The sequence below is a fragment of the Phascolarctos cinereus genome, unplaced genomic scaffold, assembly GCF_003287225.1.
Source record: "Phascolarctos cinereus isolate Bilbo 61053 unplaced genomic scaffold, phaCin_HiC Scaffold_3;HRSCAF=262, whole genome shotgun sequence".
NCBI lineage: Eukaryota > Metazoa > Chordata > Mammalia > Diprotodontia > Phascolarctidae > Phascolarctos > Phascolarctos cinereus.
Genome location: NW_027555736.1, coordinates 92,597,132 through 92,885,489, shown reverse-complemented (window position 1 = coordinate 92,885,489; position 288,358 = coordinate 92,597,132). Strand labels below are relative to the sequence as shown.

Genomic DNA, 288,358 nt, shown 5'->3' with positions numbered 1-288,358 from the left:
AATAACCTCAAAAATTGACATCTATAGCTTCAGTATTGGATAGTTCTATCTATACAAGATAGTCCTGTTCATACGAGGGAAATTCTACAGAGGTCAGCTTGTTCTTGTAACACGGAGAGATAGTTTGCCTCACTGGGGTCCTTATGAGTTATTGCCAGAGATCAGATCTTTGGGCTGGAGACACTTATGATCCTAGAGCTGTGGTCCAAGCATTATCAGTATGACTGGCCTATGACTTCTAGAATGAAAGAAATGGTTGCTACTGCCACTGGTGTCACCTTTCCCCACTCCTGAAAACCAGTCTAGAAAGTCCTAAAGGTGCATAATAAATAGTTAATGAATGCTCATTGATTGGCTGGTTGATTAATCAAAGATCAGATTACCTGGGGTGAGACAGTGAATAAGGTTCCCTGCTCAGCTGTCTTTTCCTTCCCCAAAACAAACAAATGAAATTCCACAGGGCTTTCCTTTTCTTATTTCACACTCCATTTCAATTTGTTTTCCTTTCTTTTTTTAATCTTTGGCTTTACCTTAAGCACTTCACTGGTGGCCAGTGTTACTCATAGGCTTTTGCCTACCTCTACAGGGCTTAAAAGCCTATGTACCAGACCAGACCATGCTCACAAGTTAATAACACTAATAACTCACTTTTATAATGTTTTAATACTTACAAGGCACTTTACCCACAACAATCCTGGGAGGTCAGTATTTTGAGGAAAATTCTATGATTGATGATATATCATCAATTCAATCCAATAATGCAAATTGCAATCCACCTATGCCTGCCATCCTATGCAATTTCTATGTTGTCCAATATATTATCAATGGGATCCATCCAACTTTCTTGTGGATCTCTTGACATGGTGTGGATGCCAATACACAAGTATTATTATCATCTCCATTTTACAGATGAGGTACTTGAGACTCAGAAAATGAAACGGCCTGGTCATAATCACACTAATAGGTGATAGAGTTAGGATTCTAACTCAGATCTTTTCAGACTCCAAATACAGAGTTGATTATATGACACTACCTTTCCTAAATATCCTATCTGCCAGCATAGCATTCCATGAATAGTATGCTCTACTCAGAGCCCTAAGTAGCACAGGGCAAAAAAGATTGTCTCTTGGTGCCAATATGTCAGGGGGTGGGAGAAGTAGGGATCTTCCTCCTAGTGGTTAGGAATTTGATTCCATGTTTCCTTTCTGAAGAATCATCTCTACTCTGATTGCCTCCTAACCCCCACCCCCACCCAAAAAAACCCCAGAATCATTCCTGAGGCTCACCTTGCAGTCATTTGGAGGCATGTGGCCCAAGCACCTTCATGAGACTCTCAAGGAGTGGACAGACCACTCGCAATATAGCTACGTACTGCATTTGGTAGTGGGACTGTTGTCTGCACTGTGACACTTGTCTTCCTCTTCTCCCCATCCCACCTCTTCTGCCTCCAACCCCCTCAAATAAAATCTGTCCAAAAGTCTGTTTCAGCTAGTTATGTATGACTCTGCTTAAAGTCCTGGAAAGTGAAATTTACACACTGGATCAGAATTCTGGATGCATATCTGCATCTTAGGACAAGAAAGTAACACCCTTTTTGGCTAGAAGGCTGAACTCTAGCATCCTTCTGCAGCAGCATGCCAGTAACATTTCTATTTAGATAAAAGCCTATTATTTCACCAAAGGCTTTAAGTGATGGCAAAATGGCATCTAAAAACAAATTAGCCTAAGACTATCCTCTTCTACTTTCCCCACCTCCCCACTCCCCACGTACACAATTAAATCAGCTGGGCTTGGCTCTAGAGAGTACCATGATCTCAATCATGTTTCTTTTTAATCACGATCCCCAGGAACAAAGAATGCTGTTTACATACCTTTGGTTCAAGTTATCTCTAACCCACTTTGGTCTAGTAATTGAATAAACTAGCAATTTAGCTATAGCTACATAAATGGATAGATAGATAGATAGATAGATAGATAGATAGATAGATAGATAGACAAACAAACAAATAAATAGGAGCACTGAAATAAGAAGCCAGGGACTCAAAAGAAGAAGCTAATGGGAGATCATGCTGCTCCCCTGTGAATTCCAGGCAGTCATGGAGTCCATATGCTTCTTCACCAGGAGTCAGTGTGTGACAGCTGACTGCTTTAGAGGCCCCCATCCTTGCTCCCAGGCAGCCACTGCAGTCTTGGAAAGGGCTCTGTGGCTGAGCAGGAAGGATAAGCTCTGATACCATAAAAAGCAGTGAAGGTCTGAAGTTCATGAATAACGTATGAGCTGCTGCTCCATCTTAAAGGAAATGTTCTGCCCCACCCAGTGCTTGCTGATAGAGTGTGTGGCTCAGAAAATGAGTATGTTATCCCACAGTAAAAGGCAGGGGTAGGGAACCTGCAGCCTTGAAGCCACATGTGGCCCTCTAGGTCCTCAAGTGGTTTCGAGGCCGAAGGTTCCCCACCCCTAGCTAGGGCTACACTTAAGAAAGTTCTCATTTTGGTGGTGGAGGTTCAATCCCTGACTTTACTTTGAAACATCAAGCACTTCTTCAGAGCTGCTTTGCAATTCATTCTTTCTCCAACAAGTCAGCCGCTAACAGCAAGTAGCCACACATAGCAGCTATAGCAGATCATTAAGGGCTCACGTTTATACAGTGGCTTTGGATACAAAAGCTTTTATATTTATTATCTCCAAAGTTCTTCCTCTGTCCTCAAGGCCTCAACTGTGTTCTCACTCTCTGACTCCTTAATGAACAGAATGAATAAATAAAAAGCTTATATTAAGCACTTGCTACTATGTGTAAAAACAGTGTACTTTAGATGATGATGTTCAGTCATTTTCAGTTGTGTCTGATTCTTTATGACCCTATTTGGGGGCTTCTTGTCAAAGATACTGCAGTAATTTGCTATTTCTTTCTCCAGCTCATTTTACAGATGAGGAAATTGAGGCAACCTGGGTAAAGTGACTTGCCCAGGGTCACACAGCTAGTAAGTATCTGAGGCTGGATTTGAACTCAGGAAGATAAGCCCTGGTGCTTTTATCTATTCACTTTGCCACTTAGCTGCCCATGTTTTAAATAGGGACACACTAACAGGAAGATTACTGAGCATCCTGCTTCACTGAGAGGATGGAAGTCATCTAAAAGAAGCTCCCTAAACTTCCCTCCCTACTCCTTCCCTCCTCCCTTTTCAGTATTATTCCTCCTTTCCTGAAGGTCACAGAGGAAGATTGATCTTGACTAAGGTTAATTTTTCTTATTGGGTCCTTGATCCCATTCTTTTAAAGACTCACATACAAACCCCAACTATGTCACTTAGTTGTGTGATGTTACACTTATTTCATCTCTCTTGCCTCAGTTTCCTCACTTCCAACTTGAAAGGGTTAGGCTAAATGATTTCTAAAGTCCCTTTCAGTTCCAAACATTTGATGAATCAACAATTCTCTCGACCCCACATGGGGTTTCAACCCATGGCATTGAAGGTGATGGTGTGCTTGGGTGCTTGTGTTTGGGTGCTTGTGCTTGGACCCCAATTTCTCCCTAGCCTCAGAAACACTATCCCTGACAATTTCTCCCCAGCCCAAGGATGCTGTGCCTAGCAATTACTCATGAGTGGGCCCCAGCAAGCCCCTTATTTCTCTCCTTGGTGCAGTTCCAAACAGCACCTGAAGGAATTATTAGTTTGAACTGGCTTTGCAACTGGGTCATAAAGACATTTTTACCCACTGGACTATCTATACTACCACCCTACCTCATTATCTGCATCCTGGACTCCTCATTATCTGTATTCTAGACTTAAGACATATGGATACTCCCTACATCTATCTTGTCAAACAAAACATTGATTTGTAGCATATTGGACAACTCTCAGTTGTCCCTGACTGCTAGTTAACTTAGTGATGGCAGCAGGCCTAAAACCACACCTCCATGTGGCCCCCCTTGTGGGTTTTTCCCAGTGAACTCTGGGTGAAATGCTTGCACAGTAGATACAAGAAGTGCATGTTTCTTTAAGAACTGACCACTCCTTAACCACTCCCTAATGCCGCCTTGAATCACCTAGTTAGCATATTTGACACATGTCTTATAATATTTTATACTATATAAACTTTAACTATGCTCTTTTAAGATTGTAGGTTCCTTAAGAATCCTTGCCTGCTGAGAAGCGTAACAATAAACGTTTTGCAACTTGACTTAAAGAATGCTTGAGTTCGTGAATTCATTCCAGACGACCCTGTCTTGTACTTAGATCTTTGAGGGGTCCCAAACCTCTCAGACCTCATCAAAGGTGTCGAGAGTGGAAAAGGTTTAAGAAGCCATGTACCTTGCTCCAGTAGTCATTTCCTTTAATTTTCATTCCTTTCTTACACATGGATTTTGTGAGTTACCCCTCTGTTCAAAAATTACTATAACCTTCTAAACAAGTTTTTCAGTTTCTCTTCCCCAATCCCTCCTCACACATACACCCCACCAATTTTTCCTTTCCACTGCTACTAGAATAATCTTTTTCACGTGTAGATGTGGGCATGTTCCTCCTCTGCACAAAAATCTCCATGATTGAATCTCTACCCCTTTGTCTATTATTAAAGGCCTTCTCTCAAATCCAGCACAAACTTCCTTTCCAGCTTTAATATTCCCAGACACATATGCTGAAGTCAAACTTGGCTATTCTGCCCTTCCTCTTCCTTCACCTAAATGTTCTGCATTTGTTTATACTGTTACTTATACCTAGAATATTCTTTCCCCTCTTTATAATTGTTTGCCTTAAACACTTTTGCTTTAAACATTTAAAGCCTACTACTATTCATGGTTGAAAACACTTGAGCACTCAGTGAATCTGAGATCTCACCAAAATGGATATACCTTCTGCCCTTTGCAGATTGAAATCCATTTCAGGTGATTTTTGTCTCTGTTCTTCATCTTTCCATAAGTCTCCTGTAGAAAATCTATTCAGTTTATTGAAGATATTTTTACCTGTATAGTGTGGCCCACTACTCCAAGCTCTGGGCTAACCCAAACCAGGTTTCATCTTGGAGATTAATCCTCAAAAATGACACATTTAGTTCATATTTTCCCCACCTAGAGTTGCCTCTGGGTGATTTCAGAGTACAGTTAGAATATAGGTCATATATAGATCTCCACAGTTGTCGATTAAAGGGTTCCCAGATTCCAGATAAACACTCCAAAAAATGCACATATTAAATAAAGAACATTCTTTATTCTACCCCCGAAAACACAAGAAACAATAAAAAAAAAGGACTCATAGTCCAGCTCCCACTCCCCTATTCCTATGTCCATTAATAATCAATACTATTTCTTTTCTCTCTGGAGAGTCCCACTTTCTTCAGGGTCTTAAAGTCTTCGAGATTCATAGAACTACTCTGTAGTTCCTTCAGAAGGGAAACAAAAGAAATTTCTAGCAGGACACTTCTCCTTCCTGACCAAATCCCCACATGTGCCTTATTTATTTATTTATTTATTTATTTATTTATTTAATTATTTTTTAGGCAATTGGGGTTAAGTGACTTGCTCAGGGTCACACAGCTAGTAAGTGTCAAGTGTCTGAGTTCACATTTGAACTCAGATCTTCCTGACTGCAGGGCTGCTGCTCTATCCACTGTACCACCTAGCTGCCCCCCTCTGCTTTACTTCTACTCCCTATTTGCCCTCCTGTTACTTAACCTATCCCTTACCCTCCCATTCCCATAAATCTAAACACCCTTTTATATGCCCCTTTGACCTATTCCCTCACCCTCCTCTCTAAACACCCTTCCCTTATCCTCCCAAGGATTCCTCCTTTATCCACCCATTCCCATTAATCTAAATACCCTTCTATACCCCCCTTTAACCTATTTCCTCACCCTCCCCTCTAAAGATCCCTCCGTTATGCCCTCCCCCTCCCTATCGCCTTAGTATTTTATTTCTTTCTAAATTTAGAAGATTTTTAAACTCTTCTAGATGTATATGTATTTTGCCTTTTTGCCCCAAAGACACACATAACAGGCATTCAGCCTTATGGTACTATCCTCTGGCTTGAATTTCCCTGATTGGTGGGTTGTTGGGCAGGCAACTCTGCAACATTCTAGTGAGTCTCACTTTCACACATAGGGATCTGGCCTTATGGTGTCTTGGACTCCCCACAGAAGGAAATGAGTCTGACATTGCTAGAGAGGCAACCCCTTTTCCCATAAGACTTGCCTGTAGAAATAACTTATAGTAAAGACAGAGAGCCAAGTTCAGGTATTCTGATCCCCTCCTAGTGGAAGATCACACTTCCTTGTTGCTCTTCCAACTTTGGTGCCAACTGAATGATCCTCTTCTAATTTAAAAAAAATTTGGAACTTTCCAGGAAATCTTTCTCTTTTTAGAGAACTGGATTCTGGAAATCTCAACATTAAGATTTTTTATCAGCCCATGCTATCCAATGTAACATTATCTACTCTCATCCCAGAAAAGCTCCTTTCCTTTATATAGAAGGCTAGAGACTTTCGGCATTTCTTCAGAAAGCTGGGGTTCAGGATTTGACCACAGAGTTCCCCTTCTATCATCTCTTGGATTGAAATGTTATTTCATTTCATCTCCAAGGTCAGAGTCAGAGTCTAAGAACAGGCAGCTGCATGCATCTCTGCCCCCAGGGAAGTTATTCATATCTCCTGGGTGATAGAAAGTCGTGGTACACCCCTGACCCTCAAAACCCAGTCCATACTTTGCTCTGTCTTCCAAATAAGGAGAAAAGGAAAAAAAGTTTCAAAGGGAAAAAATTACAAAGGCCTGAGTCTGTGGTAAAGACTCCCTTCTAAAGGCTAGGGCTAAGGCATATGCTCTCTCATAACAGTTCATCCCACAGAAGTATAACCCAAACAACTAATTCATAACATTGAAACTCATCTTCCGGAAGGCATTAAGGGACACGTCCATACCATGTATAAGAGGTCAGAAGTCACAAAGGCTCATCACCTGTTAGTTCATCAAGTTGATCAGGAAATTCCTCTGATTAACCCCCAGAAGATGTCCATAATCCCCTTTAGGTAGAGGTTCCTAAAGCCCCAAACACAGGCTCACTACCTCGTTTCTCATCATTTGTCCAAATAACTCCCCAGTTCTATACCCCCTACAAACATTTAATAAAATATTCAGCTTGGGCTGTGCATACGTTATTCCTCACTCTTGCTACATGGCAAGCTCACTTCATTTTCCCATAGTGCATATTCTCAATGATCTTTCGTTCTCCTTCTTGAAGATAAATCACGGTCAGCAATGTGCTGTAGACTACTTATACCTATCATGCATTTCTCCAAAGCCCTTGGAGTCATGCACAATCACATCCTTAGGGGATCGTAGTGTTCCATGATCCTACACCATGGGCTTTGAGACACTTGACTTGAAGACAATGCACAATTTTCCAAATGAAGAGGCAGTCTTCTCTATGGCTTCTACTCAATTCTGGTCCCAGTTTGTTGTCCATCTATAGTAACTACCCAAGACACATGTACCAGTGGACCAATTCAGTGCATTGCCCATTGTACATCTCATCATAAACTGCTTCTTTTCCCCGTTTCACTTTTCAGAACCCCTTAACAACATTGCCTATTCTGCTCTCCTTTGCTTATGTCTCTAATGAAGAGATAGGTCTTTTCATCATCTTCTACTTTTCTCTCAAACTATCTCCATCCCTCATCTTGATTCTCTTCCTTTCTAGTTGCTCATTTCCTACTGCCCACAACACATCTTATTCTTTAAAGAAAAAAAAGCCACCAACTTGAGCCCTATAATTTCCTTTAAATGATCATCCTATAATCTCTCTTTCATTTCACAAGATGTATGCATCCTTTGGGAGGCAGTTAGGTGGTGCCTGACCTCTAGAAGACTCCTCTTCCTGAGTTCAAATCTGGCCTCAGACCCTTATTGTGTGATCCTGGGCAAATCACTTAACCCGTTTGCCTTAGTTCCCCCATTCATAAAATGAGCTGAAAAAGATTATGGCAAGCTACTCCCATATGCTTGCCAAGAAAACCCCAAATAGGGTCATGAAGAGTCTGACATGACTGAAAAACAATTCATCTACAACAGAAAATAACATATAGCCTTTGCCTCTACTTTCCTATCACTTCTCAACACTTTGCAATGCAACTTTCAACTGCATCTCTCCTAAACTGAAACTGCTTTCTCTAAAGTTATCAATAATCTCTTAAATGCCAACTCCATTGGCCTTTTCTTATTCCTTATTCTTCTCAATCTTTCTGTGGTGCCTGACAGTGTAGTACACTGTCTCTGAGGTAAGTGTTCTAAGTGGATAGGGCACTGGACTGGGATTCATGGCTGACCTCAATTCTCACCCTTGATGTTTATTACTTGCGTTACCCTGGGCAAGTCAATTAACACCTCACATAAAAAAGAGACGCAGCTGGACTTGATGACCTCTAAATATCTCTCCAACTTTAAATCTTCTTGTTGATAGTTCTATCAGGCAACAAGAGTTCTGGACCTGGAAGGAGAAAGACCTGAGTTCAAATGTGACCTCAGACATTTACTAGCTATTTGACTCTGGGCAAGTCACTTAAGCTTTTTAACCTCAATTTCCTCATCTTTAAAATAATCTGGAGGGGCAGCCAGGTGGTGCAGTGGATAGAACACCTGCCCTGGATTCAGGAGGATCTGAGTTTAAATCCGACCTCAGACACGTAACACTTACTAGCTGTGTGACCCTGGGCAAGTCACTTAACCCCATTGCCTAGCCTCCCCCCCCACCCCCCCAAAAAAAGAATAAAATGAGCTGGAGAAGGAAATGCAAACCACTCCGGTATCTTTGCCAAGAAAACCCCAAATGGGGTCACAAAGAGTCAGACATGACTGAACAACAATAAATAATTCTTCTATACTCTCTCCTCTCTGTTTTTGTGGCACCAGTCTCTCTTGGCTCTCCTCCTAAGAGATCATTCCATATCAATCTTTGTTGGATCATCATAGATAACTTTGAATGTGTCCTGAGGCTCTCTTATAGGCTCTTTTCTTACTTTCTAATCTCTTGGTAAGTTCATCGACTCCTCTGGATTCAATTATCTTCTCTAATATAGATAACTCTGATATCTATATACAGTCCCTATCTCTCTCCAGAAGCCAAGTCTCAAGTCACCAAATACCTTCTACATGTCCAAAAAAGAACTCATCATCTTTTCCCCAAACTCATCTTTCTTCCTAACTTTCCTATTTCTTTTTCTGTTTTGTTTTGTTTTTTATGAGGCAATTGGGATTAAGTGTCTTGCCCTGGGTCACACAGCAAGTAAGGGTCAAGTATCTGAGGCTAGATTCGAATTCAGGTCCTCCAGACTCCAGAGCTGGTGATCTATCCACTGCCCCTAAAAATATATGTTTCATTAATTTGTTTTTGAGGCCATCAAGGTTAAGTGACTTGCCCAGACAGTAGTAAGTATCTGTGGGTGGATTAGAACTCAGGGCTTCCTAACTCCAGGGCTGGTGCTCAATCTACTGTGCTACCTAGCTGCCCCGCCTAACTTTCCTATTTCTATTAAAGAAAGCACATCCTTGCAATCACCCAGGTTTGCAAACTGTGATCCAGTCAGTTTTCTAGTCTTGTGAATTCTATCTCTAAAATATGTTTGCATCGGTCTGCTTCTCTTCACTCACAAAACCACCGCCATAGTTCAGACCTTCCTTACCTCTCACCTGGACTAGCAGAATTTCCTCATAATTAATCCTTCTGATTCAAGTCTCTCCCTGCTCTGATGTATCTTTTCTGTACAGTGATTTTCCTAAAGCACAAGTATGACAATGTCATTCACCTTCTTAATAAACTCCAAGGATTCACTGTTCCCTTTAGGAGCAAATATAAACTGCTTTGCTTGGCATTTTACATTCTTTATAATCTGGCTCCAACCTATCTTTCTAATTTTATTATACCTTACTCCCTTTTCCATACATTACTGTTCAAGCAAGTAGGCCTTTTTTTTATTATTTCTTTTACAAGACACTATCTCCTGTCTCCATGCTTTTTTGCAGTCTATCCTTCATACTTGTAATGCACTCCTGCTTCATAACCTGCCTCTTTGGAATCTCTGGTTTCCTTCAAACATTACCTTCTACATGAAGCTTTCTCTGATTTCCCCTGGCTGCTAGCGCCTCTTCCAACTCATTTATCTTATATCCATTTTGGATATAACAGTATATGTTCATGTTATCCTGGCTGGATTGTAAACCCCTTATGGGCAGAACTGTTTCACTCTTCTTTGCATCCCTAGTACCTAGTAGCAGCCGGCATATAAAAATAGTCACTTGGTATAATCAGTGGTTATAGACTCATTGATTGATTCTCTACCATGGAAGTAGAAAGTGATTGCCCTGAATTGAGGTAATTTCCTATTCTCATCTTTATCTTACATAGCCATGGCCATAGAATTCATCACCCAAGGGCCAATGTATTGGTGATGAACTTCTTCATTTAGAATTAGATGCATCCAAAGAAAGAACTGATAAATAGAAATATGTATAGGATGATTTTACATACATACACATACTTATGTCTGATGGTAGCTACCTGAGGGGAGACAGAAGCAAAAGAAAGGAAAACAAAAGAAATTTACATGGCAATGTTATTATATATTTAAAAGGAATAGCAAGTTGTACATAATAGCTTTGCAGTTTCATGTGCAATCATGTTTTTCTATTCTACTGTGTTATGGAAATGCTTTTTTATCCCAGAAATTTAAAATTAAATAAATAATTTTTTAAAAAAAGGAATTAGAATGGCCCTCTGACAGCTGGTGCAATCTGTTGCTAGTCTTACACATGAACCATTTCTAGTTTGTAGAATTCATCAGAGTTTGGCACAGCCTTCAAAACCCAAGGACGCTTCCATGCTTGTTGAAGGAGGGCTTTTTTTAAAATAGCCTAATTCAAATATCATCTTCTCCATGAAGCCTTGTCCAATTTCCTCAGATGACAGCAAGAGCCAGAATGGCATAATGGAAAGTCTTAGATGTGGAGTCAGGGAAACTGGGTACAAATCCTGCCTCAAATGCTTACTAGCTAGGTGGCCATGGGGCAAATCACTTATCCTCTAGAGCCTCACCTTTCTTCTCTGTAAAACAGGGACAATTTACTTCTATGATCTAGCTTTTTTTCTTTATTAAAAATGTATGTGAGCTACGTCTTCCTTCCCAAGCAGTGTTATAGGTACAGTCAGTTCATATTGACTCCCAGAATCTCTCATTTAGTTTCGAGGAACAGGTTTCTGAATAACTCCATTAAAAAGCCGCTGTCTATAGTGAACCTTAATCTCAACAGAAAAATAGCATAGATTTTGTGGATTTTCCTATTCATGGCCCTCTTTTTTTCCCTTCTTCATCTAAAAATGGAGAGTTGCCTGTAATTGGAGGACCTTCCAAATTGCTAATCTGAGGCATTTTAAAGGAAATGGGTTTCTTAATGAAAAATAGTTCCAATTCAACAGGGCTACTGTATTAGTTATAATGGCAATCATTCATAGATTTCTATTTGTTTAATTATTTACATATTTAACTATTAAAGTACTGCCTTCTAATGGTTTAGTTTTTTGTCCTACACATCAGTTTTACTTCAAGAGGTATTAAGTCAAAAAAATCCAAATGTCTTATCCATACTCCCTATAGATATCCATACATGTCCTTTGTCATACTCCCCACCCCCACCTCCACCTTTATCCTCAGTCTTAGCTCTTAATAACTGGAAATAAACTTGGCTTGGAGTGAGGCTACCTCATGGTTATAGAAGAGCTAACCATGAAGTACCAGGGACTGATTTGTCCATCTTCAGGCAATATACCCCAGTCACACATAGCTCTAAAACACACTAATTAGGTTTAGGCAATAGGTACCAATAAATTAGAGCAAAATAGCTATTGATCCAAATATTGATTCTCTCAGAGATTCACAAAGAACCAGTGCAAAGGTATGGAGAGAGAAAGAGAAATACCTCAGATGCTCCCACTTTCTGAACATTTTATTTTGACAGTGGGGGTGAAGAGAAGATTTTTGTTTTCCAGGACACATTGCAGTTCCCAGTGCTCAGAACAGAAAAAAAAAAGCTTTCTGGCCTCAAGCTGGCTTCCAAGTAAGAAATAATTACATGAGGCCCCTCTGTCAAGGCTGGAAGAAAGTGGCCTCCAGCAGTTATCCCCCATTCTGCGATTCAAGTAGGATCAAATCACAGAACCAAAGAATCTCAAAGTTGGAAAGGATCTCAGAGTCAGCCAGTCAGTAGGTCAACAAACATTTACTAAACACTCATTATGGAGCAGTTACTTTGTTAGGCAATGGGGATACAAGAAAGACAAAAACACTATCCCTGCCTTCAGAGAGTCCATATTATAATGGGGAGGCAAAAAGACAGTGTGAAAATAACTATGTACACACAAGCTATATACAAAGAAGATAGAAGATAATCTTTGAGGGAAGACATTTGCAACTGGTGGCCTAAGAAAGACCTCCTGCAGAAGGTGGACTAGAAATAAGTCTTGAAAGAAGCAAGGGAAGCTAAAACCTGGAGGTGGGAAGGAAGAACGCTCCAGGCATGGGGGACAGCCAGTGCAAATGAAAAGGACTGGGGAACAAAGCATCTTGTAGGAGGACCAACAATTAGGCCAGTGTAGCTGGATTGTGGAATGTGTGCAAAGTAGTAAAATGTAAGAAGACTATCAAGGTAGGAAGGGGCCAGGTAGTGAAGGACTTTAAATGCCAAACAAAGAACTTTATATTTATTCATGGTGATAAAGGAATACACCAGAGTTTATTGGGGTAGCTAGGTAGTACAGTAGATACAGTGCTGTGTCTGGAGTAAGGAAGACTCATCTTCCTGAGTTCAAATCTGGCCTCCGACACTTAATAGCTATGTGATCTTGGACAAGTCACTTTACCTTGTTTGCTTCAGTTTCCTTATCTGTTAAATGAGCTGGAGAAGGAAATGGCAAATCACTCTAGTCTTTGCCAAGAAAACCCTAAATGGGGTCATTAGGAATCGGGCATGACTTAAAAATGACTGAACAACAATGAAGAGTTTATTACTGAGTATATGGAAGAAAGGAAAGAGTGACATAATTAAACCTATTTAAATATTAGGAAAATCACTTTAGCTGGTGTGAGTGGACAACAGATTGGAGTAGGAAGAGAAATTAGGATATTGCAGTAGTCCAGAAGAGCGGTAATGAAGATATATACCAGAGTGGTGGTAGTATAAGTGAAAAGAAGTAGACATATAAGAGAAATGTTGTGACAGTAGAAATTTCAAGATTTGACAATGCATTGTGTATGTGGGATGAGGGTGGTGAATGAGTCAAGGATGATAAGAATTTGCAAGCCTAGTTGACTGGGAGGATGGTGATATTGTCAACAGTAATACGAAATTTGGGAAGAGTGGAGAGGTTAGGTGGAAAAGCATAGTTCTGTTTTTGGTCATGTTGAGCTGGAAATATCTACAGAACATGTAATATGAGAAGTCCCAACGGCAGTTGGTGGTGTGGGACTGGAGTTCAGTAGAAAGGCTAGAGCTGGACGCATAAATCTGGGGATCATTTGCATATATCTACATGCCTAAAAATCCCTTTTGCTACATACCTGACAAATAGTCATCTAGCTTGGTGTCTTGAAAGCCTATATTATTCAGTCATTTTCAGTCACCCTACTCTTTGTGACCCCATTTAGGATTTTCTTGTCAAAGATACTGGAGTGGCTTGCCATTTCTTTCTCTAGCTCATTTTATACGTGAGGAAACTGAGGCAAACAAGGTAAAGGGACTTGCCCAACATCACATAGCTAGTAAGAGTCTGAAGCGACATTTGAACTCAGGTCTTCCTGACTCCAGGCCCACTGCTCTCATCCATTGTGCCACCCAGATGCCCCTAGTGAAGTGAAGGCCTATAGTGAAGAGGAACCCACTACTTCCCTAAGCAGTTTCTCTGATCTACTTTTGGACTGCTATATGAAAGCTAGGAAGCTTTTCCTTACATTCAGACTAAAGTTCAAAATGATTTCCCTTAAAGCTCAAAGTACACTTCTTCTAATCCATATTTCACATAGCTGTCAGATCAATCTTCTGAATGTATAGCTCTGATCAAACCGTTCCTTTCAAAATCCTTTATTGGTTCCCTATTACCTAGTCAATGAAATCTGAACTCAGATTAGTTTTCAAAATAGTGCACGGTCGAAATTTACATGGAGAAAAAAAGTAACACAAAGCCATCATTGAAACAATCGATTGGCATTTTCAGAATAGAATTCAAGACCTTGAAGGGACAATATAGATCACTTAGTAGAGCCCTTTGATTTTACAAAGAAGGAAATTGAGAACCAGAAAGGAGAGGTGACTTGTCCAGTCATCCAGCCTGTAATTGTCTGTGCCAGTGCTACAGAGCCCCCATTTCTGGCATCCTAAGACAATGCTTTTCCCACTATCATGCCACAAAAAGGACATTGCGGATGGCAGTCAGTCACGGAGTCAGGAAGATCTAGGTTCAAATTCTGCCTCTGACATTTACTGGCTGTGTGACCATAGTCACTTAACATCTATGTGTCCCTAAGCAACTCTCTAAAACTAGAAGTTACAGAAAAGTTGTTGTTTTTATTGGTGGAAAGTGTCTAGACCAGGGGTGGAGAACCTGTAGCCTCTAGGCCACATGTGTCTGCAGGTTCCCCACCCCTGGTCTCGACACACAAAGTTCCCTACACTTATCAAATCACAGGTCTAATCAAAAATCAAGACAAAATGAAACAAGGAAAACATAAAATGTGTATATTATGTGGTTTTTAAAAAATATTACTATTTTGTATCATAATTACATGTAGTTGTGTTTGATTCCCTTACTAAAGGTTTCTGGGCAGCAGGGATCATGTCTTATCTAAACTTTGTAGGTCACCTGATTGCATATTATAACGTATATCAAATTGCTTACTGTCTCAGGGAGTGGGGAGGAAAAGGAGGGAGGGAAAAAATTTGGAACTCAAAATTTAAAAAAAGTTAAAAATTGTTTTTCAATGTAATTGGGGAAAAACAAAATATCAGAAAAAAAAGCTTTATATGTCCCCAAATCCTGTGCTATGCACACTGTACATGTTTAATAGATGCTTGTTGATCAGTGATTGAATAAATAATTAGTGCATTATGAATGACAAGCACATTAGAAAGTTGCCAAATAAATTTCCACATATAGTCCAATGGGGGAGACTGTTAATGACTTAGGGGGAATCAAAGAAGGCTTCCTGGAGGAGGCAATGTTAAGTGGAGCTACAAAAGATGGATAGATTTCAGCAGATGTAGAAGGGGAGGGAAGAACCTTAAGGTGTAGGGAACAAAGTGCAGTGTTTATGGGGAATACAGAAAGAAGTCCAGTTATCTGGACCAAAGATTATGTGGAGAGAATAATATGAGATAAGGCTGGAAATGTCAGGGGGTGTCAGATTTTGGAGGGCCTTAAATGCCAAGCGAAAGAGGTTGAACTTTACTTGGTAGGAACATTGGAGTGATGTGACTAGATCATCAGAACATTATTCTGACTATGGTATGAAAAAGGATAGGAGTGGGAAAAGAGCAAAGGCAGGAAAATCAGCTAGGAGATGGTTATTCAGATAGGTGGCGATAACATGACCACAGTAGGATGAAAGCAGAGAAAGAATTGGTTGGAAGAGATGCTGTGGAAATGAACTGGAGAGGCCTTGGCATTAGATGTCAGGATCCCCGTGCCCAGACCACCCCTCTCTTTTTGTTCCTTTCTTTTTACTATTAGGAGACAACTTGTTTTCCAAAGCTAAGGTCCAACACAAGCAAGCTGTGCCCTGAGCCTGGCATAACAACAATCCTTTGGGTTCACCCTCTGGATAAACTCTGCTGCAACTAAATCACAGAAGTGACAGTCCCTGAGCTCGGGCAGGCACCAGCAGGCCTCGTCATGAAGCCCTGCTACAAACAGATTTTTTACCAGTAGGCTACCTTGCCTCATCACTGTTGTCACACCGTACTGTTGATTCTTTGTCTAGCCACAATTATATGTACCAAGGCCCAGTCTCACTGTAGTGGGTCTCCTAGAGGAGGCCCTGGCAGGCCTGTATAGTTTCTCTCCTTCAATGGAATAAAAAAAGCTTTTTGCTTATAATCACTGTTAGCTCTTTGGTTTTATTTTATTTTACTTTTCAGAGTTAACAGTTGTGATTATTTTTGTGAGCTCTTCAGTATTTTTTTCAGAGTTAACAGAGGTTGTATAACCTCTGTGACTCTTTAGTCATTTATTTTCAGAGTTGACATAGAGAAATATGAGAAAGAAGAGACATGGGACAGCAGATTTAGAACTGAAAGGAAGTTGAAAGTCCCCTCATTTTACAGATGAGGAAACTGAGGCACAAAGAAGTTAAACAATTTGCCTTATATCACACAGCTAGTAAGTGTCTGGGAAAGGATTTGAATCCAGGTCATGCTGACTCCTAATCCAGTTCTCTATCTACTATACCATGTTGCTTCTCAATCAAAGATAGTCCCAAGATTTTGAACTTGAGAGATATGATAAATGGTGATGACAAAGAAAGAATTGGTGAAGTAAAAAGGAGGAGATAAAGGTCCTGGAGTTCCAAAGAGATATCAATATGAGAGATATAGCTTGGAGATCATCTACAAAGGGATGATAATTGAAGCCGAGATTGCCAAGGGAAAAAGTACGTCTAGAGAAGAGAGGATGTCAGACCTTCGGGGAACACCTACTTTTAGAGGTCAGTGAGAGGAGTTGATGCAAGACAGAGGAGACCTTATTATAGAAGAAGGAGAACAAAACGTATCTCTCATGTCTCTGCAGCAATAGCAGAAGGGGGTCACCAAAAGCATTAAAAGCAGCAGAGAAAACGAGGAAGAGACTTTCAAAAAAGAAAAAGGCTATTGAATATGGTGATTAGCAGATTACTAGTAAGCTCTGAGAGAGTAACTTTAGTAGAATGGTTCTGATGAATGCTTGCAAGGAGTAAAGTGAGAGAGGGTAGTAATCTCCAAAGCACTTTAATAGCAAAAGACCAGGAAACTTTGAAAAGAAATGAATAAGGTGACCCTATTTGTTGTCATTGGTCATTTCAGTCACATCCAACTCTTTGTAACCCCATTTGGAATGGTTTTTTTTTTTGGTAAAGATACTGGGATGATTGGCCATTTTCTTCTCCAGCTCATTTTATAGATGAGGAAACTGAGGCAAGTAGGATTAAGTTGACTTGTCCAAGGTCACACAGCTAGTAACTAAGGAAGATTAATCTTCCTGGCTTCAGGGCAGGCACTCTATCTACTGCACTGTGTAGTTGTCCCAGGATGCCCCTCTACTCAGCTATGACTCCAAACAAAGGCAAGAGATTTATTATTTTCTATCTCATCACCCTTGGTGATGTCATGTCTGGAGTCAATGTCTGCTGGCATTGTGGGCACTTCTTCCAGGCTCCAATCCTAGTGGTGAGGGAGTGAATGAAAGTGAAATAGAGAGGTCACCACTTCCTGTGGCAGAGAGGGGATGAAGGGCAGTCTTTTCTGGATTTCCTTGACTATCTACAAATTATGTCCTTACTCAGATGAGAGAGCCTCCTACTGTTCAGAAATGAGTCAGTGAAGAACTAAAGATATGGGGGCAGTGAGTTCTCTGGGGATCCTGGTTCAATTCAATTCAGTTTGATTCAACAGACTTTGTAGGGGCTGGTAAACAGGGTCTTACACATAGTAAGTGCTCAATAAATGTTTGTTGAAATAAATTGAATTGAACTCCCTGCTATCTCTCTGAGGACAGTTCACCATGTGTGCCTTGGATAGGTGATGTAATCTCTCCAGGCTACAGCCTCTGTGTGCATCAAAATAGAGATAATTCTGTCTTCTAACTCCTGGAGCCATTTCAGATCCCCTGACCTATTTTTCTTGTTGCTCTCCCTCCTAAAACTCAGCTTGAAACATAAGAGTTTATGAAAACTATAAATGTATTTTTCAAGGAATCATATCATAGAATCACAGATTTAGAGATGGAAGGAAACTTAGAGGTCATTGAATTCTTCCCCACCTCCCACTTTTATTGAAAAATAATTAAATATTTTATTTTACATCACCTTCATTTCCAAATACATCCATTCCATTGTCCCCCCTACTCAATGAACAACAATTCCTTGTATCAAAGAATAGAAAAGAGGCAAACAAGCAGCTCTGAAAAACCAATCAAAAAAAAAAAAAAGAAAAGAAAAAAAGAAAAACCAACCAAGATGTCACCGGTGTCTGTGACTGCCACATGCCACATCTATGTCTCACGTCTCTGAAAAGAAAGGAGAGAGGTACATTTTCTCATCTCTTCTCTGGGACCAAAACTTGGTCAGTATAATTATGTGATCCAGTTTATTTTTTTATTTTTATTTTTTTTGGTTCTTTCCATTAACATTTCCTGGTTCTGCTTACTTCACTCTGCTTCAGTTCATAGAAATCCTCCAATTTCTGATGATGCAGTAATATTTATTTGTGCAAAGTCAGCTGCTCGTGCAGAGTCAGTCTGAATGACTCCAGGTTTAAAACTAGTTTAGACTTTGGGTACATGCATAGCCAACCTGTAGGAGATGGTGGTCTGGAAATACCATTGCACAACTATACTAATCCTATCACCCTTTGATATTGCAATGAGGGAGGCGCTGAGGTGACACTGATCCTATTTCCTCTTGATTTAGGGTACCAATCAACACACTTTTCACCTTAGTCTATAAAATGCAGTTTGAAAGTTTGAATGGGGGAAGGAGAGGAGCTGGGTGTACTCAGCTGCTTGCTGTCTTGTTACGCTAATAAAAGACTTTTAGCTTTCTTTTCCTGAGTTTACTTCATTGACAAAGGTGAGGCCCAAACCAAAAATGCTTTTTACCTGTTTGCATTTCACAGTCTACTTAGCCATTCCCCCAATTGTTGAAACCCTCTTGTTTTTAAAGATGAGAAAACTGACTGTCAGAGAAGTGACTTGCACTAGGTCGTAGAATTAAGTAATTAGCAGAATTCATACTCTAACCCAGCATTAGAATTATATGTAGCAAGGCTTACATGACTGCAAATTCAGTGTTCTTTCCACTATAGTGCACTGCCTCCCTAAACTACACTATCCCAGAAAACTAAGAGATAACAGTTGTCATACAACTGTGTTGAGAAGAAAAAAAAAAGGAGGAAAATAAAAATAAAGGAACTCTTTTACTTTCCAGGACTAAAATCAAGGCTGTGGCCAGTATAGTAGACCATGGGCTAAGTGTGGGAGTGGGAGGTTAGGACCGGGGCATTTTAGAATGTATACAATGGGTCCTTGATTGGAAGCTTTTAGAAATGACTCTGTGTGTGTGTGTGTGTGTGTGTGTGTGTGTGTGTGAGAGAGAGAAGAGAGAGAGAGAGAGAGAGAGAGAGAGACAGAGAGAGACAGAGAGAGACAGAGAGACAGAGAGAGACAGAGAGACAGAGAGAAGGAGGGAGGGACAAGATTTGGAAGGAGGTAAGACAAAGATAATTTTGTCCCAGGCTCAGGAAAATTGAGGCACTGTTCAGTTTGTAGAATAGTTATGGGTCTCAAAGAAAGTGTGCAAATCCCAGCAAAGAGATTGTTGGTTCTATGCAGTTAACTATACACATTTCCAGGAATAGGAGACTGTTATTTATAGACACAGAAGTCTTTTTAGACAAAACATAAAATTGTTGTTGACATGTGGGCTACTGTCAGCTGCCACTGTAGGAGAAGGGGGAAGGAGAATTTTGTTGTTGTTTTTTAAAGGTCAGGTGGCATTTGGGACAGAGCCAAATAACCAAGTATAGTTTGCAACTTCCTTTTAGACCTTGGTCATTGGGTTCAGATCTATGATTTCATCTAAGGGGATCTCCTAGGCTGGGAATTCCAAAGCAGAGTGACAACTCATATCTAATTTTAATAGTAAGGTTGGGTGTGGTGGCCCATGCCTATAATCTCTGCCACTGGGATAGGCTGAGGTTGGTGGATCCCTGAGCTCAGGGAGTTCTGTGCTTCTGTGACCTAAAGGCAATTGGGTGTCTGCACCAAGTCCAGCCCAAATATGGCTTTCCAAGAAAGGGGAGCCATCAAAATGCCTAAGGGAGGGTGAACTGGCCCAGTTTCAAAAAAAATGGAGATTAAAGCTTCTGTGCCAATCAGGATTGGAATCAGGCCCATGAGGGTCTTCTACACTTACAATCTGGGCAAGATAGGGAGACCAAGTCTCAAGAGTAAAATATAAATTAGTATCAACATAGACATGTAAGTATATGTAGCTAAAGTCTTAGAGACAGCTGCCTGAAGTATTGTATTGAGAGATTTAGTGACTTCCCTATAGTAATATACTGAATACATGACCAAGTCAAGACCTGAACCAAGGTTTTCTTGACTCCAAGATGAGCAATATATCTACTATGCTATGCTCTTTCTCTTCAGACTTTCATGAGGGCAAATTTCTTTCAGAAATTGGAACACTTTCAACCATAGGTGCTTATCTGGAATCATAGAACACAGAAAATTAGACTCAGAATCTTCTAAAGCATCTAGTCTTGTGTTTAACAAAGATCTAGGGAACCCTAATACTTTATCTAATAGGAGAAGGGGTTAGTGAGAGAATTAGAACATTAGAAAAAGCTGGGGCAGTGGGAGTGGGACAAAAATTTTTTTTTAAAAGGCCCTTATCTCCATTGTCTTTGTAAAATTAAGCTTTTATTGATGTCTTCTGTTTCTTACATCAACACAATTATCTCAATTACCCCTTCCCCTCTTCATCCCAAAGAGCCATCATATAAAATAAAAAGCATTGTTTTAAAGAGAAAAAAAATTAGCACAACTGATCGACACATCAAAAAAGTCCAAAAACATGGATTACCTGTGGAACACCCACCTCCATGAAGAGATGGGTTGAACATATCTTCTCATATTTGTTCATTTAAGTTCTGTTGGATCTTTATAATTTTGTAATATTCACTTTTGAATTTTTGGTGTATAGCTGATCTTTACATTTACACTATTTTACTTATTGTATGTATTGTTTCCTTGGCTCTGTTTACTTCATTTTGCATTATTTCATGTACATTTTTCCATGCTTCTCTGTATTCATCATATACATAATTTTTTACAGCACAGGAATATTCCATAACATTCATGCGTCGTGATTTGTTTAGCCATTCCCTAATCAATGGGCATCTATTTTTTCCCAATTTTTTTATCACAAAAAGGGCTGCTTTAAATATTTTGGTGTATACAAAGATTCTGTTCTTATCAATGGCTCGTTGGGGCATTAGTGCAGTAATGGAGACGCTGGTTCAAAGGGTAGGGACTTTTTAGTCATTTTAGTTGCATGAATCTATATTGCTTCTCAAAATGGTTGTACCGTTTCAGAGATCCACCAACAACGTATTAGTGCGCCTATCATTCCACTGACTGTTGCTGCTTTTTTATTGTTAGAAATAAGGCCTTAGAGAAATAAAGCCTTCTAGTTACAAATGAAACTAAGCTCGGAGTGAGTGAAAAATCATTTATTTCACAGTTCTTGGAAAAACTGGGCAAAATCTCTCGGAAGAGATCGCGGCGATTACAGAAGCGAGAGCTTTGTACTGTTAAACCACGACTCCTCCCTTCGAGGCCCGGATTGGTCCGTTCCTTTACCGGTTACAATCTTACAAGTCCACCCATCTCATGTCCCCTCGACATGCCCCCTCCATCCCTCGTCATCCAAAAGCCCGTGCCCTTTGTCCTACTTAGGGCTAGTTAAAACTGGCTCTGTCCTCTAGAACTTTGGGGCCCTTCTCATTGGCTTGCCCTTTCAAGGTTTTGCAAGCTTGTTAAAACAATGTAACTTGTTTTTACCAAATTCTTTGCTGATATTATAAGATGTCAAAGGTTATCTTAAATTATGGGAGCATGATACCTTGTCCCTTACATTATCAACTTTACCAATTTACAGGGTGTGAGGTAAAATCTGTGTTGTTTTGATTTGCATTTCTGTATGTGTATAAATTTTCAATTCATGGAACAAAACAAGCATTTCCATAACACAGTACAATAAAAATGATGCTTGCCCATGAAACTGCAAATTTACTCTGTTCAACTTGCTATTCCCTCCAAATATACAAGAAAGTTATTCTGTAAATTTCTTTTGAGAATTGTTTATATCCTTTGGCAACTTATTTCTTGGGGGAATGGAGTTACACACACATATGTATACATACATATATGTATATATACACAATTTATAGGTCATTATATATACGTATGCATGCAGATGTATCTATAAATATAAAATATGTACAGGGTATTATATACATATATGTATATATCTACATCTTCCATCCCTAAATCTATGAGTCTGATATGATTCCTAGAAGAAAACATTTATAGTTTTCAGAAATTCTTATGTTTTGAGTTGAGTCCTAGAAGGGAAGGTAGCAAGAAAAGTAGGTCAGGGAATCTGAAATGGCTCCAGGAGTTAGAAGACAGAATTATCTCTATTTTGATGCACACAGAAACTGCAGCTTGGAGTGATTGCATCACCTATCCAAGGCCATGTAGTGTGCTGTCTGCAGAGAGATAGCAGGTAGTAAAATTCAGTCTATTTCAACAAACATGTATTGAGCACTTACTATGTGCAAGATCCTATTGACTTAAGTTACCAATCTTATATTTTGTATTTACCCCTATTTCTTGTTTGGTTAAGAATATATCTCCTTCCCTGCCCTACAGGAAAATTGAAGGGGAAGGGGATAAGAGAAGGGGGGAGAGATAGAAGGGAGGGCAGATTAGGAGAAGAGGTACTCAAAATGCATGCCATCTTGGGGTGGGGGGAGGGATGAGATAGGGAGAAAATTTGGAACTCAAAATCTTGTGAAAGTGAATGTTGAAAACTAAAAATAAATTTATTGAAAAAAGAAAAAAAATTAAAAATAAGAAAAGCTAGGAAAAAAAGAATATCATCTCCTTCCCATAGCTGTAAGAGGTATATCATCTGCTTCTCTTCTAATTTTTTTTTTTAATAATATGAACTTTAACAATAAGGTTGTATATCCATGTAGAAAGTAATGTGGAATACAGTGTGTGGTCTACCTGACCACCTTGCAATTTTCTCAGAAGTTTTTTTTTATTTAATAAAAAAGTTATTTTTATTTGATATTTTATTTGATAAAAAGTTCCCCCCCAGGCAATTTATATTTTTCACTTTATCAAACACTGAGTTATTGAGTTCTATTGTATCTGAATCTTACTTGTCTAGTGTGTTCCATTGATCTACATATCTACCTACCTACCTACCTACCTACTTATCTATCAATCTTTTTTTTTATCCAATAGCAGATGGTTTGGATAATTGATACTTTGTACTATAGTTTGAGGTCTAAAAGTACTAGTATGCTTTTGTCCTTACTTCTTTTCATCATTTCCCTTGATATTCTAGATCTTTTGTTTTTCTGAATTTTGTTATTACTTTATCAAGTTCTATTAAGTACCCCTTGGAAATTTGATTTTTATAGCATTAAAAGGTAAATCAGTTTTGGTGGTTTCACCATTGTTATTATGCTGGTATGGCCTATCCATGAGCATTGACTATTCCTCCAGCTATTTAAGTTTTTCTTTATTTCTTTTTTTCCCCCTTCCTTATTTCTTTAAGGAACTTTTTGTAATTGAATCTATACAGGTCTTCTCTGAGTTTTTGGTAAGTTGATCACTAGACATTTTATTCATTTTTGATTTATTTGGAATAGGGTTTCCCTTTGTATTATTGCTTCTCATATTTTGTTATTTTTATAAAGGAATGTCATTGATTTTTGAGAATTTATTTTATAGCCTGTAATTTTGCTGAAGCTAGTAGTTGTCTCACATAGTAATTTTGATGATTTCCTAGGATTTTTCAAGTAAAACATGATGTCATCAGCAAATGGAGAGAGTTTTTAACTTCTCCTTGCCTATTTTTCTGCCCTTAATTGCCTTCTCTTGTTTCATTGCTATTGCTAGCATTTCCAGAAGTATTTCAAATAAGAGTAGGGAGAGTGGTTATCCTTGCTTTAATCCTATATTTATTGGAAAAGGTTTTAGTATATCCCTATTGCATATGTTGCTTGCTTTTGGTTTTAGATGGATGCTTTTTATGACATTATCAAAAAGGTCCCTTTATGACTAACTTTGTTGGGGGCGGGGTTAGCATAAAAAACTGCTGTACTTTGTCAAAGTCTTTTTGTATATTTATTGAGATGATTGTGTTATTTTGGATGCTTTGGTTTTTAATATGATTTATATTGTTTTTCTAATGTAGAACCATCCATTTGCCTCTCTAGTATAAATATCACTTGATCATAATAAATGATTTCTTGGATAAATAGCTATAGATATTTGACATGATTGTGTTTAAATTTTTTGAGTCAACATTCAATATTGACCCACAGTTTTCCTTCTATGTTTTATCTTTCCCTGGTTTAGTTATTAGGACTATATTCATCTCACAAAAGGATTCTGATATGGTACTCTCCTTCTCAATTTTTGAAAATAATTTATGAAGGATGACTATTTATTGTTTTATAAAAATTTAATAAAATTCTCTTGTGAATCCATCAGGGCCAGGAGTATTTTTTTTTGGTACTTCTTTTATTTATTTCCTTTTTTTGAGATTGGGTTATTTAAGATATCTAATTAGGCTTCTGATAGTTTGGGGATTTGCATTTTTAAGGATATCCTTTTTTTGTGTTCTTAGTTTTGTTAACATATAATTGTGTAATATGTTTTGATTGTTCTCCTTTGTTTCTTCTGGTTTTGTTGTGATTTTACCTAGCTCATTTGCTATTTTGTTGATTTTATTTTTTGTCCTCTTCTTTTTAATCAGATGAGTTAAAAGTTTATCAATTTTATTAGTTTCTTCAAAGAACCAGTTTTAAAATTTATTTTACCTATGGTTTTTTTGCTTCTAATTTATCTGTTTCCCCTCTAATGTTAACATCTCTTTTTTATGCTTATTTTAAGTTTGTTTATTTGTTGGCTTTCTAATTTTTAACTGTATATTCAGTTCATTAATCCTCTCTTTTTCATTTTGTAAATGTATATTGGTAGGGATATGATTATTCCCCTGAAGACTGTTTTAGTTACATCGCAGAAATTTTGGCATATTTTTTCATTGTTATCATTTTCTTTTACATAATTATTGTTTCTTTGATTTGTTCTTTGACCAACTCATTATTTAAGATTTCATTGTTAAGTCACTATTTGGGTTTGTGTCTTTTTTTTAGGGCCCTGAAGCAATGACAATTTTTATTATATTATGGTCTGTAAAAGATGTATGAAATATTTATATCTTTCCATATTTATTTGCAATATCCCTGTGCCCTATACCATAGTAAATTTTTACCAAAGTTCTATGTGAAGCCAAGAAATATACATGTTTATCATATCTTTTGCAGTTCCATTTAATCCACTTCAATAAACATTTATTAAGCACCTACCATATACCAGGTTCTGTTCTAAGTGCTAAGAATACAAAAAGAGGCAAAAGACAGTCCCTTCCTTCAAGAAGCTTCCATCTAATGGGGGAAATAACATGCAAAAAAAATATTCAAAGAAAGTTATATGCAAGATAAATAGGAAATAGTATAAAGAGGGAAAAAACTGGAATTAAGAGGGGTGAGGGAAGGTCTCCTGTAGAAGGTACAATTTTGCTTGGTACTTAAAGGAAGCCAGAGAGATCAGAGTTGGAACAAAGGGGGAGAATGTTCCAATCATGAATGTGATGTGACACAAATGATGTGTCTTCTTTGTGAAACAGCCAGGAGGCTAATCACTGGATTAATGAGTACATCTGGGGAATAAGGTATTAGAAGACTGGAAAGGTAGGAGGGGGTCAGGTTGTGAAGGGCTTTGAATGAATAAACAGAACATTTTGTACATGTTTCTGAGGCAATAGAAAGCCACTAGAAAATATTGAGTAGTGGTGGTGGTGTATATGATATGGTCAGACCTGCATATTAGGAAATCTTAACTTTAGTTTCTCCAGGAGTTTGTTCAGTTCCATATTTTCCATTTTGTTTGCCTTTCTGTTAAACAAAGCAGAGAGAAGGAAATTGAAGTATCCTGTCACTATTGTGTTAATATCTCTATCTTCTTGTAACTCAGTTAATGTTTCCTTCATGAATCTGGATGCTAAGGCACTTGGAGCACATAAATTTATTGCTGATATTGGTTATTTTCACCATAATATAGTTCTTTGTTTATCCCTTTCTATTTTTTGAATGTAGTACATATTTTTGCAACCTCTCAGTTTTATTTTATGAATTTCTTTGCTTTTTAAATGTGCTTCTTGTAAGCAACAGATGGAAGCATTTTATTTTCTTCTTCAATATGTCACTTTCTCATTTTATTGGATTGTTTAATCCATTCACATTTAAAATTATAAGTTGGGTTTATATTTTCCTTTATTTGTCTAATACTGGGGTTTTTTCCAAATTATTTTTCTCTCTTCTGCTATAAACAGTGTACTATGTTTCTTCAACTACTTTAGCTTAATTTTTTTTTCAGGTGACCCTATTCCCACTGGCTCTCTTCCCCTCATCCCAGATCCTTCCTCCCATTTGTTAATCCTTTCCTTTTGGGGTTTTGTTTATTGGTTCCTTTTTCTTTCCTGTTTTTATTTAGTTATATAATTCTCCACTTTCCCAATCTCAGTTAATATATTCCCTCTCCCTGTGCTCCCATTAAACTAGTCCTGTTCATTAGTTTTTAATATTTCATTTTGTACCCCTTTTCAAAAGGGATTTCTTGCACTTTCTATATTATCTATCCTCTGTGTCCACTCTAGACCCTCATTCTTTGGTTCATGACCCCTATAATTATCTAGTCTTTCTACTATCTGACTCTCATGCAAACAATTTCCAAGGCATCCGTTTTGGGCTCTCCTCCTAGGCAGTTTTTTGTCACTGCCTTTTCTGTTGTGCCTCACTCCCAGAACAATGCCTATTCTTGTAGGTTTCATAAAGGACACAGCCCCAAAGTAAAACCATCCCCCTCCCCCAACTGTTCCTTATTATGCAGTCTACCACTGAACTATACCCTTCCCCTCTTTACTTTTTTTTCCCCATTTGCCTTAGATCTCCTCCCAGAGTCCATACCCTCTCATTCCCTCTATTGCTACTTGCCCCCAGGTGTTCTAGCTTCCCCCATCCAGAGGTAGGAAGAGTGGTCTTTTCAAGCACTGAATCCCTCAGACCTCACTCAATGCAAAGTCCCCATCTCCTTTTACTGGTCATCTCTCTTCACCAATAAATAGGAGCATTCATTAATGGAACTACTTTCCACCACCAAAGCAAGGTCTCTTTCTTTTCCCATTTTTCTTTTCAATCATTTCCCTCTCCTCACTCACTCCACTATAGCCTCTTCTCTTCCTGAGACCACAGGGGTCACCTTCCCCTAATTTCCAGCTCTTGCTTTGATCCAGGCACATCACATACTCCCCGCCATCCCACTGTTTTACTTCCCCGTCCTTTTCATTCACCCTCTATTTCGTAATTTATCCTACCAAAAAAAACCCTACCTTGATTCACCTGTAGGCAGGACATTGACAGGGTCTATTCAGGCCCACCCTTCACTGTTACTGCCATCAGATTTCTTCCTTCATCCCTGCCCCCTTGTGCATATGTCAAAAAAAGTCTCTTACTAACCCCTCCGCCATAACTCTTACTATAGCTGTCTTTGAATACTGCATTTATTCACTCCCCCTTGAGTTGGCTAGTACAGCTTTGCTGTTAGTAGTGTGATGCACAATGGGGGAAAAGTAGGGGGAGGAAGAGTTCAGGTAGATGTCAGTTCATGTATTTTAACCTTCTTTTGGATGTTGGGTATCCTAGACCAAGGAGACAAAGAAAGTTGCTTTTTTTTTTGGTGCACAATTTGTCTTAGAGATGTTTGAGAGGTTGTGGAGATCAGAGGAAATGTCTAGTCCTCCATCTTATTGGTCACATAACCCAAAAGTCCCTCTCCATTGTCTTTTTTATAATTGCTTTTTTTTGGAAAATTTTTTTAATTTTACACTTACATATAAAATGAGAAAATTGCAATGTACACAGCAGAAGATGAGAGGATTTAATATAAAACAATAAATTTCCATGTCAATAAAACCCATGTAATAAATACTACACAGTCTTTTCAAAGCTGCCTAGCTTTTCTTTGCTTCCTCGTTGGTTTTCTTTTGTTCTCTGATGTGCATTTTTTGTTTTATTTTTTCCCCTTCCTCCCCCCTCCCAAGAAGGCTACAATTAAGCGTGAATTACACACACATATGTATGTGTACACATATACATATGTTGAGGTGTAGATGCAAGGGGTGCTGGGATCTCGAAATCATGATGCGTGTGTCCTGCCCAAATGAAGTTGACCCAAGTCTTTTTTCAGCCAAAGACAAAGTTTTATTAGAGATGAACCATACAGGCCAGACTGTTAAGGAATTTGAACATTAGTGACGCACATAAAGACTAGTGGGCATGAGGAGATCTCAGCATTTGAATAGGGGCTAGGATGGATCTTATATACAGCCAAGTAATTTGGAGTGTTTGGAGGAGGGCCTGGGAGGAGGGTCTGGAGTGACTGGGGGAGGAGTTTAGGGAGAATGGGAGTGTCTGGGAGGTTGAATGGGGTCATCCAGGAATAAACAATGGGGGGCCAGGCCCCACCAGGGTAACAAAGAACTGGGAGATAGGGAAGGAAGAGGTTGAATGGGGTATGGATAAGATCAAAGGGAGATAGGGCCTAGGTTTAGGGAGAGCTGTCCATCAGAATAAGAATAAGAGATAAGGAAAGGCCAGGTAAATGGATAATAGCCTCAGGTAACCACTTGTGACTTCTTTGATAGTTCAAAGAAAGCTTAAAGGTTTTCTGGGCTTGTAGACAAATGGGACCCAAATTCTTTTTGGGGTGAGGGGCAAAGGTCTCAGCTTGGGCCCATACCCAATTACGTAGATATTTATAAACATACACACATTACATATATCTATATCTTCATATATATATATATATATATATATATATACACACACACACACACACACACACACACACACATATACACTCATACACATATATGTAATGCCATATTATGCCTATTTCCTCCTATCATCTGTCTCTCTGAAGGTGGAAACATCTTCCTTCATAAGTCTAAGTCTTTCCATGTTTTTCTAAATCAACCAGCTCATCATTTCTTACACCACAGCAATATTCCTTTCTGGAGTCAACAGCATTTTCCTTTCTAGGATCTTTGAGGTTAATTTGGGTATTAATAATTGTAGGGGAAACTGAGGAGATCCCAGCTCCCTGTGTAACCATCTCATGACCTGATGGTGTAACTGCCTCATGACCTGACATAAAGATAAAATTGTAGTTACCATGCATGGCCAAGTGGACCAAGGAGACTGGAATATTAAGTAACAAACAAACTATGTTACCCAGGAAAGCAATTCATCTCAAGGAACATTTTTCTTGAGAAGTGTGTAATTGTCCAAGGAATTGATCACTCCTTGGAGAATTATACAACAAGCAAGTATTTGGAGCTCTGATCAAGCTCCAACCTTTGTTAGAATGTTGTACGTGCCCTGGACCTGAGTACTCACCAACGAGATGTACACAAAACAAAATATCAAGATTGTTTTTCCCTGGTTTACATAGATATAAAAGGAGTCATTTGGATGGGGATTTTTGGAGTACTTTGATGTCAGAGATAGGGATGTGGAATCTCTGTTGATCAGAAGCAGATCGCCTGCATGGCTTCTGTTGAGTTGGAGCGGGACACCGCTCTGTTGCCTCCCTGACCAGACCTCTTGGCCGTTCTTCAGTCTCCCTGGTCCAGTAGGTACATTTGAGCTCGCCTGGTCAGTGAGGGTGTATACTTTCTTTTCATATCACCCCTTTTCTTTATTTTGATTATTACTTATTGTTTTGAATGTTATTCTCATCTTTATGTGTGTGTTTTGCCTTAATCATTATTAATCATTGTAAAATAAATGTGATAATTTGTTAAGTTTACACTGAGTACATGTCATTATATCTTGAGATACGAACCTAAATTGAAATTACTGCATGGTCCGTAATCCTTTTGATTACAATAATAGTCAGAACGACTTGGTTGTTCAAAGTTATTCTTAAAATAATACTGCTGTTACTGTATGCTATGTTCTCTTGGTTCTGCTCATTTCATTCTTCATTATTTTGTGGAAGTCTCTCCATGCTTTTCTAAAATCATTGAGCTCATCATTTCTTATAGTATAGTATTTTATCATGAACATAAAGCACAATTTGTTTAGCCATTCCCCAATTAAAGGGCATCCTTGCAATTTCCAGTTCTTTGCCACCAAAACACAGCCATGTAAATATTTCAGAACATGTAGGTTCTTCTCCATTTTCCCTAATCATCTTGGGAAACAGACCTAATAGTGGCATTGCTGGGTCAAAGAGTACATAGGCAGTTTAATAGCTCTTTGGACATAATTCCAAATCTCTCTCCAAAATGATTGGGATCAGCTCACAGAGCCACCAACAATGAATTAAGATCTCAATTTTTCCACATCCCCTCCAACATTTGTATTTTCCTCTTCTAACATTTTAGCCAAAATGTAAAACGATATCTCAAGGTTGTTTTAATGTGCATTTGTCTAATCAATAATGATTTAGAGCACTTTTATATGACTAAATTATTTTGATTTTGTCATCAGAAAACTGCCTCTTCATATCTTTTGACCATCAATTGGAAAATGACTTGTATTCTTATAGATTTGACAAAGTTCTTTATATATTTGAGATATGAGACCTTTATCTGAGGAACAGTCTATAAAACCTTTTTTTTTTGTAGTTTTCTGCTTTCTTTCTGATCTTGGCTATATTTGTTTCATTTATAGAAATCCTTTTTAATTTAATGTAATCAAAATTATCCATTTTACATCTCACAATATGCTGTATCTCTTGTTCACAAATTGTTCACCTATCCGTAAGTCTGATGGATAATATGTTCCTTCTTAAGATTTTTTTTTTTATATCTCCCTTTATATCTAGGTCATGTATCTATTTTGATCTTATCTCGGTAAGTGGTGTAAGGTATTGGTCTATGCCCAATTTCTGCCATACTGCTTTCCAGCTTTCCCATCAATTTTTTACCAAATAATGAATTCTTATCCCCAAAACTTATCTTTATACTTGTCAAACACTGGGTAACTATAATTGTTTGCTGCTGTAGATTGTGTGTCTACTCTGTTCCACTGATCTACCTTTCTATTTCTTAGCCAGTACCAGATAGTTTTGATAATTATTGACTTATAATATAGTTTAATATCTGATATTGCTAAACCTCCTTTCTTTACATTTTTCATTAGTTCCTTTGATATTTTTTACCTTTTTTCTTCCAAATGATTTTTGTTATTTTTTTCTAGCTCTATAAAATAATTTTTTTGGTAATTTAATTGGGATGACATTGAATATATAGACTAATTTTGATAAAATTGTCATTTTTATTATTTTGGCCCTGCTTACCCATGAACAATGAACATTTCCCTATTTTATTTAAATCTGATTTTATTTGTGCACCAAGTTTTTTATGGTTTTCTTCATGTAGATCTTGGGTTTGTTTTGGTAGGTCTTTTATACTGTCCAGAGTTATTTTAGATGGAGTATTTCTAGCTATCTCCTGCAAGATCTTGTTGTTAATATGTAGAAATGCTAATGATTTCTATGGATTTATTTTATCGCCTGCTACTTTGCTGAAATTATTTCAATTAACTTTTTAGTTGAGTCTTTAAGATTTTCCGAGTATATCATCATATCATCTTCAAAAAGAGATAGTTTTATTACCTCAATCCCTATTCCATTCTTTTTATTTCTTTTTCTTCTCTTGTTGCTATTGCTAGGATTTCCAATACAATATTGAATAGTATTGATGACAGTGGGCATCCTCGTTTCATACTTAATCTTACTGGGAAGGCTTCTAGCTTTTCACCATTACGAATAATGCTTGCTAATGGTTTTAAGTAAATGCTTCTTAGCAATTTAAGGAAAAGCCCATTTATGCCTATACGTTCAAGTTTTTTTTTAAGTAGAAATGAGTGTTGTACTTTATCAAATGCTTTTTCTGCATCTATTGATATTATAATATGATTTTTTGTTATTTTTATTATTGATATAATCAATTATATTAATAGTTTTCCTTGTGTTAAACCATTAAACCACCCCTGCATTCCTGGTCTGTTTGATCATAATGTATAATCTTTGTAATATAGTGTTATAATCTTCTTTTGTGTGTGAGGTAATCGGGGTTAAGTGACTTGCCCAGGGTTACACAGCTAGGCAGTGTTAAGTGTCTAAAGCTGGATTTGAACTCAGGTCCTACTGACTCCAGGAATGGTGTTCTATCTACTGCGCCACCTAGCTGCCCCTATTTTTATAATCTTTCACCCAGCATTTTATTTAGGATTTTTGCATTCATATTCATTAATGCAATTGGCCTATAATTTTATTTCTTTCTTTCTCTGTTTTTATTTTTCCAGTTTAGGTATCACTATCATATTTGTTTCATAAAAGGAGTTTGGTAGGACCCCTTCTTTGCCTATTGTTCCAAATACTTTATTTAATATTGGAATTAGTTGGTCTTTAAATATTTGACAAAATTCACTTTTAAATTCGTCTGGTCTTGGTGCTTTTTTCTTAGGAAGCTCATTTATGGCCTGCTCAATTTCTTTTTCTAAAATACGTCTAGTTAGATAGTTTATTTCCTCTTCTGCTAATCTAAGCAGTTTGTATTTTTGTAAATGTTCTTTCACTTCACTTAAGTTGTTAAATTTGTTGGCATGTAATTGGGCAAAATAACTCTTTATAATTGATTGGATTTCATCTTCTTTAGTGGTATATTCACCCTTTTCATTTTTAATACTAGTAACTTGGTTTTCTTCTATTTTTTAATCATATCAACTAATGACTTATCCATTTTATTGATTCTTTCATACCACCAAATCCTAGCTTTATTTATTATTTCAGTGGTTTTCTTACATTCAGTTTTATTAATTTTGCCATTAATTTTTAGGATTCCTAATTGAGTGTTTAATTGGGGATTTTTAATTTGTCCTTTTTAAAATTATGTGCCCAGTTCATTGGTCTGCTCTTTCTCTTTTTTTATTGATATAACCACTGGGAGATATAAATTTTCCTCTAATTACTGCTTTTGCTGTATCCCATAGTTTTTGATATATTGTTTCATTATTGTCATTTTCTTTAATGAAATTACTGATTATTTCTATTATTTGTCCTTTGACTCATACATTACTTAATAATAGGTTGTTTCATATCCAGTTAGCTTTGTTTCTATGTTTCCATGGTACCTTTCTTTTTTCGCTTTCATTTTTTATTTTTTCATTTTTATTTCATTGTGTCTGTAAAGGAAACATTTAATATTTCTGCTTTTCTGCTTTTAGCTATAAAATTTTTGTGCCCTAATATATAATCAATCTTTGTAAAGGTACCATGTACCACTGAGAAAAATGTGTATCCCTTTCTATTTCCATTCAGTTCTCTACAGTTATCTATCACATCTTGCTTATCTAAAATTCTATTCACTTTCTTAACTTCTTTCTTATTTATTTTTTAGTTAGATTTGTCTATTCTGAGAGGGAAGATTAAAGTCCCCCACTATTACAGTACTACTATCTACTTCCACCTGTAATTCATTTAACTTTTCTTTTGAAAATTTAGATGCTATGTTATTTGGTACATGTAAGTTTAGTATTGATATTGCTTCATTATCTATGGTACTTTGTATCACAATGTAGTTTGATGTTTACCTTATATTTCTCCTGGATCATATATTTTCTATTAAATTCTGGTCTTTTTGTGACAATTGGGGGAGAGGGTAATCAGAAGCAAACACTTCTGAGGAGGGACAAGGTCAAAAGAGAGAATAGAATAAATGTGGGGGCAGGATAGGATGAAAGGAAATATAGTTAGTTTTCTACAACATGACTACTATGGAAGTGTTTTGCATGAGTACATATGTATAACCTGTATTGAGTTGCTTGCTTTCTCAATGAGGGTGGGTGGGGAGGGAAGAAGGGAGAGAATTTAGAACCCAAAGCTTTAAAAACAAATGTTAAAAATTGTTTTCACATGCAACTGGGAAATAAGAAATACAGGCAATGGGGTACAGAAATCTATCCTGCCCTACAGGAAAAGAAAGGGGGAAGGGGATAAGAGAAGAGGGGGAGATAGAAGGGAGGGCAGACTGGGGAAGGGGTATTCAGAATGCATGCTGTCTTGGGGTGGGGGTTGGGTGAGATGGGGGAAAATTTGGAACTCAAAATCTTATGGAAGTGAATGTTAAAAACTAAAAATAAATAAATTAATAAGAAAAAAATTTTTTAAAAGGGAAAAAAAGATTCTGGATCTCCTTTTCCAGTTGGTTAATTTGCTTTTTATAATTTTCTTGGATTTTTTTTATTGCTTTCTAATTTTTTCTCAGTCTCTCTTATTTGATTTTTAGAGCCCTTTTTAGTTCTTCCAAGAATTCTTTTGGGGCAGGTGACCATTTGATATTACTATTTGGGGCTGGAGAGGCTTTTTTTTGCTTCAGTATCCTCCTCTGAAAGTGAACCCTGTCTTCTCTATTACCATAGTAGCTGTCTATGGTCGGGTTCTTCCTCCTTTGATTGCTCATTTTTATCTTTATTTTTTATTTTTAGCAGCTTAATATAATCACCTCTAGTCTTGGAGTGCAGGGGATGGTGCTTCTCACTTCAGGTCCTTCTTACTGTTATTTTTTCAGCTTTGTCCAGGGTCCAACCTTGACCACTCCTTTTTCCTTCCAAGCCATAGCTAGGCCCCCCAGGCACACTAGGCTGGAAATATTCTTGTACACTGAGGACCCCTCAGTGGCTGTAACCTTCAGTTCTTCCCTCTGGCCTGGAACCAAACCAAGATCTCAGTTCTCCAGCAAGTGCCCACAGCCAGCAGTATCCTCACCTCCCTGCTTCTGCATTCACAGTTCCTTCTTGCCTTCAGGTGCAACCGGAGAAATCTTGGCAATGCAGCTGGGCCTAATGTCCCTCCACAGCAGAGGGTCCTTCAATCTTCCCCTGCTCAGATATCTGACTCCCCATACAGTATGTGAGGTGAGTATTCCTGTGGCTGAGGCTCAGGCTATGTCCCTCCCAACCCAGCTGCTCCCAGGGCTTGTCATTTATTGTTTCAGCAGAGTTGTCCAGGAGGTGTTTGAACTTCACTCAGGCTAAAACCCCATCAGGGAGTCTTTCCTTAGGTCTTCTCCAGTCATCCTGGGAGGACCACTGCTGTGCCCCAACTCTCATTTATTTTGGCCACTCCATGTTCACCCTGAGGTGCTATTTTGTCTTTGCTTAGAATTTTCTGACCTAGTCCACCGTCTTCTCAGAATCCCCCCTCTCCATTGTCTTTGAAAGAGATCTTTGAAAAATTGTGGGGTATGAGAGTGGAACCACAGAAACGGAGAAAGACAAGCATTCTGATTTTTTTTAAGAAAAAAAAGGAAATTGAATCTGTAAACTATAAGCTAGTGAACTTGACTTTGATTTCTGGCAGAATTCTAGAATGAATTGTTTGATGACTTATGTACCTGTAGAAAAGGAAGCAGTGATCACAATGAGCCATAATGGCTTCATCAAGAACAAGTCATACCAGAATAACCTAACTTTCTTGTTTTGAAAGAGTTCCTGGGTGGGAGGCAGCATAGTGGAGTTGAGAGTTCAAATCCTGCCTCACATATTAGCTGTGTGATCACAAGTGAATCACTTAACTTCTTTGAAACTCGGGCAACTTTCCAGGGTTTTTCTAGGAAATTATAGATGGGCTATGACATATCTTTGAAGAAATCACAAATCCTTCATGTATTGATGAGACTGGAAGGTCAGGGAAATGAAGCAGCTTTTAGCTATTTTCATGTTGTCTTATTCATTAGAGTTCCTTGGGAACAGGACCTATTTTTTTTTTTGCCGCCTTTCTTTGTATCCCTAGAGCTTGCCCCAGTGCCTGGCATATAATAAGTGCTTGCTATTGAGTGGCTATTCCTCTTTTTCATATCTTGCACCTGATATATTACATGAATACCTCTCACACCAGGTGCTTGTGTCACCCACAGTACCATTGCTCTTTACACTCTGCATTTAATGGCTCTTTCACTATTTCCCTCAGACCATACGTCAGACACATGAGTCAGAAACTTCCATCAAACAATGCCCCTTGACCCCTCCAGTTTGTTCCAAAATTTCTCCAATCTGTCTTTGTCCTAGGAAATTCCATACCTGCAGACAACTTGGACCAGTACTTATAGCTTTTGTTTCTTTATTTGGAGTCCTCACGTACTATGGCTTACTTAGTTTTTTAACCTTTAATATAAACAACTGCCTCATTTTATTGTTGAGGAAACTGAGGTCCAGAGGAGTGTTGATATTTTTTTAAGATCACACAGTCACAGAGCTGGGGCTAGAACCTGGGATTCCTGACTCTCAGTCCAATGATCTTTTTGCAACACTAGCCTGAAAGAAGAGTCACAAAGTCTTCTCAAGCATCATGGAGGAAAAAGGCCAGACCTTGGGTAGGTATATGATTCCAGCTTGCAAAACCAACATAAAATTCAAATTTTAGAATATTTAACTTTGACAGTGCATATAAAATAAAGTGAAAGAGACAAATTAAAGGCCTCGTTTGTATTACCTTCCCTGAGAATCCACTTATGCACTGACTGGAGGTGTTCCTCACATGTGGTTAATTAATCTGTCAAATGGGAATAAAGACAAGTGGCCCAGAATCACCAGTGAAGCAGCAGAAATAACAGGTTTAGAGGGACTGTGTCCTGGAAGGCAATTGTAGTATGGGGTAGATGTGGGGGGAGCACAAAGAACAGTGCTGGCAGATGAGAGTCTTGTTTTAGAAAACAAGGTTATTGCTGAAAAGGTTTCATTTCCCAGGCAGTGTTTCTACCCTTTGGGGTCAGGCTGTCCAAAAATAGTTCCAGTGAGATTTGGTTCTTAAAAAGAAACATGGGCTGTCATCTCACCTCCCCCAAGGGATATGCTGTCAAAGCCTATAATATGGGAGGAGGAGATGGTAGGGTATAGAGACAAAAAAGTCCTGGCCCAGAGGGGAGGTCAAATTCTGATGTCTAGTGTAGCTTTGAGTTCAGCACTCTTGGCCATCCAGTTTTACCTTTGCCCCTAGCTAATAAAATACAGAAGGTCCCTTTTCTGTTCTCCCCATCCCCATTCCACATACCCTCAATGCCCCACCTTCCACTTCAATTTCTTCTTCACTTTCCCCATAATTACTTGTCTTGGACCAGCTATCCCTGGTATTTCACTTTCTGGTACAGTATTTTCAATCACAGAAATGTTTCTCAGCTTAGATGATGTCTAAGTTTTCTTATAGCTCTAAATCTATGAACCTATAACCACTAGGAAAACAACCCCAGGGTTTTCCTGTTAAATAAACTGGCTAGATTTGATTATTATGAGCAGTGTTCAATTTGTGTTCAAACTAATTTTCCCCTTAACTTCCTGGAGCTTTTTCCTAAGCAAGTATCTGGCAGAGCATCCTGGGTTCATCTGGTGTGACCCCTTAATAAAAGGATTTGTTCTGTGAAGTTTAGATTCAGTCAAATCGCCTTATTTGAGGACCTAGAGGGCCACATGTAGCCTTGAGGCTGAAGGTTCCCTACCCCTGACTGTTCCGTGGCACAGAAGACAATTACTGGGAATATGGGTGAGGATAAGAGGAGGCAGCTATTGCAGACAATGATGAAGCTTTTAGTCCCCAGCCAAGTTTGAATAACACTATCATTACCATGAATAAAATGGCAGCATGGTATAGCAAGACAGTGCTGAATTAGAAATCTGGAGGCCTGGGCTCCAGCCTTTTATCTGGGGCTATTGAACAGTGTTACCTTGGACAAATAACTTCTCTGAGTCTCAGGCTCCTCACCTGAAAAATGAGCAGCTTATATGAAAAGACCTCTAGAGACCCTTCCAAGTATTAAAATGGGCAACCAAGTGATGCAATGGATAAAAAATTGGACCTGGAGTCAGGAAGACACAAGTTCAAAACTAGCCTCAGATACTTACTAGCTGTGTGACTCTGGGCAAATTACTTAACCTCTGTGGGCCTCAGTTTCCTCAATGATTAAATGAGGATCATAACAGCAACTACCTCCTAGAGTTGTGAAGATAAAATGAGATATTTGTAACATGCTTTGCAAACCTTAAAGTGCTCTATAAATGCTAACTTATTGACCATTCATTCAGTCTGGTAAATGTGGGAGTAGCAAGGTGAGTATCTTGGGAAAGGAAGTAAAAACATTAGACAACTGATTAGATACGGAAGATGTGGGTCAAGGCTGATTCTGAGGTACTGAATTTGGGTAACTGGAAGTATGGAGATACTCAGCAGAAGAAAGGAAGTTGGAGGAGAGGTAGATTAAAGGAGGAAGATAATGAGCTCTGTTTTGGACATGTTGCATTTGAAATGCCTATGAGTAGAGATGTGCATCAAGCAGGAGGAAATACAGGCCTGGAGCTCAGAATGGAAATTATGGATGGATATGTTGATTTGAGAGTTGTCAACATATAGATGAGATTTGCAATGAGAATTGATGAGAGCACCAAGAAGAGTATGGCCAGCTGGAAAGTGAAGAGATGGCTGGCATGGGTTCCTCCTTAAATGGAGGATCTGGAAAGATCTGTCTGCTCTCCACCCTCCACCCTCTTCAATCAGATGGAGGGAGGAGCCATGAGGAGGAAGGGGATACTGATGAGGTGTGATTTCCAGGGGTACATGATACTTCACAACATAAAATGCTTTCAGAAAGGTCAATAAAGATGAGGACTGAGAAGAGACTATTAGATCTTGTGATAAAGAGCCCCTTGTGTATGCTTTATTAAATGCTCACAGGAGAATGCTCATAGATTGGATTAAACAATTATTTTGCTAAGTTCCTTGTTCATGGATTGAGGCCTTTAACCCTGGCTAGCCAATCGTCCTACTCATTTAGCAACTTCTCTGGCTCAGTTTCTTTACCTGTAAAATGAAGATAACAATAATACCTAATTTCCAGGGCTGTTGTGAGGATAAATGAGATAATATTTGTCAATTGCTTTACAAACCTTTAAATGCTACATAAATACTAGTTATTATTATTGTTGTGGGGCAGCTAGGTGGTTTAGTGAATAGAGTACCAGGCCTAGAGTCAGGAAAGCTCATTTTCCTGAGTTCAAATCTGGCCCCAGACACTTACCAGCTGAGTGACTCTGGGCAAGTCACTTAACTCTACTTGCCTCTGTTTCCTCATCTATAAAATGCAATGGAGAAGGAAATGGCAAACCACTCTATCATCTTTGCCAAGAAAACCCCAAATAAGGTCATGAAGATTTGGACATGACAAAACAACAACAACAAAATTATTGTTGTGGTTGTTATTATTATTCTTATTAATTCAAATCCCAGGTTCTACTGATGATGGGTCAATAGGAACAACTATACAAAAAGTCAACATTTATATATTTAAGCAAAGTTGAAAGAATGTGGTTTTGCCCAGAAAGAATGCATTTCATTCTGAAAAGTGAATCTTTTCAACAGAAAATGAATTTTCAGATGTTAGGCTATGCCAGGGAGGAGGAAGGAGGAGGGCATTCAAAACTATATTCTTCTCAGGATACAATTAGCTGTTGTGAATTCATATGAAGCAGCACAAGGCATTTGAGGGATGCCTCCCTTCTGTCCTTTGAGAAGTGATTGTGAGCTCTGAGAGCTCAGACTCTGAGCAACATCACTGTTATTTTCCTTGCTGAGACCCTGGAAATGGCAATGCAATGGGGCCCATAGGCCGGCATGGGGCATGGCTAATGAGCAGACTCTTAATTAAGACTCACTGCTTCTGTTGTCACAGGGGAGATTTAGAAACCAAACTACATACTTCAGTGTTACTCCTTCAAAACTGCAGGTTGAGAACTGGACTGCAGATGTAATGCTGAATGCTAACAGACAGACAGGAAAAGAACAGGATGCCTATGAACACAACTCTGGGCTTTAGTTTTCTGCATATGTGAGTAACAATTTCTTTCACTTGCTCCCTTCCTCCTAATTTTATTTCCTGCTCCACCTTGGTCTTCCCTTTCTGTGTTCTTGTACTCCTCTCCCACCCTTCTTTCTCAATTCCATAATACCCAGCACCCTTGGGGGGCATCAAGAGGCTGTGAAATGAATATTGAATGTGAAGCCTAAGGAGCTAAATGTGAATCCTGGATTCTTTACTTAATCTTCTCTTTACTACCTGTGACTTTGGGCAAGCCATTGAGCTTTGTGAAACTTCCAGTTCTTCACCTATAAAAAGAGGTTCTTGAATTAGATGACAGCTAAGGTCCCTTCCAGCTCTGGATTGGTGTGATCTGATAATCCTCATGTCCCCCTCCCCACTATGTCAGTCTCTCTGGGCCTGCTCTTTCCCATGGGCCTCAGACTTCAAATTACCCTTGCCTTCTTACTAACCCCATAATCAAAAATTCCTTTTTCCTTAGAAACCCAAAAATCAGCTCTGCTGGTTGGAGGAAAGCAACTTGATCATTTTTTAATTTATACCTAATAATCCACATGAAGGCATGAATCACCCAACTGACTCTCTTGATTTTCCCTAGGCATTTGCATATTAAGAGGAACTTGACAGTGGAAGGAAGTGGTAGGGAATATTTTTCCAAGAAGAGGAGCTGTCCACTGCCACCCAATGTTATGCTTGCTCCAGAAGGTAATGAGGGCCACACAAATCCCAGGAACTCTCCAGCTGAAGAGGACACAAGGGAAGCAGAAGAATGGGGCAGCTAAGAACACATTCTGTCCTGTTCAGTACCAGAGTGTTGGTAATGGTCACCAAACCCTAGACTTAGCCACCCTGGGTCTCACTTCCTTCTACATCTTGCTTACCCCAGCCCAGCTTTGGCTGTGATGATGGTTTTGACCTGGTTCCTTTATAAAACATTGTTACTACCTCTGATTCTTTCCACTCCATGATGCCTGAGCTCCTCTTATCCTTTTGGCTTCAACTACACACTCCAATACAGCTTCTGAACTTTGCAGTTCCAGTGAAATGGTGCTTCAAAGATCCAGAGAGTCTAAAGGGATACACAATGACTAGCGTTTTTCAGAGAGTCTTGCTGCTCAGCTCCACAATAAGAACAATCAATTGATCAATAAATATTTATTACATGCCCACTATGTACCTGGCACTGTGCTAAGCACTGGGATGGAAAAAAAAAAGGAAAAAGGTAGTCCCTGCCCTCAAGGAACTTACAATTGAATGGGAGAGACAACATGCAAACAAATATAAAGAAAACAATCTATGTACGGGATAAATAGGAAATAATCAACAAAGGGAAGGCACTGGAATTAAAGAGCTGGGGAAGGCTTCCTGCAGAAGGTAGAATTTTAGTTGGATTTAAAAGAAGCCAGGGAGGTCAGTAGTGGAGCAGAGAAGGGAGGGTGTTCCTGACATGGAGAACCAAAGAAAATTCCTGGAGCCAAGAGATGGAAAGTCTTGATCATGGACCAGCCAAGAGGCCAATGACACTGGATTGAAGAGGACATGTGGGGAGTAAGGTGTAAGAAGCATGGAAAGGTAGGAGGGGACTAGGTTATGAAGGGCGGGCATTGAAAGTCCAAAAGAACATTTTGTGTTTGCTCCTGGAGGTGATAAGAAGCCATTGGATGTGGGATGGGGTGGGGAGGAGGTATGACATGATCAGACCTCTGCTTTAGGAAAATCACTTTAGTGGCTAATGGAGGATTGATAGAAGCAGGAAGGGACTTGAGACAGTCAGAATTGCCAGTAGGCTATTACGATAATCCAGGTGTGAGGTGATAATGGTCCACAGCAGAGTGGTGGCAGTGTCAGAGGAAAGGAGACAGATTAGAGATGATGCTAAGGCGAAATAAACAGGCTTTCACAACATGTGGGATGTGGGGGGTGAAAGAGAGTGAAGAGTCCAGGATGGCTCCTAAACTGTAAGCCTGAGGACCTGGGAAGATGGTGTAGCCCTCTAAAATAATAAAGAAGTTAGGAGGGAGGAAGTTTTAAGGGAATGAGTTCCATTTTGAGTTTGCTATGTCTACTGGACAACCAGTTCTAGATATCTGAACACAATCCCCACAGATCTTTCCTGTCTCTCCCTACTCCCTTCCTACACGGCATGCACATAACTATAAAAGTCAAATATAATTTATAAACTGCCAGGAGCCTTCAAATCCAAAAGGAAAACCATGATTTAAGGTAAAAATAACCCAAGGCATCTACATGTGCAGTTATCTATATTTAGGATGTAACATAATACCATTCATTTCCCTTGTCACATTTATTTGCAAAGCACCCATTCAGTCCATGCTATTTCATTATTAATGCCTCTCACCCCCACAGAACATAATACTGTCCCCTGAGATCCACCCCTACTCCATTTACACCAAAGAATGGGTTATAAAGAGCCAAAAGCAGAAGCCAAGCGGTGGCTTTGGATTTGTAAGAAGCTTAGCCTTTATCTTCAAAAACACATCCCTTTGGCTTGAATTTTCTCTGGTTTCCTGTGTGTTTTGAATTTTATGGAAGGTTGTACTTTTGTAGCAAAAAGAAAGTGCCTGTCTGAAAAGGGGGAGGGGAAACTTATAAATTTGCCTTCCATTTTTCTTGGACGTTGCCTGCCATTTATTTAATTTCAAATTATATAGCAGTTACCCAGCTCTCTTCTCTAACTCTGTATTTTCCCCAACTCTAGCTCTGAAGTGACCCTGGAAGGAACCTTAGGGATTATTTAATCCACCTTTCTCATTTTGCAGATGAGGAAATTGAGGCCTACACAGGGAAATGATTTTGACCAATGCAGCACAACTCATTAGTAGCAGAACTGGGTCTAGCAGAGTCATGTTGGGTGAAGGAAAGAGCATTGGACGTGGATTTAGGGACCTGGTTCAGATCCCTGCTTTGCTACTAAGCTGTGGTTTGGTAACAGGGTGTGTGACTTTCCTGGTTGTTTCAGGAAACCGGTATAGGCAAGAATTTTGATTAATTACTTTTGCTACTAAGTGCTTATAGACAACGGATGCGAGCATAATTGCCAGCTACTCACTCAGACCCTCACATTCCCAAGGCAACATTATTTTGTTGTCCCTATCTTGGGGCTGCAAAGTCCTAGGTTTGATGCTGGCTCTGCTCTTGGCTTATTGCTACTCTTTACATGCTCTGTGTGCCTCACTTTTCCCATCAATAAATGGTTGCAACATTTTTTTTTCATCACACATTGTCAAGACTGAATAAGTTAATATTATACATGCTCCAAGCCCTTTATATATTTTACCTTTGTGATGAAGATGATTTTCTCTTCATAAACTTTTCATATTCCTTATGAATTATGTGAAGGGATAAAGTGGGGGAATTTCAGAAGCCAGACAAGCAGGAAGCCCAAGGTGAAACCAAGGACTATTAGCTCTTTCAGCCAGTCATTGATTTCCAGGAAACCTTTCTCTTCCATTTTTCATTATTGCTTAATCATTCTTAAAAGGATCAAATTTAAAGCACTCAGCCTCTCTGCTGTCCTTCTTTCCTGCCTATTTTAATCAATCTTCTTTCCCTGAGCCATGCATAATCCCAGTGGTCCTCAAGGTCAGGGGCTTCCTCTTCAATATCTTGTGTTCCTCACGTTGCCTTAAATGCATCTGGATACCTCCTAGCTACTCAATCAGGGTTCTAACCACACTGGGTCATTTGGGGACAATAATGATAACATCTCACTTTAAGGTTTGTGAAGCGCTTTCTATGCATTATCTCAATTGAGATACTGAGCCCCTGCTGGACACCTGCCTCCTGAAGCCATTTATTCACATTTTTATATGCCCCATTAACTATTTCTGATTCTTTTCCATCCAACTCCCCCCACCTTAGGGCCTGAATTGAAATAAATCCTGCCTGGCATTACTGAGCATAGATAGAGTTTTAGAAATGTGGAGAGATGCTTATTATGCTTTGCAGTGAAGCAGCTAAAAAGATAATTTTCTTGAAAGCCCCAATAAGTTTTACCCAGCTCTCCTAGTCTCCATGTGATTTAAGACTCATTTATTCTGCCTAGTCACTTTATGGCCTGGTGTCCTCTCCCACCCCAAACATGATTCATTTATAAAAGGTAACACAGAGGCCTAGAATTTTAGTCAGATTAAGAGGGATTTGTAGTGCCGTAGAACAGGTAGGTGACATAATGCATAAAGTGCTGGACCTGAAGTCAAGAAGGCCTGAGTTCAAATTTAGCTTCAGATACTTACTAGCTATGTGACCTTGGGCAAATCACTTAACCTCTGCTTACCTCAGTCTTTTCAACTGTAAAATATGGACTATAACCTAAGGTTGTTGTATCAAATGAGATAGTCTTTGTTAAGTGCATAGCACTATACTACATGTGACAAATAGTTTTATATAAATAATCTATCTTTTATTATTACAATTATTATGGAAGCAACACTGAATCTGGGTGAAACCTGGGTTCTAAGACTGGTTCTGGGAATAATCGGCTGTAGTACCATCATGCTTTCCATCATGTAACATGAAAAAAAAATTGGACTAGATCATCACCATTTCAGCTCCGATAGTCTGATCACAAAATAATCAACTTCAAACCAAATTAACACACCATGCTTCTTAAGTGCTGGGTATCAGGGGGCCAAAACAATAACAACAAGGATAACATCACCTGAGATTGGCCTTTGGTTTATTTGGGGTGGAAGAACAATGTGAGGCAGGAATTTGAATACCTTATGCTGGTATTTTTTTTAAATTCTCTATAGATTTAAAGCTAAATGCAACAGTGAAGGAAAAACACCTCTCTCTGTCAACATAGAAATGGATGTCAATGGGCCTGAATCACATCTTCCCTTCCCATATAGCAACAGATGAGAGAAAGCCTGCTCTTCAGTATACCAGCAGGATCATGAAATAGAAGGCTTTGGACCCCCATGTCCTACAAAATACTGCCATCTTGTGGTCTATCCACAAATGGAAAAAACAGAGTCCCAGGATTGCAGAGGTGGGAGGGACTTCAAAGGTAGTCTCTTCTAAACTCTACAATATATCCAATCACTGGCCATCTAGACTTTATTTAAATGCATATCTACATTGAGGAAGAACCCACTAGTTCCCAAGACGCCCATTCTACTTTTGAATAGCTCTCTTAAGACATTTCCTTTTTAAATTAAGCCTAAAATTGTCTCTGCAACTCATTGCTACCAATTCTGCAGAGGCATCTAGGTGGTGCAACAGATGGAACCCTGAGCTTGGATTCAAGAAAACTTATCTTTATGAGTTCAAATCCAGTCTCAGATAATTCCTAGCTATGTGACGCTGGGCAAGTCACTTAAGCCTGTTTGTCTCAGTTCCTCATCTCTAAAATGAGCTGGAGAAGGAAATGGCAAACCACTCCACTATCTTTGCCAAGAAAACCCCAAAAAGAAAACTCCATATCTGACAAAGAGTCAGGCATGACTGAAACAACTAAACAACAAACCAATTCCGTGTTCTTGGAGCAAGAAGTAAAAATCTGATCCCTCTTATAATTAAAATTTACACAAATACTTGAAGACAGTATTTGCTGCCTCCTTGCTCCAAGAATTGATTGCTCTAGACTACACATTCCTAGGTCTTTCAGCTGGATCTCTTACAGCATGATCTCTAGGCCCTCAATATCATGATTGCTCTCCTTAGGTTTTTGTCCATCCTTCCTAAAATGTGGTGCCCAGAACAGAGTATGGTACTCTAGATGTGATACAAGATGACAATTACCTTCACTAGTTGACCAGACTATAAGTACCTTGAGGGCAGGGACTGTCTTTTGCCTTTCTTTATATCCCTGGCCCTTAGCATGGTCTCTGGCACATAATAGGTACATAATAAATGCTTATTGACTTGACCACCATTGTTGTTAACTAATACTTAGTTTGCAATCTACTAAGTCCCCTCTCCATATCTTTTTCAGAGGAACTGCTCTCTAGCCACATCTCCTCTTTATTTATTTATTTGTGCATGTATGCATGCATGTATGTATGTTATTCTGAACTTAAGAAACAAAACAAGCATTTCCATAACAATATAATCTTGCTACATAGTAGATAGTTAATAATACTCATTGACTTCATTTGACTTGCTACTCATTATATTTAATCTGTCTCTACAACTTGGAGGGTTGGGGAGGAAGGTTAAGAAGGTAACATAGACATGTTTTATGCTGAAATGAAGGGCATTAATAAAATGGAAAAACATGGAGTTAAATATTTAAGTCTGTTTTGTAAAATGATTTAAATATGCAATGCAGAAGCATAGTGCAATGGGCTGGAAGCACCATGGATTTGAGAAGAACAGATTTGGATTTCAGTCTTGCTTCTGCCACTTAGTAGGAATATGACTTTGGGAAAATTACTCTTTGAGCCTCAATTTTCTCATCTGTAAAATGGGGGCAAAAATTATTTTTCCTATCCAGATTCATAGACTTAGACACAGAAGGGACCATAGATACCCCAAAGTCCCACTTCCTTGCTTCCTGCTTCATAGGCAATTTGTGTCTCCAGTGAAGTAACGAGTGGGAAAGGGCTTAGTAACATAAAGGTTTTGTTTTATGCTGGAGCTATGTTAACTTGCTTCAGTCAGGTTAACTACTCAAATTTTGAGTGGTCAAATGATATTTTTTAAATACTTGGGAAATTTATTGTTCAAGCATTACAAAAAGGCTGGCTGATGGCATAAAGTGCTACACCTGGAGTCAAAGTTAAGTTCAAATGCTATTTTAGATATTTATTAGCAGTGTGACCCTGGGCAAGTCACTTGCTTACTCTCTTAGTTTAATTTTTCTCATCCATAAAGTTGGAATAAGGATAATAATGATGGAGTGATGAGACCTGGATCCCTAAAAGGAAAAGACCATGTCTTTGAAAGCAACTCAGTCCCTCAATTTTCCCATACATTTCAGCGGCTCAGATCACTGGCACCTCCACCCAAGGCAACTGGCCTACTGCAGCCCATCTACATCACCTAATTAACTTACTTGACATCCTTTTACAATGCTCTTGGCCAACTCCAAGACTACTTGCATAGATTGGACCACTCCTTAATCCCATCCAGATCCTTTCACTGTCCTTTTTGTATATAAGCATCAGGCTCCCCGACATTAAGTTGCAGGTTCTGTAGGAACCCAACCCACTCCTATTGGCATTATAATAAACTGCCCTTTGACTGGAAGAAGGTTTGAGTGTGTAGATTCATTCCAAGTGGACATCCGCTCTGTACTCTGACATTTTGAGGTTTCCAGCAACCCCAAACTACATCAATACCTGTCTCACAGCATTGTTTCAAGGATCAAATGGGATATCACCTGTAAATCAGTTTGTAAACTTTAAAGTTCTATGCAAATGGGAAGGAGGGCTGCATCTAGTCAGCAGACTCCTTTAACATATTAATGAACTTTCTCTTTTAGAAAAATGTGCCATATAAATGCTTGCTATTATTAAATAGTATATTTTGATACCTAAGGTAAGTCATTTCTCTGGAACTCTGTAGTCTCATTTATATATTTGTTCTGTAATGGAAATAGCGCTAGGCCAACAGTCAGATGAACTATATTGGCCTGGGTGGTCTCTAAGCTCTATTTCAGTTCTGAAAAATGATTGTCAAGGAAAGGCAGCATAGTTAAGTGGACTTGGGACATTTAACAGTGTCTAACACAGAGTAAACGCTTAATAAATGCTTGGCTATTGACTTAGAGTCAGGAGAAACCTTGGATAATAGCTATGCAGCCATGGCTAAGTCACTTCACCTTTATATGGCTGTTTCCTCATCTGTAAAATGGAGATAGATACCTATGATATCTTCCTCATGGGGTTATTGAGGGTCAAATGAGGAAACATCATATGCCTTAAAATACTACATAAATGTCAGCTATTACTAGTGGGAGTCTGTTTGCTATTGTGAGTAATGATTATTAATAACCAATATCTTGGGGAGATTCAGAGGCTCTTCTCTTCTTCTAAATTCCTCATTTAAAAACGTTCAGTTTTCTTCAAGGACATTACTGATAATGAGATTGCATTGACTCTCCTAGATCTTAGTCAGACCCTACCCAACTTTGCAAGGAATTTAGTCTAGAGTGGGAAAACCCATTGTGTTCTATTCAAGCTTGGGTGAAGACAGTTCCTTTTGTCTAGATAGCCCGAAGGCTGGGAGTGGTCTGGTACAGCTAGGGGTGGTCTAAGTAGAGATAATTTCTCTGTACAAGGGTCACTCTCAGCCTCTCTTTGGGGCTATTTCCTACTGTTTCCAAGGGGTTATAAACTGAGTCTGCTGCTGCCGTGATTGTCTTTGGTCGAAGAGAGAGCGCCGAATGACCATTCTTTTATTAATAACCTGCTGGCCTCACTAATAAAATGATTAAATTTCCCAGAAACTATCTCTTGAACATTTTTAAACGTCACACTATAAATACACTCTTTGCATAAATAGCATCTTAGATGATTTGTAGTTTCCCTTGGTAGGATTGCATTTCTTCTTTGGATATTTTGTGGTAATTGAAAACTATACTTAGCTAAGTTTTAGGTTAGGTTCAGAGTAAGAATGGGTCCTGCCTCTGGAATCAGGGGATCTGGGTTCCAATGCTGCATCTTATAGAACCCGTGAGACCCTGGGCAAATCACAAGCTCTCTGAGCCTCAGTCAACCCCTTAAGGCATATCTGTGGTGGAGGGAGCTTTCATATTGATGAAATCATGGATCCTTGATATATTCATCTAACATGACACAGATACATTATCAATATACTTATATTGAATGGAGATAAACGGCTGCTTTGAAGATGAATAATGATGGAAATTTATTTTCCCCCTCATATTTTCTAGACTGGAGCCAAGAGGATGAGAAATTTTCTCTTTATTCTGTATAATGCTTTTTCCCCCTGGGAAGTCTGACAACTTTTTAAATGCAACAATTTAAAAAACAATAAGTCATAAATAGGTTATTACTCAGAAAAGGTACTGCGCCTTTCCCCCCAAATTAAGAGAGTCAAGTCTACTGAATTTCTTGCTTAAGAAAAAAATGGAAAGGTTAATATTGGCCCCGTCAAAGTAAAAGAGCCAATTAGTGCAATTGTAATTCAGAGAAAGAATAGAGGTTAATTGCTTAGAGTCCACATGTCTCCAAAGCCTAATGATATATCATTATTTTTTTCTGCACGTATTATTCATTTCATATACTTAGGCAGTCTACTTTATTACTAATTTCTAATTAGTAATTCCTACTCTTAAATTTTAACTGATTTAGCCTGCTCAGACACCAGGCTCCCTGGAAGATGGAACAAACAATTGCTGGAAAATGGCTGGGGTCTCATTTTCTCACCCCCTCTTTTCACCTAAGGATACTGCTGATACCTTCCCACAGCACAGGAATTCCAGATCTGTCTGACTCTTCCCTGTGATTTATTGAGTGGGCTAGCATCTCCGGCTCAGATAATCTTTTTCAAATGAGAAAGCACCCCCGGCTAGAAAATGTGACAGAAAGAGGCCGTTATTTAGTGGAATCTAAAGCATAAAAGCTCCTATATAGTGGGAGGGGAGGGGGTATGGAAGGGTTTAACAGCTTCTGAAAAGGAAAGAAACAAGCATTTATTAAGCACCTACTCTGCTGCTTGGCTCTATGTAAAAAACTTATATATTTACAAGTTTTTAGAAAAATAATCCATAAACATATTTACAGATACTGTCTCATTTAATTCTCACAACAACCTTAGGTTGTAGGTGATATTGCACTATCCTTATTTTACAACTGAGGAAACTGAGGCAGACAGAGGTCAAGTGACTTACCCAGGGCTAGACATCTACTAAATTTATGAAGCCAAATTTGCACTCAAATCTTCCTGATTCCAGGCCCAGCATTCTACTATTGTGCCATATAATTTCCTCTATACAACTTCTAAGACTCCCGAGGCTCTGGCATAAAGACCCTAGAATTGTCTCTCTCTCCACTGAGTTTGTCCATTTGGTTTAATAAATTATCTTTGTTTTCAGAGAATCACTAAATTGTTAAACTGACTAGGTCTGAAGGATTACCCATTTTAACCAACACCACTCCCACTTCCCTTTTTTTTTTTTTAACAAATGAGGAAACAGCCCAAAGATGTGAAATGACTTGATTAAGGTCATGCCACTAATTAGTCTAGCATAGATCGAAAGCTAGAAGAAGCCTCAGAAGTGATATTGTCTATCCCCAACATTTTACAGATGAGGAAGTGAAGCCCAAAGAGATTTAAAACATGTCCAAGGTCACAGAGGTAGATAAGTGGCAGAGGAAGGAATCAAACCCGGCTCTTCAAATGCCAAATTCCACCTTATTTTCACGGTGTCATGTTGTCTCTAGAATCAGGACAAGAACTCAGTCTTCCAGCTTCTACGTATTGCTATATACCCATTACTTTGTGTGTCCCCATCTCACAAGGACATGCAGAACAGAATGTCAAAGGAAGAGCACAAACCATCACCCCTCTGCCTAATTCAAACCTGTATTGTGCTAAGGATGGAAAGTCTGACCTGAGAAACAACACAATTCTCAGCACAATCCTTGAAAAAAGAGGGTAGTGAAGATATTAATGTATCATGAATACATCCACCTGGATGAGCACATACTCTGTGTTACCTTTATACCCCCATCACAGGATCACATGAGATAATGCATGTAAAGGGCTTTGCAAACTTTGAAGTGTTATAAAATATCAGTTGTTATTACAATAAAAATTAATTTTATAAACTAAAGTTTCTTGAAGTGTTGGTAAAATGGATTTTTGCAAAAATCAATTGGTTGTTTCATCAATTTTACATTTCCATTCATTGATTAAGAGAATAAATTTACTCTAAACAGAATCTTTTGCTAGCTACTGAAGCATCGCCTTGGCTCTTACAGTTCGTAAGAAATCCCTTAATAATCTTGGATAAATCATGTGCTACATAGAGAAACTAGACCTCTCTGGAATGGACCCTATAGTTGAAGTGGAAATTCTAAGCTCAATCCCTTTGCATCATAGTGCTTTCCTTTTGCATCTTCACCCTCTCCCTTTTGCATTTCTCCTGAGTCAAGGGGCAGAAAAAAACATTCTCCATCTACTGGACTTGAAGGAAATATCTTACAGGCAGAACACTTTTCCAGCCTCCACTTCCATCCAACCAAACTCTTTCCGGTGTTCCATGGGTTCCATGTAGATTCTTGTTTTGTTATATGAAATACCAATGTGTTCTGATCACGTGCTCAGATATTGAATTGGTCGTTATGGAATGGAGTACAGCTGTCTATGCAAAACCTGACATCTTATCACATTTTAGAGCAGATCTTAAAGGTTCTAGGCCAGTAATAGTTGATTCTAAATCAGTAGTAAACCAGGGATGACTTGAACAGAGAAAAAGTTATTAAGAAGGCAGAATTTGTCTTCAATGACCTCTTCCCCTAGAGGTGTCCCATTACTGGATCTCAGTGCTTTAAACTAGGCTTCCTCACCTATGCTTGGAACCCATTTTTAGTGTCATAGGATTGAAAAATATGAAGCTAGAAGGAACTTAAAAGGTCATATAACTCAACTCCCTTATTTTACAGAGGAAGAAATGGAACCTCACAGAAGTAAAGTGATTTGCCCAAAGTTATACAAGTAATAAATGGCAGAGCTGTTTTTCCAAGACAAGTCCTCTTATTCCAAACAATTTTCAGGTTTATGGATTCAAGTTTCCTCGGTTTTTTCAAATAGAAAATGAGGGTAATAAGAGTACCTACCTCACTGGGTAGTTATGGGGGAAATGCCTTGTAAATTATAATATATTATAAAAATGGCAACTATTATTTGGTAGTTATATCCACCCATTTCATAAATGAAAAATTGAAGCCCTAGTGATAAAGTCACTTGTCCAAGGTTACAAATTTACTAAATGGCACATTGAGAGTCAAACTCCAGGTCATCTTTCTTCATCATATCACATTCGTTGCCTTCCCTTACTTCTCCTATAAAAGTTTACTCTCAAACATCATCGAATCCTAAAAAACACAAAGATGAAAGGGACCTTATAGGTGACAGCTATTTCAATACCATAATTTTATAGTCAGGGAGCTAAAGCCCAGAAAAGTGTGCAACAGGAAAAAAATATTAAATATTTATTAAGCACCTGTTATGTGCCAGGCATGGTGATAAGTGCTGAAAAAACATGGACAAAATTGGAACTGTCTCTGTCCTTAACAAACTTACATTCTCATGGGTGCAAATAATATACGCAAAGATGTCTTAGGCCAGGTACACCCTGATCCTAAATGAAAATTCATAAGATGGATAGATTAAAACAATAAAGCAAATTAACACACACACACAGAGTACCACATCCTTCACCACCACCATTACCACGAAAAACTTTTTCCCTAACTATAAACGAACACTTCGCAACGATATAAATCAACAATTGCAGTTCTCTAGCTCACTTACCCACAGTGATGTACTCAAGGAAATAAAACCAGGCCCCATGAGAATAAGCAGTCATCAAGTCCAAGGGCAGCTGAACAAAGCAAACCAATGCATTGGCCATGGCTGACAATATATTCCTCATTCTGTACCTATAATCAACCATCAAGAGGAGAGAAGCATGCTGCCAGTTCTCTGAAGTTGAGTCTCCAGAAGAAAACTAATAAGGGCCTGAAATAGGATAGCAGCTAAGACAATGGAGGGAAAAAAATGATAGATCCAATGGGTGTTATGGAGATTGAGCAGAAAAGACTTGGGGTTAAGGAGAGTGAAAAGTTAAGAGTGACTTTTGAAAGTCACATACCTTGTTAGGTTGCAGAGTTGTGACTATAATTCAGGCCTTTTCACTACCATCTCAGTGCTTTTTAAAGGATAATTCAAACCACAGTGTTAATAACTGAGCTAGATTAATATTTGCCCCCATTTATTAATATATAAATACAGGGTTCTTTACACTTTTCAAAAGGAGGCAATACCTCAAAGCAAATAAGTATTTTAATGGTAGAATTTTAGGTATCAGGAATATGATATAAAAGACATTTAAGGGCAGGGAGAGAGATAATGTCTTCCTAGTGTCCTTCAAACACTATGAATATCTGTGAATTCTGATTTTGTCTGTATATAAAGTTGACCCTAAAAACATGTATGGTTTCTGGAGTGGACAAGATATTCTCACAGTATTTCTGGTCCTGCAACTTGAGGGAAAATGTTTAGCGCCACATTCCATTCAATACTTCATCATGCAGTGATAGACATTAACCTCTAGGATTTGGAGAGGGTCTTTGGTGGATTAGAAAGAACACTAGAATGGGAAACAGGAGGCCCAGGTTCTAGAGCAAGCTTTGATATTTACTTGCTGTGTGACTTTAGGCAGTTTACCCTCTCTCTGTGCCTCTATTTTCTTCATCTGTTCCATCCTCTTTCAAATGGGAAGCTATGGTTCTGTAAAATTTAATATCAAAACTAGAATCTTTGAGCATGGCTCAAGAGCTAGAATGATCTCTGAAGCTCAGCTTTTAAATGGAAACTCCTTTTCCTTATATATGCTAGTTCATTAACAGACACTTCCTGAAACTATTTGCAATAATTCAAGGCTTGGACCTAGCAATGCTTTCTTTTTTTTTTTTTTTCAAGTTTTCATTGTTGTTTTATTTCTTTATCAAAATCACTTCACATGGATTGTCTATTTTCCAAAAGAAGGTTCATTGGATCATAGATTCAACATTGGAAGACACCTCAGGTGCCATTTAGTACAACTCCTTAATTTTACAGTTGAGGAAACTGAAATAAATAGAGGTCAAGCAACTTGCCCAAGGTCACACAGGCAATAGAAGACATAGTTGCCATTTCAGTCTTTTGAAGTTAATACTGGACACTGCAATGTTAGAGTTCTAATATCTATCAGTATCTTTTTTTTCCTTACATTATTGAGTTCATCATATAAATTGTTTTCCTTATTCTGCTTACTTCACTCTACATCAGTCTTTCCAAGTTTTTTTCTGAATTTTTCGTATTCATCAGTTTCTATAGTGCAATGATATTCAACTACATTCATATTCCATTATTTGTTCAGTGATTTCTCCCATTAACGGGTATTTATTTCCAGTCCTTCCCAGGAATGGCTTCTGAAAGTTATGGTAAAAGCAGATATTTTATAATTATTAAGCCTATTCTTGGTTTTCCAAACTGCAAAATGGGCTCATTACATGTCTTGAGTGCTCTGAGGTTTTCCAGTTAAAACATGCATAAATGAAAACCAGTATTGTCAAGAATGGATTCCACATCAATTGTCACAGTTGATAGGGAAATAAAAGCATTTGACTTCACAAGCCACCAGGAGGAGCTGATGCACTCTCTTCAGAGCATTAAGTAATGCCTGCTCTTTTTGAAATCAAATAAGCAGGTACTGTGTCTTTATTTTTTCCCCTACTTGGCTCAATAATCCATTAAACAGAAACAACACGATTTGTTTTAGCAAATCAAAATTAGTTGGAGCACAATGCTAATGAGGCCAAGGTTATAGGATTCTTTCTGGTTAGCGCCACAAAGAAAATCAACCAGCCAACAAACACTTGTTATACGCCTCCTAAATGTATACTGTGTAAAACAGTTAACATATTATGGTGGAAGGGATTCTAGACTCCGAGTCAGTGGATCAGTGTTCTAGTTCTCACTCTATCACACACTGTATGAGATATTGGACAGATTACTGCACTTCATTAAATCTGCCTTTCCTTCAGTGTAAAATGAGAATAACAATACCTGTCTTACCTAGCAGGATTGTGAAAACTAGACACGTTTCAGCTAGTTGAATACCACTGGCCGTGGTGCTGATTTGCTCATCCTATCAAAAAGTGCATACACCTAGATAAAAGATCATAAGATCATAGATTCTAAGTTGGGAGGGATATTAAAAGATGTCGAGTTCAACTCTCAAAAGGCAAGGAGCCCCTTCTTTAACCACATCATTGTTACAGAGTACTCCTTAGGCTCTGCAGAGGTTACACCTATACCAGCAGCTACATAGGGAGTCACTTGCTTTTGGAGGCAGTAATCAACATTGCATCCATTGTAAACAAGGTGTATTCTTTGGAGTGTTTCTCTGGATGAGTTAGCTGAGAAGACAAAATTTTGGAATTTTGTCTTCTAGGAATCCCCACTCATTTTCCCTGTGTTCCTTTTCTCTTGATAGCACACTTTATATTTTGTGTGACAATGTTTATTAATTTACCTTTAGGAAGAAAAAGGCATAGGTTTCACTCAAAATAAGTCAATGTTGGTTGCTGTTGCTTTTACAATTAAGGGCAGCCTATATTTTTATCATTATAATAGACGCAGATAAAACCCAGAAACACAGAAAAACAATATAATGCAATAATTTTAAATAGTAAATAATTATGTAAAAATGAATTCGGGGAAGAAGATACAGGAAATCATTGCAACAGTCTCAGTGTGAGGTGATAAAGGCTTAAACTAACATAGTAGCAGTAGTAATGACAATGAATAATACATATGAGAAACAGTTCAAAGGAAGAATTAAACTGGTAACTTATTAAATATGGTGGATGAAAGAAAGTGATCAAGGAAAGAAATAAGCATTTATTGAGTACCTACTATGTACTAAACACTTTATACATATTCTCTAATTTAAGCCTCACAACAACCTGGGAAGTAGGTGTTATTATTATCTCCATTTTATAGTTGAGGAAACTAAGAAAAATGTAGGTTAAGTGACTTACCTAGCATCACACAGCTAGTAAGTGTTTGAGGCCAGATTTGAATTTAGGTCTTTCTAATTCCAGACCCAGTGCTCTATTTACTGAGCAACCTAGAGTAGAATGACTGGAAGAACATTGTTCCTTTTAGCAGAAATTGGAATATTATGAAGAAGAACAGGTTTGGGGGTAGGAAACACTATTAGAGAAAAGGTTAGTTCTGGGTCTTTGTAAAAATGCTATCAATAATTCAAGAAGAGCCTCCAAATTAAATCAACTCATACTTTAACAATTGGTTACTTTAATTTAATAGGGGGTAGCATCAAAAAAGTATACAGGAAAGCAAAACAGCAATAATGGCTAATATTTATAGAATGCTCAAGGTTTTTAAGGCACTTTATATATGTTATCTTATTTGATCCTCACAACAACCCTGTAAGAGAGTTGCCATTATTATTCCCATTTTACATATGCAAAAATAACTGAAAGTGTTTAAGTTACTTGTCCATAAAGTAGGTGTCTGAGATAAGATTCAAACTCAAGTTTTCTTGATTCTAAGTTCAGTGTTCCACGCACTGCACCAAAGCTCAAGATTAAAAAATTAAAGAGGACGAAAGTTTGTACAATACAAACCTTATGTCTACATATCATGAATATTTTATTCAATAAAAGAAATAGGAGAAACTCAATAAGACAAGCAATGAATAACATTACATAACATCAAATAATATAACAAAAATTAATTTGACTGCATTTTAGTAGATTGGAAACCAATGGTGAGTCCTTTCTGAACTGTATGTCTATGCACAAACTATCAATTTATTAGAGCAAAGATCAAAATCAATATCAAATTAGAAGAAATGATAAAAATGAAAATAAAATGTAGTGTGCAATAGAAGCAACTCTAACATGATCTATTTAAACAAGTTATTGATGGTGAAAAATGGGAAATGAATGAAAAACAGATATCAGCATAGACTATCACCATTTCATAAGGAGGTTGAATCAATGTAAATCAATTGTCACGAAAAGGAGGCAAAAAAAGAACACCCAGAAACTGCCTCAAGTACTTGCTTTGTCTAACAAAAACACTAATGGCAGCCAAAGAAGACACCAGCTAAAAATATAACCCTTTTGTAAATGTTAGGGAGAAGGATTATAGACAATTATGAGTCGTATCATTTCATTAAACAATGAGAAGTAGAAATAAAAACCAAGATTTCAGAAGACTTGAGAGAACCAACTAAGCCTAAAAGCATTAAATGACGAACCTAGAAAGAGAACATCAAAGAAATGAAAAGTAGAAAAATACCGACAAATTTCTATGCCAAACTATTTTGGGATTGAAAACTTTGAACTCTAATATTCCCATTCCCAATACAATGCATGAGTTAGTAGAGATAGTATTAAACAAAGATAAGAAGAGCAGCCATATCAGAAAAGATATACTCAAAGAGGTCTGTGCTAAAGGCAACACTTTTGAGGGCACTGAGGAAATAATTCTCAAGATATCTGAAAGAATAGAGAATACCAAATTTTTGATATCTGAAAGAGTGGAGGATACTAAATTCCTGGAAAATATCATGAACATTATTACTACTAAAAAAAGGTAATTGAAAAAACATTGGTAACTACAAATTCATCTGTCTACTTACTCATCTATACTAAATCTTTACATAAGAATAATCTATACATATATCAAAGGAATCCTTGATGAACATATAAGAAAGGAATAGGAAGATTTTTTGCATGTGGTATGCTATGATAGAGCATTTCTTAAAAGTCATGCAATTGACTGAAAGATAGAGAATATTACATCCTACTGTGCTTGTTGTTTGTTGACCATAAAAATAATTTGATGTATGAGACAAAATATTGCCTTAAAGGATTTCCTTCAGCAAGGTGATTTATATATATATATATATATATATATATATATATGTATATATACACACACACATATGCATAAAATCTGTCAAAACTATATATGCTTACTCAAAAGATTCTACAAGAGAATTAACTTTTTTCAATGATCCTCTGACAAGTTAGATATAAACCAGAGAAAATTACGCTCAACAAAGAATATTGCTACAATCATGGAAGATGTCCAGTGTGGAATCTAAATGAAAGAAGGACTCACTATGGATGCTGAAGCCATCCAGATACTCTTCTTATGAATGATGTTAATGCTGATCACATTAAGCTCCAGAACAAGGCAAATCCTCCTAAATGAGAATCCATAATCATTCAAAAGAGTTTGATCAACCATCCAAATGGGAAAAACCAAGTGGATAATGAATGCCTATTGTCCACATTGCGATATTCAGTTAGGTGGACAAAGCAGTTTCAGTACATATCTGTTAAGTATACTACAGATGAACAAAATCCTCAACCCCCACCATTCTGGGTGGGGAATCTGTGGGTAAGTCACTTGTGGAGGTTTTATGGGAGGACATAAAGTTCCCAGAAGCTAAGAAGACATTACTGGGATGAGAGCTACACTTTTGAAGGAAATACTCATATGAAATAGGAAATCCACTAAACTATCAAAACCTCTGTGTCTATATAGGCCAGCCATAAACCTGGGGCGCAACCTCTCAAAATATATAGAGCATCAGTGGGAAGAGTGGGCATACACAGGTAACATATGTAGCTAGGACACACTCTTAGAGAGACATACATAGGAAGTATATGGGACCATGGCGCAGGTGGAGGAGTAATCCTATCACTCCCAAAGTCTTTTAGGAGGGTGATGCACTACTTCCATCAGTCTTTCTTCTCCCTTATCTCAGAGTCTCTATCAGATGCTGCTTAGTTTACACATTGTCTCACCTCTACTATTATATGCTGCCCCCACTGTAGTTTCCACCAGAATGCTTAAATGTCATCTGAACTGTCCCCACCTTCTGGTTCAATTGAAATTCTTAACCATCTCTGTCTCAAGGAAGAATAGGGGCTGCCATGTATTCTTAGCATAAAACCAATATACATTTCCTTGTTCTTTTTTTTTTAAGGCAGAAAATTCTTGCTCTAGTACCAGCAAAAAACTTCCCCATCTTATTTTCCCCTCAGAGTCTGGGTTACTAGGACCTCTCATCTTCCTATGAGGAAATACTCAGCCCAGGCACCATGGTCTTTCATTTTCTATTATGAACTTAGCAAACATCAATAAACATGAATATCTCCATATACAGAGAATTGAAAAGGAAGATCATATATGAAACTATCAATCTCCATCATGTGCAGCTTTGCTTCTTAAGTATATATTAAATTTAACACTATAGTGCTAATGCTCCCTAGCTTGTCTGTCTCCCTTTGAACTTCTTTCTGATCTCATGTAGTTTTAGTCCCTTGCTGGAATTTTTCTTTCTTTTCTTCTTCGTACACACATCACTATCATTTCCCACCTACCCTTTCCTCCACTCTCAAAGTTCTTTAGAACAAAGAGAAGGGCCTTCCCAGATAGTCAATGCTATCATTCTTAGCTTTTTCCTTGGACTCTTTCTGATCCAGGTGCTTGAGCTCTCCTCCTAGCTTATATTGATTATTCCATATATTTTCCAAATTTTAATCTTTGGAAGTAAAAGTTATTTGACTAATAGCTACCTGGGGTTTGGAATTCCTCAGTTTTCAAACCCAAAGTTGCTTGCATTTTCCTTTATAGATGAATGGGTGGGCAAACAGTCACAGAATGCTAAGTCCAGGGAACAAGGTCATTGTCTCTGCTTCCTACCTATATGCATTTTCATTTGATTTACCTGCAGAAATAGCCGACCAAAGTCTGCAGGGAGCTTTGTAGCACACCTGACACGTATGTATGTATGTATGTATGTATGTATGTATGTATGTATGCATGTATCCACATATATAATTCAATGGCCCTAGTGCTTTACCCACCTGAGCTATATAATAGTACTTCATGGGTGTGTGGACCTTTTCTCCATCTTCTTGGCAAAGACTATAGAATTAAGTCATAGTTTACTTTTCCAGGTGTTTTATTAGTCTTGGGCTTCTCATAGAAAACCATCTTCTTTAGACACTCACACCTGGGTATGTGTGTGTCCTTCTAAGTATCAATAATTTAGGGGGGAAAGTGGGAATTTTATTATTCTAAATAATGAAGGATAGAAAAATGTTTCATGGCTAAATGGATTTTAACTGATAGGACTTTAAGAGTGAAAGAGAAAGAGAAATAGACATTTGTTTTCCAAGTCCAGCCAAAAGCATTTTTCCAAAAATAAGTGGGGATAATAAGAGAACTGAATTAGTAGCATTAATTGTCTACCCTTTTTGGATATAGGTGTCTTTTCTCCCCAAGGTACACTATAGCCCCAAAGCTTTACTATCAGAGCTGAGATCTGACCGAGGTCTTGTTTCATTAAAACACAGAACTTTGGATCTAGAAAGCATTTTAGAGGTCATGCAGTCTGAAACTCATTATACAAATGAGGAAACAAAGGACTAAAACTATGACGTGACTTGTATAAGGTCATACAACTAGTGAGTGGAAAAGTCTATACTTGAACCCAGGACCCTGGTTCTGAGTCCAGTGCTGTTTCCAAATCTACAATGTTTCTGATTGTCTAATTCATTTTAACTTCCTGGCACACAGGAGTTCAGATAATGGCATCCTGTGGGGTCTTTGAAGCAGCAGAAGGTACCATGGCTTTTGCTCTTGGGAGACTAAAGGTGGTTAATGGAAATGATGGAAGGATGAAGCTGCAGGCTGCCCAGCAATAGATTTTAAGCCTTCCCTCCCCCCTTTTAATGCATGCAACCACTTTCACAAAGATTTCCATATTTCCCCTTCTCATTTGGATGCCAGACTATGCAGAGAAACTCGCAATGCCTTGGTCTCAGCCAAGCTGATTGATTTCTTGGCTAGGGCAGCCTGTAATTTACATGGCAACATAGCACCTCTCCCCATAGGCCTGGCCTGCAGTTGGCTAAGCACAGTCACGGCACCTAACGGGGCCACTTTATGAGCCATAATTTTCTCCATTCAAATGGTTCTCCTCTGATTTGAAGACACATAAAGAACCTGTCCATGTACACAAAGCAAATGCTCTGTCAAAATACACAGCCCTGACAAATTCTCCTTTGACTTATAATGTACGAGGAAACCAGCCGGGGGCTTCGACAGAACCGAACAGAGGCCCTTCAAATCATATTTTGTTAGACTGCTGGGCTGTCTGCCTGTAATTGGCTCTGACTATCCATCTTCCTTTCTGTCTCTTTCAGAGAAACGTGAGTCACAGTTAAATTCTCCCAAATAAACAAGCTATATTTTAAAGTTGTGTAAACCTACAATTTTATAAAGACTGGATGTTGTTGATACTAAATTGGTTCAAACACCTTCTATTTTATGTCTAATTCTGGGTTACTTTCATCAAGAAACATATACACTCACAATGTCATTTTCCACAAGTGTATGGATGAATATAAATACATAGAAATCATGAATTCACAGTTTCTTTTTTTTTCAAGTACATGTATTATTTGTCAAAGACCAATTTCCCACAAAGTTTTAAAAGAATATCTAATCTTGCTAGTGCAAATAATCCTGCCATTAGTAGAAAAGACTACAGAAATTCTCTCTTGATGTGTCCTGGAGGTTTGGTATATACAATAGGTACAGGTTCTTAGAACATCTCTACTGGAGATGTTTAAAGAAATTGACAGAATAGAGAATTCAAGAATCTGCTTACATCATGTCTAAGATTCTTACATCCAGTCTAGCACTGGATCAAAAGGAAAAAAAATATTGCAGCTATTACAGAAGCTCTGAGGATGTTCACAATGAAGTCAGAGAACCTGATTTCTCCACTTAGTAGCTATGTGTATAAATCACTTATCCTCTCTTGGACAAAGTATCTCCATATGTAAAATGCCCCTCATTTGAACTAAACGACTTCCAAGGTCTCCTTCTAGCTCTTAACCTATGATTATATGAATAAGAAAAAAAAATTGGAAAGATAATTTATGCATTAGGAAATAATCCAATGAAAGTAAAATGGTAGTTTAAACCCGTATTATTTATCTGAAACATGCCAAAGTATCTACAAATATTTGCTATATGCTCTAAATAAGATATCGTGCTGGGGAGAAATCAACGCAATGGATGATAATTGAAACCATAGGAATGAATGAGGTTTTCAAAAGGGGAAATGTAGAGAGAGAGGAGGGCTGAGAACAAATCCTTGGGGACCTTCATGTTTGGTGGATGGAAGAAGGAAGAGCCAGAGAAAGAGCAGAGAGATCGGAAACCCTAGTGTCACAGAAGTAATGGGTGGCAAATGTTGCTAAGAGGTTAACAAAGACAAGAACTGAGAAAAAGTCACTAGATTTGGCAATTTATGTGGTCATTGTCATTCATGTGGTCAAATTGCTGGAAGAGAGCAGTTGTGATGGGAGAAGTCAAATTGCAAGGGGCAGAGAAAGAATGAGTGGTAAGGAAGTATAAATTACTAGTAAAGGAAATTTGATAGCAAGAAGAAAAGGCATGAGATGGGGCAGTATTCTAACCAGGTAGCAGGTGAAAAAAGATTTTGCCATAAGAGGCAGATAAAACTTCTATATGTTAATATTTAATCTCCAAAAGTCTTTGCTCTTCCTTCTATTTAAAATATTTGTGTGATTGTATTTTGGCCATAGGGTGAAAATATTATATTATTTTTGTTAACATCAATAGCAACAATGGGCATAGACAAGTATTAAGATGGGTGCAAACAGGTAAAAATTCCCCACCACTTTCTTCAGCCAGCCCTGTAGCCCATTTATGAGACATGTACATGCTGCCTGCCTTATATTATTTTTAAGTGCTATTGATGCTTTTATTTTTTATACCGTAGTCCTTTGCCATATTAACTCTCCCATACACATTCTTTTTAACAAAGAAAAATAGTTAAACAAATCAATGGACAAGAAGACCATGTCTGACAGTGCTTACAATAGTCCTCCAGCTTTGTACATAGGTGTTTGGTGATCTATTACCTAATAACAAGATGTTTATTGCAATTAATTGGAGACAGGATATCTTTTAGTGCTATTTTAATTTACTTTGGCATAGTTACTTTATATATATGTATATATATATATATATATATATATATATATATATATATATATATATATATATATATAATTTTTATTCTGCTTGGTTTGTGTTGTACCCATTCATATAAGTCCTTTTCCCCTCAAACTCATATTTGTCATTTCTCATGTAACAATAGTATTCCATCATATTCAGACACTACAATTTGTTCAGATATCCACCAATTAATGGGTACCCACTTTGTTTCTAGGATTTTTTAGCTACCACAAAAATTATATGCTTGCACATATGCTTGTCCAGTATTCTTAATGATCTTTTCAAGATCCTGCATTCCTTTGTCAACTATGTCATAAGAGCTCTGAAGAAGGAAGCATATCTTATATTTCTTACTATTTCCCATGTCGCCCTAGACATAGCCATCACATTGTTTTTGTGCTGTTTTTTTTTCTGTAATACCAATTAAACACACTCAAATTCAATTTAGCAAGCATTCATTAAATACCTACTGTAAGTGAGGCACTTTGAAAGGTGCTAGGATAATTAGTTAAATGGATCTGTGATCCAATTCACAAGTTCTTTCTAGTGACTTAGATCCCATCTGTGCCCACCCATACTGTTTGACTTTTGTCAATGTTCATCTAAAAATTCACCACATGGGGGGTCCAGTCAATGTGCTGGAGCCGTTCTTTGCTTTTGTTCAGCAATATTTGCCATCCTTCAGTTTTCCTTTTTTCTTACCACATGACTAGCCCATCTTCTCTTCCTATGATACAATTCTTTGATGTAAAGAAAATCTTTAATACTGTTTAGGAGTTTTTCATTCATATGTTGTGGCCTACTCATACTCATTATCACTGTCCTCTACATGATGCTTGTTTTAGTTCTTTGAAAGCAATGCTATTCTAGATGCATCAGCTATATAACAATACTGGAAAAATATGGGTATTGGAGAAAATGGACCTTTGCTTTCATAAGAAACTTGGAGTCAGTTGAGGAGCTTTGAATTTTTTAGCAATCTTTTTTTTTAAATTTTGAGTTCCAAATTCTCTCCCTCCCTCCCATGTCTCCTCCCTCCTTGAAAAGGCAATTTTTGATAGTAAATATACATGTGAAATCAAGCAAAATCTATTTCCACATTAGCCATGTTGCAAAAGAAAACAAACAAAAACAAAAGTAAAAAAAGGTATGCTTCAATCTGGATTCAAAGTTCATGAGTTCTCTTTCTGGTTATGGTTAGCATTTTTTATCATGGAATTGTCTTGATCAGAGTAGCTAAATCTTTTACAGTTTATTATCCTGCCAATATTGCTATTGCTGTGTAGAACGTTCTTCTGGTTCTGCTCACTTCACTTTGCAGTTCTTGTAAGTCCTCCCAGGTTTTTCTGAAACCATCCTACTCATCATTTCTTACAGCACAATAGCATTCCGTCACAATCAAATACCACAATTTGTTCAGCCCTTTCCCAACTGGTGAGCATCCTCTCAGTTTCCAATTCTTTGCCATCACAGAAAGAACTGCTATAAATATTTTTGCATAAATAGATCGTTTCCCCTTTTCTTTGATTTTTTTAATTCCTTGTATTTTAAGAAGACTTTTTCTGATGACCACTAACTGCTCATGGGTGAACTTTAGAAATATTCTGTTTTTGTTGCCTTATCAAGGGAGATCGGAGCTACTAGCCAAATAGGATATAGGGGTGAGATAGATAGATAGATGGTAATTAGATGATATGTCTGAGGTAACATCAGTGGAATTCTGTTCCTTCAGCATTTTTATGTCTCAACTTTTTATGATGTCAACTCCTGAAAATCTGTCCTGAACCATTCTAGCCAGGACCTTATGAGATACTATACTTATCAGCCAAACTATCGTTGCAGAATGGGGAAGGTACTTTAAATTTTCCCCTAGCCTGAGTTATCAACTATTTTAACTTCCCATTTGATTGAGATGTCTTCAAAGAAATTAGGAAGAAAAGATAGACTGGCCACATGGTGAATTACCTCATATGGTAGCCCATATGCACCACTGCTGGAATCTTGATGTCAAAAAAGAAAAGACCCTTTTCACATTGGATGAATCTCCAGTGGTGAATTTATGAGAACACATAGCTTGATTGCAATTTATTGTTAGAGAGAATGCCCACATTGAGATTACAGATTCATTGCATTATTTTACGAGGTATGAGTTGAGTAATCGTTTGTTATTTGATATCGCCGCTTTTACTTCCCATTTTCCTGAGCACTTAGCATATGCATTATTTTATACTGATGAGTATTGCTGTCATTTTCCTCTATGTGTCCTATCTACACCCTTAGATTTTTTTTTTTTGCTTTTGGTGAGGCGATTGGAGTTAAGTGACTTGCCCAGGGTCACACAGCTAGTAAGGGTCAGGTGTCTGAAGCTATATTTGAACTCAGGTCCTCTTCACTCCAAGGTCAGAGATCTATCCACTGTGCCACCTAGCTGCCCCTATACCATTAGATTTTAAGTTCTGCAAGGACAGAATAAATGTTCTCACTATCTTCCCCTATGATTAGTTACAAAGGTACGTCATGAATACTTTTATGGTATTAAATCACTTCCTGATCTAAAGCCACACTATGTGATCCAGAACTTTGTTGTTTGTGGGTTTGTTTGTTTTTCTTTTTAATTCTCGAGCAACTGGACTTGTCTTTCCCTCTGGAATCTTGTGCTTCCCTAACCTGGTCCAGTTAAAGCTAGAACCCTGTGCTCCTGAGATTCCTTCCTTCCTCGCATTTGTATTAGAAATGGCAAATATAGAAGGAGGGGAAGACCCAGATCAGAAGACTTCACATTTTATTTTTATTAAATTGTTTAATTTTAAGATTTTCATTTATCCACACCCCATGTAAACTTGTTTGACATTCCTGAGGTAGAATTAAGTTCACTCCATTATCTCCTTGGGACTCAATGGGGCTGGTGTCTCTGTCTGCTGCTGGGGTTCCTCATTAGAATTTTCCACATTCCTCTCTTGGATTTCCTGGCCCTCGGGCTCATTATGACCATGGCAGGCCTCTGGAGTCATGGGACTTCTGGGTGCAGTTTTTGAAGCTCTGGAGCTAGAGCAAGAGCAGGAGCATGAGCATGGGCCAATCAGTTTGGGGGTGGAAGCAGGGCTGGAGAGGCCTTGGGGAGGCCTCTTGAGGGTGGGAATTTATGGCTGAAGAGGGATGCAGAATCTCTTGTACAGCTTTTGGAGTAATAGTCTTCTCTGGAGGCTTTGGGCTCCCGTTTCTACGTGGTCCTGAATCTTGGGGCTGTGGGATGACAACAGCTTGGTGGATCAGATTCATCTTATAGCCAATTAAGGTCCATTGTACCCCACCTTCCTTTGAGATTAGATCAGCCCCTATTATCACTTCTACCACCTGTTTTAGCCCCCCCTCTGCTAGTCAAAGCTTCAAACCCATATTGACAAGTATCTAGTGGGCATTTCCACCTAAAAGTATTGAAATCTCAAACTTGAGCCAATGTCCAAATCATCTAAATTCCCAAGTTTATTACTGTCTTTGTATTTGAATGAACAGTATGACCATCTATTCACCTTGGCTAAGAATCAATATTAAGATTTGAATTGGATCTTAGATATCATCTAGTACCACACTTTTATTTTACAGGTGGGAAAACTGAGGTCCAGAGAAACCAGGTGACTTGCCCAAGCTAGTAAGTGGCAGAACCAGGACTTGGACTCAGATCTTCAAAGGTTTGATTCGCTGTTCTATATCCCTCATATCCTTCATTTCCATGATCACTCTATTTTGGGACCTCATCTAAAGGTTACAGAGCCAGTAAGTGGCAGAATCAGGACTTGAACTCAGGTCTTATAAGGTTAGATTTTCTGCTTCCACAATATCTCATTTTCACAATGACTGTTTTGGGACCTCAGAATCTCTTGCAATAGCTTCCTTTCCTACTTCTTGTTTTTTCCTTAATCCTTCACATGGCTGCCAAATGCGTATTTCTAATGCATAGTTTTGATAATATTGCTTTTCTCAAAAATCTTCAGTGACTCTCTGCCTACAGAATAAAGGCAGATTGCTTATTTTGGCATTCATTGACCTCCACAACCAAATCGACCTTTCTAGTCTTTTTTCTTTCTTTCACAGTATCCCCTTTTCATACACCCAACACAAGTCAGATTGGATTACTTAAGTTTCCTGAAACATAATCCTTGGCCTGCAGCCCTCCTTCCATATCTGCTCAAATATTTGTTCCTTAATGTCCAGCTCACTGCTTTTGAAGCTCTTTTCTCAAGAGGATGGCTCTCTTCTGTGAGCTCATAGCACTTTTTATCTCACATATTTATCTTATTATGCTTTGTATATTAGAGTTATTTTGCACATGACTCATCTTCCGTGCTAAGCTAAGCTTCTGTGAGGCAGGAATCCAGGTTTATATTGTGCCTAAAGCACAGTGGTAGTCAGCTTTGCTGAATTGAATTTGGAACTGGGCAGTAGATGGATAGGACTAGGACAGGATGAATCAGAGTTGTCTAAAGGCTCCCCCTGCTGGGCCCAAGGTTGTGAAAAAAGAATGGGTCAAGAAGAATCAGGTATAAGTACAAGTCCCCGGATGTCTGGACATAGTCCAGTGGAAGCGTTGAGCAGATCGGAGTTTTTCTGCACCCAGTTTATTAATTGGTTAGCAGCAGCAGTGGAACGGGAAGTCAGGGTTACTCGAGCTGGTGACATCTGCACGACTGGTCTTGGACCTGGGAACTGAAGGTAGCAGATGACCACGATCATTAGCGATGATCTGCGTGTAGCCATCATGGGTTTCAGGGTGCTTTTTGTCATCTTTAGCTATGCACCAGTTCTGAAGATAGTTCGGGGCAAAGGCATTTTCAAATTCTTACTCCGCCATCTTGGCTCCCGAAAGCAGAAGTCCCTTGAAATTTCTTGAAAGCAATCCAGTCCACTCTCCTCCTTTTCAACTTCGAGCCTAGATCATTGTCCGTAGGCATTATATGTACAAGATATATGTATTGTTGGATTAGCTCTACAGAGAGGCTATTCAGATGTATGTCAAAATCCATGTAATAGACAATTTTCATCCATTTGGTCTTTCCTACATGCATAGACAGACAGACTAAACTCTTTTCAGTGATTATGAGCTCTTTTAGCAGAATCGTCAATGTCTTGGGGCTTGGTACAATCAACAGCCTCAAACATGAATCTAGAGAGTACTTCAGCATCCACAAGGAACATCTCCTTTACCTGTCTTCTGTGCTGGAGCTCCTCCATAATGGTGGCAAATACCTTTGGCAAGTACAAATCCATCTCCCTGCCTTATTCTTCTACTGATGCTTATTTCCAGAAGGTGATTAAACAGGGTTATTTCTGTGGTGAATACAGAAACAAAAATTAAATAGTGTAAGTACTTACAGTCTACTAGGGTGATACATGTACACAGATAAGTGAATACAAGGTAATTCAAGAAGAGAGAGCACAGGAACAACTGGGGAGGTAAGGGAAAGCTCCACAGAGGAGGAAGCAACTAACCTGTGCGTTGGGGGAAGATAAGGATTCTAAGAGATACAGGTGAGGAAGGATTACATTCCAAACATGGGGGACAGATAGTGCTAATGCAAAGATGCGGCACACGGAATGTCCAAAGAATGTATGCTCCTCGAGGGCAGGGACTTTTTTTTTGAACAGGATTAAATTGAACAGGATTAGAGAGTATGTATTTTATCCTAGAGAAATAGGAGCCACTGAAGGTTTTTGAGCATGGGAGTGACATTATTAGAACTGTGCATTAGGAAGATTATTTTTTATAGCTATGTGATAGCTGGATTAGAAAGGGGAGATATCTCCCCAGTTGTTCCTGTGCTCTCTCTTCTTGAATTACCTTGTATTCACTTATCTGTGTACATGTATCACCCTAGTAGACTGTAAGTACTTACATTGTTTAATTTTTGTTTCTGTATTCACCACAGAAATAACCCTGTTTAATCACCCTCTGAAAATAAACACCAGTAGAAGAATAAGGCAGAGAGATGGATGTGTAATTGCCAAAGGTATATGCGAGGCAGGATCTATTACAACTGTACTGCCTCATCTACATTCTCTCCCAACTTTCTTTTTTTACCTTTCCCTGTCCTTAGTTTATTTCCCAAAATTTATTATTTATTTTTAACATTAATTCTTAAAAATTTTGATTTCCAAATTCTCTCCCTCTTTATTGTCCCTTCCTTACCCATTGAGAAGCAGAACATGAGATATCAATTATATGTGTGAAATCATGCAAAACATTTTCACATTAGCCATTTTGCAAAAAAAGCAAGAAAAATCAAGAAGGAATTATGCTTCAGTCCTCAGACTCCATCAGTTCTCTCTCTGGAGGTGGACAGCATTTTTCGTAAGTGCTTTGAAATTCTCTTAGATGACTGTGTTGACCAAAAAAGCTAAGTCACACACAGTTGATCATTAAATATTGCTGTTACTGTGTACAACATTCTACTGGTTCTGCTCACTTCATTTTGCCTCAGTTCATATAGGTCTTCTCAGATTTTTCTGAAAACACCCTCTTTGTCATTTCTAATACCACAATAGTATTCTATCACAATCATATACCACAATTTATTCAGCCACTCCCCAATTGATGGGTTACCCCTCAATTTCCAATTCTTTGCCACAACAAAAAGAGTTGATGTAAATATTTTTATGTATATAGATCCTTTTCCTTTTCCTTTGATGTCTTTGGGATATAGACCCACTAGTGGTGTTGCTGGGTCAAAGGGTATGCACAATTTTATAGTCCTTTGGGCATAGCTCAAAATTGTGCTCTAGAATGGTTGGATCAGTTCACAACTTGACCAGCAGTGCATTAGTGTCCCATTTTTTCCACATCTCTTTCAATATTTGCCATTTTCCTTTTCTGTCATAGTAGCTAATCTGACAGGTGTGAGGTGGAACCTCAGAGTCCATTTAATTTGCATTGCTAGAGTACTGAAGCATCAAAGGTTTGAGTTGCTCCTTCACATGTTCCTCAGGTATAGGCACTTTACATTATGCAAGTCCATTCTCCCCACTGGCAGTATGTCTGTTTGTGTGAGATTGTGTCCTGTTTGGGTAGTGGGGTAGAAAATATTCTTCTACAAATCTTTTTTGTTATACCATTCCATTAAATAGTTCTAATTTAAAGAAATTGTGTTTTCTCTCAGATTGGAAAAAAAAAGTAAACGAAGCTGTGGGGGTTTCTGAGCTAATCTTTTTTGAGGAGATATGGACTTGAGTACCTTGAACTTATGGTAGTTAGTCTGAGGACTTTACAAATGCTACACACAAATCAGCTCCTTTCTCTCAACACAGGATACTTGATTAGAAATATTTGGCCTTAGGTCAGGCAAACTTTGTAGAGCCTGAAAGTCAAATCTTTATCAGGTGAATGAAACAGGCTGAAGTGAGGAGTGTAACAGTAGATCTCCTTCAAACATTTTGTTCAATGTAGGGTCAGGATTTCAAAAGAAGGATGTCCCTTTCTGTTGGATATATTTTCCATTCAACAAAAGTAAGGATGCCCTTACTGAAGTTTTAACTTCACTTGATAGAGGATTTTCTGCTTCTCCCTTGGGTTAAATCCAATTTTTAAATGGTCTTAACTTCAGGAACCCATGAAAGCCAGAGGAAAGTGGCAGGAGGAAGATATGTTAAGAAAAGCACTGAAAAGTTTGCCAGAGAGAACCTTGCCAATTTTAAAACTGAACCTAAGACCGACTCTGCTTTTATTGTCCCTCTTCCTTTATTTCTTTTGCCTATTTCTCTGCAACACAAATCTACACACCCCTAGTAACCAAACTAGCCAGGCATAGTCTTTCCTATAAAACAGAAACATAGTCACAGAAATTTTTTTGGCCTACCTTTTAAATTAGAGGCTTTAGGAGCTGCCACCATGGAGTAGATTGTAGGCAGTACCTACTATTACCCAGTACCTGCAGTATAATAATAATTCTAAGATAGTTTTCCTTGGAATGAACTGAGTGTATTGATATCTATCCAGAAAGCAGTTCTTTCCATTCTGAACAAACCATGTCATTTGGAGAAATGTGGTCTCTTAAATGAAAAATAGAATGCAAAAGGTAGTGGAAACAAGATGGATTCAAATGCTGTATCCATCTGCCTCTTCTTCCACCAGGTAATTTTTATTTTTTGAAATACTCTAAGAATTTGTAATTTTATTGTTAATTTTATGTGGTGCTCCCCACAGCATCATAGGGTGTGACCTCTCCATTCAGTATTAATCTTCATTAATTTCTCAGGACAAAGAATTCACTATCCTATAGCCAAGTTAATGAAGAACATTTCCAAAATTACCTAAGAGTCCACAAACACCAAATATACAATCAGTTATTAGACTCGGATTTCTTTTCTATTTTTTTTAAACAAACAAGCCAGCAGGGTATCGTATGGGAAGAGCCCTGAATGTGGAGTAAGAAGTAAGTTCAGATTCCAGTTCTTTCATATATTAGGTATGCAATGCTCCAAATTTTAGAATATTTGCAAGACATAGGAAGAAGACTCTGAGAAATCCATTTAATTCCATTCAGCGAGCACCTACTATATACATCAGGCCCTTTGCCAAGATACTGGAGATACAAAAACAAATTGAAACTGTCCTCGTCCTTTAGAAATTTACGGTCTAACCTGGTGAGACAGCATATGTATATATGAGTACATACAGATAGATTCAAGGTAATTTTGAGAGGAGAGCACTAGCTGATGGTGGGAGGTGGGGGAAAGGGGTACAGCAGATCAAGAAAAGACTTCATGTGAAAGATAATATTTGAGCTAAGTCTTAAAATAAACTGAGAATTCTAAGATGGGAGGCAAGAAGGGAGTGAATTCCAGGGATGGGAGGATGGATAGTACAAAAACACAGAATGAAAGGTGAAGTGTCCAATAAGATAATCACTTTGGCTAGACCGTGGTGTATGTGTAACAGAGGCCCCTGGTGCAAGTCCTTGTATGTAAAAGGCTAGCGAACCTGTTTCTAGGAGAGTAGGAATGGCATAGAATGGAAGGACCCTGAAAGTTCTACCCAAATTAATTTATTTATTCAGGGCCATGCCAAACTACCAAAAATTATTTTATAGAGCTAGAAAAATAATAACAAAATTCATCTGGAAGAACAAAATGATAAGAATATCAAGGGAATAAATGAAAAGAAATGTGAAGAAAGGTAGACCACCAGTACCAGATTTCAAACTGTATTACAAAGCAGTAATCATGAAAACAAACTGGTAATGGCTAAGAAATGGAGTGGTAGAAGAGTGGACTAGATTAGGTGCACAATACCCATGATCATGGTAACCTAGTGTTTGATAAACACAAAAATCTAAGGTTTGGGGACAAGAACTTACTGTTCTACAAAAATTGCTGGGAAAACTGGAAAGCAGTTTGGTAGAAAATTATGTATAGACCAGCATCTCACACTGCATACCAAGACAAAGTCAAAATGGGTACATGATTTAGACATAAAAACTGCTATCATAAACAAATTAGGGGAGCATGGAATACCTTACCTGTCAGATCTATGGGTAAGGGACACACTTATGACCAAGCCAGAGATAAAGAGCGTTATGAGATGTAAAAATCTGGGTCTCACTCTTTACTCCTCTCCTTGCAGCAACAGTGCTGAATTGGTTGCAGTAGCATGCCAGGATGAAAGAGGCCTGGAGGCTTGGTCTTTTGACCTTTCAAAACTCACAAGGTCAGAGCCACTATATATATTAATCTCCTTCACCCAAAATGAAAGGGAAAAACTGAGGCAAGTAGAGGCCCAAGCTATTCACAGGGCCACAAGTTGACTTCAGAGGGAGAGAGCTCAAAACAGCGCTCTTTATAGCATTGTCTCTTCACCAGGTGCTGTAGGGTAGGTAATCAAACCAAGACTTCAGATCCACCTAGAAAGAGAGACGCCAAGGTTGATGACAAAAGCCGTTCGTAGATGCCCGTCAGTTCCAATTGTGTAATTAACGGCAGCCAATCAGAAGGTCTTTTTGCCAATGACTTCCATTGCATATCATTGATTCTTCCAGAAGCAGGCTCCCCAGTCTCTTCCACAGAGGAAGCTGAGTCAGAGCTGAGTCAGAACATTCTGGGTCTTTTACATGTTAAAGAAGATTAATGTGTAACAAGGATGGAAAGGCAGGTTGCAGCCAAGTTGTGGAGGCCTTTAAAACACCTACCATGTAAGTGTTGCCAATAGAGAGCTGGCCTGGGAATCAGGAAGACCTGAGTTCAAGTCTTATCACTGATACCTATTAGCTATGTGACCCTTATTTAACCTATCAGTGCTTTGGGGAACTCTCTAAAATTATAAGTTTCAGAATAGTTATTGATCTGTATTTTTCAAAGAGTATTTCTTCACCAAGAGTTTCCTAAACCAATGAAATCACTGGGTGTATTAAGAAAAAAATAGTCTTTGTCCTCAAGTAGATTGCATTCTATACACACATATCCAGGTGGTACAACGGATAGAGCTTCTGGGCCTGGAGTCAAGAAGACGTGTGTATGTGTGTGTGTGTAGGTGTTTTTTTTTTTTAAACCAACTCTACTCTTTGGTTGTTATAAGATTACAACAATTTTCTTCCTCATGAATTCTGGATGGATGACTTGCTGTTTATGTAGTAGAGGGGATTCTTGGTCAGGTATAGAATGGACTAGACAGCTTCTGAGTGTTCTCCCACCTCAGAGCAAAAAAACCAAAAAACAAATTGGAAAAATTTGAGTGATTTCTTTTCAAGATGTGTGCATGAGAGAGACAGCCATGGTATAATGGAAAGGACCCTGGGCTTAGTTGGGACATCTACTTTCTAACTCTGGCTCTGCCATCACCAGTAAGCAAGTCATATCATCTTTCTTGGCCTCATCCATCAGATGTATGATTTGGCCTTTATGTCCCTTGTAAGAGATATAGTAAAAGAATAGAATTCCTATATTCAAGACCTACCTCTGACATCTACGACCTGGGGCGGGGACCATGGACAAATCACTAATACCCTCAGGACCCTAAGACCATATTTTATAGAGAACTTTCTGATCTGTATCACTGGAGGTTTCCCCAAAACTCATGAAATCATAGGTTCAGACCATAAAAAGGTCCCTTATTAATTCTAACATTTTATTATCCTAAAATATCAAGTTACAGAGCATTTACAACACACACACACACACACACACACACACACACACCTTATGAACAAATTTCATCTCATATTCTCTCTCTTTTATTCCACAGATGTCTAAGAAGTCTTGCAACATGCCCTCATCTGACCTCCTCAATTCAGTGCCTGGTCCTTGCCAAAGGATTCCAGATTGATAGCAAAAAACCAAAGGGAATAGATGCATCAAGTATATTTAGGGAAATATATTTTATTGTGTGTTCCTATGCAACCAAATTGTGTGTGTGTGTGTGTGTGTAGGTGTTGTTGTTGTTTTTTTTTTTTACCAACTCTACTCCTTAGTTGTTATAAGATTAAAACAATTTTCTCCCTCAGTAAATACTTCCCTTGAAAACCACTGGAAGCACATAATTCACCAGCCCATTTGTAGCTTCTATTTTCTTTTGGGCTGGGAGGAAATCATGATTGTGTGCTTGTTTTCTTGTCTAAGAGTCCAATGTTGAACAAGTGATGGATAAAAACAGTAATGTTTCAGTGACTGCCCTGAGGCATTTTTCATTCATTTTGAACTTCAAAACAGATAGGTAAGCAATGGAGGTACTTTGGTAAAGATGGGTTGGTGGGCCTTGGGGGTAAATTATTCTTCTATCCTCGGTAAATGTGGTGGGCACTTTCATTAAAGCTGCAGGGGATTTAAAGGTAGCTTTATTCCTATTTCAAAAACACATTCAGAGACTTTTTTCTTGGATCATTTTCTCCACTGTGAAACCTACTAAACATTTTAGAGATGCAGCGGATCTTTATTTTAGTTGGAAATAATGGGAAAGAGCAGAACACATTTGTGTGTGTATGCACACACACATAAACAGAAGCATTACCTCAAATCACCACAGATTTGAATGAAAAAAGGCATTTAAAAAGAAATCATGAAAAGATTGCACAGTTGATGTTAAGGAATAGAAAAACTTGTGTTTGTCCTTGAAAATTAATTCATCTGTCACTGATCAGCTGCCCAAGTTTGCTTGGAGCTTTTGGGGGAAAAAAGCATTACTACTTATTGCAAATTGTTACATGGACATGGCTGGTACCAGAAGGATGTAGAGAAATGTTATGCTATGCTGATAGACAATGTGGTTTTCCTCACTACTTATGGAATATTGTCAAGAAATCTTAAATAATTTTATGAAATCCAAGAGAGATATCTTGTTAGAAAAGAGCTGTTAAAGCTACAATTGTTCAGTCAAGCTTTTTTTTTTTAAATAATCAAAAAGCAATCAGACCCACTGAAATAACTGGCAAAGATTATTTTGCATTTTGGAATACACGCAACAAAAGTGCTCGTGTCTATAGGTCTAAAGAGCCAAAACTATGGTAGGCAGGAAAACATGAAGTGAAAGCAGACATCAGAGTACTCAAGTTATTGATCTCAGTTTCACTTGACACACTCAAGAGCAGTGATAAGGTGGGGAAAGAAAGAGTAGTGAACATTTCAAAGATAATCCCTTATCCTAGAATGAAATATTAACTTTTCAAGATGCTTTCAAAGCTATTAGCAGCTTTGAATTTAAGCAGCTCAAATTTAATGAGATAGGTAAGGCAATCTCCCTGGCCATTTCTTCCAGCTACTTAAATCCAATTCATGCCCAAGTCAAGACATCACCCCATGATGTCGTTGGTCCTCTCCAGAGGTGAAGGACAAACAACAACAACAACAACAACCACAACCATGCAACCAGGAGGACCTAACACCTATATCTCTGGAACTCTCACTGTGGTGCTCCACTACTCTAACTGGTGGTTACCTTAATTTCCCACTACACGTAGGCCCAATGCCATCCTCTCCTTGGCTTCGTTCCTCAGCTATTTCTTTGCCAGCTACTATGACACCTTGACTTTCTGGTCCTCCATTCCTGCCTCCTTACCAATTCTAGAAATCATAATAAAAAACCTCTATCGCTGCTTCTGGAAAGGGTATATCAATCAATTACCCTACGGCTCCACTCACCACCCCTGTAACTTCCCCAACGACACTCTTGGCTACCATTCCCCTATGTGCATTACCACTCCAATAAGGATGTACATTTCTTAATGCTGAGGAATATCTTTGCTTTCCTATTTACATCGCTAGCACTCAGCACAAAGTTTAGAACATAATAAGCATCATACAAATGCTTTTTCACTCGTTCGTTCGTTTGTTCATTCGCTTTTAAGAGATGAGAAAACTGAGGCACAGGCATGTTAAATGGTTTTCTTGATGTTACCCAGCTAGTCCTTGTCAGGTGTCGACTCCCAGCTTTGGGAGGCTCTGCTGAGAGCACACTGTAAGCTAAGAGCTTTGTCTTTACCCTGGAAGGCTGCCAGATTAATGGTTCTAGAGCCATTTTGACAAGATGCTGGCCTCTTTATTTTATCAGATTGTGGATGATCCTCCTATGGCTTTTCACATATAGTGAACCCCTATTCCTTTGGAGATTCTAGATTTTGAATGGTCGTTGTATGTAGCATGACAAATTTTTGCAGCCTCTTCAGTTCTACCCTATGATAGCTGGTACTATTGCTACTTCCTTACTAAATGGGAAATTGTGGCAGGCATCAAAGGTGTGTAAATACCAAACAGCGGCTTTCTCTCACACAGTCCAAAGAATCAAAAGAGTATTGAAATAAAGGGGAGCGGGGCAGCTAGGTGGCTCAGTGTATAGAGCACCAGCCCTGAAGTCAGGAGGACCTGAGTTCAAATCTGGCCTCAGACCAAACACTTGACACATACTAGCTGTGTGACTCTGGGCAAGTCACTTAACCCCAATTGCCTTAAAAGAATAAATAAACAAAGGGGAGCTTTGGAAGGAAACTGGGTGACTATCTCAAACTACTCTGCTGGGAACCCCATTTGTCTGTGCCCAGAGGGTTTGTGCTGACTTTGCACTCGGGCTTGTTGTGTGGCAGACCCATCAGAGGAGTATGGAATGGAAGAGAGGAAACTTCATCAAATTCCATTGGCTGGATATTATACAATTCTCACAGTGAGGTTTTACAAATAAAATCTGCCCCTAGATGAGGAGAGATGAACAAGGAAGGCCAGAGGGAATATGTTGCTTAGTGAATTCACTTCTACAGAGGTTACTTCACCCTGCACCCCAGAATGGACCACTAATCTTACCTTATTTAATTCTGACAATTTATTGTTTGCCTTCCAAGATGGAATTTAAATGCTGAGCTGGCAGGAAGTGCTCTTGAAACCTCATGGCTGTGGCAACAGCTTCATTTTCAAGTCATTGTTTGCCTAAGCTTGGGCTCTGCCCTTCAGCACAGTTTCCCAAGCAGTCCCACTTACATGGTCTTTTTTTTTTAAATCATAAACGCAGATCTGTAGGTTTTAATCTCTCCTGATTTAGGTATTATTTTTAAAGGTAGAGTTACTTATTGCTGCACAAATCTTGCAGGTCTGTATAGGGCTTTAACTCCCAGAGTATTTTCATATCCATTATCTCATTTTCATAAAAGCAAAGAATCATAGAATTTTAGAGCAAGAAGGGACCTTATCATCCATCTAGTACAATTTGATCATTTTTAATATGAGAAAACAGAGGAAAAAGTAACTTATCCATTGTCAAGGAGCTAGTCTTGGGACCAGAAATTCTGACCTCCTGAGTACAAGTTCAGTCTTTTCAATTGAACCCCACTGCTAAAAGTTGGAAGGGACTTCAAGTCACTTCCCTGCTCATAAATATTCAGGATCTATACAACTTTAAAAGTTCGGCTGCTAAGCATAGTATTTAAGGCCTTCTATTGTCTGATTCCAACTCATCTTTCCATCTTTGTCTCCTATTACCTCTCTCCACAATCTTGGTTCCAGAGTCATCAGGATTTCACTGGGACTTTCAAGTCTAGTACCATGATAGTAGTACAACCACAGGCAGTTCACCTTGCATTTACCCACTCTGACTGCAGTCCACAGTCTACCTCAGCCTCTCTGTTTTCTCACATTTTTTCAGGTTCCATTTTTCTCTGTGAAGCATTTTGTTCACAAATGCTCAAAACCGCACCAGGATTCCTTTATTTCATCTCTTTTTGACTTTCAATGATATAAGGTAGATATTACTTAAAACTGGCTGTTTCTATCAGGGAGAATACACTAGAATGATGGCTCAGGCTGATGACATTAGAAAGAGACCCCAGCCCCTTAGAGGTACCTTTAAAGTTCTGAGGGGAATATGTAGTCTTGTTCTGGGAACTCAGTGTGAATTCAGAAAAGGACTCAGGGTTTCTGAAGGCTACGTTAATGTTATTAAAATTGAGCATGCAGAACTGAAATCAATCCTTCATATGTAGTCTGACCAAATCACAGTACAGTAGGTCTATCACCTTCCTAGTCCTGTACCCTATCCCTCTCACAATCAGATTAACTTTCTTGGTCGCCATATCATATCATTGACTCACATTGAGCTTCCAGTTAACTAAACCCTACAGATCTTTTTCAAACAAACTGATGTCTTAATATTTTCCCATATTTCACTTATGAAATTGATTTTTGAACCCATACATTAGATATAGCATTTATCCCTGTTCAATTCCACTTATGAGCTTTGACCTGATGTTCTAGACCATGGGCCAAAATTAGCTCATCCTTTGTTTTGTGTGGCTCATGAGTTAAAAATGGATTTTACATCTTTAAAATGCCAGGTAAACTTATACTCTAAATCTTATACTTTAAATATAAATTTGCATTTTAAAATGTAAAGTATTTTTACATTTAAAAAGCATTCTTAGCTCATAAGCTATACAAAAACAGATGGCAGACTAAATTTGGCCTATAGGCTACTGTTGTTCTGACCCCTCTTCTAGACTGTCAAGATTTCTTTAAATCCTTACTCTCCATGTGTTCACCATAACTCCCAGATTTGCGTCATCTGCAAATTTGATAAGCATATTATCAATGCTCTTATTTAATTAACTGAAAAAAATGTTAAATAGCATAGAGCCAACCACAGATCCCTGGTACGTTCCCCTGCAGAGATCTCCTTCTAAACTACTGACTATTCTTTAGTTTCAACCACCCAACCAATTCCAAGTTCACCTAATTGTGCCATCATCTACCTTATATTTTTCTGAGTTTTCTCCACCATAATAGCATGAGAGATTTATCCAGATGCTTTCCTAAAATCTAGATAAACAATATGTTTACTGCATTTCCTTGATCTATCAGTCTAACTCTATCAAAAAAGAAAATGAATTTAGCTTCACATAACCTATTTTCATGAAATCGTGTCTCCTCTTCATGATCATTGCTTATTTTCTTAGATGTTTATTAACTATTAATAGGATGTTTTAGTATTTTGCCAGGAATGGAAGTTAAGCTCACTGCCTTGTAATCAAAAGGCTCCACTCCATTTTTGAAGACTGAGTCAACAGTTGTCCTCCTATAGTTCTGTGGTACCTTCCTCATTCTTTACAGTCTTTCAAAGATCCCTGAGTACGGCTCAGCTATTGTGTCTATTAGTTATTTTAGTATTCTGGGATATAACCAGAGCTAGGTGCTCTACCACTATCTTCCTTCTGATATTGGGTATCTGTTAGACATTTTTATTTTGTCCTTTCTAGTTCAAAGAGCAATCTTCTTGGGAGAGAAGATGAAAGCAAAGTAAGGGTTGAACAGAGCTTTTCCATAGAATATCTCCTGTTGCCTTGCTCAATAATAGAAAGATGGCCCTTTGGAAGTATTCCTGAGTTCTCAAACAGCATCCCTGAAACAGTGAGTTTACAACATTTCAGCATCCCATTTCTCTTCAGGGAGGTTCGTATAGGCACAGACAATTTTGTTTTCTAACAGGAATCAGAACAAGAGATCCCCAACCAAATAAGGGCCTGTTGAAACTACTCCTTCTAGGTCACTGTATTTGATGGGGGTTTCAATATGTGGAGAGAACACAGACCAGCTTCACTTGTGAATCCAGTATTGTGTTATTCACACCAAAATCTTTAAGCACATCCGTAGCACCTTTCTTACATGGGGCGTGAAATGTTGGCCATGAGCCAGCCCTAATTATGCTTCCAATTATCATTTGATCAATGCACTCTCGACCTTTTCTCACAAGCACAGGGGCTTTCAACAGCAACAGCCCCACAACTTCACAGCTCAGAAATCATTTCACTAAAAGAGCTGGCAGAGGAGGTGTTCCATGTTCCATATGCCTGACTTCCTAACATAAGGCTGACATGTAGCTATTGAAAACATAAAAGGTACCATCTTGCCCACATGAAACAATCCTGACGTCTCATTTAAATTATTGGAGCTGCTCTGGTCTGTAGGAGAATCTACAGCCCATAATAACATTGAAAAATTTTGGGATTTCCTTTCTCTTTGGGATGATAAAACAATGTTTTTGAGGGTGAAATTCCAGGCTTAAAATCACACAGGATCAGGAACAAAGTTGTTTGCCTCGTGAGCTCACACATTCCTTCCATATCCAATTTTCTCTGCCAAAACCTGGGATGCTGCATGGTTCAATTTGAAGCATTTGCCATGTTTCAGTCAGACACAAAGCTGCCCTCTGGTAATTCCTATTTTCAAGATGGGAAAGCTGAGCCTTAGACACTATCTATGTGGTGTCAAAACAACTGGTTGAAAAGTAGAATCATTCGTGCCATTGGACCAAATTTAATCATATTGTTTTGCTTGTCCTGTGCAGACACAGCTTCCAAGTTAACTGAGTATGTTGTCTTCTCTCTCTCTTTTTTTTTGGTGAGGCAATTGGAGGTTAAGTGACTTGCCCAGAGTCACACAGCAAGTGAGTTTTATGTGTCTGAGGCCAGATTTGAACTCATGTCCTCCTGACTCCAGGACTGGTGCTCTATCTCCTGTGCCACCTAGCTGCCCCTATTTGTCTTCTCTTCTGAGGACTATAAAGTCATGGAAGGAAAAAGTCTGCAGTTTACCAGGATTATCTGGATTATGAATTTGAAAAAAAAATGCATTTCAGAGACAGAAAGAGAGGTAAATACTGTCTAGGCAGCCCTGTGTGCAAGGATTCTCTACTCCTACCCACCAATGAAAATAGCTTTATTTCATAATGATTGAAGGGGGAGAAGACTTTTTCTTTAATTTTTGCTCGAGGATGTGGGATTGAACCTTCCACTCCTAACTGTAGGCTATTGTCCACAGAATTCTAAAAGCCACTCAGTGAGAAATATTTTTTCCTAACAGGAAGATTTGTAATTGTAGCACATAAACCCAGCCTCCAAAGTCAGCTTGCTTAAGACAAAGAAAATAAAGAGTAGAGAACAAGCTGAAGGATTACTGTACCTGATCATTAAACCCCATCCAGAGTAAGCATCTGAGTTGATCTTATTTAAGGCATTCCCTGAAGGTGCCAAGACAGTTCAGGGACAGGTGGATCTTCTATTCACACTTTGCAAGTATCAGACTTGTAAATCTAGGCAGGCAGGAAGACATTCTTATATTTACATGTAATTATTCTATGTTTTAAGATTTCTGTCTGCTCAACCACTTCAGATCATAATGCTTGCCTGGATCTAGAAGCAGAAAAGGAATAGAAAATTGAGGCAATTATCTGCAAATTTCAGGCCCTGCCACTTCTTTTTTTTCTGAAATATATAGATAAGTCCAGATAACCTGGACAAGATATGGATGATTTCCTGGCATCCAAAGACTATCTAGATAATTCAGCAGAAATGTTTAGGAAGGAATTGGAATAGGCACTAGATCTATGATTTTATTGATAAGTAGGGAACTCCCATATGAGTGAAGTCCCTCTTCCAAAGCAGGCCACCACACCTTCTCTGTAACTCATAAATAAACAGTAAATAGTTTGTCTAGCCTATTGAGAGATTAAGTGATTTATACAGTGTCACACTCAGCAGGTGTTAGAGAAAGGGTTAGAATCTAGGTTTTTCTGGCTCCAAAGTTGTCACTCCATCTACTACATCATGCTGCCTCTCGTGGGCAGTTGCAAATCAATTAATTATGTAACTAAAGTAATAAATACCCTTTAAAGAAGCTCTCTCCGTGTTATACTAGTAAGTATAGACATATTGGGTGATTCTACTTCAGTGCTTACAGTAGCTGAAGAGTGTCACTTTATAGCTCTGATGTGTCTTTAGGAGATATAGTTGATAGATTAAATCTAACTGGTTCCAGTGGAAATGTTTGTAATAAAAAATGTCAATTAATGTTTCTATAGTGTAAGGCTTACAAAGAATTTTCTTCCCAACAACTATGTGTTAGGGAGTACTATTAATCCCCATTTTACAGATGAGAAAACTTGGGTTAAAATGACTTGTCTGTGTTCACACTTCTGGCATATGTCAGAGTTAGGACAAAACCTCCTAATCCCCAAACCAGGGCTTGTCCTACTTAATTATTCAGCTTCTCTGAAAGTTCTAATGTTGTCAAATCACAGGGGATGGAGGAGAATAGGGTCATCTTTTGCAGAGAATCGTCTTCATGATATAACAAAAGCACATTTGCATCTTGTACTTTGTACGGATCAAGGCTCTTAATCTCTTAATTACAGTGGCAAAATCTCAATTATTTCCTAGCAAAAATTGACCTTTGTGGTCATGATTTACCAAGTAAGACAGAAGCTGCTTCAGGACAGTGATGATTCCATTTTATGGTCTTTTTATCCCCAGTACTTAGCATCTTGTAAATAGTACATACTTAATAATTGATTGCCAAATTGAAAAATGAGCAAAAGACTGAACAATATACTTTTATCTGTCCCAAAAGTAAATGGAAAAGGCTAAGGCAAGCCTTTTTTATTGTCAATGAAACATTTACATGTGTATATACACACACTTACATATACAGAAGAGGAGGTATTTTGGTGTAATTAAGCACAAAATAAGCTAAGGACATTGGAGAAACCTAAGAACAATGGAACATTTCTTTTCAAAAGCATATTGGGGAAAAATAGGATGCTTGAAGAAGGGCCATCAATGCTGAAGTGGAAGGAAGAGAAACAGAACTTACGAAAGTCCATCTCTTAGTTTCCCAGGCTTTCTTTAAGACTCAAGTCAAATCTTACCCTTACCTCACCTGGTGGATTGAATGACTTATTACTGATCATTGGGGTTTTCCCTCCTGGCATTAAGCAGCACTATCTGCAGCTGGGGGTGGAATGGAGTGAGGGAGGCTAAGGCAAGTTTTGAGATATCATTCCATTAGTAACTCAACAGGACTGATCTCTATTATCAAGCATGTTAAGCAAAAAGAAATTTGGTAAGTCTTATGATCCAATCTCCTCCAACAATCCACTTTAGGGAATTTTTCAGCTTAATAATTTAAATTTAAAAATAATGAGGTGTAATGGCAACAGACTGTGATTCCCATACAGAAGCTCCTTAAATGCAGATGCAATGCCAGAAGTCACAGGATTCAGAGATAGAAGGGAACAGGAGATCATCTAGCCCAACTCTTTCACTTGATAGATGAGGAGATTGGAATCAGAGACACAAAGATTTTCAAGTGGAAGTGACCTTAGGGATCTGCCCCCAATAATTACAGATGTGAAAACTGAGGCTTGAAAAAGGCAAGTGACTTGCCTAGGACCACCTAGGTAGTAAGAATGAGAGTTGGGGTTTGAACCTTAGGTGCTCCACTGACAAATCCTGTGTTCTTCCTTATACCACTCTATCTTTCCACTGATATCATCAGAGCTCTGATTCTTGTATCAGAGAGGTTTGAGATAGAACTAGGGGAGTGTTAAGTCATTCAGGGTAGTCTACCATAATCCAAAAGTTGTTTTCCTGAAATGGTCCTACAAAATCAATAGTCATGAGTTCATGACAAGGGTTTCCTTGTCAGTTTCCACAGAAAAGGAAGTCACATTTGGCAAGTGGTTATGTAAAGTAGTCTGGAATGTGCTATTCTTTTATAGATGTTTTATTGTCAGTATCAATTCCAGGTCATCATACATGGTTACTATCATGGTTTTCATGTGAATGATTCCTAGATCATCTGTTTGTATGGCCAAGATAATGGGACTGATCACCTTCTGTAATAAAAATATTTCCTCATAAGAGACAGCCTTTATGAGCAAAAAACTCATGTTATTAGCTTAAATTCCTTAGGACTTTTTCATGGGCATTCTCCTCCATACTCTGTTCAAAATATCAGTCAGTCTGAGATTGTACAAAGTTAATGATATAATCTGATGAACCTGAAAAGATGAGATAAGGATGTTTTCTAACATTCAACTGTCTAGAGTGGGTGGCACAATGTAATCTGGGATAGACAGAGGCAGAAAATTCAGAGTATTATCATGCAGTACTCCCTTCTGAGTGGTGTAAATAAGTGTGTTGGCATAAGCATGGAGCAAAAGATTTTCAACATTTCTTCTGTGATGACATAATTATGGGTGTAAGCTTAGAAGAGAGTTCCACTAGAGGCTAGTGTTCAGAACAAATTATAAATGTATAGCTGCAGGTATGGAGACTGCTATAGGACTCTTGACTCTCATCAAAAGAGCTAGGCTTCTTTGACAGTGTGTGTATAGTTCCATTCTATAAACGACATGACTTCACTCTTGAGCTGTAAGCAATAAGTGCCTTGGTAACATTTAGCGTTCTATGACCAAGCATGTCATAAGGTGAAGAAGTAGCAGTGGTAAGAAATAGTGGCTTCTGTTCATTGTAACACTAGCACAGGTTCAAAAGTCAACGGATGCTTTATATTGGGGAAAGCATCCTCTTGCTGGTGAGTCTGATGCCACTGAATGTCATGTTTTAATAGGAGATGAAGTGGTTCAGTGATGACTGCCTTTTGTGGATGAAAAATATGGTAGGTGGTCCCAGGAAGTCTTGAAACTTGAGACTTACTTTGTGTTTGGACATGGCATGATACAAATTGTGAGTAAATTCTCTTGGATGGTGGGAATATGAGCAGCATTGATACAGTCACAAGAGGAAGAAATACTAGAAGTTTTGGGTGTACATCTCTTTCTCTCTTTTTTCTCTTTTTTTCACTGAGACACTTGATGAATCAAACACAGTACAGGTCTGAAGTCTCCCTGGAGTGTATTCTGTCATACTCTTGGTGAAGGCACCATTAAAATAGGGATCCTCATCTGAACTTGAAAATCTCATGGGGAACAGCTGTTACAAACTAAAGACACTTAAAAGACTAGAATGTCTCTAGATGAGTGATGATTGCTTGGGCATCTTCAGGAGCATTACTGCTGATGAGCTGCTGATGAGCTCAGATAAAGTCAGGTTTCCTAAGACTTTCCCCCCTCCTTCCACAGACTGCAAGAACAGCTGAATTGCCTGTTGGCATAGGACTCTATGACCACGGATTAAATGCTTTAGTAACAGTGTTTTAAAGACTCTGAGTAATCTCATTTAACTATTAATTTTAATGCCATTGCAAAAGATACAGCCCAATGTGTATGAAAAATTGGTTTGGAGATGTCTTGTAGGATTAGTTAGTCAAAATATTTTTCAGTGCTTTTGTTCCTTTAGAGAAAAATGGTCCATTTTTGTTCCTCTTTTGTTTATGCATTTAAAAATATTTTATTTTTAAAATAGATTTTACTTATATCATTTGTTTTTACATAATCTATATTTCCTCCTCTACTGCTCCTTTTTACACTCCCCAAAAGCCACCCCTTATTACAAAGAAAAGAAATTTAAGAAAAAGATAAACAAGAGGGGAGAATAAGGGCAGTTAAGTGGCACAGTGGATAGAGTACTGGGCCTGGAGTCAGGAAGAGCTAAGTTCAAATCTGGCCTTAGGCACTTAGTACCTGTGTGGCCCTGGGCATGTCACTTAATCCTGTTCACCTCAGTTTCCTTATCTGTAGAACAAGCTGGAGAAGGAAATGACAAAACATTCTAGTACCTTTGCCAAGAAAACCCCAAATGGGGTCAGGAAGAGTCAGACATGACTGAAACAACAATAACGAAAGGGAAGAAAAATCAGTAAAACTGATCAACACATTAAAAAAAACCCAGACATCATATGCAATGTATGTACACCTACCTGTGGACCCCAACCCCTCAAAGGAGTTGGGGGAAGGTGCCATCTCATAGCTCTTCTTTGGGGTCAAGCTTATTTTTTATAATTTTGCAATATTCAGTTTTGATTGTTTTGTGGCAGTCATTCTATTAACATTGCTGTAGCTGTTGTGTGTATTCTCTTCCTGGCTCTGCTTACTTTACTTTGCATCAGTTCAGGTTAGTCTTTCCATGCTTCTCTGCATTCATCATGCTCATTGATTCTTCCAGCATAGTAATGTTTCCATTCCACTCATATATTAGTTTGTTCAGCCTTTTCCCAACCAACAGACATCTTCTTCTTTGTTTCCAGTTCTTGGCTCTCACGGGAAGTGCTGCTTTTATATCACTGTCATTCCGATAATTTCTCCCAACCATGAAACTCTTCATTGTAACAAAGTAGCTTTGTTGTTGTTTTGTCTATTAGTCATGTCTGACTCTTCATAACCTCGTTTAGGATTTTCTTGCAAAGATACTAGAGTGGTTTTCCATTTCCTTCTCCTGCTCATTTTACAGATAAAGAACTGAGGCAGACAGGATTAAGAGACTTGCCTAGGGTCTCACAGCTAGTAAATGTTTAAGGTTGAATTTGAACTCAGGTCCTTCTGACCTCACGGTTGGTGCCACTGTCCCCTGTGCCACCTAACTGGCAACAAAGTAGCAGAGCTAGGCAAAATGTGCTCACACATTTTCTGTGTCCAACAATCTGTCTTATTCTGCACCTGTAGTCCACCAGCCCTTTGCCATGAGGACGGAAGCATTCTTTACCATGAGTACTTACAAGTCAAGATTGGTCACTGCATGGATCAGAGTCTGATATCTTTCAGTTTTGCTTACTTTTACAGTATTGCTGTTGCTGTGAAAAGTTTGTTGTTGTTTTTTGGCTATTGTGTTCTTGGTTCAATCTGGTTCATTTTAAACAATCATATCGGGAAGGAATATACTTAGCTCAACGTGGAATTTCAGACTAGTATCTGGGTGAGGAAGATATTTGGTGACCTTTTAAATCATGTTATATAGGTAACTATCTACTTTGCCCATTTCGAAGGTGGCTGAGATCCTAGCACTTTAACATATTTCTGGTCTCACTTTGTAGAATTTGCCCCAGGTAAGGGGCAGGGATGACAAAGTGAAATTATATGGAAACCAATCAAAAGCACAAAACAGCACATATCCAGTATGGGTTTCCAGCAGAGGAAAACATGCTGCCTGCTTTTCTGGGAAAGAACTACATGATTGGATAACTGTCGTTTATTGCCAGATTAAATTCTTCCACACAGGCATTTGACAGTTTGAAGTAGTGAAGGATAAAAAGCATTTTTCTCTTCAAACCCTCTATTTTCAGACAAGTATATCTTTAAAAAAATAAACAACCAATCGGGGAGTGTAGAGTTGACACGTGTTTCATCTCATAGAGTAAATGCTACTGTCCTTCTTGAATTTTCCACTTCTATTACTTCACTTCAGTGTCTTGGATGAAGCTACATTTGGTCTCCTTAACCACAAGGAGAAATAGACAAATTCATACAATTTCATCCTTTCAATCAGTGGTCAATTTTCTGAGGCCATAGACAAACTGAGACAAAATGTGAGCATGAAAAGAAAGTGTCTGTGATATCCATTCTTGAATCTTCCTACAAAAGTTAGATTTGCTTTTTTAAAAATTGCACTTGGTAACCATTTCTACTCCATTTTGCAAAAATTCAGTAAAGATTCACCGAGCCTTTGCTATGTGCAAGACACTGCTAGGGAAGACACAAAGATGAATAAGATACAGTTCTTGCCCTGAAGAAGCTTATAGTGTACAGTGTATCTTCAGTGAATAAGAATGAGTGAATATATATTATATACATATATATATATATATATATATATATATATATATATATATACATATTTTATGGAGGTGGCTCGTGTAGATTTGGCAGTAAACAAGAAAGAGAAAATATGCAAGAAAGTGTCGATCATTTCACTCATTGGGATGGACTGAATTTCTTTCTGTCCTTGTATGCTGAGAATTCTAAAGTTTTTCCTTAAATAGAACCCTTCTGAAGGGTGATCAGAGACAAAAATTGGAAATGAGCTCATACTGACACAGTAATTCATCATTCACAAATCATTTTCTTCACAACAACCTTGTAAGAGAAGTATTGTTTCCATTTTACAGATAAAGAAACTGAGACAGAAAGATGAAACAGCCTTCACAATCATATAGATAGTAAGTAGAGAAGCTGGGACTTGACCAACATTTCTGACCCCTCTAAGTCAAATCAACTGTCTTTCCACTCTCCCACATCATCTCTCACAAAGCTGTAGGGGATTCCAGTTGTGCTACCCTTTATGCATCCTCTGAAGTTCATAGGTAATATGCCATTAGTAATAGCAATGATATTCAGCACTTCCCAGGCATCCATGTGTACCTAATGTATCACATTGTATCAGCTATACTGCTGCTTGGCTTATATACCTCAAAAAGATCAGAGGAACAGGAAAAGACCCTACATGTACAAAAATATTTACAGCAGCTCTTTTTGTGGTGGCAGAAGAGTAGAAACAAAGCAGAAATCTATCAAATGAAGAATAAAAAAAATTGTGCTATGTGAATGGTGTACTATTGTGCTATAAGAAATAAGGAATCAGATGATTTCAAAAAGGCATAGAAAGACTTGCATTAACTTATGCAGAGTAAAGTGAGCAGGGTCAGAAGAACAAGTTAGATTTTAAAATCAATATTACAAAAATGAATGATTTTGAAGACTATTATAAACAATGAGCAGTATCAGGACAATATTTTATACACTAATAACAACACTGTAAAACACAATTTTGAAAGCTGTGAGAATTATAATAAATACAATGACCATTAATGATTCTAGAAGGCAGATGATGAAACATGCTGCCCATGACTAAGAGGTACAGAATGGCACATATATACATATACACATATATTTTTATATGTATTTGTATATGCATACAGCCATCAAGAGATTTTGTTTTGCTTGCTTGTACATATTTGCTAGAAGGAGTTTTCTTTTTTTTTTTCCCAATGGGTTAAGCATGGGAGGGAGAAAAAAATAGTTTTTATTATTTTTTTTAAATAGAGAGGGGGTGGTGCCACAGATGTAAAATGCTGCATACACTTTCAAGGTCACCATATTATTAACTTTACTTAATTGTTTTACTTTGTTGGAGGAGACCTCTCACAGATTGGGGGTAATCTATAAATGTTTATAGTGTAAAGACAAAGCATATCAATACAATTTTTTAAAAATCTCATGGTTTGATTTTTTAAAATGTGGGGTTGAAGTGTAAGTGTAAATTAGAATTACAGAATTTAAGACACATACAATTCACCAGGTTAAACATAGGACAGTGAAGGTTTTGGTCACAGCCACTCCTGAAGGCCCTCTATTAAATTATAGAGAGGCTATGATCTGTGTGGGTGGAACAAGAACCCCATTCCAATGAAATGACGGATGCTTGAAGTATTGAAGCAAATGTAGAACCTAAGTGTAGATGATTTTTTCTAATAATTAAAAGTCAAGTTATGAATTTATACAAAGAGATATTTATATTTATTTCTTATCCAGCAAGTAATTATGAAGCATCTATCATGTATTCAACACTACATGGTAGGTTCTGGCAAGAAAAAGAAATATAAAACAAAGTCCTTGACCTCAAGGATCTTATAATTTAGCGATAGCTATACGTTGACAAAAATACCAATAAATAACAAAACAAACTTGCCCAAAGGAAATATACCTTAAGTGCTTAATAAATACTCAATAAGGCAGTCCTTGGACAGCTATGTAGTACAGTGGATAGAGTACTGGGCCTGGAGTCAGAGAGACTCATCTTTCTGAGTTCAAACCTGGCTGTGTGACCCTGGGCAAGTCACTTCACCCTGTTTCCTTAGTTTCCTCAACTGTAAAATGAGCTGGAGAAGGAAATGGCAAACCACTTCAATAATTTTGCCAAGAAAACCTCAAATGAGATCACAAAGAGTAGAACATGACTGAAATCACACAACAACAACAGGAAGAAGACAATGCCTTCTATAGGAGTTTGCATGGGAAGAGAGCACTGTGGGCTGCAGTGGCTATAAAAAGTAGGCCTTGGAGGTTAGTTAGAATCAGTTAGGTTAACAAGAAGGGCTGCAGGAAATTTGAACAGCATATCAAAGTCCTGGAAGAGGCAATATATGTGACTTATTAGCAGGCAGCTAGGTGGAGCAATGGTTAGAGCACTCGGTCTGTAGACAGGAAGACCTCAGTTAAAATCTAGTTTCAAATATTTCCTAGCTGTGTGGTCTTGGGCAAGTCAGTTAACCTGCCTCTGTTTCTTCAAATTTAAAATAAGGATAATAATAGCACTGTTCTTCCAAGGTTGTTGTGAGGATTAAAAAGAGATAATATTTATAAAGTGCTTTGCAAACCTTTTAGTGCTAAATGCCAACTAGTATTACTGCAGCTAAGTAGCACAGTGGATACAGTGCCAGGTCTGGAGTCAGGAAAAGTCATCTTCATGAGTTCAAATCCAGCCTCAGACACTTACTAGCTATGTGACCCTGGGCAAGTTACTTAACCCTGTTTGCCTCGGTTCCTCATATGTTAAAATGACTAGAAAAGGAAAAGGCAAACTACTCTAGTGTCTTTGCCAAGAAAACCCCAAATGGGGGCACAAAGAGTTAAACACAACTGAAATGAATGAACAAGAAGAACATTACTAACATTATTACTATTAATTGTTACAAGAATGTTATTAATATTATTAGAACATTAATTAAAGCACTCTGGCTAGGAAGAGTGCCTGTGTAGGTAGGTACCAAAGGAGTTAAAGCTGAAAAGTTAGGTAGCAAATTCATAGACAGGTTGTAGAGGAACATTTAAAACATATATCTATGTACTGATGGTGGACACAATTAATCTGCTCTGCTTAATGTAAAATGGGCTTTTTGCTACAAAACCTCGAGCAATAGAATGAGGAATAATCATCCAAAGTATAGATAAAAGAATAACTATGCTTTCACATGGGCTATTATTGAACTTTCATGGAAGTATTTAGATCTCATGATTGTCACTGAGCTTCAGCAAAAGCCTTCTGGTTTTGTGCTATGGCTATTATCAACTTTAGGTTATTAGTAATTCCTGCCATTTCTTTAATGCCCAGTGCGCATAGCAAGTCATAATAGGGAGAATGTGTCAAAGAATGAAAGCTTTGTCCACAATAATTAACAAGCTGAGGTTCAAGTGGACTAAATAGTAATGAAAATGTTTAAATAGTGTACAATTTGCGGTCACTGTCCCTAGCACAGTTCACACAAAAAGAAAGAAGAAAAAAATTCTAATTTTATGTGTATATACCTTCTCTAGTGACTTTTCTGCCTTAGAAATAAATTATTTAATTGAGAGAGTCCTTTGAGGATTAGTGAATCAGGTCTTTGGGAACTGGCCTGTACAGCATCATGAGTCCTACCTGAGACTAAGATCAACTTAATAATAATAATAATTACAATGACATTAAAACAACTATAGCAATAATGATTTTGTTCCATAGTTAGGATCAACGTCAAGGTATTAGTCATCCCCGTCACTTATATAGAGCCTGAAGCATGTATGGCACTTCACAATAGAAAGAATTCTTTTCAAAGAATGAAAGCTCTGGCCCTACAAATAAGCTGAAGCAGCATGGCAGAGTTGAATGAATGGTGTCCTCAGAGTTAGGAGCACCTGGGTTCAAATACTGTCTCTGACATATACCGGCTGGGTGACCTTGTATAAAGCAGAATAAGGACTTGATTTAAGGAGAACAAATCTCAGTGTTGAGAGAATGGTTAGGTAAATTCCTATCAACTAAAATTTTACAGGGGCCATTAACGTAAGAGAAATGGGCAATTCTCAAGAATGAAATCATAAAGAGACAAACAAATATTTCCAATGAAAAGGAAAAAGGAGAATTGTCAAGAGAGAACCATATAGATAAAAAGGAAACTCCTAAATCATCTTAGATTTTGAAAAGGTGTATAAGTGAAGAAAGCAAAGGTAAGCAGTAGAGAATGAATTCAAAAGTATGGTACAGTACCATTAAAAATAGTGTAGAGGGCTAACTCTGGAATAATCTGTGCCTGGTAAGAGTGCTATGTACAAGAAAAAGCATTATTTTAAAGCTGTATTGGAGGAAAGAGGATGGTAAATGTTGCTCAGGGAGGTGGGATAATGATAATGGATGATGGGGGAAAGCAGAATTACTCAACTCTTATTTTTGCTTCTTTTTTTGTCTGCCAAGGAGAATGATCTTTGAACTGAAAAGAGCAAAGCAAAAATGGCTAATAGTTGGAAACCCAGATAAGTAAGGAGATAATAAGTACTTACTGTCATTGATGAGTTCAAGTCACCTGGCCCAGACAAGCAGTATCCTGTCACAATGAAAGAACTAGCAGATGCCATCTCTGACAGACCGGTGAGAAGAAGTACCACAGGACTAGAGAAAGGCAAATGTCCTTATTTTCTAAAAAGAGAAAATGCAATGCCAAGTGACATTTTAGAATGTACAACTCAAGAGATAGCTAGTGAATATCTCAATGAGCATGAAAAATTAGCCTTGCTTTATCAAAAACAAGTCATGCCAGGCTACTCTTTCTCTCTCTCTCTCTTACTCTCTCTCTCTCTCTCTCTCTTCCTCTCTCACACACACACACACACACACACACACACACAATATGTTAATTTTGTCTAAAATACAACAGATTATTTTCCCAAAAATACTACTCCTCATTCTGAGATTCTCTGTTTCTAACGAGGGAAGCATCTTCCTCCTAGTGGCCTGGGTTCATCACTCACCTGCCAATATCCAGTCAATTTCCAGATCTTGTTGATTCTACCTTCACATCACTTTCTTCTTTCTCTTCACTCATAGAGCCACCACTGTAGATCAAGACCTTATCAACTCTTGCTTAGACTTTTGTAATAGCCAAATAATTGATCTTCCTCTCTCCTCTTTTTAATCCCCTCTTCCACACTCTTGTCAAAATAATCTTCCCAAGGAACAAGTTGATCCCTTGTTGAAAAAGTCCTCAGTGGATCTGCATCACCCCTAGGACTCCTCAAGCTAGCATTTAAGGTCCACCACAATATGGCTTCTAACTAATTTTCCAGCCTATTTCATGCCATTACTTTTCATTCATTTTATTTTTCAGACAAATTCATGGGAGAAGTTTATGGGAGAGGGATCAAAATAAAATAGAAGGACTTGAACCAAATAAGAAGGAAATTGTGTAGGTAACTTGGAAGGATTTGGGCTAGTGAAATGGGTTGGATATTGAATTTAGAGAGGAAAAAACTTGGCAACAATTGGGCAAAATTGAAAGAAATTTGAAGGAGAATAATATTTAAGTCTAGATGCTAGTCGACATCCTACTTCTGAGTTGTAAAAGAAGCAACATGAAGGAAAAATAAGAAAGATATAGAAGGATTAAGGAGGACAGAGGAGAATTAGGGAATAAAACATGAAGGATAAAGAGAAGGTGGCAGGCAAGAGAAGGCTAGGCAAGTAAGAAAAGGTAAATGGAATAAGTAGAGGGTGAAGTAAATTGAGGATTGGATTGGTGGGTAGAGGACAAATCAATGTGAATTTTAAAGTTAATAGTTGACTGTAAAAAGTTTTAACCACATGCTTAGGATTGAGGTATAGACACCCACAAGAAGTTTCAAGACACAAGGTTGAAAATCTGTCATTATGGTTACATAAAAGAATATAACACATATGAAGTAAATAAGGGAAATGTATATAAAAAGAAACTGTTCAGTGACTTGCATCAAGTGTGTAATGTCTGTATTTCTGCCCGACTAGAGAAGTTGTGATCTAGGTTCCAAATCAGGCAGATCCCATTGCTAGAGCAGAAGGTACAGGCCTTGCATAAAATACTTTTCCACATTCCATGTCACTAGGAAGGATGAAGGGGTCCTAAAACAAATGGGAATAAGGCTTCAAAGAGCAAAAATGGATTCTGAGGTAGAACAGGGTAGAACTTCACCCTTTTCAGGATGTTAGAAAATGAAAGAATGTTATAGGAAGTAGGAAGAGGTACCCATACAGTTAATGCTCAGAAACAGATTTGAGACTCTTTTTTGGGGGGTGGGTTAGGAAATTGGGGTTAAATGACTTGCCCAGGGTCACATAGCTAGTAAGTGTCAAGTATTTGGTATGAGGTTGGATTTGAACTCAGGTCCTCCTGACTTCAGGGCCAGTGCTCTACTCACTGCACCACCTAGCTGCCCCTTGAGACTCTTTCTAAGGAAAAACACACTAGATGCAATAAGGAAGAAGAAGCTGCTTGTCCTCTAAAGAATGACAGAGTAGAACCACAAAACCTATAAGATGAAAGATCATTCACTTGGTGGCAGAAGATTAAAAGGGCTAATAGTTGGTGATTCCCTGCTCAAGGGCACTTTGGCAGCTATTTGTTTTAACCTGATTAAAACAATAGGGAGAGCTCTGTTGCCTTCCTGTGGCATATATCTAAGACGTAACAAAGAAGGTCCCAAGATTAATCAAAACTGATGACAGTTTCCATGTCTGTGATTAACATGGGCACAAACGGTACCTCCAGAAGGAAACTAAAAAGGATTGCCAATGATTATGAAGTTTTGGTCAAGAAGCTAAAGATCATAAAAGCAAGTGTTTTCCTCACTTTTGCCTGTTGAAGGCAAGGGATGTATAAGATAAAAGTTAACTTAGGAAGTGAATAGCTGATTAAGAAGTTGGTATCTAAGAATGACATTTGTCTATCTATATCACAGCCAGGGCTGGGCTGGAGCTAGTGCTAACTAACCCTTGTAAAATTTTCTGTGTGAGTACTTACACTTCAGAAATCAGCAAATTCTACAAATCAGGGCTTAACTTATTGTTTTGTGAACTGTCTAGACTGAAGAAAGTGATAGAGAAAATACTAATAATGTAAATTTAAAATGTGCATATATACCTTTTGTCAGAGAGCTAGTTGTTAAACATTTACCAGCACACTCCTGATGATAGCTTCTAGTAAGCCGTTTACAGATACCTGGCCAAAGATGGAGTACACTTGACAAAGGGTGGTGAGAATGTGTTCGCCAGGCACCTTGAAAATCTAATAAAAATAATTTTAAGCTAAGAAAATGAGGGAGAGAGAAGATTGCCTGCAAAAATCCTCTAAGTTAAATATTACAGAGAATAGCCACAACACAGGAGAATTGCAGCTGGGATACCCACAGATTCACAAGAGACAAAATCCAAGAAAGGATCCAATAAGAAAAAAAAACATAGCCTCAAAAGTCTATACATGAATGCCCAATGTTTAAGTACAGAAACTGAAAGGTTCTATCACAAGGAGGAAAATTAGACCTTATAGAATATCATTGAGATTTGGTAGGAAGAAATTCATGTTAGGAATAATACTCTTCATTGATCTGACTTTTTCAAAGGAACCAAGCTAGTTAAAAAAAGATTAGAGTACCTTTGTATATCGAGAAGTAATACTTATGTAGAGAAACCCAGGAACCAAAGGGAAGAAACATGACCGAGAGTATTTGGATGAAAATCAAAGAAGGGAGAATAGAAATGTTTTTGTCATTAGAATATACTACAGACCAAAAGTTTGGGAAACATCATCAGTCCAACACTGAAGCATGATATAATAGTGATGGAGAACTTCAATTATTTAGACATCTACTGAAACTCTTTGCCAAAATCAGAGGAGATGAATTTTTTTCCTTGCCTTAGTAATAATTTCACCATTTTAAAGGTAGAGGGGAGCAAGGGGAAATTTCTGGATTTCATTCTCATGAGCAGGCAGAAACTGCTTGCTGAATTGGAAATGATGGAAACTTTGGAGGAAGTAACCACTTTTTTCCTAGAATTTTGATAGAGAAGGTGAAGTCTACCCATAGCCTGACAGGTACTATCTGACTGGCAGATTCTGGAAAATTCAATCTCAAAGCATTCAAAGGAAAGATAAGTTTGATTTTATGGAGTAAAATACTTTAAGAGAAGTTAGCACTGAGGGGATGAGATGAAATTCTGAAAGACATAAAGAAAAACAATTCCACTGAAGAAGAAAAACAGAAGTCTGAAGAGATCAATGTGGATGCACAGGAAACTCACCCACAGGTTTTTTTAATGTAAAAAGGTGGAATCAACAGAAGATAGTTACAAGTGTGGCATAGTCCTTAAAATTTGTGTTAGAATGCTAAAGCTCATAGTAACATGAAACTGGCAAAGAAATCTAGGGACAACAAAAAGAAATGTACTAGACTATACTGGGAGAAAAAGGAAGATCAAAGGAGAGATAAGAGCTTTCCTTGGGGTAGTAAGATGGAAATAAACATTTGTTAAACATCTACTCTGTTCCAGGCATTTTACTAAATACTTCATGCTCTCGTTTGATCCTGAGAGGTATGTGCTGTTATTATTCTCATTTTACAGTGGAGAAAACTGAATCAAACATAAGTTAAGTGACCTGACCAAAGTCTCATAGCTAGTAAGTTTCTGAGGCCAGATTTGAACTCAGGTCTTCCTGATGCCAGGCTCAGCCTTCTATCCACTGTACTACCAGTTATTTCTAGTGGATGGAATGATATTAACAGTTTAAAGAGAGAATACAGAGCTATTCAGTTCTTATTTTGTTTCTGTTTTCTCTTCAAAAGAGAATGACATTTACCTTGGAAATGAGAGAATGACTAACAGAGAGTTAGTTGATACCCAAGGTAAATAAGGAGATAGCAAGAGAGTATCTGTTGTTGTTCATGACCCCATTTGGGGTTTTCTTAACAAAGATACTGGAGTATTTTGCCATTTTCTTCTCCAGCTCATTTTATAGATGAGGAAACAGAGGCTAACAGGGTTAAGTGACTTGCCCAGGGTCACATATCTAATAAGTGTCTGAGGCCAGATTTGAATTCAAGAAGATGATGAGTCTTCTGACTCCAGACTGGGCACTCCAAACACTGAGCCACTTAGCTGACCCAAGAGAGTACTAGCTGCCCTTAATAAATTCAAGTCACCTGGCCCAGAAACTATAGAAACTGGCAGGTGTGATTACTGAGTCATTGTTTGTGACATCTGAAAGATAGTGAACAATGAGAGAGTTCCCTCAGGACTGCACAAGGCAAATTTTCACCCAACTTTCAGAAAAATAGATTCTGCAGACTTGCAGTCAATGATCTTGAGTTCAATTTCTTAGGAAATTCTAGAATGGCTCATTAAAGAGACAATTAGTGAACATCTAGAAAAAGTTACCACAAGCCCGCAAAGCTTCATGAAAAACAGATCATACCACACCAGACTAATTTCCTTTTTTCTAAGATTACTAATTTGGTAGAACAAGAGAATGCTATAAGAGAAGACCCAAATTTTGGTAAAGCATTTAATAAAGCATCTCATAACAGAAGAATGATGGAGACACATGGGCTAGGTAATAATACAATTAGGTTGAATTGGAATGGGTTGAATAGCTGAACTCAAAGGTTGCTCATTAATGATCTGATGTCAGCTTGATGAAAAACATCTATTAGAGTGTCCAAGGAACTTGTGCTTTTACCTGTGATGTTATCAATGACGTTGATAAAAACATGGACGGCATACTAATCACATTTCCAGATGACAGTTGGGGAGGACACCTAACATACTATGTGCAGAATTTGTGTGGGAAAAGATCTTGATGGTCTAGAGCTCTGAGCTGAATCAAATACGATGAAACTTGATAGGGACAAATTTTAAAACTTACATTTAGGTACAAAAAAAATTCATGTCACAAGTATAAAATTGGGGAGGCATGGATAGAGAGCAGGAAAGTTTAGTGGTTTGTAAACTCAATATAACCCTGTAGCTTGATATGGCAGCCAAAAAAGTTAAAGCAACCTTAGGCTGAATTAAGAGGGGCAAGGCTTGCAGGAATAAAAGGGTGGTGTTTGTACTGTATTCTTCTTTCATCAGACCCTAACTGGTATATTGCATCTATACCGTGGTTCTAGGAACTGGGCTCGTTTAGCCAGAAGAGAAAATCCAGGAGGAACCTGCTAGCTATCTGCTATCTTCAAGGCCAAAACAGGGGCAATGGGTAGAAGTTGCAAAGAAGTAAGTTTAAGCTTGATGTTCAGGAAAAACTTCCTAACAGTCAAAGCTGTCCAATAATGATATGGACTGTCTGGGAAGGTCATGAGTTCCCCCTTCTTGGAGGTTGCAAAACAGAGGCCAGATGAACTTGTCAGGAATATTATGGTGGGAGTTTCTTTCATGCATAGGTTGGATTAGATGTTCACTAAGGTTCCTTCCAACTCTCAAATTCTGTGATTTTATCTATTTTGCTAGCTGGCAACTCCATTTCCCATCTCCATGTATTTGCAGAGACCATTCCCCATACCAGGTCAGATCACATCTAGACCATCATGTTCAATCAATGGTCTTACATTTTAGAAAGTACATAAAAAGCCAGGAATTGTCTTTGGAGTAGAGAGAATGGGATGGGAAAAACAGCAAGATCATACCATGCACCATTTTGAGTAAGTGGGAATGTTCAATTTAGAGAAAAAAATCAATTAATAAACATTTAAGTGCTTCCTATGTGCCAGGCACTATGCTAAGCACAAGGAATACAAAAAGAGACAAAAGACAATTTCTGCCCTCAAGGAACTTACAATGTAATCGGGGAGGAAATTTAGTAAAAACTTGAATGCCTTCTTTGAGTATTTGAAGGGCTCTTATTTGGAAAGGAGATTAAAAATATTGTGCTTGGCCTCAGAAGGTAGAATTAGAAAGAATTCATTCCAGGCACACAGAAGCATGCCCTAAAGAAAAACTTCCTATCCAGTAGAACCATCCAAAAATGGAATGGGTGCCTCAGGAAGTGGTGGGTTCCTTTACTTTAGATGCCCTGGAGCAAAGACTAGATAACCTTGGCTATGCTATGGGGGGGACTCTTTTTGAGGTATGCATAAGACTCTCTGGAGTTCTTTCTACCAATCAGACTCTGTGATTTATTTATGCATAATCTCATATAACTTCCTTCTATAGGCTTTGCTTCTGTCTCTGGACTTTTTCACTACGCCTTCCTGTGGGGCCAGTATCTATCAACATCACCCAGGGAAGTATCCAGGGAAAGACCCTGCATAGAAGGGTCTAGCCATATGTACCAACTGCCAACCAACTACCACCTAGTGGACAAACATTCCAGCCTAGCTGAAAGAGCAAGGCACCCTACAGGAAAGACAGAAATCAGCATGCCAAAGAAGTTCAAACTACCCTCAATACCACTCCAACCACTCACTACCTCCACTCATACCCCTATGGATATAGCCCACCACCCTAAGCCCAAGAACTCCGGGAATAGCAGTGGCCCCCAAACCACTGACCTAGCTTCCAGGAAGCAATCTTTGTGGGGATGTGGCCTGGCATCTGCTTCTGCAGGGGCTGCAGCCTCTACCTCCTCAGCTGCCACAGCTCCTGAAGAACAGAAAAGCAAATTTTCACTACAAAAGTCCTTGGAACTGTCAAGTGACTCAGCATCAGAAATGGATATGGTTTTATCAGCAGAAAGGATATTAAAGTTGCATCACCATCTGTTTTGCCATCGCCCCTTAAGGACCATGGGATTTTCCATCCTTAATCAAAAAGAGCTTACGTTCAAAGATAAGTGGATGCCAAAGAAATACAAGTAGAATTTTGGAGGTAGAAGCATGGACAATTGGAGAAACTAGGAAAAATCTCTTGTAGGGAGGAGTTCCAAGAGGCAGAGGTCAGGAAAGAGAACTCTCCAGGCCTGAAGGATGGCAGCACAGGGGATGGAACACAGTGTGAGTGTATATACAAGGGGAAGTAATATGAAATCAGTCTGGAAACACAGGGAGAAGCCAGCTTTTTATGGGCTTTCAATGCTAACCAGAAGAGTTTTTATCTTTTGAAGAGGCTTGGCTTTTGAAGAGAGGAGAGTAGGTGAATGGTGGTGCCATTGACAGAAACAGTGAAATCAGAAGGAAGAGGAGGTTGAGGAAAAGAATAATGGTTTGGGACATCCTGAGTTTGAGATGCTGATGGGGCTTTCAAGTGGACATGTTCTGATAATACAAATAATCATTTTTAGAGGCACTTTCTTTGGAATTCATTACAAATTTTACCTAATTCCCAATTTATTACCCTGTCTATTCCTGTTGAAAATACTATTGGAGTGGGGGTAGAAAGCAGAGCTGAATTAGAGTGGAGCAGGGAATTTGGTAGGGTTTTATTTAGCTGCAAATAGAGAGCTTTGTCATTTTGCTATGGGAAGCCTGAGCATCACACTCCAAAAACTCCATTAGGTATGTGGCCTCATCCATTTAGATGATCCCTTGGGTGATGCAAATCATACCCTGATCACCCCTTGATAGGCTGCTCCATGTCTGAACAACTTATATAACAGGCAGTGAGTACAGAGAGCTAGAATGACCCGGGTTCAAATCTCGACTCAGACAGTTACTAGCTGTGTGACCTTGGACAAGTCACTTAACCTCTGTCTGCCTTATTGTCCTCAACTGTTAAAATGGAGATAATAACAGCACCTATCTCACAGGTTCATTGGAAGGACTAAATAATTTCTATAAGATGCTTAGTACTGTGCTTGACACGCAGGGCATATTAAATGTGTGTCTTCCTTAATTCTATGTGACCCTTATCTATATTCTTCTAGGACATCATATCCAAATCCCTATTATTAATATTGACATAATAGCTGTGGCTATTACTAAATCTAAACTATAGGGAAGTCTCTCATTGCTGACTGTTCTCTTATATTGTAGATTATTCCAATGGTGGGGCCTTCATTACTATTCATATTTTTGCTGTTGTATACACACACACACACACACACACACACACACACACTTATTCTGACAAAATAGCACATGGGACTCCATACTTAACATGTTTTGTAAAATCAATTGAAAAGTTTTAAAAAATATTAAAATGAGAATCACTTGGGCAAAAAAAAAATGGACATTTTAATGACTATTGTTTCTAAGTTATTTATAAGTATAACTAATAGCCTGAATCTGTCCCAGAGCATGTATCAACATTTCTGCTACCCCAAATGGGTAGCTTGTCTCTGCCAATTGAGCACTGAGGTAATACATTGCTTAAAGTACTGGGAAGACCTGACTTCAAATCCTGACTCACTGCCTCAGACACTTACTAGCTGTGTGGTCCTGGGCAAACCATCTAACATTCTGTACTTCAATCTCTTCATCTGTAAAATAGGGATGATGACAACACCTACTTTAATGGACTCTTGTGAGGATCAAATGAGATAATAGTACAGACTTTTGCAGATCTTAAAGTATTATACAAATGCTATTACTATTATTGGGGCAGCTAGGTGGCTCAGTAGACAGAGTGCCAGGATTAGAGTCAGGAAGACCTGAGTTCAAATGCAGACTCTAACTGTGTGACCTGGCCAAGTCATTTTTCTGCAGTTTCCTCATCTGTAAAAGGAGCTAGAGAAGGCAATAGCAAACCACGCTGGTATCTTTACCAAGAAAACCCCTAATGGGGTCAGAAAGAGTTGTATATGACTGAAATAACTGAATGTTGCTGTTGCTGTTAGGCACTCTCTCTGACCCAAGCAATGTCTACTTATACTTTGTAGTAATCATGAAATAAAGACAACATTGCACTTTAAGATTTTTTTAAGTGCATGGTTTAGGCTTAATGTTTTTTTTAATTTGCTAAAAGGGAATAATAGTAATATTAATGTCATCATAACCTTGAAGAAGTAAATTCCTGAAACCAATAGCCAGAGTTTAACTCTGATCAAGAGGGAACAAGGAGATGCCATTCTTTTTTTTTCGAATATATAATATTTTATTTTTACCCAATTACATGATAAAACAATTTTTTAACATTTGGGTTTTTTTTTAAAGCCTTGAGTTCTAAATTCTATCCCTTCTTCACTCTTTTCCTCCCTCCTTGAGAAAGTAAGCAAATATACGTGTTCAATTATGTAAAACGCTTCCATATTACTCATTTGCCCAAGAAGACTCAAATAAAAGAAAAGGAAAGAAAGTTAAAAATAGCATAATTCAGTCTGTATTCAAACAATATCAGTTCTTTCTCTGGAGGCAGATAGTATCCTTCATCATTAGTCCTTTGGTTAATTCAGGATTATTGTATTGCTGAGAATAACTAAGTCACTCACAGTTCTTCATATAGTATTGCTGTTATAGTGTACTGTGTGCTGTGTTCTCCTGGTTCTGCTCACATCACTGTATATCAGTTCATGTATGTCTTTCCAGGTTTTTCTGAAATCATCCTGCTTGTCATTTCTTATAGCACAATAATATTCCATCACAATCATATTCCACAGCCTGTTTAGCCATTCCCCAATTGATGGGCATCCTCTTGATTTCCAGTTTTTAGCCAGGAGGTACCACTTTTAATTGGCTCATGTAAGAAATCATTTCTATTCTTAGTTTGGTTATCATAAACAAACCTAAGTTTCTTAGTTTCAAGAAATCAAGAGCCTTCCAGGAAACTGATAAATGTTTTCTTTTTTATTTAGTCTTTTATTCAGGATGATTGATTAAGTTTATGATTCAAATTAATCCAAGGACTTCACACTAGGATATTGTCAAAATAGTATTTCTTAATATTTTGTAACTCAACTGAGGCCTTAGCTCTATAATGCGTCCATACCAGGTTGCTTATACATAACCATTGGTGAGAATTGGTTTTACCTGATTACATATGGCCTGTAATACATATTGTAATCCATATTCACAAAAATGAAAAAGAGAATCCAATTAAAGTAGGAAAGATGTAGTGATGTTTTATAATTATACCCAATCCAATGTCTTCTGGTGTTTTGATTTCCATGCAAAGTTAAGTAGTACTTCTTGATATTAAATATTAACATCCATCCATTCCTTTGTCTGTCTATACCTAAGCAATTTACTCTCTTGATTATTAACTTTGGGGATTCTCTGCAAAACTGTTTCCAAACTTGATTTACAGTCACCACCCAGAATTCTTCAGTATTATTCCCCTAATCACCCAGTTATGTGTGCTTAAGGAAGATAAACTGAGCTCAAGTAAATTACGATAGGAAACCCAGATCAACTAGGTGGCACAGTGGATATGTGCTGGGGCTGGCATCAGGCGGTTGTTGCTGTTCCGTCATTCTGACCCATTTGGGGTTTTGTTGGCGGAGATACTGGAGCGGTTCGCCATTTCGTTCTCCAGCTATTTTTACAGATGAGGAAACTGAGGCAAACAGGGTTAAGTGACTTACCCAAGGTCACACAGCTAACAGGTATCTGAGGCTGGATTTGAACTCAGGTCTTCCTGACTCCAGGCCCAGCATTTGATCCACTAATCCATCTATTATTAACAATATTAATAGTTGTTAATTATTAATATTACATGATTAGTGATTGTTATTTATTAACCATATTGGTTAATATATGATACAATTTATAAATTTTGCTCCTTTGATCTTCAGGACTATTTGTACCTGACTTGCAGGTTCCCTTTTGCAGTCTCATTTCCTGCTATTGCTCATTTATACTGGTTGTTATAAACTTACTTTACTGACTAGAAAATGAGGTGGTGGTCAGGGGGACTAGAATAAGATATGATTTTAACACAGCTAGTTATTATTAGGGTTTCTTGCCTATGCTATTTAATCAACAATAAATTAATCAATAAATATTTATCAAGCACCAACATGAACTAATGGTAAGAATGTGAAGGCTAGACATCAATTGGCTCTCTTGCTAACTAGCTATGCAACCTCACCTCTCTGTGTCTTGGTTTACCCATGTATAAAATGAGAGTATTGGACCAGATGAATTCTAACATCCCCTCCAGCTTAGATATTCATTGAGTAAGGCCACTATATATTTGTTATTGGTATTAAAATTTTTTGCCACTTAAGAAATCATGGAGCATTTATCAGAGTTCTGAATCTATGACCAGTGCTCTTCCTCACCCCCCTCTTTTTTTTTTAGCATCATTAGGGTTTGTGTAACACATAGAAGGCTAAACAGAGTTCCTATTTTTCTCTTTCTCCCCACAGAAAATAGAAACCTTCTTTTCAACACCTCTAGCCTCCTCCCAAAAATTTTAAGGAGAAAAGTTTTTCCGGCATCTGGATTCTGAGATTCTTATGATGTCTGTGCCCTATGCCCAGAGGAGGCTGTTAATGACCTCCCAGGGATAACTCAAATTGCTGATTTAGGGAAGCCCATTCTTGACCTTGACACAAGACAGGGCAGGCAAGGGGGAAGAGCTTGCAAAGGAATTAGTCAAAGAAAAGAGATCATGGAAGAGCTCAGGTCTCACCACGTCCCCCCCATTCAGCAAACACCTGGCTGAGTTGGAAAACATGACCGACCCAACCTTCCCATTGGAGCCGATTGAAGCTGTCAGCTCCGGGCTCATCACCCGTTGCACTGGGAGGCCCTCGGGCAGCCACAAGAGCCCTAATTAGACAGAAATGGCACTTCTACAACTGACCTGCTAGGACCTTTGGCAAACCATTTAACATCAATAGTTAACATTTTTTTTTAAAGTGTGAATATAAATGAACAGCCAGTGGCTTTCAATAGAGTTTGTCGGTGGTATTTCCTCCTCCCTTCTCTCTCTCTCTCTCTCTCTCTCTCTCTCTCTCTCTCTCTCTCTCTCTCTCTCTCTCTCTCTCTCTCTCTTTCTTGCTCTCCTTTTTTCTCTCTCTTTTTTTCCATGAATAGTTCACTTGTTTTCTCCAAAGTTAGGGGGTGAGGGGAAAGAGAAGAAAGAAGACTACCAGGCTCTCTAAGAGAGAGCAGAACGTGTTAAAAGCATGAATAAGTTTCAAAGAGCTAAGAGACAGTCTCTTCTTCCCTTCGTGTAAGTCCCCAAATACAACCAACCTTCATGTGATCCCAAAGCAGCTAATAATCAAGAGAAATATGGCCAAACTGAGCTCTAGGTAAGCCAAGAATAAGCACAGAGATGTGTCATTCCAGCTTGCAAGTTCTTCAAGTGTCTATTCCCTGGGTTATTCACACCAGGCACTCTATTTTCCTCCTACTCCTTTTCATCAGAGACATTTATACACTACAGGAAAGCATCTATTACAGTTTCTTTGTAAATATCCATATGTACCTGATCCAGAGCCCATCAGCTGTCCAAAAGTTCAAGATGTAACTAGTCCTTTCTCTATTTAGGAAAGTAGAAGAATGTGACTCTAGGGGTAATGATGTCAGATATATACCTAAGGAGGACATGCATTATCTCATATCCTACCTGATGTTCTAATTCCCTAATTTGTGTTCCATTTAATTTCTCCTCCTCTTTGCACCCTTAGATGATGTCGTGATCATTCAGTGAGAGGAAAGAATTTTACTGCCCAAAGGTTCTTTTTCCTCTACATTGTCTTAACATCAACTAATAGCTCTAGAGTACTGAGCTCTTGAGTTGGAGAACTGCTCTTAGTTTTATTTGCTACACTGCTCTGTCCTTAGTTCCTATGTATTCATATTTGTTAACCATCTCCCAGCCCCAACCCACCATGCTCAGCATTACTTTTCAAAATGTCTAATTAAGAAAAAGCAATGTGTTTCAATGAAGTCCTGGGACATACAGAAATCCAAAAATAAAACCCCATGTCACCCAGACGACGACAACAAATTCCAAAAGCTTTATTTGCCTCATTGCCAGGCATGTTCTAGTTGTATGCTGGGAACCAATCAGAATGTCTGCTCCATGAAGGCACTGGAGGATCCACATTTAGATATATGCCAGTATTTGGTTTATTTGTCCCTGAGAGGAAGAAAAAAAAGCAAAAGCAAACAGGAATCTTGTTCTGACAAGAGTGAAAAATGCCTCTAACTGTTAACAAGGGAGAAGAAGATTGGCCAGGAAGACCATGAAAAATGCTAGGAAATATCCCTCTTAACAACAAATGGGAATGAGGATGGGGATGGGAGGAGAAACTTGCTCATCATAATGGAACATTTAGTGCTTTTAAGCTAAATACCTCAGCATATTAAGCAAATAGAAAAAAGCCAGTTAGAAGATGTCAGCAAATTGAACCACACAATGTTCAGAAAGCCGATAGGAGGTGTCTGTCTTTGACCCCTTTTCCCATCACATGCCTAGTCCGAGTCGGCTTGTTTAGGGTTGCCTCTCCTCTCCAGCTGGGGAGCTTATTGAAAAGCTCTTGCTCCCTGCCTGGTTTTGGCACATTTTCTGCAGGTGCCTCCTACTGTGGCCACAATGGGCTGCTAGGGAGGTTTAGACCTGTCAACAGCTACAGGAGGGGGATGCAGTCATTGTCTTAAAGGGCCAGTGACATTGTGTGCAGCTCTGGACCCTGCAGCACGGGCACCTGCTAATGAGATGAAGCCTTTCTCCTTCTCTCTCTCTTTCTCCTGTTTAATGATTTAACTTGATCGCTTTGGTTTCTTTCTGGAGGGGGGAATTGCTCCATTGATCAGATAAAGTAATTGCCTGTAAAACATTGCTCTGCAACAACTACTCCTTCCCTGGCTGAAAATGTCACAGCAATTGAAAAGCTCTTAGCATGGTTCAAGAATGAGGAGACTAAAGAGAACCATCTTTGCATATATCCCCATGTACTCATGTGTTCCCACAGTTGCAAGTTTCTGGTATGACCCATGGATTTGAAGTGAGAGATTTCCCTTCCTTTAATACATACTGTTAGTTTGCAGAAAACCAGAGACAACTAATGGAGTATATTAAAAACAATAACATCAAAAATCACTTTCTCCTAAGTCAGCAATACAAGTCGAGGAGATAAATTGGTTTTTTTAATGCCATTTCCCCCAGAAAACATGAATTCTAGGGGAACTTATCACCCAGTGGGCTAATGAGTTGGCCTTTTAGTAAAGGGCCTTCATTTTTCATCAAAAGAAAACTAGTACATAGTTCTGTCTTATCACAAAAGGCAGCATTTCTATCCAGGAGGGAACAAGGGCAACTAAGGGGAATTGTTGTTTTAATTGCTCAGGGTTAGACAACCTTGCAGACCTGTCACTTGGCGGCAGCAGCGACACGTGTTTGAAGGAACAGGACCACACAATTATGAGTTTTGCTAAATAGCTTTATTAGGTAATCATTTCCACTGCAATGCCAAGGAGCAATTCTTTTTTTTTTTTTTTTGAGTGGGGTTAGGGAGACTCACTCTGTCTTAGATGTGAAACTGCTGGGGCTGGGGGTGGGGGGAAACACCCCAGATGCTGGTGGCTGTTCCATTTTCTCCTGACAGGTGAAAGGAAGCCAAATTTATGTTTGATTGAGAAATGGGGCTTTTTATTATCTCAACAATACAATTGGTAAGAAAGGCCAGTGCAGAATGCTCCTGCAGCATTGCAAATTCAAGAACAGAACTGCAGGTGAATTACCTTTATTCTGAATGAGCTGTGGAGTAGGAAGGTTTTCACAGAATCTTCACCTTCCCTCCTAAATTGAAGGATAGGAATAAAAAAGTTGCATTTGTGTTATTTTAGCCAAATACCTGATTTAAATAAGAATATGGGGAATAGCCATGAATATGTTGAAAAAATTCTGAGAAATATGTGGAAGTTTTACACTCAGGTTGTTTATACAGAGGACTGGGAAACTAATTCCAGGACATATGTGTGTACACATATACAGCATACATAGGCATAAAACTGTGTTATTTTTAGTATTTAGAAATTGCAATAGTTGAGCATTTTAAAATTATATTAATAATCCACATAGTATTCAGAAAGTATATCAATCTTCCACAAAAATATACCAGATGTAATAAACTGTACTTTTCAACTATCCAATTACAGAATTGAATTTAAAATATAAGCCCCTTCCCCCCAAAAAATGTCTTGGAATGCAATAAAAAAAACCTTATTCTCATCAAGTAGATGTTGTTTTATCAGTAATTTTTTGTCATTTTAAAATATGTTTCTTCTTCCATAAAATTGGAATTTCATAATAAAGTCCCTTCTAGCTCTAATATTTAATGATTCATGATCTAAATAATTATTCTTTCCTTGGGGGACAGAATGATAAAGTAACTGCAGCCTGTAGTTAATTCTATCAACATCTCTTGGTAGGGTGGAAATAAAATCATATTGACTGAGTGGAATTTGTGGACAGACAGTAAGAAGGTGAGAGTGCCAATTCTGAAAATCTGAACATCACTGAATACGCAGTGGCAAATGGAGATGGGAGAGGGAAGGAAAGCAAGTGAGGTGGCATTCAGTATCTGTGATGGGGTTAGCTTGGGGGGGCGTGGGGCAGAGGAGGGGGGAGGTGGGGAGGGAATGTCTGGACCAGGAAGGAGTTGTGAAAGGAGGAGGGAGGTGAGGATAACTACTGCTACTGTTTGTCCTCCAGCCACATGTCCTTTGAATGAACTCCCATTACAGTGTGAAAGAGTGCTTGGGAAGTTTTAGCACCATTTCATCTTGTTCCAGAAAAACAACATCTGAAGAGGAGAAAACCTAGCAAAGCAAGCACATCTTCAGCGGCATGAGTGTCAAATCTAACATCTATGGAATATATTTGATTTTTGTCTTCTACTTCATGGATATCTGTGGATATCTGTGGATATCTTTGACTATCTAATGATAAATAATTCAAGAGGTATGAATACAATTTGAGAATTAGGAGAGAGCTAACCTGACCATTATAACATTTTATGCATATGAATTGTCATAGCACATTTACTAATATGGATTGTCCTAATACAGTTTAACTTCTCCAAAGTATTCATTAACCTTCAGTTCAAACTGCCTGAACTTCATGCTAACTCATTTGTAAAAACTACCTGCTATGTATTTAAAATTAAGATGAATTTAAATAATATATCTTAAACTCTGCCCATTTATACAGGATTGTTAAAGTGTATACAGGGCAATGATAATTATGCCCAAGCAGTGTATCTGTTGTTTCTTTATGGCTTTTAAGTGTGTATTTATATAGTAAGAGACATGTCACTTGAATCTAAGAATTCTAGTTACTTGGGAAATCCATGTATGTACATTTATTACAATTTCATATCTCATCCACTCAAAGTCAACCTTTTGAAATATAAGCATCATCTCAAGTAAAAAAAAAACTGTATGTGGCTGGGGTTAATAATATTTTCTTAAATGTTAGCATAAAATATAGATGGATGTATTTTTTCCCAGATGAAACTGTGATATCAGCATGTTCTTTCCTTTACATCTAGTAAATCAATATAGAATGTTATTCCCTGAGAAAAAGAATTTAATCACCAAAACATCATTTCGTGTCTTTTCAGTTGAATTTAGAAAGTTCTGAGCAAAAATTTTAACTGAAGCTGATATGACTAAAGTTATAGTACTAAGTATGCAAGAACATTGACTTTACTTCTACCCAAGGAGAGTATAATTATTGTTATTTTCCTTTTCTCAATATTGCTCTTAAAGATATGGGCAAATATTAATACACTGCAAAGTTATCCTTTCAGGAGTCAGAAGCACCACAAATAAATAACAGTTTTTCCATGCCATATTTAGCCTTACTTGTTTGCTTGATACAGCATTGGAAAGCAGGGCCTCCCAAAATTTCATTCTTTTACAAACTGCATCTTATTTCTTCCCATTTTTCTTAAATAGATTAATTTAATAATAGTTATAATTAATTGCAGGAGGCTAGTCCTAGTGAATCCTTTAGTAGTCTGCTAATGTGTAAAGGTCTGAGATTTTGCCAGTATATTTTGCAAAGGATATCTGCAAGATGAGAAAAGGGGAAATCAAGGGTCACAATTTATCAGAGAGAAAATAAAATATATCTATATCATAAATTTACATGATCTCATGGCATGTTCCTAATGTGACAACCAAACCTTTTCTTCAGATGGTGCAGTGGTGTTTGTAACATAAACTGTGAACCATAGTCCTGAAATCTAGTTCCGTGCCAAGGAACAGAGTGCATTATTCTTAGCATCAGGGCTTGGAAAAGAGGGTTAAAAGTTCAAGGCATGCCCCCAAGAGATTTAGAGTGTAAAAACTAGCCAGTGCATGTAGGAGAAAATGTTATTTTTAGCAGAAAACATATTTACCTTTTCTTTTTTATAGAGTATATTGGAACAAGGGGATAATATGAATGTAAATTCACAATTTTTTCATTTTCTTTTAATTTTGTCGTGCTCCTACAAATTTGTAAAGATCAGCAAAAGTATAAAAAAGCATGGATTGATCAGGGATGTACAATTCTTTATCAACAAAACTGAGCATTTTCCTTGATAGTCATAATCAAGAATTAATAATAAACAGCCAAGGTTACATAACATGGTATATTTGAGAAGTTCTAGACTGGGAAAAATTGAGCATCTTATTTCCAAATACCCTAGTTACAAGAAATTCTCATTCTTTTTTAGCAACAAAAACTTCAGTTTTATAAAATTTTTATTTGTTTCTTATCCATTGGTAGAATCTTTGGTTGGACATTTTTACTTCCAAAACCAGCACAGGCCTATTATTTTACCTAAAATGCTGATAATTTAAATATCAAAATAAAGAAAACATTTATAACTAGGGAGCCAAAGTTTATGTCAGATGGGTGTAGGAATACAAATTTAATAAAGTAACTGTGGTTAATAGGAAGATTTCTTACACTGAAAAAGCATTCGTTGTTTTTTTTTCTTCAACAGAAATTCAATGAAAAGACCTCTAAAAAAATTTTTTTAAACATCCTCAAGATGCAATGTATTTCATAATGATTAAAAGGCAAGAACATCTTACATCTGAGAATTTTCGTTTTATACAGTTCTGTGCTTTTGTAGTTCATTTCAGCCTTCTCTCTTGATCTTCAAACTTTCATAAAGTCTGGGAGAAATTAAGTACATATATTTGGCCTTTCACTTTGAAAAGGATGGACAATAACAAATTTGATATAAATTCTTCTTATAAAAGTTTCACTCTGTTAAAAAAAAATCAGTCCACTTACATGTTGCGTGATTAAATAAGCATGATTCCTTAGTAAACTTTACTGGAAAATCTCAGGGGAGCAAATGAACTTACTGTGACTATATAGCGTAGTTCCATGCCATATGAAATGGTGAATGAGGCAATTATCCAGTTATTTCAATCCAAATCTCATTTTTACCTGAATTAATTGCATGTTATAAATAAAAGCATCTTTTGGACCAAATTATCTAGATAATTGCTTCAGCTATCCATTTCACTTGCATATAGAGAAAAATTCACTGAATACTACAGTAAAATGCTTCTAAGATTTCCTGTTCTAACATATAAAATAATGATATAGATATTCATGCTGATTTTGTCCAAGTAAGAGACAAATATCATTAAGTGACAATAAAATCCATTCCCATTCTTATAATAAGATTTCATGATAATTCTTTTACCTACAATCTGCTTTTCAAATGTCAGTTAAGAACCACAGAGTCCCCACCCCCCTCCACCTTTGCAAATAGTTGTTTTTATTAGAAGAAACTGACATTAAATACCAAGACGTAAAGAGATTTAAAATAAATTATATTTCACGGTTTTGTTTTCTCACCATAAAACATTCCTAGTTTCCAATAACAAATATTAGTAATTCTATTATTTGAGTAAAAATTGGGAGGCAGCTTCGAACGGTGAAAAGAATTCTGAATTTTGAGTCAAATCTTTGGAGTCAAATCTATTTTCAAATCTTGATTCTATCATTTAGCACCTGTTAGACTTTAGACAAGCCATTAAACTCTGGGGCTCTCTGTCCTCATCTGGAAAATGAGGAGATTTGAAGTAGAAGACCTCTAAACAGATTATCTGGTTCAGTGACTCTTGTAAACACCCAATACCAAATATGAAAAACTTGTTGGAGGACACTTAGGAATCTAAGTGTATCCCCAATAATTTTGGAAATTTTGTCTCATGCTTTTTAAACTAATACACAAAAATATTTGGAACAGATGTAGACTATATTAGAAATTTTGCTTAAGGTGCTAAAGTTTCATTGCCATCTAAAGCCAGGAAGGATCTATGAGTTTAGTCTCATGAAACGTGATTCTTCATTAAACTAAAACTTCCATACCCACTTGTACCAGTGAAAAAAGAGGGTTCTTTTGTAATTTAACAAGATTTCAATTTTTTTAACTCAAGACTTCTTGAGTCAAAACAGGTGACCTTTTCAAAGAAAAACATTTTAAAAATTTTCTGGAAACTCAAGGAAAAAAACTACTTCTAAAAATTTATAGTATTATTATAAGAGTTTGTGACAAGATAGGAAGTCTTAGCCATAGAGAATTATGGAATATAACAAACAAGTCTATTGGTCTTGCTGGTAGGGGGCCGATAATACCCCTAATCAGGTTAAATGAAGTATGTGTTAAATAAAAGCTGAAATTCTCTTTAATTAGAACCCTAAGTGTCATACAAGTTAAACATGATTTATTTATGTTTATTCCAGTGCCCCAGCCAAATAATTGGGTGTTGAACTCAGTAAATTTTATAGTCCAAGACATAAGCTCTGGTTTTGTGAAGATGCCTCAAATGGATCTGTAACCTTTTTGATTTGAGTGCTCTTTCCAACAATGCAGATAACAACCCAAATGTTTCAAAATAGTTAAGATTAAAAAATGGTTCTTTGTCATGATGACAAACTCATGTAATAATAACAAAGAAACCTTTATCTATCTTAAATCAAATTCTCTACATCCATGTTCCTATCTGCCCCTTGTGGTGAAGAGGAGTAATAAACTTTTAATGTGTAATATTCTTCCTTCATTAAACATAAAACCAATAATTTCTTTTCTATTTTCACACTGCTTACAGTAAAAAGTTAGCAAATCAAGTCTCTGTAGAATTTTTCATAGGTATACATTTTGATCTATGGCATTTTGACCTACATCACAATAAAATAAATTTAGACTGTGTTTATTATCATAAAGTAGAGAGAATTATGCAAAGAATTCTGGGTAAAAACCTTTGTCTGAAGGATTTTTGGCCTAATTTATAGTTATCCTTTTTTTCAATTCATTAAGTAATTGTTCTATTCTCTTTGTCATTTTGCTTACCTAAACAAAGTTGCTATGTTGATACCTTGAAAAACATCAATTAAATTGGCCATGGTAACATCTCCAAAGGCATCACACTGTCTACTATTCAAATATCTTTTTTAAAAAAGTTTATTAATTTATTTTGATTTATCAACAATCACTTCCATATGCTTTTGAGTTGAAAATTTTTCTCCCCTTTCCTCCCCTCCACCCTTCCCAAGACGGCACACAATCTGATATAGGCTTTACATTTACATTCCCATTAAACATATTTTCACATTAGTGAAGTTGTAAGTATAAATTAAAACCAATAGGAGGAACCATCAGAAAGATGAAACAAAACTCAACAGAAGGTAAAAATAAGTGATAGCTATTAGACTTCAATAGTTCTTTCTTTGGATGTGGACAGCATTTTCCATCCCGAGGCCTCTGGAGATGTCTTAGATCCTTGTAATGCTGAGAACGGTTCAGTTTAACAATATTAGTCATTGAATAATGTGGCTGTTATTGTGTACAAAGTCCTCTTGGTTCTGCTCACTTCACTCAGAATCAGATCATATAAGTCTTTCCAGGTTTTTCTGAAGTCAGCCTGTTCATCATTTTTTACAGCACAATAGTATTCCATTACATTCATATACTACAACTTGCTCAGCCATTCCCCAAATAATGGGCATCCTCTCAATTTCCAATTCTTTGCCACCACAAAAAGAGCTGCTATGAATATTTTTGTACATGTGGGTCCCTTTCCCATTTGTTTCATCTCTTTGGGATATAGCCCTAGAAGTGCTATTGCTGGATCAAAGGGTATGCACATTTTTGTAGCCCTTTGGGCATAGTTCCAAATTGTTCTCCAAAATGGTTGGATCATTTCACAACTCCACCAACAATGCATTAGCATTCCAATTTTCCCACATCTTCTCCAACATTTATCATTTTCCTGTTTTGTCATGTTGGCCAATCTGATAGGTGTGATGTGGTACCTCAGAGTTGTTTTGATTTGCATTTCTCTAATCAATAATGATTTAGAGCATTTTTTCATATGACTATAGATGGCTTTAATTTCTTCATCTGAGAACTGTCTGTTCGTATCCTTTGACCATTTATCAATTGGGGAATGGCTTGTGTTCTTATAAATTTGTTTTAATTCTCTATATATTTTAGAAATGAGGTCTTTATCAGAGAGACTGGTTGTAAAAATTATTTCCCAATTTTCTACCTTCCTTCTAATCTTAGTTGTGTTGGCTTTGTGCAAAAACTTTTCAATTTAATGTAATCAAAATTATCCATTTTGCTTTTCATAATGTTCTCTATCTCCTGTTTGGTCATGAATTCTTCTGTTCTCCATAGATCTGATAGGTAAACTATTCCTTGTTCTCCCAGTTTACTTATGGTATCAGCCTTTATATCTAAGTCATGAACCCATTTTGACTTTATTTTGGTATATGGTGTGAGATTTGGGTCTATGCCTAGTTTCTGCCATACTCTTTTCCAGTTTTCCCAGCAGTTTTTTTCAAAGAGTGGGTTCTTATCCCAGAAGCTGGGTCTTTGGGTTTATCAAATAATAGATTACTATAGTCATTGACTACTGTGTCTTGCATATTTAACCTATTCCACTGATCCACCTCCCTATTTCTTAGCCAGTACCAAGCAGTTTTGATGATTGCTGCTTTATAATACAATTTAAGATCTGGAATTGCTAGGCCACCTTCCCCTGCATTTCTTTTCATTAGTTCCTTTGATATTCTGGACCTTTTGTTTTTCCAAATGAATCTTGTTATTATTTTTTCTAACTCTATAAAATAATTTTTTGGTAGTTTGATTGGTATGGCACTGAATAAGTAAATTAGCTTAGGTAGGATTGTCATTTTTATTATATAGCTCGCCTACCCATGAGCAACTGATGTTTTTCCAATTATTTAGATCTGATTTTATTTGTGTGAAAAGTGTTTTGTAATTGTGTTCATAGAGTTCCTGGGTTTGTTTCAGGAGGTAGACTCCTAAATATTTTATAATGTCTACAGTAAGTTTAAATGGGATTTCTCTTTCTATCTCTTGCTGTTGGGCTTTGTTGGTAATATATAGAAATGCTGATGATTTATGTGGGTTTATTTTATAGCCTGCAACTTTGCTAAAGTTGTTTATTATTTCAAGTAGTTTTTTACTTGATTCTCTAGGATTCTCTAAGTATATCATCATGTCATCTGCAAAGAGTGATAGCTTTGTTTCTTCTTTGCCTATTCTAATGCCTTCAATTTCTTTTTCTTCTCTTATTGCTAAAGCTAATTTCCAGTACAATATTGAATAACAGTGGTGATAATGGACATCCTTGTTTCACCCCATCTTATTGGAAATGCTTCTAGCCTGTCCCCATTACATATAATGCTTGCTGAAGGTTTTAGATAGCTATTTATTATTTTAAGGAAGACTCCATTTATACCTATGCTTTCTAGTGTTTTTAATAGGAATGGGTGTTGTATTTTATCAAAAGCTTTTTCTGCATCTATTGAGATGATCATGTGGTTTCTGTTGGTTTTGGTGTTGATATGCTCAATGATGCTGATAGTTTTCCTAATATTGAACCAACCCTGCATTCCCGGTATAAATCCTACCTGGTCATAGTGTATTATTCTTGTGATAAGTTGCTGCAATCTACTTGCTAGTATTTTGTTTAAAATTTTTGCATCTATATTCATTAGAGAAATTGGTCTATAATTTTCTTTCTCTATTTTGACTCTTCCTGGTTTAGGTATCAACACCATATTTGTATCATAAAAAGAATTTGGTAAGACTCCTTCTTCACCTATTTTCCCAAATAGTCTATATAGTATTGGAATTAATTGTTCTTTAAATGTTTGATAGAATTCGCATGTAAATCCATCTGGCCCTGGAGATTTTTTCCTAGGGAGTTCATCAATGGCTTGTTCAATTTCTTTTTCTGAGATGGGGTTATTTAAGTATTTTACTTCCTCTTCGGTTAATCTGGGCAATTTATATTTTTGTAAATATGTATCCATTTCACTAAGATTGTCAAATTTGTTGGCATATAGTTGGGCAAAATAATTCCTAATTATTGTTTTAATTTCCTCTTCCTTGGTGGTAGCTTCACCCTTTTCATTCTTGATACTAGTAATTTTTTTCTTCTTTCTTTTTTTTAATTAAATTAAAAAGGTTTATCTATTTTATTTTTTTCATAAAACCAGCTCTTAGTTTTATTTATTAGTTCAATAGTTTTCTTAATTTCAATTTTATTAATTTTTCCTTTGGTTTTCAATATTTCTAATTTAGTGTTTAGTTGAGGATTTTTAATTTGTTCTTTTTCTAGCTTTTTTAGTTGTATGCCCAATTCATTACTCTCCTCTTTTTCTATTTTATTTGTGTAAGCATTTAGAGATATAAAACTTCCCCTAAGAACTGCTTTCGCTGCATCCCATAAAGTTTTGGTATGTTGTCTCATTATTGTCATTCTCTTGAATGAAATTATTGATTGTTTCTATAATTTGTTGTTTGACCCAATCATTATTTAGGATTAGATTATTTAGTTTCCAATTATTTTTTAGTCTATCTTTCCATGGCCCTTTATTACATATAATTTTTATTGCATCATGATCTGAAAAGTATGCATTCATTATTTCTGCCTTTCTGCGTTGGATTATGAGGTTTTTATGCCCTAGTACATGATCAATTTTTGTGTGTGTGCCATGTACTGCTGAGAAAAAAGTATATTCCTTTCTATCCTCATTCAGTTTTCTCCAGAGGTCTATCATACCTAACTTTTCTACTATTCAAATATCTTGGAAATGCATGACCTTAAGTCTGTGTCTGACAGACTCTGATAGGATCTCCAACTTGAAAGCCAATGAAAGCATTATTTGAGAAGTCAGAGAAGAATGGTGCAATAGCTTGGTTGTTTTGTACGGATGTACAAAGGTTACAGATGAAAGAAATTGCCAGGTAGTGTCATTCTTTAAAATGACCACGAATATTAATTTTAAACAAAGTAGTTCTTCCTTAGAGAATCATAAGGTTTAGAATTAGAAAGAGTCTTGCAGATTACCAAATTCTACCTCCTTTGGTTTATAAATAAGGAAGCCAAGGAATGCAGGTAATCAATGGCAGTGCCAATATTAAATCATCTTCTTTAGCTCCAAATCCTACTCTTTTATTACACCTGATTATTATTTCACTCATTTGAAGTGGAATATGTAAATAAAGCCAACTGAAAAGTTTCTAAATCTATGGTGATTAGGCTTTAAATAATATTCCATTTTTTCTCTCCTTATTTGATTTTTTCTTTTTTTTTTGTTTTTGTTTGGGGTTTTTCATATATTTACTTAAACTGTTCATACCACAACCCTGTATGCCAGGTGTGAGTAGATACTCATTTTAAATAAATGAACCACTATAATGATGGTATCTTTGGTGAAAGGTAACGCTTGGAATTGTAGTTATGAAATACATATTTTATTAGTCAAAGAATTGCTATTTTATTACTTAAATACTTCAAGGATTTTTGGTTTCACTAATGTGGTTGCTCCTTTCACCAATGCATATTTCTGACTTCCTTGTCTTAGTATAGGAGTTCTTATCCTTTTTTGTGTCATGGACCACACTGGCAGTTTGGTAAAGCCTATGAACCCCTTTTCAGAATATCTTTATATACATAAAATAAAATACATAGGATTACAAAGAAAACCAAATATATGGAAATACTACTATAAAATATTTTTTTAAAAAATTATGTACTACAGGTTAAGAACTTGGCCCTAGTAGATGGTGTTCAATAACTGCTATGGCCATAATAGTTCATCATCCTGTGGCCAATGTGAACATCAGCTTCCCCAAACTTACCTAGTTTGGCCCTTGGACAATAGATACACAGTCCTTCACTGAGCCCATATTATTCTTACCACTTGCCATTTTAAAAAGAGTTGTTATATTTACATAAAATTTGGTAATACTATTTCTTTCTCATGAAAAATGTATGAAGGAAGTCATCATGAAAAGCAATGTGGTATGGTGGAAAGAGGACTGGATTTGAAGTCAGAGGTCCTAGGTATGAATCCCAGCTCAGATAATTACTACCTGTGTAACCTTTGTCAGGTACCTTAATCTTCCAGGACCTCAGATTTGTAAAAGAAAGAGGTTGAACTAAATCACCTCTGATTGTTATAATTCCATTATTCCATGATCTCTGCTTATTGCTAAGGTTTCTTCCAACTCTAAATCCTTGATCCTATGAACATTATTATTCCCACTTTTAAGACAAAGAAAAAGGAAATATGTTCAATCTTTTCTGTCTCTGGTTTCTATGGTTTCATGACTGAAAGCACCTGAAATCATGTTAATTAATTTTCATGGAAAATTATATTCAACCCAGATGTCAAATGCAGGAAAGAGAATTGAATAAGCATAAGGAATAACCCTAAAAGTAACAATAGTTAAATAAGTTCTCTCATAAATGAAGTTGTAGGCATCAAGTTTCCATTCAAATAAAAGTTCTGAATGGTGTCAAAGTAACAGGAAAACAAACCAAATAAATTAGATACACCATGATATAGCAAACAGTGCATTGGCCTAGAATTCAACAGGCCTAACTTGAGCTCTAATTCCATCACTTACTATCTGTGTAACCTTGGGCAAGTCATCTAATCTCTTTGACCTTTGTAAAATAAGCACAATAATTATTGAGTTATCTACCACACAAAGTTGAGAGGAAAATACCTTGCAAATGGTACAGTGTCATATAAATGTGAAGTTTTTTCATTGTTGGAAATTTTTATTCATGTTGTAAATACCTGGTACTGGTTTAGAGACTCCTTGAAATATAGGCAGAAGAAAGTTCAATGCCCTTTAAAGTAATGAATAATGTTGAATAGATAGCAAAGCCTTACCTGGTAAACCTTTAAGTGAGTAGTTGTCACCTTGCCTCCCTTTCAACTGCATCCTTTTCTATGCATGGTATTTCCAATGTGGGGTACAGAAGACATTTGACAGCAACACCAAATCCCTTGTTTTATTCAGGGACTTTACAGTCAGCAACATACAGAACTTATTTGGGGGACTTTGGGCTAAAAACAATACCTCTCATGTACAAAAGGGAAATAAAATTAAAATATTCAATTATAAAAACTAAAACTTCATGAATAAAACCTTACTTTGATGGCGTTTTTTTTTTTGTTAAGTAGATACTCCCCACACCAGTACAAGTTACAATCTCACCCTGGCTTCTTATTCTTCTAAATTCCTGCTTCTGTCTCTTCACAAATCCTCCATAGAGGATCTCTTGAATGTTCTGAAGGTCTTCTTCTTATTTTTAAAGTTTTTTTCATAGCTAATAAATCCCTTTGATAATGATTTTTGATAAGTATATAGTCAGTTAACCAATAAGAATTTATTAAGCATCTACTATGTGCAAGGTACTGTCCTAAGATCTGAGATACAATGAAAGGCAAAAGAAACCATTTTCACTCTCCATGGGGAAGAAAACATGCAAACAATTATGAACAAGATTTTATATATATATGTGTGTGTGTGTGCGTGTATGTATATATACATGTATGTATATATACATATATAGGTGTGTGTATGTGTATATATACATATATATGTATATACATACATATATACACACATATATATATATATACATATATATGGTAAATTAGAGATAATCAATAGTGAAAAGGTATTAGTATTAAAGGGGATTGGGAAAGGCTTCTTATAGAAGGTGGGATTTTGCTGGAACTTGAAGGAAACAAAAGAAGATAGGAGGCAGAGATGAGGAAAGAGAATTCCAAGCATTGGAGGGTGACCAGTGAAAATGTCTGAAGTCACAAGATGGAGTATCTTGTGCAAGGAACAACAGGGAAGGATTTCTGGGTCATGTGAACAAAAGATGTTGGACTAGGCATTTTCTGTGATCAACATGACCTCTCAAATCTTTCCAAAACAGAAATTATACACCAAAGATAAAGCACCTTCAGCTGTCTCTGTGGTCTAGGACACCCAGAATCCAAAAAAAAAAAAGAAAAGGTTTTTAAAAACCCCTACAAAACCCATGAACCGACACTAATTGACCCTGAGCTCACTCACCACTCTTCACCTCCCACCCTATAAGCAGTGAGGCTGCACTGGCAGACAGACCTAAGGACCCAATACAGGCTTATAACAAAACCTACTCCCAAACTCCAGTCACCCTTCCATCTTTTCAATGCCATAAAGATCCTTGCTCTAGGCTGCATAAATTTGCTCAGGCTTCCACAGCCCTACAGGAGCAAAAACCTGCTGGGACATGTAACCCTTTAGCACTAGCACTGCAAAGCTCTGAACTGCCAGCACCAGGACAGACAACTGTGTAGCACAAACAGAGCTGATGCCTGCGTAGAGAACCTTGTGGCACCAGTACAGCTCTTCTCTGAACTACCAGCACCTGGCCAGAGAACTAGGGAACAGAGTGAGTGGGACAGGACTTCTTTGAAGGATGGGGAGGTTTAGAGGGGGGCTGTGCAGCATTCTATTAAGCCTAAAAGAAAGAGTATAGCATTCAGTTGGGGCCAGTTCTGATCACCCAAAAGTCACCTGGGAGCAAAGATCTAGGTTAGTGCACCATGAATTGCCCATTGTGGAGAAAGGCTGAGATACTTTTGAGATCCAGACCCCAAAGAAACCACCATCAGAGAGGACAAAGTCAAAAAGAGATTGAAATTACCAAAGATCCCAGGGAGAAGAAGAAGACACAAAGACCTTGAACATAAGCAGATAAATCAACAGGGAAAATATTAACAAGAGCAGGAAATATGTTCTACAGATCTAGTAAATGAGTTCAGGCATTTATGAACAAATACTGCAAAACAAAAGAAACTGACCCAATATTTGATGAGACAGAGGACCCTGTAGAACATGAGGGGAACATAGAATTATAACACATTGTTCCTGAGTGGTTTGAAAGAGAAATGAGAATTATGAGAGCATAATTTATGTCCTGCCCTGCAAAAATAATAGTCAAAATAGAAAAACTGGAATTTGCAATGGAAGTCTCACCAAAGAAACAAAAGAGAGAACAATAAAATGGGAATGCAAATATACAGAAGTGAAGGGAAATCTAGATGAAGAGAAGCAAGAAACAATAACATTAAAGGAAAATATGCTTACTACTTAAGCAAAATATACCAATCTCAAAGCCAGGATATGTAGGATCATAGGTCTCCCAGAAGAATACAACAGCAAAAACAAAGCAAAAAGCAAACAAAAAAAACCTTAACACCACAACGCAGGAAATAACAGAAGAGAATTACCCAGAACTTCTGAACTTTGAAAATTATATACCAATTGAAAGAATTCACAGATCAACCCTCCCTCTCCCCCCCCCCAAAAGAAAAAGACAAACAAACAAGGCTAAGACACATAGTGGTTAAATTTAACAATTCAATTCAGAAATAAAAAACTCAAGCAAATGGTTAGGAGAAAGACCCTCAAATACAAAACAAAGAATATTCGAGTAACGTAAGACTTTTCCGCACCCACCAGAAAACACAGGAGGGAATAGAATACTGTGTTATGAAAAGCAATGGAACTCAGGATGCAGCCCAAGTATATCTATCCTGTAAATATAAGCTTAACATACATGGAAAAAGATGGACACTCAACAATAAATAGGCATTTGAAACATTTTTAGGAAATCAGAACCGAAAAGATTATTTGCTCCTCAAACACCACAAACAGAAATGCAGGAGGATTGAACAAATGCAGCAGCTAAAGACAGCAACAGCAACAGAGTAACAACAAAGAAATTAATAAGAAACGTCTTTCTAAATGTACACAAAGAGACAGGGGTGAAGGAGGAAGTCTGGTAAAGGTAACAGGGAAGAGATGGAAATGGGTATTTTAAACAATGAAAGAAGGAAAACTATTGGGCAAGCTTTACAAAGCAATGGCAGGAACTGCTTAGAGGGGAGAACCTAGAATGGATATCCTGGAAGCTTTGATTTCATGAGGAATACAAAAAGAAAGACCACACAATTATAGGCAATATGAATCAAGGAATGAGAATCCAGAGTAGACAGAAAAAGAAGATGGACAATGAAGAAAGTGAAAGAAATCTCTTTTGGAAAGGGTCATAAAAATGAAATTTAAAAAATTAAGGAACCAGATTAGTTGAAGGGAAGGAGGAATCTATTTGATTAATTGAAAGGGAAAAGTGCGGGTGTGTGTGTGTGTGTGTGTGTGTGTGAATTATATAACCAGATAAAAGCAAGATAGAAAATGGAATTAATAAGCAAAAACCCAAAGGGAAAGGGATAACAAAAGAAAGAAATCAAGGGTGAGGGGAAGAGAACCAGAGGGAACACCTTAAAATATATTAAGAGAAAGTAACTGAAGGAACATAGTACTGTGTTCACAGCAAAAGAGGGAAAACATCATAACTTGAAAAAACAATATTAGAGAAAGATAGAGGATAATATCAACCTAACTTATAATTTTAAATGTGAATGAATTAAACAATCTAATAAAATGAAAAGGATAGGCAGATTGGATAAGAAAATAACACTCTTCACTCCATTGCTTAGAAGCACAGTTCGACAGCAAAGATAGACACAAAATAAAAGGGAAGGGATGGAAACAATTTCTTATGCACCAAGTGAATCTAAAACAACAGAAGTTGCAATCATGCTCTCTGAGAAAGCAAAAACAAACATGCAAAAACTAGAAAGGGATAAACAAAGAAACTATACTGTGCTGAAAGGAATCATAAAAAACATAACCAGTATCAGTAATAAACTTATATGCTCCAAATGCCTTAATCTCCAGACTCACAAAGGAAACATTATCTGAGCTTCAAGAAGACATAGACAGTAACACGATAGTAACAGGAGACTTCAATATTCCTCTCTGAGTTCTGGATAAGTCTAACGTAAAGATAAAAGGGAAAATGCAAAATTGCTGGAGAAAGTAGACTTAAATGACTTATGGCATCTTCTAAATGGTACAGCAAAAGAACATACATGTTTCTCAGCACCACATAGAACTTTTATAAAATTGATCATGTTCCAGGACATAGAGATATTACAAACAAATGTAAAAAGGCAGACATAGTTAATACATCCTTTATGGACCATAATGAAATAAAAACAGTAATTGATTCAGGAACAAACAAAAGATACAGCCTAAGATAAGATTTAACAAAGAACAAATCATAGAAACTATGAATAACCATGTAAGAAACAACATACAGAAATTTCTGGAATAAATAAACATAAAATAACACAAAAGAGGAGATATTAAATGTTAGAGGGAAAATATATAAATTGGAATTTTGAATCTCATAGAAATGATAACTAAAACCAAAAGCTAGTTCTTTGAAGACTAATAAAACTGATAGACCCTTAGCTAATCTCTCCCCTCCTTGTCTCTTGCCTTCTGGCTTCCCTGCCTCAGCTAAAATCCTATTGTCTATAAAAAGCCTTTCCTGATCTCCCTTAATGCCAGTCCTATCCCTTGGAAATTATCTTCAATTTATCCTGTATATATCTTGTTTGTATGTAGTTGTTTGCAAATTGTCTCCCCCATTAGATTGTGAGCTCTTTGAGGGCAGGGGCTGTTTTTGCCTTTCTATCTCCAAGCAGTTAACACAGTGCCTGGCATGTAGAGTGTGCTCAATAAATGCTCATTGACTTGACTCGTTTAGAATTTGAGCAGGAAAAATCATCTCCTGTAGCATGATCCACTCTCCTGAATTGTCTGGCTCTAGCTCCCAGTAAGACTGAGAGACAGGTCTAAAAAGAGATGGCAGAAATACCCTCATATATATACTCTCTATACTATACATATATACTATGTTTGACATGTATGGTGGAGGTATCTTATAAAGATGTAAAAGTAGTCATGTCATAGTTGTTGATATCCTCTCAATTACTCTTTTTTGGGGGAAATATCTGTGATTTTTTCTACAAAGAAAAACATAAAAAACCACACACATGTATGTATGTAAGTACATATATGCATATGTGTATACACATATTCTTTAACAGCTTCAAACGTGTGCCACCTGTAGGGGGGTTCTTCATAATTTCAATTCTGAAGTGGTATTTCTACTTCCTCATATATCTCATTGGTTAAGAATTTGTTAGTTTGTAGAAAAAAAGAGGTAGGTGTTAGGCTGACATATTTCCAAAAATGGAAGGTTTATTTAGTCACTTGGATAGAAACTTCAAATTTCCATTTATTTGGGTTCAAAACTAGGTGTCAATCTTACTCTACAACTAGGTTTAACCTAATCTGGGGAACAAAGACATTCAGAAACAAGTCATCTCCCATGGAGTTAAGGAAGATAGCAAATATGTTTCAGTTGCAGTACAATCACAATGATATGTTTAATGATGTCCTTGGCTTCTTTGTTTAAAATGAGAAGCTGGTAAGGATGTGACAGTCTTTACAGATAATAGCATTTATAAAGCACTTTAAGATTTGCAAAGAGCTTTACAAAAATTATCTCATTTTATCTTCACAACATCCCTGGAAGGTAGGTGCTGCTATTATTCCCTTTTGGATGAGGAAACTGAGACAGAGGTTAAGTGACTGGACCGGGATCACACAAAAAGTAAGTAGATTTGAACTCAGGTTTTCCTGACTAGCATTCTAGCCACAGTGCCATCTTGGAAGCTGTACAAGATTACAAAAAGGCCTATATTATATTCAACTTAATTCAATAAGCATCCTTCTCAGTCCCCCCTCCTTCCTCACTTTCCCCCCTCTTCTCTCACTCCCCCTCTCCCTCAGAAGCTCAAGGTTGACATTTCTAGCCTTCTAGAATCTCTACCTATCTAGAGGGAGTTAGTTGTCTGGGAGACATAGAGTTAAAAAGACTTGGCAAGAACCACACAACTAGTAAGAGTCTATTAGAGATGGACTTTGGCCTTCCTGACTTCCAAAAGTGGGGAGTGGGGATTGGGAAGGAAGGGAAGGGAATAGGCATTTTTATAATGCCTACTCTGAATTTTACAAATACTACCTCATTTGATCCTCACAGCAACCGCATTAGGTAAATGCTGTTATTATCCTCATTTTACAATTGAGGAAACTGAGGCAGATTAAGTGATTTACCAAGAGTCTCCCAGCTAGTAAATCTGAGTCCAAATTTGAATTCTGGTCTTCCTGACTCCAGACTCAGCACCCTATCTATTGAGCCACCTAGCTGCCTTTATCCACTATGCCTTATCCTTCTCCTTTCCATTTTGTCCTTATTGTTTCTGTCCCAGTCTTTCTTCTCTCTATGCTCTAGCAGAAGGCCCCTGATTGGTCTCCTTGTCTCCAGTCTGTTCCCCATCAAGGCCAGTCTCCACACCACTACCAGACAAACCTTTGTAAGCCATTTGGTGTTCCCCTGCTCAAAATTTCTGATGACTTTCCGTTGCCTTTAGAATAAGGATCCTCTTTGGCCTCTGTACCATTTATTCATGTTTTCATTCACTTGGACTGCCTTCTGTCCTCCCTTTCTGTTCTAACTTTACTAAATCTTCAAAGCCCAGCTCAAATGTTACTTCCCCTATGGAGCTGAATCTCTGTTAATTAGCCAAATGAACCTGAGATAATCAATTCCATCTCTATGTACTCCATTTTTCTCAATTATAAAGATTAAGGAGTTGAATTAACCTCTAAGGCTCTGTCTAAATGCTATGAATTGGTGAAATCTAAATTCTCCCCCCATCCTTTGAAGAGCACTGAATTTGAAGAGGATGTGTGTTCATATTCTGGCTTTGCTGCTAACTCCGTGAGTGATCTTTGTCTTTGGTGGGTTTTTTTTTTGTTTGTTTGTTTGGCAATGGGGTTAAGTGACTTGCCCAGGGTCACACAGCTAGTAAGTGTTATGTGTAGGAAGCTGGATTTGAACTCAGGTCCTCCTGAATCCAGGGCCAGTGCTCTATCCACTGTGCAACCTAGCTGCCCCTGCGAGTGATCTTTGTCAAGCTACTTCACATCTCTGAATTTGTTTACTTATTTATAAAAATGGTGATGGTGATAGCTTGAATTTACATAGCAATCTAAGGTTTGCAAGGCTCACTTTATATAATCTTATTTGATCCTCACAAAGGGGTTGGGGGTGGTAGGGAAACAGGTGCTGCTGTTCTCCCTTTTTTACAAATTGAGGAGGCTTCAGTCACTTGCCCAAGGTCACACAAAACAGCATCAGAGGCAGGATTTGAATATGAATTTGAGTGGTCATTTTTTGTGGGAAATCTTTTGTAAAGGGGCAGGGACCTGTCTCTAAAGATGGGGCGGGAGGGCCCTGGATGGGGAGAGGCAACCTGGGTTCAAGTCTCTGCTTTACACTTCCCTGGAGTCCAGGGTTTTTTCATCTGAAACCTGAGAAGGTGGTACTATGAACGGCAAAGGACTCTGTGATATAAGGACAAGGTGCAGCCAGACAATGCACAAGGGGAGAGAAGGAAGGCAGAGAAAGAAGAGAAGGCGAAGGGAATGGAGGGGAGAGGAGGGGAAGAAAGGAGAGAAGGGAGGAAGAGAGAGAAAAAAATTTAAGAGGCTGAGTCAGAGATAGAGAGAAAAGAAAGGGAAAGGGAGGGAGGGGGGAAAGGGGGAGAGAGAGGGGGAGGCGAAGGGAGAGAAGTAGAAAGAGGAGAGGGGAGGAGAAGGGAGAAAGAAAGAAGAGTGGGGAGGTTGAGAGGGGAACGGAGGGGAAGAGAGAGGGAAAAAAAGGTGAGGGGAGTGAAGGGGAAGGGGAGAGGGAAGAGGAGAAGAAAAAGAGGGGGAGACAGAGAGACAGAGAGAGAGAGAAGTTGAGAGGAGGGGGAGAGAAAGGAAGGAAGTGGAGAGCAAGAGAGGGGAGATGAAGGAGGGGAGAGAGAACGGAGGACAGAGGAGAGAAAGAGGGGGAGGAGAGGAGAGATGGAGAGAGAGGGAAAAGGGGAGGGGAGAGGAGACATAGAGAAGGGAGAGATAGGAGAAGAGTGAGAGGCAGAGGGCAGAAAACACCAAGACCCAGAGTCAAAACAGCTCTCGCGAGGTGCGAGCTCAGGCCGTTGTCGTGTTGCCTAGCAACGCCGAGGACGCTCACGAATCTGGGGCTCACTCCAGCTGTGGTTCGGGCCAATTGCGACCATGGGGGATGGAGGCAGAGGCCGAAATAATGCCCACGAATTGTACAAATTGAAGCAGCGAGCCGTGGAGTACTATCGAATGAACGATGTGCCCCGACAGCTGGAGGATCTGCTCAATTCCACCTTTTACCTCCAACCACCCGACGTCTATGGGCACCTGGTACGCACTAGGGCTGGCGTCTTGCCCGTCTCCTAGTCTCGCTGTGCCCGGGGTTGCCCAAAGCGGCTGAGTGGAAGAGATCGCATCCCCGAAGGATGCGTGTAGTGCGCTGCGTTCTTTGGCTTTGCGGATTGGGAATGGGAAGGGCTGGGCAAGAGAGGAAACAGCTGCAGGGCACTTACTGTGTATCTGGTTAAAGACAATGGAAAAAAATAGGCGGAACTGAGAGTGAGGGAGTGTGTGTGTGTGTGTGTGTGTGTGTGTGTGTGTGTGTGTGTGTCGCGCGCCTTGGGGAGAAGAAAAGAGAGGGGGAGAGGTGGAGAAAGACTGAAGAGGGAAGGGGAAGGGAGGGAGAGAGAGAAAAAGGAAGGGAGAAAGAGAGAGAGAGATGTGTGTCTGGGGGAGGGGGGGAGAACCTAATTCACATTAATATAGAGCTTTATACGAGGTAGGTAAGTAAAAGTATTCCTATTTTATAGAGGAACAAACTGAGTTTCAAAAAGGTTAAGTGACTTGTCCATGGCCTAATACTGAGGTGTCAAGACCAAATCCCAAGGGAGGTTGTTCTGATTTCAAGTTCTTTTTTTCTGTCATAAGCCCATGATGCCGCAAGCTTATTAAAAGATATGTGAAAGAGATCAGGAAACCATAGACGTGCATTTTACTCTCAGCTTTTTTCTTGGTGGCTGTTCGCCTTGGGAGAGTCACTGAGCCTCAACTCCATCTGTTAAAAATGGAGATAATAGTAACTTGAAAACCTAACTCACAAAGTTATAGAGATTAGATTAGGCAATGCTCTTTGAATGTTAAGCACTTCACAAATGTGAGGCATTGTCATTCTTACTTCAAAGAGGCAGCATTGGGCGAAATTGCAGTTGCCAGGGTCCCGGCTCTGCCTACCTGTGGTTTATGAGACACAGGAACGTGAGATTTGAAAAACAGTCATTGAAAATTGAATGGCAACATTTGTCTCCTTCAAGCCAACAAGTGTTTATTGAACTAGGTGTCATACATTTTAGGTGCTCGATAAATGTTTGATGATGATGGGAAATACGGATTCATAAAAAGAAATATAGACCAAAGGGAGCCTTTAAAAGTTATCTCCCCTTCATTTTACCCATGAAGAAACCAAGGGGAAGACAGGTGGAAGAACTTGCCCAAATTCAGTGTTGTGTTCTTTTCAAAACACCAGTTGATATAACATAGTTCATGCCCTACTGTAGTTTACATCATATTTGGTGAGAAAAGACCTGATATGTGAAACAACTGAAGCCCTAACCAAGTTAATCGTGGTAAATCAAATAGTTGAATATATGGCACAAATTATAAACATATTAAGATTTCAGAGAAGGGAAAAATCTATTTTCAAGCTTCTCCATTTAGATTGTAAACTGCTTGAGAGCAGAGACTGTCTTTTGCCTTTTTTTGTATGCTCAGCACAATGCCTGGCACATAGTAGGTGCTTAATAAAATGTTAGCTGACTGAAAACAAAGTAGGCCATGGTAACTAAGGAAGGCTCATATTAATCATGGAACTAGGTTTAGATCTTGAAGAATGTTTAGGATTTGATAAGGCAGAAAAGAAGACACTCACTAGGATTATATGAATAGGGTCCCCAAATGATCACAAAACCAAAAGAAAGTCCAATGAGCAAATGCCTCATGGCAATTTTCACCTATTGGAAAGTCGGAGGCTTACACTACTAAAGTCTCTTCTAGCTTTGTCTATAAACTACTTCTGGCATTGTACTAAATAGTTTGGCATCATGGTTAACAGGTCCTTTGGGGCATCTTACATCCTCCTGAAGTCTAAATAAAACCATTCAATATCCATGTAACCTTGTTTTGCTGGAGTAGAAATCAAAAAGTGGATGCAATATAATTGTTTTCTCATTCCCATATAATTTCAATGAGCCCTCTACTCATTCTACAATATAAATTAACCTTCAAACTGTAAACAATGGGAAAAAATCCTTTAGATTATTTTCTTCTGTAGCATCTTCTCTGATACATTGTCGAGTTATAGTATTTGGATGTATATTCTGCGTGCTTATATTGTTTGTTTTAGAATGTGCATTATTGTCTGTTGTCTGCAGAATGTGAGCCCTTCAATTGGTACTATATGATGTTACAGTAAATGAAATGTCATCATGAGGTGGGATGTAATTTTGCTTCTTAGGCAAATTACTTCCTCTCTTTCCCCTATCTTCTAACTCTTATAATACCATTGTGAGAGGAGGATAGTTTTTCTTCTTCATTTTGCGTACTCCTCTCTTCCCTCTGTTACTGGTTTCTTTCCCATTGCAAATAAGCGATACTTTAAGAGAGCTTCCTACCTCATCTGCACTTTCCATCTTCAATTTCTTTTCTTGAAATCTCTCCAAATTACTTCTGCTGGCTCCACTTCCACAAAACTACTATTACTAAGGTTTCCAACAAACCCCTTTAATATCTAGGATTATTCATGGATTCATGGTGAGTGAAATACAGCTGCTGCATTTTTCCTCACCGTTACAATGTTAGATAAGATATCTCACTGAGAGCAATAGAAATTGTCTGACTCAGGATTCCTAGACAAAATTTATATGGATGATAACATTCTCTACTGCCAATTGACCCATGTATTTCAGATTGGGTATATTGGTTAGAGAATTAGGTTGACATTTGGGGTATACATTAAAAAATATCATGGGGCACTTTATGTTTGTTCAAAAGACATCTTTCCATGCTGTCATGCTGTCTGAAGAGGCAGAGAGCATTGGGATGAATGAACTTTTATCTCTGTACCTGAGGGAAGAGTTATTCCAACTGAGCTGTCATTGTCATGTTCAGGCATTAGGAATGGAACACAAAAAATAGATTTAATGCAAGTAGCAAAGTAAATTATGTGATTGACACTTTGAGTAAAAAGAAATTTATTAATTTTACAATGCTTATTTTTTTTTATTTTGAAGGCAAACTGCTTTTCGAAGCTTGCAAAGGCTCCTACCATCTACAAAGTAATAGGGAGAGTAGTACTGGATGGTATGGGTCATCAAACTCTCAAAGTCGAAGTATTCTGCACAGTTCAAAACCAGGTTAAGGTATGGGGCTGTGTGGTTTTCTTTATTATGTTTTATTGTGCTTTATTCATGACAGTTCTTTACTGGGCTTTGGGTTTCAAGGTACTAACAGACTAATGGTGATTTATTTAAATTGGATAATAATAATAATAATAATAATAATAATAATAATAATAATAATAATGCTATTACTTTCCCTCTGTGACTACCTCCAATATATCTTGCTTGTATGTAGCGTTTGCATGGTGTCTCCTACTTTAGACTGTGAGCTCCTTGAGAACGCAGATTGTCTTTTGTCTTTCTTTGTATCTCCAGATCTTAGCATAGCACCTGGCACATAGTAAGTGCTTTAAAAAAAATGGTAGCTGACTAACTAAAAACATTCTTAAATTCAGTCATAGTAATACTGTTTACTTACAGAGAGACAATTTGGTGTAGTTGAAAGAACACTGGGTATAAGATTAAAAGATACAGATTTGAACCCTGGCTTTGACATTTAGTGACCATGTGATTGGGACCTAATTTTTTTCACTTTTCTGTATCTCAGTTACACCATACTTAATATGAAGATGACATCTAAGGTCCTGTCCAGCTGTTACACTCTATGATTCTAAGAGATATAAATTATGTAAATAACACTATCATCTATAGTGATTTTTAAAAGTCTTTTAAAAAATATACTTAGGAGCTTTAATAGACAATAATCACTATCAGTCAACAGTATGATATGACCACCAAAACAGCTCATACATTCCTTGTCTATTTTAGTATTTTTTTTTTTATTAAAGGGGCTTACGTCTTAAAGAGGCCTATTCAATGAATGGATGTTACCTCACTCAAAGTGAGAACTTGAAAAAACCTTAGCTTAAAAGGGGCAGGGTCTCTCATTGCATCCTGGGCCATCTCCAGTCATCCTGATGAATATCTGTCCATTGGACCCAGATGGCTCAAGAGGAGAAAGTGAGGTTGGTGACATTGCGTGGACCTCTCACACTCAAATCAAAGTCAATTGCAAGTCATGTCATCATCTCCCTGATGTCATGGTCCTCTTTGAAAACGAGGGACAAAAATAACAATAACAGTATCAAGAACCAGGAAGGCAGAAGTTAACAGGATTGTAACAAAAAGCATTCCAAAGAAAAAGAAGAGCAAGAAAGCAAAATGGCTGTCTGATGAGACTTTACAAATAACTGAGGAAAGAAGGAAAGTGAAAGGAAAAGGAAAAAGGAAAAGATACATCCAACTGTGGGGGGCAGCTAAGTGGTGCAGTGGATAGAGCACTGGCCCTGAAGTCAGGAGACCTGAATTCAAATCTGGACTCAGATCGAACACTTGACACTTACTAGTTGTGTGACCTTGGGCAAGCCACTTAACCCCAACTGCCTTAAAAAAAAAAGGTATATCCAACTGAATGCAGAATTCTAGAGAATAGCAAGGAGAGATTAAAAAAAAGTTTTCTTAAATAAGCAATGCAAACAAATAAAAGAAAAAAACAGAATGAGAAAGACAAGAGATCTCTTCAAGAAAATTAGAGATATTGGGGTAGCTAGGTGGCACAATGGATAGAGCACCAGCCCTGAAGTCAGGAGGACCTGAGTTCAAATTAGGCCTCAGACCAAACACTTAACATTTACTAGCTGTGTGACCCTGGGCAAGTCACTGAACCCCAATTGCCTAAAAAAAAGGAAAAGAAAAGAAAATTAGAGATATTAAGGGAATGGTTCATGTAAAAATATGCATGATAAAGACCAAAATGATAGGGATTTAACAGAAGCAGAAGAAATTAAGAAGAGATGCCAAGAATACACAAAAGAACTATACAAGAAAGATTTTATCATTGAAGATAGTCCTAATGATGTGGTTACTGATCTAGAGCCAGATATCCTGGAGAATAAAGTCAAGTGGGCCTTAGGAAGCATTACTAACAATAAGTCCAGTGAAGTCTAGAATTTCAGCTGATCTATGTAAAATCTTAAAAGATGATGCTATTAAAGTGCCGCACTCAATATGCTAGCAAATTTGGAAAACTCAATAGTGGCCACTAGATTGGAAAAGATCAGTTTATGTCCCAAACCTAAGAGTAATTCCAAGGGATGTTCAAATTACTGAACATCTGCACTCATTTCCCATGCCAGCAAGGTTAAGCTTAAGATTCTGCAAACTAGGCTTCAGCAACATGTAAACTGAGAATTACCAGAAGAGTAGGCTGGTTTTTGAAGAAGTAGTGGAAATAGAGACCAAATTGCCAATATTTGCTGGGTAATGAAGAAAAAAAGGGAGTTTCAGAAAAAGATCTACTTCTGCTCCATTGACTACTAAAGCCTTTGACTGTGTGGATCACTACAAAATGTGGCAAGTTCTCAAAAAGATGAGAGTACTAGATCATCGTATTTGTCTTCTGCTGAGGAACCTGTGTGTGAGCCAAGAAGCAACAGTCAGAACTGAACATGGAACAACTGATTGTTTTAAGATTGGAAAAGGAGTACCTTATTTATTTAACTTATTTGCAGAGTACATCATGTGAAATGCCAGGCTGGATGGCTCAAAAGCTGGAATTAACGTTTCCAGGAGAAATATCCACAATCTCAGATATGCTGAGATACCACATTGATGGCAGAAAGAGGAATTAAGAAGCTTCTTGATGAAGATGAAAGAGGAGAGTGTAAAAGCTCATTTGATGCTTAACATAAAAACACCCTAAAAACCTAAGATCTTGACAACTAGTCCCATCACTTTTTGGCAAATGGAGAAGAAATGGAAGTAGTGTCAGCTTTTATATTCTTGGGCTCAAAGTAAAATACTTGCTCATTGGATGGAAAGCTATAGAAAATTTGAATAGCATCTTGCCCACAAAGGTCGGTATAGTCAAAGTTATCCTTTTTCCATTAGCAATGAATGTATGGCTGTGAGAATTGACTGTAAGGAAAGTGGAGTGCTGCAGAATCGATGCTTTAAAATTGTAGTTCTAGAGAATACTTGCACTCAAGAAGATCAAATCAGTCAACACTTAAATAAATCAATTCAGGCCATTCCCTGAAAGGTCAAATGCTGAAGTTAAAGATTAAATACTTTGGCCACATAATAAGAAGATGGGACAATTTGTAAAAGACCCTGATGTTGGGAAAGATTAAAGGCAAAAGGAGAAAGAAATGGCAGATGAGATGGATAGAGTGTCATGGAAGCAATGAACACAAGCTTGGACAGACTTTAAGAGACAGTGGAGGATAGAAGGGCTTGGCATGCTATGAATGATCCATGAGGTCACAAAGAATCAAGACATGACTGAACAACAAATGTACATTGCCCTGATAATCCACTGATGACCATTATTTTTAATAGCTCTCCAGAAATCTGTCTGGCCTACTCAGAACTTATTCTTTGCTTAGACCTGGAGCTCGTTTCCTGGAGCTTTTGTTTTATTTTCATTTTTTCCAATTAAAGAGGACTAGGAGTTTATTACACCCACATTTCCACAACCTAAACAGCACCCACGCTTAGCCTAACACATTGTCTTCAGATCTGTGTGTAACATTTTAAAGAAACATTGACAATTAGAAACATGTCCAAAGGAGCATGATGCCTCCTTCTTTTGGTATAGACTTTAACTGAAATATTTTAGGCACCTAACTGTTTTGTTTTGAGCCTTGACATAGCAGAATGAAACAGTGGAAAGATCACTGGACTGAGAGTCAGAAGAACTACATTCTAGTCTCAGCTTTGCCACTATGAGACTTTCCAGTTCCCCAGCCTTACAACCTAGGTGTTGTCCTCAACTCCTCACTCCTTTTCACCCCCTTACATCTAATCTGTTTTTAAGTCTTGTCAATTCTACCCTCATAACATCTCTCACATATGACCCTTTTCTGTCTAACACCACTTTTGCCCTGGTCCAGACCTTCATTATCTCACCCCAAGCTATTATTGTAGCCTTCTGGTTGTTCTTCCTGCCTCAAGTCTCTTCCCCACTCCAATAAATTTGTGCAATTGTCAAACTGGTCTTTTATTTTTCCTTTCGGGGTTAAGTGACTTGCTCAGGGTCACACAGCTAGTAAGTGTCAAGTGCCTGAGGTCACATTTGAACTCAGGTCCTCCTAACTCCAAGGCTGGAGCTGTATCCACTGCACCAACTAGCTGCCCTCAAACTGGTCTTCTTAAAGCACAAGTCTAACTATGTCAATCTTCTCCCCTCCCCTCCCCCAATGCAATAAATTTCAGTAATTCCCTATTACCCCAGGATCAAATATAAAATTCTCTGTCATTCAAAGCTCTTCATTACATGGCTGCCTCTGACCTTTCCAGACTTCTTTTTCTGATTTAATTCCACATACTCTTCAAACAAGTGTCACCAGCATTCTTACTTTCTTCACACAAGGCAATCCATCTTTCAATTCTCAACATTTTCACTGGCTTATCTCCCATGCCTGAAATTCACTCCCTCTTCACCTCTACTTCCTGGCTTCCCTAACATGTTTATAAGAAACTTCTCCCAGTCATTCTTAATGCTCATGCTTTTCTTCAGTTTATTATCTCCAACTTATTAAGTATATATCTTGTTTACGTGTCATTTCCTCTATTAAACTGTGAGCTCCTTGAGAGAAGGAACTGCTTCTTTTGCCTTTTCTTTGTATCCCCAATGCCTAGAATATGGTATAAATGCTGGCTGACTGATTAATCTGGACAAGTCATTTCCCCTCTCTGAGTCTGTTTCCTCCTTAGTAAAATGATTGATTTCTAAAGTCTTTGCCAGCCTTCATATTCTATGTTAATATAGACCTAAAGTATTGTATTACTGCTGTAAATTTTACATAAAAAGGAGCTCATTTATAAGAGCTACATTGTTGTCATAGGCAATCTTTGGTGCAATAAACTTTTATACTATATTAATACATAATTGTTAACAAATAACTTGCTTCTGTCTCAGTTCTTCCTAGAATAACAATTATTATAAAATTTATTATTGTATTAGAACCACAGATTGCTGGAGACTGGAAAGGGGCTTTAGCACTCAATTATCCAGTCTCTCATTTGGACCTCTCACCGAGATCCAAAGAAAGGAAATGATTTTCCTGAAGTCATAAGTTTGTGCCAGTCAGCACTAGTAAGCACATGTTGTGTGTCTCAGACCAGTGTTCTTTCCCCTACACCATAATTATAATACTAATTGATACTTAAAAGCACTTTGAAGCTACAAAGTATTTCATGTTCCTTACCTCATTTCCTCTTCTTAATATCCTTGAAAGATAAGAGTTGCAAGGGTCTATTAACCGCTTAATGCCGAAGCACTGATGCAATAAAAAGGGTGAGATCTAGGAATTTAAAGGGTTGATTTAGTTTGGCTTCCTAGAACAATATGACAACTTCCCTTTGTTCCCTAAAATGGTGACAAAATATCTCAATATTAGGATTTGTTACTTCAAGAAGAAAAAATGGGTTTGTTCATTTTGGTGACATTTCTCCAACTTAACTGGAAAGTAGAACCAATTTGTGTGACTTTCAGAGCATTACTTCTGCTATCATCGCTTCTCACTTGGAAGTACTGGAAACTGCCATGCCTGAGGTGGTGGATGCAGTAGAATTAGAACGTAATGAAGCCATCAGTGCAGCCGTGCAGTGGGTAAATGAGTCAATGACCGAGCTTCTGGATGGACTGGAACCGACCCAACAGGGGGTGGTGGATCAGTTACTTGCGTAAGTCTTTTGCACAGACAAGTGTCTGCTTCATTTTGGCTTCACATGCCATAGTAAAAGGTTCTCTGTTTTCTAAAGGGAGTTCTGTGAAGTCAAAGAAAAGAAGTGCTAAATTCCAGAGCTGGGATTTGAACACAGGACTTGTGACTCCGAACCCAGTGCTTCTTCCATTTACACCATACTTTTTGCACATGCCATTCATTTATTTGACAAATTCTCTTGATTCTAATTGCATGATAGGTCCCATATTTGTTGCCTCCTTTCCATTCCTACTGACACTACCAAAACCCAAGCCCTCAATACCTCTGGATGAATCTTTATAAGAACTTGCTAACTCATCTCCTTGCCTCTGGTCCTGCCTCTGTGGAGAACTCTCCACAGTTCTGTCAAAGGAATCTTCCTAATTCACTGGTCTGCTTGTGTCAGTCCTTTGCCCAAAGAATTCAATGGCTCAGTATTAAATACAAGACCAAAGAAAAGTTCCTTATCCTGGAATTCACACTTTCTGGTCTAGATCTTTCTTTTCTTATTTTATACAATTCCCCTCTACAAGATCTACATTCTATTCCGACTAGACTAATATTCTCGTCTCTGTCTGCCTCAGTTTTCCCATCTATAAAATGGGGATGATAATAGCATCTACTTTGCAGGGTTTTTGTGAGGATCACAGAGATAATATTTGTAAAAAGCACTTAGCACACAGAACACTTGGCACTTAGCATACACAGTTCCTGGCACATAGTAGGCACTACATAAATGCATATTCCCTTCCCTTCTACCCTTGAAATTAATTCCTTCATGTCTACACTTTCTGAAATCCTTCTCTTACTTCAAGATCCAGTCCCACTTTCTCCATGAAACTATTGCAGATCCTCTTCCAGCTAAAATAATCTCTGTCATCCCAATTTTGTACCTGTCGCTGACCTTTCCTACACACCTAGCATATTTTGCCTCATATTGTACCTTTGTATGATATGTGGCTTGTCATGCTATGAGTTTATAAGCTTCTTGAGGGCAAAGTGTATCATTTCATCTTTTTATCCCCAATACCTAGCATAGTATGCTACATAATAGGAAGTGTTTAATTATAATGTTTGTTGAATGAATGAATGAATGTATGACAAATAGGAAGAGCACAGTAGAAGAGGCCAGAAGACCTTTATTTGAGAGCCATTTATCTGATGTCTCTTTACTCTCTTAGCCTCTATTTCCTCACATGGAGATGATAATAAATGGAGATAATAATGCTTGTAGTCCTTTTATGAACAAAAGATATAATAAATGATAAAATGTGGCATCAACAAAATATATTATTGTTGTTGTTATCAGAAAATATACCACCACATTTTGGAATGATTGTCACCTTTTTTACAATTATATAATAAGCAAATTAATGTAGTTTCATTCTTCTTCACTTTCTAACATTGCTTTTGTTGCTATTCAGTTGTTTTTCAGTCATGTCTGACTCTGTGATCCCATTTGGGTTTTTTGTGGCAAAGACACTGGAGTAGTTTGCCATTTCCTTCTCCAGCTCATTTTATAGATGAGGAACTGAGGCAAACAGACTTAAATGACTTGACCAGGTTCACACAACAAGTAAGTGTCCTAGGCCCAATTTGAACTCACAAAATGAGTCTTCCAGACTCCAGGCCTAGCACTCTATCCACTGTGCTCCCTTGCTGCCCGCAAGTTTGTCCATTTAAATTAAAACACACACACACACACACACACACACACACACACAATTATTCAGATCAGATGTCTTCACATTTTTTATTAAAATGTCATTTTTCAAATATTTCTAAAATAAGAATCTATGGAATCTAAGCATATATTTGATTGTTTTAGGACCAAAATTAACTTCATTTTTAAAACTTTCTTTTAGCAATATCATTATTGGCCTTGGAAATTCAAATGAGGGCTTGGCTTTTCTGAAGCAATTAAAAAGTGGAGTTGATCCATGAAACACTAATAATGTCTCTGTGGGTAACTCTACTACATGACAAAATGATATTCTTGAAAAGGGTATTATAATAGAATGTTTGTGTCCCCATCCAGGAACTTTTTTGCAAACAAAGTACAAGAAGATAAAGAGAGTAAAGAATTAGAACTGAGTCTGGAGCAGCCATTGTCCTCAGCATCTATTGCACCCCAACCATCACCACCACCACCTCCAAAGAGGAAAGGACAAAGAGGTTCGAGCTTTGTTAATTCATGCAAGGTTCTTTAGCCTTTGTGTGAGAAAGGAGGGATAAGAGAGTCTCTTGATTCTTTTGACTTAGATTCTGTCTCTGTGGTCACTGTGGGGCAGATCTGAGCTAGACTTTGTAACTACCCGTCATGGAATTATGTCTCATCCTTACTAAAGTGATAGATCACCAGAAAGCAGCAATCTGTGCGAGGAAATTTCCTTCTCCTTAAAAGACTTTCCATGGTTTATAAGCCATTACTGTTCCCTCCTTCCATCTTCTCTGCCCCTTCCTTATAACTCCCCAGATAAACAACAAAGCATGACTTGTGCTTGTTGGCAGACTAGAAACCCATACTCTATTCGGGGGCAGGTCTCTAAGTAGGAATAAAATAGCTCCTCCAGAAGGGAGCTTCCCTAAGCTTGAGCATGACCGTGCTTGCTTCCTGTCACACATTCATCCTTGCTGGTTTGGTCTCAAATGAATGTGAAAGTATAGAAATAACTCCCAAAGGCTATGTAAACTACCAATTATAGCTATAATAGTATAAAAATAGTTCCACTAAAAAGAAACATAAACATCTAACAAAACAATCAACAACCAAAAAGGTTCAAGAAAATGTCTCCCATGTCCACTTAGCACATGTTTGTGTCTCCAATCTTCCAGGCAAGAAGGAGATTATTCCAGAGAAACCAATACCACCAGCAGAGCCTCCTGAGCCCATACTCCATGGAAGTATGGCCATAGGGGCTGTATCATTAGCTATGGTTAAAACATGTGCCACGCTGACCAACACACCACTGTATTTAAAAATTGCGTCACTGAAATACAAACAGGTCAGTATCTGTTGCAGGGTGAAGTTAGTGGCACAGTCAGCACTGCACTTTTTGTGACTCTTGTTTTCACATGTCTGTCCCCATTTCTAGGAATCACCAAGAGCACTGACTCTTCCATTATTGATGGTCACCATGCTCAGCTGTGGAAAGTCATCATTGGGAAAACTCAATCTGATGAAAGAAGTGATCTGTATTCCACACCCTGGATTAACAGTTCAACAAGTATTTCAGTCTGTCTCGCAATTTTTGTAGAAAAATACTCTGATTATCAATGCATTTTTCTTCTAGGTCCACTAGATTTATGGCCCCAGAAGTGGAGGAATTAAAGGAGAGAAATGGAAAAAGCTTTCTGGAAGGGACATAGTAAAAGGAAGAGATGTCACAAAGTAGAGCATGAATCAAAATTAGACCATATCCATTTATACATTTTATTAAATATTCTACAAATGGAATATGTGCATCTAATCAGCCAATTTTCCCTAATACCTAATTAGTTACATAATAGCAACACTAACTGATTAGGGAAGCTGGCGTTGGTTTATCAGTGGAAAATACACCAGGCTTGGGCAGCTAGGTGGTGCAGTGGATAGAGAACTGGGCTTGGAGCCAGGAGAATCTGAGTTCAAAGATGGCCTCAGATGTTTACCAGCCGTGTGACCCTGGGCAAGTCCCCTAACCCCTATGTGCCTCAGTTCCTCATCTGTAAAATGGGGTCACACTGAAAAAGACTGTCAAACCACTCCGATAGCTTTGCCAAGAAAACCCCAAATGGGGTCATGAGGAGTCTAAAACAACTGAATAACACAATTTCTCTTTGCTGATAGTCTGTCCTTTCCATGATGTAGCAAATATCTATATTTTAGACTTTCATGACAAAATGGGAATAATCAACCAATTAAAAAACATTTATTAATCTCCTATGTGCCAGACATATATGTTCTAGGCACTGGAGAATGGAAGACAGAAATGAAGCAGTCCTTGCCCTGAAGGCCTTTACATTCTAACAGGGAGACCATATGGCAAACAATAAATAAATAAACAAATAAACAAACAAATAAGTAAATAAATAAATAATAAATAAACGAACAAACAAATAAATGAACAAATAAATAAATGTGTGTATGTATATAATAAGTGTAGGTTATAATATACATGATATAATAATGCATAATGACAAACATATGTAATATGTTTATAAAGTAAATACAAAGAGTTTGGGGAGAGGGTGGAGAGGAGGAAGGGGAACACTGCAAAGTTAAATTGTGCAGTGGATAGAGCCCGGATCCAGAATCAGGATGACTTGAGTTCAAATCTTGCCTCAGAAACTTAACTGTTTCAGACCCTATCTATGTGATCCCAGGCAAATTACTTCATTTCTCTCTAAGTTTACTCATCTGTGAAATGGGGATAATAACAGCACCTACCTCTCAGAGTTATTGTGAAGATAAAATGGGTAATATTTGTAAGGTGACACATCGATCTTAAAGCACTATATACATGTAGTGCATTAAGACTGACGAATCACTTTATAAATATCTGCTATTAGCTTCTGATGTCGCCATTGTCATCATCATCGTTGTTGTTTGTTGTAGCTGGAAGGAGCAGGAAAGGTTTTCTGTAGAATGCAATTCTTGGGCACAGTCTTGAAGGAAGTCGGGGACACATAAGAGACAAAGGTGTGGTGGAAGTATATTGCAGGTATGGCGATGTATACAGTCGATACAAAGGCACAGGGACAAGAGATGGACAGTTGTGTCTGAGGAACAAGAAAGCCAATTCCCCTGAACTACACAGAGCATATGAATGGCAGTAATGTGTTCTGAGCAGAAATCAGAGCTTTTTTTAAAAGTAGCTATATATGTTCAGTGTAAACTTTTCCATTCAAAATACACAAAACTGCATTTTATAAAGATAATGGTTTCATTTGCAGGGTATCACAATGCTTCTAGAAATTCAGAAACAAATTATAAAGATTATTGACAAAGTAAGTAAAAAGGTTTAATTACTGCTTAATGTGTTAATATATACTCATACACTTTCTAGCATCAAATCTAGCATATATTTTATGGAATTATATAGACACTTACTGTTCCAGAAAAATGTACTGTCTTTTCTACTGGGTCATTTTATCAGCTATGTTTATATATTGTCTAATGGGTGAGGGTCCCAATTTTAGTTTCATATAGAGGTTTCACTGAGATTTCAAAGGGAAATGATCCAATGTAGGGCCTTGTCCGATTTTGGAGGGAACAGTTCTATGGCTCCATGACCCTAATATCACATGCTGAATGTAAGAGAAAACTCTAGCCTCTGGAATATGAAATAAGAATCTTCCATGGGAGGGAGTAAGAACTTGGTCTGACTTTAAAATAGTAATAAAGGAAGAGTACTTTTGACACTGACTTTTGGAGACAGAATCACGTGTATGAAACCTAGACTAAGGTGCTTGTTAATGGCCACCATTTTCTAATTAACCATACTGATGAAAAAGACCTACACCCCTTCCCCCAAAAATGAATTTAAAAAATAAACATTTGAATTAATAAATGTTGGAAGTCAGCAATACAAGAGACCTTGAAGATTCTCTAGTTCAGCTTACATGATTTTACAAGTGAGGAAACAGCCCCAGAAAAGTGAAATGATTTACCTGAGGTGACACAGAAAGTTGATGGTAGAATCAGGCCTAGGAACCCAAGGCTCCTGACTTCTGGAGGTAAAAGCAATGCTTTTTTCCTTTATACCATGCTTCTTTTGAAAGGAGATGTAACAAAATTCCAAGTGTTTAAACACAAAAAATTGTGACAATTACGTTACTTGACCAAATTCTCTTAAAAGAGGTTTTACAGGTTAGAATACTAACAATGCAGAGAGAAAAATGTTATTTTAAGGGGGTAAGGTGGCATCAGATTTTTAAAAATAGTTAAGCACATCCATCCATTAGTTCTTCATTTTAAATCCATTTTGAAAAATGGACTGAAGAAATGGAATATTTTCAGTGGGTAATGACTGTCATCAGTCACATTAAAGCTCAAATCAACACAAAGCATTTATGAAAATGATTGAAGGCACCAAAGACATGACTTCTCTTTTCAAAGTGGAAAATGCCAAGTCTAGGACCATAGTTTATTGCCATCACTATTCTTTGCTTCAGTTACAGAATGCTTGGTACTGATGTTTTGGGCCAATGGGGGTTGGTGGAGATAAGTGACAATCACATTTTTTCCCCTAGATTCTTTCCCTGTAACTGCATGGACCACTCCATGAGGTTATTGAATGGCTAATTCTTGCTAACAAAAAGTTTTATTTGTTAAATTTGGATTTTTAGTTTAGTTTAAAAAAATAATCCATCTATAAAGAAACATTCATTCTGGAACACATTTTCATATTTTTTTCACTAAGTAAATGATGGAAATCTGGTTCTATGCCATTATTAAACAGAAATTCGATGAACTGAGAGAATAAAGCTATATGTTTTTGCCAATCAATCAAATATTAATTGAGCCTCTAGTAGGTACAAAGCACCACAGGGAAGGGAAGATGAAAAGAACTACATACGCTGACACTCTGGCCTTCTGTAATCTTGTGTGCTCATACATCGCTATGTGGAGGTGACAGTGGGAAGCAGACAGAGGATGAATGCTACATGTGTACATTTATGACATATGACTATAAAAGAATAAGAATGTTTTTTCAACAGATGGACAAGAACTCATTAATCTAAGTGCATGTAGTTCCCTTTAAAGCAATCACTTTGGAAGGCTATATACTTATTCCAATAATGCTTCCATAATTCCAGGTGCTTTTGGACTCCTTTTTTATAACTACCTTCAAGAGCCCCTTTATAAGACACACAAGACAACCATGCTCACTATTTTGTAGTCATATTTTGCTTTTTTTGAGCCCTAAGGAGTTTTATCCAGGTTGATCATACGCACCTTACCAAGTTTGGCTCCAAACTGACTTTTGGCTTTTTCCAAAAATAAAATCCACCTTCAGAGGATGGTGATTTGCCACCATTGAGGAGATGGAAAAAACAGAACAACCAATCCCATATTGTAAACCCGGCAGACAGTTCCTCAAAAGGAAATTGCTGTATGGTCCCACCTCATATGTATGTATATATGACTATGGGTAATAGATGTGGTCACAAAGGTTGGACACCAAAGAAAGTCTTTAGTCCCCATCATATTCGTTCCCAATTGACAGATACTCAGCCACATGCCAAAAAAGTTTTGGGAGACATTGACAAGAGTTCATACATGTTTATTAAAATGTTCAACATTCACTTTCTAGGTAAAATTCTCATGGGTTACACAAATAAAAACCTGATCCCAGAGATATAAACAGAGAAGTTGCAACAAATATAGATAAAACCTGTGGTGTTGTATTGTTGCTGTGATGCTTAGAAAGCAAATATGATGGTTGCTTCTGCTGATGTGTTTCTTTGAATCCCATATGATTCTTGATCAGCTTTCTTTCTTCTTTCTCACAGCCCCATACTCCAAAACCAGAGACCAAAAAAAGCCATAATGGAGGAAAAAAAGGTTCTGTAAGTAAATCAATCAATAAACATATATTAAGTGCCTATTATGCTGTGCTAATCACTAATGAATTTGGATTCCAAACCTTGTAAATAATTCTACAGATATTTGGGCATATTCTTTTCTTTCTGTGTTAAATCAAATTAACCAATGGTTTATCTATCTTAATGTTTTTTTTTCTTTTTTATAAAACCAGTTCCTAGTTTTATTTACTGGCTCAACAATTTCTTTTTTTTTAAATTAAGTTTACTTTATTAAATTTACAAAGCAGTACAAGTTACTTCTAATATTTTATTCACAACTGGCTGGTTGGTCAGAAATAAATAATAATAACTGCAAATAGACTTTTTTTTCAAATAGAGAGAAAGCAAATTCAAAAAACAGTATTATGGTAAAAAAAATCGATAAAAGTCAGAGTTGTAGTAAAAGTTCATTTCTATCAAAGTTCCAATCTAGCTCTCCTAGTTTTAATCATTCCTACTATAAGGCTTTGTCATCACTGCTCAACAATTTCTTGCTTTCAATTTTATTACTTTTACTTTTGGTTTTCAGGATTTCAGATTTGGTGTTTAATTGGGGATTTTTAATTTGCTATTTTTCTAGGTTTTTTTAGTTACTTGCACAATTCATAGATCTGCTCTTTTTCTGTTTTATTGACATAAGAATTTGGAGATATAAATGATTCCTAAATACTTTTTAGCTGCATCCCATACATTTGACACGTTGTCTCATTGTTGAGAGTCTCCTTAATGAAATTATTGATTTTTCTATGATTTGTTCTTTGGCCCAGTCATTTTTTAGGATTAGATTATTTGGTTTCTAATTAATTTTTAATGTCTTTCTATTGCTATATGGGCATATTCTTGCACTAGGAAGAAATATAACTAGAGTCTTTTGAAACTTGGGCCCTCTCCCAAGGCAACAATCTAAGTCCTGACAGAATGCCTCACGTCTTCTCCACAAGTATTTTATTTTTCAAACTTGTGAGAAGGGTTAGGACATTTGATAGGTACAGGGCTCCAACAAGTGAATCAAGCTGTTCTTGGAGATAAAACCTTGCATAAATAGGCTGCCTACTTGTTAACACCAGCAGGCTGCTGGCTTGGTGAAATTTTAGAAAGTGGTGATAACCATGTAAGTGAAATAGGATTATTCCTAGAACTTCTACAAGTGAAGGGCTACCCACTAGTAACTCATTCAGACTTATATCAGAGACAGCCAGGACCTAAATAAACCAGAGCACTATAGAACATTTCCACCTGCCCTTTTACCTCAGTTGAGTTGCAAAAAAACTTTTCAAAGATACTGCTGCCATGAATTCATATTGGGTCAGGAAAGCCAAAGAGTAGCATCCATCTTGTTGACAGTATAACAGCAAGAAACATATCTTACAATGAAAGTTTTGCAACAAAGATATCCCCTAAAAACAGGATATGATGAGTCAGTAACACATTCAGAAAACTTGATTTTACTATTATATTCTCATGAAAAGGGAGGGTTCTAAAAACTTTAAATAGCTAATTTCCACCAACATAAACCAATTCTCTAACAACTGAAGATGACAACCTAGTGAGGTTGGTAGAGCAAATATTATTGCTCTAATTTTCAGACAAGGAAACTGAGATTCCATGACATTAAGTGACCTGCTTGTGGTCCCATACCTAGAATATGTTAAAATCAGAATTCAAACCCAGATTTCCTGACTCCATGTCTATCTACTACAACATGATACTTCATTTTTAACCTATTTATTGTGTACTTTTGAGGATGACTACCTTATGTCCCACTTGGACTATTCATTTGTGGTACTTAACTGTGCCTAGGGAGAGGTCAGAACTATTTATACATCTAATGTCATTTGGACTTGCCTTATGAGTGGAACAGACCTCTATCAAAGCCCCTTTCCCCTCCAGGCCTTTCCCCACTGACTGCCTGGGGTCTAAAATAAAATTTCAGAACTTCATCTCATTAACTTAAGACTTTGATTTCTGTTAAAATTTAAATCTCTGTGGCTGAAGTAACACTTTTTACTTGCCATCAATCGACCAATCAGTAAACATTTACTAAGCACCTACCATGTGCCAGGCATTGCGCTAAAGTGGTAGAGATACAAAAAGAGGCAAAAGACAGTCCCTGCCCTCAAGGAACTCAAAATCTAACGGAAGAGGCAACAATATTACCCTAGTATGAATGAGGATCACAAATCCAAGGTCCCACTAAAGTAGGTATGAGGTACAGAATGGGAAAGTTCCAGCTCCCAAAATGAAATTTGCCTTTTGACAACTGAGGAGTAGATGGTACGTACTATGACAGTGGATACTGAGAAGTAGAGAAACAATATGCAATATGCACAGCTAAGCAGGGAAAATCATGCCCACAGATGAATATGGAACTATCACCAAATCTTCTACATCATTAAATTTGCTTCCTGATACAGAAAGCTAATGTTGGAGGGGCAGGGAGCTAGCTCCATATACCACCAGGGGCATCAGCTTTTCTAGGTTATGCCAATTTACAAAGTATCCTTCTGCAATATAACATGTTTTAGTCACACATACTATTATGGTTTGTCTTGCAGACTCAAATAGCTGGCAAACTGTCCTATATAGGTTGCTTATCAATCAACTATGATACTATTGAACAGCCATTGCTCTTAATACAAGGAATCTGTGGCAACCTGGGACTGGAGCTAGGAATCAACTTGTATCTAGCCATAAATTGTGCTGCACATGAATTGATTGACTATGTAAGTTTTGCTTTTGGTATCTTTACATTTTTAGTCTCCTGTGTTAAATTAATGCTTATAAAAGATAATAATGTACGTTGAATAAATGGTGGTATGAGAACTGTATTTATGAGTCAGAAGACATGAGTTTTATTCTCTTCTCCACAATAGCCTAGCCATAGACTTTGGGCAAATCACTCATCTCTCTTGATATGTAGTCTCAAATTGGCCATTCAATGTGTTATTTTGCATATCACTTCACCTGTCTGGCTTCAATTTCCCAATCTATAAAGTGTGGGGACTGGAAAATAAGGGTAACGTATATAAAGTGCTCTGCAAACCATAATGTAATATATAAATGTGAGCTATCTTTACACATCATCATCATCATTGTTAGAGCTTACTTTTCTAGAATTTTGCAGCTGCATAACTCAAGTCCTTGGATGTTGAAGAGTGGACATCATTTCTCTGAAGTGATCCCCAGCAATCTCTTCCTTCCTCTGTCTCTGTGAATAAGTGATCCTTATCCTTGCAAAGGCAAATCCCTCTACTTGCGTCCTTGATCCCATCACCTCCTGTCTCTCCAGCAAATTTTCCCTGTATCTAACTTTCTCTCTCTCTCTCTCTTTCTCTCTCTCTCTCTTTCTTTCCCTCCTGCCTAAAGATACACTCAAGTCTCCCCATCCTTTCAAAACAAAACAAAACAAAACTCACTAGATCCAGCTGTCCCCACTATTTTCCTACATCTCATATCCCTTTCTGAGCTAAACTCCTTGGGGAAACAAGTCATTTGTACTGGCTGCCTCCATTTCTTCTCTCACTTTCTTCTAAACTCTATGCAGTCTGGCTTCCATCCTCATTATTCAACTGAAAACTCTTTGTCCAAAGTTACCAGTGGTCTCTTAGTTTCTGAGTCTAATGGTCTTATAACGTTTAACACTGTTGACTACTCTTTCCTTCTGAATACTCTCTCCTTTCTGGATTTCCATGACACTGCTTTTTCCTGCTTGATTTTATTCGGTTTATTGTCTTTTGATTTTTCTCCTATTTAGCTGCCCTTTTTCAGTCTCCTTTGCTGGATCTTTGTCCGTATCATGTCTCTTAACTATGAGCATACCTCTAAGGTTCTATGTGGAGTCTACTTCTGTTTTCTTGCCATAATCTCTAGCTTAGTGAGCTCATCAACTCTCATGGACTCAATTATCATCCACATTCATATGATTCCCATCCTTGCTAGTACAAACACTAACCAATTAGTAACTTCTACCAATGGACAAAGAAGACTTAGATCAAGCGATTGCACCCCCAGACGGCTCTGCTTCCAGCCCAGCCCTTGCAGCCATCATCTCTGTGGGATGTGACCTGGCAGCTGCTTCTTCAGGGACTGCAGAGCCCACCTCATCAGCAGCCACAGCTACTGAGGACCCAGAAAAGAAAGTTCTGGGCCCCCAAAGTCCTTGGCACTGTCATGTGGTCCAATATCAGAAATGGACACAGTTTTATCAGTGGAAATTATATCTCAAAAGGCATATTACCTTTTCCATCTCAGTTGGAACTAAAACTTCCTCCATTTATTAGTTTCCCTTTTTAAAATCTAAGCTTCTCAAGAGCAGGGACTGTCATCACCTTTCTACTTGTACCTCCATTGCCTTGAACAGAGCCATTGCCTGATTTTTCAGCTTTCATTCATTCACTTATTCATCTATATATGTAGCTCTAGGGTCTCTCATGAGCTTCAGTTCCATGCCACCAACTGATAGCCAAGCATTTCAAACTGGATGTCCCATAGGCGTCTCAAACCGAACATGTCCAAAACATAACTCAGCAACTTTTCCCCCAAGCCCACTTTTCTTCTAAACTTCCTTATCACTATTGAGGATTTCATCATCTTTCTACTCCTGGAGGTGCATAAACTTGGTGTCATCCTGGATTCTACTCTCACTTCTTCCCATATCTAGTCAATCACATCATTTCTGTCCCCACAACATCTCTTCTATCTCCATTCCCACAGCTAGCACCTTACAGCCAGGCCCTCATCACCTCTCACCTGGACTATTGCATTAGGCTCCTAATTGTCTTTCTGTCTCTAGTCCATACTCACACATCCCTCTCATATGCCCCCTTCTCTTATTCATGTGGCCACCACTCAAAGTCAGGCCCTCATCTCCTCTCGTGTGGACCATTGTCATCACTTTCTAATTGGTCTCCTGCCTCTAGTCCATTATGCACATGGCTATGATTGATTTGCCTAAAGCTCAGATCTCACCATGTCATCCCTCCTGCTAAATAAACTCAAGTGGTTTCCTATTACCTCTAGGAGAAAATACACTTCCTCTGTTTGGCATTTAAAGCCATTCACAACCTGGTGCCAATCTACTTTTTCAGCCTTATCATGCATTACTCCTATCCACACATTCTATGGCCAAGCCAAACTGTATTCAAAACAAAATAAAACAAAACACTTGCCCATATATGTGATGCTACCAGATCATTTTGAAAGTATTCCTCTTAGTAGGGACTCTTTTTTTTTCCAGCTCTTGATATGGTCAGAATTTAATGTTACCACAACCACTTAAATGTTCTTCTTAGTTCTTATGGCTGTTATAGTTTCTTTTGAATGAAGGTTATGTTTCCATCTTGTTCAAAGTACCATATTAATTTCTAAAAGGAAATTATACTGGGGATTTCTGCTGTAGGATTATAGCTCTTAATGGCCTTCTTGCTGTTCTTAACATGGAATGTTCCTCATCTCTGTGCCTTTGCATCGGCTCTCTCCCCCTGCTTGCAATTCTGCCTCTTAGAATCCCTGGCCTCAAGACTCATCTCAAGCTCCACCTTCTGCAGGAGGCCCCAGTTGTTACTTCTGTTCTAAGGCTCCCCTTCTCTTTACTTTGTATATGCCTACTTACATTCACATTTTCTTCCTCATTATAATGAAAACTTTGAAGCACAGTACTATGTTTTGCTTTTCTTTTTCATATGTCTAAATACATGGTACAGTGCCTGGCACAAGGAAAACACTTAATAATGCTTCCTCATTGACTGATTTGATCATACATGGCTGATTCAGTGTAGTGATGCACACCTATAATCCTGCTCCTTGAGGAGGCTAAGGTTTGTATATCTCTGGAGTCTCTGAGTTCTGAGCAGCAATGGGCTATACCAATCAGATGTATACACTAAGTTCAGGATTAATATGGAGAAAATCAAGGCTCTTGTCTCATTCAGTAGTGGGATTAGGCCTGTGAATAGTCCTTGCATTAATAATTCTGGGTAAGATGGGGACACCAAGTCTTTAAAAAAAATACACAGTGGAACATAGAAAATTTGGGTGGTATTCTGGAAGATGAAATGAAATCTAATCCTTCAAGTCAATTTCTCATAAAAATCATAGTGTTGTTAAAGCTGGAAGGAGCCACAGAAATCGTATAACCAATTTTGACAACTGAGGAAATGATTCCCAGAAAAGTCAGGTAATTTTCCAAGAGTCATACAGCAAGTCAGAGACCAAGCTAGGACTAGAACCCAACATTCCTTATCCTGTGACATTTCTCCTAGTTAGTTCACAGCTAATGGTTTTGGGGATCCACAGTTTCAAGTGAGGGACTTTTTATTAGAGTGACATGCCATTTTAATGATAGGATTGGAACCAAAGTGCTAGTTAGTCTGTGCTATTGTGGCATAGAATCATTACCTCCACATACATGTGCACCTGTTTCATATTCTTTTTCAATATTTCACAAGCCCAATGGTTATTTTACATCCCAGGCTGTTTAAGAACAGAAATATAACCTACCTACAATGACAAAGTTGTTTGCATATTGTTGATGGAAAAACTAAACTCTATAGTTAGAGTCTTGTGAGTGGGCAGGGTTCTCACTGTTGTTCTCTTGTTCCATGAACTTACTTCATTTTATTGTTCTTGTACCCAGACAGTCGGGTGTCTGGCACCATTTAAAAAACCTAAATCGAAGTAATTTTTCCATCCACTCTGTACCTCCAGGTTTCTCTCTGTGTATAAGGCTCCCTTTAAAAACAGTGGGAAGAAATCTGTGGGGTCCTAAGGGGGATGTGAATCTGGCTTATAGCAGCTATTTCATTTCAAACAGCATTGACCTTTTCCCCAGGTCCATGTTAACAGCTACTATTTGACATAAAATATGAAGGGTTTTTCTCCCCCAGATGAATACAATCTGAAATAATCTGTTTTACTAGACCTTTCTAGGTTTCTTACATCTTACTCCCCTTCACATTCTGTGTAATTCAGAGGCACTGGCCTTGCTGTTCCTCTCACAAGACAGTCCATCTCTCTCCAGACTTGAGGCGTTTTCACTGGCTGGTCCCCACACTTGGAACGCCGTTCCTCCTTCTTTCAGATCCCAGCTAAGGCCCTGTCTTCTGCAAGAATCTTTTCCTCATCTCTCATAATGCTAATGCTTTCCTTTTGAGATTATGGCCAGTTTATCCTGACTATAACTTGTTTGGGCATAGTTGTCTACATTTCATCTCCCCAGTTAGACTGCGAGCTTCTTGAGAACAGGGACTATTTCTTTTGTAACATCAGTGCTTAGCACAGTGCTTGGCACATAGTAGACACTTAATAAATGCTTGTTGACTTACCCTGATTCCATGAACCTGATTAGGAAGACACCATACTCTAGGGGCAACACTAGGTGTGAAATCCTTGTTTTCTCACTTATTAGTTGTGTGCCTAAGTCTATTTTCCTATCTGTAAAATGGGCATAATAACACTTACCTAGGAGTCTTGTGAGGAAAGTATTTTGTAAACCATAGAATATTATAATAGTTCACATAGGTATTACTTTTCAACTACAACTTTGATATGAAAAAAGTATTCACCATCCTCATCCTTGGGGCAGCTAGGTATCGCAATGGATAGAGTGCTGGGCCTGCAGTCAGAAAGACATGAGTTCAAATCCAGCCTCAGACACTTACTAGTTGTGTGACCCTGGGCAAGTCACTTAACCCTGTTTGCCTCAGTTTCCTCATCTGTAAAATGAGTTGGAGAAGGAAATGGCAAACCACTCTAGTGTCTTTGCCAAGAAACCTCTAAAAGGGGTCACGAAGAGTAAGACATGACTGAAATGACTGGACAACAACATCCCCGTTTTATTCTAACTTTTTACTTCTCTATATCAGACTAGAGGAAAGTATGAAGTGACAACAGGAGTATTCAAAAATCCATGTGAGATGGTTGATATTTATGTGGACCTGATCAATAAATTCCCTTCAATTACTGCATTAATTGATCCTGTGAGGAAAGAGGTAAGTAAGGATTGCTTAGCTCATGATTATAAAGTAGGATCATAAGATGATAAATTTAAAGCTGGGGCCATCTAGGCTGAATCTGTCATTTTACAGATGAGGAATCAGGCCCCAGAGAGGTCCAATAGCTTACCCAAGGTCACACAGGTGGCAATGCTAGGATTTGAACTCATGGCCTCTAGTACAGTGCTGGGGTGGGGTAGTATTGTATAATGGAAAAAGTATTGGAACCGTAGTCAGATGACCTGTATCCCTGCTCTACCTCTGAATCTTGATTTTCTCATTTGTAAAGCAATACCTCCACCCTCTATCTGACTCAAACAGGAATTATAAGGATCATGGGATAATATATTAAAAGGTCAAATACATATGTATATTATTTTAAAAAGAACTAATTAATTTCGATGCCACTAGTTCCTTGTCTTTGATCATTTGGACTTGTATTGTTGGCATTTAGCCTTGTACCATTTTAAACAAGATGACTCAGCAGACAGATAATGAAAACACACTTACTTGGGGTGATATCTATTTACTATATACAACTCTGGACTTACTTTCCTATCCTACAGGTACACTAGCAGGTAGGGCTCCTTGAACAAAGATGGCTATCTCTCCACCTCAAGATTCTAGGGATATTCTGAGGGACTAGCATGACTCTATTCTAATGTTGTCAACTCAAATCTCCATTCTGGTGTATATTCACTCTAATATCATTCCCCAGTGATTAGTACACTTGGTTTTATTTAACCACTTAATATCAAGGAGCTTTTTGACAAAGGAATAGTTAGTGCAACAATTCAGCAAGATGAGAATTTTCAAAGCATTTGCCATCAAACTGGAACTTACACTCTCCCATCTACCATCTCAGTCCCTGGGAAGAGAAGGCTCAAATGTAAAGCAGTTTCAATTCACCCCACTGAATAGTCACTAGCATAATTGATTAATGAACTGCTGTTGCTCCCACTGAACTTCCTTCAATTTATACTGGGCCGAATATAGTACTTGGACCTTCAAGCTTCACTGTCTGCCTTCTAGCAAATCCTGCTTCCAGACTTCTGGCTCTAGATAGTCTGACCTTTTGAAGCTCATGTGTTTGTAGACATCTCCAATACTTCTTTACTAAAAGTAGGAAGAGTAGACACAACAGAGAAAGAAGCCAAAACAGGCCCACATGCTCATGAGCCATATGGTAGTAAGCCCCTGTGAGACAAAGGTGTGAGGTCTCTATCCTCTACCAAGGGCTTATGGCAGTCCTTCCCTCCTCATACGAATACTGCCAAGCAAGAAAGAACAATAGCAGGAAATTCACTTTGACTGGTTAATACCTTTTGAACACCCCTCAGTTTGGGCTCAGCAATGAATCAAAAGTCTGTCTTTTCAGAGCGCAGATTGGGACCAGTTACAGAATATTTGGGCATGCTCCAAATCAGGCACCGTTACATTCGATGACGCCTTTCTGGAAGCAGGTTCCCCAGCTTCTTCCACTGGGCTGGCAGCAAGCAGAGTTAGCTACACAGGCTCTGAGGGTGGAGGTCCACTGATCAGACCCCTATAACATTACTTAAGGCTAAGCGTCCTTTTAGCAGTGACTACTTATGTAGAAACACATCATTGTTAGGTAAGGAGAGTTCCTGTTTTGAAGATCCGCTAATAGGGTAATCATGTGCATTTTATCTACTCCCCAAAGGAAGAATGAAAAATCATGAGTTGGAAAGGGTTTTTGTGTAAAAGATCAGAAGACCCAGAATTGTAAGATTTTACAGATTGTGTCCAACACTCCCATTTTACAGATGAGAAAACAGGCTCAGGAAAGCTATGATTTGTTGTCACAAGTCATGAAGCTGGGGTATGAATTTAGCCAAATCCAATGCTCTTTTCACAATATTCCAACTTTTACTAGACAACATTTTTAGCCTAATTTCCATAAATGTATATGTGTGTGTGTGAGTGTGTGTGTGTGTGTGTGTGTGTGTGTGTATATATATATATGTATATATATATATGTATATGCCATATACATACACATACTGTGATCTTTCTACTGTGACATCTACTGTTGTCAAAAGACACCATCTATGGCTTTCAATGTGTTGTCTCACCCTTTAGAATGAGAGTGCCTTGAGAGCAGTCTGTCTTTTCTGTTTGTATCTTTAGTACTTAGCACAGCGATTTGCAGACAGTAAGTGCTAAATAAACAACCAAATAAATTAATAAGTGATTAGATAAATAAACGGGTGGATGGATAAATAAATCATTCATTAATCTAAACAGAGAAGTAAATACAATTTGAGGAGGGAGAGAGAGCTCTAGCAACAAGAGGATTCAGGAAAGTTTTCTTGTGGCTGACTTACAGTTGAGCTTCATTAAGGGAAATTCAGGATTCTAAAAATATGTGTATATCTATATATGTATATCTATCTATCTATCTATCTATCTATCTATCTATCTATCTATCTATCTATCTATCTATCTATCTATCTTACACCAAAAAAGCCTTAGTGCATTTTTAAGCTTTTCATGGTTTAAACCATGAAAAGCTTTAAAATGCACTAAGACTTTTGGGATACTATGTACTTAAAAAAAACTGCTGCATTTCAAATAGTCTGAAATAGTGAGATTTATTGATCCTCTTGAAAAGAATTATTTGCTCCTCAGTGACCCAAACTTTTAAGAAAAAATACGCTTTTCCCATCCTGCTCCAAATTAAAATCACCAATATGTATCATGGATTTAAAAACTATGGGACAAGGTTAAAAAACAAACAAAAAACCATAATATGATTTTCTTTGTTTTGGGGAAGAGATTTGTGCTGGCTTCTTCTGGAGTGCCCTGTGCCAGCTCAAGGAATCCTTTCCCCTCCCCAGCTTGTGCTATACTCTAACTGGCGAGAAAGATGGCATCTACTCCCTCCCCCAAATACTTCAATGTTTAACATCATAGTTAGATCCTTTGAGGGAGAGCTGGCCTTTGGTTTACATTCCACATTATGAAGCTCAACTTTTTTTTTTAAGGTTAACTTTAACAAACCCAGCACGTTCAAGTGGCAGAGTTGATGATGTACATCATCTCATTTGGAAATAATAGTCTTTTTTAATATGATAGGCTCTATTAAAAATGAGAAGGCCTGATTTGTAGCCCTTACAGTTCTTTGTAAGTAGATTTTCTTCTAACTCAGTCTGCAAAATGTTACTGGCTGACTCCTACTTACCAGTGCAGTGGAGATAATATATCTGATGGAAGTGATCAGAGTGAGAAAGATTTCCTACCCTTGTTCATGTGGAAGCCATGGAGTTAGTCAAGTACTCTGTACTTATTAAAATAGTTTTTTTATCTATAGCCTGACTTCTTCTGGGTCTGTTCAAAGTGTTTTCAGGCCCTTGTATAAGGGCTGTACTAATCTTTTCAACTGTTTGAGCAGCCATTGCCTCAATCTGAGCAAATAGAAATGGGGTGTGTTGGCTAAAGGGAATATTGTGCTCATTTTTGCCAGATTATTCTTATTTTTTTCTTCTAGATTCCATGCAGTACATGTCAATAATTATTTGCCTCTTTAACCATTTGAACAGGACATTGAACAGTGGGACAGCATCTGTAATGCTCTTGGTTCCAGGTGTAACATCATCGCAGGGACTGCATCCAAAAGCGTCTCCAAGCTTCTAGAAGAAAAAAATGTCAGCACCCCTAAATCCAGTGGGCTGATCATAAAACATACAAATCAAACTACAGTATCTGACTTGATAGAAGTTACCAGGCTTATCGAGAGTAAGAACATGTATTTGAAAGAGTTACTGTGAACTTAATTCAATCATGTAAACAGTCCATATACATTGAGCACCGAAAGCTTTGTAGAAACTCTGGGTAAACTTCCAGGGAAAAAGAAATCCTGTCCAACTCAGGAAAGTCATGTTCAAGTTAATCACTAGATTCCATAGTGTTTTGAATACTATGCTTTGGTCAGTTCAATTCAACAAGCATTTAATTAGTACCTGCTGTGTGCAAGGCACAGGAGATACAAAGACATATGAAAAGTAAGTAGTTACTGCCCTGAAAGAGCTTACATTCTACTGCTGTCAAAAGACACCATCTATGGCTTTCAATGTGTTGTCTTCCCCAGAGCAACTTGAGAGCAGAGTCTGTCTGTCTTTTCTGATTGTATCTTTAGTATTTAGCACAGTGATTTGCAGACAGTAAATGCTAAATAAACAACCAAATAAATTAATAAGTAATTAGATAAATAAAGGGATAGGTGGATAAATAAATCATTCATTAATCTAAACAGAGAAGTAAATACAATTTGAGGAGGGAGAGAGAGTTCTAGCAACAAGGGGATTCAGGAAAGGTTTCGTGTGGCTGACTTACAGTTGAGCCCCATAAGGGAAACTCTGGATTCTAAGAAGCAGAGGGGGATGTGGGAACAGGCTCAGTGAATGGGTCACTTTGGCGGCAATATAATGTATGTGAAAGGAACGATGTGAAATAAACCTGCAAAGGTAGATTAAATGACTTCAAATGCCAAGCTGAGGGCTTATATTTTGTCTTAGAGGGAACAGGGAGCTGTTATTCCAGAGAAGAGCAAACTGGGGTAGAGGGGAAAGGATAGCAATCTCCAAGTATGTGAAGGGCTGCCAAGCACAAGAGAGAATGGGCTTATTTTGTTTGGCATAAGAAGGTAAAATCAGGTTCAATGAGTGAATGCTGCAAAGGCAAATTTAGGCTCCATGTCAGAAAACACTCTCTATCAATTAGGGCTGTCCAAAAGTTGAATGGGTTGTCCAGAGAGAAGGTGCACCCACCCCCACTTCCAATCAGGGAATAATGGTCTTCAGGCAGAGACTGTACAGCCACTTGTTGGGTGTGTTACAGTGGGGTTCCTTTGTGGGTATGAGTTGGGCTGGATGGCTGCTGCAGAGCTCCCCTCTACCTCTCAAATTCTGTGATTCTGTGATCTTCGGAAGATTCTTGGGCAGAGAAGTGACATGGTCAGCCCTTCTTTCGAAAGATTATGTTGATAGTTGGGTAAAGAACAGATCAGAGGGGGGATAGACTAGAAGAGGGCATCAAATGGCATTAGTCTGGGTGACAGACAATGAGGGCCTGAGTTAGGGGCTGATCTTTGTGAATGGTCAGAATGGCTGATGTTTCCATCAGTAAGGAGCTATATGGTGAGTACTGCATTTTGTCATTTACCACAAGTTGTGATTTTTTTTGAAGCTTTGAATTTCTAGGGCCAAAGTTTTTAAGTAGTTTACCAGTATATTCCTATAGTAGAGACATGTCCATCTGACACAACCTCCTAGGATGACTCAGCTCAGGGAGTTATCACCCATTTGGAGAAGTATACTGGGTTTCATGGGAAATGGAGTCCAGAGAAACATCTTCTAATAAACAATCACTGATTGAATTCAGGCATCATGGGAGGTAGAGTCAGATTAGTACTATTATTATTAGGTATCAGACTTTGAGACCAGCTCTCAATCCCACACACTGCCTCTCCTTACATTGTTGAATATGAAATCTTGGAGTAGTTCAAAGACTTTAGGTTGATCTTAAATTAAGAGTATTTATCAGTGCTTAGTGTAGTACCTGCCACATAGTAGGTATTTCATAATGGCTTGCTACATTTCTTGATGTAAGTCAAAATTTTAAAATTACACTAAGCCAACAACTGAGTATGTAAAGACAATACTATTTCACAAATCCTTTCCTTAAGGATAAAATATAATAATCCAATTAGTGCAGAGGTATGATGAAGTCTTCCTTCCTTAAGGAGTCTAACACCCATCATCTCTCTCTCTCTCTCTCTCTCTCTCTCTCTCTCTCTCTCTCTCTCTCTCTCTCTCTCTCTCTCTCTCTCTCTCTCTCTCCCCCTCTCTCTCTCTCCCTGTCCCTCTCCCTGTCCCTCTCCCTCTTCCTTCCTCCCTCCCTCTGTCTGTCTTTACTACTAATTGTCTTGTGGCCTGCTTCAGCTTTCTTAGATCAGTTCCAGACCTAATAAAATTAAGGTCATTATTCATAAAAGCTTTGGATGTGATATAGAGATGGCATAGTGTAAAAAGTGTTAGATGTAAACAGAATCACAGGCTCAGAGATTGACAGCTGGTGGGGACCCTAAGGGCCATCTAGTCCAACGTCTTCATTTTGCAGATGTGGAAACCAAGAGTTTAGGTGACTTGCCCAAGGTGACATAAGCAGTAAGAGAAAGAGGTGGGTCTTGAACCCATGTCCTCTGATACCAAATCCTGAGATCTTTCCACTGTATGCTAGTAAAGACCCAAGCTCAAATCCTACCATAGATACAGTTATTACAGGTAAGTCACATAATCCCACAGAGACTGTAAAATGAAGATAATACTTGTACTACCTACATCACAGGGCTGCTGTGGGGAAAGTGCTCTGCAAAGCCCAAAGAGTTGTTTAAATCTGAATTATCATCATCTTGGAAAATACAACCTGCAATTCTTGACCTTGTATAGTTATTAGTTCTTTTAATTTACCAGAAAAGATTGTGACAAACTGTGGTAAAGTGCTTTGAATTCCTTACTTAGTACTATTTCATCAAAACCTATCATTATTACAGAATATTTGTTTATAGAATCCTAAAGGTAGAAAAACCCATGGAGGTCACTTAATCCAACCCTTACCTGAATCCCCTCTTCCAACATGACCGTCAAGAGGTCATCTAGGTGCCTCCGGAACACCTTTTCATCTAACTTAGAGCTGACATGACTGAATAGGTAGTTTTGCAACCGTAATCATACCAGGTGGCTTTTCGAGCAAATCCTATAGTTACATGACATTAAGAATGATGCTAAACTCCCTAGGGTCTAGTTTCTGGAATGTGAAATGTGAAGGCTACCAGCGAGGCAGAGCATCTCTCCTTACATAATGCTGTCAGTTGTAGCTGTGATGGTTGGTCATCACTGAGCTATTAGAAAGGAATCAGATTGATAAAGCAGAGAGGAATGAAAACATAAGTGTTTCTCTTATGATGAGGTACTTAGCTATTCAAATAGTTGCACTTATTTCTCTGTAGCAATGCTGTCCATCTGTGAAGTGAATAATCACGCGTAGGAGAGTCCTATTTCTGTACAATCTATAAAAGTTAACAATGGAAGATAAACAATTTCTATGCTTATAGGTCAAAAACGCATTGCCATCTTAGGAAGTACTGAGGGAGAATCTTCTGATGATAGCCTTGCGGATTTGGTAAGTGTTCAAAGCTGTTCAATTGCAGAATTGCCCAAACATTCCTTTTATCATGAGTTGTGTTTCAGTGAAATGAAGTCTTGGGTGGACAAAGCCATGTCACCTTTTATGAAACAGGCTTTCTCCTGCCCAGAAAGCTGCCTTTTGAGAAGAGCTAATCTTTGAACTTTTAAGAAAAGAAAAAATGTGGCCCAGGGAAAATGGCTCACATATCCATCTGCTACATTAGTCCCTAAAATGTACGAAGACAGGCTCTGGCTGTGTTGTTTATAGCGATGGCAACATGTTCATAGTGTAGTGATTAATGAACAGTGATTCAATTTACAGCTATTTTCCTTCTTCTCAAACTGCCTATTTGTAAAGAAGGTGATTTTTCTAATGTAGAAAAGAAAATTACCATGTCAACTGCCACCCCATGGGAAGGTTTCCTTTTCCTCTAGTGGGAGCAGTCTTTTGTGGTATTAGGACACCAAATTAAACAACCGCCCCTTCCTTAAAGTGAACTTATCAAATTCACCTTCTCTCTTTTCCCCTCAGGCTGTTGGACTGGGTGTTCGTTTTCTCAAGTTGGGAGGTCTTTCTCGGGGTGAGAGGATGACGAAATACAACCGCCTTTTTGCCATAGAAGAAGAACTCGTCCAGAGCGGAACCCTGAGTACGAGCTTCATTCTGGCTTTGTTTTCAGTGGGCAATGAATCTGTGTAAAAAGATGGGAGGAGGGGGAATAGAAATCACTCAGCAGGAGGGTCAGGGAATCCAGACTATAAATAGATGCTGACAAACACCAGCATGGCATTTGCCACAATGTAGGTTGCCGTCCTAATGGATGATCTATTTACCTGAACGTTTCGAATTCTCACGCTCCTTCTCGCTGAATGGACTCCGCAAAGCCTTTCAACAGAATTAATTGATTGGAATCCTCACTCCTAAGTTTTGTTACAGTCATCGTTACATTGAAAGGTTTGCCCACATCACGCAGAAGTTATAGGCAGGTGTGCTGCTGACAATTCTTGGAGGAAGCCCATTTCCTTATATTAACTTGTCTATTCGTTGAATTTCAGTGTTTTGACTGGGAAAGGCTAAGGATTCTATTGAAATGAAGTCTTTCTTTAGGAAGCCAAATTTTTGCGTATCGATGTAACAGAGTGTACTGATCACAGAAATGATGATAATAGCTTGCTGGCTTATTTAATGACTAATAGAGCTTGACGTACCATATTGATCAGAATATACGGCCCATCCTCCCCCTCCCCAATCTGGCTTGTCAACAAACAACACCGCCTTCCCCCCCCCCAAAAAAAAACCCACCACCAAACCAAAAGCTTCTTGCAACCTACAGCTTCATTCCTTCACACTACAAACACAGCTTAAGGTACACCAGTCTTCCAGCATCAGAAGTGATGACAATGGTCCGTCTGTCAGCAACATACTTTGAATCATAGGATTGAAGACCATAGAAGATCATCTAGTTGAGGGATTATTATTAATCCAGAGTCTGAACTTTCTTCCTTTTTAAAAAAAATGTTGATAGTTGTAATTACAGTGCTATTGGTTTCCTTTCTAATTTTATCTCTTTTATTCTATGCATTTAAAAACATAATTATCAGGAGTCCATAGGCTTCCCCAGACTGCCAGAGGCGTCAAAGACACAAAAGCAGTTAAGGGGCCCTGCCTCAGAGGTTATCTAGTTCCACTCGTTCATTTTACCCCTGAAGAAACTGAGGTGAAGACAGGTGAAGTGACGTGCCTAAACTCAGACAGTGAGAATCAGAATGGAAATCAAGGTGATTTGTCTTCTATCTTACAGAGAAGACATCAAAATCATAGAGAGGGTGATTTCCCTAAGGGAGAAAAGCAGGGATTCAACTGACTCTAAATTCAGCACCCTTGCTATCATACAATGCTGCTCAGTCCCCTCACTTTCCAGATGAGGAAACTAAAACCAAAAGGGGTTCAGTAATTTGGTCTAAGATCTTATGGCCAGGACCATCGAACCCACGCTTTCAGGTAAAGAAAGCAGATTCTTTGACCTTGGGCAGCTGTCTTGGTAACAGCTGCTTCTCTGCCTACTTAGGGTTAACCCAGCAAACTTCATCCATTCTCTTTCCTCTCTACCCATATCCCTCCCTGGGACTGGAGAGTTCTAGGAGGACTTGATATTAGGAGAGAAGGCCTGGAAGTCTCCAAACAGCTTTGCAGGCCCAGGGACTGCTGCTTTGCCTATACAGAGCTCACTATATCAAGAAAGGAAGAGTATGCATGGGAAGGAGGCAGGGGAGGTCAGATTATATTGATTTCTAAGCTTTAAAGTTTATTGAATCTTAACCAGTAGCTAGCTATGTGCTCTTCGACATGTCACTTAGTCTGTGTTTTCTAATCTATAAAATGTTTCTAATACGGTTTTTAATTTATAAGTTTTTATAGTTTTCTACTCTATAAAATGAGAGTTAGATTAGAAAAAATCTCTGAAGCTTCTTCTAGACTGAATAATCTATAAATCTAAAAGGGATTGTTTTTAGAAGGGAGATAGAGAAAGCATGGGGAGAGAGAGAAGGCAAGTCACTCAACTGAGGACTAGCTTTCTCTTGAGCTCTGAAAACACACACACCCCTCTAAATTTCCTCATTTTTTAAGGTCTCTCTTAATTTTTTTTAGTGATTTTTTTATTGAGAAACTAATTTATTAAGAGTTTGCATTTTTTTAGTGTATATATACCTTTGTTCACAATAAAACACACACACATACATAAATTTACCTTTCAAAGAGATCTCATTTTCAGGGAGTAGCTTATATTCAAACTGATATATGTCATCTCATTTGATTCTCACACCACCTTATGAGATAGGTAGTGCAAGAATGATTATTCACATTTTACCAGTAAGAAAACTGAGGCTCATACAGGTAGTGACTTGCTCCCAAGGTCACAAAGCCAATAATTAATAGGGCTTCAACTGGAACTCATGTCTACTGCCCCGGGGTCTCCCCTTTCTTTCCACGTCATGCTGCCTCCTTAAGTAGACACCAACATTTTTCTTTCACTGGTTGGGAGAATCAGAGATCTCAAGACACATAGAAACATCAGTAGAATACCACTGAGAGTATGATAGTACATTTATCATCTTTAACAATAATTTGGCCATGAAACATCCCTAGTCACACAAAATGACTAAATTGAGGAGATGGTTAAGTCATTGAATCTCGAGGATGTGTAACCTCAGAGAGCTACTTGCCCAGAATTACATAGGGTTAGTGGATGAACCAGTTATGGAACCCAGGCCTCACAGGCCAGTGGTCTGGCCAAGATTCCCAGCTCTGGTACTTCCCCACCATGCCTGCTTTATTTCAACCTTTTTTCTGCTTTTTACTCTACACTCCAGTCAGATTGAACTTTTTCTCCCTGTAACACAATTTTCCTGCTTTTGCTACACCTTATGCCTAGAATATTTCCTCTTCTTCTGCCTAGCCATTAAAGTCATACAAAAACAAAGTCAAACTCAAATGCCAGTTCCTCCCAGAAGCCTTCCCCAAGCCTCCCAATCAGTAATGACTTTTTTTCCTTCTAGAATCTTATATAGCATTTTCTTTGAATCTTTATTCATTTAGCACATATTATACTTTTAAAGTATATGTTACCTCTCACCTAGAGATTATAAACTCCATAAGGGCAGGGACCCTGTCTTAAACTTTTTATCTTTCTTGGCACCTAACACAGGTGTCTGCACACAGCAGTAATTTAATGGTTGTTGGATTCTATAATAAGCAACAATATCTTTAAAGAAGCAATTTTCCATTTTTCACTGATAACGTTTCTGTATTCTTTGCCTCCTCTTTTCATTTCTTTCTTCATCATACAGGTCTGGTACAGTTTGCAAGTTCAGTAGAAAGAGTGCTCGCTTTGGAGTCAGAGGACCTGGGCTCAAATTTTGCTTCTGATGCTTGCTACCTGAGTGACCTTGGGCCAGCCTGGGCAACTCTTCCTGGCCTTGGTTTCCTCATCTATAAGATGGGGATTCAACTAGATGGCCTCTGAGATCTCTTTCAGCTCTGAATCTATGAGCCTATGAGTTCTGAGCCCTGGTGCTACTCTTTCCTGCGACCAGGGTATGCCCTTGTAAAATAAGGACAATCATACCTATTTTTGTTTGTTGTTGTTTTTTTTTTTTTGGTAAAAATAATTTTTACAAATATGTGCTCTTGTTGAACCATTTCCAAAGCTCTTGGTTCAGTGCACTGGGAGGGTATCCATGTGAATGGCAGCACAGGGCCTCGTTGGTAACAATGGAACAATGTGGTGTCCTTGGAATGGAGAAATAGACTGGAAGTCTTGCTGGCATTCCTATGATACTGACAACAGAGAACAGAGAAGTAGGCCCACAAAGAATCATGGCATGTTGAAAATTGAAAAGCAAAGCTATGCATGATTTTGTACTTCCTCAACCTATCCAAATTAATTGGGAAGTCCTGGTAAAATCACATCTTTTACAATATTGTTAGTGGCTTCATCACCATATCCTGACTGCATTTTTAGGGATTAAAAAAGTTTGCAAATATATTTAGTACTAGTTTCGTGTTTGACAATATCTTGCATTCAAGTATAAAACTGCCTTTTCCTCATGGTTGATTCTTCTTCCCCTGTGGCTGTGTCTCCTCCTCAGGCTTGGCAAATAATCCACAAGTAATATCCTGCTGTGCAGCAAATAGTCTACACCGCTGAATTAGGGTGTATTATAAATTGAATAGGGTGGCTGCCCTACACAGTTAATGTGTGACTGAAGAAAATACAGCTTTAAATGGGTCTGAAATCTTTCAGGGTTGTGGTCCCAAGACGATTAAGTGATGTTTTAACCTGTCACATGCATACAGATTTAAAAAGGAACAGCCTTTTTTTTTTTTAATGATTGTAACGTTTGGATTAGGCATCAATCATTTTTTTATTATTATTATTTTTTAGCCCCAACTGCAGGGCAGACATTTATTGACTTCAATGAAGAAGCCCCAAAAGCAGCAGAAGCACTCATGGCTACTTTGTCTTCTGTCAGCGCTGGGAGGACAGAGAGCAATGCGAGCTGCTTCTCCACGAAATCTGAAGCAGTAAAATAATGTGGATCTTCTATGAGGAACTGCATGGTGTTCCAGTGCAAGTCCAGTCTATTCATGTTAGGAATGACAAACCTTTTCAAAAAATGTTTTTGTACTGAATTTCACTTGTCTGTTTTCACTATGTAGTAAAATACTTCTAGTTGCCAAAAATTGGTCACCAACAACTTTTTTTCATAGCCACCACACCTGAAAAGGGATTTAAAAAAAAATTCCAATTCTTCTGTTTTCTCTTAAGTGGTTGCTGCCATGGGAATATGTTAGTAGACTGAAATAGTCCATTTCTTTTTTGCCAACCAAGTCTTAGATTATGAAATTGACCTGTAAGTATGTTGTTAATACACTTTTTTTAAAAGTCAGATTTTTTTTTTCTAAGAATAAATACCTGTTTCCTAGAAATGGTTCAGGCCAAATCATTTATGCTTTTACATTTCATACAGATTGGAAAGCAAGTGATTTGAAAAAGATGAAAGCAAGTTCTCAATTTCATTGCATCCTCAGCAGGTGTCTGTGGGTCATAGAGTTCCATGAAGCCTTACCCGATTCCTTCCCCAGCCCATGTCAGAAGTGACCTTTTCCTTCCCATGACTATGTATAGCACCAGCCCCCGTCTTACATGATGAGCATATTCAAACCCTGCATTAATACTGTAATGTGTAGTATTGCTTATTTGTATATCATATCGCTCTTGATTGATTTTAAACTACATGAAGGAATGGAACACAATTGTGTCATCTTTGTATTTCCCCCAGTGCCTAATAAAGTGCTCAGCACTTAATCAATGGTTGCTGAATGAATCAATAGATAAGCCCTGAAAATTCTAAGTGTTTACATACACACACCTGTAGATTATATAGAGTAAAATTGCCTGATGTAATTTAGGCATTATGATAAAGAGGTTATTGATTTGCTATTCTGCAAGAAATAATTTTTTAAAAAAATTAATGCCATGGACTAACCAAATGTTAGTTGGGTTTAAATTTTTGACAGATACTAGAAACACTTATGCTGAGGATTACTCAAGATGAAGGGACTTAATGTCCTCATAGAGATGAGGACTTACTCTTAGTATTATTATTTGAAATTGACTCAGGGGCAGTCTTTCTCAGAATATGGTACAGCAGAATTGGTTGATAGCACTCTAGCTTGGAACAACTGTCACAGTTTGTAGCTGCCACTATCTCTGCTGATATTCATCAACAATAAACGGGATAAGAACAGGCTTCTAGTATTTCCCCCAAGACAAAAAAAAAATTTGGGAAGGAGGAAGAATATGATTGGGTATTTCAGGACACATAACCTTGGCTCATACCTCAAAACACAAAAGGCTGTAACATAGTAAAACTGCTTATTGGACCAGTCTCTTACATTAAGAGCTTAATTATAATTAGTTCAAGTGGCCTGAATCCCCAGTGATTAAAATGCAACCATCTGGAATCAAAATATTCACCAGAAATGATGAATCCAATTGATCACAAGGTCCATCTAAAGAAGTCACTGGCCTAAACTGACTGGACACTTTCCAAGACAGTCCCCACTTCAGGATGACATTCACTGACATGCATGTAAACGTGATTGATTCTGCGTGTATTTTTTATCCTTTTAAGTTGATGCCTATAACCACAAAGGACTATCAAATAGACAATTTAGAAATTAAGAGAAAGAAAAAAAAATTAAGCAAACCTATTTTTAAAATAATTGAGTGTAAAGAAATATTCTTGAGAAAAAAACTATTCAAACTGATCTTTCCTCTGTAATGGTTGCCCAATAATGTTGCTCATGCCCACATTAATTATAATTATCTATCGTGTGTTAATGCCTGTCAATGAAGCATAAACTACTCAAGTCCTCTATATTAAAAAAATCAATGTAACCTCAACGAGGCTCTGTGAAATAATTTAAAAAAATTTACTGTTGCCTGATGCATTTTTAAAAGGGCCCTGGTTTTCCATATTTGATGAGTACTATATTTATTTTAGTAATTCCCTACCCACTTTTGCTTCTAAAAAGGGAATTAATAATGGAGGAAGGAATTATTTGGTAAGCAGTCACAACAGGAACTGCTCCTTAACTTCCACTTGAAGGCTGTTCCACTATCACTGGCAGAAATTCCCTGGCTAATAAGAATTTCAAAAGACATGGGGTGGGAGGACCTTATAAGGTTATGTCTGAAATTGCTATGAATGTGACAACATGGGCTGCTTAATGAACCAAGATTTTTATGAGAGGATGCTAGGACTTTAAAGTTTTATTTTCCTACTGAAAAGAGGGGGAAATGTTTCTTCAGGCTAGAAGAACACCAAGAAATAACTTCCATCAGCCCTCTGCTTCATTCTGGTTCAAAAGAACATAGGAAAACAATTCTAAATTTATCATGTTATGACTCCAAACTGCATCAGGAGAGCCAGAAAAAGTGTCTTAATGTTGTAAAAAAAACAACAAAAACCCCCAAAACCCAAACCAAACAACGATTAATGTTTACTTTGAAATTCTATCTTCTCTTCCCTAAACACCAGTAACAGCAAATAAGACCCTGTATACCATAAATGGTTAAAAGTGTCCAGAATATGTTTTATGAAATGCTCCTGATCGTGTCTTGAGGTTGTAAACACTAGGCTTACCGTACCTTTGGAAGTTCAGAATTGCTGCTTATGACAACAGAAGCTCACACAGGGAAGACATTGTTGAAAGAGCCTCAAAATTTGTGAAAGGGAAAACTTGCTAAGAATGTGAATGTGAAAACAAGTATGAGAAAAGAAATTTTTAAAAGCTTTCGGATAATGGTGAAGGGAAGTTAAGTGTTTTGGAAAAGGGTATAAACTTTTAGCTGGAAGTGCTTAGTTACTAAACCTCTAAAACCAATGCACTGCTAAAGTTGCTAAACTTTTTCTTTTTCTTTTGGAATGGCCTAATGACTAGATTTTGGTGACTTCACTCAGTGTTTTATGTTGTAAGAAATGCCACTGAATCTGAGAGAGGTATATATTACCATAGGGAATACTGTCTCACAATAAAGTTTTGTGTTTTGAGCTGAGGTCTTTTTTCTCTCTCTAAGTTGAATGTCTGGAAGTTAGAAGTCTTTCTTCATAAAATTACAAATAGACCATGGATGTGAGCATGCATGTAAATAGTCTTTGACTGCCACTTGGTGTCTAAGGCTGGTGAAGCATTTGAATTGTAGAGTTCTGAGCAGGAATTCAGAGTTAAAGCTGAGAACAAGAGTTAAACCTGGCATCGATATGGTGAGCCCCTATGAGTGGGAGGCCACAAGGCTTTCTACGGCTCAGTTTTGAAATAGAGCGGGTCAAAGTTTCAATGCTGACCAGCAGTGTTGCTGAGGCTATGAATGGCCACTGTACTCTCTGCTGGAGTGAAATAGGGACACTCAGTCTCAAGTAAAAACAAAAAAGTCCAAACATAGCCTGCATCATATTCCAACTGCCATTTTGCAGTATTATTAATGAATTATAACCAAGCCCACTGAAATATGATAAAACATGGCAAAGTAGAGATGGCTACCAAAATTGCCAGTCTGCTTCTTTTCACCACATTGCTTACTATATCTACATAAATATAATTCCCCTGTTACTGCCTTCACCCATCTCACTTCTTAGCTGGGTATAACTTTAGAACTATTCAAAAGCACAGCAAATTTTATCATTAAAATGCTTCTCACTACCATTTTCAAAATGCAAATAACAAAATGGTAAACTGTTGATACTTTTTAATAAGTTGTGATGAGATGCTATATAACTTGTCACAGCAGATCAGAAAAAAAGCTTAAGTACAGATGTAGAATCTTTTTAAAACAGTTGGTAGCCCATATATATATATATGTGTGTGTGTGTGTGTGTGTGTGTGTGTGTATATATATATATATATATACACATATATATATCACACAATAGTGTTATTATGTTGGGGTGAGTTACAGTTGTAAAGTGTCACATTTTCAACTCTTTGTAAGGAAACACACCTAAGTTTAAAATTTATTATTAGAAATCGCAGAAAGAAAATTCTCCCCAAGATTAGGAAATTGCCTATCCAGCTCAACCGATCCCTGCTTATTAGCACTCGTGCAAACCTAAAATACAACTACTGCAATTAGTACTTATCATTTTCTTTTGCCCTTAGGTGAAGAACACCTGACAGCTGCATGCAGAGCAAAACTAACAAAACCAAACCAAACCATTCCTTTGCTTGAAGAGTTAAATTACCATTACTGAATCACTGTCATAAAAAAAAAAATTTACAGTGCATTCAAATACATTACCACTTATTTTAAATAAACACCAATTTTGAAACAATCAAGTTTGAAAAGCTGCACAAGTTAAAAAAAATCCCTGATTACATTTCTATTTGTTCACTGTTGCGGCCTGAAATATTGTGTTTTTAGAGAATACCTACCACTTAATTCCTTTTTAAAAATCCCCTATGTAATGCAGACTAGCAGTAAATCAGGAAAATTATGTACCTGTCACTCAGTTTCACTGTAAATAAGAGCTGTGATGAAATGTGGTACTTCTATCACATCAGTACATGATACTATACATATCACCACAGTATATGGCTTAGAATATCCACACTGCATGGAACTTAAAGGTTTGGGTTTTACCTGACTCTAGCAATCATGCCCAATGCAGTAGTGTATTCCACTGCTAGAATATTCTGTTCCAATACCCTAACCATGACTATGTTGGGGTCCACTTTGACTAAGGGAGCATCTGTTAGATGTCAGTATCTCAGATGTAAATTCTGTTCCAGAAACCCTTAGAATGTAATTTGCATGCATGAAAGGCAAATCATTTCATTGTTGCTGTAGTCACTCCATCACAAGACGGTCAGGTATGACAGAAACTGACTTCTTTGCCAAAAATTGCTAGATGCCAATGTTGATTAAACTACAGAATGGACATACATATAAAATATTTACAATGTGTGGTATATCAGAAGTTAAATTCATTTGGGTAATCTCATTATTCAATAAGTACCATAATTTTTTTTTCCTCAGTAGAGATGATGAGTGATTAGCACGTCATTTAAAAATGGATTTTTTTAACCCTTGGAAGGTAATGACAATGAACAAAAAAACAGCTAGGAAAAATCTTATCCCTATATAGCACAGAAACCCAAAGTGACTTAAAATCTGTGTTGTTACAGAACTTACTAATGTATACAGGTAAACTACATACAATGGGCATTAGAACAGAATCTGAACTCTTGAACACATTTATAAGTTCAGAATTCATAGTCCTTGACAAGACACCCAATTTCATTACGTGCTTATTGAAAAGGACTTCCAAAAATGGCAGCCTGTTGGCTCATAAATTAGCAGTTGGAACTGTCTGTCTCTTTTATTTTCTCAACTCTATCTTCTTTGCATTCTTGTTTGTTGCCATCTTCATCCTCCTTGGGTTGACTTGACTCATTTTCAGCCACCTGGTCTTTGGTTTGGGGTTTGCTTGTGGAAATGGGATCTAAAAATACAACTGGACCGCCCTGTTTTTCATTGCCCATATTCTTCTTGCACCTCCAGTGTTATTGGGTGGTCTGTGGGAGGAAGAGTTAAAAACAAAACGAGAAAACAGAAAAATAAAAAAAAGCAGAGAGAGAAAATATTTGTCTATGATATTCCTTGACTCACAAAAAAAAAAACCAAAACAAAACACAACAAAACAACAAACCAGAAAACCAAAAACCTAGTTAACTTTCAGATTTTACTAACATGCATAGAGATAGATTTGTATTTAGGGACGCCAGACACTTAACAATGAGATGGAGCTAGATATTAAGTGTACATAAAAAATAAAGGCAGTGACAGGGGAAAAGGGAGGAGAGGCAAGTAAGAGTAACTACAAAAGTTTTGAAAAAGTAAAATGTACCTACCTTCTTAATTACATGCTCTTCTCAGGAAGTATAAAGCCAATGGATACATTGTGCTTTCTTCCTCACTCATTGGCTGCTCCTTAGAACTCTCCTGTTACACCCTCACACCACTGGAAAGAATACCTTATCCCCTATTCCAGGATCCCTAGTATTTTCTCAGAGAATAACATCATGGCTGAGGACCTAGTTGCAGCTCAGCTTGAGGATCTGAAGGAATACTGCTTGGGCACTTCTGTTGCTCACTGCTAAGATAGATGCCTGCCTCAATATAGCTAGATTGCTCTATGACAACGATCTTGAAGGAAACCTGACGCCAACTGCTGGCATTACCAAATGGAGGAATTTGGTTAGAACTGTTGTAGAGTAGGAAAAGAAGCCCCCCAAAAAAGAGGTTAGGAGCATGAACAGAAGAAATCTTCAAAGATCTTAAGCATTAAAACTTTTGCTAATACCATTTTCAGGACTCTGGGACTAAGGCTCTTTTCCAAAGCCAAGAGACTCAGAATACTTTGGTAGGGTCTCTTACCTATTTGAAGTTGTTGCCACAGATGCTTACTCTGTCCTTTCCTTTCCTCTCTTGAAATCGTTTCTCAAATCCCTATTTCCAAATCTGAGTAGTACTGCATTTATGTGAACAGATTTTGCAGGTACCCTCTCAATTGTCTATTCTATGTGTTAGAAAGAAAGGCATAATTAGGAAAGGGCTACTAAGACTTTGGCCCCAAAGTTTATGGAACACCAAAGTTTAACACACGTACATCTCTGGCGGTTCAGAAAAATACTGAGCTTACCACCTCATTAACAAATTAACTCATTAAAACAGGAAGCTACCATAAGCACCCATCTTCAAGTCACTATAATAAACCCCCTACCTACTCAACTCAAATTGTTGTTTTTTTGTTTTGTTTTCTTGTATTACTTTAAGTCCCAGTGCTAAGTATATACCAAAGGAGACACTGGACAACCAGGCTAATTACTATGCATATAGCTACCAAGGAAGTCGAATATCAAAAACTTAGTGTTAATGTTTTACATCCCACTTATGGCCAGAATGCAGAAAATGGAAACCCTGTTGTTTGTCAGTATCTTTGTTTTCTTGCACCTTCTTTACCAGAAATACCTTTCCAGGTGGTTTCTATTAATAAGTGAGATCTTAAGCAATGAGAGCTTAAAATGGATGAGCTTTGGAGGACTCCATTTAGATAGTCAAATAGAAGTTTTGTTATGAGGAGTCCTGGAAACCTTTTTTTTCAGATGGATTATTTTCCTTCATCAGGAAATTAATTGTGCTATTTAAGTTGTTATGAGATTTTGTTGTTTTTTTTCAATCATCCCAAACCATCAAGTCGGTTTGTCATTCTTTTCCAGAATTACTATTAAAGAATGACTCATGGCTATTGGTTTCTACAGTCTAGGGGTGGAATTTAATCTTCTTTCAGTTCCTAATGAATACTTCATTTCCTTTAACTTACAATTAAATTCTACCAATGAGATGGGAATTCAAAAAAAAAACTAGTGATGGCTAATCTAGAATGTTAGCCAAAGGAAGAGGTCTGGGGTCTGGGGTGAAAACTCACTCATCTAGCTAGTCCCACATCTGCCGATTAGCTAAGATTACAGCCTCTCTGATCTATCCTTTCATTTCTAAAATGTGGGATGGAGGGGATGGACTAACAATTCTTAAGGTCCTTTACAGGTTTTTAATTATGTGATTCTGGTTCATGTTCAACCTCAGTAACGTTTTGGAGATGTTTCTAAGTCTGGAAGAATCTCTTTCCCCTTTTGGGATTCAATTTTTTTTTTCTCAGACAATTTTGGGAGTAAACTCAAGATCCAACACAGAATTATAAACATACTGTACCCTCAGAATTACCTCTCCAGGTTTAAGTTCCTGTGTTCATGGAGTCATTCTGTCTCAGTATCACACAGTTGTCTAATCTTAATTTCCAACCAGACTGGAAAATTTGGTGTTCCTCCAAACACACTGTGCTGTCTCCTGCCTTCATATCTTTGCTCACACTATTCCCTTCAGAAACGAACAAAACCTACACAATTTTTATCCATCACTCAAGAGCCCATGGCATTTTTCCCATTTAGTTTTCCCGGATCATCCCCTCATTTTAACTATCAAGAGTTTATAACTCTTATTTGACTTTCATATTATGGTTATCTGCCTTCCTGTCCCTTCAGTAAAGTTCTATTCTGATACCTCGAGTGACCTTGAGTTGTCAAATACTGTCATAGGAGTGTAAAATTTGGCAGGTTTTACCAAGCAGTATAAGTTTTAAATATCATCCCAGCAAGAGATTACATGATGACAGGTGAGGAAAAGCTAGCTAAGCTAGGAGGTCATTACCAAGAATGGCCACCAGATGATGCAATGTTTTTTGCCCATAACTCATAAAACTATGAAAGAAGTGTAATCTCTGCTAGTGGAGGGGTAAACATATTGAAGAAATCATAGATCTGAATATGTTAACACAATTTCCCTCCTCTCTCCCCAGTCCTGAGGAAGTTCCATGAATGCAAGAACTGTGCTTTATCTTCTCTGCACTCCCTACCCCACCCATCCTTAATCTCTACCATGGTGCACCTCACTATAACAAGGGTTCAATCAAGATGAGTGGCACTGAATTGTCTTTCCCACAGGGTTTTAGAAATTATGCCATTTCAAACTCTGGGAATCTCTTCCTCATAAAGTGGGATATTTATGGAGGCTTTTTCTACGAACCAATCTCACCATCTTGGGTATAGGCAGAATGCTCATTCAACTTGCCTCATTTGTTTGAAGGCCAAGAATTTTTCTCACTATTAGATGAGATCCTTAAAAGAGTCCATACTTTTCTGTGCTATACATATGTGTGTGTGTGTGTGTGTGTGTGAATGTGTCCTTACTACCAAACACATCTTAATCTTAGAAAGTGATAGTGATACTTTGACCACTTAAAAACTTCCTCAAGTGTTCTCTGGACTCTACCACTAATAAGAATGGCAATGCAATGCTTAAAATATCTAGAATTTTTCATTCTGACTTTTCCTGAAATCACCTTGGTTTACATATCCAATTCTTTTATCTCTTTGTGGTAAATGGTATTCCCAAAAACAAACATTCCTAGTCTGCTAAATTGGCTAGAACCCTTCCTCTTTATGTGGGCTTAGCACAGGAGCAGTTCCCTTGAGTTTACTGATTTATAAGGATCACTGTAATGATTCTTTCAAGAACAGGCCCGATCAATTAAAAACAAGTCCTTAGAGCTGAAGCTAACCTTATAGATCATAGTCCAGTTCCCTAATTATAAAGATGATGGAACTGAGATCGGCGAGATGAAGTCATTTGTGAAGGTGACTCCCAGGTCCGATGGTTTTCACACAGTACCACTGCGACCTGTGAAAGGCATGTTCTCCACAGAAAGATGAAACCCTGCATCATGGCAGTTTTGATGGACAATTTTTCCCTGCCTGAATTCCAGGATCTTTCCTGATTTGTAGCTTTTAAAGGTGAATCACTTCATTTGATTTTCCTTTTCTTTTAGCTTTTCCAAATTCCCAGTCTGATTTCACCTTTGAACTCCCCCACTTCCAAGGCTGCTTAGCTGGTGGTCAAGAGTTCCCTTTGGAATCTGGCCTTATTGATTTTAGAATGGCCCATATTTAACCTACCCATATTTCTATCTCATTATTAGGGTTACATTCTTCCTCCATGGAAAGAGTGATGATCAGAAACAGATGTTTTCACCATTAAAGAAATACTGAGTTGGCAGTTACTTTTCCCCAAAAAAGCCCGATAACAACAATACTTAGATCACTCCAAGTTTCACTGTCTTGTCTATGCCAGAAGTTCATGTGCTGGATAGTAATTGTTATATGCTGTACCTAAGTTTCATTCTATCTTCTTCTATTAATCCTCTAAGGAGGATGGAAACAAGATGGGAGGGAGTAAAATAAATACATATATACACACACACATATATATATATAAACATTCATGGAAATTCTGATTAATATTAATTCTTATCAATTCTTAGTGCTACTGCCCTATATATTGCAAAACCTACTTGATCTAATTAGAAGAAAGGGTGGTGAAATATAACATTAGCCTCACATAATTGCAAAGCTAGAAAGGGGGCTTAGAGATGGAATAAATCGATAACTTCATTTACAAATGAGAGCCTGAGGCCTAGTACCTTGGGCAAAGTCACATAGTAAGGCTGGTATGTAGAAACCCAGGTTTCTTCACTGCAGTTCAGTGGTCTCTCCATAGATTCATAAAATGTTTAGAGTTGGAAGGGTTCTTAAAGACCACCTAGTCCTGGGGCAGCTCTGGCCTTGGAGTCAGGAGGACCTGAGTTCAAATCAGGCCTCAGGCGCTTAACACTTATTAGCTGTGTGACCCTGGGCAAGTCACTTAACCCCACTGCCTAGCCAAAACAAACAAAAAAACAAACCACCTAGTCCAGCCTGCTCATTTTATAGATAAGGAAAAAGAGCTTTAGCTAGAGGTAGTGATTCGTCTGCTAACACCTAATAAGTGCTGAAGCTGGGCTTGTTATACAAGTCTTCTGATGTTAAAGATGAGACTCTTTGCTATCCTTTACGTCTTGGTGCTGTTCGATAAATCCAGTTAATTTAAATACTTTTAATGAGTGACTTTAGGGGCTTGTGTTTAGAAACTTGTAGTCTAAAAAAAACAAGGCCAAATGATTTGACAATATATAACCCACTCCAGAGCCAACATCACAGGCACATCCCTAGTGGACGATTAAGAAGGGACTAGTTTTCTCTAGCAAGAAGATGAACAATATCATGCTGAATTTCAAAGGTGATGTCACTTGCTGACAGAAGGGGAGAGTTGGCTACAAAGGCACTGCTGCTGGATGAATCATAACAAATGAAAATCATTCTGGCCCAGTGGAACTTCAGGGAATTGGTGAATTACTCTGTGTTTGACAAGGGATGAAAATTCAGCACTCTAGATTTTTAAAGCACATCATTGTTTGCATTCGGTGAAATTCCTTTTAAAATCAACTTTCTATGTTCCAATTATATTCAACAACATCCCAGCTAACGGTTCAGCTGCAATTCATATTAACTAATGCCCAAACAATCCCTAATAGATATGGTTCTGAGCTCAATTGAAAACAATCAAAGCTCATGAAATGAAGGGGGAAAATGCTCATTTTATGTAAATTCTACATATCACTCAAGCTTAATTTTACTGATAATACAAGGTGGGACATTTTGAACATTATAGTGAATGTAACTTTTAAGCAGTGAGAGTTATTTTATAAAATGCTACCTCTGAAAAGCTGATTGCCAAACAGTACAAAAACGGTCTCTGGAATAAATGCCAAGTTCATTTTTAGTTCACTTTGAAGGGAACTATCTTTCAAATCTCAACAGCTGGACTATTTAACACAATCTGGTGAATCAAAGTATAGTTCTTCTCTGGGTTCGCAGTAGGGCGTCTGCATTAGTGCATGGCAATGGTCCAGCAAATGACGCACAACCAGACAGTTTGAACTCTGTTTCATTTACAATAAAAATGGATAAAATGGCAATCATATTTACCACCTTCATGGACAAAAAACTGAAAGATTTAAATCTGTCTTTATAAAGTAGTTTACTAGAAAAGCTCCAAAGAGGACATCCATTTTATACTTTCCCAAGGTTTAAAAAAAAAAAGAATGAGAGCTACATATTTTTTCTCTGGTCCTTTACCCAGTTACTAGAGTAGTCAAACAGCAATGCCATGATGACAGAGATGGCTGTATTGTCTCTTTTACAAATTCTGCTTTTCGGGGCCTTCTAATACACTTGCAGAATTTCTCCCTGTGTTAAAATGTGACAGAAAAAGTTCCAAATAAAAGATAAAACTTTCTGCATTTCTGCTGACATTTTCAAGTGCCCTGAGGAATGAGCAAAAACTGAGTCTGTTTCTGTGATTTTTCTAAAACCCTGTTTTAGTTGAAAAGTAAAATTTGATTCTGCATTTTGGGCCTCTTTTTGTCTTCTGAGGGAGAGCAAGAAGGCTATGTTCTTTAACTCTGACAAAAAGCTCAGTCGATAAATGGAACAGTGGCCAGAAGTCAACATTTTACTCTATATACCACATAAAAGTTTCATTTGTGTTTAACCTGGTGATTAGTCTTGGGAGAGGTCATTTTTATAACACGTGTGCCTAAAACACAAGGATGCCGCAGCTGTTTTTCTTAATCGAATAAAATATGTTGCTATATTTCACAATTTCTTTTTAAAATGCACAGGTTTCATAAAAAGCAGTGACTCAGCTAATAATGCCTACTGCCAATTTTTTCCCTCTTAAAATATGAAACACTTTTCAGATGGTGTCACAATTTAGCTGAACATAAAAACTTGGAGCTCTTAAAATACAGCCGCACATGATTAATCATACTCTCCAGCGAAGTCAGTGCTGCTAATTGTTAGCTATCATTGATTTCATTTTAGCTTTATATCTCTAGTGCAAAGAAAGGGCACTTAATCCATGTTTGCCGGGCTGGGCTGGCTTTTAGTTGTGGCAAAGATGCTGAAATCTGTGTGACCTTGATTTCTACCTGTTTGTAATACCCCCAGAAATGAGACAAAGAAAAGCATGGGTCTGAAATTGTCCCTTCACCCACCAAAAGCTGGAAACATTAGAGAAGTCTGTTTAACCTTTGCACCCTTATAACACTACTGAAGCTTTGGCATGTCATCACATCGAAAGTCTGATTATCTAAGCATTGCTTAGAAACAGGGACTTTAAAGGAACAGTCTCCCATATCCCTTATGTGGCATAGTCTATATATCAAACGTATACCTGCCCCCACAAAAAGGCTATCTTTTTCAAAATGCTTACTTTTATTCTAAGCTCCCAAAACAATTTGATTCTATGATAATAACTTTTTAGATTTATGACAATTTATTAGTTTTTTATAGTCTGCCCAAATGTTATACCTCATTATCAAACTAAATATATAGATTTAGTAACTATATAAATAGAAATTTAAAAACTGCTTACTACTGTGAACCTAAAATTACATATTGGTTTTAGGGAACTACATTTTTTTGTCGGTCATTTATTTATTTGCTTGTTTGTTTGTTCAGGACTAGACCTGTGATTTCATTAGTGAAAAATTCCTCATTCCCATCATGGATATTCCCTCTACCAATGCAGATCTGCATTCGCTCTGCAACTCATGATAACCTTAGATTTGCCTCTCTATTTTTAAAAATTAAATTTTGTTTTCTCTATGCTAAACATATCTAGAAGTGTGCACTGAGGCCTTGCAGAGACTGCTGAAAAGTGATGAAAAAAAATATCTCAGTAAAAGCAAATACCTTAGCATTTACCTTTATGCTTGATTCTCTATGTAGAAAGAAGTAAGATATTCTATGCTAAGTCCCTGGCAGTTACCAATGCTTTCAATCAGAAGTAAATATGATGCAGAACAAAATTAATTTGTTGAGGTATTTACATTTTTGTAATTTACAATTCTGGAATAACCAAAGAGCATTTTAGCCGACAGTTTTACACTGAGTATAATATGTCTTTGATGACTGGTGGGAAGGTGCTGTTTAAACTGTAATTCAGAACCCTTGTACAACTATTAACTAAACAATCTTTCTAGGAGTACATACAAATAGGCAGAACAAGGAAGAGTGAGTGTGTGTGTGTGTGTGTGTGTGCGCGCGCGTGCGCGTGCGCGCACACGCGCGAGCTTGTGCATGAGTGGGCGGGTCAGAGTGGAGAGGGGGAGGTGAGAAATCCTGGAATGGGGGGAGGGGAGGAAAGAGAATCTCAACTCCCAGGACATCCAGTTGTTCTCCTAATTTTGTTGTTAAAGCTTAATTGCCCATGTACAAGCCGCACATGGAAAACCTTTGTAGTTGCATCTTGCTGAGGCAGAGCTGTTTCCTGCAGCGTGAGTAGACAATCCAGTGGTACTAAGATTACAACAGAGAGGAGAGCAAATCCTTTAATTGTACCAGCTCATCAGATTAGGCTGTACCTTCTCTGCAGCTCATTCTGCTAACCAAGTAGTCCACTGCCCAGAAGCCAATGTTTACTAAATGCCAAGAAGGTGAACACATACAAAAAAGAAAGAGGAGGAAGACCAGGCCTGGGTCTCGTGGTGGGAGCAGCAGTGTGAAAACACACCTTTTTTTTTTTTTAATGTAAGTGTGCACCATAGGGGCCAGGAGGACCTCTTGGGTTTCCTGCTGAACAAAACATTACCTAAAGCCTTCTTAAGGAATAGTTGTGTGTCCATCCAAATTAAATTCCAGCTGAGATAAACATTTAGGGAAATAATTATATACCAAGTTTCCCTAAAACAGAGCTCAGACCCTTAATTTCTATTTGGTGGTTTTAATCAAGTTTGGCAACTGCAAGTGAATGATTCGGTCATTTTCAACAACATTTTTCTAAATTAATATCATATGGGAAGTAATAAATTTTGAAAAAGGTTAAAGGTCAAATCACTTAATAATCCTTTTTGTTACAAATATGAAAGTTAATCGAGTTCCTTTGTTTTGGTTAATAGTGAAGTTTTACTTGCCAACATATCCAAAACTGTTTTTTATTCACTATTCTTTGGTCTTTGAATAGTGGTCCAAATGAGATGATCTCAGAAAAATATACAGGATATAGAGGACATAAAGTAAAATATCTACAGAGCTACTATCAATCAGAATTATAACTTGAAATAAAAAAACGGTTATGTTCTACATGAATTTTTAAAAATGAAAATCAAAGTCCTGTAGTTATAATATTGGATTTTTTTTATCCTTCTGGACAGGATGTCATCTCTCAAACCCCTTCCCCTTCCTATCCCCTCCGCCCCAAGGCACAAAAACTTGGTAACTGCTTATTTGACTAATTAAAGAAGGAGATGTGTTATCAACTGGAAAAGTTTATATCTGGAGATCTGTGGGTCTCAGGACAACCTCGAAAAGTTCCCCTGCATTTGTGGCTTAAGCCTCTGTTCACAGAAATAGGCTACATCCTTGCTGGTTCTGGTAGACAAGAATTGAATTGGGCAGCAACTTATAGTCATACAGCCCTTTATTACAAAAAACTATAAATATTTGCTCATATAACTTTCATAGCAATGCTATGAGGTATTTAATACAAATACTCTCTCTATTTTACAGATTAGGAAATTGAGGATCAGAGAGGCGAAACTACTTGCCTAAGGTCACACAGTCAGTTTATGGCAGTGCAAGGATTGGAACCCAGGCATTCTGACTCTAACTTCAGTTCTCTGATAATCAGTCAGAATACAGTTAAACCTGAGTTGCATTTCCCAGTTATTGGTGAAAAAACCAAACAAATCAATAATCTATGAGCCTTAATGCCTCACTAAATAACAGATTAATAGGAAGAGTAATACTGATGCTCCAATTTCAGTACAGTAAATAGCCTGACTTGACCATGTCTAAATGATATTACCTACAGAAAAGGCAAAAAATTTCCTATTCATCACCTACATGACTATGAGATTTATGTACTTTGAAAGTTTTCTGTTGTTTATTACTGACCAAAAAACATGTTCTGGTTGTTTTTAGAGACAGGCTATCATTTTATTTGTTTGTTCATACATTCATTCATTCATTTAGTATGGACCTATGACATCAATGGTGAAGGGCCTTCCCTTTACTAACACCTACTTGCACCTAACCTGCAACTTTTGGTCTATGAGAACAGGGGAGGGGCGGCATGGCCAGCATACAGACTTGCCTGTAGCCATATAACTATTATGTATCAGAAATGAAACTTGAACTCAGGTATTCCTTACTCCAAGGTCTGGTCTCTGAAAGTGCTTGGGGAAATTAGGATCCCCTTTGAAATTCCTGTCTCAGATGTCTGCTCTCCAGAAGCCTCTTTGGTGAAGTCCTTGGTGATCCCACAGTGAAGGATTAGGTTGGGAGTGTCTACCTCCCCCAGGAAATGGTGTCCACTAGACATAAACAGTGTTCTTCTGATGACTTATCTCAGACCTAGCAAGAGCAAGGAAAATGTACTTCCATTCCTTTTCTGCCAAGTGGGGATCCTATAATGTGGAACACCACACACACTTTTGGACCGGATGGATAGGAAGGAAGAAAGGCAGGACGGAAGGCAGGAAGGCAGGAAGGCAGGAAGGCAGGAAGGAAGGAAGGAAGGAAGGAAGGAAGGAAGGAAGGAAGGAAGGAAGGAAGGGAGGAAGGAAGGAAGGAAAGAAAAAGGGAAATAGCCTTGGCCCACAAGGTAGAGACATTCTGGAGTCACCCTTGGGGACATACTGACCATTAAGCAGCATAACCCTGGGAAAGCAGGGCTCCCTTCTGTGAAACAGCCTCCAGAAGCTTACATTGCCACCACCACCAACACAAGCAAGTGACAACTGATCTTTGTCTTTACAAAAATGAAAACTTTTTTTTATCTACTATGCCACAGTGCCTCTCAGAAAACCATATAAACACTAAACAATTAAAACAATATTCAAAACAGTCAAAAGGTAAAAAATTTAAATAGTCCCTTGAAGGAACATAGGTAACTCTCAATTGTCTGTAATAAAGGGAATGGGAGGCACAGAAAGCCCACAGTGGTGGATAATTAAAATCAACAAGTTTTTTCCCTTTGGCTTTGTGAGTATAAACTCACTAATTCCGAATCTGTAATGATTCAAACAGAGGCATGACCTTTATAGTATCAGCAGAAACAAAAAAGCTTCTAGGTAATCACCAATGATGAACAGGAGGACAATTTCAAGAAATGTTAACTGTCTATCCAGGAAGACAGAAGGCAGTATGGCACAGTGGAAAGGGGAGTGGATTTGGAGTCAAAGAGACCTCAGTTCAAATCCTGGCTCTGACACTTTTACATATGTAAATAGGCAAGTCACTTAATCTTTCAGGGGTTTGGTTTCCTCATCCGTGAAATGAGCAGGTTGGATTAGGTAACTTGTAAGGTGCCTTCCACATTTAAATGCATGATCCTGTGATTATGCCACATTCTTACTCTAGCTTGAGAATATTTTACATACTTGAAATTGATCACAACTGGATTTCTATCCAATTATTATATGACAGACTTTTTACTAATCCATTCTGACCTTCTCCCAAGTAGTCTGAATTCCTGAGTTTTTGGAGTGATAAGTAATTTGGTTTTGCTTTGTTTCCCTAGCAAGTTTACCTTCTAATTATCTTTGTTCTAGGCCAGTTACAGAGGAGAGAAAGAGAAGAGGAAACCCAGGAGTGTGGTTAGGAATTGACTGCCCTGGATTAAAAATCAGGCCCTTCCCACCCCCTCACCCATGAACAAAATTGGGCAGTGGCTACAAAGTCATTTGGATGGAGAACTCAGAGGCCAGAGTTCTTCTGTTCCCCTTTAGAAGGAAGGGGATAGTTGTAAACCATCCCACAGAGCTCTCTTTTAATGTTTATTAAGTTATTCCCATTCATCTCTGGGGAAGAAATCTGTTTCAGTATACCCTATCCTTCAATCAGCTTGTTCTTTCTATAAATCTCATTTCATTCACTCCTGGTATAATTTAACCACATTTCTCCATTTTATGTCCCTCGTGATGACGGGAGGGAAAAACACAAATTATCACTCTATATTTCTATGCCAGTATAAGGGATAAGGACACTATATGTATTAGGAGCAAATGATATAATACAATGTGGGAACCCTTTAAAAAAACAAATATGAAGTGATACACAAATAAAACCTCTGGAGCTTTCTAAGTATTTATGAGTGACTGTTGACATAAATACTAAGACCACTTTTAAAACAACACACTGGAGCATTGCTGGCCTTTTATTTCCTTTTTTCACTCCAAAAACTTTTGTCTTTTTTGTGATCAAATGCCTAATCTGACTTCTCCATCTATTTAAATCTTAATAGTGCTATCTCTTGATCCCCAACTGTCTAAAACAACCCCATTCCAAAAAAATGGCTTATCCAGTTTGTTTCCTTTTTACCCTCTCCTGTTTATATCTCAAATTGTCCCCATGTGCTAATTACAAACTCTTCTGATTTACTCATGAAAACCAGACCTCTAGAGTAAGCATCACTGCATCACCTTAGTCTCAGATATTACATATTTTGGAAAGTAATAAGATGACATTTCTTTTTTTCTAAGTTTTTATAATTTAAACTTTTCCCTAACATAGAACGGTCTTCCCTAATTCCCTCAAATAGTGTAGCTATTCTAAATTCATAAAATTGATCTGCCTTTATCATATGATTACACTGAAACTGCACCATATTTAAAAGACTATTTATAAAGTCCTTGAAAACGGTGATCTTCTTTATATTGTTCATATACATTATAATGTTCATATACTTTCACTAGAAGGAAAAAGATAAATCTCATAGAAATAATTGTAATGTTTGATGGATGAGATAATAAGTAATGTAAACATTTTGTAAAAAGTATTAGAATAGTCTTGGTCCCTTACATATGGTTGTATTTGTTTTTGACAAGACGGTCACAATGGTGCTGACTTTAATTTGGTCTTGCAAGGAAATCATGAAAATATATCATCTCATCTCAACTGCTTAACAACGACTTGCACGTTATAGTGGTGGTGACCACAGCAGCAGCAGCTGTAACAACAAGAAGTTTAAAGTTTGCCAAGTCCTTTACAGATGTTGCCTCATCTGATCCTCACAACAATCCCATGAGGTTAGGTGTTATTATTATCCCCATTTTATGGATGAGGAAACTGAGGCTAATCAGTTAAATGACTTGCCTAGGGCCATATCACTAGGAAGTATCTGAGGCCAGACTTGAACTCAGGTTTTCCTGATTCCATTTCCATCACCCTACACCCTGTGCCATTTAGCTGTCTCAGCAGAAGGATGAACTAAATGATTAACTAACGGCAGCATATTTTTAAATTTATACTTTACTTTATTGTTTACAAACAATGTCCCTCACAACAATCCTATGAAATAGGTTCTTCAGCTACCATCACCCTATTTTACAGATGAAAAAACTGAAGCTCAAAGAAATGAAATGATTTGTCCTTAGTTACACAGCTACGTAAGGGACAGAGTGATCTGAACCCAGGTCTTCAGACTTCCAAGTATAATGCACTTTTCACTATAGTAGGCTGATTCTATGATTTTAATAACAATAATAATATGATAGTAATAAAAATCATACTAGCTCACCTTCATATAGTGCTCTTAGGTTTACAAAGTTTTTTACAAATATAATGTCATCTGATTCTCACAACAACCCTGGGAAATAGGTGCTATGTTATCCCCATTTTACAGACAAGGAAACTGAGGCTAAGAGAAGTTAAGGGGCTTGCTGAGGGTCACACAGGCCGGATATGAACTCTTAATAGATAAGCTGCTCAATGCTGGGTTCATTCAGTACTGCAAAGCTGAGTGTTTTTAATGTTACTGACTGATAGCCACGTGAAAAGGATGGCGAACTCTCTGTTCCAGAATCACAGATTCAAGGCAGGAAATCTTGATCCTATTATTGTAAAGGCCTACAGAAGCAGCTCTAGGGATTCAGATGAAACTGTACCAAGGCAACAGTATCACCAGCTAGTCTTCAACAATAATTCCTCAAAATAAGCTTCTTGTTTCTGATAATGCAGTTGTGTCTCTTTTTCAGCAAAGTAGCATGGGGGGAAGGGGAATCCAACAACTTCATACTGGAATCCATTTGGATTCCAATCTACATTCAGCCTACATTCAGACTTCCAAGTATAATGCCCTTTCCACTATACTAGGCTGATTCTACAATTTAATAACAACAGTAATATGACAGTAATAAAAATCATATTAGCTATTAATGAAGGCTGATGATAGTAACATGGCAAATGACAATAACTTACAACAACTATTCTTTAAAGATGTTTCCCAAGTGCACTTTTTTTATAACAACTGTATGAGTTAGGTAGTACAACCATTATTATGCCCATTTTATAGCTGGGGAAACTGAGGCTCAGGGAAGTATACAGGTCCTGAAGTAAGTCTGACCCCCAAGTCTGCTGACCTGAAAGGCTCTTACCATGCTGACTCTCCCACCAACACAGCTGTGCAGTCGTCTATACTGTCCAGAATTGCTACTACCAACATTCAAAATGAAGTGGATGGTCTATAGGCAATGTAAGTAAATTTTAATAATTTCATTTTTCAGCTGTAGATGCATGACCTCAAATACTCTGTCAATTAAGCGTTATGCTGGTAGGCAACAGAAACGTCTTAATTTGGAGCAAAGAAACAAAGACGGAGAGATTTAAGAATTGTAAGGGAACTCAGAGATAGTCTAGTCCAAGCCTTCCTTTCATAAAAGAGGGCAGTGAGTACTACAGTCTGTGACTTATTCAAGGTCACACAGAAAGAGAAGAGGCAGAATAAGAATTCAAACTCAGGTCCTTCTCAGATTCTAATTCAAGAACAAGATCCCCCAGGCATATAACTTAAAAAAGAGACCAGAATGTCTAGTGGCTAAACCAGAATTCAGGAAGTACTACTAATAAATAGACACAGAATTCATGAAGTTCTACTAGTAAATAAATAAACACTGTGTAGTTTCCCCTTTGGGTCTTACATGTCACTGTTAGGCTAAACTTCATTTAGATGCCAAGGGACCAGACTGTGCATAAAGGGATGAGCTCTGCCTGCTGGGGAAGTGAATAATTACCATGTTAAAAAAAAAATCCCTGGACTTGTTTAAGTAGTGTAACTGTACTTAAGAAACGAGTTTTTCAAGAAGGAGCTGTTATTCATTAGTTGATTGTCAATATAAAAAATACGTGCTATTTAGTCATTTCATAAAGAATGTCAAGAACTAAATAATCAAGCATTAGGTTACAAAGTTGAAAAGTTAACACAGCAATACACAGTGTTTGTATTAGTGCTTTAAGTAGGTAAATTAAATTGAAATGTGTCTCTTAGGCAGTCATTGAACAGGCAAGATGAGAAATAAATTGAGCTTCACATATGCCTTTAAAATGTCCTAACAACTGTGTCTGTCAACACACGGATTCTTTTCACTGTCAATTCACCACACATTCTGCAGACCGTGGGCCTGCAATTATTTCATTTCCTTTCTTGGAAATGTAATTTCCACTTACTTTTGTTGAATAAAAGGCAGACAAAAGGTGTAAGGAGTTGCAGTATTTTCTGATTAAGACTATCTGTGTAATATGGTAGAGGAAAAAAAAATCTATACACACACACTGAAGCATTTCTCAGAAACTAACTTGTCTCAGCCCAGTGGCTTTTGTGTCTGGATATCGGTTCCAATGCAGCCAGATTGTTGATGCCAAATTAGGTGTTAAACAAATTTAAACAGAAAGATGAAGGTTGAGCATGAATCATCTTTCTGTCTAAATGATTCCAGTCAAAAAGGGTGGGAAACATTCCTGGAGGGGAAAAAAATGTGCTTTTGGAAACACAATAAAATTAGCTAAAACTGTAAGTCAGCAAAGGTCTTTCATTCTGAAAAAGGGTGGGGGGAGGAGACAGGGAGATAGAGAAAATGTAAGAGAATGTAGCAGTGGGAAAAAAATACCACTTGGCAAAAATAGATCCAAATTGAATTTCCAGTTCATTTGTCCAGGATTCACCCTTTGAACTAAGTAAGACAGCATGAGCTACAAAAAGAGGGTCCTTTCTCGCCTGGTGGAACAGGAAATCAGAGGTTTAATTAACCATGATTACAATATTCTGCTGATCTGATTTGTCTCACCTACTTCCTTTTCTTTAAGTGACAAGCCAGATGACATCCTGGCAAGAGAACTGAAGCAAAACTGTAGACTAATTTCGAAAAGAGGCTGGCATTGTTAGAAAACAAAATGATCTTCTACCGGATCTGTTGGAAACATAGACTTCTGTAGCAGGATTAACTCCCTGAAGCTGACAGTGGCACTTTGAAGATCCAGGTCTGTTGAACCACATCTCTTTACCTAATCTATTTTCTCTTTTGGGATAGCTCAGTGTTCTCTGCTGGTAAATCTTTCCAAAGGTTGGAAAATGAGGATGTGAAAAGAGACATTTTAAAACAGATCTCTTGGACATCTATCTAGTGTCTTCTTGAATTGGTCAGGCACCAACTTAAGATGGGTGAATTAAATATATAAACCCTGAAAAAATGATTAAATCTCCTAAGACGGGAAATATAACCTAAGACAAGCTAAGCTGTTTCTTCACCCAGGATTTTTAAGGTCAAGCTTTTATCTGGAAGAAACTGGCTACTATTCAATTTAAGGAAAGGAATTCACCTGGAAGATGTACTTTCCATCAGCCCTGAATGGCATCATTCCTTGAAGGGACTCAACCAAGCAATTCTTGTCTATCATTGGAACATGACTCTTCAACTGAAGAAAGAGGAGATGCTACAGGAAGCAACTGTATAATTTCAAGGACTTATTGACTATCTAGAGTACTTTCCAGAAAGGAAAAAAAAACACAAACAAGAGTAATAAATCAGTAATCACAAATTCTGCTACATACTACAGAAGAAAGAGCATCATTACTTACTGAAATGTAACCTTGGGACTTGTGCTTCCTTCCAGTTTATGAGGCCCTCCACCTGGCTCAGGTGTTTTGGGGGCCGGGCTGTTGAATTCTGCCTCCAGAGTTTTCTTGTTCAATGCAGTTTTTGTTACACTGGATACAGAACCCAACACTGGCATGGATTTGGACTCTGAAGTGGCTAATATCCCCGTTGGACCTTAAAACCAAACACATACCTACAGTTTAACAATTGTGGGTTATGCTTGTGCATAGGGTATTGAAAAATAGATTAGCTGAAAATGCCTAGGGCTGGTCAAATTAGGTTTGCTGTATATAGAACAGCTGAAATCTCAAGGACATTCTGAAAAAACATTCCTATTGGAAATCCGCTCTACTTCTATGGTTCTGTTGCTTTTAAGGTGTTGCTGAGGGACCAACTCCAGGATTTCTGTGTTGTCCTTTGGAAGTTCACCTGGGCAATTTCCCTGAGCAGAGTCTTGTGAGTTTACTAACAGCCCTCCTTGAAGCAACCCTATATCCTTCAAAACCTTGATTCTTCACATAACACAGCTCCTCATTTTTAATGGAAAAGGGAAAAGACTTCAAAAGGTTCTTTCAAAAGGCTCATAAGGCTTCTCTAACATTAAACAGCTTTCATAAAACACTTCCATTTTCAATGTGAATGAGAAGTAACTAGATTTGTTTCCTCTTTACAAGGAGACAGTGGGTGAAGAAATTAAGAGATAAATAAAGAGGTCTAGACTTTTCTGATCTCTAGCAAGGTATTAAAAAACTATAGGATTTAGTTTAGTTGGTTATTATAATTATTTTTGCATGCATTATTATTAATATTTATTAAGCATCAACATGGGGCATTTCTAGCCTTATGTTAAAGGATGCAATCTAGCTGATTCTCCTCACAGCAGGACTTGAGCCTTTGCTTGTTTTTGTCCCTGAAAACTTGTAAAATCCCTGGACAGGCCAGATCCACATCACAAGAATATGGGCAAGTACCAGCCTTTGTAGAAAGCATGGCCCTTTCCTTCTTTATCTTAAACAGAGAGTAGGAGTGAATTAGGTGAGGTAATTAAGTATCCTGATTTCCCTTTGCCTTTCAGGTTGTGGGCATGAAAATAAAGAGATGGTATTAAGGTCAATAAAAGAGTGAATATAGCTAGAAGGAGACTGACTTAATCTGCATTTCTCTTTCCCCATTTCTGAATACACTAGTTCCTGCTGCTCATTCCGTAACTGAAGCCTTATTAAGGAGGAGGGGGAGTAGGCGAGCCCTTGCTTTTCCTACATCTAAAAAGAAATAAAAAAAATACATAATGGTTAAGTTGGACTTTTCTTCATCCTGTATAAGCTTCCCAATGTTTTTTGAGAGGCACTTGCTGCTCTCTGAAAGACCAATTTTGTAGACCAAATTACTAGGTAAAATGTGGGAATGACAATTAGAGCCATATGAAGTGTTTTAAAGGAAAATACATTTTAACAGGCCACTGGAGGAGACCAGCTGCAACTTAGGATTTGGGTCCTACTAGCCTCAACCCTGCTCCCAGCTGCCTTAACTGTGTACTTCTTATTATAATCCTCCTGTTTTCTGCCTGTCACCTTACATTTGAATATATCTTTACCTTTCCATGAGCTTTTGTGTGTGGAATAACACACTGTACATAGCCATATCCACTTCCTTCTCACTACAGACAAACACACCTGTCAGGATATAATCTCAATAAGTTCCTCCAACTGCTTCTAAGGGATGGAGGGAGTTCAAAGAGCCCTTTTTCTTCTAATTCTCACCATGCCTGTAAATTTGCTTCTGACATCTCTACACAATTAAAAGCAGGTTTCATAGGATGCAGAGCTGACTGGGATCTGAGAGATGACCCAGCCCAATCTCCTCACATAACACAGGAGAAAACAGGAATCCAGAGAGGGCAACTGACTTCTCCAAGGTTACAAAGTAAGTAATAGTGCTGGAATACAGACCGAGGTCTTTTGATGCCAAGTCTGGCATTAAAGCCACTGTACAAGGAAATCTCTTCTTCTTTCCACTGCATTTATATCTCCTCACTAGCACACTGGAAAAACTTTTCGTTTCTACTGAAAAAACAAACAACTTTCTGCGAAGCATGTTAAATGCAATGTTTGTCTTTCTGACACCTCTTCCATGGTTGCTTTTAAAAAGTCATCATCTTGCCTACATAGCAACATGGAAGGCAAGAAATTCGGCTAAAAGCTAACAATCTTGCTAACAGCTTATATGAGTGATAGTCACACTCAGAAGTAGCAATCTAGCTGTACTTCATTCAGATTTCAAAGACACTCCTAGGAAGGGAGTAACTGTAAGATTTTGGAATTCAAAAATTCAAGGAGTATTCAGTTAGTATAGTGGGTTGGAGGGGAATAAGACAGTTACTGGAGTAAAACTGACTTTGAAAGCATAACAGTAAGTTAAGCAAAATCCAAGATGAGAATCTCAAAAGTAAAGGGTAGAGATACAGAGCTCAACAAACTTCTACATTAGCCAGCAGAAGAGGCACAGGTGTGTTTTTTCCCCAAAGTACAAGGTACTTTTTCAGCAACTGATCAAACATCAAAATATTAAATGTTTCCCTATGTTTAAACTCCATTAATTTAGTTTCTTTTAGAAAAATCATTAACAGCAGTAAAACTGGTAAAGAAACCCAATGGGAATAACTGCTTTCATGACAGAAACAGGTTTCTTTCCCTCTCTGATCATCTCCTCCTTTTGGAAACTCTTCTCTGGGTTTTTCTCCTCCTATCTGTCTGACCACTCCTCAGTTTCCTTTTTACTCCTTGCTCATCATCCATTTCACTGTGGCCCATCCTCCATTAAGCTGTCAAAGTAATCTTCCTAAAATGCTGATCTGACCACATCACCCCCTATTCAATAAACTCCAGTGGCTCCCTATCACCTCCAGGATGAAACAGAAAATCCTCTGTTTTGAGGATTTTTTCAAAGCCCTTCACAACCTGTCCCCCTCCTATCTTTCTCCAGTTTGCTTATACCTTACTGCCCTCTACCCCCTCTGTGAGCCAGTGACACTAGCCTCTTGGCTGTACATCTCCAGATTCTAGACATTTTTGCTGGCTGTTCACCATAGCTGAAATACTTTACCTTCTCATCTCTGCCTCCTGTCTTCCTTCAAGTTACAACTCAAATCCCCTCTTCCTGATCCTCTTCAAGGTAAATGCCTTCTCTCTATTGATTCCCTCTAATTTACCCTGCATAAATCTTGTTGGTACAGAGTTGTTTGCATGTGGTGTCCCTCCCCTTGCCCCCCATCCCCTCAAGCTCCTTGAGAGCAGGAACTATCCTCTGCTTTTCTTTGTATTCCCAGTGCTTAACACAGTGCCTTGCACAGCATAGGCACTTAATAAATACTTACTGATTTATCTCGCTCCCCCTAATAGTAGGTGTTTCCCAAGGTTGTCTCCTAGGCTCTCTTTTCCTCTCCCCCTACACTCCATCTTTTGGTAACCTCATGAGCAACCATAACTTGAACTATCATCTCTAAGGCAGCTAAATTACAGATCTCTACATTCTGTCCCAGCCTCTCCCCTAAGCTTCAGCCTATTGGATGTCTCAGAGGGAACTCAAACTTAGCTTCTCCCAATTCAACTTATTATATCTCCCCTTAAACCCTCCCCCCTTTGGAACTTCCCTATTTCTGTCAAAGATGCCGCCATCCTTACGGTAACCTCAGCATTATTCTTGACTCCTCACTTTCCCTCACCCCACATAGCCAGTCAGTCACCAAATCTTGTCACTTCCACCTTAAAAACATCTCTTGCACCTGAGCCCTCCTTGCCAATGACCTGACTGCGTGACTACTCTGTTTATGCTTTTGAAGCCCTACCTAAGCTGGCCTCAACCTATCTTTCTAATCTCAATGGATATAACTTCCCCTCCTATTCTGTACAATCCAGACAAACTGGCCTTCTCTCTCGGTCTTACCACATATGACCACCTATCTTTGTACTGGCCATCTGTCATGCCTGGAATATAGTCCCTCCTTAAATGCGTCTCACAGAAACCCTCTCTTCCTTCAAGAGGCAGCTGAAGCACTATCTCTCACATGAAGCCTTTCTTGATCACCCCAACTTCTAACTCTCCTCCTTCCCAAAATACCTTGTATTTAACTACTTTGCATTGTATTTATTTTATATATTTGTATATGTACTACATATATTTACGTATGTACTTGTTATCCTCACCATTAGAATGTCAGATCCTAGGAATGCAGCTATCGTTTCATTATTTCTACCTGTATCCCCAATACTTGGCTCAGTGCTTAATACATAGCAGGTATTTAATACTTATTGATTGATTTCTTATTCTTTTAGAATTTTAGAACTTTTATGCCACAATAAAAGATATACAGTTGTACACCCATCTCCTTTTCATGAAAAAAAAATTAGGTTGGTTTTTTTTTAAAGAGAGAATTACATTGCAATTTGACTTGCTTAGAATGAATCATCTGTTTGATCAAACCATTATGTCCAAATAGAAGATGACCTCTGATAGAGATGCTGTTGAGGGGATTCAGGCTTAAGATAATGGTTGGACCAGACAGTCACTGAAGTTCCTTCCAACTCTGACATTCTAGAATTGTAATTAGAATTATTTTGGATTAGATAAAAGCTCAAATTTTCAACATAATCTGTTTACTTTAATTTTTGCTTTCTCAAACGTCTAAATGCCCTGATGATTTCAACTCTCATCCTGTAGCAACTATGATTCACTGAACACTTAAAAAAAATTCAGAGAATTTGCAATAGGTGATGGTTAATCTCTTGTGTAGCAACAACAAAAAAATCTTAAAGGCTGCTTCAAAGTCTTAAGAACTGAGGGTTTTTTTGTCTTTCATTCTATGGAATCACAAATTTTAGAGTTGGAAGAGACCTTAGAAAAAGTCTATTCTAATATCCTCATTTTACAGATGAGGAAACTGAGGCTTAAAGAGATAAAGTGAATTGTTCAAAGGCATACTGTATTTCCCCTAATCAGCAAATTGGCCTAATGCCTTTAAAATAAGACCTGACTTGTAAAACTTTAATTTATGTAAAATGGTTATATCATTTTTCAATATGCGAGGTAGATATGCAAAGTGTTTCTATATCTGGGTTAGTCGAATCATCATGGTGCAGTGAGAAATATTTGGAATCCAATGTCCTGGGTTCAGATGAATCCTGTCCTGCTACTTACTAGTCATGTGACATTGGGCAAAGAACATCATTTCTCTGAGTTTCTGTTCTTTGTCGGTAAAATGAAGTTAATAAAACTTACATATTACTAGGTCAAGATTATTTTGAAGATAAACATGATAATATATGGAAAGCACCATATAAATATGAGTCATTACTAGTAATAATATTAATAACAAAATGTTAGAGCTAGCACGGACTTTGGAGACTGTCCAATGCAATTGCTCCATTTTCCTGAGGCAGAGAGGGAAATGACTTACTTCTCTGGGTCTTAACTTCCTCACATGTCCATCTAATACTTCTCACTCACATTAGAAAATTCATTCAATAATTAGGAAGAGATTACTTTATATTTAAAGAACTAATTTAAAGACAGATATACAGAAACTGAAGAGTAGGACTGTGAAGAATTCAAACCAGCTTACTACTGCTATCTGGCTCTGCTGTCACCTTTCTGCGCCGTAAAATTCTTTCTAACTCAGTTTCACTGGTTTCAGTATCAAGAGATTTTAAGTTTCTTGAACTAGCAGATGTGTTAAGTGTCTCCTAAAGTAAAAACAAAACAAAACAAACAAAAGATTAATGTCTTAATACAACACAGAGAAATTTATAAATTCAAACAACAAAATCATTACCAGAATTCAAATGGAATTTAGAAACAAAACATAAATATCTGTCACAGAACCAAAAGAAAAAAAAAGTGACGTGAATTCCACTGAACGTCGTGAGGATTTCTTTTTCCTATGACCTTTTTAGGAAGTTAAAAGATGCTACTGAAGATGTAGATGATAAGTTTCATGTGGAAAGAAGACAACAACTGTATTTCTTTATGAACTACTTCCTACATGAAGTTCAATAATGGAAAAGTTCTGTACATCAATGGTTCAATTTCTGATGTTTGTGGAGCCAATGTGGAAGAGAACAAATATGATGAACTCACCTTGGAGAGAAGCACATCTTGACATGGCAGCCATGTGCCATGGAACCCAAATCCTTGTGGTACTTGAAAATAAAAACTGCAGCTGATCCTTTAAACACAATGACTGGATTCATGGCTGCTCAAAGCAAGTGGAGTTATTGCTGAAGGAGGTCTATCACAACCTCAAACTGGCTACCAGAAGAGAGGTTGCATCAAACACACCATGATTCAGGTGAGAATTGGAAAAAGAAGCAATATAGCTCTTTGGGAGGAGCCGGGGGAGAGGGTGTTAGGGGATGAAGGAAAGAAAGAAGGTGGTCTTCATCCCATTTTTCCTAATGGGGCTGATCTAGAGTATATCCAAAGACCAAAAGATTCTGGAAGAAGTAGAAGGTACAAAAGTTGTCCTTCCCACCATCAGGGCTTACTGTGGCTTCAAGGAAGACAGAGAGGACCTAGTAACTCTAAGATCCTTTGGTCTAATTCCTCTGTAGGGAGATTTCTGAATGTAGATCAATGGAAACATCCCAACAAACAGCCATTAAACACACAACCACACAACTACACACACACACACACACACACCTCCTACTGTTTTTCCTTACATTTATATGTAAGAATGTATCCCAAGATGACAAAAATTGAACCCATCAACCCATGTTATTTTTCACGTCATGCCTATTGTTTTCTACAAGTAGCTTTCCTCACCTTTGTTACAGGTAAGACTTCTAAAAGCACAATGCTGACTTGATAATAGTGAATACTAAATTTTGCATAATTTATTTACCCAAATGGTAATTCTTCATCACTTGAAATTTCTAGTGCTAAAGTTCAAATGAAGTTACTATCATCATCATTGGTTGATCATGACATAAGTCTAGCCTTTTCAACCTTGAATTAAGCACAAGCTATTGAACATCCCCGTTAAAAAAAAATAAACCTTATCAAACATGAAATTGCTTATAAAATTAAATGGTCAGAAATTTCAAATTGTGCAGCTATTTTGCCATTCTGGTTAGAAATTTTTTCATTGCTTAAAGGGATCAGAATGCCAACCCACTGGCAAACCCAAACCAAGTTAATTAATGAAGAGTTCATGTTCTTTTTAGATGCATGATTTGAAAGATGCTGACTTCGGAGATGCTTAAGCAGCAGCCATTTTCTAATTTTTAAAAGAATCTTGTTTCAGGAAATATCTCTATAGATTTAGTCTATACTTACTACCAAAAAATCCAGAGGGTGCATTTAGAAGAATATCATATCATACCATACACCACTTTGTGTAGGTCAAAATAATTACCATGTGCTGATTATGACAGGCAGTTTCACAGGAAAGACAATTCACTTTACTGCATATATATATATATATATATATATATATATATATATATATATATATATTATATATATATATATATATATATATATATATATATATATATATATATATATATATATATATATATATATATATATATATATATATATATATATGTATATATCTTTGCTCGTAGACTAGTCTCTTGATCCCCATCTCCACTCCCAGTTGCCCTGTACGTGTCATCTTCCTCAAATAGAATGAGAACTCCTTGAGGACAGAGATTGTTTTGCTTGCTTGTACTTGTATCCCCAGCACCTAACACTATGAACCTAGAACATATCAATTGATTAATAAATGCTCTCTCTCTCAAACACACACACACACACACACACACACACACACACACACACACACGCGCACGTGCGCACACGCACAAACAAACCTTTATGTCATCTACAAATCTGATAAGAATGCTATCTCTGACTTCATCCAAGTCACTGATTTTTATCTGGATCACAGAAACATTCTCCCACATTAATTCTTTTTTAATATCTGAGTTACCCCCACAAAATTCAAGGCCTGAGAATTTCATTTCCTAGTAGACTCCAGATCTCTCAAAGCCAAGATCTTTTCCTTCATCAAAATGCCAATACATTTGGTTTAACTAAGAACACTAAAAAATAACAATACTAAATGAAAAGAGATGTCATTATATAACTCACATTTGTACTTGGGAAGCAATTAAAGAACATCAAGTTTTTTACTTGTTACTCATCTGTAATACCAGGCAATTAATAATACTAATAAATATTTGTTGACTTGACTTGAAATTGTAGACTCAGAGAGCCAGTAGGGCCAATCCTCTCACTCTACAGATCATAAATTTACCCTCTGAAAATGTCATTTCTTTAACTGAAAAAAACCCTTGACATCTGACAGTGTAAAGTGGCTTTCAAGTGACTTAAAAAAAGATTTTTTGGTTTTCAAAATTCTTATAATTCAATGACAAATAAATTCAGTGACAATAAATGTAACTTTAAAAATTATGTAGAAATGAGCTTGGGGAAATGGTCCAAGTTCATACAGAAGCTTTAAAAAATAATTTGCTCTCTGTCTGTCCTACTCAGAATGGAGCTAGGCTCCTCAAATTCTCTCAAATATGCACCTGCCAATAATCCATGACCTGACTATGAGCAGCAGGCCTGAATGCCACCATGCTTTTCACAGCCAAGGACTCACTGCATTTCAAAACCTAGACCTCTATGGCACCATCTGATTAGCAGAACCACAGCTTTCCCTTTTGCCCTACATTGTTCAAGGATGTTTATGACCATCTTGGCCCAAAAGGATAAAACACTATTGGGCTTCAATATTTACTGCTTCCCCTTTCAAGGAAAATCCATGTCTTCTGTACACTTTTTCTCCTTCAAAGGAAGTTTAAAGAACTGAAAGAACATGACTACATAAAAGGTGTGATTGCAAAGCACTAGCATTAATGAGCTTGGAACTGGGGTAAAAAAGTAGTTTCTAGTCAGATTTTATGAGAGCAGCCATTTAATAATAATGGAAGATGGGCCTGAGGACAAATAGGAGCAAAAAGTATAAAACCTGGTGAATGTAGCATTTCCTAGCGATAAAGCTGGCCTGAATGTACACACCACGTATTCTGGGAAGGAGTTCTTTAAACTAATAAAGTGATTTATCTTCTGAAGATAAAAAATAATCCTCAGCCTAGATGTTGGAAGGTAGAGGAGAATGGTAGCTGGTCAGAAGAGCACATTTTTGTTGAAGCAGTTTGCCTGGCCTGCTCTACATCCTAATGTAGGATGTAATATCCATAGGGTCTAACATCCAAAAGAATTGGATGTTAGAGGACATAAAATTTATTCCACAGACATTCCTACCTCAAAAAGGTACACACTTCTGAGGAAAGGCCTTAAGCATAACACCACTGATAGGAAGTTAACTCTGTTTTCCAGCATTATTGGGAAATGGGTATCAGAGATTAAAGTTGTTAGAGTTGATATATATCCCTAATAGGTATGATTGAGGTGTTTTTTTTAAATGAAAATACAATAATACTTTAAAAAGTATACTAAGTATAATTTCATTAAGCTTTGATAATTCAGAAAGTACTTTAGGATCTTACATTGTCTGACACTTATTATTAGTATCAATTATTGTTACACAATAGACAATAATGATAACACATTCCTATAGGGCTATAAGATTTCAAAGGTGCTTTCCCACAACAACCCTGTGAGATAAGTAAATGATGCTATTAACCCCATTTTACAGAAGAGAAAACTGAAGGTTAGAGGAGATGAAATGTGGTCTAATCTGCATAAGGTCATACAATGGTCAAGTGCTAGAGCAATGATTTGAACCTAAGTCTCCAGACTCCAAGCTCCAGCATTCCTTCCATTACATCATACCAGGACATGTAGAAGTCCTGGCTTACAGAAAGTTCTAGTTAGTAGAACACTGAATAGAGAGTTTTCTGCATAATAGTCCCCGTTAGATAACTACATTTATTCTACAACAGCTTAAATATGCTATTCTGTTGGTTGAACAGACCACCACTGTTAACCAGGGATATGCATCACTTCAGAGCTAATCCTACTCACCTAAAACTAAAGCAAATAATTGAGCTGTTTTGCGTTAAGTCTACAATTTAAAGACAGACTTAATGAAAATAATTTTGTTTATGACAATTATGTGGATGTCTGCATGAAATGCATAATTAGCACAGTAACAACAAACACAGGAGTATTTAGTCCTGCACCTCCAGCCCCCATGTTTGTTGACATACTGTGCTAATAACTGGTATTGAGATTAGAATCCTTCGTATCCTAACCACTTTCCAAGCAATGAGTTTGCCACTGAAAATTCAATGATTGTTCAGGCTAGTGCAACAGTCATTTATAAATTCAGTGATGGTTCACACACATGCCTGAACTATAGAATGGAGAGCAATGGCTAAAGATAAGTACATTGAGCAACTTAAAAAATAAAATCTTTGAATTTCCTTTAGAGGATAAATTCAATTGTTTACAAACGAATCTCTTTTTAAAATATAATTTATCATCAGAGGTTAAAAAGAAAGAATACAAATAAGAATGGGTGACAATTGCTCTATTTCTCAGTAGTTACCCTATTTCCAACAGATTTGGGGTATTCTCAAATTTCCACCTGAATGTCAGAATCTTCTTCTCATACACTAAGCAAACTGCCATCTCTCTACAAAGCCCTAGCATATTTCTATTAATTAACAAGCATGACGATTCTAACATATGGGTCAACATTTTATCTTCAAATTGAAATTCTAGGATTAGAAGAGGAAGAATAGGAAACAATCATCTTGGCAATTTAGTGTAACGAGTATAAAAAACTGATTAGGGCTAACTCTTGAATGGAAACTATAAATGTGTTATTTGATATGTTATTAACACCTGTGAAAGAGAGAGGGAAAATAAATATGGCACAAAGCAAATAATCAGAGAAAGAAACAAGGCCTCATAAAAGGTCTCAACATATATCAAATGTAATTGTTCAGAAAAAAAATCAGATTTATAAAAACACTTTTCTCTAATCCCTCACTAAATGAGAATGATTGAAGATAAGCTAAGGTTTGTTCTTACCAGTATTCCTTTTAGTTCATTCACTGCACTTTCAGAGCCTTTTGAAGATTCTGGCTATAATTAAAAGGGGAAAGGGGTGGGGAGGAGACAGAAACAGCAGGTGTATTATTCTGAATTTAAAACTATTAAGCCACAGAAATATCCATTTGTCAAAAGGTGCTATGGGTTATACTGGCAAAATACATGAATTGCATCATTTTGTTAGGCCCATTTTTTAGATCAAGAAAAAAATAAAATTAGAAATGTTAGTGTTCCCATGGAACAGTTAAATGGAAAACTAAAAAATAGCTATGTTCAAAGCAGTGTGAACTCCCCCCACCCAAGTCAAAGACCAATACCTCCTCTGTAACTTGGAAAGTTGCCCAAGGCACTGAGAGCCTTGACTTTGACTTGACTTTGTGAAAACAGCCAGTTTGTATCAGAGGTGGGACTACAACCTAGGTTTTCTTGACTCCAAAGCTGCTCCACTCTGTCTACTACACTATACTGCCTTTCAAACACAAGATAATGGACTTAAGTACATATAATTTGGTTTTTGTAATTAATTTGATTAACATCACAGCCAAAAGGGATGTATTAAATAATAAGCTTCAAACATTTCTCTTAGGTCTTCTCAGGACTGTCCTTGGAATACCTTCTCATTTTAGCTACTTAATATCTCCTGTCAAGAAGAATGGGAAGGAGCCATATTGAACAAGAAGCAAGTGAGAAGACACAATACTCCTCTCTCCACTTCATTTGGGTCTAGCTGAACACTATTTTTTTTTTTGGCTAGGCAATGAGGTTAAGTGACTTGCCCAGGGTCACACAGCTAGTAAGTATCAAGTGCCTGGAGGCGGATTTGAACTCAGGTCCTCCTGACTCCAAGACCAGAGCTCTATCCACTGCACCAACTAGCTTCCCCTTGAATACTATTTTTAATCACAGATTGTCAGTGACTGCTGCCCTCTCCTCTCATGGGGAAGGGACAGTGGGCAGAGAGATTCAGAAACATAGAATAGTCAGCACTGGAAGGAACCTTGGAAACATGGAACCTCTTTCCTCTGGATTTTACAAATGAAAACTGAGACCTTGAACGTGTTAAAATAGTTGCTGAAGGTCATGTAGCTAGAAAGTCGCAGAGTGGGGACCAGAATCTAGAACTCCCAGTACTGCTTTTTCCACTATACTAGAATGAAGGAAGAGAGACATGTGAAGATGACTGGATCTGAAACTCTTAACGAAGCTTTGGACCTTCAGAGAAACCTAGCAAAATCCCTGTTAATGCTCAATTCATCCCACTTGATGATGGTCAGTTCTGGGGCCTTCACATAAAAGATGGTGGTAAGATCTCTAACTTTCCTATTGTTTCCTCTCACAGGAAGGTAGTGATCAAGAAAAACCAATATAGTAATTATGATTACATTAATAACAATAAGTTATTATTTATATAGCACTTTAAGCTCTGCAAAATAATTAATAAATATTACCTCATTTGATACAACAACTGTGGAAGGTAGGTGATATTACTGTCACCAATTCATAGGTGAGGAAACTGAGGAAGATAACAATTAAGTTACTTTGCCCACGGACATATAGCCAGTAAGGAGCTGAGGCTGAGAACTGTAGTACTCTATCCACTCTACCACTTTCCTCTTGGACATGGAAAAATGACCACACTTCTCTCCAATGGTGGGTTATAAGAGTAATTTGCAAGTTCCTCTACTTGAAGGACACAGGAGGCCTCAAAGCCACCCTTCTCAGTGGGGGAAAAAAAGGGGGGAGAGTGACAGTCAGACAGAGGAAGAGAGAGAAGGAGGGAGGGAAAGAAGAGAGAGAATGGGAGAGGGTTGTTGCTTATATGCAAATTGAGCAAAGGAGCTAAACTTTCACTGCCAACAGTTTTCCTTAAAGATGCCACATGCCATCAGTGCCAATCAAAAGCTTTGGAGACACTAGCTTGGTCATAGCACCCACAAATTCATTTAGAAAATGTGGCCTCCAGGCAGGTCTATGAATGCAAATTGTTCAGCCAGAAAGCTGGTGCTCTTGAACTCACTGCCCAAGCCAGCCAACTGGAAGGCAGCTGGGAATATATACTCTCTTCACTTCTAGCACTGCAGGAAAGCAGGGATGGTAATGCAGAAAAGGGCCTGGACTTTAGCATGCATCAAGCGCGAATGTTATTAAGAAATAAAGATTATTGACCAGTTAAGTCAAAACTAAATCTACGTAGGTTAATTATTACCAGCAAAAAACCCAGTAGTCCACTGATCGTTGTTCAGTTTCTTTCCAGATTTTGAAATGACTTTAAATAATGTGTAACTGCTGAAAGAGTCATATGAAGAAGAAAAAAAAAGATGACATACCAAAAGTGGGGTGGGAGAAACATAACTAAATATTGATAAGCTTAACTTAAAAAAAAAAACCCATTTCTTCCTAGACAACATAATTTAAGATTTATTTGGGTCACCATATTACTTTTGCTTTGCAATAGTTCGGGTTTGCTTATCTATTCCAGAGTAGCTGTGTTTATTAAATTATTAAAAAAAATTCTTTTAAAAAATGCCCTTTCACTTTTATGGCACTTTCACTTGCATTCTGATCACCATTACTACATCTCTGGCAGTGAGGTATGTAGCCTGTATTATTTCTACTTTATTTATAAGCTGAGACACAAAATGTGGTATAATTTTCAGGTTAACATGACTAGTATTCATAATTAGTATCTATTAGAATCAGGCGTCTAGGACACTACGGCACCTCAGAAGCCAGCTAGTTTGACTCCTTCATTTGATGAGGAAACTGAGGCCCAAGGACTTTAAGTGACTCACCCAGGATCACGCAGGAAGTATGCATTAAAGGCAAGATTTAAATCTGGGTGACAAGTGCAGGACTAGAACCTGGATCTCCTGATTCCTAGTTCAGTACTTTTGGCTGTTATATCACTGGACACGAGCTGAGAGCCCAAAACAATAGAAATTACTTGTGCCAGAGGACTTTAGTTTAAAGGCTAAGCCATCCTACCAGCTGTAAATTCTATATCTTGGTTAAGAAGTTATTTTGGCTTTTTTGGGTTATCAGAGTAGGAATGAACCTCCCTATGTGGAAGTCAATTACTTTCTATTTGATAAGTTACTTTCTGATCAGTCCAAGTTGAAAATACAGAGGATTGCAACTGGGGTTAAGTAACTTGCCCGAGATCACACAGCTAGTAAGTGTCAAGCGTCTGAGGCTGGATTTGAACTCAGGTCCTCCTGACTCCAAGGCCAGAGCTCTATCCACTGCGCTACCTAGCTGCCCCCTCCTACTTATTCTCTTGAGGTGACCTACACACAGTGGTCACTCTGGTACCAACCTAGCCAAATTTGCTTCCCATTTATGGTAAAACATAGTGAATGCAGGCACAGAAGCATCTGATACTAACAGAGCCCCAGCTAACCATAAAAGGCACAGATCTATTTTGGAAGAGAGGCACTCTTGAGGATAAGAAAGAGCTTTTAAATTGGGGGAGGCAGAAGGAAAAGTGTCCACACATGTCTAATTAAGAGGAGGAAATAATCCTGCAAAGTGATTTAAAAAATCCCAGTCGGCATCATTTCAATGAGACAGGAATATACAAAACAAAAAGAAGAAGATGGTGTTAATCGCTGTATCATAGAATCTCAAAGTTGAGAGTTCATCCATTTAGATGGGGAGCCTTCTGGACCAAATAATTTAACAAAATCTTCCACCATATTTTCTCCACCTCTAATTGTATTTTTTTTTGCTTTTTTGGTGAGGCAATTGGGGTTAAGTGACTTGCCCAAGGACATACAGCTAGTAAGTGTCAAGTGTCTGAGGTTGGATTTGAACTCAGGTCCTCTTGACTCCAAGGCTAGAGCTCTATCCAACTGCACCACCTAGCTGACCCCACCTCTAACTGTCTTAGAAGAGATTTGATGACTTAATTTTTTAAAAGTGGCAACTCTGGATCTTTTCAGTGTTTTACAGAACTATCTCGGTTCTTCTGACACAATAAACTTCCTAAATGAATCTTAATCAAATGAAAAATCAAGGAAGCAAGGAACAGAAAACATCATGGGGATGACCACCTCACACCTTGTCTTTTGTTTGTGGGGTAACTAACTTTAATGTCGTTAGCTTTAATAAGGAAAAAAAAAGAACTGGAATATCATGAATACTGGATGGATTTGGGTTTGCTATGGAACAAAAACATGTTCCCCTCACCCCCAAAGTAAAACTGCACAAAAATAAACCTTGACATAATGCATCAGTCCTGTTCCTCGACACTTCTGCAAAGGTCTGCTCTATGTTCCCTTTTTCACTTCTAAAGTAAGCACCAAAACAGGGAAAAAAGAAAGAGGATCTAGCTGCTCTATACCTTGGCCTTTGGTCTGGTTGCCTGATTAACTGGTCTAAGATGAACTCCCTTCTTAATCCTATCCATCATTTCTTCAACTGCTTGTCTCTTGAGGTCTGTGACTTCTTCCGCTGTTCAAAGAAAACACGTCAGTGAGTTTCAAATGAAGAAAGCCCAAGAAAACTGTAAGAAGAAATATTTTCTGCTGTGAAATGAGAATTATCTTCTCAATCCATTGCTACTTTTCTGCAATTTGTGATTTAGGAAGATTGCAATCTGCCACACCACAGTCACTATTCAGATGCCGAGAGTCACAGCACACCATGACGCTATTCAGGTGAACAGCAGTCAGGTAGCAAAGTTTCTGTAACAAAGCTGAGTCATAAAAATGGGAAGGCTTTTGTTGTTGTGTTTTTTTTTAATTTTAATTAAGGCATTTAAGTCAATAATGACTCCCCCACATCAAACAATTAAAATGAATTTTGCCCTATTTGTCAGCGTAATTACAGACTTTATTGAATACTTGGTTCATTTCTGGAATTTCTCCAGGTCTTATTAAACCCAACTTTGTACTTAATCCTAAATAATCATGCCTTTTTTCCTTGAAGGGGATTTTATACCTTATTGGCAGACGTCACATATTGTCCCTCCAAGAAATTAGTGCAAAGGAGAAAGTATCAAAGGTTTGACTGCAAAAAACATCAGAGATATTTTCCTCATTGGAGGAAATCCAGACAAAAGCAAACAAATAATAAGTAAAATCTATTCTTCCCCCTCCCCCACTCCATGTCCACCTTTTGCTGATGAAATCATATGAATATAAAACATTCACACAAGCCTGTTAAGGGCATTTTAAATTTCTTGTTGGACAAAAACATAAAACTAGGAATGATTTCAATTAAGTACTTAAATTTTAAAAAGAAGTTCATTTATACTGTGGGCTAACCTTTGTGGTATAAAGACATTATTAAATCAATTGAGATTTATCCAGATGCAGTGAACATACCTGAGATGAGTTACCAGTTCAAGGCCATTTGTTATAATGCTGAAATTTGTTACTTTGTCTTAATCTACTTACAGGTCAAGCTATGCTTACATTAATTATTAGGCCCTATACAAAAGCAGATCATTTGCAGACTGTCCAAATGCAAGATTACTAGCTCTGACTCCAAATAAATAGGATGAGCAAATCTGGAATCTTTCAAAGTATTTGTTATTGGCTGATTTTGAATGGTCCTTAATATTTTGCTTATTTGGGTACGCCTTAGACATCCAAAAGTCTCGGTTTTTGAATTGGGATGAGAATACATATGCCTAAGTCAGTTGGCCGTGACACAGCATGGTACTAACAAGGCCAAGATCAACAGATTCTATCTTCAGAATGGGCGGTTTGCCTTTTTATGTTGTTATTGTCTCAGGGAACTCTTAACTCCAGCTAATCATCTCATAAATGGATATTGTTGTTCACAAAGTAAGACAATGTATATATTCCAGCCATGATGGGTCAGGAGTCACCTAAGTATATACTAAGGCCGGAGGGTTACTTATAACTTGGAACTTTCCCGACACCTTAATGTATAGTTAATTCATAGATGTAAGATATCAAGAAACTGAGATATATCAACGAATCACTATGGGGAGAATTAATATCTTCTGCTGAAACTGCATTAAATTGGATGATACAAACCCCAGGTCTGCCATTTTAGCAACTTTGTGGACAAATGACTCATTGAAAAGTAAAAAGTGGCTTCTGAAAAATGCTAAATTTAAAAAAATATCATTCTGAATTAGGATGGAAAAACTGCATGGCAACTGATGGTAAAACACTTCCTACTAACCCATCAGCACTCTGGAAGACATGACTAAAGCCCAATTAATCACACAAGACAAAACCCAATTAAGGCAGACAGATGGAACATTATGGTCAAAGCTATTTTATTCGTCTAAAACATCTAACATAATAAGAATTTTAAACACTCTCTTACACTTGTTGGTTAGGATAATATTGATGATTCAGAGATGGATAACTATCAATATCCTATAGAGATTTTAAAGAAGAATTTAATTCCTCGGTTTTTTTTTCAAGTAGAAAAGCCTAACTGGCTGAAAGGGAAAAAAAGACAGCAGATTACCCACACAATATACAAGTTTAAAGTTATCTACCTACAAACACACAATATAAATATTTTTTCTTTCTTTCACCCCCATTTGTGTTCATTGTTGAACTAGCCAAAAACAATCTATATGAATTTCAAAATGATTAAGTGGCTTTATAAAATATGGAAGAATAGCCTACAGAGAACCCATGGAATATTTTGTAATTCTTTCTGTAATGAAAGAGTGGGTAATTGTCTCACAAAACCATGTAATCAGAGGGCCAAAAGAAATATTCAGGATGCTGGAGATTAAAGAAAAATGACAAATGAAGACAAATCTAATGTTATTGAACTACCCACCAAATAATCAAATTTTCCTAGGAAATAATGCTGTGAGGTTAGTCTTGACTCAATAACCCAATGCAATTAATTGAGGCTTAAGTTTTTAAGACCTACTTGAAAAATAAGTAGCTTCATTAGAAAAAAAAAAACATCCTCTATAACCTTCTGTTATTACCTAGAGGTGATTAGAACTTTTTTTTTTGCCTCTCTATAACCTTTTGTTATTACTTAGAGGTGATTGGAATGAGTTTCTGAATTTCACTGGATTCCCTAAATCTAGTAATTGGTGGAAGGATGGGGAATCTTTGCTTATTCATTCATTTATTATATTCATAAATCATTCCTTGCCAATCTTTGGAAAAATTAGAGGCAGTCATAGCAAAATGTGCCGGATTCAAAGTCCTTTCTCTGCATGACCATAAGTTACTTCACCAAACAGTAATAACTATAGTTAGGCAACATGAAACCAGTATCCATGGGCTCCTATACTCAAGGAAGTCACAGTACAAATGGTCAGTTGTATCTCACGCAGTTCCAAGTATGCAAGTTATGTTGAGATTGAACCCTAGACTAGATATTTCAGTCTCCAGTTATGAACACAATAGGAAGTTCCATAGTTGAAATCTGGATATTTATGGTGCTAACTACTTATGTGTAAGGTTCTATGAAAAAAATAAGTCATCACCAGGGGCACACAGAATACTGTTTAATCCGCATGTGTTGGTAAGGTACTACGTACCCTTTCTACCAGTATGATTTTAAAGTTATTCTCAGGTACCTTTCTAAATACCATGGACAGATCAAAATGCCCCATCAGTGCTCCTAGTCAAAATCATTTTCAGAAGCTATCAAAGAATTATACTCCATATAAATACTTCTACTTAGTTTCACAAAGCAACAATCTAATGGCAACAGTAGTCGGGAGGAAAGCATTGCTTCATTTCAGTGAATTGTAAATAAAATTTTATTTTTAGAGATTGAGAGGATTTAGAATGCTAGATGTTTTAGTGTTATTAAAGGGTACAGAAGAAGATAACATATTCAAGATACAGTCTGCTTCAGGAGGAATATATTTTATTCTGCGTGACCCCACTGAACCTTAAAAATAAACATGATCATCCTAAAGCAAGATTAAACCAGAGACAAGTTCAAATTGCATAGCTGGGGGGAAGCTAACAATGAATAATCAAGGAAGCTGGGTAATGCTGAGAAACTGCCAAAGGCACAGCTGTCCTTGAATCCAATAATGCTCAGACCAGTACTCTGCCTCCCTGCCATCCTAAGGCCATTACTATTTCCAGGAGCAACCACAAAAAGAGGGAAGGCCCCAGTTCCCAAGTCTCCTTCTGATCCCCTCACCAATATCTGAAGGACTGTAAAAACCCCTGTGCAGAAACTACATCAAATCTCTATTCATAAACCTTATTATCAACATTTCAGAGCCAGAGAGAGTTCATATTGGGCAGTATTTGTACATAAATGACTAATGTCACATAACTGAATAAAGTGAACAAAGGTGACATTTACCAGTTTCTGGCTGAACTGCTTTTTCTTTCTTGGCTCCACTGCTGCTTGGGTGGGATCTCTTTCGTATCATGGACATGAGAGACCTTTCAAGAAAAAGAAAAGAACCAGGAGAAGCCCCTAAATTCCTCTTCACAGTGCTATTTTTCATAACTCAGAGATTTTTATAATTTCTATATCTTAAAGCACTAATAAATGTTTAGCTTCTCTTTATGAGCATAAGCCTTTTAACTGGTGACCAAGGACAAATATAGCTGATATTGCTTCCTTATTACTACGAGAGTTTCTGAACATAGAAAAATGTGGTATGCCTCTACAACTAGACACAGAGAGAACTACAGTGGAAAGGATGCTTCATTTAGAGGAAGAGAACCTGCTCTGCTACTTACTATTTGTGTGACCTTGAATAAGTCACATAATTTATCTGAGCCTTAGTTTCCTCAGCTGTAAAAGGGAGGGCTGAGCTAAAAAATCTCTAAGGTCCCTTCTGGTTTCAAATCCACGATCCCACAAAAGTACTGCAAAGCTTGCTTTTGATTTTTTTAAAAACAATTATTATCTATGAAGCAAAAACATTTAAGAAGCCAAATGGGTGGTTACATAATAAAACAGAAGTCTTTACATCTAGAATGTTCTCAGAATTGCTTTCAATTTTATGGCTAAGGTAATTCTCAAGCCTTTTTTTTTTAAAGGATAACTTAGCACAAGTGAAAAACCTTTTAAACAGCTCAAAGAGGAAAAAAAATAGTGCATAAAATCTAAAAAACTCTTATCTGCTCAGCCTTACCTGATGTGCAAAACCATAATGTATTAACTGAAATTCCTAAAAGCAGAAAACAAAACTAGGGAGGAAAAATAAACCAATCCCACTAGTTTCTCAAGCCTAAGAGGAATTTGGAATTTTAAAACATAAGAAAGATGTGTGTCAAAATGCCTCATCCTTCTGTACTCAATGAACCTACCAGCCAGTTACATATTCTCCACACCACAAAAAAGAGCTCTCAAGTAATACACTACCTTCAAAAAAGTTTTCAGAGCACTATGACTAGTCACCATTTGTACTTTCCTAACATTCTAACCAAGGTACATAAGCCTTTCCATTTATTCTTTCCTCAGCTAGGCTAGAAGTGCAGGGACTATTAGCAGTTCTGATTCCACTGACTGGCATAGGTGCTTTGACCTGTTTTGGACCTGAGGCAGTTTGGTCCTCTTTACAGGCAATCTGTAAACCAGTCTTGAAAAATGATGCTACCATAAGGAAATCCAAGTGCTTTGGTATATTTAGTTTCAAAAGTATAGCAATCTTTACAGATCTACTTACCGGATTGGATTAGGAGGTGGAGGGGGAAGAGGTGGAGGAGGAGGTGGTGGAGGTGGCACTGAATTTTCTGACTGGTGTACTCGTTTCTGGAGTTCATCAACTATATGGAGAGCAAATATGAGGCAGGGAAAGGATTTAGTGAAAAAAAAAAACCCAATCATAGGCCTTCAAAACAAAATAGAATTAGGACTAGAGGGCTTAGACATGAAAAAGGCTGCACATTTTATCTGGCCTAACCTCCAAATTTCACACATTAGAATACAGGCTCAAAAACTGAGAAAGTTAACTACCTTTGCCAAGGTCACAGACTGTCAGCAGCAGATTAGAAGTCACTACTTCTGACTCCAAATATTGTGCTCCAAATACAGGGTGTCTCCAAAACTATTAAAACTTTAAAAATGCACTAAGATTTTTGGGATATCTTGTACTATCAATAAGGAAAAATCAGAAAATAATACAACTCCCTCTTAGAATATACATTTTTTCTACCATATGGCTCTACTATTCCTCTTAGTGTTTTTCCCTCATAGATGATGTCAAAAAATTGTAATCATCTTCTATAGCTACATCAAAATTAAGTCAGAATAGCTGACTGGGTAGGTGAGTGAGTGAATAGATTGAAGAGGAAAAGTTTATTTACAAAAGAAGGAATTATTCAATATAGATTTTTCAAAACTTTAAATGGTTGCCTTCAGAAATAGATGGGTTAGTGGTCAATTTTAAGAATAACATGTAACAACAGATTCTAATGGATACCAACTCTCCTTAGTCTCCCTGACACCCATGCCAATTTGCTTTTTGAGGCAACTAGTGACAGCATCTGAATTTTAACCATTTTACTAATATTCTTTTTTATATTAAATTTAAACAGATTTTGGAATGTTTGTAATTTACAATCTCTGTATCAATGAGAAACATGGCAACAATTATTTGAGTATGTGAAAAGGCTATGTACTAGAAGCTTATTATCAAGTAAGAAAGAAAAGTATATATATATAAACATGTAAAGTAAAATATTACAAGGTTATAGATTAGGGGCTACAGAAATTCAAAAAAGAGGTTACTTTCATTTGAGGAAATTTGGGGAAGCATTATGGGACATGATTTTTGAGTGGGGTTTTATTGAAGGAGGGGTAGGATTTTAAAACAGGGAGATCTAGGGGGAAGTTATTATAGGCATAAAGCATGCCTTGAGAAAAGCCTCAGAAATCTCAGGTCACATGTATGGAACAGACTCATCGAACAGTGTCCATGGGATTTTTAACATCTTCTAAGAAATGTGCTATAGGATCTCCTCAACGAATTCTTAACTCAAAAGAAATAGGTCCAGTAATACACATGTGAGAAAATGAATGCAAAATGTCTTTTCCATACTATATATAGCATGCAGCTGAATGGATAGTCCATTGACAGTTAATTAGTACATATACCTGGAGACTGGCAGGAGAGATATACAATGAGCAAGGCCCAGAACCAAATCATCAAGAATAGGCTGGACCACACATAGAAAGTTATGCAGCACTTTCAATAATCTTGTTCTCTGACACATAACCATACACACATAAAAATATATGCACACATATATACACATATGTCAGTCAATAAACATGTATTAAGCACTTATGTGGCTGGTGTGCTAACTATATTAAATACAAAAACAGGCAAAGATAGCCCCTGCCCTCAAGGAGCACACAATTGAAAGCAGGCAAACAAATATGCACAAATAAGTTATATATAGTATAAATAGGAAACAATTAAGAGAGGGAAGGCTATAGAAGTGAGAGATTAGGAAAGGCTTCTTGTAAAAGATGGGATTTTAGGTAAAACTTAAAGGCAGGAGGCAGAGATGAAGAGGAAGAGTATTCCAGGCATGAGACAGGACCAGAGAAAATGCCTGGAGATAAGTAATGGAGCATCTTATTCATGGGGCAGCAAGTAGGCCTATGGTCACTGAATCAAAGAGTACATGGCAGGGAATAAAGTATAAGAAGAAAGGAAAGGTAGAAGGGGCCAAGATTATGAAGGCTTTCAACAAAAAACATGGTTTTTTTAGTTTGATCCAGGAGTGCAGCAATGAAGGCCTTATCACCAGGATGGTAGGTATCACCAGAGTAATGTCATATAAAAAAGTAGTTAAAATAGTAGAAACAGGACCTGGCAACTGATCAGATATGGGAATGAGAGTGAGGTGTTGAGGATAACACTTAAACTGCTAATCTGGATGGCTGGGAGAAAAGTAAAACCTTTAATAGTCAAAGGGAAGGTAGAAAAAGGGGAGGGTTTGGGGAAAAAGATAAATGAGTTCAGTTTTCAACATGTTGAGTTTAAAATTATAAGTGACATCCAGTTGGAGATGCCCAAATGGCAGCTGGAAAAGGGTGACTGGAGGTCAGCAGACAGATTGTTGTTTAGTTGTTTTTCAGCCATTTCCTATTCTTTGTGACCCCTTTTGGGGTTTTGTTCTGTTATTTTTGGCAAAGATACTGGAATAGCTTGCCTTTTCCTTCTCCAGCTCATTTTACAGGTGAGGAAACTGAGGCAAACAGGGTTAAGTGACTTACCCAGGATCACAAAGCTAGTAGTATTTGAGGCCATATTTGAACTCAGGTCTTCCTGACTCCAGGCCCAGCACTCCATCCACTGTACCATGTAGCTGTCCCTCAACAGAAAGGTTAGCATTGGACAGATGTGAGAATCATCTGCACAGAAATAATTGAATCCATGGAAGCTGATGAAATCACCAAGTCATTGGTGGGCCCTGAATAAAGTGTTAGGAGATACCCAATATTAGCAGGGCCGGGGAAGTGAAATGATCAAATATTGCATTATGAAGAGAAACAGAGGCGTGTTAGATAAAATAGAGAGGGAAGAGAATACTGGCTACTTGAACGTTTTAGTCATGCAGACCTAACATGGGCACAGCAACCGGAATGGGAAAAGAGGTGATGATGACAATAAAATATTTCAGTGGTAGAATTGATAGGATTTGGTGACAGAATGTGGGGGCAAGAAGCCAAATATAATTTTAGCTATTTCATCATGCATTGTCTAATAGGACAAGTTCCTTGAATGCAGAAGCTGTATTTTCTTTTATTTATAGTGCTTAGTACAGTGCTGGGCATAAAGAAGCTATATAATAAATGCTGGCTGAATCAAACAAACTAAGGAGCCCTACTCTCTGCTTCTCCTAATGACAAAATCAACAACAAACATAATTGTCTACCATGTATATGGCACCATACTGAAAACTAGAGTGGGAAAACAATAAATAAGTTCATGCTCTCAAGGATCTCATAGACTAAGAGGGTTAGTTTAAAAAAAATCGTAAATAATTATGACACAAGGTAGATTAAACGAGAGGAAGAGTCTAAACAAAGCACCAAAGAAATACACGGGAAAGGTCCATTTCTGCTGGAAGATTAGGTATCTGGCACCTGAGCTAGACTCTGGGAGAAGACAATTTATTTGCCAAGTTAAATAAAAAACAGTTTAATGATCATACACCAAAAACCACATGATAATCAGTTTTTACAAGGGAATAAAACTATTTTATCATTTCACCATTTGTTAACACAGTAAACTAAACCGTCAAATTTAACAAGTTACAAATTTCTGGCCTGTTAGCAACTTCAAACTAGACAGGAGGCCCAGATAGTAGCAGCTTAGGGTCCCAATGTGAAACTTGCAAAGTAAGATACTGTTGAGATTAATCAAGAAGACTGCTCCTCGGAAGAATTTTACCCACTTGAAAACAGTACTCTTTGACGATCTGCACACGGAGTCCATAAATAAGGGCACGTCCCCTTTTCAAAAGTTTGCAAAGTAAGAGTTATCAATCATAACCTGAACTAAATGGTCCTACATCGAAGGAAGGCAAATCTGGAAGCGTCTGCTGCTTCTCTACCAGGTGGCTTTGATCTCCAACATTTGGGGGCTGATGTTCCATCACGGTGTCCGGAGGGGCCTGGGACAACTGAGCAACAGTGGCCAACGCCTCCGTGGGAGGAAATATGGAAGTCATTTCTTCCGTTTTCGACAGTACAGCTTAGAAAGTGCCCCGGACCTAGTGAAAGATTATTTTTTTGTGCTTTGAGTTCGGAATCTGCCCCCTCGACTTGAGCCTTCGAACAGCCTCCCGCATGTGCTTGGGCTGCAGTGGGGGCAGCTCTCCCCACTTCTCACACACGTCCAAAGCTTCTTCTACCACTTCCCCCACGAAGACCTTGGAAATGCCCGACATGGCAATGACGACGTTCTGAGACACCGAGGTGCCCGTGATAGACTGGATGAGACGCTTAATAGCGGCCTTGGGGAAGGCGGACCGACGGTACATTTCGTAACGGTTCAGCTGCTCTTCAGAAAAAGAAGACACCAGGATCTGCATCTTCTGAATTTCGTCTTCATCTACTTTGTGCTCTTTCTCTTTCCTCTCTTTCGTTTCGATCTTCAGCTTCTTGGCTGCGGAAGGAAGTAACGAGTCCTCCCTTCCAGTCCCCGTGAAATCCGACGCTTCCTGGCCCTTCAGCTCGGCGTCTTCGGCCGAAGCCTCCTTGGAGTCCCCGTTCTCTTCGCCGTCTGTGTCCTCCGGAGCCGCGTCGGGCAGCTGGACGGCTCCCGGGACCGGCTCAGGGGTGGCGGCAGCGGCAGCGGCAACGACGGGCACCTCGTCCGACGCGGAGCCCTCTCCGGCCTTCTCCGGGGACGAGTCAACCGGATCGTCCATGGCGGCGCTGCGGGAGCAGAGGCGAGAGCGGAGTCTCTCCGCCCCTCCCCGGGAAGCCACCGAGCCGGGCCGGGGCCGGGGAACAAACGAACTTCCGGCGGTCGCGCCGCGATGACGACACCCTATACGGAGCGTCGGAGGAGCCAGAAAAGACGCTGTTTAACCGAACGAAAAGAAATACGTAGGGACTGCATCTAGTGAATGAGGAGCAGATTGCAAAAATGCAGGACGAGGAAGGATTAGGGCAGGCAGGTACTAAGAGATAATTTGGTTTGAGTGTAGAGCATGTGCAAGAGTGAAGAGCAAAATAGGGCTAGAAGGGTAGTTGGAGGTAGACTCTGGGAGACTCGAAATACCAAACTAGGAGAACTTATATTTTATCATAAATTCAATGGAGAGCTAATGAAACTGTATTGTTTTAAAGATGGCCGGACTCGTGCATTGGCTATACCATTTCAACAGATGTGTGAAGCGGGATGGAAGCAAAGAGGCTAGTTAGGAGGCTGCTGTAACATTCCACGACAGAGATCCAGAATGGGGGGGAAGGGATCAAAGGGGTGACGGATGGAAGGGAGGCGTGAATAAAACCAGATATTGTGCAGTATGGGATCGTAGTACTGGACCTAGAGTCAGGAGACCCCCGATTAGAATTAGGCCTCAGAAATTACCAGCTGTGTAGCCATGAGCACATTCCCATTTTGTTGTTCAGTCATGATACCATGACCCCATTTGGGATTTCTTGGCAAAGACACTTGGAGTGGTTTGCCATTTCCTTCTCCAGCTCATTTACAGATGAAGAAACGGAGGCAAACAGGGTTAAGTGACTTGCCTAGAGCCACACAGCTAGTAAGTGTCTGAGGCCAGGTTTCCACTGAGCAAGACGAGCCTCCCTGATTCCAAGCCCAGTGCTCTGTCTACTGTGCCAGCTAGCTGCCCCTTACTCAGTATTATTGCAGCAGGATCCTATGACTTTCCCATGGGGTTTAGGAATATAGCATTAAATATGTGGCTGCAAAATTATATGTTAGGATAACCTTATGTGAAATATGCTTATATTTCTAAAGTCTAACACAAAAATTAAAAAATCTGCAACAACAACAAACCTTATATGAAACACTGAAACAGTAATGGAGAGAATAACCTTTTTTTTAAAATTAATCTCTAAAAGAGATTTACTCCACTGTGTGTGGTGATCCAAATTTTACAAGTCCCATGCTATCCATCTAGCATTTATCAGTTTCCTTGTCTGTGCAATAAAAAAAGTTGAACCTGGTGATTTCTAAGGTTCCTTCCAGCTCTTTGTTCTAAGATCCTATGGATATATTCTTTGAGTTATACTTTCACTGAATTAAGTTTTGAGGTTACACATGTGGAATGCTGGAGAGGCAGTGTGGTATAATGGATAGAGAACCAGCTTTGGAATCAGAAAGACCTGAGTTCAGGTTCTACTTCTGACCTGTGTGATCCTGGGCAAGTCACTGTACTAATCAGAACTTCTAGAAACAAGCTGGACGTGGTGTATTTGTTAAAGGAGTTTCCTCATTGGAAAATCAAGCCAAACACAAGCCTTCTATATGCCAGACACTATGCTAAGCACTGGGGATAAAAAGGCAAAAAACAAACAAACAAACAAACAACAACAACAACAACAACAAATCAGATCTTGTTCTTAAGGAGTTCACAATCTTATGGGGGAGACAACATGCAAACAACTATGTACAAACAATATATATATTGAATAGATAAATTCCTTACTAATGAAAGCACAAATCTAGGCCAAAAAATGTGGGTTACTGTATGTATTATACCATTAAGTGTGGTATTAAGAATATTATTATCCATTGTGTGTCATGAAATGTTCAATATGCTGATGGCCACATCCTGTCTTGCTTAGGTTAAAAAAAAAAGGCAAAACAATACATAATAGAAAGAACAGTATTCCCCGACTGTCTGAAAACCTAAAAAAAAAAATCTACCAAGTTTGGGATATTTCCAGTTTGTTTCAATTAATTCTAAGATCTTAGATAAGCCCAAAGTGCATGAAAGAAGCACAAGGACTAATGGATAGATTGCTTCACCATCCCCTGTAATTCCGTAAAGCTAGAACAGTTTGAGCTAAAGGAGTTTAAATGCTAACCTTGAGCTTGCGCAATTTTACCTGAGTGCTTTAGATTTTTAGCCCTCTCCTCAGAATTCTGACACTTCAGCTCCAATTCCTTCTTATCTTCTTCCAGAAGCTCCAGTTGCTGTTTGAGATTATGGATCTCCTTATGGAGTGTTTCATTATCTAGTTGCTCTTCCAATTCTTTAACCTGTAAATTTTAAACATTTTATGTGGTTACTGTCATCCTTCGGCAGGGAAAACAGAAACGATTGTTCTTTGACTGTACTTCACAGACAGATACCATGGGATACTTAAAAGACTACAAAAATTCTGGTTGCTGATTATGACAATCTGAATTACAGAATCTGAGAACTGGGAGAGACCTCAGTGGCCATGTAGACCAACCTATATACAGAAAGAACTCCCACTCACCCATTTGACACGTGGTAGTCTAGCCTCTGTGTGAGGACCTCCAAGGAGGGGAACTACCCACTTCTCAAGGCAGCCCATTCCACTTGTGGATGGTTAAGAAGTTTTGTTACTTTTCTCTTAAGTCAAACCTCAATTGGCTTCTTTGTAGCCCTCTCCCTTTTGCTTCTAGTTTGGTGCCTTCTCTCTCCAGGGCCAAACAGGAGGAGTCTAATCTCCGATTCACACAATATCCTTTCAAATACTTGATGCCAGCTTCCATATCTCTCTTAATCTACTCTTCTATAGGCTAAACAGTTGTACTTCCTTCAACTGATTCTTTTATGTCATGAACCAGAAGCCCTTCACCATCCTTGGTGCCCTACTCTGTACACTCTCCAAATGATCAATATCCTTCTTAAATTGTGGTGCCCAGAACTGAGAGTAATATTCCAGGAGAGGTCTGATAAGGGCAGAGTGAAGCGGGACTGTCACTTTCCTGTTCCTGGACTCTGACTCTCAATGCAGCTCAAGACGTCATTAGTTCCTTTGGCTGCTACATCAATCACACTAGTAACTTATATGGGGTACTTTTAGAAGTACATCAAACACCAGACCTTTTTCAGAACAACTATATAATCATGCCTTCCCTATCTTATACTTGTCAATTGTACAATGCAGCTAGGTGGTTCAGTGGATAGAGGACCAGCCCTGGAGTCAGTAAAAACTGAGTTCAAATGCTGCCTTGGACACTTACTAGCTTTGTGATCCTGGGTAAGTCACTTCACCTCTGTTGCTTCAGTTTCCACTTCTACGAAATGGAGATAATAATAGCACCTACCTCCCAAGATTGTTGTGAGGATCAAATGAGATAATAGTTGGAAAGCACTTAGCTTAGCACATAGCAAGCACTATATAAATGTTAGCTATTATTATTATTGTTTGTATCCAAGTGCAAGGCCTTACATTTGACTCTATTGGCTTTAGGTACAGTCCAGTGCTCTATACTGTCAAGATCCTTGTGAATCCAACTGACATCTATTTTATGGCATCTGCAAATTTGATAAGCACACCATTTATGCCTTTATCTAAACCTCTGATAAAAATGTTAAACAGCATAGAGCCAAGCACAGATCCCTGTGGCACTTCACTGGGGACCTCCTGTCATACTGACCTACTCTTCAGCTCCAAACATACAACCAACTCTGAATCCATTTAACTGTATTATCATCTATTCCATATCTCTCCATCTTCTCTATGAAAACGGTATGAGATAACTTCATCAAAAGCTATGCTAAAATATAGGAAACCATTTTCATAGCACTGACCTTCAATGATTACCTTAGAAATAGAGCCCAAAAAGGAAACAAGGTTAGTCTGTTTGTATTGAAATTATGCCAGCTCTTTGTAATCACCACTTTCCTTTTCAGAACTTCATCAATTATAAGAAGCTGACTTAAATTTTTCTTTTACCAGGCCCAAACAAATGGCATAACCTCAAATAGTGCAGAGATGGGTGAAAATTTACTTAAAGCAGTTAAAGCCCTCTATCTGGATTAACTTTCTAGTAAGAAATCCAGATATTTGGTAAACTTTTGGATCTGAAGTTTGGATCACTCAAACAACAAACATTTATTAAATGCCTTCTACATGCCAGGAGTTGATTTGGCACTTTGGACATAAAGTCCTCGAGGAGGTTACATTTATTAAGAGGGAAACAACACTGATCCATGTAAGTATTTCCAAAATAAGTACAAGTACAGGGAGAGGCTATTTTGATGAAAGCTGTGTTAATTAAGAAGAGCTTCATATATGAGATAGGGCTTAAATTGAACTTTGAAGGAGCTGGGGATTCTTGATAGGCTTAGTGCATTCGAGGCATGGAAAATAGCCTGTACAAAGGCTTCCATCTCTAGTGATGGGAAATGGGATGTTGTAAGTGAGAAAGAACAAGAAGGTGAGTCTGACTAGGAGAAAAGTCTGTGAAGGGGAGTAAGCCTGGAAAGGTAGGTTGGAGCCAGATAGTCAAAGACTTTAAAAGCCAAACCAAGGAGCTAATATTGGATTCTATAGACAACAGGGAACCACCGCAGCTTATTAACCAGGAGAGTGATTGGTTAAACCTGGGCTTTAGGAATAACACTTTGGCAGCTTATGTGAAAGATGGACTGGAGAGGGGAGAGATTTGAAATATGAAAAAAATTTAGGAGGCTCTTCAATATTCTAGACAAAAGGTGATGAAATCCTGAACTAGATGATTTGATGGCAAAGGTCCAGATCCAGTAAGACTGAAGGATGTTGATGGGGCAGCTAGGTGGCGCAGTGGATAGAGCACCAGCCCTGAAGTCAGGAGGACCTGAGTTCAAATCCGGCCTCAGAGCAAACACTTGACACTTACTAGCTGTGTGACTCTGGGCAAGTCACTTAACCCCAATTGCCTAAAAAAATGCAAAAAAAAAAAAAGACTGAAGGATGTTGAAATTTTTCCAAGATCATGGACTAAATCGCCAATAATACTACAGTTGTGTGTGAATTATCTAGGAGAAACAATGATTCTGATATTGTCTCATTTTGTGATAGTAATTCTCATGTATGTGTGCTTCTACTGGCAGTGAGATAACTTAGAATATCTGATCCTGACAAGATGAAACTTGATTGAGTCAGTTTCTCCACATTTAGTTAGCTCTCTGTCAGCTGAGTGCTGGTTTTTGTGCCACATCCATGTTTTATTGCTCTCTTTTGTTGTATTTTTAATCCTGAGGTTTTTAAGAATGGATACGACTCCAGACAAACATGAAAAAGGTATATCGGTCTTAAAGAGCATACTTTGATAAACGGTGGAGATATTGTAGTAGCTGTTGGCATGAAGAAGTCACATATTTTAAGGATCATTCAAGCCCACAATGAAGCAGAATTAGGTGCATTGAACTGAAATGTAAAGTATGATAGAAAATTAAAAACAACACCCAAAACTGACAAACTGAAAACCAATCTAATCCTCAGAAAATAAGCAATGATCTTCAAAAAGACCTGGCAGGCAGCTAGGTGGCACAGTGGATAGTGTTGAGCTTGAAGTTAGGAAGACCTGAGTTCAAATCTGGCCTCAAACACTTACTAACTATGCAACCACTTGTGTCTGCTTCAGTTTTCTCAGTTGTAAAATGGGGGTCACAATGTCACCTATCTTCCAGGGGTGTTGTGCAGATCAAGTTAGATAGTATTTGTAAAGTGCTCGGCACGCTATTTGGCACATAGTAAGCACTTATTAAATGTTTGTTCTCTTCCCTTCCTTAGAAGGCTTATTAGTGGTTCCTCTACAAGGCAGCACAAGCTTCTTGAAGGTGGAAGAATAATAAGGGGAAAAAGAACCAAGCAATTGCTTACCACCACCATGAAGAAGAAATACTTATGAGCAATACAGTATAGATCTAGGAGGACTGAAGCTTTGAAAGAGGTAATTTCTTACTCATGAGATTTTTTTATTCAATACTTTATCAAAACTGTTACCAGAAGTCCAAATGATCCGGTAAGACCATCAAACATACACACTCAAAGAATGTTTGAGGAATTTTATTTAACTTCCAGTGAATCTGAAAGGTTAGCCCTCTTTGAGGGAATGATGGACTGTGATAAATACAATGATATACTGAGACAAAGAACTTTTCCAGAATTACAGAAATTCTCAAATGGAAACGGACCCCTGGAATGTGGATTTTGCACCCTGCCATACATCATGAAAGGTTAAGAAATTTATTGAAGACATGGAAATAAATTTCCTTCTCAAATGGCCGTGGAACTCAACTGATTAAAACTCAACTGAAAATCTATGGGTTACAATAAAGGCTAAACTTGGGAAAATGGACTGTTCATCGAAGTGATGCTTAATATTCAATATGATAAAAAAAATGTGGTTTCATGATGAAGAATAAAAAATGTGCTTTAATCTTATAAATTTAATGACATGTCATGTAAATCAAGTGGCTACCGTTAAAGGAAATCTTGCATATTAACATACACATATAAAGTCAAAGATAAAAAGAGAAGATTCAAATATACCAAAATATTTATAGCAGCACTTTTTGGGTTAACAAAGAATTGGAAAGAAAGCATATGCCCATTCATAGAGAATGGCTAAACAAGTTGTAGTACATGAATATGATGGAATTAATGTGCCTTAAAAAAGATTAAATGAAAAATACAGATAACCTTTAAAAACATATGAATCTATGAAACATGAAGTAAATAGAACCAGGAAAACAATAGATATAATAATGGCTATTACAATGTAAATTGAAATTCAAAGAACAATTATGAAATGACCAAAATTAATAGTGAAAAATTTTAATGAGTAAGGAAGAGATGTAAAAGGACACCTCCTTTCCCCCAATCCTTTGTAGAAGTAGGGGCTCCATGGGCGTGACATATTACATATATTTTTGATGCACTAATTGATTTTACTGAAATTCTTTTTCTTTTTTTTAAACGTAATTCTTTGCTATATGGGATATTCCCTGGTAGGGTAGAGGGGAAGAAATACAAAGAGAAAATATAGGCGATATAAAAACAAAAGATATCATTAAAGATCTATTTTAAAATATTTTTAAAGATGAAAAAGTTCTAAGGTTAATTGTACATCAATCAATGTAATTACTTCACTTTGTCCCAAATAATTCACACATAGTTGTACCTAAGTAGATTAACTTAACTCTGTCCCTCCATCCTAGCCCTTTCAATGATTATTTTGTAAAAATAACAGCACTCCCCAAAATAAATCGCAATTGTTATTGAATAGAGGGGACATGTAAGTATTAACAAATGGCATCTTATAAGCTCTTTCCTCCTTCCACCCCCGACTCTACCCCCAAACATTTTAAGTGCCGCCAGTGCTGATGTAATTTTTCTAAAGTAGATATTTTAATTTTAAAGTCCTTGTTCCACCTCTTTCCCTCTCTCCTCTCCCACTTCCTCTCTCTTCAGCCACTACAAGGACTATCCTTTTCTGCTTGAAGCCTCCAGTTCCCTATGGGTAGGCTACGTTGGCTTGAATGGCACATTGAAAGAACCACTCACCAACTCTTTAAATGTATACAATTTGGGATAGTTGACAAAACTAGCTTTTCTATAAGCAAGCAATTACTACTCCCATGGGTCTCTTTTACTCCCTTGAAAGTTAGGGAATAAAGCTTCAGTATTCCCTAAAGATAAACTTTGAGAATTTTTTTTTTGAGAATACTTTACTTCAAAACCTAAGACATACAATCAACTCTCAATTATCCAGGTTCTGCATTATCCATTCCCTTCTGCTTCCTTCCCTTGCTCCTTCCTATCTTTTACTATTCATTTGAACTTTAAATACAGTGTGTCCTTTAGTTCAGTTTGGTAATTTTTTTTTTGGTCAAGGCTGGCTGCAAGAAGACAGAAACCAATGAATAACGTGAAGTGTAGAATTATATATGTGGACTTCATTCATCCATTCTGTACTGACCCCTCAGTTAGAACAAATAATCAATAACTAGCTGACTGTGTTTAAATTTAAAAGAAAAAAATTTTTTTTAAAGTCTTCTGAAAGAAAATCTAGCTTTACCTTTTGTTGATGTTGAATTCTCTCTTCTTCTAAGATCTGGGTGAGTTTTGCATTTTCCTCTAAAGCTTTCAAAAGCTGCTGGTCAGGGGCCGAGCTCTGCAGCAGAAGGTGGCTTTGTCTCTTAAGCTTGTTTTGTTCAATGAACATCTGCAAAAGTTAATAACAAAGAAATAGACAAACTGTTCCACTTAGATCTCCAAGTGCAACTTGATGAAAAGAAAAAGAAAGGCCCATTGAATTTTCATTTCCAGGGTAGGTAAAGGAATACATCTTAAAGGCTCTTTAGCTGAGCTAAGATGCTGGGGGGAAAAAAAAGACAGCATTTAACACAGCCGTATAAATACCAAGAATATCCTAGACAATATTTTGGGGGGCACTACAATGTGTTTACTCCCACACAGATTAAACAGTAGTTAGCAGAAGTAAAAATGATTTTTTTTTCTTTTTTACTTCACTAATTTTTTTTCACCCTATACATGTAAAGCGGGAGGGTGACCCCAGGGTCACATTTTTCAAACTCTGAAATTTGTTTTTTTCTGGATCAGCATTCCAGTCTTCAGGTACTCTATATCACTTTAAAAAAATATAAAGCCCACATATTCCATAATCACATCTAGATCTGCTCTTACTTTTTCCCAAGAAAGATTTACCACAATCCTCCGATTAGACATGATCCTAAAATGTGATCACCTATGGAGGCTACTTTCCTCCCTTCTCTCTTCCCTTTCAAGGATAGGGCATGAGAATAACCTATTAGCACTAAAATCACTGTCAGGGGGACACAAACCAGCAGGGGACTCGGGGATCTTGCAAATAGCAGACACCCAATAAACATTTGTTGAATGACTAAATAAATAATACAGGGTGCAAGCTACTTGAGGACAGGGACCATGTGTTGTTCTTCATCTGTATGTGACCTTCAGTGCCTGGCCCTAAGTATCAAGATACAGAGCAGCACTTAATTAATGAGTCTTAAATGAATCAGGGACAGGGATGGGCAATAATGATTTAGCTTTGCCTGGAAAACAAAACATATCAATTCCACCATCTGTAGGAGCTAGAGGCAGGAACGACATGAATGCTGCAGATCTGCTCTTTGGAAGCATGTGCTTCCACCTGTCAGTCTCTCATGTGTAGAATACACTCAACCAAGATACTTTTTTTCATGCAGAAAAATGACAGAACACTATTATTTGCACCCTGATTAATTTTCAGAGCTTGGCATTCACAAACAGCAACATCAGCTGCAGGGAAGCTTGGCATAGCCTGGCATCTAGCATTATTTTGTAAAATGTGTGCATTTAAAGCCTTAGGACACTTGATTTCCTATAGGACTCACTGCCTGTGTTATTTGTTGGCACTAAACATATGCCATGAGTGGCAGAGCAGTATGATGGACAGAGTGCCGAATTTCAGGTCAGACCTGACATTAAATCCTGGCTCTGCTACTGGTGCCACCTTAGACAAGCCATTTGTCTTTTCTGGGCATTAGTTTCCTAATGGATTAAAAAGAAATAAAGCAACAGACCTGGAGTAAAAAAGACCTGAGTTCAAATTCTGCCTCCAGACACTTATTAGCTGTGTAACCCTGGGCAAGTCACTTAATCTCTATTTGCCTCAGTTTCCTCATCTGTAAAATGGAGATAATAGTGGCACCTACCTCTTAGGGCTGTTGTGAGTATCAAATGCAATAAAACTGTAAAGCACTTAGCAAAGTGCCTGGCACATAGTAAGCACTATGTAAGTGTTAGCTATTAACATTATTATTACAAAATTATGGTGGCCTCTGGGAACACAGGGAGCCTGTCTTGACACTTCTTTATGGGATATGCCATGGTCTCAATCATGGTGTTTTGTTCTTACAGGTATTCAGTAACTATTTGTTGACTGAGTAGTGAAGAAACCTCAAAGACCAGTATTTGTAGCTGAGTGACTCCGGGTAAGAAGCTTTGGGGTATTGCCTTCTCCTGTTAGATTGTAAGCTCCTTGAGGGTGGGGACTCTCTTTTGCCTTTCTTTGTACCCTGAGATCTCAGCACAGTGCCCAACACTTAATATATATTTACTGACTTTCTCTAATGGATCCACAGGGATTAAATTCAATTGCAATTCAACAAAATCTATAAAGTGGCTTCTGTATACAGGGTTAAGACCTAGTTCCTGACCTCATTGAGCTGACATTCTAGTTAGATCTAGGTTTGAGGCAGCCAGGTAGCTCTGTAAACAGAGAGCAAGACTAGAGTAAGGAAGACCTGAGTTCAAATCTTATTTCAAATACTTAGTAGCTATATGACCCTAAACTTTCAGTTCCTCAGTTTCCTTACCTGTAAAATGGAGATAATAATAGCACCTATCTCACAGGGTTGTTGTGAAGATCAAATAAGTTAACATATGCACAGTTCTTTGCAAACTTAAAAGCACTATATAAATATTAGGTGTTATAGCTGAGTAGAAGGGAAAGAACAGGGTGCACACACAAGTAACTACAAGAAACAGTAACATACGGTAATTGCATTATACAGATATAAGCAAAAAACTGCATGAGATTGCAAGTAGGGGAAGGAAAAATCATTGATACCTGGAAGGGTGAGGGATGTGCTCCTGAAGGAGATGGCAGTGGAGAGGAGCTTTAAGAGATGGAAGTGGGACAATAGGATACAGGCACAGGAAACAGCTTGAGCAAAAGTCAGGGAGGAAAGAAAGTATGGTGAGGGAAGGGGGATGAGAGAGGACACCTTGGCTGGAGCACAGAATATGAGAAGGGAGGAATGAAGTGGTACCAGATTATAGGAGGTCTTGAATACCAGGCTAAGGAACTTTACTCAGGAGGCAGAAGGGAGTTACTGAAAGGTTCTGAGCAGAAGAATAGGACCAGATCTCTGCAAGGGCCAGACCTAGAGAGGTCTGTTGAGAAATAATTTGAATTATGAAGGGTTGGCTAGGGGTCGTGTGAGCAAAACCACTCTCTTGAGACTCAAATGCCAAGAAACATAATTTATCTCTGTCCAGGTACTGATGTAGATTGTTAAATCATCTCACACTACTCCTCTTCATCAACCTTCAGTTCCAGATACTTCACTGGATGCTCTCATAACAGCTAACACAGTGTTTTTTCCCAGATGAGGCTGTCAAGAAATATTTATTTAGATATATATACACTACATAGTCCTATTTCCATTAGAATATAGTAGGGGAAATAAAACATACACATCAAATGTGATCAGTTTTCTTGTTTGTATATGCCGCATTAGGATGTCAACATCCTGCGGGCAGGGACTATAGCTCTTTTTTGTCTTTATAAGCCTAGCGCTAACAGAGGACTTTACCCAGAGCACATCCTTTACAATACCTGCAGACTACAATGTTTAGCTTATGACTAAGTGTCAAGTGGGACAAACAATGGGTGGTAGGGGACTAGTCCAGACGAAGAGATCTGTGTGGGCTAGGATGAGGAAAAGGCTTGGGACTTAATGTGGACAGCGAATAACGGGACAGATTTTAAGTGAGGGAGGGAAGAGGACTCCAGGAAGGAGGAAATGAATGATCAAAAACTTAGAGGTATATGCCACAGACAATATAATCCCTTGTGGGATTAGTAATTGTGTGACCTCTAGTAATTTCTCTGTAAAATAAGGATAATGATACCACCTGCCCAAATGACCTTTGATCATTAGGATCAAAGGAGATAGTGCATGTGAAAGTGCTTTGTCAATAATAAGGTAAATTTATACAAATCTGTACAAATATAAAAGATTGCTATTAATGTCATCAGTATTATCACAAACAAATATGCAAAATGAGGAATGCATGGCCTGGAATTCATTCCTCCCTCCTCATATCCATGTCTTAGAATTCCTAGTTTTCTTTGATGGAGCTTTTCTTGATTCTCTCCCAGTTGCTAGAACCTTCTCTGCCTAATTTGAGGCAGCTAGGTATAGCATACTGGACCTAGAGTCAGGAAAACCTAAGTTCAAATCTAGTGTCATCCACTTACTAGCTGTGTGACCCTGGTCAAGTCATTTAACATTATTGTGCTTCAGCTTCCTCATCTGTAAAATGGGGAATAATAATAACACCTACTTCTCAGGTTGTTGTAAGGATCAAATGAGATAATATTTATAAAGCACTTTGCAAACTTCAAGGTTCATATAAAGACTGGTTTGTATTACTATTATTTTCTACCTATATCTCCGTATGTTGTTTCCTCCAGCTAGATTTTAAGCTTCTTATGGGCAGGCACTGTTTTACTTCATAAATATTTATTAATTATAAGTTATATTAGCTAGCATAAGGACCATATAAGCAATAGGTGATAAAGGCATCTTCCAACAAAAAGTTGCAAAGATGTACTGAAAAAACAATGCACAAGGTTTCATATCTTAATACAGTCCAAAAGAAACAGCTGAGTTAGGAGTCTTATTAAATGCTCTGAGTTCATATTTTCTAGTACTGGGTTATTTCTTGTTTATTTTCCCCCCTTATGCTATTTTCAATCTGATTTTATCTTTAAAGAAAGAGAAAGAGATTCACTATCACAATAAAGTATATTTTACCCTGGATTCATAAAAATGCTTAAGGTAATATCTTGATTTTTTTTTTTTGCTTTTTAATGTTCAACACTAATGCAAGTATCCCTGTTACTGGCAATATTAAATGCCACTGTTCCTGTTTTCCTGTCCCCACCTCACATTTCCATTTTGTTCTCTCATTGAGGTTAACATGCCCATGTTGTTATCACCAGCAATAAATATTTATTACAATCTCGCTATGGAAGAGCAGCTAATTCGTTTCCTTATTCTTTGTGCAATCTTGCTCCTTTGATCTCTCCTCTCCACTGCTACCATGGCCTTCAAGGCCTTCCCCAAGCAGCTTTGTATTCTAATGCCATTCTATAAAGAACAGATGGGAAACTTAAAATGTCTCTCCAAATACGACCCTGGCATTGAAGTCAAAATCAGCCAAACTTTTCACTTTAGCGACATAAGTATATTCATGCTGATATCTCCCTTCCCCACCCCTCACCACCCCATTGCTTATTTATGTCTGTTATTTATACTCCTACAGGTTTTTTCCTCCAGAGGACTCTGACATACTTTGGTTCCTTTTTCTCCCCCCACAGTAATAAAATGACAATATTTACTTACCTTTCATTAGAGCCTCTAAAAGAAATGAATCATAATGCTTTGAGGTAGATCATCTTCTATTAAACCCTTCCCAAAGCATACTGGCAGGACAATGACATTTAAGCTTGGAAAAGCTATTTCACCAAACCAGAAAATGATTTTCAAATGTTGTCCTTAGAACCCTGATTCTTTAACTTCCTTCCACTCCTACTTTCCAATCAGGGCTTTCTTTCCCTTCAATCAATCAATCTACAAGAATCCACTAAATGCCAACCAAATGCTAAGCACTAAGGCAACAAAGTCTAAAATGAATTAGTCCTTGCTCTCAAGGAGTTAATATTCTAGAAGGAAACAACACATACATGTGTGGGTCTATTAAAAATAAATAGCAGGAGATTTTGTGGGAAAGACACCAGTAGTTAGGGAGAGGGGTGATTCAGGAAGTGTTTTATGTAAAAAGTGATGCTTGCACCAAATCTTGGAGAAAGCTAGAGATTCTAAGAAGCAGAGGGGGAAAAAAAGAGGGGGAAGCTGAACAATCTGTACAGAGGCATGAAGACAGGCAAGAGTATACTGCATGAAAACCAGAATCAAGGACGGTTTGGCCAGACTAAGGAGGACATGAAGTCAACAAGCATTTCTTCAGCCGCTACTATGAGCCAGGTACTGACTGTGCTGAATGTAGGTATATGAAAAAAGACAAAAAGCAAAATCAACAAACAAAAACCCCAGTCTCTGCTCTCAAGGAGCTCCCATTCTAATGGAGGAAAGTTTATATGAAGACTAGAAAAGATAGATTAGGGCCAATTCTTGAAAGGCTTTAAATGTCAAACAGAGGAGTATATATTTGATCTTAGGGGTAATGAGAAACCATTGATATTGAATAGTGGCGCTGACATGGTCAGGCATACACTTTAGTAAAGTCACTTTGACTTCAGTGTGGAGGACGGCCCAGAGAAAGTGAAGGGAAAAGGCAGGGAAACCTATTAGAAGGTTATTGGAATAGTCCAGGTGAGAGGTGATGAGAATCTAAACTTGAGGTGTTACCTGGGTGAATAGAAAGGAAGAGGTGGAGTCTTTTTTTTTAATTTCTCTGGATTTATTCCTAATGTCAGTTTGTTTCTGTGTACATGCAAATCCCATTTATCACTTTCATAACAATCCCAGCTTTCACTGAAACTTCTTAATGATGATGGCAAAGTCACCGTGTTAGACCCAATTACCCAGACCCAAAGAGGTGGATTCTTGTGAAGGAAGAAACAAAAAGATTTTGCACAACTGATTAACTGTGTGTGGTGAGGTAGAATGAGGAGCAAGGGATGATACTGACTGTGTGGTGAGGTAGAATGAGGAGCAAGGGATGATACTGACTGTGTGGTGAGGTAGAATGAGGAACAAGCGATGATATTGACTGGAACCCATGTGACTGGAAAGATGGTGGTGCCCTAGACATAAATAGGGAAGTGCAGAAGAAGAGTGAGTTTTATACGGAAAGATATTTACTTCTCTTTTGGACATTTGAATGACTAATAAAATATCTAGTCTGAAAAGTGGCTCTGAACTCAGGAGAGTGATGAATAAGTTGGAGACATGCATTGAGATGATTATTAAACCCGTAAGAGGTGATGAAGTCACCAAACCAAAACAGAGAAGGGACACAGAACCTTTGAGTATGTCCATAGCTAGGAGATGTGAGAGATAACGATTCAGCAAAGGAAACAAAGAAGATGCTGTAAGATAGTAAGAGGAAAACCTAGAGAAAGCATTGGAAAATTCATAGAGTAGTGAGCATCCAGGAGGAGAGGGGGGTCAACAATGTCAAACACTGCTCAGAGGTCAACGATGAAGACTGAAAAGAAGTCATTAGATTTTCTAGAGAAGATACTCTTTTACTGTTACCCTTTAAATAGCTTCCCGAAGTCCCACAGCATGATACACTAATTCAGAAGACTACATGTAAATGAAATTCACTCCAGTCACTTACACAGTTCCATCCAGTTACAGCATCTGTCATTTCCAAAGGTCAACAGGACGAAAAGCCATAGTGTTCAAACATTTTAACTGCCCATCCTACTCCTCCACCTGCTCTGTGATGGCTTCTTTTCTCTCTTTTGCTTACTTCTCTTTCTCCTAACACCTAATCAGGGGTTGTTAGCCTGGGGTCTGTAACCCTTGGGTTTTTTTTTTAATATATTTTGATAACTATTTTAATAGAACTGGTTTCTTCTATAATACTAAGTCTTTTATACTCTAAGGAGTCCCTAAGCTTCCCAGATTGTCAAAAACATCCATGATACAGAAAAGCTGCTGTAAATGTTAGATTTCCCTACTCAGCTGACTTTGACCTATCTTTTTTTCTCTGTAATCTCTCCCTTGGTGAGTTGATATGCTTCTCTAACTTCTATTGTCAATTCTACAGATGACTCAAATCTAACTCTAGTTCTGACCTCTCTATCAAGCTCTTGATCTGAATTTTTAACTGTCTCTTGTTCAAACAGACCCTCCAAGCCAATATGCCCAGAACTCATCATCTTTCTACCCAAACTTGAATTTCCTCCTAATTTCTCTTTTTCTGTTAAGGGTACTATAACTCCTCCATGTTCCAAATCTTAATGTCATTTTAGAAAGCCCTTCTTTTCCTACAATAAGCAGGTTGTAGGAACAATGAGAAAACAATAACCAAGTATTATAATTTTTACCTTCAAAATACATCTACCCTATTTCCATGCTTATTTCCACTTCTCTACTCTAGGTTCCTCATTATCTCTCATCTAAGAAAATATAATCACTCCTAGAGAAACCATTAGATTCTAATATCTCCCCACTTCAAGCCATCCTGTATAGTTGAATATCACCTATGCACAAGGATGATTACGTCTTCTGCACTGCTTGAAAAAATCTTTGCTGGGGCAGCTAGGTGGCACAGTGGATAAGCACCGGCCCTGAAGTCAGGAGTACCTGAGTTCAAATCTGGCCTCAGACCAAACACTTGACACTTATAGCTGTGTGACCCTGGGCAAGTCACTTAACCCCAACTGCCTAAAAACAAAACAAAACAAGAAAAAATCTTCACTGATTCTTGCTTACTTCACATTTAGGATCATAGATTGAGAGTGAGAAGGATCCTTAGAGTCCATATCTAGTCCAACCTCTCTCATTTTATAGGTGAGGAAACTGAGGTCTGAAGAGTTTAAGTGATTTGTCCAATTCATGCAGCCAAGATATCATTTCTGCCAGTCTCAATTCTCGAGTCACAATTCTACCTTGATTGTTACAGTTGCATTTCTCACAAACCTTATGACAACAGAAGCAGTAAGTGACCTTTTGAAGAGGTTCCTGTGTACACAGTACAGTTGTATCTTTGACGTAAAGCATGCCACTGAGGTAGAACCTAGGTCCTCTGACTACAAATGAAGCATTCTTTCCAGTAGAACATTTAAAGTCATCTAGAATCTGGGTCTGACCCCACAGTTCCATCTTTATTTAATGCTGCCTTTGTTTAATGACCTCATATGTCTGCATCTAAGCCAAATTGGAGCTCCCTCTTTCATAAGCTCGCCTCATTGTTTTTCTACCTCTATAAGTCTTTGCTCATACTTTTTCCTTTTCCTAGAATGTCTTCCCCCTTTTCCATCTGGTAAAATCCAATCCATATTTCAAGACCCAGCTCACATTCTACTCCAGTTAGAAAAGATTTTTCCCTTTCAAAAGATAGTATTATCTCAAGTGAGATAATAATTCTAAAGTTTTTAGCATAGTGCCTGGCATGCAGTAAGTGCTATACAAATATTAGTTATTATTGTTATTATTATTATTATTAAAGAAGGATCATAATAGCACCTACATCAGGTTTGTTGTGAGAATTAAATGAAATAATAAGTATAAAGTGCTTAGCACAGTGCCTGGCATACAGTAAGTGATAGATAAATGTCAGGTTGTAGTAGTAGTAGTGGTGGTGGTAGTGGTAGTGGAGGTGGTGGTCGTGATGGTAGTAGTGGTAGTAGTGCTAGTGGTAGTAGTAGTAGTAATATGGTATAGTGGGAAAAGACATAGGCTTGGGAGCTGGGAGAGACCTACATCTGAATCTCACCTCTAGCATTTACTAAATGTGTGATCAAGGACAAGCTACTCATTTACCCTTCTGAGCCTCTGTTTCCTCTTATGTAAAATGGAGATTTAAAAATACCCGTAGTGTTTTTGCACTGGTTTGTCAAATGAGGAAATATATGTGAAGTATCTTACAGAACTTAAAAATGTCAACTGTTATTAATACTCTGCTCTAAACTCCCACAACTCTTCGTACTTCTCTCATGCACTTATCATGTTATTTGTACATCTGTCTTATCCCCCCACTAAACTGTATTCTGTTTAAAGGCATATGGAAACCTTTGACTTTTTTTATCTTTTTAATCTCCCTCAGTACCTAGCACAGTACTCTGTAAACAACCAATAAGCATTTATTAGGCACCTTATAAGTATCCGGCACAGTGCTAAGCCCAGGGGATAAAAGAAAGGCAAAAGACAGTCCCTGTTCACAAGGAGCCCCATAGTCTAATGAGAGAAATCAACATGCAAACAACTATAAACAAACAAGGTAAAGACAGGATAAATTGGAGATAAATAATAAAGAGAACATAGAAAGAAGGCTGAATGAATGAATGAGATGAATCAGTGAATTGAATAGCATGTAGACAAAAGGAACACAATCAGGGTGTTGCTTGCTAAGGCTCTCTTATCTCTGAGATAACAACTGTGGAGTGACTGGAATAGTGGATACACATTATGGCAAAATTCTAAAGACAGTGGAAAAATCACCTGACATAAAGAGAGCTTGTGGAGTAATCGAAAAGAAGCATGGAGACAGAGATCCTTTATCATCCTACCTCATCTACATAGACGCTTGCCTCAAATTCCCAAGGCTCTCTGAAGCTTCCTGACAACCTGGCTGTGGGTGGTCCAGCCTTCAAGTTCCATACTCTGGTGGGGCATGAGTGGACGATGAATTTCACATATTGTGTTCTACCCCTGCCTCAGAAAGTCAGACTGTTATGTCATTGGCAAAGAGCTTTGTTGGTCTGGTTTTGTTTTAAAACCAGTCTCGGTTTTGTTTTCATGAGCCAAACTCACCTCCTGTGCAAATGTCTCGGCTTTCTTCCGAAGATCCTTTTCCAATTCAAGGTTCACCTGCATTTCTTCATACTCTTCCACTGCTAGTATAGACACTGTTAAAAGGATGAGGACAGGATCATGAATAAGAAGCTTGTTACATATGTGTTTAATGAGATAGGTAGGTGGAGCAGTGAGTAGAACATTGGACCTGGAATCTGTAAGACCTGAGTTCAAATCCAGCCTCAAACACTTACAAGTTGTGTGGCCCTAGGTGAGTCACTTAGACTTTGTTTCAGTTTCCTCATCTGTAAAATGGGGAAAATTGTAGCACTTGCCTTTCAGGATTGTTGTGAGGATCAAATAAGATATGCATTTTGCAAACCTTAAAAAGCTATAAAATGTTAGCCATTATTTTTTTCAAAGATGCAGATCATTTGATCAGAACAAAGATGTGTGTTACATACCAATGTGACTTTGAGTAAATAAATGACTTCACTTCCCAGTTCCTTAATTTCCCCATTTCAAAAATTAGAGGGCTGAATTAGAAGTACCCTTCAGCTATACCATGAAACAATTTTAAATGATATGGCATGTTACAGTACAAACAAGGAAAGAATCAGAAGTGACCAAAAGGATGTCATAAAAGAAACTGATGATTGGGAAAAAAAAAAGATGGGCTAGCCCCAAGTCAAGAGCAAGGAATAAATGATGGACAACCTATATGGCTTCATTGATAGTCACAAGAGTTGCCCAGAAGAGGCAAGAATGGATGGGTTGTGATCGACATCATCGGAGTTCTCCCCACATCAGTGACATCACAGATTCAGGAGTACTGGGAGATCTTAGACAGGAAAGGAAGGGCTGTGGACTTCACAAACTTCGGAAGCAGCATTAGAGGTTTACACTAACTGATACCATTAGAAAAAAGCTCATCAGAAAAAACATCAGGCCAATTTCTCTGCCACCTTTTAAATTGTGTCATATTTTGTTAAAATGTAATACTGATGGAAGGGAGGGTGTAATGATACAGACAGACATTAAGCATAATACAGGAAGGCACTCTGTTCACTTTCTCGTCCTCTTTTGCCAATGTACCTCAATCTTAACCTGTGAGCCATATCAATAAAATGTATTTTTTTAAAGAGCTCTCTTAATAATTGCTTTCATTCACTGCTCTGCCAATGCACTTCAGTCCTAACTGGCTAAGGACTGGTTTCCAGAGTAATGACATAGAATTTTAAACTCCATACTCTGTAAATCCTCTGCCTCCTTGGACAAAAGCCTAACAGTCTTTTGGTGGTAAAGCAATATAAGTGGCACTTTGTGATATGGATTATAGGTCACTGAGAGTCAACTGATTTTCCATCCCATTTTAAAAAGAAACTTTATGAACAAGATAAAAAATATTTAAGACAATTTGAAAGCCTACGGTCAAAACCTCTCTTTCATGGCAAGACACTATAATTAAAAAAAAAAAAAGGTGAGCTGTGACACACAGTGGCTTTTGATATCCCCTGATTGTTATTCAAGGAAATGATGTACACTTACAAGTAATCTAATGATATGACATTATTCATAGCAACATGATTTTGAAAAAAACTATTACTATCGCAAAAAATAATATAAGGCTCAGAGCAAGCTTGTAAAAAAAATCAGCATGGTCCTTCAAAAAATCAAGTATAACAAACTTAGGGTCATATCACAATCTCTTTGGGCCTCAAGTTTTTGTTGTCTATAAAATGGTAGGGAGGGTGGCATGCTGCAAAGATGAGATGGACCAGATGAACTTCAAGGCTCCTACAAAATCTAAAATCTTATGATCCTACAATAAAATGGATAATATAACTTAACACTAATAGTATTTTGCATCTTAAGGGTTTTACAGATTAATAGCTAATGATGTTTTTATGGGTTGCTAGGATATCTGCAACCTAATGGCAAAGATTCTTTACAGTCCTCATAGAAACTGAATTTAATCATTAGAAACCTGGCCAGCATGAGCTCCTTGAAATTAGGGGCTGTTTTTTGATGTCTTGTTATCTCTTACACTTAACAGTGTGCCTGGAACTTAGATACTTAGCTAACTGACTGACTAACTACTACTACCACTCACAACAGCAGCCAGAACTGACACTGATACATCATATTAAAGTTTGAAAATGTTTGAATATATTATATCACCTAAACTTCTGACACATATGGCCTTTGTGAGTGGGCAATTCGCATAACCTCCAAGTCTCACCAATAAATGTCTAAGATTGTAAGCCACCAAAGATTCGGTGATCTGCATTGGTGGAAGCTGTTTCCCCACTGGAAGTTCTCTTCATTGATGAAATTACAGGTCCAGTTCCCCCCCCAAAAAAAATTAGTCCTCATAGAAATTATGAGGTATTTATCATAAGGAATATTCCCATTTTACATATAAAGAAACTGAGGTTCAACAGTTAAGTGACCCGTGGTCATACAACTAAGTAAATGTCAGAGGTGGAATTTGAACCCAAATCTTTCCAAATCTTATGAGAACACTATCTATACTATGCCACATCTATTCCTTTTGCAGAAGAAACAAACACAAAGGCTCTGTCCAGAACTCACATAAAAATGGGCAATATCCAAGAGATTAAGTAGTTATAGTTATCCCTTCTGCATCATGACATTCCCCATCATGGTTTTGATATATCATGGGTTGGCAGAAGAAATTGAATGGGAATTTGGGGGGAGTTTTGCAAAAGCTCAGACAACACACAAAGGCCAGCAGATAATACATAGCCTATGTCCCAATACTTAACTGAAATTTTACAATAAAGTACTGTAAACATTCAATAAAAGAAAAAGAAAAATTCATGCTACTCTTATACAAAGAGAGGGCCAAAATTTTTACATGGATTTTCCAGATTGCAGGGGCACCACACCCCTAACCCCCACAATGTGAAAGGGATAACTGTATATTTTCTATAACTACTACAGTGGAGATGAGAGTGGTACTTAAGATTTTTTAAGAAAGAACGAATTCAGAATCATTTATTGAAGGCATGGCCACTGTGATGGAGAACACTGAGTAGGTGTGGGATGAACTAATCCTTGGGTGGTGAGCTGTTAAAATGTGTTCAAAGATTTCTTCTGAATCCCAGTTTCTCAAGAGAAAGCACTTCTAATTATCTCTAATATACCAGGAATAGAAGAAAATCAGTGTGTGATAGAGTAGCAAAATAAATTTGGGATTCTAGGAAGCAAAGCAAAAAGGAGGGGGAGTGAGGGAACTCCAGGGACAGGGGATAACTTGTGCCCCACTGGATGAGAAGTCAGGAAACCTGGGTTCTACCCCCTAGGCTTTGCCATAAATGAATTACATGGTCCTGGGCAAGTTCTTTTCATTCTCTTGGCCTCACTTTCTTCATCTACAAAATGAATGGGTTGTACCAGATGACCTCTATGGATCTGTTCAAAATTCTTTAAGACTTTATATGATCTATTAGGTAAGTACCAGATGAGGATGGCAAAGCAGAATTGGAGAATTCATTTCCATTACAAGATTGAGAATACCTGAGCATGGCTTGAAAATAGCATGAAGCGATGATAACAAAAACAAATGAAGTGTAATTATGCACAGCTTTTGGGCTGGGGAAACTGAGTTCATACATACCTCTGTTGCATTTTTCCAGCACTTTTCTTTGTTCAAGAACTTCTGAATTCAAAACAGCTTTTTCTTGTTTAACTTTATTTACCTAAAAGTTGTGAGATTTTTAGAGGAGAGATAACCGCCAACAGTGTAAAATGAGACCATATGGTAATGTGTGATTTCTGTTTTATATTCAAGACATATTTATGGCTTCAAATAGATTAATGCATCTTCATCTATAAGAGCTCTTCTCAAAGCCAAACATTAGGGAGACAGTCTTTGTAGAGTACCCATTAAGAACTGAAGTCTTACAAAGAATTTAACTTTACATTCCATTGTTCTAGTCACAGAACAAGTTTTTGTTTTTTTAGCTCTAGTTCCTTGCATGAGAAACATTGATAATATTTAATGCAAAAATAAAAACCAAGGATCCTACAATGAATACAAATGAAATCTACAGCCACACTCCAGGAACTGTAGCATCGTGTAGCATGGACCAGGAATTTGACCCAAAGCTCTGTCAATTACTATAGTCTTGAAGACTATGTACTGGGGATAGGAGGCATTTGGGGCTGGTAGAGGTAGAAAATCTCAGATCTTTGAAGTATTGAAGATATTATTAATATTATGATGGAAAAATCTGTATTTACATTTGGTGTGAATGAATAATTTACTCAATATCCATCTCTAGAGTCCTATCTAAAACAACGTTTTCCTCATTTATACTGGCATTTTTTTAAGGACCAATGACAAGGTAGTAAAAGGATCCCAAGGAACTGGCCCTTGGATTGAAAAACTTTGAAAACCATTTAGACCCTTCCCTGATCATTCTTTAAATTGGTAATTTGTGCTAGGCTTAAAGATATTCAAAGAAAAGGAAGAATTCCCCCAAATGCCTTTGACAGTCTAGTCTATTAGTATATTAGAAAGAACACTGGAAATGGAGCCAGGAGAACTGAATGTTAGCTATAGATGAACTACTAACTAGCTATCTAATTTCTGGTAAGTTACTTTTCCTCTGGGAGACTCAGTTTCCTAATTTGCAAATGAATGCAATAGACTAGGGCAGGTGGTCTCTAAGGTGCTATTCAGTTCTAATATTGTAATGTAGTCTTGTTATCCACAAATGACCCTATTAGAATGAAAAATAAAATACTGTTTCTTCATCCCTCAAGTTTAAGTTCTAAAGCAAAAGAGTTAGTGACTCCTCTCTCAATATTACCAGGCATAATTGCAAGTGGTTTCAGAGGCCATTGACACAAACAGTTAAAGTTAAAGGAACTCAATGTTTATATCAAAGGCAGCTGGCTTCATAGCTGACTGGTTTATTTTTTTCTTATCTGCTTCTATAAATCCTTAAAAAAAAGTCTCCATTTTATCATTTCAATACATACTTCCTCAATGACTTCAACAAGCTTGGACCTCAGATTTTCTAGTTCAATAGCCAATGTCTTCTTTTCTTCCTGAACAGATATAATTTGATCTCGAAGCTCTAGATTTTTCAAGGAGAAAAAGATAGAATAAAAAGGAAATAAATGGATATTTTTCAATGAAAACAATCAGATGAAAAGAAACCAAAATACATGCCCATGTATTGCATACAGTCAATGTCATTCAATATGTAAGAGCAAAAGGCAAAAGCAAATTTTATTGAGCTTTTACTGGGTTGCTCCCACCATAGCGACAGTTATCATAATTCATACACAATGTATTTGCAAAATGTAAAATGCAGCGGTCTTTGGTTTTCTCATATTCCACAAAACCCATATTCTGAAAAAAGCATATGGCATTTTCAAAGTAGATATTTTTAAAAAGCTTCCAGCGAAACCAATTAAGGCATTGTACTAATTTCTTTTTTATTCCTTAGTGGTCATGGTTTCTTGTCACAATACAGTATAAACAAACAACAGGCAGTTTATACTTTGGGAGGTTTGATTTGTAGGAAAATTCCTGAATAACTGCCAATCTATAGCCCTTCTGACATTATGTGAACTGAGTCAGAATATAACCTAGTTTGATAGAAGGTTAATGCCAGTAATTTTCCCTTCAGAATTGTGAATGTTTTGTTTCTTAATTTACTTCATTATATATATATTTTATTATTGAGATATAATGGATGAAAATTTGAAATTGACACTTGTTGGAATGAAAACACTTTAAAAAAGCAAATTCTAAAGATTCTATTTTATCTTTAAAGTTGCTTCATTTATTCAAATGTTGCAAGAAATGTCAATAAATTAGCTCAAAATACTTGTTTTTATGGCTGTACTGTTTTTTTCCACTTATTACTCCCCTTTTAAGTTCCTGTTCTTATAAAGAATTCAATGCAATGCAAAGCAATGAAATTCAACAAATACTTAAGAATCTACTCTATGGAAAAGAGCACCAATAAAAGTTTTTTTTGAAGAACCTACTATGTATAAAGCATCATGCTAGTCCCTAAGGAGAGAGACTAGCTTTGTGATTTCATTTGGCATAGGAAACTCCCTTAACCAAGACAGGTTGGCACTCTCTCTCAAGCTTATAGTTTCAGAGAACTGCCTAGAGCACTAAGAGGCAAAGTCATCTGCCCAGAGTCACACACCAAATAAATAAAAAAATACATACATACATACACACTTACCTACACACACACACACACACACACACACACACACACACACACACAGATTCAGGACTTGAATTCATGTCTTCCAGGCTCCAATTCCAGGTTTCTATCTATTCATCTATTTTATACCATGCTAGCTCATATATGGCTCAGGGATTATAAAGAGAAACATAACGCAGTCCCTCACCTTAAGGAGCTTACATTCTAGTTGGGCCAGATGGATGGAAAGAAGGAAGAAAGGAAGGAAGAGAAGGAGGGATGGAGTAAGGCAAAAAAAAGCAGAGAGGAAAGGGGGGAAGGGGAAAAAAAGGAGGATGGAAGGAGAGATGACAAGAGGAAGGAAAGAGGAGGGAGAGGGAGGAGGGAGAAAGAAAGACACAGAGAGAGTCTTCTCTGTGGCACAAGTTGTTGTTGTGTTGTTGTTCAGTTGTGTCCAACTCTACGTGATCCCATTTGGGGTTTTGTTGGCAAAGATACCAGAGTGGTTTGCCATTTTTTTCTTCTGACTCATTTTACAGTTGAGGGACTGAGGCGAACAGGGCTAAATGACTTGCCCAGGGTCACATAGCTACTAAGTGTCTGAGCTGGATTATGAACTCATGAATGTGAGCCTTCCCGATTCCAAGCTCTATTCCAGGGCTCTATCCACTTCATCATCTAGCTGCCCTGTAGTTACAGTAATGAATTCATGGATCCCTACAATGATATATGATGCAGATAATTGGGTTATATTATGTTTCTTCAACTACACTATAAGCATGCTGAGGGCAGAGATGATGCTTTAGGTTTCTCTTGTATCTCCAAGTATCTCCATTATTGTATCCTACAATAATATTGGGTCCATACTAAGTGCTCAATAAATACTGACTGATGCATTGATTCTCCAGACCCAGAATCTCAAAGTACAGAATCCCAAGCCAGAGCTTAGCCAATACAAGTATGAGTAGAATCTAACTGGTAATATTCTCATTGACAATAAGAAAATGACCATAAGCTTAGTAACAAATTCTACCTTTTATTTGCTGTTGACATTGTACGGAGTCACAAGTCCCAGAGGTTCCCTCCGTTTCTGTAGCTGAGTCTTCATCATCAATATTTATTTCTTCAGTTATAACATCAGGCCCCAGTTTAGCCATATAGAGCATGCTGATTCTTTTCAAAGTCTTATTTTCTTTATTTAACTAAAAGGAAATACAAGTGTTAACAGTTACGATAACATTAAAATAAGAGTCTTGGCTTTTTAAAAAAAATAGAACAGATAAATTATTCATGTAAGAACTAAATGTTGGCTAACATCCACAGCAGGAAATAACAATTAGAAAATTCATTAATTAGGGGCTTTGTTTATACTTCCATGATGAAGTATAATAATTTATTAGTTTAAGTAAAAGCTCACACCTGGATTACAATCATCAGTATATGAAAATGTTGGTTAAGCTTCATTCCTGCTGTGGACCACAGAAAGAACAAAATGCAAACATAACTAGAGAAATTTGAGGACATTTTGAATTTATTCATGGCCTTAACCAAGGAATCTTAAACAATTTCAACAACAGAAGCACAAGTGGAATCCTAATACATAATTATTTCAATAATAATGATTTCCCCCCCAATATACGTATTTGTTGAGTTGGGTCTTTAGCTTCAATGTTACTTGATCTTCAATACCAGTATTTAGCTAATGGGTTTATATGCATATGCATTCAAGTATGTATATACCAACATATAAAGGAATGAATATAAAATATGAAATTATACAATTTGTTATTATTATACAGAGAAAATACACATATACACATGCACACACATATAAAATTACAGATATGATTTGGAAGGAATTTTGGAGACTGTTCAACCCACATCCATCTATCCTTCCCTTTTCCCCTCTCCTTGCTTTTTTCTTTGTTTCTTTCCTCCCTCTCCTTCCTTCTTTAATGTTCTTTATCTCACCCAAATGAGATAAGGAGATAAACCACGCAAGGATCCCATCCTTGTACTGAATAGCAGATCTTTGACCTATTGTTTCCAATCTGAACTGGGTCACCCTCCTTAAGCACTGTGGTGCTCCCCCCATCCCATTTTGATGCCAGACAGTGCAGAATTGACTACATCTTAGAATTCCTGATCTCAAATAATACACTAATCTAAGCCTCCCCAGTAGCAGGGATTACAGGCACATGCTACCATATACCCAATGGCCCAATACCTGAACATATAACTTCCTCAACTAATGCTACATAAATTCTAAGCAACTATTACTCTGGAAATTCTGTAGCTAATTGAAATAGCTAATTCCTATCTCCCTTTGCTCGAGGATCTGAAGATCCAGGTGTCTGGAAGAATGTGTACTTGAAAGTACTGAGAGATTTTATGCTGATGTTGTGTTGGGTACACAGGTGATCAGCTCAGAAACACACTAAAGAGAGGTAGATGTGAGAGAAGCATCTCAGCTGAACAGGAGGGAAGGATAGCATCACACCCACCCAGAGATATAGTTCTACTTTCCTGTTTTCAGAGGGCAAATACTTACTGTACTTTGACCAGTTCTCTACTTGAAAGTCAGCAAATGAGAATTCCTAGGTACAGGATAGTTGTGTTTCTGCATTATTTTCGTGAACATTTCTATTTTTACAGTGTTCACAAAGGCACCATCACATGTGATTGCTCCATCACATTGTTCTCTGATTCCATCATGATTATCTTTTTTTTCCCCACAGCCACCTAGTGCCATGGAAAAAGTCAGGACAAATATGGGACAAATTCAGGTCTCATGACATAAGATGACTTGTCCTGTGAATTTTAGTATTTAAGTAAGCTGCTGTCCCTGAATCTTCTCCATGTAAAGTATGCATGGAACACAGCAATAATTTGCCACAGAGAGCGCTCAGAATAGTTCACATAAAAGACAGTAAAGACCTACATTGACAAGGAAGGACAAGTGAACCAATGACTATAATAATTTTCACTCCACAATGTAAAACTAACAGATGACAAACAATTCCCAAATGGCCTGGTGTTCTGAGGTCCCCAACTAATGCAATTAGATTATAATTTCAAAATGCAGGACACTCAATTAAATATTTCAATTCACATAACTTTTATTAAGTTACACCTAATATGGGTAATGAATGCACTGTGTTAATCACTGCAAAGATGTATAAAATCTAACAGGGGAGCAAAGAAAAGACATGTAACCAAATGAACCTAATACAAAATTCACAAGAGAGCTCCAATGTATTATGAGATGCCAAAGGAGTACAGGCTTGATTGTGGCCAAGAACCTGAAAAGGTTCCGTGACAGAATTGTCATCTGACCTACGCCTTGAAGGACAGCTAGGATTTCTGAGGGTAAAGAATTGGGGAATGTCATTAAAGGTTAGTCAAGGGATTTTTGTTGTTGTTGTTTGGTTTTTCATTGCAGGGGCTCATCAAACAAACTTTAGAAATGCATTCATTCCACTTAGCCAAGAGGTAAAGTGGATTCATTCTAACCGTACCAGAGGACAGAACTAGGAGCAAAGGAAACAAGCTGCAAAGAGGCTACTGGGACTTGATGTCAGGAAGAAATGCCTAACATTTAGGACTGTCCAAAAGCATAACAGGATGCCTTAAGAAATGGTAGGTTCTATGTCCTTGAAAGATTTTAAGGAGAGAGTAAGGCTGGGTTGGGAGTCCTTTCCAGTCCTGGTTGGATTACTATCCCTTCAAACTTTAAAATTCCGGAGATTCTGATAAGTCAGCTTCCATTTGAAGACATCCAGTGAAAGGGAATGCACTATAGGCCGATGGAATCAATTCTACCTTTGAACAGCTGTAATTATTGGGAGGTTTATCCTTACATCAAACCTAAACCTGCCACTCTTCAAATTTTACCTACTGTCCTATTTGCTGAGGTCAAACAAAGCAAGGCTAACACCGTCTCGAGATGAAAGCCCAACAAAAACCTGGACAACTAAGTCTTCTTTTCTCTAGGCTAAGCACCCCAGTTTCTTCAACCAATCCTTGAATGGCATGGTCACCTCTTTCTTTTATCTCCTGGTTGTCCTCCTTTGGACAGATTCCAACTTGTCAATTTCCTTAGAACATAGTGTCCAGAACTGAACACAGGACTCCAGATGTGATCTGACTCACCAGAGCACAGAAGGATTATCATTTCCATTGTCCTGGGTACTACATCTCTCTTGGTTCTGCATAGCATTACATTAGGTATGTTGTTGTTATTCAGTAGTTTTTCAGTTGTTTCTGACTTTTTGTGATCCTATTTGAGTTTTTCTTGGCAAAGATATTGAAGTGGTTTGCCATTTCCTTCTCCAGCTCTTTTTACAGGTGAGGAAACTGAGGCAAAAAGGGTTAAGTAACTTGCCAGGGTCACATGACTATAAATGTCTGAGGTCACATTTGAACTCAGGTCCCCCTGACTCCACTACCTAGCTGCCCAACATTAGGTGTACTGGCTGCCTTTTCAAATTGTTAACTCATATTGAATCCACTTGGAATCCACTAAAAAATCCCAGGTGATGTTCATAATAAATGATCACTGATTGACTGACTTGTCTAGCCAACACCCCCTCCATTACATGGAGGACTGACTGTCCATACTCTATGAGCCCAACATGTAGGATTTTACATTTATCTTTATTGTGCATTATTTATTTATAAACATTTCTAGCTATGCAGAGGTGTTGTATTATAGTATAGCAGAAAGATAAGTCTAGAGTAGATATGGAGCTGATCTTTTAAAACTCTTCACAACCTGGCGCCAACCTATCTTTCCAGCCGCATTTGGACATTACTTCCCCCTTCTGCATGCTGAGATCCAGCCAAACTGTCCTTCTCATGACCCTCCAACTCCACTCTCAGTGTCTTGCACTTAACCATCCCAGATACCTGGAATGCATTCTCTTGCCTCCGGGTCTCTCTCTTCTTTTAAGATATAGCTCAAGCACCATGTCTGCGCGAAGCTTTTTCTGATCACCTCAATTGCTAGTGTTATGCTTCCCAAACTACTAACAACTCATTTGTACATGTTTGTAGCTATGCTGTGGAGATTTCTATATACAGTTGCTATCTCCCCATCATTAACACATAATGTCCTTGCAGCTAAGGATTGTTTCATCCTTTGTATCTTAGTACACGGTGGTACTTAATAAATGTCTGTTGATTGACCAATTGGTCCTGGAGTCAAAAAGGCCTGGGTTCCAGTCTGGCCTCTGATACCTCCTGGCTCTTAGGCCCTGGAAAAGTCACTTAACCTCAGTGCCCTAGGCAACTCTCCAAGACCCTAAGTTTCAGAGAGTGAGAAAATAACATATCAATTTAAAGAAAAAGGTGTGCATGTATGTGTTTGTGTGTGTATACATATATACAAATGCATACACTAAAGACCAAATTCTTGTCAATGTCCATAGCAAAAAATTATGCTTTTGTTTATATGCTTTAATTATGGCTGCGAACATATTAAATTGTTTGCTGAATCCATTTCCCTAGAAGGACACGAAAGGCTTTAATTTGCTAAGGATTATCAGTAAGACAGAGCAGCTAGGTGGTGCAATGGATAGAGCACCAGGCCGGGAGTCAGGAGACCCCGAGTTCAAATCTGGCCTCAGACACTTAATAGCTGTGTGACCCTGGCCAAGTCATTTAACCATATGTGCCTCAGTCCCTCATGTGTAAAATGAGCTGGAGAAGGAATTGGCAAACCACTCCAGTATTTTTGCCAAGAAAACACCAAATGGGGTCATGGAGAGTAGAACATGCCTGAAACAGCTCAACAACAATAATAATAGCAGTAAGAGAGAAGTTCTAAACTGAATAATCGGCATTGGGAATTGAAACATAATCAGAATCTCAAGTTATTGATAAACCAATTGTTCTTACCTACTCTGACATTGCTAGAGTTAGATATTTAGTTGTGACATATATGACTTGGGACACAAATGATGGGACAGAATAGAAAGAGCAATGATTATAGAATAAGAAGATCTGAGTTAGTAGGTAGCCATGTAGTACACTGGATCAAGCACTGGACCTGCAGCCATGAAGACCTGAGTTCAAATTCAACCTTAGACACTAGCTGTGTGACCCTGGACAAGTCACTTCAAGTGAGAATATTTGTAAAGTACTCTGCAAACCTTAAAGCACTATATAAATGCTAGTTCAAATCCAGCAGTAATCTGATATTTAATACTTATGTGGCAAATCATTTGGGTAAGTCTGCTTGGGCAAATCACTTAACCTCCTTGGGCTTCAGTTTCCTAATATGTAAAACGAAGGGGCCACAGAAGATGGCCTCTTTAGTCCATTCCAGTTTCACATCTATGGCCCTATGTGGCATACTGGATACTAGTCCTTCCCCCTCATCATGAACATAACTGGAGCCTTTTGGGGGAGACTATCTGTGAATTTCAATCTGTGTTGTGAATTCCGTTTAGGAAGAGGATCTTTCAGGGAAAGACCCCAATTCTGTTTGCTCCTCTTCTTGTCTGATTCCAATCTCAACAACCCGGGATCCAGAAAGATTTGGGGAAGAAGGGACATGAGAGAATGCTCTACTAGCACAACCAGAAGCTAACTGTGTGTAACAAATTGCTAAGAGCTTCTGTGATTGGTGAGGAATTGTCTGGTTGCCCCACAGACTCTCCCCAAGGAATCACTAAAGTTACAATTTATGGAAACAGAAGAAACACTCCACACCCAGATCAGCACCTGTATCTCCAAATTACATTGGAAGATTCTGAGAAATGGAGTGGGAACCATAATTCCCCAAAACTGTCTCTCCTGAAATAGAATTTATAAGAACATACACTTAGGGACTTCTACTTTTTCTTAATGAATTTGAAAAGGGATGAAAGTATTATGATCCTTCAAATAAATCAACAAATTAGGTTTTCCTTCCTGGGTATCAAAGGAGAGTGTCCCAGTATGACCTGAATTTTCCTTACTTTGTTAACAGAAAAATTCAAGTCACAATTTATAATCCCACCTTCAAAAATTTAGAGTAATATAGGTTTGTTTTTTATACTTCCTTATCTTTCCTTTTAAGAATTATTGCTTGAGTTAATAGTTACAATGAGGGAGGGAGGGAGAGAGAGGAAAGGGGAGAAAGAGAGAGAGAGAGAGAGAGAGAGAGAGAGAGAGAGAGAGAGAGAGAGAGAGAGAGAGAGAGAGAGAGAGGAAAGAAAAGAGATGGAGGGAGAGGGAGAGAGGAGGGAGGAAGAGGAAGGGAGGGGAAGGGAAGAGAAGGGAAGGAAAAGAAAGGTAATTGCAGCATTTTCTAAAAGAATAGAAAAAATAGAAGTATTTTCAGAAGATGATGGACATGGAGAACAGTTTTGAAACTAATGTGTTGAATGTATTATATAATTTTTGAAAAGAAAAGCAAACTTTGTGGAAATGTGGGTTTGCAAATGCAATTTTCTTTCTGTTCCTCTTTGTATATGTGAATTTTTGCTAATATTTGATAAGTTCAGAACAACAAAAAATAAATAAAATCTATTTTCCTTCAACCAGAATAATCTACCTAAGCATTTTTACCCTCTTCCATCCAGAACGATTTTCCATCCTAGGACTGCAGGACAACCCATCAACTCTTCACAAAACATCTCACTTAAAGTTCCTGGTTCAAGGGCGAGCCAAAGGCTGTATTCTGACATGGCAAGACCACATTTGTCATATCATACTAAGTTCTGGGAGCCACATTTTAGGAAGGATGTTGACAAGTGTGTAAGCATGTGAAGGAGGGCAACCAAGATGGTACCTAGACTTGTGAGCATACATATGAGGACTGTCTGAAGGAAATGGTGTGTTTATCCTGATGAAGAAAAGTCTTACTTGATAACTGGTGTCAAGTATTTATTTGAAGGGCTGCCAGATGGCAGAAGGAACAGATTGTTTAGCTTAGCCTCAGAGGGCAAAATAAAGCTCAGTAGGTAGAAATCACTAATTGAAATCAAGGACTGATGTAAGGAAGGACCTCCTAGAAATGGAAATTGTCTCAATGGACGTCTTTAAGCATAGCCTGTGTGAAGACTTCCCAAGTATGTTACACGGGGAATTCTTGTTCAGGAATGGGTTTTGATTAGATGGACTTTGAGATCCCTTTTAATTGTGAGATTTTGTGTTTCAACCAGAACTTTCCTAATATGGCTCTAACATTTTTCCCCTCTCAAGACGTAATTTTTATGTTATGAAGAAAAAATACATCCTATTTATACACTGAGACCTGAAGTCCAGCCTCATTGAACCTTTATTAGAAATCTGAATTATAGAGCCATAGGAATGTTGGGACTTGATGGAAACCTTGGAGATCACCTAGTCCAACTTTTTCAATTTACAGGCAAGAAAATTATTATTCTAATTAGTTTTACTAGTGTCAGCAAAATTGTACTACTATACACACACACACACACACACACACATATATATATATATTATATATATATATATATTATATAGGTATACATATATATAATATATATATATATATATATATATATGACAGGCTACTACTCATTTGAAACCATCTATATTATAAATAACACTGCAGAAATGTCTTTATGATGCTCCACTATAACAGAATCCTCTACCACATGGTACACACAACTCTATACTATCTTTTTGACAGCACTTTCATAAGCATTATTACCATACATTGTATGATTTATTTCTAACAACAATCTAGTGAAACTGGTAGTAAAAATATTACTATCATCATTTTACAGATAAGGAAACCAAGGCTCAGAGACTTGAAGTGGCTTGGCCAAGGTCACATAGCTAGTAAGTGGTAGGTCTAGGATAAGAACCTACTTCTTCTGAGTTTCAAGACTTTTTTTTTCTGTTACAGCACAGTGTATATACAGCACATGTATACAATTTTGGGACTGGTCAACTTTTTGACAAATTTAAGCAAAGTACAAAATAAGAAACATAGCACTGACAAATTAAACTACTCTGTACCAATTACATAATTGTTCTACATTTGGCAATTAAACAAATACATTGTAGAGCAACAACAACAAAATAGGATCCCTGCTTGCTTTTAAGAACATTGTGAAATGTCAAATTGTACAAGAGAAATAAAACATTCCATTTGGCAATAATTTGTTGTTAATAATCTAGAGAGATTAAGAATCAATTTGAAGGTATTTTGTTGCTAAGAAATTTAGAAAATGTATTCAATAAAATCCGACTGGCAACTCAATCAGGACATGTAGTCATTACTCATCTTTAAGTGTCCAATTTTCAAAAGATCCCAATGAGAACTAGAGAATTTACTATATATGTCACAGTATTTTCTTAACCAGTTAGCATACCTACAATTGTTGGATGATATTAAAGTGTGGAAAACAAAAGTTTCATTTAGCTAACTGCTCCTTTTTCAGCACACACTTCAGTTATACCTACAAACATAAAAGGTACCCCTATCTTCACAAGGGGCTGTTTAAAGAGTGGTGACATAAACAGTAAGGATCCAAGTAGATGTCGGATGACCCCACATCAAAGATATTGCAGGGAGATTCATGCTTCAAAGAGAGATTGTACTAGATGACTTCTGAGCTTCCAATTTCAGGTTATATGATTCTAAGCTAAGTGATTTTACTAAGGAAGGCTAAATCTTATAAGATGTTAGAGCTGGAAGGGAGACTTATACATTATCTAGTTCAACCCCTTCACTTACAGTTAGGGAAACTGAGGGCCAGAGAGATGAAAAGTTTTGTTGAAAGTCACACACTCTGTTAGTGGTATAACCAGGATGGACTAAGGCCTGGCTGGCAGCCTAACTTCTAAACTGATAGAAGGGATGCCTCTGGGTGTAGTGAGTTTCACATCACAGATCTTCCAGCAAAGACTAGACGACCATTTGTTGAAGACATAGTATAAGGATTCATGCTACAGGTAAAAAGTTAGACTAGACAAACTTTAAAGTTCCTTCTAACTCTGAGATTATATATCCCTATTACCATTCTCTACTGAAGTCTTCTACTCTTACTAATGGGGGACAGTGTTTTCTATTGGATTATATGGTTGCAACTAGCACACTTGTTAATCTGGAAAAACCAAGTCAAAAATTGGTCAATTCTTTGATATTAGTGATTTTTCAAGCAGGCATTTGCTATGAATGGATCTTTCCTCCTACATGTTCCATGTTCCAAAAAGAGGAAACAGGGAAGAAATTCCTATATCAACAAATACTAATAGGTTCCAGTCATGTTAGGCAAAGTAACATGAGGGAATGGTATTAGCTTTTTTTTTTAAAAGATATGGGCCAGCAAAGCTAGTACCTTGCTGACAAAGTATCAGAACAGCACAAGTTTACATGCAAAGATTCATTTTCTTAGTTAGGCTCTGATTAAATATCTTATGAATTCTAATGTAGTGTCCTTATACAAACAATTAAGTAAATACCTCCAGGAAATACATTGCTAATGCATCTAAATTAAAGAGATTTCTTGCTGGTAGGATTTCAGTCATATCCAAAGATGTACTTTTGGAGGAGGGGGAGAGAGAGAGGAAAAAAGAAAGAAAGAAACACAGCCGCATTGCTAATGAAATTTGGTTGAAAATTGCTGTAATCCATTTTCTGATGAAGTGGCTCAGATGCATTTTACCCAACCCAAAATACATAAGACAGAGATAAAAACATTCTTTAATAATAATGTACTTCTGATGAGATGGAATATAGAAAATTACACACTTGGTAAATTCATCAGCTAGAAGCAATCAGTAGAGCATTGGAGGTCACCTTTAGCATGTCCTCCATTTGCTTTCATAAACAATCACCTGAAATGGAATGCTTTGGCTGACTTTTTCATTTGATTCAAACACAAAATGCTCATTATTCTTTTATGTCACACCAGGTTGATTTTAAACTTGTTCATCATTTAACCCAAATGCATACACATTTGAAAGTAATGTTCAACAGACTGCTATGGAACTCTACGTCTTCATCAGCAAACAAAGGCTGAAACATACTCAAAAGCAGCCCTTCCTACAGACAAGGTTCAAAGTTGTTTGTGTCTTTATAGGAGACATCTGTATTATCATTTTTATTATTTTTAAACTATATCAAGTTTCTCTCAAGATCAAACAGTTGAAATTTGAAGAGACAGAGACAGAGACAGAGAGAGAGGATGCAGTTATGAAGGAAAAGAAGCAATTCTTTAAGAAAGGAAAAGGAAATAAAAGGTCAGGCTAATTGCCTCCATTTAAATAGTCTCACCTTTGTTGCAAGGGCTTCAGCACTTTCTCGACAAGTCTTCTCTATTTCCAGATGGTTCTGCATAAAATTTACTTCCTCTATAACCATGTGAGAAACTAAAAATGAAGAGAAAAAGTTTTTAGCATTAAAAAATTAGTCAGCTATTTCCAAGAGTTCATGTCTCATGACTGTGAATTTCATAATTCTAATACTAGCTAGTCCTTTAACTACTATCCGAAAATGTTAAAAACTATTTGAATTCTTTGAAATTGGTAAATGTTCTCATTGGAACAGGAAAACAAAAAACGGCTAACTTTATAACTTTCTATATAATATACACATTACATATATACATATATAGTATATATAAATACACTGCCCTTTAGAAAGCAATAAGAAATCTTGTTAATGTTAAGTGAAATAAAGTAAGTGTCTAAATTTCTCTTTCTTACCTAAAGAGAAGTGTTAAACCCAACTCACAGTTCCTGGCAGGATATCATAGATAGATTCAGAGGGAAAATCAGTTAATCAAAATTAGGAGAAGATTCACACTAGGAAAATAAACAATTTGTCCTAAATACCCATTGATCATATCATGCTGGAGTGACCATGTGGTAGCATTAAGCAAGGCAGGAAAAAATCTATTTCTACATATCCTTAATTTGTAGAATTCATGACATAGAAGTCACTGCAATGTAATAAACTCTGGGGGGAAAAGTACAGGAACAAAGTAGCTACATCCTATATGTCCATGAAATCAGAGAGAGAATAAAAACTCTTGCATTATATCTAGTAGGGTTAGAAGAAAAACAGAGCTTTTTAATTTTTTAATGCTTTACCATTAATTTAAAAATACTCCTTTTGAGACTTTCCTAAGTTGGTTTATTGAATTTTATACCTGAAAGCTTAAAGTAATTTGAATTTGCATTGGGTTTTTAAGTTCAGAGAAGAAAAATTACATCTTTTCCCATATTTGGGGGCTAAATAAAATGCATTGTCATAAATTGAACTGGAGATATATGTATGTATTGATTCCTGTCACACCCAATCACACAACACCCAAATGTGTGAAGCATCCCAAAGTTAGGCAGAAGGCCCTGGGCTTGCATCACACAACTAGAGATTACTTTTGCTTCATTTAAGCTTAATTAACCTACAATTATGATTAAATTCAGGGAAAAAATTTCTCTTCAAATTAACTACAAAAATGTATTACTTCCTAAGTCTGTCCAAAGTTCTTATTATGTTAATATTCAAATTCATAAAGCAGCACTAAGTGGCCAGAAACATCTCTAACCTTGACATTTTTTCAGGGGTAATAATAATCTGCAGCAAATGCAGGCCAACCAAAAACCACTTAACTAATTAGTAGTTGCAGTCACCGAGAAAAACATGAATCAACACTGTTATTACAAGTGGCACATTTGAGTGGCATCTAATTATGACTTGATGAGCACGATACTTGCATTATCAACATTACTACTGCATCCCATCAGGGACTAAAAGCTGCTGATGGCATTGACTTCGAGAAACTCCCACTCAATGGTACAGCAGCACCCAACAATCCCCTTGGCAGGGGCACCCTCACTAAATGACACGTTAAGCGTAATTACTGGTAGACATTGTAAATAAACAGGATTGGAAGTGAACATTGTACCAAGTGCATAAGACACAATCTGACACATTGGAAGTGGCAGCCGTAATTGCGAGTTTCTTTGACTGCTCAAGATCATTTCAACTGCATTTCTCAGAGGACAGTGATTATAACTGTGGAGACAGACGGCATAATGGTATCAGCACTGCTGACAGAGCAGTGAATTAAATTGTATCTGCTGTTGTGTGAAAGCCTTGATGAGAGGTACAGATGCCTTAGTGGTCTTATCATTATAACACAATGGTCATGTTGTCATCAACCTTTCTGGCTCCAATTGAAAAGAAATGATTGTGTGTTGAAGCCCCCCCCTTTCCTCACCACCCCCCTCCTCCCCTTCTATCTCTTGTTCTGAATAGAACCAATTTTCAGAGAGCTATGAAATCACGCAATAGGGCCTAAAATGCAGCTGCTTGGCATACAAACGGGTCCCCATTAAACTGGAATCACACACAATATGTGTTTATGCCAGAAGAACAAATAAAAGCTGAGTACAGGCCAAGTTTATTCACAGACACAAAGCCCGTGTAGCTCTTCATCAATATAATTGCCTTTTATATTGTAGTTTAAATAATAGGCTCTATTATTTCCTTAAAATCCTAATATTCCCAGCATTTTATCACTATGTTTACAAGGTATGTTCTTCAAAAAACGTGAAGGGAAGAGAAAAGAAACCTATACAATTTTACAACATCAAATATTACTTTGAATTTTTAGTCTTAACTACTTGACACTTTCTGCCACAATCTTGTATTTCCAGTATCATAACAAAAACATAAACACTTCACACTTTTCATAGGAATTTGACTTTTTATTCAACAACATTCTTACTTATGGAAGAGTTAGAAGATCATTTCAAGGTAGTGAAGTTTAGGCCTAGTAGATACACAAACAAAAACAGTTTGTAAAAAGCTGTCATGTCATTTAACTTGATAAACTTAGCTAGATGGCACAAGCTTGTGGTATTCCCACCCTTCTCCATCCCCTCACCCCCACCCATGATTCTATGTTTGCCATTCTATTTGGCACAATATGTTTGTTTGTTTTTTCCCTTTGAAAAGACAGGTCCTCTCCAGCAACACCCTACGTATTCTCTCGAAACTTTCTCATTGGATTATATACTAAATTAGCAGAACTAAAGCTAGCATATCTCTTAACTTCCTGATTAGGTGGGTATGGAAAAGCATAGTTCAGATTGCATTGCAATCACATTCTTTAGCTTTTTATATATTTGGAACGATAGAGAGAAAGAAGAGCAGAAATATAGTAACAAAATCCCCTAGATCAGGGATTCTTAATCTTTTTTTTTTTTGGTATCACAAACCCCTTTTGCAATCTGAGGAAACCTATGGATCTCTTCTCAGAATAATTTTTTTGAATGTATAAGATAGAATTACAAGGGTACCAATTACATTGAAATATCATTATCAAAATATATTTTTAAAAAGCCAATTGTACATGTTAACTACTACTTTTTCCAAATTAATTTTAAATGGTTGTAAGTTTAAACAGTTATAAATTTTTAACCAGTTATAATAAGTTATAAGCATACCCATTCATGTTGTTGGCCAGCAAAGATCCAACCACAGAGCAATCATGTTTACCTGTTAAATACAATTCTCTTATTCTCCTGAAACTTTGAGCTAATTTTTCTCAGTTAAGTTGTTGTTGCTGTTGTTGTTGTTTTTATTGTGAAGAGAAGAAAAAAGTGCACTCATTAGAAGGTAACACTATGGATCAGAGGTGTTTCTTGGGAAAAGCTTCTTTCATTCAGTGGGACATAGGCAAGGCCTATGCATATTTAAGTAGTACATGGTACCATTCTCACCCAACATCATATAGCACGGCATAAAGCAGCTACGCAAACTCATATGTGCCCATAAAAATAAGCATGAATTCTAGTTCTAGACATACAGCAGGCCCAAAGGGAATCAGGTTTCAGCCTAAGAGACATCTGTTAAAATTAATTCCAAGGGATCTCATGAATATGATAATGTTAGTCATCTACCATAGGTCTATCTTAGTGTTCTTTTGGCCCACAGTAACCAATAGGATGAGACAGGGCTGAATAGGAGAAAATGGGACTGGCAGTGAAACAAAAAATGTGCAGAAAACTGCCTGATGGCAGCCTATGAAAAATGTAGTCAAGGTAAATATACCAATGGATAATTTTCTAAAGTGTCATACCAATGACCCTGGTTCTCAAAAGCTATGCTCAGCAAAGTTCAAGTACTGGCAGGTTCAACCTATAATAATCATTTTAACAACTCCTCTACAGAGCATTGTAAAGTTTACCAAGCCTTTGACCTGAATTGAGTTAGCTCTTCATTGCTTTCTTATAAGCTTTAAAACTCACAAATCTAGTATGTGGCAAGTATTAAACACAAAACCAAAAACTTTATTAAGGCCAGTTTCCTCAAAGAATATGGTGATTTCAGTGAACAAAAAAATCCAATTTTTATGCTGAATCTTTATTCAGGTAGGGGGAAGGAGCAAAAAAAAGAAGACTGATGAAAATGGCAGCTAGGGTGAAAAAATATGTAAAAGTCACAGTAACAGTCAATTTGGGGGTTATGATCCCTACTATCATCTCTCCTCCCCAAAGCAGTCATAAATTAAAGTACAAAAACCTAAACTATATCCATTGCATATAGCATGAAGTCAACAAAACATCAATAATTCCAACACACTATAAGAGATATTGTCAATGCTACCATAATAACTCTTTCAGATATGACACAATGTCAATACAAGTGTAAGGATGTTCCATTAATCCTGCATTTGGGGACTAGGAATCCCTAAGCAATCATAATTCATACATTCATAAATAAGAGATACTTCCATCACAGTATAGTGGCCTCAAAAGACATGGGATGTCAACAACACTTTCCTCAGCTTGTCTTTGTTACTGCTAGGCACCACAAAATAACCCAGCCCTATAGAAATTTAACTACAGTGCTGGATTTTACTGCCTTTTATCTTTTTTAACACAGACAAAATGTTTCATCACAACAGTTACTAGGAGAAAACATCTTATAATTGAAGAGCCTGATTATTTTACAGTGTTTGTAGTCAGCTGAAGAGTAGGCCCTGCTTCTAAGAGAGAGAGCATTAGAAGCTGGACAGCTGAGGTCACAACCTACTTACTCCCCACCCTCCACCAGTGTTTCCCACCCCCCACCAATGTTTCCCTCCCCACATCTAAAACCTCACCATAGGTGGCTCAGTCACATTCTATCCCCAAGGAAAAAGTAGCAACAGATGTATACCATCTTAAAGGAAAATCATACACCAGACATTGAACTTAGTGGGTTAAGAACATTAAGTTATCTCTTTTATTGTTTCAGAAAAACAAAACATAATTATAGCTACAGATAGAAATGATAAAGCTATAGATATGAATATAGGTATGATACAGAAATATAAATGACATGTTGATTATATATGGATACAGATATATAGATATGGCTAGAGATATAGATAATAGAGATAAAGATATGGATATAGATGATAGACATATAGATTTAGATACAAATACAAATATAGATGATATAGAGATACACAGATATAGATGATATAAAAATGGATATAGACAGCTATAGATTTCAATATACACACAGATTCATATATAGATGATATAGATATTGATAAAGATGAGATATATATATATATATACAGATATAGATTTTATAATACTGATACAGATATGGATGATATAGGTAAAGATAATAAACAAAGAACAGAAAGGTATGACTGACTTGACTATCACTGAGGCAGCCCAGTACTTCTCTGCAAGTGACACATGGTGGGAGTGAGCACGCTAAGGCATCTGCAATGTTTTATTATATGAATGAAACTGACAGGTCTACGTACTTTTCTGAAACTCCTCCAGTTTCTTAACAGCTTCATCCCGTTCCTGTTTAATTTTGTCACACTGAAAAGAAAAGAAAAAAGGAGGGGGATATTAATTTGACTCAACTCAATAAGATGTATTAAAGGCCTATTATATGTAAGCAATGCTGGATATTAAAATGAAGGATATTAAAACGCTGGATATTAAAAATAAAGACTTCAAGCTGACTGCAACAAGTTTTGAGGTGGAGGTTAGATAAGCACAGGTAAACTTTTTGGGCAACTTCTCAACAAAGTGTTCAGATATGATTCCAAAAGAATTTTTGCTGGAGGAAAAATTAAAAAGCAATGGTCATTCTCATCTGCTTGAACGATTTTGCTAAAATAGTATTGTACTCTGCTATTTTTCTAAGATCTCCCAAAAATGGAGACATTTTATTACAATTATCTAGTCAATAAGATTTCTGTGTAACATACTCAAACTAAAAACATTCACTCTTTAAGAGAGCTCTTTTGCTGTACAGCAGTAGCTTTTATTAATTACAGTAACTGTCATGGGCACTGGCTAACCCTCCACTTTTTTCATGCAGCCACACAGGTCAAGTAGAGTCTTGGTAAGTTATGAATTCGGCAGTCTCCTCCAGGATCAGATGTGCTAGCTGGCCCACTGAAGTTCATACAATGGCTGATTGATGAATGAATGAATGGATGAATGAATGAAAATGTATTTCTTAAGCATCTACCATGTGCCAAACTCTATGCTATGGATACAAATACAAACACTAAGGCAGTATAGAGCCCTCATAGAGCTTATATTTTAATAAGGAAAAACAACTCAAATAAAGCAGTAGTGACTAGGGAGGGATATTAAGTTGGAAAGTTGTAACAACAGTAGGTAGAGCCATAAAGCAGTAGACTGACAAATCTTTCCAACAGCAATGACAGAGTTAACTATTACAGTTTCAAAACGGTAAGAGGGGTAAGAGCATGTGTGAAACAACATGACAGCTGATGAGGAAATGGCTAGGGAGTGAAAAGTATTTGGACTGCTAAATAAACGCCAATCAGGATAACAGACAGACGAGTTCCTCCAAAGTAGTTTCTTTTCAGGTCTTGGGGTTGATCCCCAAACCCTGGTAAAGATATCATAATTGATATTTATATAATACTTTGAAATTTCTAAAGCACTTTACATGCATTGCCTCACTTGAGACTTGCAACAACCCTGTGAGATAGATTTCATGGGTATTATTATCCCCATTCCACAAATAAGGAAACTGAGGCTCTGAAAGGTTATGTGATTTGCCCATTGTCACAAAGCTACGAAAGACAGGATTTGGACCCAAGTCTTCCCAATTTCCATTTCAGCACTTTATCCACCATGCCCTACTGACTCTCTCATCAACTCATATATCAGGAAGAGGCACCTCACTCCATCAATTAACAAACATTTATTAAATGCTTTTATTCATATGCCATTGTATGCCAAGAACTCTGCTAGACATTGGAGATACAGAGACAAAAATTCATTTTCCGTTTTAATCAAACCCTCAGTCCCCTCCACTGAGACTGCCAATAGTAGCAGAAGCATTGAATAGGGACAGCAATTCTATTCACACCTAAACAAAGACCACCAGCTCACTTCTCACAGAGGCCACCAAATAACTGTCAAATACCAGTAACTTTCAGCCAATGCCAATCTCAGATGGTGGCACGTTAACAGTCCAGATGTTAAAGAATCCATTACCAAAATCCACTCACTGATCAAATCTTAATTTCCTTCCAAAAAGATTAGGTAGAAAGGCTCTAGCAGAGTCCAGGCCAGAGTGGCCCAGCCTTTTTTTTTTTTTAAACAAACAAAACAAAACAAAACAAAACAAAACAAAAAAACAGGTGACCAATCTCTACAAGCACAGTTTTTATGTAATTCCTGCCTTCATGAATAGCAGATTCTCTAGCTGTCTGCAAACCTACAGCTGCGTAATACCAAAGGTCTTCATGTGTCTGTGGCTTCTATTTTCTGCAACTGCATTATGAGAGAACTGGCAGCCACAGAATCTACCATCTGCTATGGATATTGAAAGGAAAAAAAAATTTACAAGTGCAAGTGTAGCTTTACTTATCACAAGATGGAACACAATCCAATGTAAAGGATGTGTCTATTCACTGAGCAGGGGTCCCAGTTACCAATTAATGCATTATTTTAGGTAAGTCCTAAAAAAGATTGTAGTTTCTCATTCAACTAAAAAAGAAGAGGAACATTAAAAATATTATAGGCCTTTTAGGTGGAATGTTGTATCTTCAGTTATATTACACTAAGCCACACAGTCAAAGGACCCACCCCCACCCCAGCTGCACCATTTATATAAACTGCTCCCTTTTTGTGTAAGAATTGCCCGCAAAGACCTCGCAATAGCAACAGATGTTCTCGGGACCACATTGCTTAATTGTAATTCCCAATGATTCTCTGTTGCTTACAGCTCACATGGAACATAGCAGCATGATTGCTGGCTAGTTTAAGCAACCTGGATAATATTACGCCTGCTCTATAGTCCCTATTTTGGCTCTTTATGAAGTGGCAAATTGATCCATGGTTGGCCTTGTGGGTTTTGAAAGCCCTTCATAGTGGAAGCCCTGGCTATTTTCCAGATCTCTTCCTTGAACCTCATCCAGGCAGATACCTGGCTTCTGACACTGACCTTGAACTTCTGGGTTTTGGCAGGCATGTCTGCAGAGAAGGTCTCTACGGTATGAATCTGCAACACCCAGATATGTCTTGTCCAGATCCTTTGCCATTTCTAACACAATCTTAAATTATGATCAACTTTGAATTATTAATAGCGTAACAATGAAACAGACTGTATACATCTGAAAAAAATACACATCTATGTATGTGTATATACATACATACACACACACACACACACACACTCACCATACATAGGGATCAAGAAGTAGCCAAAGACAATCCAAAAAGACTACAACTGTAAGAATGGTGTGTGGGGAGGCCAAAATAATCATTGAGTTCAACTCTTTTTCAAAGATGAAAAAACTAGTCCGGAGAAGTAACATGCCTTCCCTAAAAGCATATAGCTAGTAAGTACAGTAGATTAGAATTTGAGCTTTGGTTTCGGTGACAATAAAAGTTCCAATTTTTTTTTTTTTTTGCTGAGGCGATTGGGGTCAAGTGACTTGCCCAGAGTTACACAGCTAGTGAATGTTATATGTCTGGGGCTGGATTTAAGCTCAGGTCCTCCTGACTCCAGCTCTAACCACTGTACCACCTAGCTGCCCCAAAAGTTCTAATCTTTATCAAATTTATACACACACACACACACACACACACACACACACACACGAGCTAGTCTACCATAGCCTTCCTTACAAAAATTTTGTGAAGTAGGTAGGTACAAGTATTATTATTCAACTTCACATATGAGAATACTGAGGTCCAGGAAGTTAAGTTATTGCCCCTGATTATGCTACTAGAGCCAGACCTTCTGAAACTTAGCACAGTGTTCTTTTCAGTAAACCACTGCTGCCTCTTGACTGATCTCAATGTAGAGAACTGACAGCTAATTGCATCTGGCATCTAAAGAGTATTTATTTTTTTTAAATGTTCTATGTTATCCTACTTTCCCATTTTCCTCCTTCCCACTCCAAGACCTTTTCACTTATTTTCTCTCAAAGGAAGAGCCTCTATGTCCTAATATGTGAACTTTTCACATACATACAAAAAGCATGCATATGATGAGAATTTATACATAGTTACCTAATATGGAATAAGCCATCTCAAATTACTTTTTAATAAAAACTACTGTTTTACTGCTTCATTTGGACAACTCAGGCTGGACTTCAACCACAATTTACAAATTCCTACAAACATATTCAAAGCATATAATAAATTAAACTATTTTAACTTGCAAGAAATTCTTTCTAATATCCATTCCCTCTCTCTAAATGTTTTGGAAGTTCTTTGTTTTACTCCAATTTTAACAGGAATAAGAAGTGGGAGCTACCCTAAAGCTGTCTTACTGCATTCTCCAAATTCTAGGTATTTATTGTGTGTTAGATGGAAACACGTGTCATCAGAACAGAGATCCTTGTTCTTTGTTTCTGGATAGATTGCTGTTAATAAGAGACTCATTTTCACTTTCAAACTGCTAAGTAATTACTTTTTTTTCCCCCTGGCACAACCACTTGCTATTCTATCTCAAAGAAATTGCATGTATATGGATGTATTATGCATGAACAGTTAGCACAATAGATGTGTATCTTGCTTTTTTAAAGTGATTTTTATTAAATCCTTTAAAATAAAATACTTTAGAACCTTTACTCCTGAAAACTATACAAGAGGAGGAAATGTTTAACACCACACAATTCCACCAAGACACAGACAGTATCATATAGCCAGCTTCTTGAAACATAAGTCTTGGAAAGTATCTGCCTCTCTCCATTTTCATTCACAGCTCCTGGCAGGGAGACAGAAACCATGGATGTGTTGTTACAGTATATCACCAAAACTACTACTACAAGCACTCAGACATTGACTCATTTCAAAAATCTCTCTAAGGACCTCATACTAAATACAAATTTTTTTTCATTTTTAAGGAAATCACTACCATAATTTGTTCTCTCTCTTTTAATGAGAAATCCTAGGGCTATTACAATCCAGTTTGGATAGGGCACTGCCCCCACCCCCACAGATACACCCCCTTTCTTCCACATAGAAAAAAAAAAGCATACACCAAACTTCAGTCGATTATGATATAGCCCCTTGCTCAAGAGCAAATACTTTAAAGTGTGTCTTCAATTGTGTGGCTGCACGAGTGGCCAATGAAACATGTTGATGACAGAAGTATAATGATGGCAGCAATGACAAATTAAAGCATTTATTTGGTTGGAAGCCTACTTAGTCCTTCCACTGTTTCCCAAAAGTGAAAGAATATAATTAACAAAGTTGTTGTTGACTTTAAATAGAACAGTGGAGCACATTAATTTTCACTGGCCCATCCCCTTCCACCCTTGACCATATGTCAGTGAAACAATTCCATTTTACAGATGTCAATCTTAACCTTTTATAGGCAAGAGATCTACACTCTCATGTTCTGGTCGTGGTTTTGGTGCTATATCAATTTCTCAAATTAAATTTTAATCTTACTCACCTTTCTGAATCGGTGCCATCTGCAAACTTAATGAACATGTATTGACTCCAACCTCAAAGTTATTGATGAAAACAAAATTCAAGTAAACTCTCAGTTAGCCAGGTTAATGGAGTGTAACAGCCCAACAAATCATCCAAAATAGCAGCTAATCAAAAAATCATTGGCATTTATCTTTAGAGTTCATTATGTGATTATATATTGTTTATAACATCCATACATAATAATTCATGTTTATGTGTTTGTTTGTATGTATGTTTATGTTAATATGTTATGTATGTATGTTTAAAGTTAATAAATTGCTTCTCACTGGCAGTCCTATGAGGTAGATGGTACCAGTATAATTATCTCCATTTTACAGATAAGGAAACTGAGGCTCTGAAAGCCCAAGTTGCTTGCTTATGATCACAAAGCTAAGGAGTCTCACTGTCAGGATTCAAACCCAGGTCCCTCTAAGACCAGCACTCTTTCTACTATGCCATGTTGCTTGAAATTATTTTATGTATAGTTTTATAATAAGTTAGGGATATGGCTTACCTTCCTAATTTTCTGTGGGAATTTTAAAGATTATGTTAAATTTGCAATCACTATGAAATCTTTATGAAATTTGTGAAATGGTCAAAGCTCCAAACAAGGCTAATCTCAATGGAAAAAATTGAAGAGAACCAAAAAGTAAGCTTCCCCAAAAGATTTTCTATAGTAAATTCTCTAAGTCCAGTAGACAACTGAAAAGGATAGACAAATATGATCCTTCCCTTATGTTAAACATGTGTTGATTATGAAAATAGCATTGATTGGGGGAATAAAAGCTCCCTAAAGGGATCTCCTCAGACAAGGTGTCTCACAAGCATATGTCAGGATCACACAAGAATCCACGAAAGATTCAATCACAGAAATAACTGGTCAATGACAATATGAGTATCAACATCAACCAAAGCATTGCCCCAGGAGACATCTGCTCATTCAAGATATTTAGAATCATAATGTTTGTCCTGAGCAAATTATAAACAGAAACTTGATTCTTTAATAGATGGTGAAGTTCCCTTGGTATTACTGTTCCTGGATGGAGTTAAGCCTATCAATGGTATAGGGCTACTTTAATGAGCACGATCACTAAAAGAGGTGGGCCTAGCAATCTGAACAAGAAAAACTAAGTGTATCTCACAGACTACAGCATGTAGTGGGATGAGCAGCCAATTGAATGAGGGTTTGGGGGCTTTTTTTGTTTGTTTGTTTGGACTTGTGAATTCACTTATGTGGGAAATTCCAGGCAAGGAAAATATCTACCAATGCAGATTAGATTATATAGTATAAATGCAATTTATAGCCTTAGAGAACCATCTAGAGAGGTTAGGTCAAAGATGACACTTGAATCCATGTCTTCCTGACTCTGAAGCTAGCTCCCAGTTCAACAGACCTCACTCATTCATTCATCAATACGAACACAATAGACAAGCATTGCAAATGAATGGCCCAGAGATTTATACAGGATTTGATATGGCTAAACAACATTTGTGAAACTGTCCATTGCTTTCAATGATTCAAAACTGCTTGCTACCACGAAACACCATATCTTTTTTAACACTGATTACTTCACATTGATGTTATATGCCTACAAATTATGGAAATGACACAATATCAAAAGAATTGAACCTACTGGGGACGCAAAGGGAAGTGTAAATAAATATAGCGGGTGGTGAAAGTAGGCTGCTGCTGACTGCCAACAATGACTTGTCTTTTATACCAACTCTCCTGACATCTCTGAGGATGTATATCTCCATAAAAGGAGATGTCATGCAGCAAGAATGAGGTATAACAGCCCAAGAACCATACGAGTACTCATAAAATATGAAAAGAACCAGAACAAAGTATCTAATCAATTGAGGAGAATCTATGGAAGACTTACAGAAAGACAGGGACAAGAATCATACAGGATAAGAAGATATTTATACATTTTGATCTATACTAGAGTCCATATTGATGATATAATTGATCTGAGGTATCCAAATGAGTTTTCAATTTTGAATACAGAACTGACAAGTAGTGACTTTAAAAGAACATTGTGTGTATATTGATACTGGGACTTTGTTCCTTTTTAATGATTCTAAATGCTATACATAACACAGCAAAATAAAATGTGACCTGGGTTGGGTAAGTCACTTTACCTGTCTTTCTCATCTGTAAAACAGGGATTAACTCATACATTTTCAAAAATTGCTTTCAATACTAACATTCTGTGATTTTTATGTAAAACTATGTATGGAAAAATATTATAATAATGCCTTTATAGTGCCATATACCATGAAAATGCAAAAGCAATACCCATTTTCACTTTAAGAGCATTCCTTCTATTATAAAAGCAAGAAAAATTCAGTATTTTCTCTGTGAAAAAAAAAGACCATTGTGTGTCTAAGTCTGAGATTAAGAATATACTGTGGGTAATATTAACAAGTGACTTACCCAGGGCCATAGAATTTCTGGCAGAGTAAAGAATTCATATACTAATAATCAAGAATTGAGCAAATGACTAGCAACACTGAAGAGGACAAAATATGTGCTCTTCAGTCACCAGCAATAACTCTACTTTAAGAATGACCCCCTTCCCTCAGGTAACTGTGTGCCAACTGAACCTTCCCAGTCTTCTTATGCTTTAATCTCACCCCCCACATACTCTTCAATTCAGTGACATTGGCCTCCCTGCTGTTTCACGAACAACATATTCCATCTCCTAGCTCCTGGCTCCTGGCTCTGTCTGTCCCCCGTGCCTGAAATGCTCTCCCTCATATCTGCCTCCTGGTTTCAAAAAGTCCCAACTAAAATCCCACCTTCTATCAGAAGCCTTTCCCAACCCCTCTTAATTCCTCAATTAGTTTTTTTTCCTATTTATCCTATATATAGCTTGTTTTACATATTTGTTTCCTTGCTGTCTCTCCCTTTAGACTGTGAGCTCTTTGAGGGCAGGGACTCTCTTTTTGCCTTTCTTTGTATTTCAGCACGTAGCACAGTGCCTGACACACATTAAGTATTTAATAAGTGTGCACTTTCTGGCTGAACATATGGTCTTTTGACATTTTTATAGCATCCTGATAAGAATGTTAAATAGAAAGAGAGTCCAACTTAAGATATAATAGGTACTTCTTCCATCTCATCTACAAGTTTCATTCCTTTGGCATTAAAAAAAAGATTCAGAATTAAAATAGAGCCCCTGGGTATAAATACCAGTTCAAATAGTTTTTTCAACTGATACTGAGGCCAACTCACTATCAAGGATGCCTGTTAACTCTCTAGTTCATCAGTACATATATTCTGGACATACAACGTAAACGAGCACAGCCCAGAGATAGAAAGGTCACTACCCCTCACCAGTCATATATTCCTCAGCTTTGGAACTCCACCCTAAGGGTGAGTTATGTTGAGTGGTGGCCAAGTACAAACATACCTAACCAACTATACCTAGCTGGTCCCAGATTATGCTTCACATGCCATAGAGCGATCTACTAGGAAACCAGAGCTTACTCAAGCATCTTGCCACTTTCCCTGATACTATGCATATACCCTTCTCCCTGCTTCCACTTATTGCTCTGAGAACATTGGTCAAATCAATACCACTATTGTTACTGGAAAGAATATAACAACTGATTATGCTATGGCTCCTCTTGAAATTCCTATGACTTCCCAAACCAAAACTCCCTTCCCTAGCTCCAAATCTCCTATACAAGCTAGTTCCCACTATTAGAATTGATAACTGGCCCATCCATGCTGTAAAGCAATGTGGTACTTATGCTCCAAAGTCCACCAAATATTGCATACCCTTTAACCTAGTGCACTCTACTAAGCTCATAATCCAAAGAGATCAAGACAAGGAGAAAAGGAACCATATATACAAAAATATTTATAACAGCTCATTTTATAGTGGCAAAGAGGAGTACCCATTAACTAGAGAATGGCTGACCAATTATGGTATGTGAATATAACAGAAAACTATTATTCCACAAAAAATTATAATAGAGATGATTCAGAGAAACCTGAGAAGGTCTGTATGAAATGATGCAGAGTGAAGTGAGCAGAACCAGGGGAGCACTTTATGCAATTTATACAGTATCACAAAAACAAACAACTTTGAAAGCCTTAAGATCTCTGATCAATGCAATGACCAACCATGACTGAGAAAACTGCTGACTCAACGTTACCTATCCCCTGACACAGACGCAATAGAATTGAGATGCAGAATGAGACAAAGATTTTTAGACATGAACAATTCAGGAATTTTCTTGCTTGATTATGGCATAATTGTTACAAGGGTTTTGTTTTTCTTTCTTTTAAGTTAAGTGTGAGAAAAAGAGGGAGTGATAACAAATGTTTGTTAATTTAAAAAAAACAAAACAAAATGTGAAAATTACAGTTTCTTGATAGCGGGAAATATCTGAGTTTTGCATTTGTATCATCAGCACTTATGATATACCTGGCACATAGCAGTCCTTTAATAAATGTTTTCTCATTCGTCTAAAGAGAAACAAGTAAAAAGAAATCTGACTTTTTTATGTCCTCCAAAACAAAAATTATCTCCCCATTAAAGTATGTGGTCAAAAAGACGGGGAAGGGGAGCTTACTTGGTCCTCTCTATCCATCTTAACTGAAATTAAACATCTTTGATACAGGTGGGTACTTGAGGGTCATTGGAAGAGGGTTAGCCAGTCATGGGCATAAGAAAACTGCTCTGCTGAAAGGGAATGGGATTCTCCATTTGCCATTGCTAGAACTAAGGCTGCTTTTACTCTTTCTACTCTGGATAAAAGGCTTTTATTATGTGGTTCTCTTCATAGCAATATATTCCCTCCTTCTGGTAAAGATCCATAATAACAACATGGCCTGTCTTTTAACAGAGCCTAATAAATAGTACATTGGGAACTTGAAACCACTCTACTTTGTTGTACACAACCAACCACACTGCTCTCTTATCCTTTCTTCTCATTTCTGTTAATGGTTATTTTTAAAGAGCTAGCACAGAAATAGATCAATAATACATACTGTGCATGGATATGATGGAAGCTGACCTATACCCCAGGTAGAGAGATATGTAAATAGTTAATGGTCTGAGGTAAATTAATTCTATTGTCAATCATATGTTTCTGTAATGAAATGGTATGTTTTACCTATAAAGTCAGAGTTTTCTAAACAGGTGGTTCATTTAAAGCACCATTGAAATAACTAGGTCCTGTTTTGTTTAAATCAAGGCTTCTTAAACTTTTTTCCACTGAAACTCCTTTTCCCATTTTGGCAGCATTCCTTGGTGATGCATGGCCTGAGGGCATGTGCAGTGCAAAGTGCACATGCTTTGTGTTCTGAACCAAGGCTGCAGTGAAGTGGTGCAATGAAACACAGGCAAGAGCTGCCAGAAATACCTCAGATTCATTATGTGCTTGATTTTGAATTAATTTTTGGTCACTGCGCATTCAGAAACCTTTCACTGTTTCATAACCCCATGTGAGGTTGCAACTCACAGTTTAAGAAGTGCTGGTTTAAATCTTCATGCAGAGGCAACATGGCATAGTGGAAAGGGAGGTGGATTCGAAAGCAAAAGAGCTGGATTTGAATCTAAGCTATTCATTACATATTATCCAGGCTAGTTATTATATACAACATGTGGAACCTTAGGCAAGTCAATTGATCTCCATGGTTTTGGAAACGTCCTCTGTAGAATACGAGTGTTGGACTAGATGGCCCTCATAGTTCTTTCAGGTCTAAATCCATGATGCTGAACCTAATATATGCAAGACACTGTCTTAGGCACTGGAGAAAGAGAAGCAGTAGAAGATATGATCCCTGTTTTCAAGGAGTTTATAGTCTAGTAGGATTTAACTATAAACTGACACCAATACAAAGCAATATAAGGGCCAAATGAATGACACAGACAGTTAAGTGTCACATAAGTTCTGAGGACAAAAGGCTCAAATTAGGGTTATCTAGCAGGCTTGTTTCCCTCATTCAAAACCTGGTTCCCCTCCATCACCCCTGTCAGTATTTTTGATCATCTGTGCCTAGGGTGGGTACGCTGCATCTACCCTTTGTACAACAGGAAGGGAGAACTATGCCCACGATTTCAGGAAGCACTTAGGACTGATCCCCATTTGTTCAATTCATTTATTCAATAAATATTTATCAAACATCTACTCTACTCAAGAATCACAAACGAACAAGGAGAAAAGAAGAAACAACACAAAAATGTTATCCATTCCTATAGCCATTTACCCTTTTTCTTCTAAATTTTATTCTTCACAAAAAACACTGGAAACAGAGTCAGAATTGGATTCAAATCCTAGATCAACAAGCACAGATTTAGAGCTGGAAAGGACCACAGAGGCCATGTGGCAGGACATCCTCATTTGACTTATGCCTGAGGCACTGAAGTCAAGACAGGTTAAGTAATCTGCCCACAGTAATGCAGTTAATGTCTGAGGGGGATAGGAACCCAGGTCTTCCTGGCTCCAAGTTCAAAACTGGATCCATTATACCATGCTGCCACTTCCCATATGACTTTGGAGAAATTACTTAACTTGAGACTTAATTTCCTCATCTATGTAATAGAGATATTCATACCTACCCTCCATTATCTCAATGAATTGTGACTGGGTGGTACAAAGCTGGGAGGGATAGCCCAAAACCCAATAGGTTAAAATGTTGGGTCAAATCTAATAAAATTGATTAGTGACAAACGTGAAGTTTTATATTTGCATTTTTAAAAATCTGCTTTACAAATGCAAGATTGGGAAGGTATAGCTAGTTAACAAGCACAGAATTTCAGAGTTGAAAGGGATCCTGGGTGGCCATCTATTGTAAACCCTACCTAAAAGAATGGCCCTCAGTTCGTAAAAGAAAAGATCTGGGGGTTCTGTGGATTTGAAAGTAAATAAGAGTTAACAGTGGCACTATGGCGATAAAAGCTAATGCTATCTTTGGCTACCATAAGTGAGATGTAGCATCCAGGCCTAGAAGAGTTGACAGTTCTTATATGCTCTGCTACAATAAGAACAAATCTGGAACACTCATCATTTTGAGGCACCCCATTTTAGGAATGCTAGTGATAAGCCAGAGTATATTTTCCAGAAGCTTACTACAATGCTGAAGGACCCTAAGATCATAACATATAAGTACTGAGTGAAGGAATTGAAGATAGTTGCCATGAAAAAGAGGAAAAACTATAGAGTGGCAAAATGGCATAGTGGATAGAGTGCTAGAGAACTTAGGTCAGAAAGACCTAAGTTCAAATTCAGTCTCAGACTCTTGGTAGCTCAGTGACTTTGGGTAAGTCAATTTGCCTTTACCTGCCTCAATGTGAGATAGAGTTAATAATAGCACCCACTTGCCAGGGTTGTTGAGGATGAAATGAGATTGCATATATACATATATACACATATGTATATAAAGTGCATTGCAAAACTTCAAGTGCTATGCAATCTTAGCTATTATTACTATTATGTGACAACTATCTTCAAGTATTTCATGTGAAATTTAGCTCCAGAGGGAAGGACTAGGGGAAATATATGGAAGGTACAAAGAGACAAATGTAGGCTTGAAACTTCCTGATAACTGGATAACAGAGAATTAGAACTGTCCAGAAGAGGAATTAGCTGCCCCACACCTGTACTGGGCTCACTCTCTACTGGAAATTTTCAACCACAGATTGGAAAACCATTTATTGGATATAAGGCTGAGGGGATTCTTGGGCAGGTATAGAATGGACCAGATGGACTTTGAGGCCCCTCCCAGCTCTAATATCCTTTGAGTCTATAATCAAATGAAAAAATATATGTAAAAGAATTATTTTATAAATGGCAAAGCATAATATAAATGTGAGGAATGATTATCTGTTTTAACACTGTCAATGTCCCTTCCTTTTGCTGAGTCAATGAGTTCCCCTTGCTTTCCACTACATTGTTGTCTTTTCCTTTGCCCTACATCATCTGGGCAGAAAGACAAGAATGATAAAATCCAATTATTGAGTAAGAACTCTTCTAATGCCTTCTTAGCCTCTTTTCTTTCTAAGAATTTAGATATGTGTAGGTATCCCAGCAGAGGAAGCTGTCCAAGTATTAGGAAAATGTGGCTAGGTACATACACCTGCATTTTCCTCTTGTCTGACTGATGATCACTAGTAATCAAACCCTAACCCTATATTAATTCCACCATTTGCCTCCTTCATTCCTATTCACATGCTGCTGAATGAAACTGGATGAAGTTATGAAAACATGTTAAATAGGTCCACAACAAATTTAGGCTATCTAATCTCAAATGGGACTTCACTGTGGCAACAAAATCTTACTCTTCCCTAATCAAACAGCTATCATGGTGGTGTCAAAGTCAAATAGAAATAAATCTCTGCAGACTGCATATTTACTTATGAAACCACAAATTGACAATATCTTGTACTGTCTTTTTATTAATTTTGTTAAAAATTTCCCAATTACATTTAATCTGGTTCTGGCAGCACTCAAGAGTTTTGTGGCTACTTGCAAGTTTGACATCTCTGCTCCATCATACTCAGCACAACACATATTCCAAACCTCATTTCTTCTCGTCTCCCATGGCACACCCAACTCCAAGCTGAGGACTTTGCCCAATACTTCATTTTTTAAAACTGAGACCAATTGTCAAGAGTTCCTCCTCTCCCCATCTCATATCTCTGTGACATCATCATTCAATATCTCCTCCTGCACTTCTACCTCTGATGAAGCAGTAGCCCTTCTCCTTCCCAAGGCCAACCATTCCACCTGCACCCTTCCTCCAATTCCTTCATGTTTTCTATAGCATATTACTCCCATTATCATCTTCACTCTACCTAAATTTTACTCTCTCCTCATCTACAGTTTTCTTTCATTTTGCTAACAAACACACCCACGCTTCCCCAATCTTTAAAAAGCCCTCATTTAGGGGCAGTTAGGTAGTGCAGTGGATAAAGCACCGGCCCTGAAGTCAGGAGGACCTGAGTTCAAATCCGGCCTCAGACCAAACACTTGACACGTACTAGCTGTGTGACCTTGGGCAAGTCACTTAACCCTGATTACCTCACTAAAAAGAAAAAATAAATAATAAATAAATAAATAAATAAAAATAAAAATAAAAGCCCTCATTTGGTCATACCATGTTATCAGTTATTGGCCTCTTTCCTCTCCTGTTCAGTGAAACTGAGGTGGGGGGGGGAATCTATATTCTGTGTCTCTATTTCCTCTCTTCTAAACCCTATTCTGTAATCTGGCTTCTGACCTTTCAATTAAAAGCTTTCTGTCCAAAGTTACCAATGATTAAATTTTAATTATCCAATCTAATGGCCTTTTCTTAACCTTCTTGACCTGTCTACATCATGTGACACAGTTGGTCATCTTCTTCTCCTATATACTCTCTTCCCCCTGAGTTTTCATGACACTGATCTCTCTTGATCCTCCTCCTACCTATCTGACCACCCCTTCTCAGTCTCCTTTACTGGATGTTCAATACACACACACACACACACACACACACACACACACACACACACACACGTATGCATGTATGTGTGTATACACATATGAAAATATATCATCATATTATAATAGATTATATAGATTAATATATAATCAATATTAATTATGTAGCACCTATTACTTACATGTAATTACATTTATATTATATTATTTCTAGATAATATATTATATGATACATAATTAATTACAAATGAAATATTAATAAAAATTAATTCATAGATTATATGTCTATAATCTATGATGTTATAATATTTTCATGTATGTATACATGTTTGTGTGTATATATACATACATGTATAAGCATGTATGTGTATATATGTGTGTGTGTATAAATATTTCATGTCCACAAATTAGGTAGCTATGCTAGTCTGTGACATAGGTGCAGAGTTAGCAACTTTTTTTTTTAGTTGCCTAAACACCTTTGAATTTTGTATAGAAGGGAAGGGGTGATTAGCAGTCCCCCTATCCAGCTATCCTAGAGTCCAGATATAATCACATTAAATTATGTGCCCTTGGCAAAGTCACTCAACCACTCTAGAGCTAAGATCCTATCTAATTTTAAAATGCTGTTCATCTGTTCATCAGAGAGAGTGGATACCTTCTCTATGAAGTGATAAGCTTATTTACAGAGTAAATAAGATATGGTCCTTGCCTTCAAAGCTCATGAAATTTGGGAGGGATAATAAGAAAAGGACACAAATAAATATGATGTAAATTAGAATGTGAGAAATGTGAGAAATATAAAGTACTAGGAGATCAGATTTCATTATTTGTATTCCCAGTGCCTGACACACAGTAGGTGCTCAATTAATGATTGTTGATTAACTGATGAGTGAGAGGTCAACTGAACCATACACGTGCATAGTGTCCATACACATAATATCTTTCCTTTTCTTCTACCATAGACAACACTATCACCTTTGAATTCTCATCCTCCTATCAACAATTATTCAAGGGAATAAGAAAACTCGAGATGTGTTAACAGTCCAAGATGCTCTTTATGACACCCTAAGCATCCTTAAAACTGCTCTGAGACATGATGATCTGGAAAATCATCATTACCCAACTTCTCCTTCAGCATATACCATGAGTATCATCAGCCATGGTGTCACTATGCAGGTTATGAGAGTCGAAAGTTGAATAGCATTTTTAAGGAACCAACAAGTAGAAGCTGACACGTTTCAAAAACAATCAAGTCATTGCTGCTTTTAATTGTAATTTTCAGCTGACATTTTAAATGTGAAGATGCAGAATTTAGAGTTTTGAAAAAAGCTAAATGTATCTATTTCTGATATCCAAGAGGTTTTTTTGATCATTGCTGCCTCTCTTTCCCCCCTTTCCTCCATCTCTTCCTAATCAAATTCTCTTTTTCTCTCTTTGTCTATATCACTTCCCTGCAATCTGTCATCTTGTGTTATTTCAAGAAAAAAAAATTTGTTAACACATGCTCACAATCATCAAGGAGACAATTTATGGGTGTAAGTAGAAGGAGATTATGTTTCAACTGTATAAAAGCCAATAATAAAAACCTCTTGCACAAAGCTTCCAGTTTCCATTTTGTGCCAAGCATTTGTTTTTAACTTACAGATTTACAATTACTACATTCAGAGTAAGCAGAGATAGAAAAGACTTCTGGAGTCATTTACTCTAAGTATCAAAAGAAAGAGTACAGAAAACTTTCCTCCAGAATTTGGACCAAAGTCCTAAAACTTAAGTCTCTGGGGGCTTAGTGTCTTACCTCTAACATGTACAATCTAGTTACTGAAAGAAAGCACATTTCTTCAAGCTTATGTGTCATGCTACACATTTGCATCATGTAGTTAATCTCACAGAACTGCACACACTGTGTGACATGTCTGCTATTCTTTACCATCTGGTGCCTGTAGTTGACATTCAGTTTGAAAAACACATGCAGGAAAAAAAATCCACCCTCATTCACTCTGAGTTGAAATAGGTAACAGAACAATGAGCTTTGTAATCCAGACTTTTGGAAAGATGGAGAAGCAGAAGTAGAAATGAAAAACAGAATATTTTTAAATCACCAAACATTATAAAGGACAAACCTTCTCTTTTGTTTTCTTGTTTTCAGCTTTAAGATCTTCATATTCACCAATTGCTATAAGAGAACAGGGGAAACAACATTATAACACTCAGAAATGAAAAATAATCAAGCTTATTAAATTTAAATTTCATTCATCTGAACTCAGAAGGTCAGAACCTTCAATTATCTGTATTTCCCCAAACCAGTCCATTTTAAGGAGGAAGAACAATTATCAAGGAGAAAAAGTCACAGTATCAATTTGTCAAAAAAACAAGAACCACAACAAACAACTTCCAGGCAATTAAATCTGATTAGTTCAAATTTAGCTCAATCCCTCCTACCTCCAGTCCTGCACACTGAGAATTCAGTTCCAAATCATGACCCTTGGCCATTGCAACATCCTCAATTATCAAACCAAGATTATATGCTATTCATTAAACTCTATCAAGTCAGAAAAGTGACTCATAGGTTTTACAAAGACTTGCTATATATTGAAATGAAAAAGAATTGCCCACTTTCAACTGAATTTTAACATCTCAAACACTCAAATTAGTCAGTATTTGATTATATATTAAAATTCAGCAGGCAACCCACAATGTATTAGTCGCTCTCAAATGAACAATACAAAAATATCATTCTAACAAGGGTGATTCATACCACAGATTTTGGCTTCTTTAGCACTCCCATAATTATTTTTATTTCAGAACACACACTAATAGATGAATGTACCTAGAAAGTCAAAGAAATCAAAGTTTAACAAACTCACAAAGACAAATTCCATGCCTAGTACCCTCAGCACAGGCATGTAAAATTGAAGGTTTTGAAGGACAGAAGGGAAACATTAGGGAGTTAAAAAGGAAAAGAAGGATGAGACCAATTGTTATAGAAGAACTGGGCAAGTTATCTCCCTTCTCCAACCTCAGTTTCATCAAGTGTAAAATGAGAAGATTCGAATAGATTGTCTCTAAGGTCCCTTTCATAGCTGGTATTCTATTTAAGCATATCAAAGGTAGGGCTTAAGAAAACTAGTGAGCCTAATGATTATCTACTTCCCATTCCACTCTACTACATGCAACAAATCCCAGGATTCCAACACTTGATTAAAACTAGTGACTTTCCTGATCTACTGAAAAATCCCATTGCAATTCTGACATTTAAAAATGTTTTAAAGATGATCTGCATGCAAAAAAATCTATGGCATATCTAGAGGGGCAAGGTTTTTTCTACACAGGAATAGAAATAGTACCACTTCCAAGAAGGCCAAAATAGGGAAACAAGACTAAAAACAATAATAACAGTAGCAACAGCAACAACAACAACAAAACTCAGAACCCACAGCTTCCCAATACCATCGATTACCTGAACCTTTGTTTGCCATTAATGCTAGAGGTGTTTGCTTCCAACTACCAGAGGTAAGGGAAATCTGAGAACAGCTCACAGGAAGATGGATCTACAGCCTGAAGGGACCTCAAAGGTCATCTTATCCACTACCACCCCAAGCACCACCCATTTAAAGATAAAGAAACTGAAGCCCAGAATGTTAAGGTACTAGTAAGGGAAAGAGCTGAGATTCGAACTCAGGTCCTCTGATTCTAAATGCAACTCTCAGCTAATTTATTGGAGTGAAATAATCTTGGTTTCCTACAGCAGCGATCTAAAGGGATAAGAATGCCTCCTGTGACATGTTACACAAATAATTAAAATTTAAAATGATGTAAAACAAACCCCTAACCAACAGAAACTTTGAAACCATGAAAGCATCTATAGTAAACACAAGGCCTCCATCTTTCTTTCCTTATTTTCCCCAACTGTAAAGAAAAACAAGGACATTTTCTCCAAAGTCTACCTTATGAAGTAGTTGGCTAAAAATACAAGAAATGCTAAAGGTCCTTACTAACAATTAGTACATTGTATCAGGTTTAAGATAGCAAAATGGGAAGGGTACTAAACTTAGAACAAAGTCAGTGGAAGCTGAATTCATCTCCGGGGTCCACTACTTACTAGCCACGTGACAAATCATTTAACTTCTCGGATCTTTCTTTTCCTCATCTGTTAAATGGGAGCAACTACATTCATCCACTACCTACTTCAAATGGTTGTTTTGAAGAACATTCTTTATACATTGTCAAGAAACTGAGCAATTCTGATTCCAGTACTTCACAGTGTCCATTTAAAAATAAAAGAAAACAAAAATAAAGAAACTTTAGGCTGGTTACTTAGTATTCAAAAGTGGATGGAGGTTAGGTTGAAAAGCCAAAATTTATTTAACATATCATTCCTAGTGACCTAGTCTGTGGTCATGCATGCCATAATAAAGGCTTACAAAACCATGATCTCATGTAGGCAATAAGGAGTTATTTTTCTTTTCTTTTTTTTCCTACTTAACACATCTGATAGATGTTTGAAGGCTTTCTTTATCACACTAATACTATTCTTCCCATTATATGGCTGATAGCACCCAGATGGAACACTGTTGATTCCCTCAATTACTAGGTCTTTATGGAAAGCATTAATTAAGAACCCTTCACCTATGGTGTCTTAATGGAAATCAGGTGAAAATGTGTTTTCTTGTAAATGACTACATGCAACTTTTTTTTTCAAGGCTGTAGGCAGGAAGGGGAAATGGGGGAAATGAGAGCTAAAGGGTAAGGGAAAGAGAGCCATGGGGAGGGGAGAGAGGTGGGCAAAGAATGTTCATTGGAAAAAAAGAAATTCGTATTCATGTTTTGAATTATTCTTCAAAGCTACAAGAAGCTTAAGACCATGGATACTCATCTACCTCAAAAATTTAATTCTCTCACTCTTTCTCTCTTCTTCTCCCTCTTTCTCTCTCCCTCCCTCATCTCTCCTCCCATATCTCTTTATCTCTCTCTTTCTCCCTCCACTGTATGTCTCTCCCTCTTCCCTCTCCTTATGTCTCTCTTTTCTCTCTACTTTCTCTTCTTGCTTCCATTTCTCCCTCCCCCCATCTCCTCCTCCTCATCTTGTTCTTCTCTCTATCTCTCTCTCTGTCTCTGTCTGTCTCTCTGTCTCTCTCCCTTTCTCCTCCCTCCCTCTCTTGTCCCTCTGTCTCTCCTTTTCTCTCTGCCTTCTCTTTCTCTCTTCCTCTCACTCACACAAACCCCTTACACACACACACACACACACACACACACACACACACACACACACACACACACACTGCTCTTCTCTGTCCTCAGCCAACAATGCTGTAATATATACTAAGTGGTTTTTGAGAAACAATAAAACAGAGCTATTGCCATTTTTGTCTTCGAGTAAATTCTCACAAATAGATCCAGCTCTTCTTGTTAATGCTAAAGACTCATTTTACCTAACTCCAGAAGGTAAGGAAATCTCTAGCATGCCAGGAAGGCTTACAAGTCTATTTTCGGTTTCCTATATATCCACAAGGCTTTCACAATCTTTACATGAAAAGATACACACTCCTCAGGAAAGCCCAAGGTTTGTAACTTCCTCTTGCTGGCCTACAGAATAGAGGATAAAGTGAATAATTAAAAGGAGTTTTGATTTGTAGTAATGACATTGTTTTAACTATAAAAAAAGGGGCACTGGGAAAAGTCAATGAAAAATAATTAGAGGAGTAAAGAAAGTGAAGTGGCAGAGATGAAAGTGGAAACATACCTAAAGTAAAAGAATGGGGGGAAAAAATCTACATTCGACTGGACTCCCTAGCTTTCTGTAAGTCCCAACTAAAATCCTGTTTTCTATAGGAAGCCTTCCCCAACCCCTCTTAATTCTAGTGCCCTCCCTCTTGTTAATTATTTCCTATACATCCTGCATATTGCTTGTTTGAACACATTTCTTTGCTTGTTTTCTCCCCTGTTTACAATGTGAGCTTCCTGAGGGCAGGAACTGTTCTTTTTTTTTTTTTGCCTCTTTTTATATCCCTAGTGTTTAGCACAGTGCCTGGCATATAGTAAGTGTTTAATAAATATTTATTGAGACTATTGGCATTTACTGAGCACCAACAGTGTTCAATGGAGTGGGAAGAAAAAAAAGAAAACCAAAGAAATTAAAGGAAACCTGCTTCAGGTTCTTTATTCCTCAATACTCAGTGACACTAAAGGGAAGTTTTTTTTTTTCACCATAAGTTCAATCATGAAAATCAAGAGAATTTTAGAGCTTAGAGATCATTAGGTACCCATCCTAATTGGCAGTGGAGTATGACTTAGGACCTATAGACAGTAATTAAATAGTGCAGGTGGTATTTAAGTAGTCCTTCTACATTTCCTGTGCAAGATCCAAACATATTAGTTCATGTTATCCTTATAACAATCGGGTAAGGGAGGGAAGGCCAAGATTGGTAAACAGGTCTCCTGACTCAAAGGCCTCTTTCTACTAGACTGCATTGTGTAAAGATTGGGTCAATTCTATCACATAAGACTTGGCCGAAGAATGTGAAAACACTACTCATTTCCCCATCCACTATGTTTTATGATTAGAAAATCCAAGAAAAATAAAGTCTTTTATGGCTATCAAATGTAACCTGAAATTCACTGCCTAATGAGATGTTCTAAAGTGAATTTTCATATGATCAGCCTATATGTCTGAGAATGACAGAACACAGAAACACTTCCTAACAATGGTACAAGAAGGAAATGATTTTTCCCCTTACCCTAATGGTGAATAAGGACCTTCGTCATAAAAGACTCTGTTCAATTAGGACACTAATCTTTCTACACAGATACCAATGGGTTCTGCACTTACAGCCAGAACTAAAGAAAGAAGAGCTATTTATACCTACCTTGATAATTAAAGCATTAGGGAGGCAGGGAGAAAGCACTGTTAGAATAACTGATCAAATAACAAAGGTGACATACTGAAATCACATCTGGAAAGAAATTAATGGCAACTCTGAAATTCAGGGGTTCTCTGGAAAGTACACAGTACTTGTTCCAGTAATAATGAGGTACCATCAATAAAGTATAGGCAAGGCTCTCCAACCTAACTAAATAAAATAGCCAAAAACTGGGTAACTAAAAATTCCCAAAATGATCCTAAAGTTTAGCTGAAAAATGTTATTTTTCTCCATGTAGAAACCTGACATTATACTGTTTAAAATAGGAATCACAGGATCTAGAGCTTAGAAGAGCCTTGCACATGGGGAAACTGAGGCCCTGAAAAGTTAAATGAGATGTCCCCAAATCATAAGGCAGTAGGCAGCAAAGTCAGGATTTGAAATAAAAGTTAATACTTTTCTAAGTCATATGTCAATATGCTTTGTCTCATAAGTGGCACAAAAGTAAAGGCTAGGTAGCCCCAGTGAACTCCTAAAATGAAACCAAATTGATCTATCACAGTTTCAAAGGATGAAAGTCACAATATTATCAGATTTGATGACCAAATTAGATTTAAAATTTCATTGTTCTAGGCTGCACATTAATGTTGATGCTCCTCCATAATAACAGGTAATCAAAGTGCCATAGAAATGTTAGCTAATTGCTTTACTTCTACTAGTAGTAGTAATAATAACAACAATAACTACCATTGATCTAGAGCTTTAAGGTTTGCAAAGCATTTTACATACATTATCTCATTTGAAATTCATTGGGAGACAGGTTAAGTGATTGTTCAGATTTGTGCCTCTATGAAATGGCTCAGGCAGCATTCAAACTCAGGTCTTCCTGACTCCAAGTCTAACACCATGCTACCTGGCTGGCTCTAACAATGGATTTTAATTCATACGGCAATGCATAGCTACATCATAGAGTCTACTGGTCTGTTTCAAACTCTACTTAAATCATTAGGGATTTGTATTTACTCATGTTTGAAGATCCATTTGGAGGTGACTTACAGATGAGCAAAGGAGATTTCAGACTCAGAGTTGCAAGCACTACTAAATTATCTAAATATCTGCACATTAATCCAGTTCAACATCAATCTAGTTTACATACAGAAACCCTGTGATAATATAACTGATGATGCTATGGCTTATCTCTGAAATGAGATAAACAGGTGATTATGGCTTGTATCTGAAATGTGACATATGGACATACTTTTGGATTTTATTACATTGTTCATTTGGATTAATTCTGTCCAGGACTGGATAGCAAAATAATATAACTATGCTGTAAAGTTTCTGCCATGATAACATCGTTCACCTAATATGATATTTTCTCAGGTAAGGAGGACAGTCATGATAAGATTGCTGTTGGGGCCAGGATATGCCCACTGAAACATAATTTAAAATGCCTTTGCATTGCTTGACTTCAGATGGATTTAATTTTGAAGCAAAAATAAGGCTTTCATAATGGGTATGGTCAACACAAGACTAAATTTAATGACTTGACTTTGTGCTGAAGTCCTTTTCTCTCCTGGGCACAGCAACTGTTCTGAGCCAATATCACAACCAAGAGTTTACTATAATTTTTACTGACTATAATCATTAGCTAAATAATCTTACGGCACTTAAAATAATATAATGTTTTGGTTTGTTTTAAAACAAACCATGTCTTTCTAAGTCTCTACTTTAAAAGAATCCATGTTTGAACCCATTTTTATTCAAAGAATGGTCAATACTAAATAATCTCATGACAGGGCTTCCTTGTCTACAAGTGGTAACCTTTCCCATCAAAATTTTGATCCATATGTTAATAATAACATGGTATTTCCATGTTTATCAGACAATAAAACTTCATGAATTTCTACATATTCACCAGTGTTTTACACAGAAAATCATAAATCTTATCAAGGGCTACACCAAGTCTATAATATTAAAATAGCTGTCATACCTGGAAAAAACTCAGACCAACCAGGTGAGACATATATTTAGGGTCAAGGAATTGCAATTCAGGACAATGTGCTGCCTTTTCAGACAGGGATGTCTGGGGAAGCTGGGGTTGACACAGCAAACTGTTGTATTTTAAAATAGAAATGTGCACTTCAGGAAATAAGAGATGTGTACAAGGTATAATCCAAAGATGCTATTTCTCTGCATTATTAAAGATGTCTATCACTTAGTAAAATGAAGACCAAAGAAAAGACAAGAGAATTATCTCAGTATCTTCTTGAACATAATCAATCACACTGGCTTCCTAATTTTAAGAGGTACATAACATAACTTTTTAGAAAGACATAATACAGGCAATTATGCTACCTGATAGAAAAGCTGGTGAAATGTTTTCAAGAATTCAATGGTTGAAAGTAGGTGTGATTTGGAAGACAGGGAGCCCAGGGAATAGAAAGTATAAATTAGAGATTGTTCATATTATGACAGGTGTAGGCATTATATTTCACTACTTTCTTCAAAAGTAACTTCATTTATGACATAACACAGTGGATCTGATTTTAAGTAGATTGTCAGTTGTGTAGATGATTGATGTTTGTCCTTGGCATTTTGCCTAGGGGTTAAACCTAGAGACTTATGGACAATAATTTGTTATTGTTTTTTACTTTTTAAAATATGTCACTATGTGTGATCTGGTGAAGTTTCAGGGTAAAATTTGCCATGTGAGTGGGTCGAGTAGAATATGATCCTCACTTTGGAGTTTAATTCTAACTTTCCAAGTTCACACTGTTCATTTGAGAGAAATGTTCTTTACATCATAGGCAAGGGACAAAATATTGTCAGCCCAAAATATCATTCAGAATGTTTATTAAGAAGTGATGATAATAATTGGCTATTTTCAAATCTCAGCATTCCCCCATCAGCTTGAACAAACCTAGAATATGGAGGAGAAAAACTTGGAACTATGCCCCAAAAGTTACCAAACTGTGCTTACCCACTGACCCAGCAACACTACTATTAGCCCCCAAAAAGTTCAAAGAAGGAAGAGAAGTACAAAAATACATATAGCAGCTCTTTTTGTAGTGGCAAAGAACTGGAATGTAAGGAAGTGCCCACCAACTATGGAATGGTCTAACCAATCATGGTATATGAATGTAATGGAATACCAATATGACCTAAGAAATGACAAAAAGAATACTTTCAGAGAAACCTGTGAAGACTTGTATGAACTAATGAAGAGTGAAGTGAGTAGTACCAGGAAAATGATTTATACAATAACAAGAGTGAAAAGACAAACAACTTTGAAAGACTTAAGACTACTTACTGATCATTTCCATAACTATGATTCCAGAGAACTAATGATGAAAAATGCTACCCATTTCCAGACAGAGAGGTGATGGACTGAGGGTTGAGAAGAAAACATATTTTTGGGCATGGCCCATGAAAGAATTTATTTTGTTTAACTATGCATATTTGTTACAAAACATTTGTTTTTCTTTTTCCTTTTCCAGTGGGAATGGGGGAGGTAGGTGTGTGAGAGAGAAAACAGACTTGTGTTCATTAAAAAAAAAAAGTAATTAAAAAATTTAATGTGCAATCTTAGAACTTGAAGATTCTTTAGAGATAATTTAGTTCAACCTTCTCACCCAACACAAAGAGGTTTGGTTGATTAATGAACTGAAGTCACCCTAGATAGAGACCTCTAGTACACCACCACAGGGTCCATGGGCCTGGGCTTATCAACATTTTTAACCATAGCTTAGATGAAGACTTATGAAATTTACATACAACACAAAATGGGAAAGGATAGATAACAAGAGAGAATTAAGATCCAGCTACAAGTTAGAATAATCATCCTTTAGAAGATTAAATCTCATAAAGATAAATGTAAATTCCTGCACTTTGGTTAGAAAAATCAGCTACACAAGTATAGGATGTTAGAGTAGTGAATAAAAAGCAATTCATACTAAAGAGACCTAGGCATTTTAGTGGACTGCCAGCTTAACATGAGTAAACAGTGAAACGTGGTATCCTCAAAAAAACCTGATTCAATTAGACTGCATTAACAGTAAAATAGAAGCCAGAAGAGATATGATAGTTCCATTGCTCTCTGTCATGGTGAGGCCACATTTAAAGTATTATGACTGTTTCTGGACGCTACACTTTGGTAAGGGCATTCACACTCTAGTGCAGGTCCAGAAGAAGACAACCAGAATTATGACAGGCCTTGAGATATCATCCAAAGACCATTGAGGAAGCTAGAGATGGTTAGCCTAGAAAAGACTAGAGACACATGGTCACGGTCAGTATCTTTTCAAACATAGAGGAACTGTCACATAAAAGAAGGATTCAACTTGTTCTAAATGACCTTAGAGAGAACTAGAGCCACTGGGTAAAAAGTTATAAGAAGGCAGATTTGGGCTCAATAGGAGGTCTGATTTCTAATAATATGAACTTTCAAAAAACAGAATGAGTAACTCTGGGGGTAGTGGGTTCCCTGGCACTAAAAGTCTTTAAGCTGAGGCAGTATGACCACTTGTTAAGGACATTATTGCAGAGATTTATGTTTCAGGTTAGGGCAACTGGGTGGCACAGTGAACAGAATGCCAGGCCTGGAGTCAGAAAGACTTATCTTCCTAAGGTCAAATGTGGCCTCAGACACTTATTAGCTATGTAACCCTGAGCAAGTCACTTAACCCTGTTTGCCTCAGTTTCCTGCTCTGTAAAATGAGCTGGAGAAGGAAATGGCAAACCACTCCAGTATATTTGCCAAGAAAATCCCACATGGGGTCACAAAGAGTCGGACACAACTGGAAATGACTCAACAACAACAACAAATGTTTCAGGTGGGAGTTGGATAAGATCCCTTCCAGTTCTGAAGTGACTTGTTTAAAGCGACATGGCAGACAAAATGTTTTATCACATTTGTGAATACAAAGTGGAGACAGACAGAAAATGGATGAGAGAATCAAAAGCAAAAAAAAAAAACCTACTGAGTTGGAACAATAGAAAGGGACAGAAACAAGACCCAAACTCTGGCCTCTCAACTCTAAATCAATGCTTTTTCCATTACACCTTTGAATATTCATCAAGTTACCTCTTTGACCCCACCTTTCCCATCTTAAAACCACAGCTTCTCAAACAATAAGGTTAAATGGCATTGAAAAATTAATGAAATCAAGTCACCTATCATCACTTAGCTCTGAACCAAGTACACCCCTGCTATTTGTACTCCTGGAGTTGGATTAAAAAATTATGTTCTGTATTAAAAGGTCTCATCTCAATGCCTGAATGACTAAAGGTATGAACAATTCAAAAGTAGATATACATTTCAAAAGAGTAGAGTTTCAGAAAGTATCCTTGCCACTCCATGACCTCTGGAGATGGCCTTGGCCAATGGGACATGATGTTTGCAAGAGCCAATTTCTGACTTTTTACTTCTCTACTATGATATGAGTGCTAAAAATAAGTGATGGCTCATCCCACAAATTTACAAATTTTTAATCTGAAAACAAGAGGCATTGTGGCATAGTGGATAAAGTCAGGAGGATGTGGGTTCAAGTCTTGTGGCAAACCATCTATTTGATCTTGGGCAAGTTACCAAATATTTCAGTACCCTAGGCAGCATGCTAAGCCTGCAAACTGTAGAACATTCACTACTGCATTGGTAGAGGAATGGTTCCTCAGAAGGAGGGTTCCTCTGGATACCAATGAAATAATATGCCCAGCCAAAAACCAAAATCAAGGAAGGAAGGAGGGAAGGAAGGAAGGAAGGAAGGAAGGAAGGAAGGAAGGAAGGAAGGAAGGAAGGAAGGAAGGAAGGAAGGAAGGAAGGAAGGAAGGATGGAAGGAAGAGAGGGAGGGAGGGAGGAAAAGCAAGAAGGGAAACTGAAGGCAGGTTTGGTGAACCAGAAGGAAAGGGATGGCTAACACAAACTCATGAAGTTGTGATGACCCACTGAAAGGAGACTTCTATAATCAATATGTGCTTTATATTGAAGGTCCCCACCCCCTCAGTTAATAAATGGTCAGCTCTAGTGGTAGAGTATAAGAAAGATGTACAGGAGGTCCCAAGAGGCTTCATGAAGAAAAGAACTGTTGACTAAACCATGAGCCTGCTAATATTGGCCAGACCTATAAATTGAACTTTAAAGGGGTAGAACATGAAACCATGACATTTTGGAGCTGAAGGGAACCTTAGAGATCATCTAGTACAAGCTCTTCATTTTAGAAATAAGGAAACAAGGCCCTAAAATGATTCATGACTTTTGTCAAATTGCAAGGCAGAGGGACAGATGGGATTAGAAACAAGTACACTCTTTCCCAACTCTACTGTGTTCTCTCTCCTTGAGGTTGCCAGATGAGAGACAACTCTTGGATTAGAGATTAGATAGAGGCTAGGGTTCATGGGGGAAGGACTACATAGGGTAGGACTTGGAGTCAGGAAGTCCTGAGCTGTAATTCTACCTCAGAGACTTTCTAGTTGTGTGACCGTAGGCAAATCCCTTAAAATCTCTCAGCCTCAGTTTCCTCATCTATAACATGGGGATAATAATGACACCTCACAAGATTGTGAGGATAAAATGAGATTTTATATATATGTGTGTGTGTGTGTGTGTGTGTGTGTGTGTGTATGTATGAAGCATTTTGCAAACCTTATAGCACCATGTAATGCCACTATTATTAGAGATATTTTGTAAATATATGTTCATTTTGTGAATACTTCTAAAACTGATTGATTCATTCTGTCTCTCTCTCTCTCTCTCTCTCTCTCTCTCTCTCTCTCTCTCTCTCTCTCTCTCTCTCTCTCTCTCCCACACAAAGTATCTATGTCTGTGAATTACCTCCTGGAAAGTTTCAGAAACAAAATGTTGCTCAGGAGCTACTCAGTTTAGGGTCCCCTGTCACAAAGGCAGTCCAGCACAATGTCCCTGGCTGAGTTCCTAGTGCAAGAATAAAATGCACCCATTGTTTCAGCTTTAGCCAAGTACAAAGAATACTTGTTTATATAGCAATCAAATATTTATTGAGCACTAGAGAAGAGAAAAAACCAGTGACTTTACAAATCAAGAAATGGTTTTCCAGGCCTAACTTTACCACTAACTTAAGTTGACCTTGATCAAGTGACTTGGCTTCTCTAAGAATGTCTCCTCTCATAAAATGAGGTGATTTGACTAATGATCCCTAAGGCTCTCAGTCCTATGATTCTTTAAATTCTAAGATCACTTTCAAGTCTAATAGTCTAGGTCACTGCCATTCTAATACAATGTGCCTAGCACTGTGCTAGCTAAATAATATGGATTACCTACAGCAAATTTTTCCCTTACCTCATTATTCTACTACCTTGAATGTGCAAATCACAACTATGAACACATTTCTTGCCTTCCTCATAAAATCATATCCTCCCACTCCATAGTCTAGCACAACACATGGCACAAAAGAGGCATTTAATAAATGTTTGTCAAATATACGAATAAATGGCAATGAATTCCAAAGGCAAAAGTTAAAAAAAAAACCAGGGCTTATCTTCAGATTTGATTGCATATTAAAAGAACTGGTACTTGTTCCTGTGGTCATGAAAAGCAGGGCTGACATAAGTAACAGCAATCTTTTAAGCTATTTTTTCCAGATTTAAAAAACTAGCCAAAAAGATGACTATTGGAGGAAGTGAAAGGGGAGGGGTAAAATAAAGTGTGGGGACAAGTCAGGAAGATCTGGGTTCAAATCCTTCCTCCAACATATGTGTGGGAAATTCCCTCAACCTCTCTGAAACTTAAGACAACTCCCCAAAACTTAGCCAGAAAAAAAAATCACAGATACTTACTATATGAATAAAGACATAACAATTAATTGCTCTATGATTCCACTAACCAACCCAGTGACTTCCCTGGCCACCCACCCCTCAAGTATATGTGTTGTCTATCTTTCACTATCAGAACCTAAGCTCCTTGAGGACAGAGCCTGTATTGCTTATCCTATTTTTATCCCTGGTGCTTACTACAGAACCTGGCACACAATAAGCACTTAAATGCTTTTCCATCCATTCCTTCTTTCCTTTCTTCCTTTCTTTATTCATCTATCCATCCATCCATCCTCACCAATCCATAAGAGAAATTGAGATGGCCCATTAATCCTAGTTAAGTCATTAAACAAGAGAAACACTGAGCTTTTGTGACCTTATCCCACACTTTTTCTGTTATTGCATATATGATTGTATAGAATCATTCACAGTTTCTGTAGTTCTTAGAGTCTTCACAAGCTATTTAGTTTAATCCCTGGCCTTCAGGGAAGTAAACTATTAGCATTACCATTTTACCAATGAGGCAACTGATACCTAGAGAGATTAAGTGACTACTCCAAGGATACAGTCAGTGAGTGATTTGGAGAGAGAGTAAGGGAATAGACCCTGCCTCCCTATCAGTAGTCATCTAGAAAAATGTGCCTTTCTATAAATTCTCACTTCCTGAATTTGCATTACATTTTTCCTTGGAAATCACTTACACAGGCCATCCTGGGGTGGGAGAAGGCGTATAGAGTATGAAGTTCATACTCATTGGCTGACAGCTTTAATTTTAAATACCATTTGACTATCTTGAGGGTTTTTTTTTTAATCTTTAAGAAAGACTGGTCAAAACCCATAAAATAGAATGCAGAGACGAGGAAATCCACACACTCAGATAGCAGCAGCTGACCTCGCTAAAAGCAGAGACTCCCCACATAGCTGGAGTGTTGACCTACTGTCTAATAAGTTGCTAAAAATGGGAAGTGATAAAACACCTTCTGGCCTGGAAAACATGACCTAGCTTTGAAATGGGGGAAGGGTGAAGGGGAGAGAATGGAAACCAGTCCAAGACAGAACTGAAAAAGATGGAAAGGACCAGGAGAAATCTGACAGGCCTGGGAGCCTCTGGTATTTGGAGGGTGGGGATCAGGGAGGACTTGGAAAGAGAGGCAACATTCATCTAAAGGTACCCTCCCTGCCCATACCAATGCAGGGCAACGGGCAATCACGCGCAACATGTCTTCGTGTCTTTGTCCCGCCCAAACCATGGCAGCCGGGGCCCCTAGCCCCCCACCTCCGGACGCCTCCCCCGATGCTTTGCATTTTTCTAGGCTAGGGCGAATGAACCCGGCAGTCTCCGGCTGTGGGATAAGGCTCCCAGGGAATCGAGGCTGAGCTTTCGAAGCACCTCTCCTGCGCAAAAGGCCGGGAGGAAATGGAGGGGGCAGCCACCCCCTACCCGGGCTTCCACCTGCCCAGGGCAGGGCGTTCTCTAGCTCTCCCGCCCTACCTTCTCCCTCCCCCACCCTTTGGTGAGCAGCTGCAGCAGCAGCCACCGCCCCCTCCCCGCGGGTGGCCCCCTCACCTTGCTCCTTTAGGCTGGTGATGAGCTGCAGCTGCTTCTCCTCGTCCGAGCTGTTCATGTCGGCAGCAGGGAGCGGGGGGGAAGGCAGAGGGGCAAGAAGGGGGAAAAACGAGGGGAGGGAGCTGCCCGGGGGGCAGAAAAAGAAAGATGCCGGTGCTTTGCCGCCCTACTACCCGGAAGTTGGGCTTCCTCCCGCTCCTGCTCCAGCGCCTGCTCCTCCTTCTCCTCCTCCTCCTGGCGCGGAGTGGGCGAGTGAGATCATCCCTACACACACCTACTGCCGCAGCAACCTCCGCCACGGCCACGCCGGGCGGTGGCAGTGCTGTGGTGGCAGAGACGGTGGCCGCTGGCCTCACCTGCGGCCAGGGCCCGGGGGAGTAACAGGAGCGCAAGCTGCAAGGCACGAGGTGTCCCCAGGGACTTAGGGCGTAGCTGCAGATGCCGCTGTCCAGGACCCGGGGCGGCTTCCCTGAGGCACGCGCCAACCCACCCTCCTGCAAAGATAATGGAGGGCGGGGACGACAGGGGACTGTGCGCTGCCCCCCAGCCTCGGGATGCTCGGAGTAGGGACGGAATGGGGGTAGATGGCACTTTGATTTCTTTTCCTATCCCCCACCCCCGACACAAAGACCTGACAGAGAGAGAGAGAGAGAGAGAGAGAGAGAGAGAGAGAGAGAAGAGAGAGAGAGAGAGAGAGAGAGAGATCCCCACCCCATCCCCAATCTCTTTACGATTTCTTAGAAAAACGTGGTATTAGTGTTAACTGTCACCTCCTCGAAAACCCATATGGTTGAGAGGTAGGGAAAGGAAGCAAGACACCCAGAGTGAGAGATTCTGGACTCTGCTGACCAGCGATTTCCCAAAAGAAATTTCCATTTGGCGCTTTCTGAACCATAATGGGGAATAAACAAGGACACAGATCCTGAGTGGTGTGCAGTGGTTTGCCCTAGAGAGAATATCTTGGGCTTCTGTAAGGGAAGACACACCCACCTACCTTCTAGACGGAAGCAGAAAGCTAAAAAGAAATCCTTGCAAAAGAGGAAGGGGACAAATTGTTTTGAAGAACAGTCTACAAAACTGATCTGAATATACATAAATGAGGACTGGTGTGTTAGAGTCATCGCTTGGGTCCCATTGGGTCCTGTGTGACCATTATTTTCCCTTATGAAATAGGCATTGAACCAGTGATTTCCTTGGCATAGGGGGCTCCACAGGTGAGGAAGATCCCTTTACCAATGCGAGTGGGCATTGTCTGCAAATTAGTCTTAGATGTGAGACTTCGGTGTCAACAAATAGAAATGGAGGCCTCTAATTCATGCATAAGGATGCGGGCTGCATATTGACTTAGTTTTAAAGTGTAATGTTGTCTGTTTTATTGTCGTTTTACTTATTTATTTAAATATTTCCCTACTTCATTTTAGTCTGATTCCTGCAGTACTGGGGAGTATTGAGACGTATGCTTGCCGTCTTTGACCCAGAGCACGCGCCCAGGGTCACGGACAATATGTGGGAAATCCATACCTGGCCACAATGGGCTTGAGGCCAGCTGTCTATCCACTAGACTATACTGTCTTTCTTTTTTCCATTATGGCCCTGGTTAAAATATGCTGGTGGCCCAGGAGGAAGGGAATTTATTAAGTCCTTAATATGTGTGGGGCACTGTGCTAAGCACCTTATCTCCTTTGATCTTCACAACAATCCTGTGAGGAGGATTAATAACTTAATATTTACTGAATTTTTACAGTCTCTTGGCTACTGTAAGAAGAATTTGGTGTATTCACTACCCCAAGCCCACCAAAGAATCTTTTGCACCATTATGAGCCAAAGCATTTTCCTCCTCAGCCACAAGTGGAAAGTATACTTGTCCTAAGCTGCTTTTTTGTATTGGAGGGGGCAGAGGCAGAGTTATCAGGTGATATTCTTAGACCACCTGCTTACAAATAGCGCTGTTCTGGGCACCAAACAGACAAATAAGACATACATTGTTCTGGTCAGAGGGGATATCTTAGACTTTAAATTAGTCGAATGTTATTTCATGCAGTCTTTACTGATCACCCCTCCTGTAGCCCTTACAGCCTGTTCCAGCCCCATGGTGTTCACAAAATCTGAGAGCTGGAAGGCATCTCAGAGATCATCTCATCTGGTCCTGCCACCTAAGCAATAATCTGCTACACTTTGTGATTTCAAGATTTCTTCTGACCTTTGCTTGAAGATATCCAGTGGAGATGACTCATCATGCCAAGGCAACCAGATAAGTGTGAGGAAGATTTTTGTGAAATCGAGAGTAAATTTGCCTCTTTGTAGCTTTCTATACTGTTCCTAATTCTGCAGTCCAAGGCCTAAATCTAATCTCTCCTTTATATGACAGCCCTTCCTTCAAAGTAACTTGAAGAGAGCTACCTGTCTTCTCCAGACTAAAAAGGAAAGAAATAAGCATTTATATAGCACATATTAAGGGACAAGCATTTTACAAATATCTCATTTGATCCTCACAACAACCCTAGAAGGTAGATGCTATTATTACTCCTATTTTACAGATGATGAAACTAAAGCAAACAGGAGTTAAATCACTTGCCCAAGGTCCACACAACTATCTGTATCTGAGGCCAAATATGAACTCAGATATTCCTGACTCCAGTTCCAGCATTCTCTCCATTTCACTACCTAGCTGCTTCCAAACAGAGACAGAGATGACCACTTGTAAGGTGTCATAGAAGGAAGAGATTCTCTTTGTGTATGGGCTCTGTGCGATGGCTGCTGGCAATCCCTTCTAATTCTCAAATTCTGTGATTCTATGAGTTCTGACAGCAATAGAAGTTAAGCTCACTGGCTTAGGTTCCACTCTTAAATTAGAACAACTGTTGTCCGAACACATATTGTCCGTGACCCCGGAAGCGTGCTCTGGGTCAAAGATGGCAAGCATACGTCTCAATACTCCCTAGCACTGCAGAAATCAGACTAAAATGAACAACCTATCTCTCCTGTTCTCATCAATCACAGCTGCCACTTCTTTTAATGTTTAGATGAACGAGGTTCCCAACTCATGTTTATTCCCATAGTACAAAAAACTTGTCAAGGGGATATGGGGAATTTTTAATAAATCTTTACATTATCTCGTTGAAATTAGCCTAAGTTTTTTCTTATGTATATATGCATGGTAAACTCCAGAATGTATTCTATTCAATATGAAAGGTTTCCTGAAAGCCAGGGGTTGTGGAGACCGAAAGAAGTTGGGAACCCCTGACCTAGGATAAGTTTATCTGGGCCCAGATCTTGAAATCATCAAGGGTATCTAGGTATCCTCTTCCTATTAACTCTGTACTTAGGTAACAGTTCACTATTGGGCATTTTAGCTTTGCCTTTTTTATTTCAAGCATCATCATACTAGACAAAAAAAAACAGTTGAAAAAGAAGTTAACATCTGTTATTATCATTCTGTCTACCCTAAGCAGTAGTAGTATCCTTTCTTTGCTCTTCTTTTCACTAATATAGCCTTTTAAAAAATATGTACCCTTTGGTTGTCCTTGGTTTTTCTGATCATACTCAGTTTATTTTGAGTACTCCTGACACTATTCTTACAGGACTGTGCCATGCTTTTGTAGTCATCCTTCATCCAGTGCTTTCATATTTTGTTTTGTTGTTCTCCAATCATTTTAGTCTTGTCCGACTCTTTTTGATCCCATTTGAGATTTTCTTGGCAAAGATACTGGAGTGATTTGCTTTTTCCTTCTTCAGCTCTTACATATGAGGAAAACTAAGGCAAGCAGGCTTAAGTGACTTGCTCAGGATCACACAGCTAGTAAGTGTCTGAGGCCAGATTTGAATTCAGGAAGATGAGTCTTCTTCACTCCAGGCCCAGCATTCTATCCACTGTGCCACCTAACTGCCCTTGATGTTTTGTACCTAACTTTTAAATATCTGCTTCTCAGGATCAATATAAAGATCCAATGATATGAGGTTTTATATATATATATATATATATATATATATATATATATATATATATATATATATATACACATACACATATACATATATGTATATATTTTACATATATATACATATATAGTTATGTGTGTATGTATGCATGTACTATTTGTAGCAGGGTATAGGTGGTTCAGAGCACTCTAGTACTTAATATTTCCCCTAGTACAGTTTTAGAACCATCGGGGAAGAATCAAAGTGTTTATAGGAGAAATGGTGCTGACGCTAGGTGGCTTCAATCGACTTGAGACTGGGGAAAGGGAGGAGAGTGAAGAGAACATTTTGGGCATGGGAAACATTGTGAGCAAAAGCAGAAAGGCATAGGTTGATTTGAGAGAAAAATGTTAATTGGAGTGTAGACAATTTGGCAGGGGAAAGGAAGAAAACATATTTTCATGTTACTTTCATGTAACATTTGGGAAATTCCGGTTAGCTCAACCTGCTGATTCCTGGAAAAGCCCATGAATACTGGCATTCTTCTGTTGATGTTAACAGTTGCAAATCATTGGAACACCATGATCTGAGGA

At 37.9% G+C, this 288,358-nt stretch overlaps 3 protein-coding genes and 1 pseudogene across 3 annotated transcripts; 1 reads left to right on the top strand and 3 right to left on the bottom strand.

Moving 5' to 3' along the window:
* Positions 1 to 65,661: 65,661 nt before the first annotated feature.
* LOC110209609 (protein Flattop-like) lies at positions 65,662 to 70,777 on the bottom strand (annotated as a pseudogene).
* A 56,313-nt stretch (positions 70,778 to 127,090) lies between these two features.
* ENO4 (enolase 4) lies at positions 127,091 to 163,936 on the top strand. The gene is made up of 14 exons (XM_020988168.2): positions 127,091 to 127,303; positions 130,258 to 130,386; positions 135,863 to 136,053; positions 138,112 to 138,248; positions 138,909 to 139,078; positions 139,169 to 139,300; positions 141,009 to 141,062; positions 143,571 to 143,627; positions 146,198 to 146,365; positions 151,505 to 151,630; positions 155,197 to 155,392; positions 158,769 to 158,836; positions 159,374 to 159,491; positions 163,788 to 163,936. The coding sequence occupies exons 1-14, from the start codon at positions 127,145 to 127,147 to the stop codon at positions 163,934 to 163,936; spliced, it is 1,854 nt and encodes a 617-aa protein (XP_020843827.1). The 5' UTR covers positions 127,091 to 127,144.
* A 3,704-nt stretch (positions 163,937 to 167,640) lies between these two features.
* SHTN1 (shootin 1) lies at positions 167,641 to 284,383 on the bottom strand. Its single transcript, XM_020988167.2, is given in 18 exon segments — positions 167,641 to 169,462; positions 169,465 to 169,483; positions 186,318 to 186,510; positions 191,954 to 192,074; positions 197,410 to 197,463; positions 201,773 to 201,882; positions 205,717 to 205,799; positions 207,035 to 207,134; positions 213,916 to 214,069; positions 219,854 to 220,000; positions 230,103 to 230,197; positions 233,728 to 233,809; positions 235,098 to 235,195; positions 237,324 to 237,492; positions 247,530 to 247,624; positions 253,033 to 253,093; positions 269,755 to 269,807; positions 283,848 to 284,383. Coding segments are annotated over 18 exon segments (1,893 nt in total). The 5' UTR covers positions 283,906 to 284,383; the 3' UTR covers positions 167,641 to 169,261.
* On the bottom strand, positions 207,046 to 211,851 carry LOC110209550 (transcription initiation factor TFIID subunit 11-like). Its single transcript, XM_078151039.1, has 2 exons — positions 210,780 to 211,851; positions 207,046 to 207,134 (listed from the first exon to the last, which is right to left on the bottom strand). The coding sequence occupies exon 1, from the start codon at positions 211,755 to 211,757 to the stop codon at positions 211,098 to 211,100; it is 660 nt and encodes a 219-aa protein (XP_078007165.1). The 5' UTR covers positions 211,758 to 211,851; the 3' UTR covers positions 207,046 to 207,134; positions 210,780 to 211,097.
* Positions 284,384 to 288,358: the final 3,975 nt, after the last annotated feature.

Bases quoted from the DNA above. Each gene is read 5' to 3' on its own strand.
- ENO4 (XM_020988168.2), top strand. From the start codon at position 127,145: ATGGGGGATGGAGGCAGAGGCCGAAATAATGCCCACGAATTGTACAAA. The intron at 139,079-139,168 runs GTCAGTATCTGT...CCCCATTTCTAG, and splicing joins CGTCACTGAAATACAAACAG to GAATCACCAAGAGCACTGAC. The intron at 158,837-159,373 runs GTAAGTGTTCAA...TTTTCCCCTCAG, and splicing joins ATGATAGCCTTGCGGATTTG to GCTGTTGGACTGGGTGTTCG.
- LOC110209550 (XM_078151039.1), bottom strand. From the start codon at position 211,757: ATGGACGATCCGGTTGACTCGTCCCCGGAGAAGGCCGGAGAGGGCTCC.